At 44.3% G+C, this 288358-nt stretch overlaps 1 protein-coding gene across 1 annotated transcript; it reads left to right on the top strand.

The window, feature by feature from the left end:
• The first annotated feature begins 72926 nt into the window (after positions 1-72926).
• On the top strand, positions 72927-274691 carry LOC144799578 (hydroperoxide isomerase ALOXE3-like). The gene is made up of 14 exons (XM_078670951.1): positions 72927-73175; positions 100131-100335; positions 103333-103417; positions 113990-114112; positions 115437-115540; positions 135697-135869; positions 190223-190366; positions 194818-195021; positions 195853-195939; positions 244975-245144; positions 264724-264845; positions 266676-266776; positions 267608-267778; positions 274016-274691. Exons 1-14 carry the CDS (start codon positions 73029-73031, stop codon positions 274193-274195), a joined length of 2016 nt encoding a protein of 671 aa, XP_078527077.1. The 5' UTR covers positions 72927-73028; the 3' UTR covers positions 274196-274691.
• The last annotated feature ends 13667 nt before the right edge of the window (positions 274692-288358 follow it).

The following is a 288358-nucleotide window of genomic DNA, read 5'->3' as shown; positions in this document are numbered from 1 at the left end:
CAGGTGTTAGGGTGAATATGACATCCATTGAAATAAATATGACATTCATTGAAAGGAACAGGACACATGTTAAGATGAATATGAACCACTTTGAAATTAATATGACACCTGGTGAAATCAATATGGGAAACATCAAAATTAATATGACATCTATTAAAATGAATATGACATGTTTTTAAATAAATATGAAACTATGAGAAATAAATTTAGCATGGTTTGAAATTAATAAATCACATATCATAATGAACACAAGCCATGTTCAAATGAATATGACCTCGGTTTAAATGAATATGGCTTGCATTGAGCCTATGTTGATCCAATGTAAAATTAATATTACATATTGAAATTAATATCACATATTCTGAAAGGATATGATAAGGACTACAGCAAATTAACTAAAATTATTATAACACACATTTAACAGAAAATAAAGCAAGCTACCAGCCTTTACAACGTATCCAATACATGCATCCGTTTGCAACACAGTTAAGTATTTTTACATTTGTCACACAGTACTTTATCAAGCAGGTAAGTATTTTAGTGAATAAGATAATATTTATGTGCGCATAGAGATAAAGGCAGGTAAGGATGATTTAAGGGTTTAAAGGTGGTTAAATGTGAAGTGAGGTAAGGATCATTTTTGGTTTTAGGAAGTGGGTAGAGGCAAATGGAGGTAAGGAATGAAAAAAGGGGGTTGTCCATTAAAAAAAAACACACATATATATATATATATATATATATATAAATATCTATAAATACACATATAAATGTATATATCTATGCATATTTATATATATATTCATATACATCTGTGTGTGAACACATATGTATATTTCTTTATTGTCTCAGGATTAGAGTGCCGCATAAATTATGCATAAAGGGAAGCAGAGAACTCTGGGTACTTCCCAAATTTACGTGGAGAGTAGCTCCTTTCTATGGAACACTCTACAACACAACTGACCACTAAATCGGCTCACTTCAAATGTCCATTTTTCTAGCAAAGTTTTTAAGCATAGACTTTTTACAGTTCAATCCACATGCTAGAAAGTGATTATGGGCCTCATTACAATGCTAGTTGGACGAGCATCCAACCGGCATTGTATCGGAAACGGGCCTGCCCCACAAGGAGCCAGCAGTCCCACTTCCTTAATTAGGATGCGACTGCCTTCACAGCGGTCGGAAACTGCATATTTCATATTGCAGCTTGTCCTGTGGGCTGCAGCACATGCCACAATAGGAGAATCACCCTTTTTAAACATCCATACACCGAGTGGCGGGCACCATGCAGTGCCAGCCACATGATGCATGGATGTTTGCGGGGGTCCCGTTGGTGCCCTTCCAGGCCTCATAGCGAAGGCAGCAGGGGGATTGGGGCCCTTCTAGGGGCCCCCAAAGTTGATATCCGACAGCCGTTCTATGACAGTTGGACCTCCATAGAAAGACTGTCAGAAATGTGCATCGTAATCCCCACAGTGGCGCCTGAGCAGGCACCTCCTCCATTTTGAGGATTACGATCCGCCTTCCACCCCAACGGGCTCCTTCAGCCTGTCTCCTGCGGAGCGGATTCCCGCCACTGGCATCGGTCTGACTGCCTGTATCCTAATATGGTGGTTGGACTAATGCCTCAGATGTAAGGCAGAACGCCACCGACGAGCTGTCAGACGGCTTTCTGCCAGACATCGCAGTGGGGCCCTAAGTGTTTGCCCATTTTTAAAGTAAAGTCTTTAAACACAGGACTAGCTACTGCCACGCTAAAAAATATAAAAATATATAAACAGCCTTTTACCATTCCAGGCAATATATTACTGCTTTGAATTGGGAAAATATCATCTAAGCCAATCTAACCTGGAATCAATAAAAGCAACCCCTGGCACATGATTTGATCTTATTATAGCTCTCCAGAGAGGTATAGCTTTGTCCAGACATAAGGTGACACCCAGTGCATTTCACACACAAGCACATATATATGCATACATATATAAATATGATGTCATGTGATCAAGACCCGACTGAGGGTCGAAACACGTCATGACGGACTGGCTGGTCGATAAATAAAGAAATTTCACGATTGGCACAAGAAACTGGGTCTACTCTTTTCGTCTTTGCTTGCCACAGGCAGTTGGGACGTTTGCAGATACATATATAAATATGCAAGAAAGAAGAAGTTGCCCCCATGCGAAATGCATTCACGGGCGGATATGTATTTGGTAGAAAACAACTTTAGCAAATCCACATGCCCAGCAGTACAGTACTGACACGTTTCGGGCTCACGCACTTTGTCAAAGGCATACTGCACACAAACAACAAGCATTGCTTCCAATTATTGCAGAGAATTCTGGGACTGGAAGTCCATGTACTCCCCAAGTGGGTCGTTGTGGCCGCACATAACCAAGAGATTTAACTTGCTACTGAACTTCACAAAAAAGTAATTCTCCATTGCTGTTACACCCTGTTGTTCCACATATTGCTGTCCAAATAAACAAGCTGCGGACCCGCTTTTGTCGCAGGGATGCTACTTCACGGCCGGGTCGGCCGTATCAATGCAGGAAAGAAGAAGTTGCCCCCAGGCGAAGTGCAGTCACAGGCGGGGATTTATTTGGCAAACCACAACTTCAGCAAATCCACATGCCCAGCAGTACAGTGCCGACGCGTTTTGGCTCATGCCCTTTGTCAAAGGCATACAGTGCACAAACGAAAAGCATTGCTTCGAGTTACATCCCCTGTTTAAATAACATCATTCTCAGGTGAGCAGATTTAATTATTGCAGAGAAGCAGCTGCAGCACTGTCTAGAGGACTAAGAATGAGGGATTACCACTGGGACCAGAAAACCAGCTAAGATATATGTCTACAGGAGTATGAATGAGGAATTACAATTGGCAACAGTGATGCAGCTGTGGCACTGTCTAGAGGACTTAGAATTGGGAATTACCAACAGGACGAGAGAAGCAGCTAGCAGCACTGTGTAGAGGATTTAGAATGTCCCGATCTATGTAGGGGAACATTTCCTACCCCAATAGGTGCAAATACCATGCTTTTGTGACATTATTATAAAGAAGGAATATAGAATGGAGCTCATTCTGAGTCCTGTGCAAAATGTGCAATGTTTCATATTAACTCTTTTAACCTGTTAACATACTGGAATACTGTGTAATTCACGCTCACAAAGTGGTATTGCACTGACTTTTTCATGCACAGCTTATTTACATCTGTTGCACAATATAGCACAAGGTAAATATTTAATTGGGTGCCAAAGTGACCCACTATTTGATGTTAATGGTTGTTTTTAAAAAGTGATGCTTGGACAACAGAATAAGGTTGTGTGAGACCTGTATGTGGATGAACACAGTCTCCACACTGTACAAGTTGCTCAGTGTAGCTAGTCCTTTTACAAGACCAAATGGGAAGGCCTTTATTGAGGTCCTGAAGATAAAGCACTGCTTTTCTAATCATGACAAGCCCACTGGCATTTGAAAAAGCGCACACTATATCATCTGTTAATAAAAACAGTGACAATTGGGTACAATACACTGCGCATTAGGTTCTGTAATTGAAGAGACCCTAATGGAACATACGTAAAACAATCGTCAAGTCTGCACATAATTAAAAGAGTGCACAAACAGAAAACAAAAAATATAAATTCACCAGCTCCTAATTAAACTAAGTAAAATGTTGTATCTGGAATGAGGGTATTGCATAAGCTTTAAACAAACTCAAAACTAAAGGAACATTACGAGAATAAAAATGGAGTCTCCAACGAAAATAAAAATGACAAAAAAAGTGGCCACATTCACAAAATGTGAAGAGTTAACAAATAATGTTTGTCATCGGCTAATAGCCTTTGAATTAGTGCATGAAAGTTGTTTTAAATAAAATGTAAAAAAGGATTTTATCTACAAAAAGTGCACATAAACAGATAATGTTTCTCATTGGCTAATAGGCTTTGAATTAGCCCATGAAAGTTGTTTTGAATAAAATGGAAAAAAAGGATTCTAGCTCCAAAAAGTGCACGTATACTATATGTTAGTTAAAACAGTGATATTAGCGTACAATACATCGTGCACATCGTGCATATGGTTATGTAACTAAAGAGATCAAAAATGAATATTGCTTACAAAATCCTGAAGCCTGCAAAAAAATAAAATTATGTGCAAACACAAAGGTAAAACTTCTTTAGAAAAATACTCCAGGGGAGGACCGAGATCTGAAAATGCAGGACAAATGAATGTTATAAACCAAACAAAAGCTAGCTTTTATAAATACATACATTTGAACAAATCGCCAGCAGAATGGTTTAAATAAGACATAGTTTGAAATGTCTATAAATAACAGTGAGGCAAATAATACTTTTCTCGATATGAATATAGGCATAACTGAAATTGGTTATGAATCACACTGTGTTGTATAGAATACTAAATGAACTGGATAAGGATGTGAATGAATTGGATATGGTGAATTGTGTGTATAACACATACTGAAAAGCACATGACACTGACAGCCAATCACAGTGGAGTTCAATGCAAGTTGCAGAGCTCACTGGGACACTGAAGGGGGCAGCTCAGGAAGAGGAGCGGTTGTAGACAGGAGCACATGGAAAAACAGGTGCAGAAACAGACATCACAGATTACAGTCACACCCTTCCCTGCTGTGCTGTTTGGATCACAAGGCCGTCAATCTCATAGAGCTGGTAGCCTACCAATGACGGCCCTGTATGTTGGCCTGCTCCCGCCCATACCTTCTCGGGAGGGACTGGTCTCCTGGTAAAGCGTTTCCTGCCGTATGCCCACGCTATGGGTGCCTAAGAGGCTTTTTTTGGTGGACAGTGACTGGCATGATTCACTGCCTGATAGTGCCGAAAAGCTACTCAAGTCAGCAAGCTGAGCCCCCCAGCCTGACCCCTGAGCCCCGCAGCTCCCGCTGACAACATTGTGAATTGTGTCCTTTCCCAAGGGGCACATCTAAAGTATCGTGGAAGGTGAGTTCTTAGGTCAGTGGGTAACCTCCAAGCAGGCGGTGGAGGGGGTAGAAAGCAGTCAATTCACTCAAAAACCCGCAGGACAGGGGAGTGAGGAGGCCGCAGCGCATGCGCGCCGGTGTGTCTCTGGTACTCGGGCTCCGAAACTGTCACAATCCCATGGCCAGCGCTGCACTATTCCCGGACTCCCCATGGCACTGGTGACGCTACGGCACACCCACCCCGAGCGCCCCATTCTTCGCGAGCACCAGTGAGGTAAGTCCGACAGGATGCCGGTAGGCGAGGTTGGGAAAAGACCGGGGCGACGAGGCTGCCGGTTAGGCCGCTTGATGAATGATGAGGCAGCCGGTTTCCTATACGCCCGCAGCAGGGGAAGGGAACTGAATGACCAGGCAATCTGATGCGGACCAAGCCTGCTGGAGACACGTTTCACAATATTTATGTACAAGTGTCAGGGTGTAAAATGTATTCAAAACTCGAATACATCCCTCGCAGGGATGGACAGGATGTTCATGTTGTATGTCTGACACGAAAGTGCTATTCTTTGTCTTTAATGCACTTCTTCCCCTCATATTTACCAGTAAGTAAGCATATAGTACAAGGATTTTCTCGTTTCACCTAAAAATGAAGAAATGTTTGCATTGTTATTTTCCTGGCTGTCAGACACCCTTCTAATGTCAATGTAGAAATAAGTGAAATCCTTTCAGCCCAGGCGGAAGGTGAGAGTTGGACACCCTCTTTAGGAAACTAACCCCTTGTGCATATACTAGGTTGATGTGAACTTCTCTTTGATGCTTACATGCCTGGTAAAATATGTTTGTCCACCTCTCTCTATTTGTCTTTATTTTTTGCCAGCACTGATTGCAGCAGGACGAGACCGGACACAATGTTCTGCATTTAATATATTTATACCAGCCTGTTTTATGTTTCATTTCCTGCTCTGTGCACCCCTCGCTTCTACATCGGAAAGGTGTATGTGCTAGCCACGTGTGCCATAGGATCCCAGAACATTCTCGCATCTGACTGCATCCATGACCCCGAGACGTATAAAGGTCACTATTTATTATGCCCCACACTCTTTGTTTCCCTGGCGTGCTGCTTTAAGAAAATGCCTGTCTCAACAGCTGTTCCAGACTGTAGCTCATCTGCTTTGCTGCTCCTAAAGACGCAGTCTGCAGAGTGGGGCAAAGTGCTCCAGATGTGGCCACACAAATCCATGTCGCTCCAGAAGTGCACAAAACACTGTCTATGCTCGCTACAAATGGCCACTATATTTCAGATTTGTAATTAAAGCTGCTCTCCGTGCTCCAGAATTAGATCAGGACATCATACTCCAATGCGGCCTGCTTGACACTATTATCCAAATGGGGTAGCCGCGACTGAGCGTCGTATGCCAGATGAGCACATAAAGTTAGGACGCCATACTCCAGAATGTTAGAAAATGACACAATACTGCCCTGCGGAACTATGTTCAGATTTCTAGATGTGGAACCCATCACTGGACCCAATATTCTAATCAAGATGTTTGCTTACAATTGGGAGCCATATTCTATAGAATGTTAAAGCAGGACACCATACTCCTGATAGGGTCTGCAAAACGTAACCCAGCTCTTTAATGTGTCACCAACAACTTTCCCAATATGCTAGATGTATGCAATACTCCAGGATATTAGTGCAGGACACCATACTCCCAATATGACCTGCAGTACTGGACACGATGATGGCCACCATATTGTATATGTTCACTTGCATTTAGGCGACATTCTGTAGAATGTTAGAACAGGATACAATACTCAAAAGGTGGCCTGCAGAATGGGACGCAATAATCTGGGCATGACCTACAGAACTGGCTCAATACTCGGGTAGGCCAACAGAAATGGACGCTGTATGCAGGTGAGAGTTGCAGAACTAGACACAAAACTAGGAAGGAGACACAGTGCTCAAGCAACTGGGCACAGCTTTGGCCCGCAGGACTGGACGCAATACTGCAGACTGGCCTTACGTATTCTCTGGAGTGGCCTGCAGTGCTAGATACATCACGCCCCTTGCTGAACTGGACACAGTACTCAAATCTCAGGCGAAGTGTCGGACTGGGACAGAAAATAGGCCCGGGCACCAAAATATAAGTGGCCTTATTAGCAGGTAGCAAAAAATGTAACCCCCAATTTTAAAATTGGGTCGTTTTGAACATATAAAAAAACATTGTATAGCTGTTTTGCAAAGTATTAAGGGCTGCATGCATTTGTTCTTGTTGAAGGCAATATTTGTGATATTAAGAAAGTTAACATTAAAACCGGGCCACAACACCACAAAACAGGCCCACACAGAGGGCTCTCAGACCAGCTATTTCAACACGGCAAGATTACCCAATAGGTCAGTCAGACTCTGCTCAGGCATGGCCTTTAGGCCGCAATACCACTGTGTAAGCCTGCACAACTAACCAAGTACTCTGAACTTGGCTATGGCCAGCAGAACTGGACACAATACTCTGGTGTAGACCACAGAACTGAATACACAATTGCAAGTGTTACCTGTCGTACTGGACATGATGCTACACTTTGTCTTCCTTCCAGCTACAGTAAACAGTTGCAGCACATGTGTGTGGTCTAAGATGCCGGAATGACGTCTTGGTCAATTAAACATCTTTAATCTTTGGTGTGATTTGCACGTTATGTGTTTGCGTCTGATAAGGTAATACAATTTACATTACAGGTGAATTCAGTTGTGCTGCCCTGCTGCTTAACTAGTCCAAAGCTGAGATTACCAGTGACTCCTCACTGTCTTGTGTCTTCCCTACCTCCCTAAGTTTGCGGCATGAGAGACCCTTTCAGCCACCCTCTCCTCATGCCGCCCTCTTTCTTCCACCTCTTGCTGTACAAAGCTTAACGTGTGTATGTGTGTGGCAGGTAGCACACGGGCGCAGGCAGGCCATATTCACAGACTCCAGTTCTTTGTTCTGTCCGCTGAAGAGTTGTGAAGGGGGTGGTGAGCAGCAGAAGTGAGAACCAGTTGTTCCATAATGGCTACAACTTGCTTCATCCCCCACCGTCCGTAGGTATTTCTATGTTTACTGCTGATTGCAAAGCTGCACTTTCTAAACTTTAATGAAATCGATGCCTCCGCTCTCCCAGATCGCATCTCGGCGAAAGTCCTTTCTGGCTCCAATCTAAAGATCTGTCTAAGATTAAAAGAGAAAGCATTCCCCAAGCAATTCTTTCCCTCTGTGCTGATTTCACGCTGGTGTCTACGCCCAGTTACGTCCATATTCCACGTAGATTTGTCCGTTCCTCGCACATTTGTATGTGGATCATAGAAGCAAATTGTTATCAGCTGGATCAGCATGAGCAGTGGGCAGCAGGAGTCTAAGAAGCTGGCGCCGGTGGGCAGTACAAGCACCCAGAGCTTATACTCACTATGAGTAGTTGACCCTAGCAACCAGTGTAAGAAGCTGGCACTGGTAAGCAGTAGGAGGAGCCCAGCACTAATGGGCAGTGTGGAAAGATGACACTGTTTAACATTGTAAGATGTAAGCACCGGTGGGCAGTATGAGGACGTAGCACTTAAAGGTCAGTATGTGAAAATGGCAATTTCAATTTTCAAAGCTTTATTCGACTTCAGTCATAAAAGCATTTCCACCTAACTCTATACAATAAATACTATTTCTAAAACACAAAGTATAAAATGAGAATTAAACAAAAAAATCAGTCGAATGCTTTTTGCATATTTATAAAATTTTTAAGGACCGCCTTGGCACGTACTCACAAGGCAAGGCATTCAAGAACATAAAAGGTGAAATGCCTCACGACATTTTTCCTAATAGAGACCGTGTACGGATGTAAATGTACATGTATTTATATAGCGCAAATCACCGACACGGTATCTAAGCGCTTGCTTAGGGAACCCGTCCTGGTATTCCCCTGTGAGATACCCCGGCAGGGTATCTACAAGGTGAAAGCCAGGCATCCCGCCGCGAGGGGCCGTAGTGGAGATTAAGCAAGCTATTGCCCATAGTCGCAGAGTGTGACCCCGTGAGTCGAGTAGGCACCGGAGCGAGAATTATCGAGTCCGTGGAATTTTAGAGCCCGAGACCTGCCGAGGCGGGGAATCGAACCCTGGTCCACGGCCGATCTCAGCTTCCGGGTCTGCCGCCTCCAACCACTGAGCACCCAGGCCCAAGCTAGAAACTTAGCTACAGCAATTGCAAACTGTGGTGAACAATCAGTTTCCAGAACTCTAAGAGCAACTGATTGGATACGCGTCCCCAGGTTGAGGCAGACAGGTCTTATCCATTTGTATCGCGGGATGGCATATAACGGGCAACAAAACAATACATGGGAGATATTCTCAACTTTGTCCTTGCAATGATGACAATGCTCGTCCCAAAATATAGACCATTTCTTTTTAAACACATTTACTGGGAGTGATCCAGCTCTAAATTGAAAGTACAACTTCCTGTCGTATGGCTTCTCAATCAAGTCCCAGTACGCTTTGTGATGAGGAGAAATTTTTAAGTCCAGGAAGCGTCTGGTCAACGAGGTGTTAGTTCCATTAGAAAAAATTCTGAAATTCACCATCTCCCAATACATTTGTTTCAGCCTAGATTTTGTAGGGAAACAGGACACATCAGTGTTACACCATAAATGATCTAGTTTTAGTTGCTGCAATACCTCCCGGAGGTCTTTCAGCCAGGCAATTTTATGGAAGCGATCTAATAGGACAATATCAGACAGTGCTAAAGCATAGTGTGCTAACTCTGGGGTCACCATTAAGCGTCTCCAATATAGCAATGGACGCAACCTTGCTAAATCTGCGATGCTTTTCCTGCCAAGATCTAGTTTTAGAGGGATGGTTGGCGTACTTTGTGGTACCCCTACCAGCCCACGGAGGAACTTATTTTCTGCAGTAGTCAGGTTAGTTAAATCACTAAGGCCCCAAAGCTCAGATCCATATAGGCTAGCACTTATTACTTTCATCTGGTAGATTTCCAGGACGCAATTTACTGGCTTGGTCAGAGATGCTTTATGTTTCAGTGATAATGCTCCTGCTAATTGTCTGAACTTTAGCACAGCAGTGTCTATGTGTGTCTTCCATTTCAAGTTCCCCTGAATTGTTATTCCAAGGTAGGTAAAGGCATCTACCTTTTCAAGAGGGATACCTTTGAAAGTAATGACACCTTTAAACGATGAATGATGATTCATGCACATAAACTTGGTTGTGCTAGTATTCAGTTCTAGGCCTCGAGAGTCACAAAACTCACCAAATGCGTTCACCGCCTTTTGGAGACCACTAGGTGTACGCGATAGTATAAGCGTATCATCTGCAAACATTAGTACGGGAACGTGTGATCTGGCTATTTTGGGAGCATCAGAAGGGGATCTTTTCAGGAATTCTACAATGCCATTTATGTATAACGAGAACAGTGTAGGTGCTAGGACGCAACCTTGCCTCACCCCACGCTCTACGGGGAAAGGCTAGGTTACTTCTCCCTGCGAGCCCCATCTAATTTTGGCATAATTATTTTCGTGCAGTCGCATCAGGAGTGTAAGAAGTTCTTGACTTATCCCTGCGTCGACTAAGACCCTCCAGAGCTTGTCCCTGGGAACCAAGTCAAAAGCTGACTTTAGGTCCACAAAGACAGAGTATAGTGGGCCATTATTTAAGATGACGTTTCTCCAGTACAGGGCAGTAAAGTAAAAAACCTGGTCAATGGGGCTTGTCAGGGGACGGAATCCCGCTTGATACGGTGACAAAATGTTGTTTTCATCTATCCATTCTTGGAGCTTATTTTGCACCATGCGTCCCATCAGTTTCTGGGCTGAATCAATGAGACTGATGGGTCTGTAATTACTAGGAAGGGATTTGTCACCTTTTTTATAGACTGGGATAATTTCAGCCCCTTTCCAGGATGAAGGTACTTCTCCGCCCATCGCCACTGCATTTGCGAGCCAAGCAAAATATGTGCACCATATGTTCCGATCACTTAGATAGACGTCAGCTGGTATTCCGTCCATACCTGGCGCTCTTCCCCTCGTTACGCAGTCAAGGGCTGCATTTACATCTTTTTTGTTAAACACCTCATGTTTATAAAACACATCCGGAGGTAAAGTGACACAGACTTGCGACTCATTCCTAGCATATTGGGGTTTGAAGAATTCTATCCAATTGTTAATGGCAACATTGTTTTGAGGGGGTGCGGGCATCCCTCCCCGATCCCACTTTACTATGGACCAGAATAACTTCGAATCTTTAGCTGCACATGCAGTTTTGAGCTCACCCCATAGTTCCTCGTCCCATAGCCTCTTAGCCTGCTTTTGTGCACGTCTGTACGTATCTCTTGCTTTCCTGACTGTGTCAGCATTCCCTTGTTGGAGTTCTCTAGTGAGATTCTGGCGTGTCAATCTGCAACTTTTTCCATACCATCCTTGTTTGCTTTGGTTTTTTTCCCTTTGTTATGACCTGCTGGTTTTAAGAAAAATGCTTGAAGTCTGCAGAAGAGTTTTTTATGAGCCTCCATGAAAATGTCTCTAAAGTTGGAATTGCTTGTGAGTAGTTTTATATTATTTACTTCCTCTCCCACTACTCTCTTAAGTTCATCCAGCTTTCCCTCATCCTCTATAAGCCTTCCCCATTTTAGTTGCCGCTGGTTGTTTGTACATACTAGATCTAAGGTCACCCTCTCTTCTTCTAGGCTTGTCACCCTTTCCTCTAGATAGGGCTTGAAGGCCATGCACAATGGATTATGATCGCTTTCCATTCTTTTTACTACAATCATATCAATCAGTTTATTCCAGGCCCTGGTATCTACTAGAAGGTAGTCAATTCTGCTAGATGCCCGTCCGTTGTCAAATGTACAATTCCCATCACGGTCTGATGGTGTACGACCATTCGTGGCTCTGAGGCCTCTGGCTAGGCAAAGGCTCTTCACTTGGATAGCCACCGTGGTCCATCTTTTAACTGCAGCTATCTCAAGCTCGGGGATTCCCCATTTAATGTCCTCTTCCTCAGCTATGAATTTATCCTCTTGACCCAAGGGTTCAAAGGTTGTATTTAAATCCCCCCCGACAATAATAAGTTGTTCTAGGGGCAATAATTCTAGCTCTTGCTCGAGGACCGTTATTACATTTGAGGTTTCCCCCCCTCTGACACCCCTAGCATATATATTAAAAAGGGCTAACTCTTCTCCATTATCCCATCTGATATTAAATGCTAGTATATCCCCAGTCGGCAGCGATCTTTGCTGAATTGTACACTTCAGTGACTGACGAACCCAGATAAGCAAACCTCCGGATGGGCGGCCTTTACCATTTGCCACTGCAGAACTAAAAAAGTTTAAGTACCCCACTCGATATACAGGGCTTTGCGACCATGTTTCTTGAAATAATATTATATCATAATGGTCGATAAAAGCGCACCATTCAGGAGATATTGCCTTATTCGCTATCCCCGCGAGGTTCCAAGAAATGAAATACAGCGATGTATTAGGTGTGGCAAACCCTAACTGGCCTGTTCTTGGGAGGCTACTTTCAGTTATATTCCGCTGTGTTATTTCTACTGTTAAGGATTCCGAAGCGATGCCTATGGGATTAAATGGGCAATTCTCCTGTACTGGCTCACTATCATTACACTGGCCTAGGCATCTGCACCACTCCAAGGAATCAGGCCCTCCCTCCCCAATTTTACTGTTGAGAAGTTCCATGGTGCTAGCTATCCGAATCGGGGCTTGATATACGAGTCAATCGCAATCATTTAAGTTAGATAGTGCAGCAAATCTGTTTTCTAGGTTAACACCCCAGTCATCTCTTTGGACACTCCCTTCCACACCTCTACCCTTCTGTTTGCCACTGTAGTCCATTTAGTTCTTAAAACACTTGGTTTTGCAATAAAGCCTCTTCTACTATAGAAGAAGTCAAGTGTAAGAGGGATGATTTCTGCTGTTCTACGTTGTGGGGGCAAGAGATTAGGTAGGATCTCAGGCAATACTTCTGGTCCCTTGAAATTAAGAACCACGCAATCACCTTCAAATCTTTTTGGGCTATTACTTATCCATTTTACTCTCCTGGCTGTTGGGTAATGTGCATATTATTCGTTAGCCAGTGTAAAGCTTTACTTAGAAGTGCTTGGGAAGACTCTATCTGGCCAGGTTTTAGAATTGGAACATTTGCAAGGACCAGAATCAGCGGAGATGCTTCTAAGATTAATTCCACTGGGCCTGGGTCAGGAAGGGAATCTCCCCCCGACCCGCTAGTTACTATTGGATCTAGTGCGCAATGGGCATTTTCTATTGGAAATGGTATGAAGATAGGTGGATGAGTCTGAACCACCGACTCCCCACTTTCTCCAGTTCTACCTTCTATGAGTTTGATTTGCTCTATTTTGTCCATCACCTGGTTGGGTATTTCTCCCATATTTTCATTTGTGGACAACAGGAGCCCCTCAAGTTTGTGAACTTTATCGGTTAATTGGTCGATCTTAGATATCAATGGTTTAATTATACCCCTCATTTTTTGGTCGAACAGTCCCATAAGTTTCTTAATGTTGGCCTCATCCCACATCATACTGCCCTCGTCCTCAGCTCCTACGGTGTCTATATTACTTTTCCTAGGTGGGGTTGCTGGTCTTTTTCTACTAGAACGTAATCCAGTGCATCTAGGTTGTCCCTTTGTGACCCCTCTTGTCACCCTAGGTGCGGGAACAGGTATAGATTTAGGGGAACTATCCACCACGATTTCTAAATCTAGATCTGAATCATCGTGATCAGCCTCAATTATTTTGCTCAATATGACTGGTGACAGTACATTATTCACAGGACTATCAGTACCAAACTGGGAGGGCACCCCTTGCTCATTGACATCTTCTACATCCTGTAAGTTAACTCGGGGGTTACTCTGTGTGAGAGGGAACGATGTATTAAGGGCGGGGCTATCAATACTAGTCTGGGTAAACACCCCTAGTCCATTGGGATTATCTAAGTCCTGTGTATTAACTTGAGGGGAGTCAGTTAGAATCATGTTGGGTGTTAGACTCAAACCCAGGGAAGACTGTCTATCATTATTTATCTTAGCAACCACTTGGACTAAATAATTGTCCATAGTGTTTGATGGGGCAATACATTGTTTCTGTTTAGACATGATTGAAAACAAAAACGCTCCACGATCAGAATAGCCCCTAATGATATCAAGTCTGTTTTACCACGAGTCACTACTAGCGAGTACTGTTTTGCCCTCAGTCGGTGATCCTTAATAGTAACAATAGTACTTCAAGAATTATCTCGAAAAGTTAGAGTCACTCACGAGGATAAAAAGTCAATATTCCTGGCCCAGTCCAGTCGCTGCCAATCGCGGATTGTCGCAGACTGTCCGCCCTTTGTCCGGGCTTCGTCCGGGCGTCCCGCTAAGTGTTGGGGGCGTTGCTATGTAGGAGGAGTAGGGGGCGGGAAGAGACACCAGGTGCGCTGGGTTGGTATGCGCGGAACCCTGGGTCTCGCAGTCCCGGCCCCTGTGTGAGTAACGGCAGTTAGTCCAAGTTGATTTCTTCCAACAGGACAGCTGGCTCCCAATGCACCGAGAACACAGAAACAATTGCAGGCTTCCCAGAGATAGCTGTGAGCGGCACCCGCGAAGCGGGGGCCGCTAGCTGTTGTAGCCGGTGAGGGAGGGAGGGAGGAGCAGGGGGCGGGAAGAGACACCAGGTGCGCTGGGTTGGTATGCGCGGAGCCCTGGGTCTCGCAGTCCCGGCCCCTGTGTGAGTAACGGCAGTTAGTCCAAGCCGATTTCTTCCAACAGGACAGCTGGCTCCCAATGCGCCGAGAACACAGAAACAATTGCAGGCTTCCCAGAGATAGCTGCGAGCGGCATTAGTAGGCACTATAAGAAATTGGCATTGATGGGCAATGAGGAAGTTGGAACTTGTTAATAATGTGAGAAGCTGGAATTGGTAAACAGTATGTGACAAACTAATATTTGTTGGCAGTACAGGAAGAACGCATTGATTGGCAGAGCAGGACGCTGGCACTGGTAGGAATTTCAAGAAAAATGCACAGGTGCTGGTGGTTTTGTGGGTACTAAGCAATGACAGGAAATGTAGGAACAGGTACTATGGGTACTTTATGCTTCTATATAACCAAATTACTATGCAATAGCCAACAAAGCAATCAAAAGAGAAACTCATCCAGGCCCACACATTGCAGGCATGATCACGCAGCTGAATCGTGCCAATGTTTTCTCCTGCCTTGAATTCAACAAAGGCTAATGATGAGAGGCTGAGTCAATCTAGCGGAGATTAAACCTGAGACCATGAAGTCAAACAGATTCCTGTGGTGTAATGATTCTGCAAACCTTTCTCACTACTGATCAGTGGTAAAGTGCATGTGCTCCTGTAGTAAAATGTGTTATTGATTGGTGTTTCCATGATTGGCCTATTTGATTTATGTGTCAGTCCCTAGTAAAGTGCACTACACGTGCCAGGGCCCATAGATCAAATGTTGTTTGAGGGCTGCAGCACTGGGTTGTGTCACCCACGCAAACAGCCCATAAAGTGTAACTCTGGCCTGCCGTGGCAGAGACTGTGTGCTGCCTGGGGCTGCGATTCGACTTGGCAAGTGCACACACTTGCAAGTTCCTAAACCTTCCCTTTTCTACACATGAGTCGCCCCTAAGGTAGGCCCAAGGTACCCCCATGGGCAGGGTGCATTGTATGTGAAAGGTAGGACATGCCCTGGTGTGTGCGGCATGTCCTGATAGTGAATTACAGCCTACTTGGTGTTTCACTTTTGCAAGGCTACCTATTCCCCATAGGCCAGAGTGGGCAGTTTGATTATAACCTCCTATAATCCTAACTGACTCAGGGAACTAGGTAGAAATTCGAGTTTAGTATGTCTGAACTCAGAATGATGAAATGCATCTTTTAGTGAAGTTGATTTTAACATTTTGTGATTGAAAATACCACTTTTAGAAAATATGTATTTTCTGACATAACTATCCAGCCAGCCTCTTCTAGCTTATGTATTGTTTGTCTGGTTGGTGAGTGACAGGTGCTGGGGGAGACTCCAGGAGACAGGGTGAGTCAGCACAGCGCCCAATAGACCCATCTGTTCATAGATGGGTGGGAGGAGTGGCACCTGGGTCTGAATAGGGCTGTGCCTGCCTTCCTCAAGGCAGGCACAGCCCTCCTGTGGTGCGTCTGATGACCATGGCCCACACTAACAAAGGAAGAAGCTGGACACTGGCAGAATGCACCCAAAACTGGTTTGAACTAGGTACAGGCCCCTCGAGGATAAATAATTTGCTATTATAAATATTGAGGCCCAAAGCCCAAGACTTTAGAACTTGCTGGAATCAAGGAACCTGCCAAGAAGAAGAGCTGCCATGAGGAGTACTGCCCCTTTGCTGTGTTGCTGCTTTGTTGAGTTGGCCTGCAGCTGCTGCTTCTGACTTGGGCAGTGAAAGGACTGGACTGAACTTTCTCTACTTGTGCTGGGTATCTCCAAGGGCCTGAAATCGAGCTGGCCTCCTGTTCAGAAGTCTCAGGAACTGCAAAGACTTCACCAATCTCTGGGTACCACTCCCGAAACCTCTGTTTCAGTTGCCACAGAGGAGGGAACTGCGACCTACTCTGTCACCGACCCCGTCACTGGCCTTGTGTCCTGAAGGCACCGCAGACCGCACCGCCTGCATCTTGTTCCGCAACCCTGGTCTCACCGACGATGACCGATGCCTCCATGCCGCTGCTTGTACAGTAACTTGTGGACACTGCAGCCTGCACCGCCTCGCTGGCCTGTCTCACCAACATGGTCTCCACTGGCTCGACACCCGTGACCGCCTCGTGATGCACAGCTGTCCGGATCAGCCAACGCCAAGTCCCGCCAACCGGCTCTATCGCCGGCATCGCAACCTGCCTGCACTGTCTCACCCTGCACCGCACGCCTTGGTCTCACCGACACCGTCTGGACGATCATCACCGAGCCGCTGCCTGCACTGCATCAAGAGGACACCGCGACCTGCACCGCTTCCACTTTGCACCGCGACGGAAGTCATGACCAGCTCGCACTGCCGTGTAAGCCGCAATCAGAAAGGTACTGTTACTAAGTCTGTTCACGCTGTTGCTGGCCCGTACAGACGCGGTCAGCTGGAACTGCGAGACTTTGTTTTCAGCATCGCGGTAGGCTCGGACCAAGCTACCGACTCGTACGAACTGTGTTTTCAACGTATTTTTGCAATTTAAAAGACCTCTTGGGAACTATCTATTTGTAAATTATTGTATTGTGGATTTTTATCATCTTTGGTCTTGTCTTAAGTATATCAAAATGTTGGATATTTTTCTAAACTGGTGTGGTGTCCTTTTGTAGTGCTTACACTGTATTACTGTTGGTTATGTGCAAATACTTTATACACTGCCTCTAAGAGAAGCCTGGCTACCTAGGGGGGTGAGCAAGGGTTATTTTAGGAGTGTAACTCCCTTATCCTGACTAGGAAGAAAGGTCCCTATTTGGACAAAGGTGCAAGCCCTTGCCAACTGGAGACCCCCATGTCTAACAGTATCTGAATGAAACAACATGCATAAAGATTATGATGTGGGTATTATCAAAAATAGGCAAGTCAAGGTTGAAAGGACTATGTAAAACTTTGCAATTTCACAATAAGGTTGAGGCATCATTTCCACACATTTGTATAAAAAATGAGACTTTTTGCAGCTGTTTGTCACAAAAGGTAAACGTACAAAAAAAAGTCTACAAAAGTTAAGCTTGGTGACAAAAATTCTGCTTATATTTTCAAACTTGGTTGGCTTTGATAGGAGTAGAAATTATCTTACACTATACCCCTTCTATGTAATTGTGCTGATATATTAATTACTTAATTCCTACAGTAAAAAAAATGTATATCCATTCAATTTAGTTATGTATCTATATAAATGTATTACTTTACTCCTACTTTAGAAGAAAAAAAGATCTTAAAACATAAAAAAAAAAATACAACCTGTGACTCTTTCCAATGCACTACTGTTTCACCCTGTACCTCTCTCAATATATCCTCTACCTCCACTCCCTGACTCATCCCAAACATTCATTCTATAACTGTGATCTCAAAAAGAAACCTTTCTAGACCCTTCCCCCTCTATCCCTGCATTGTTCACCCAAAACCTTATTTTGCTACTATGATCTCCCAAGCAACCCTTTCTGAATTTATCCCTCATGTACCCCAAACCTCATTTTACTACTATGAGTTCCCTAATCCCTTTCTAGAGACTCTTCCCACCCCATCTCTCCTTTTACTCATTCCAAGCCTCATCTTACTTCAATGACATCCTAAATAACACTTTCTAGACTCTTCCCCTCTTCTATCCATCCATTATCCTATCCAGTGACCCCACTCAAATTCATTGTTTACCAAACTTAAAGTCTTCCAGGGTAAGCACCCATTAAAAGAATAGTGAGAGAACAGAATCAGCAGGAAAACCTGTCATCATCCACATGCTTGGCTGAATATCGTAATCCTTGGAGCAAGTTCATTTTTGGTAGTCAGAACAATACTGAAATAGGATGGACACTGAACATTATGCGTTACATTGGATGACCGTTCTGTATTGTTTTTATCAGTTTAAGTGATCTGTTTCACTGTCCGGAATGGAGTAATGTTTAAATGCACGCAAAAGTGACAGGTTGCATTATGGGAGGTTGAGTTCTCTATCGTGTAACAGGGAGGTTATCATGGGTTAACCGGTGAACACATTGCATTTAATATGGAGGTGATGGAAGGAGGGGCGAGGGCTTAGCTTTAAATCAGGCGGCCGGAAAGGGAAGGGGATTCTTTTTCCTGTTTGAAAATGGAGTGAGGAAGCCGTTCGGCTTCAAGCGGGTAAGACATGCATGATGGAGTGAGTTTTGTGATGACAATCAGCGTGAGGCAATGTGTATATTAAGAGCTCTTTAACAGTCACCGTGAGTAAGAGGGTGGAGGATGTCGATCTTATAATGAGTGAGAAGTGGTTAGCAAACACAAGTTGGTATTAAATAAAATGCGGGCCTGGGTGAACAGGGACAATTATTAACAGAATTTCGAAATGTAAAAAGGTGGCGTTTATTATCAGTGTGCGATTAAATAATGCATGTTCAATCGTATATTTTCAGTTTTCCCCTGACGAAAGACCCGTGGAGGTCTGAAATGCATTGGGATAGAATACACTGCTTTTTTATGGATTTGGCACTGTTCGTGTTCTTGGGAGAGGTTCGGATGGCCCCGCAGGAACATTAGAAACCTTGAAAATAGCTTTTCCGAGCATATGGAAGGCAAGTTGGGATGAATGTGAAAATAGTATGAAAAAACTGGACAATAATGAGGAAAATTATGGCATAAGTGATGAAATGGATTACAAATGGGTGCAAATGTGCATTCAAAAAAAGCTGTGCTGCAGGTTGGGGCCGTAAAATATCCCACTTGAATGTTGTTCAGTAATTGTAGTGCTTTACGGGCTGAGCACTGTTCCTGTCAGCACGCAATATGCAAATTGACATGATTTAAGCAAAATACGATTACGTTTACAAGCAGCTGGAGTGCTACCCTACATATTCATTGTTTACCCACTCAAATTAACACATATTTTACTACACTAACCCACCACTAATCCTCTTTAGGTTCCGTAGCAGCGTGCTACTCGCCGAAAAGCACTTAACACCGCTTAAGGGATCTTACTACTATGATCTTCCAAATAACACCTTCTAGACCCTTCCCTCTTCTATCCCTCTATTATCCTATTCAATCCAACTAACAGACTCACATGTCCACCACTCAAATTAACACACATTTCCCTATACTAACCCACCACTAATCCTGTTGGGTTCCAGAGTAGCGTGCTACTTGACGAAAAGCAATTCACCTTGTCAGAGGTAGTAAGCGCTATGTAAATACAATTCCAAAATATCTATTCTAACTGCATATCATTTGCCTCATCTTTCCTCTTCAGCATCCTCTTTTCATTGTCTCCTGAAATGCACTTGCATCTTTTTCACTTCATTCCCAACACACAACACACCCACTCACCTGTAACACTGCATTTTCCTATATTTTCATCTTGTAAATATTTTGATAACTGTGTACCCCTTCACACATTTGCACAGAAACACAATTGTAACTGAAAAACCTGCCCATTGCTCTGTGTGGTCTACATAGGATTTGTTTATCATTACTTAAACAACGTTTTGACTCCCTGGAAGGCGCTGTGAGAAATTTGCACAGCCTTCACCATCAATTTCTGAGCTTTAAACCGTGGCCAGTTGTAAAAATCCGGAGGAGACTCAATTCAAAATATGTACTGTATAATAGAAAAACATCTTGGATATAGCTAACTATACATGTTTTAGTTAATGCAAGATTAAGTAAAACATGTGAAATATAAATAGAAACTTAATTGGTGACATAGATCACCCTAACGTTGTTAGTTAAATGTAGGGAATTCTTTGGTATGTTGAGCCAGACTGAGGCCAAATACTTAGTTGACTTAGTATGCAAAAAATTTCAATTTGTGAAATCAAGGAAACTGAGAGTGAGTGGTCCACAATCCAACTCGATTTAAAATCTGACCAACGTCTAATAGATTGTTTTGATCAAAAAAGTAAAGGAAAATAATCACTTTTCTCACCAGACCTACAATGCAAGCAACTTGAATTTTTCCAAATGAAAAGCTCAGTCCCTTGAAATTATGTAACAGTGGTAACAATACAATAGCCCCTAATGTGCAGCAAAGCAAACACTGCCTTCTGCACAATAAAACGTCACAATATATTACCTAATTTCAGTTTCACTGCATAATTTGCATGGCTTTTGTAATCTGCCAAAAGCTTATCCATATTACTGAGTACTGTCATTTGAGCTCCTTGGCAGCCACTAAAACAGCCAGCCTGAGTGAATAAGCTGCACACAAAACATGGGAACGTCCTCCTATATATGCTTTTAACTTTGCATGTATGACAACTTTCTTAAGATCTTCGAGGTACTGCATGCATTAAGTCCATTACAAAATAGTAATGTCTTTTATTACTTTGGCATGACTGATGCGTTTTCCTCCCTATAAAGTGTCACCTATTGGCTATAAATTACACAGATTGAATGTCACACGTAAGCACGCTGAAAACATTAAAATAGAGGGAGACGGAAAACTTGGTTGCTGCGCTGATGCCATTGTCATCAGCAAACATCAGCTTTTGAAGATCTATTTCAGGTGGCTCAGGTGAGGACACTCATAATTCTCTGTTAAATGTGCCTACCACAGCACCTTTTCAACTCCTGTGAGGCTCTAGGAAAGAAAAAAGGAAGAGTGTAAAAGAGTGAGTTGCAGCATCCTCAGCTGATCAAGATTTCCCAGCCAAACTGGAACCTTCCCGGCTGCCCCACTTCTTCGGAACTGCACAAATCGCTTTTTTTTTCAAGACCAAAGCAACAAACAAAATAATGTCAAAAGCAAACAGCCCCGCATGTGGAATGTGTAAATGCAGTCCAGAGTGTCCGTCTTGGTTCTCTCCCCCTCCGCCCCCCATTCTCACTGCATTTCTAGTTAAGTAATTTGCTTTTGGCTATGCTGTGACTCTGCTCCTGTGCTCCCTGCAATTGCACCTCTAGTTTATGGTCCGTTTCTCTACCATAACACATATTTCAGTACTCCAGGAAGACCTTCCGTTTGCATGCGGCAGGGTGTCCCAGCCGGTGGAATTTATATAGACTATCCTAAACACTCACCCAACCGCACGTTCTGCCCATTGGGCTGGTTCCGGAGTATACCTATGATGCCTGAATGTCTGACATGCTTTCCTCGACGCCTGCCATGCTTCCTCCATGTTGCACAGTGTGAACTCTTCTATTAAAGGGAGGGGAAGGCAAGCAGGATTGTGGAGATCGTAACATACTTTCACACCAGTACTAGAAGTGTTCTCTGTTGTTACCAGCAGATAATCTGAGTTTAATGTGTTTTCCTTGTGAAATGATGCACAGCAAGTTATCAGAGGTTTTAATTATTCATGTATCAATCATTACTGAAGTATTCATTTAGCAGATGGAATAAAAACAATCACAGTTGTTGCAGTAATCACTATTTTGACTCATACATTTTTTTCCTTCTTTTAGAGCTTGCTTGTGAAGCCAAATCAAGACATTGTATGTTTTGTGACTGGTGCTCGCAAAGTTCCACTACTTGGCTTTAATCCTTATTCATCAAAAAAGTTTCTGCATGCATATGATGGCCAAGTCCAAATGTCTGTTTCCAAACGCAAACACCTGTGGAAATGTGTTCTGATTTCCCCCCTTTCATTATCTTTTGAGGCATCTAAAGCAAACGTGGACTTTGGGATACTGAATTCACCTGGATTTGGACAGGCCTAGTCATCCTATTTAGATGATGGGTAGAATGCATACATATATAAAGGAGTAGTTATAGATACAGAGGATTGACCATGCTGTTGTCTAGGAAGGTGTGGTAGCCTTGTGAAAGCTCATAAAATTCAAGGGCCTCAGGCTTCCGCAAAATCATCTGATAGCACAGGGCAGGCCTCTGTGCCTTTAGAATAGCACATTTCTTTCCATTCCTGGCTTGTTTATCATGGCATATTAGAAAAGACTATTGAAAACATTATTTTCCCTGAAACTTTGTCAATGTTTGTTGCTGCAATGATCAATAAAGTTTTTTCCTTTACTACCTATACCAATACATTCTACATTGATTGTCAATAAATAGATATTCTTCAGATTGACAGTTCTCGTTGTCCTCTTTTTTGAGTTTCTCGTGTCAGACCCTGTTTTGGTGGCCACGGGGCAAGCAAGTGCTACTGGGCCTGAGGCCTGCAGTCATTTACCTCTGGTGTACAGGGGTACAGTCACCTATGGCTCGGCAAACTGGGGCAAGAACAATCTCTTTAACACTTCATGTGAGGTGTAGCAACGGCAAACAGTCACAGGCTTCGGCGGATGGAAATGTGAAGGTGTGCATACTCAGAACTCAGCGACTGGCCTGCAGTAACTTACCGTCCAACACATTGCTTTACTTTGCTTAGGAAAAATAATTTTATACACCTGCAAAACTTAATGCTTCACAGAACAAGCTATAGGTACAATTACTTTACTGAGCTACGGTGCCTTTCGTCCTAGTCCTTCTCTCCCTGGTGTTCCCATCCTTCTGGTTTTGAGCTCTAGGGGCAGTAACGGGTCAGGTGCTGATCGCCTTTTTGAATAGTTTGTGCGCGAACTTATCTCAAGCAGACGTGTGACATTTCCCATCACAGTGGAATTGGCTAAGCCCACCGCAAGTGGTCAGCAGAGACCTCCTGCTCTATGTTGTGAACCCCAAATTGCAGAGCACACCCACAAAGATTCACATAGCTCCACAGGGGACTTGGTTATTACACTGCCTTCATAGAACAGGTAAAAAGACTGGTGTCTCACATCTCTCTGCAATGAGTTATTCTCATCTAGATCCGGAGTTTTAGGAGTCAAACAGTCTTACCAGATAAGCTCTTATCTGCAAGGATTATTTGATGATGTGTGGACCCTCATCCTTCCCCTGAAAGCAGTCGACATACACAGTTATTGGTGTTTTCTAATAATAAGTTATGTAATATGTACAATCAGCACACAAATCATCTTTATCAAACTTAGAGAATATATATTATAATAATTTCAGCAGTCATACTGTAAAATAAAAAGAACATAAGAAAAAATAATTTTACATCTCACATCCCTACAATATATTGGTAATGAATTGGCTTAGCCCGTTTGCTGCGTGCATCGGCCAACAGCCGTCGCAAGCACTACCTGCGTAGTGCTGCGCATGTCCGTTGGCCGACTCGGACCAGCCCGCGCTCAGAAACTCCTGCACTGCAGCGGATTCTACGCCGCTTTTAAAGGGTTAAGTCATACCTAGCACCTCTATGGATAATATTAGCAGATTTATGGTTATATTAGTGCATAATTAGTTTTTTCCATAACTATTTTACTCCAATTAATATCATACCCCTGAATACCTTTAAAAGCTTGTTGGGCGCTAGCATTTCCCCTAGCAACCAGTCCTCTAGTCTTCCCCTCCTGAAATCATAAGTCTGTTTACACCTTTCTCCCCAATAATTCTCAATGGAAAAGGTGGGGAAGTTGTAGTCCAGTCTCTCGTATCTGTACCACAGAACAAACCATGTCTCAGAGGCATGTCTGAATGGTAGGTAAGTGTATTGAAATATGCTCTCACATTTGCTCTGTCCTGGGTTGGATGACTTTGTAATGCTGCTCCTTACACATAGCTCTGAACAGTTGAATGGACGTTTCCTCTGCTGCATTGCCGATTATTTTTGTTGGTGCAAGTAATGCCAGACTGCTTAAAAGATAATATAACCGTCTTGCATGCTCTGTTAAGTATTATCACCACATTTGGTAATAGGTCACAGCAGGTAGCAGCAGAGGCATCTGCCGCAGAACTTGGGGGGTGTATGGATTCCAGTAAAGACACTGGCCTCTGGCTTTCTATGAACTTGCTTCTAGACTTGAATGAGACATGGGGATTGGGCCTTAGACAGCAACACAGTCTACCTTGTTTGCAGTCTCTGATGTGGCACATTACTCCCATGGCACAGTTTCGCACATTGTAACTTACCACATTGTAATTCTAGATGCAGTGTAGTGTCATGCGTAGTGCTGAATACACTTTGAAGGTGTATTGCAGTATTCTGTCCTTTTCAGCCAAACCATGGTGAAACTAAAATAATGTGGTATCTTATTGTCCTCGTGCCTTTCTAAGGCACTGGTATGATCGGTACTTAAGGGTGCCACCCCACCAGCTTTTTCCAACATATGAAGAGAGTGTCAGGCTGAGCAAAATTCAATATGACACTCTTCATGTTTGGGTCAAGCAGCTAGGCGCGGTACATGTGCTAAGTGCACAGGCACCTGGCTGCCTTTTATGAAATTTTCCATGATAAAGATTTCAGATACCTGTGGGTGTAAACTCCTCAGCCCGGCAAAGCACTGGAGGTCCTTCTCCTCATGACGCAGGGTTGCGTCACAAATAGACGCGGGCGCTTCAGTTTTTTGCCCTGAAGTGCCCAGGGCTGACTGTTGATCAGTGAAGCCTTGTACCAGAGGGTTCCATGTTTAAATATCGATTACAAAAATATAGTTGTAAAAATATCGATTACAAAAATATCGACTACCTATACTTAAACAGTTAAGTACAATAATATCGACTCAAAAATATAGATGTAAAAAATATCGACTTTAAAAAATATTATAACTTAAATTAAATATTTGAATAATATTAATATTATTAACAAAATAAATTACATTACATTTATATTTTAACTATTTATAACAAATAAACTTAATTTAATCAATATAAACTTAATAAATGTGTACATATACATATATTTTCTTAAATACATTTTATTATTATTTTTATTTAATTTATAAACTTTAATAATTATATACAAATAAAATAAAAACATATAAAACATTTTGAATAAAATAAAATTTTCTATATTTAATTAACACATAAAAGTATTTAAAAATAATAATACATACATTTAATAACAAAATTAAAACATTAGTAGTTAAAACATTTGATAGCGAAGGGGTAAAAATTACTATTCCCACTCCAAAGGGTGCAACAGTAGGGAAAGCGCTGGATAGCGTAGGGGTAAAAATTACTATTCCCACTCCAAAGGGTGCAACAGTAGGGAAAGCGTTGGATAGCGTAGGGGTAAAAATTACTATTCCCACTCCAAAGGGTGCAACAGTAGGGAAAGCGTTGGATTGCGTAGAGGTAAAAATTACTATTCCAACTCCAAAGGGTGCAACAGTAGGGAAAGCGTTGGATAGCGTAGGGGTAAAAATTACTATTCCCACTCCAGAGAGTGCAACAGTAAGGAAAGCGTTGGATAGCGTAAGGGTGAAAATGACTATTCCCACTCCACAGGGTACAACAGTAGGGAAAGCGCTGGAACCCAAAACAATAAAAAAAAACTATCAAATTTTGTATTACATTTTATTTCCAATATAAACATAATTAATATATACATTTATATATATTATTCTTAACAAAGTTAATAAAAAAATATTTAATTACACATTATTCAACACTATAATATCCACCACACACACCTAAAAATAATTACACAATTACATTTAATATTTACTAATTAATTAATGAAAATGAAAGTATTTTTTTAATTAATTATTTAATTGACAGCTTTCACACCATATACACTTATAAACACCACAACACAAACCTAAAATTAATTACACATTTACAATTAATAATTAATAATTAATTAATGGTAATTAATTCATAAAGTATTTAATAATTAATCGATAACAATTTAATTACTTCACACATTTACACATATAAACTCCTCTACACACACCTAAAATTAATTAAACAATTAAAATAATTAATTAACATAATTAATTAATAATTGACTAATTGAAATTAATAAACAAATAATTATTAAACAATTATTAATAAATTAACACATTAATTAATCAATTAATTTTATATATTTAAATTACTTCCCACCCTATTCCCTTATAAACCCACAACCCGCTACGGAACTAATGACACAACATTCAACATAATATACATTAATAACTAATACAATTCTACAACATATAATAAAATGACAAACAATTCTCATTAAAAACACTAAAATACATAACATTATTAAAAAATCGATATTTTTGTAAACTATATTTTTGTAAACGATATTTATTACAACTATATTATTGTTATCGATATTACTTACCTGTCAGTCGATATTCTGGTCAAACTTTATTTTTGTTGTCGATATTTCTTCAAATCGATATTTCTGCGGGGATATTTTTGTCAGACGATATTTCTCCGTCAATATTCCTGCTCTGCACCGTTCCAGAGTGGGTTGGTTTGGAGCTAGTAGTCCTACTGTCCACATCCCACTCTGACTAGTATTGGCTGACCCATAATAAGGTTAGCGAATGAAAGGAGGCTGCAGTCCCAATCCTCCAGTAACCACGAGGCCTCCCTCCCTCCATGCAACCAGTGTTAAATGTATTATTTGGCTGCACAAGTATGTACTCCGTGTTTCCTTCATGCCTGCAGTTCGGTCGTTTATTGCTTAACTGTGTGCAACCCCAAGCAAGCCTTCGTCCAAGTAGCTGACCCCAGCACACTTTACTGAACCCTGCCTTTGTACCTTTATCATGAAGGGCAACTGATGTTAGCTGCAAAGGTGCAAGTTCCCCCTGTTGTAGTTAGGACTGGGACTGGCTAAGAGCCTCTGAAACATTTTCTTACAGGACTGGTTAGAATAGTGTAGGGCACATGCAAAGCATTCTCTATTGATTTTAACAGAAATGCATTTGACAGGCTAGAACTCGATATCATTGACCCATGTGGGCTATTTTATTAGTGAATCCTTTTTTTGTACAGTGCACATCCTGAACACACGTATTTCAAGACGCTCTCATGTGTTAATGATCTTACTAGCACATACGAAGCACCTTGAAATACTTAAGCTCAACAAATGTGATGTACAATGGACCTTTGTGAGCCAACAAATTATCATGGAGTGCAAAGCCAAGGGTGGATTCTGTCTCGAAGATTCCATTCACCAGTCAAGCCTTCTGAATAACTGGCATGTAAATTATACCACAAAATTTTTATAATATAAGGTGTTCAAAATAAGAAAAAGTGGATTTCTTTAACACTCTGAAGCTCCATACCTTAGTACACCACATAGAAGTATTACAAATAAGGATTTTTAAACTTACACTAAAAAACAATCCTGCTCTCATGACAACACTATCAGTGAACTTAGAGGTAAGTCAGTTATGGAGACCCTATATGTAGGGCCACTGGAATAATGTGATTCAGAGGCTGCAGTTTTTAACAAATATTTATTGATTTGCTCCATAATCCAACTTTTCTGGCATAATCTGCCGATTTGAACAAAAAGAATTGTTTTTAGTTCAAAAGGAGGAAACATTACTAACATGATGGCGACATGGTTTTATGCCAGTGGAATGGCCTTTGCAAAGTTTAACTGGTCATATTTTGAGTGGTTTTGTATTTGGTTATGAATCTGGTACTACTGGGGTGAAATCTTTGCCCAGACATTATTACCATGTGTTAAAATTTGAAAACTGTGAAGTAATAATATCAAAAAATGTGGCTTATCATGCAGCATAATTTGCTTTTTCTTGCTACATAATTTAGTCATACTGCTCCATTATTTAGTGCCATTCTAACACAATTCCAGTGGCCCTGACTATATACTATAGATGTGTTGGCAACATTTTAGGTTATGAAATCAGACATGAGGTTTTTGTGCTAGAGCCACTCAAAACTGAAACCAGGCTCAAGCACACGATTGCTCTGGCTCAGCTCAAAGTCTTCTTGTTACTTGAAGCCCAAAACGAGTCGAGCTTTCATTTGGGTCCTTGCTGCCTGCCACTCAGGCTGCCACCTCATGCATCAAGCAATGAAGACAAAACTTTATTGAAAAATGTTTGATGTAAAACAGACAAGAGAACAGCAGATACCAAGCTAGTGGGCGAATTGTACAGTGCAAAACAAGAAATCCCGGCGTCCATGCTTGGTAAAATTGTGTAATCCCATGCAAATATATATTTCACCAAGGCTCCTTTTTCTACATTATCACATTTGAGAGAGCCTTCAAATAGGAGCAATCAGGATTTATGCCATCCAATAAGCATTTGTTTTCTGTTTAATAGACTGTAAGGTTGTTCCGTCGTCAATACAAATCTACACTGCAAAAATGTGGGTACACCTAATATTTTATGTGTATTTGTAAAGGGAACTATCAATCAGGAGGAGATCCTGGCACTGAGCCAATGAGTGTGCCTAGCCATGCCGAAGACAGGGCAGGATGATGAGTAGAAAAGCAAGGTTTTCAGATTCTTGCTGGATTCAGGAAGAGAAAAGAAAGCTCTGGTGTGTTTTGGTTGAATGACCATGCTGGAGAGGATGGGTTACTGTGTCGTCGATGGTTGGTTAGTATGCATGAGGAGAGGGGTTGGCCTAACGGCTAAGGCGCTCGACCTCGGACCTGGGGAACTCGGTTCGAGTCTCGGTAACGACACCAAAAACCCCCTGTGATTCTGGGCAAATCACTTAATCTCCCCGTGCCTAAAATGAAAGCGTGTCCTCATGTAACGTAACTGGTGCTATGTAGAGCCCTCTGATAACTGATTCGGTTCGGTTCTAGTTCGCGCTATATAAAACTCTGCAAAAAAATAAATATATGCATGTGGGGTTCTGGGTATGCGAGTGGTGAATATGGATGGGTGCATGAGGGCTTGAGGGAGGTGCAAGTGAAGACTCCCTTTGTGGAGTGTGGAGCAGTGCGGTCAGTGGGGGTTAGGCTTGAGAGCGCAAAGTAACGTTTAGAGGAGGACCAGGGTTCCCTGCACTGGGCGTAGTCCAGGCACAGACAGGCTAGCCATAGCACACTGAGAGCGGCTCCTTGGATGCTCATTTTATGCAGCCTTGTGATGAATGTGTTTGGGAGACCATATTGAGATGCTGAGAGGTCTAGGAAGATCAGAGCTACAGTCCCTCCTCAGTCAAGTAGGGCTTGGTAGCTGCGATAAGGGCTGTGTCAGTGCTGTGCTATCGGCAGAATCCGGTTTGAGAGGAATTGAGTAGTAGGTCCCATTCCAGATGTGAGGATATTTATTGATTGATGTGTGTTTTTTACTACCTTGGCTGAGAACGAGAGCAGGGACATTGGTTGGTAGTTGTTGAATTCACTGGGGTCTGCCAATTGTTTCTTTAGTAGGGCATTGACTTCTGCTTGTTTTTCTGTCCTCGGGGAAGGTGGCCATGACAATTGAGGTGTTGAGTATGTGGTTGAAAATGTGGTGAGGGCATCGGTCGATTGGGGCGCCTGAGTGGACCGAGCACATGATGGAAGCAATGTCCTGTGGGGCAAGCAGGCTCCATTCGGTTAGTCAGATGTCTGTGATGGTAGCAGGGTCTTTGTGCTGCTTGAAGAAGTCAGTGGCCTTGGGCTTGGGTTTGAAGTTTCTGTAGCTGTTGGGGATCTTGTGGAAGAAGTTTGCACTGTTGTTGCAGAGTTCCTGTAAGGGGGTAATGTTTGTTGTGGCTGATAGGTTGGATGATTCTTTGACGATGTTGAAGAGTTCATTGTTGTTATTGGGGCTTGATTCGAGGATTGAGGATAAGGTCTTTTTCTTTGATTCTCTCAATTTTCTGTGGTAAAGGTCCCGGGCTGTCTTGAAGGCGGTCGTGTCCTTACTGGTGCGGCATCTTCTAGTAGTTTACAGTGTTGTATAGTGGTTCTTAGGTTTTCAGGGTACCAGCTAGCCTTCTTGGTGGACCTTCTGTGGGTGTTGTTGCTGATGGGAGCTACGCTGTCAGCGCAGTTGGTGACCTAATTGCTGAAGTTTCTGACGTTCTGGTCTATGTTGTTGGAGGAGATATGGTGGGTGGTGTTCAGGGTGTTGATTCCTGTATCCTATGAGACTTTGATCCAGCTGTGATGGGGGCATTGGGCAGACTGGGGGTGGAGGTCCATGAGCTGGTGATGTTGAAGTGACCATGGAGTGGTCGACCAGGACGGCCATGGACAAGTTGGGTGAGTCCGATGTTTATGCTGTCGAGGAGGTTGGTAGTGTTTGTAATTCTGGTCGTTAAGGTGGAAGTTAAGGTCGCTGAGGGAAATGTAGTTGTTGTAATCTATGGCGAGGGGGGCGATGAAGTTGTAGAAGAATGGATGTGGTCCTGGAGGACAGTAACAAGGGAATAGAAAACAAAATAATGCAGTAATACTGTCACAAATGTGCTGCATAATTTGTCTTTTCTTGCTGCATAATGTAGTCAACCCTGTCGCAAAATGTGGCATTCCTCTGCCGCATAATTCCAGTGGGCCTGTGTATAATAGATCAACAGTCCAGCAGTGTCCCCCTTGTCACAGATATTCTTTCTGCACATCAAGATGGTACCTTCATAGTACAGTGACATTAAGCACAGCTAAAATGGGACCACAAGTGTGCTTCAAGTAACATTGAATTTGGAGCTTTAGTCCAGCAACTGGCCTGTATACACATTCCCATCATTCTCCCATCCCTCCCCCATTCTGCAGGTTTAGCACAAACTTTAACCAGTTTTGATGCAGTTTATATCATGAATTAACAGATATTCTTTCAATGGGTCCCAGATGTTCTTGGGCCACAGAGTCTGAGAAAATGGTGGAATAGTATAGTTCTAGCTGGCCATTGCAGTACATCATACAACCACTGTGGGTATACGATCCCTGCTCCACACACCTCCACATGCTTTACTCCTCATGTATCTCCTCTCACTCCTCAACCATCACTCATCAGTCCTTATCCATTCCTTATCCTGCCTCACTCCTGACTTTCCTTTCATCTCTCAGCCATCTCTTCTTCTTCACTCCTCATTCTTTACTTCTCTTCTATCACCCTCGGGTCCTGGTTTAAATTTTTGGTGTAATCTCACAATAGGGGTTCTAAAAGGAGGAATTATTACCATCCACTGTACCACTCCATATAAGATGAACTCACAAAAGGTAACCGGATGGTGTATCTAGCCACTGACCAGAAAATCACAGTGAGTGGGGACGGGACGGATGCAAACGTGTTAAAACGAGACCCTCACTCACCCTAAGGTGACATGCTTAATCATTGGGCTCCCTCTTGTACACTGGGACAGCAAGGTACCCAGTGTGGGCTACAACACACCCGCATGAGAGGAGCGTGAGGTGTTTTATATCATTCAATGTAGTACAGAGTGAGGGGCAGAGTGCAAAAAATGGATGTGAATTGAAACTGTCTCCTGGTTGACAGGGTCAATCCTTTCATGGTGGCCCCAGTGGATAGAATAAAATAGGACCAGTGAAAAATAGGGATATGGATGATCCTTATTAGGATAAGGTCAACATGTTTCTGCCTCAATAGACCGAAAAGATTCTTGGCATTCTTCAGGACCATTAACTATGTCACTCTGCTTGATAAGTGAAAAATATTATACGAAGGTTACCATACTTTTACTGATATGGAAATAGTGGTACCAGCTTGTAGTTGTAGGGATATAAAAAACACACATTAAAACACAGTATGCATTTTTACAGTCCCAATTTGCAAAACACCAGTGTCTTTCACCATCACTGCAAAAGTGTGTGATTATAAATATATAGTTAATCGTAAGAGGTCTCACCAATTGGAGACTACTATTCGACCTCCATCTTCATAAGTCCATTAGGTAGCAGGTCTCAGGACTCTAAAGGTATAAAAGTTAAAGTAGTACATTGTCAGACAAAACAAAAGTATTCTGGTCATCAATCCCTTATTAAAATCGGAGTCTTCTTGCGCTACGGATGAGGGCCAAATGTTACATTCCATGTTGGATCTAGGCTCCTAGATCATAGGGCGGTGTGTGCTGGAAGAAAATTGTCCCATGGCATTTAGAGGGTGTTGTAATCATTGCCACTGAGCCTATCTGATATATCCATGATTGCATTAAGTGTTTCTCTTTGTCACTCCTACCATATTGGTATGCTACACTCCATCACGTTTCAAAACCAATACCCATTGAGAGTACATCTCTTTATTAGTAGAGCCAAAACGAAGTAGTGCATTGTTAACAGTGAGCCATACCTTTAGCCGGGGGACCAAACACCCAGGAGTGTCTGGCCCCAGCAAGTGACCCATCTGCAACTTAGACATGTGTCAAAATAATACTGGGCATATTGCCCCTGGTTGCCTACAGCGTGGATTCTTAGTCTCCCACCACACTCTGAATGGAGTGCCTATATCCAGGTAATGTGTCAATCCTGCTTATATATGTGAGTGTTCAATTGGTTCTGATGCTCCGTCCATCACCACCCCCTTTTGTACCGCTTTGGCCGCCATAAGTGTGGCAGGGTATGCTCAGACATGAGTCCCTTGCTCACTTTGCCACTGGATTCAAGCAAGCCGGGCTGAAGACGGCTGGAATGCCAGAAACCGGTCCTCGGAAGCTTGTTTCCGGTCCAGGGAAGGCATGGCTTGGCAGTTCGGGCTGGACTGTTCCCATGAGGCACAGGGTCAGACTGATTTGCATATAGCCATGTCTGAACTGGGGTGGCAGAGTGGGCTAAAGAACGGTGATGGATAAAACCCAGATCTTTTGACTGGGTGTGAGTGTTTGATTGGTTCTGATGCTCCGTCCATCACACCCCCTTTTGTACCATCTTTAAGATAAAGATGTAGATCAAGGAAGGACACCTCTGCAGCACTAGATTCACCAGTAAAGCGTAGATTACGGTCTCGAGAATGTAACCAACAGGAAAAAGTATCTAGAGACATCAGGTCTCCTTCCCAGATGACCAGAATGTCATCTATACAACTCCTCCACAGTTTCAGGTTTTGTTGAAATGGGTTGGTGACATAGTAGATATTCTTGGTTTCAAAACAATGCATCTATAGATTGGCCATGCTAGAAGCACATGTGCTGCCCATGGAAGTTCCCGTGGTTTGCCAGTATAACTGTCCCTCAAACATGAAGAAATGTTCTTTTAGTGCTAACCTAGAACAATGCATGATGAAAGAAATGGGTGTCAGGTCCATGCATGGATATCGTTCAAGAAGGTGGTATATGGTTTCCAATGTGTTGTCTTGAGGAATATTAGTGTACAGTGATTTAACATCATATGCAACCATCAGGTTGGTGTGTGGGTCAAAAGTTACTGTTTCCAAGAGCGATAGTACATGCTTGGGGTCCTGAAGGTAGGATGGCATGTCAGCCACTATGGGGCGTAAGAAATGGTCTACAAATTGTGAGAGGGATTCTAGGAGAGAACCAATGCCCGAAACAATTGGCCGCCCCGGTGGTGGTTTTTTATCTTTGTGGATCTTTGGTAAGATGTAAAAAGCTGGTATTCTTGAATGTTTCTGGATAAGAAACTCTGCTTCTCCTTTCGTGATCCAATCTTAGTGACTCCCATCATCAATTAAGGTTTTTATCTCACATTGCAATCTGGTAGTGGGGTCCGGTTGGATGGGTTTGTAAAAATGGATGTCCCTCAGCTGTCTCAAGCATTCATTGCGGTAGACCTCCGTATCCAGTGTGGCTCCGCCCTTATCAGTTGGTTTAATGGTAATGGTGACATCATTGCCTACCGCATCCACACACTTTCTCTCCTCTCTGGAGATGTTGCAAAACGGTCTTCTTTCGTGGTCTTTGTTAGACTCATATTCCTTCATCACAGCATTATCGAAAGTAGAGACTTCCGATGGTACCTGTTGCAGTGTTGGTAGAAAAGTTGATTTGTTTCTCAAACCCACATTGGAGTTTGAAATGGGTATTCCAATTTCAGTACTGGAGAAGAAAAAGTGAAGACGTACTTTGCGAAAAAAAACTCTGCTAGTTCCTTGTGTACCATGAAGTCTTTGCCCAATTTGGTGGGCACAAGACCCAACCCTTTTGCTAGTTCTTGATTTTCCGATTCTGTGAGTGTCTTACTATTCAAGTTAACAATTAGGTGTCAGGTCGCATGTGGACGCCATGGGTTCTCTCGGCATGCTACTGGTCACCCTCTGTTCCAATTGTTTGGTGGACATGGAACTGTGGTACCTGTCAATGCTTGAAATGTCCATTGGGTGAATGGACATTTAAAAAAGTGGGGGTCTGAACCTCCATCAGGGTAACGTGGCAATTTACTCCATCACTCTGGTGGAGGACGAGCTGACCGACAAAATATAAAGGAGGACCTAAATGACTCACTTCCTCCTTTACCCTCACTCCTCATACCTCACCATACATCAGCCATCCTCTATTCCCCATATATGTAATCTCTAACGTCTGAGTTCCAATATCACTTCACATCCCTCACTCATACTTTTTGTTTCATCCCTCACCCTGGAGTTGTCCCTCCACATCCCTCATTCCTTATTCCATCACTTTATCTACCACTCTTTTTTACTTTTCTACTCACTCTCAATCACTTATGTGTCAAATTCCTTTCAATGAATGTCATTAATTTCAATAATGCCTTATTCACCTTAATACCTGTCACAATAATTTTAACATGGGTCATATTAGTTTCAACATAGGTCATGTTCATTTCAATATATGCAATATTCTTTGATATGTATAATATTAATTTCAAAAGATAACATTCATTTTGACAAGTTTCTTTTTGATTTCAGCATTGGGCATATTCATTTTAAGGCATGTTGCATTATTTTCAGTGTGGCTCATATTCATTTCAATGCTTGTCATATTCATCTTAGCGCATGCCATGTCCCTTTCAATGGATGTTTCATTCATATCAACACAGCTTATATTAATTTTAACATGAATCATAACCATTTCAACAAGTATCATAGTCATGTCAATGAGTATCATATTACTTTCAATGCAACGCGTATTCATTTTGAGGAATTTCATGTTCATTTTAACGTTACTTTTATTAATTTTAAAACATGTCACCTTCATTTCAATGAGGCTTATATTCATTACAACTCATGTCATATTCATTTTAACATGTTATATTCATTTCAATATATGTCATATTCGTATTAACATATGTCATAATAATTTAAAGATGCAATTATCTATTTCAACATATATCATATTCATTTGAATATGTATCATATTAATTTCAATGCATGCCATATTCATTTTGACAAATGTCATGAGAATTTCAGGTTTGGTCATACTTATTTTAAGACAAGTCAAATTCAGTTAAATGGGGCTTATATTAATTTCAACACAAGCCAAATTCATTTTAAATCAGCTTCTATGCATTTCTGCATTTCTCATATTCATTGCAATCTGGGAAACATTAATTTCATCACAATTCATATTCATTACAACATGTGTAATGTTCATTTTAGTGTATGTTATATCATTTTCAATGTGCATTTCATTCTTTCCAGAATATAATACATTCATTTCAATCTGTCATATTCATTTCAATGTATGTCATATACGTCTTGGCATATGTCAGTCATTTCAAGAAATGTCACATTCTGTTTGACGCATATTGTATTAGTTTCAGTGATTGCTATATTGTTTATAGTGAGGGTTATATCCATTTCAGTATGATTGATATATATTTCAGTATATCTCTTATTCAATTCGGAGTGTGTGTTATTCATATTAATCACAAAGTTACATATTCACTCTGACAGCTTTCATATTGGTTTTGATTCAAGTCAGATTCACTCTGCCAGGTATCATATTTATTTTGACATATATTACAATCATTCTGGTGTGTGTTATACTCATTTTGCAGCATGCTATGGATTTCAGGAGGTGGCCTATATGGGGATCTGTAATTTTGACATGAACGGCTTCCCATACCAAATCTTAGGTCATTTCTTAGTATAATTTAGTAGGAGGCCTCATTGCACAATAGTGTATTGAGAGAAAGTGATAAGGCTTAAGGTGAGGGCACTAGTTTGGTCCTGTGTAGCCGATAGTTTCTGTAAGGACTTTAGGCAGTGTTAAGCTTTTCTTATGGATGCTTCCAACTACAGGTTGCTCACCTTAAGAATATTGCCCAGGTTCAGTTTATAGACAAATAATTGTTTAAGCAATGCTCTAGTGTGTCAATAGGGAGTGCCATGTGGCTCAATGATGATCTACGGAACAACAGTGGTAAATGCTTGCAGTTGGGAGCCACGTTAGTCAAAATCTACTTAAGAATGTGAAGTGTCCCTAACAGGTTTAATGTTTCCATTTATCTCCAATATGCAGTTTGTTAATAACAGTTCCAAATACTAATGAAAATTCCGAAATGTGATTAGTTCACACCTAACTATACAGCATAGTCCAGAAATTTGATTTTGTTAGTGTGTTTATTAATATTTTTTGTCCAAACGGAATTATTGAAAATTCAGTAGTTTCAAAAATATATGCTACTGCTATAAATAATTATTTTAAAGCTCTTCTTAAATAACGGCTTACCCATTTATTTACGGCAATTCGGAGGCAATATATGGCTTTGTTTAAAAAAAGAATCAGGATTCTACAATATGTGCAAGGTAGCCACCTTTAGTTCCTGGTCTTAGTTGTAGAAATGTCAACACCAAGGCTAATGTGCTACATAGCTAAATACATATAAGGTCCCAAAAGCGAGACGGATTGAATTGCAAATGCTTGTTAGCCCTGCCTGAGTCTTAACCCTTAAGGTGCCCTAGTTTAGAACAAGGAACAAAACTGTTAAAATTTGGGTCTGCAGCAGCCCAAGTCTCTTGAAGCAATAAAATTTCAAAATCTGACAGTGTAGTGTAGTTCCTATATTCCCAGTAGGCTCTGCGCATTGTAATAACATAAACGATAGTTTAGACGTAGGACTGAGGTCGACTAGGTCTATATTGAATATGTTCGACTTAATTATGAATGCCAGCTAGCTCAGAGGTCACTAGAAACTTTCTCGAGTGAACAGGAAGGAGTTAACTTTCCTGAATAGACAAGAAGGGATTCGTTTTTGACAACCGCATAAACATGACAACTTTGCTCCCTCCAGAATAAGGAGTATATCTCCAGAGTCGAGTCAAAACAATAGACAGCTATTTCACTCAGTCAATCGTGCATGCTTAGTTTCACCAGAGTGCAGAGAAATAGAGAGACGGGCGTTTTCAATAAAAGTTGTTATTTATTGAGCAGTCCTCTTTCTCATGCAAGAGAAGTGAATTGCCACAATTGCAATACTTGTCATAAAGTAAAGTGCGTACAGTAAAAGGAGTATTATGAAATAATACTGTAAAAGCATTGATATGGTATCTGAGCCATATGATACTTAAAATGGATAAAATGCATAAAATACATACAATGATAAAAGGTTGACTAAACGTGCTCAACTGGTGTTTCTAAAATACGCCTACCCCGGTGTACCTGACCTAAGCCTAATACGTGGGAAGGAGTAAGTAAGTTAAGATAGTTTTGCCAAGAATCTGCATCAATAATTCTCTAAGGATCTAGGCCTAGATGTAGGTAGCCAAATACCGGTCGGTAACTGACCGGTATTTGGCTTTCGACATGTAGGGGGATTGCAACAGGGCATTTCGGTAATTTTACCGATTCGGTAAATATACCGGTCGGTAAATTTACCGACCGGTATTTTTACAGAATCGGTAAAATTGAGATGTAGGTGGGACTCTTCTGAGTCCCACAAGCCCTACAAATTCGGTATTTTACCATCAAATTCAATTTGATGGTAAAATACCGATTCAGGTGTGCATGCACATGTGTGCATGCACACCTGTGCCATATGACAGGCAGACCTGCCCTTAGGGCAGGTATGCCTGCCACATGGCCCCCGAACCTTTTTTGGGGGTGCTAGAGGGTGTCAAAGTGACACCCCCTGCACCCTTGTCAAAATCGGTATTTACCGATTCGGTAAATACCAACCGGTAATGCCCCATTCATTCCTATGGGCTTCAAAGCCCATAGGAATGAATGGAGCATTACCGGTCGGTATTTACCGAATCGGTAAATACAGATATTTACCGATTCGGTAAATTGAACATCTGGATGTTCCTACATACCCCCCCTTCTTATTTACCGATTCTTAATTACCGAATCGGTAAAATTCGGTAATAATGAATCGGTAAATAAGTTCTACCTACATCTGGCCCCTTGTCAGCTCCCTACCTTGTTTATAGAATGAAGGAGGTCTTGTATCTCTTTCTCAGGACTCGATCTCCCGGCAACCCGCAAGGGTGAATGGAAACACTGGAGCTGGATTTCTCGGCAGGAGAAAGGACAGCGTCTCTCTCAGTGCGTCAAATGGGAGGGTCGGCTTCCTTCAGCACTCGCATCAGCTGGGCATCGGGCAAGTAGATAGCCGCTCTGCTCCAAACCACCGTGTGTTTGCTTAAGGCAAATGCTGGTATATTTATACCTGAAAGGTGCCGAGTTTGACGTAAGGTTGGACATAAGACGTCACTAAGAACTTACAGTTCTTTCTGGACTCCAGGTGTTCTTGGACAAATCAAAACAAAAGCAGGGGGGATTCCCGGGCTGCTGGAGGCTTGGTTTGTTTAAAGAACGCGTTGTACTTTCTAGGAGTCTATGGGAGTAGCCTTGCCGTACTTGGACTGCATTGGCTATGACTAAATATGGATATGATTCTTATGCCTTTATAAGGATTTGATTTGTTATAACCACATAAGGGCATGAATCTGGAATATTTAATTAGGGTCCTAGATACGTTTACAACACCCACTCCACGTATAATGTCCATCATTACTAAATACTAAGCAATATGTAAACATATAAGTATGCATGTGTTTTCCAGACCACCCCAAAATACAAAAAAATGCATTTGAAATGGTGTAGATACACGAAAATGAATATTATACTGTACGTTTTTCAAGCAGTGGTATCATTCAGATATGCATATATAAATATTGGCTGAATGAATTGCGAAAATTACATTTATGAAATGGCTCTTAATACAGAAGAGAAGGTCGAGACCATTTCATCACATATTTATACAAGACTGTGCATGTGCTAGAGGCTAAGTCAAAATATTGTCTCTAGAGTCTCTAAAAATAGAAGTTCTGTTCTCTAAGAATAGTTCTACTTTAAGCAGAGTACATGTGCCAAAAAAAGGTAAATATTTTGGAGATTGGAAAAAATAATTTCGCTTTCAGGGGAAAAAATAGTTCCAATGTTTTTAGAAAGTTTGTTTATCAAAATTGAAGGCCGAATTCAGAGTTCAGTTTGTTTAAAGAACGCGTTGTACTTTCTAGGAGTCTATGGGAGTAGCCTTGCCGTATTTGGACTGCATTGGCTATGACTAAATATGGATATGATTCTTATGCCTTTATAAGGATATTATTTGTTATAACCACATAAGGGCATGAATCTGGAATATTTAATTAGGGTCCTAGATACATTTACAACAACAGGAAGGCAGAGGAGTCTGCCAGGTTAAATTTCGAGTTAATGGTTGCATTGTTCCATCTGGCAAACTGCAGATTGTGCACAAACACAGTAGGAGCATAACCAGAGAGAGTTTCCTGAGGGGGCATTCAGCCTGCACCTTAGAGGGGTTAGGGGAAAGAGTGGGCATTCAGTCAGCTTTCTGCAAGCCGTCCAGCGGCTGAAAGCGATTCTACAACATTGTGAAAAGTGACGTTGTGGTGGTGATAGGGGCTTGTAAATATGACCAGTAGTTTGTAAGAGGCTGGCGCTCAGCAGCATGCTAAGCTTTGTTTCTCAAGGGCACTCGTGTGGAGGAACTGACTTGTGAATATGAAGGAGGAAGTAAAAAAGGAAAGGGTACTGCAAGGATTCTTAACTAGGCTCCAACAAATTAAAGAGGTTACTGTGGAAGAAAATGAAGTGAGTTATGAGGATTGGTTCCCAAATTATGGAGCATATTAATACTTTTGGAAACATTTAAGGAAACTAGTTGGAAAAGATTTCAGCCCTAGTCTCTTTAAACAAGTTATTCTCCAGGGTATCTCAACCAATCCACAAAAACCTTTGAGCTTCAAATATTTTCAAATGATGTTGCTCTCCTGTCTATTTGTCTTCTATATTGAAAAGGCATCCAAGAAGTCAGATGCTAATGAGCCCAATGAGGCACTCCACAGGCTAGGGATCAGAATCTTTCCAAATCCAGAGTAAACCTGACCTATTCTCTCTAAAAAAAAGGACCAGTTACCAAAGAGGAACCACAGAGAAGAAAATAATGCTTACCTAGCCTCCATCAGTCCAACCAAACTGGTGCCATGTACCATGAACTCCAGGGTGGGGGGCAGCAGATATTGACCGGCCATAATGGAATACTATAGTAGCAACATTGTTATGAGATGCACCAGTAAGTGCTGGTTGCTGCACAGCCTCCTCTTTGCTCCCATAACCCAGTTGCTTGCTACGCCTACTGATGAAGATCATGCCACTTGCAGTCTTGAATTCTGGGCTGGACAGCATGCCCTATATGGCCAGCTCGGTGGGGCTGTTTTTGATGTCTATACTAACCATGGCAACAGTGCTTACATTGTAAAAATGTAAGTGCCAGGGATCAAAGTATTCTGCTTCCACCGCACCACCCACAGCTCCTAAAGCTGCTACCTAATGGCAGTGCCAGCATTTCCAACTTATTATCACCCTTAAACAAGGTTGACATTGTGGAATAACGCAGGCCATCCCAGTCTGTAGGGATAACTTGTAAGGGCAAGTTTTTAAAGTTTGTTAATGCACTGCATCACAAAATATTGGCGCTGTGCTGTTACAAATAGGCTGGGAGCGCCACCATGTGGTGATCTCTCATAAACTAGTGCCGGTGTTTAAAGATAAGTGCCAGTGCCGAGCACTGGAAAACACCGTCACAAATTAAACACTGCATGGCAGCCATCTCATAAACTGGGAAATGCCTGAATACTTCCTGAACGAAAGCAAACACATATTCTACCATTATCAGGCTTCACCCTTCCATGTAGTTCATTATCTGACCTAAGGCAATTAGCAGCAGAAGAAAGAACTGTCCTTATATCCACCTTATATATAGAAGGACTTGCTCCAGAAGGAAGTCAACCTTCTGTAGTACCAAAAACCACTTCAAGTCCCCAGCTACAGCTTACTCGCTGGCTCTCAGAAACTGTTACTAGGTGTGCATCTCGAATACTGCATCCTATATGTAGGAAATGACCATATTTTGCATGATGTCAACCCATTTTGTGGTCTGTTTACTGACATTAGAACTATATGCACTTTACCCTTACTAAGAATTAGTAAAGTGCCTGTGCTTCCCCTTTAAACATTTTTTGCCTTAAACTTGATTGATGCAATTAGTTTTTCTATAAGGCCATAGTGTATAGTGCAGAACTCACCCATGGCATGGAAAATGTATTGCCACCTGTGGACTGAAGCACTTATTGTGCCATCCATTCTATTAAAAGTCAAAACATGGCTTCAGGCATACCCTATGTAGCCTGGCAGAAGCAGCCTAAGCCCGGCTGCACAGACCTGTAAAAATTACCTGTCTGACAGGTACGAAAAGCTCTTTTAAATAATAAATATCACTCAAAATTGGACCTTGCTGCCCACAGGTAAGGGTGCTAAATATTTAAGAGTAGAACATGTGTAACATTCGAAATGGCATGTTCCCCAGTGACTAGGGCAGGAACAACATTGTCATGCATCAGCCTGTAACTGGCACTAAGTAAGATTATAAGCTTTAACCTAAAACTTTTGACCTATACTAGTTACAGACTAGTTACAAACTCCATTGATACAAAACTAACCAAATGCAGAAGTTGGATTTTCTTAAATATATTGGAAATTAAACTTTTAGAAATGTACCTTTACTCTGTCTGGATCTGCTGGAGGCTTGTTCGCGGTAACTTTGCAGCAAATGCCCAGCTGTACTTTGCCTGAATGATGTGTGACAAATGCTGTCAGAGTAGAGTCATCATCATCATATAACTGTATTCTGTTTTTGTGACAAAAAATCATACAAGTTTAAGATCAATCACGTTTCATCAAAGATCAACAGAGAAATATATTAAAATTAATGCTAAACACACATCAGCAGAGATGAAAATAATGATAGTGTGAATCAAAGAGCCCGCAGACAGCTGTTAAACAAAATTCGAGAAACTGACAGAGATTGCAGTTTAGTCCCCACTGAAGACCAAGACTTGTTGGCAAAAGGCTAAAAACTTGCATTATAAAACCAGACAGAAACTGAGACATTTAGAAACACATTTTAGGTACAGATACATTTGCAGACATAAAAATGCAGGTCTGACCTGACTCAGATCCGTTGACAACATAAGGGGCCTCATGTTTTTATGGTGGAGGGACATATACGAACAATATGCAAGGTATCACAGACTGAAACATTGTTGCACATATAGGGAGACAAATTAGTTGATTTATGCCAGACACCTTTTGAGAAAAGCAACTGATGAAATATACCCAATCTGAAATAAATCAGTAGACGTCGGTGGTGTTTCAGCATTTCCAGAAGGAGTCCCATTGACTAACTTTACCATAATATACTTGTGCATCGACTTCTTGGAAAAAAATAGAGGCCTCCCGCTCTGCTGCCACCCTAAGGAGAAGGCCTGCTTAACCCAAGCAAAATCTTTTTTTATCGATACCCAAGGGATCAGAAAATACCCTTAGTCTTCCTAGAACTTTAAAATTGGTCTTTACATATTGGACAGAGAGACAAAAAAGTGGTAGAGGGTCCAAGGGGAAAGATTTTTATAGACCCACTAGTACCTAGTCCCCCAACTAGTCAATAAAACACACGGAAGGTACTAAAAGTCTAAAGAGAAAAGGGAGAGAGAGATGTCAAAAACAGATCTCTCTTTGGAACCTAATAGTGTCCCATTTTATACCCAGACCACACAGTTGATCTAGAAAGTTAACATTGTTATACCCAAAGACATGAGAGGTGGAGAAGATACAGAGTCAGAGAAAGAATACCCATCAGCCCACTCATAAGTGGAATCTCGTCATCTGGGTATATGTTGGCAAATGGTGTCCAGTAGGTTCTACCTCGGAAAAGAATTACGAGGCTCCCTAATAGCGGACCCAGAACATTACACCAACAGATGGCAGTATATGAGCGGGAGGGGCTAGAAGTTTGCAGTGCTCAAAAAGAAGAAAAGAAAGGAAAATGATCCAAGTGATTCTAAAAATACCTACAGTGATGTCATAGAAAACTTTATTGGGGCTGACCATCAAAGTGGTATGATTAAAAAACAGTATGTTGATAGCATGCAAGGAATTGCTACCCACCAGATATGTTATTCGGTCAACATGTTTCAGCCTAGAAACGGCTTTCGTCAGGACCTCTATGGTGCTACTGCAACACTTACTTTAGTGATGTGATATGGAATCTACACCCGCTTTCCAAAATGAAAATAGTGTATCTTCTCCTGTATATACAATGTACAAAAAACAACAAAAAACACACAAAACACAATGTCAACAGAACAGGATTATTGGTATACAGTTCATGTATCCTTGGTCTCTGTAGTGTAACTATAGTCATTAGTAGGACACTCACCCTAATGCTGGGAGAGAAAACCTCACCTCACCTGGCCACTGCTCAGGGTAGAAGGAGGCCACGCACTGGAAATAAACAAATCAATTCTAAAGTTAAATCCAGAGGCAATTGAGAAAAAAGAGAAAGAATTAATTAAAAACATCTGTATTGGTGACACACATGGTTAAGCAAAATGGCCAGAGTGATTTTCCATTGCATCAGGATAATACGCCCAAAACAGAACTGACTACACTGGCATGCGCTGTCCTGCATAGTAAGATGGAGCAGCTAGCTAACCAGAATATCAGCAGCGTAAGGCGCCTGCTCCTGTGCTGTAAAGTGGTACTTTCAAAAAGCAGGGTACCAGCAACATCTATCCAAGTGAACCGCCACCAAAGACCTCTCCGTCGTTGCCTCGGGGTAGAAACTGAGCCGAGGGGGAGGCGATGATGAGAGGTCGTGCGCGGTTTAAGTATGCAACGTGGCGGACCTGAAAGGAAGCTATCGCCACAACAGATGTGATTGGTTAGCAACCTCCTCGTGGGGCGACCAATGGCAGCCGACCTCACATTGAGCCACAACAACAAACGCGGACAAATCGGAGCCTGTCGCTCTGGCGGTCGATAGTATTAGACAATGCCTCCGTAACTCCCACATAAATTATTGCGAGAAATGTTCCAAGAAGAGAAGTGTTTAAAGGGAACATTCAGAGGACCTTAAGATTTCAAATCGATATCTTTTTGAGTCCCATTGTCAAAACAATGCCGACATACCTCCAGGACACGAAAGACGTTCTACGTACATTACCTGAGGTTCTCTTCGACAACAATACTGACATTCTAGCAAGCTTTGATGTCGAATCATTGTACACCTGTATACCTCAAACTGAAACATTACAAACTGTACAAGAACTACTGGAGACTTTTCCTTCTGACTTGGCAACACCCATCCACTTTGTCATGGAACTGGCTCGGATTGCCATGACCGAAATTTTTTTTACCTTTGAGGAATCCCTGTATTTGCAAATATCGGGGACATCGATGGGCAGCAAATTTGCGCCTAGCTTGTCGAATTTGTATGTCCACCATTTTGAGACCCACCACGTACTGAGTAACATCAATCCACATCATCATCAATTGATGATGTGGAAGAGGTACATTGACGACATTCTTGTCGTCTGGCGCAGCGATGTACCATCCCTCTTGCTTTTTGAGGAGTGGCTGAATGGTCAGAATGCCTACCTAAGGTTCACTCTAGAGTACAGTAGGACAGAGCTCCCTTTTTTGGATCTGGTCATTTTTCCACAAGATGGACATCTGGCAAGTTCTCTTTATCGGAAACCCATGGCTCGAAACTCTTTGTTGAGATTCGATAGTCATCACCCCCGCTCCCTCCGTGAGAACCTCCCCTTTGGGCAGTTCCTGAGGGTCCGGAGGAATTGTTCGAATATCACAGATTTCCGCCTCAAACGAAGGATCTCTCCACCAAGCTGAGAATGCGGCGCTATCCGAACACTCTAGTCCGCACTTCTTTGAAACGCGCTGCGAACAACCATCGTGAAGCTTTGTTGGAACCTCCAGTCAAAAAACCACCCCTGGACAGGCTGGTATGTATTGACCACGTATAATACATCATCTTCCAAAATTCAGAAGATGATCAGAAAGAGGTGGCGCATCCTGAACAGTTCGGGTGAGAGCATTCCCTTTCCACTCTTTTCATTCAAAAGAGGGAACAACCTGAGAGACTCTCTTGTTCACACAAGACCTCGACAAGAAGTGGGTGAATCAACACCCACCCTTTGGAATTTGCCACCAGTACAAGGACACCATCCCTGCGGAAACTGCTCAGTGTGTTCGCTAACCACTAAAACTCTTGCAGTAGACATTGGGACTTCCCGACCATGGCAACTAAAACGCCACACAAATTGCAATAGCGAGAGAGTGATTTACCAGATTACCTGCCCTTGTGGTTTAAGGTATAAAGGTATGACCACAAGAAAAGCGAAATTGCGTATTCAGGAACACATGAGCACCATGAGGCGCAAAAAACAGGCAACACGGCTCACCACTCATTTTCTTGATAAAAGACACAATCCTGACGACCTCAGGTGGTTGATCCTGGAACAACCGTACATACCCAGTCACGTTACCGATGTTTCACTTTTTCTACTAAGAAAAGAGCAAAGATGGGTTTACAAACTCCGTAGTGATACAGAGGGACTTAACGACGACATTCCATGGATGCAGCTGTGAGTGTACACTTGAGCAAATTGATATGTGCACAACACAATACATCCGATTCCATGTTATCTGGAAGAGGCTAAACCCCCTTCGCATTAATGATGCCAACCGATCTATTTTAGTGCATGACATCTGCATTTCTGAAGCTATTTAGTTAATGAAACAATCAAGAATGGATAACAAAAGATCCTTTACTGTTCAAACAGGTGTTTCCTGAATATAGGCTAAGGGGATGCCATTGTAGTCCATTTGGCGTCATATACATCCATTATAACTATCCAGGCGGGTCAATCATCCACCTTTTTGAATTTCTCTTTGATGCCCATAACTAAGAGACCAATCAGGCACTTTAGAGGTTCTGTTATTTCAGAGCATGTGGCACTTTTTCTAGGTGTTTATTATGTGCCAACAGTGTGTTTTGCTGGCCCCAGTCCGCTCTACCTGACAACGAGTTGGTCAAATTTTGGTAACTCGCTTCTGCCATAAATCATTTTCATTGTTTAAGCATACAGACAGACTCTAGGTAAATGATTTAGGCTAATATAGGCTGTGACTGAGGCTACACCAGCGACTAACAAACACTCGTGTCCCTCCCTAGGCGGACATTTGCCTGTAAACCAAGAAGCACTGCTGATTGGCTCTGCCACAACCAATGCGGGAGCCGACAGTGACGTCCTCGGTTTGGTGTCTCTTCTACATCCGCCGCTGACATCTTTATGGGTTTGCCTTTATTGCATCCGTGAATTCCAAACAATTCAGTGTTTTAACACAGACCATGATAGGCTCGGCTGAGCTTGGTACGAATCTTGGTTGGGAACATCCGTTTTGCCTTCAAAAAGCGGTCATCTGTCTGAAAACAAGTGGACGCTGCTGATTGGCTCCGCCGTAACCAATGCGCGAGCCTCCAGCTACGTCCCAGAGATGAGTTCTCACTAAGGTCCGCTACCGATACTGTTTGGGTATGCGTGTGCTTTGAAATCTTAAGGTCCTCTGAATGTTCCCTTTAAACACTTCTCTTCTTGGAACATTTCTCGCAATAATTTATGTGGGAGTTACGGAGGCATTGTCTAATACTATCGACCGCCAGAGCGACAGGCTCCGATTTGTCCGCGTTTGTTGTTGTGGCTCAATGTGAGGTCGGCTGCCATTGGTCGCCCCACGAGGAGGTTGCTAACCAATCACATCTGTTGTGGCGATAGCTTCCTTTCAGGTCCGCCACGTTGCATACTTAAACCGCGCACGACCTCTCATCATCGCCTCCCCCTCGGCTCAGTTTCTACCCCGAGGCAACGACGGAGAGGTCAGTGGTGGCGGTTCACTTGGATAGATGTTGCTGGTACCCTGCTTTTTGAAAGTACCACTTTACAGCACAGGAGCAGGCGCCTTACGCTGCTGATATTCTGGTTAGCTAGCTGCTCCATCTTACTATGCAGGACAGCGCATGCCAGTGTAGTCAGTTCTGTTTTGGGCGTATTATCCTGATGCAATGGAAAATCACTCTGGCCATTTTGCTTAACCATGTGTGTCACCAATACAGATGTTTTTAATTAATTCTTTCTTTTTTTTCTCAATTGCCTCTGGATTTAACTTTAGAATTGATTTGTTTATTTCCAGTGCGTGGCCTCCTTCTACCCTGAGCAGTGGCCAGGTGAGGTGAGGTTTTCTCTCCCAGCAATTAGGGTGAGTGTCCTACTAATGACTATAGTTACACTACAGAGACCAAGGATACATGAACTGTATACCAATAATCCTGTTCTGTTGACATTGTGTTTTGTGTTTTTTTTGTTGTTTTTTTTTGTACATTGTATATACAGGAGAAGATACACTATTTTCATTTTGGAAAGCGGGTGTAGATTCCATATCACATCACTAAAGTAAGTGTTGCAGTAGCACCATAGAGGTCCTGACGAAAGCCGTTTCTAGGCTGAAACATGTTGACCGAATAACATATCTGGTGGGTAGCAATTCCTTGCATGCTATCAACATACTGTTTTTTAATCATACCACTTTGATGGTCAGCCCCAATAAAGTTTTCTATGACATCACTGTAGGTATTTTTAGAATCACTTGGATCATTTTCCTTTCTTTTCTTCTTTTTGAGCACTGCAAACTTCTAGCCCCTCCCGCTCATATACTGCCATCTGTTGGTGTAATGTTCTGGGTCCGCTATTAGGGAGCCTCGTAATTCTTTTCCGAGGTAGAACCTACTGGACACCCTTTGCCAACATATACCCAGATGACGAGATTCCACTTATGAGTGGGCTGATGGGTATTCTTTCTCTGACTCTGTATCTTCTCCACCTCTCATGTCTTTGGGTATAACAATGTTAACTTTCTAGATCAACTGTGTGGTCTGGGTATAAAATGGGACACTATTAGGTTCCAAAGAGAGATCTGTTTTTGACATCTCTCTCTCCCTTTTCTCTTTAGACTTTTAGTTCCTTTACATATTGGAGCCAGGGTACTTGAAACATTTGGTGCAGGGAAAGGCTGTTAGGGAGAATTTTACCTATTTAATTTTAACTCCTCCTTACACCAGACTGAACACCGTAATAAAAGAGGGCACAGGTGCACAAAGACTTTTATAAAAATCATGCCATGTTCTTCATGTATAATCTCAGCTGGGATACCCCGTCCGAAACCCAAAAGGCCCCTCAGAAACGTGTTTTATGTCACCTAGATTTGGTCAATATTGTTGTATCCCCAGATCTCACATCGAAAGATGACCATTGCAATGTATTTTGCTTTATATTCATCTCTCAATTGTTGTGGAAGCTTGTGTCCTAGATAGCAGAGCAAAGCCAATGACATGGAAAGGGAGAGTTGTTTTTCTTCCCCTGGCAGGAAGATCAGTTACGATGGGCCTAGGAAAATTATTACCTTAAAAGGGGCCTGCACTGTCACAAGTAAATGTTAAGTGACACCTGGAAAGGCCAGTCTTCATCTCCCTAGCTAGGCTTGCGCCAAACCAAGTGGGTGGGAAGCTACCCCCTGAACCAGTTTTGGGTGACCACAGAGGGAAAGATTTTGAATTATCTTGGCCACACATCTGGCTCGGCACACAGGCTCTCCACAAGGGTAGAAGGGTTTCCCCATCTTGTATTTTGGAAAGAAGTTACTCTGTGAGATTGTTGGTAGTAGGGTAAACTGCTGCAAACACGGTTCGAGTTTCCCCTGGGAACATTCACCACTGCAGTTAGGGAAAACTAGGAGGCACTCCTACCCTACTATCTGGTGTTAGCATAGTTGTGGTACTCGAAGTCATCATCCTCAGAACACTACCTGGACCTGCAACTGATCAGATGAGGAATGGACCTTTTGTCTGTGACCTGGGAGGAGCCCTAAAGAACTGAACCTGCGTCCTCATACCCCAGACCCAGAAATTGACTCCAAGGGCCAGTTGGCTGACTTCTTATATAACTACAAGGAAAAAACAAGCTGCACAAGGCTTTTTTCCCTGAGGTGACTAACTGACCAGTGGCAGCTAGGCCTAGACTGGACCTTACTGTGGTCCCTGTCTGACACCCTGAGAGGTCCTGAAGTGAAGTTCTTAGAACTGTACTTTTGTTGTTGTTTGGGCACCAGAGGAAAGTTTTGAAGCTTTTTAAAACTTTCCCTCCATAGGTTCATGGGGACCTGTCTGTAAAAGTATCTGACCCACAGTTTCACAGCATGGGATTGAATTTCTGCATCGTCTCACTGAAAGGTCCCCTGCCAGTGAGACCAACCTGCTTCAGGTTTCAGCCCTTTGGTTCCATTTCTGTGGCTACAATTTCAGTGACCCACATAGGAAACATTTCTCATACAGACTTTCACTGGGACCAAACCACTTGGTGTATCTAAACTGGGCTCCATCTCAATTGACCTGAAATTGCACATTGGTGCTCTGAGAATGGGTGGTGCCTTGGGGTGCTGCATTTATATACTTCTGTCATCTCAGTGTCTATACCCTGAGACTGAGCATGTGCCTTGCAGTCCGGAACTCTGGGTGTACTCACAATCCCCCTCAAGGGCAACACACTGTCTGTGTCTTGGAGGAATCTGTCTTGTCTACTTTCTTGTTGCAGTGACAGTGCAGGCAGTACCTCCAGATCAGAATTGGCTTTAACAATGACATTCGTGGGGTCATCTCCAGTCATAACAGGTATGCATTAGACCATTGTACTTCCCACTGTTTATGGCATCCACCTACTAAGCCTTACTTTTCTCTTGGACCTCTGTATCTTATACTTAGGGAGAGCACATTGAGAAACATGTGTTTCCAGGGAGACCTAGGTGACTGCTCTATCCATCTCTTTTCTATTCTGTAAGAGCTTAGTGCCAAGACCACAGTCTATGGGAAGGTGGGGCTAATAATTACCCTTCTCTGGGCAAATACCCCATTCCATCCTAAGGATATCATTGACATATTTATGCCTTTGGACATTCCTTACCCTGTAAACCTCGTCTGGCAGATAATGTTCTGAGGATACCAGCCTTTCTACCATTATGGTCTTGCTGGCACAGGTATACCACAGATCAGTCAACTAGGAAGCCATGCACATGAGCTCCAGAGCGGTCTGTCTAAGCTCTAGGCCAAATCAAACTGAGATGGAGGATGGACGGTAGAGAGTAGGGGAGTAGCAGGCTGTCACCAGGGACTGCAGTGCAGCCAAAACACGTCAATTTCTAAAAACATGATATTTATAATCAGTTCATGGAGTTGCTGTAAACACCTTGAGGAATGGATGCCCGCAAGTTTTACAACTTTTCTCTTTAGAGTTGCATTTTTCTGACACTGGCATTACATTTTTTAGAAACAAACTTTTGAGAATGCCATTGATAACGAGTCATAGATAATGGGTAATATCAGTCAAGTAAATACAACGGGGCATATTATCAAGGGGGTTTATCTACGCTTTTTTGGATTTAAAAGCCAAGAAAGCGAAGATAAAATTATCTCCCTATTACCTAGCTGTCGCTAACACCAGTTAGCGACAGCTAGTAGGAGATAGCGACCATCTTGGGCCCCACTTTGCATGTCAGTGATATTTATCACTAATGACATGCAAAGTGGGCGTGCCAAGATGTTAGCGACTGGAAACAGTCGCTAACATCGCTATCTCCTATTACCAACTTTTGGAGATATTCGCGCTAAGCGCGAATATCTCCAAAAGCTAACACCTGCCCTGAGCAGTTCTTAGCCATGTTATCCAAAGGGAGGTGGATAACATGGCTAAGAGCATTAGCTCGGTAATGCATGAATATCGCTGACTTTTCAGCGATATTCATGCATTGCGGCCGTTTTTTATCACATTTGCGATAAACCTTGGTAATACCAAGGTTTATCTGTGGTAAAAATCACCGCAGCTCAGTGGTAAAATTTGTCTCTAACCAAGCAATAGCGATAATTATCGCTATTGCTTAGTAATATGCCCCAACGTTCTCTATCTAAAGGAAATGTAAGTAAAACCGGGGTTGAAAAACATTAGAATGGCTATTTTACGCATTGGCATTTCAGCCATTAGCCAAACCAAGCTTAACTTTATTCGATCTAAAAATATAAACCATAAAAGAACAATAAAAGCAATGCAATAAAATACATTTTGTTTTCACAGATGTCAGTGCTAACAAACATTTGATAGCAAAATAAAGTGTAAGTTTGTTTGGGCAAACGTTCCATCACACGGGCAAACCAGCAAGGCCTCAATAGAATAAGTGCTCGTGGGGTGGCCTATCATAACCGGTACATGATTTAGTCGAAACCTTACTAGGAAAAATCTCTTTCAAGGGTTCGTCACAAAGGTTAATTAAGAGTTAGCATCAAAGTTAATTATAGGAGCCATTTTTAGGTCGGGCATCTGAGAACTCTTGTAAATACTTTAATATATACTTATACATTAGTATATACTTTTATGTACTTTTGTGGACTCTGGAGATCAGCCCTAGGGCTTGTCTGCTTCTGCTTAGGGACTTTTTTCTGTTCAACTGCCTCTATTTAACTGTCTTAATAAAAAGGACCAGTAGAGGTCAATAAAATATCAGAATTGCTTTCTGCTGAGGGACTTTCTTTTTTAAATGTTCTGGCAACTGCCTCTATTTAACTTTCTTGATAGAAAATGGTCAGTAAAATACCAGAATCACTTTAGCATTCTATAGATTCCAGTCCAAAGAAACCGTCTTCCACGAGCACCCGTAGACAATAATATTTTTTTCAAATCTTGTATTTTCAGAGATATGACCACCGAAGGCCCTGATTTAATATTAAAAATAGAGCTTTGGACTATACCATTTTCCGCTGAAAGCCAATATTTTTCTCCATGAGTTCCCCTACCTGGCGTGTCATGCAGTTTGGTGCTTACTTTCTACCATGTTAAAGAACAGTAGATGTTTCAGCACCCAGGCCAATGTGCTGCATAGCTAAATACATATAAGGTCCGAAAGGCGAGACCAATTGCATTACAAATGCTTGTTACAGTTAGTTACCAGTCTCTCTTTCCATCTTTGATAGGAGTAAGCTTTTTATTCTCGTTTTACACATTTTCAGGCAATTAGAAGGGTTCTGAAATAGTGCCTGCAAACCTATAGAACTCAGGGTACTTTTTATATACTGCAGCCAGATAAACTTGTGCACGTAATCAAGGTTTAAATCCCTCATAATGCTCTGGGTCATGTCTACCGTCTCCCTTCTTCATGCAGAGTGCCAAAGTCATATAAGAGCTAAATGCACAGAGTTTGTTATATATGGCACACCCAACTCAGTATTACAATTGAAATTTGAGCAACTTCTAAGCAAGGCTACCAGCTTCTTAAAGAAGCTGGCCTCAATACTTTGGAGGGCAACTACATCAGCCATGCCCCACTCACCAGGGATAAAAAGAGTAGGGCAAGGTGTACCCCAAGGGTCAGCGATTAGCCATATTTTATTTCATTTGTACCTCCGCCCTTTGATTAGTCTAATTAAGTCCTTCAGCATCTCAGTGATCAATTATGCTGACGACACTCAGCTTATCTTCTCCCTTGAAGGAGAAGACGCCGTGTCTAAGGAGACTTTTCAACAATGCATGTCTGCTACGGCTGACTGGTTGAGAACAAATTCTCTCCAGTTTAATGGCTCAAAGACCGAGGTATTGTATTGTTCATCTGATCGTACCGCGCCCCCTACCGGCTGATTTTTGGCCATCGTCCTCTATGGGCACAGTGGTGGCGGCGGATTCAGCTCGTAATCTGGGAGTCATGTTCAGTCCCAATCTGCAGATGGATGGCTTTGTTAACAAGACCATTTCCACTTGTATGTTGTTATTACGCACTTTGCGTAAAATTCTTCCCATGCTTCCAGTGCAGGCTAGGCCAGAGGTGGTGCGTGGTATTATTCTAAGTAGGAATGATTATTGTAACGCTTTACTTTTGGGCGCACCTAGCACTCTGATTAGTAGGCTGCAGCGCATTCAAAACATGGCAGCGAAGCTTGCTCTATTTAGGCCATGTGCTGCTTCTTCTTCCCTGGCGCTAAAAGACCTTCATTGGCTACCTGTTCAGCAACAAATCTGTTTTAAAGCTTCCTGCCTGGCCTTTAAGGCACTGCATGACCAAGGACCCGTCTTGCTGCAGAAACTTTTTTCGTGGTACCGCTCAGCAAGACTGCTACGCTCTTCCTCGGCATGTTTGGCGGTGTTCCCGAGAGTTCGGAGATTGCGAATGCGTGGCCGTTCCTTTAGATACTCAGCCGCTAAACTCTGGAACTCCCTCCCCCTTTCTTTGCGGAGTTTGAGGGACTTTCCATCTTTTAAAAAAGGTTTAAAGACCTACCTTTTTCCTAGAACAGTATAATGTGGTGACTGCGTACTTGGTTTAGTGGAGTCAAAGCGCCAGAATACCCTTTGGGTGACAGCTTGCGCTATATTAATTTACAATACATACATACATACCAGCCCCATAAGTGGCTACGGAATAGCTTTGGCGATATAGATCTTTATTATTGACTCACACGGTTTGGATCCCAGCTTTTTGCTGAACGTAAATATGGCCATAATGTTTTTTTTTCCAATAAAATACATCTTTTGGCTACCATGTTAGACCAAGTACTCATTCTATCAAACAAATCCCTAAATGGGAATAGGTTTCCACCACTTTCAGCTTATGTCCATCTGTATGAAAGGTTGGGACTTAATTTAATCGCTGTCCTGTCACTACTAATATACAGGATTTCGCTTCATTAGCCTGAAGGTCTATATTTTTCATGAATTTCACATTTTCCGGTATGTCTGCAGTGCAAACCTAGTCCGTGCAATTAGCACTGCATAATCCCCATAGAGCAGTAGTGGGACCCGGGTGGAGTTCTCTAGGGGACCATCTAGACAAGATCCTAATAGAGCTGCTTCCACCCCATTATTATAAATTAAAAACAGGAAGGGCGCGAGAATGCATCCTTGCCTCACACCCCTCTGAATGTGAAACTGCCTAGCACATTCCCCATGACTTCGAAACCGGACACATGCTGTGGCTTGAGAGTAGAACTGTCGAATGAATGTTGTTATTGTGTCATCTATACCCATCTCTTCCATAAATCTACACAGCTGGAAATGGCAGACGCAGTAAAAAGCTGCTGAGAAATCCATAAAACCCATATAGACTTTGCCTTTTTTGTCCGCCTTATAATTTGTTATCATGCATAGATTTAAACATTGATCCAGTTTCCCATTCCCCTACTTAAAACCATACTATACCGGTATTAGGATATTCCTCTTCTTGGTTCATACCTCTAATCTGTTCAGCAGTAAACGCCCCATCAATTTAGCAGTTCCATCTAGAAGTGATCTGAGTCTATAGTTTATTGGCATTGACATGTCTCCTTTTTTGTAGAACAGGATTATGATTGTCGTATTCCAGTACTCTTGTGGCCCTACCTTGGCTATGGCATTGAAAACATTGATCAATAGCGGTACCCAAAGGTCGAAGTTTCCAAAAAGAAATCTATGGGGGCCCGTCAGGGCCCAGGGCGTTAGCTGAGCTACACTGTGCAAGACCATAGAGGTAATATTACCTTTTATATCTAACATTGTGTCGTACAATGGAGATTCTCTACCCTCAGCCAAAATCCAAAACCAGTTAAAAGCCTTTGTAATTCCACCCCAGTCCTCAACATTAAAACACAGTCATCAGCGTATAATAGGGCCGGTAGAGACCTGAAACCTACTGTTGGTGCATCTACATTGCCAGTTCTGATCTTGCCTTCTAAATCATTTATATATAAGCAGAATAAAAATGGAGCAAGTACGCATCCCTGGCGGACCCCACAATCCATCTTTATTGGAGGCGACAACTCACCAGCTGCTCCAAAATGTACTCTCCCTGTGACTCCGTGGTGCATTGCTGCTAGGTAATGTACAATGGAGGGATCAATGCTCATAAGAAGCATTTTCTCCCAGAGTCTCGCCCTCTGCACCCAGTCAAAGGCAGAGGTCAGGTCCATAAACCCAAGGTAGATGGTCCCTGGCTTCGACATGGTGTATTTGCCGATGACCAGGTGCAGATTGAGGCACTGTTCAGCAGTGCCCAGATCCTTTCTAAATCCATACTGAATATTAGAACATTTCTAATTTTCTGCCATCGAGACTTCCAATCTCTCCAATATTATTTGGCCCATTATTTTGCAAGAGCAATCAATTAGGGAGATTGGTCGATAGCATTTAGGGTCTGATCTGTCTGCCTTTTTATATAAGGGCACTATTATTACCGATCTCCAGGAATCTGGTGGACCCAAAGCCGCATAGCAGCCTAATATATTTGTTAACACTGGTAGCCACAAGGTTGTATCTGCTAAAAATAAATCTGCATGTACCCCATCAGGCCTGGGAACCTTATTCTTTACAGTCTGGCAAAGTGCCCTATCTACCTCTTCTAGGGTCGGCGGTTTCAGGAAAGATGCCTCATATTCAGTGTCAAAGCCACTAGATGATTCGATGCTGTTACCATAAAGGTCAGTAAAATGTTTCACCCACGTTTCTGGCATAATACTTACATCAATAATACTATTTTGAGTGTCACAGAAATATTCCTTATTTACTGTCTGCCAGAAGAGTCTGGAGTCTTTGCTCTGTGAAGCCTGATGTAGTTTAACCCAGGCATCTTTCCTGATCTCCATTTTACGGTGCTCCAGAGCACTCCTATAATCTATTTGAGCCTGCCTAACTGCCTCCTTATAACGTGGTGTGGTTTTTAAAGTTTTAATTAATTTATTATGCATGTGGGAGCATTCTCTAATGAACCACCTTTTTTTTGTGTTTCCCGTCACACTCACTCTTGGTTAAAAGTTCCCAAATAGTCTCATTTATTGCCTTGTATGATTTAATCATGACTGGGATATTTAATTTTACTTCCAGACACTCCAGGCCTTGCTCAAGATTGCGCTTTATTATCTCCTCTAGAACGAGGTCTGGGTTAATAGTGGACCATTTCCTTATTAGTAGACCATCCAACATATAAGAAAAATGAGAAACAAGAAGCGGACTAAAACTTTGGTGAAAACTGGATCACGTCACGACAAGTGCAATTGATCCTTTAAAAATTTAGGTCACAAGGTGCACCAGGCCCAAATGACTTGCCAAATGGACTCTTTAAACATGATCAAGCGTTTTTGGCTGAATACCTTACCCCATTGTATAACAACGCTTTTCAAATAGGAAGCATTCCCCCCTCATGGAGAGGGAGTATCCTGCATCCAATTTACAAAGCAGGCGTGCGAACAGACCCAGCGAACTATAGGCTGATAGCGCTCATTGACGTAGAGGCCCAAGCATATGCATCCAACTTCCTGAAAGCACTGGAGGACTGGGTCAGCTCCAACAACATTCTTCCAATTACCCAGACGGGGTTCAGGCCAGGAACCAACACGTCATGCAACCTGTTAGCGCTAAACCTCCTTGTCGACAGTGCAAAGGCCAAATCAATAAAACTCTATACCTGCTTTGTCGACTTAAAAGCGGCGTTTGACACAGTCCCAAGGGAGACCCTGTGGAAAAAGATGGATAGCTGGGGCACACCATCGAAGCTGTTACAGGCCATCATTAATTTATACACATCGACCTGGGTCAAGATAAAAATAGGCAATGGTGACAGAACAACAGAAAAAATCCCCACCCGAATCGGCCTCAAGCAGGGATGTGTCTTGGCCCCTACCCTCTTTAATATCTTCACCGCGGATCTGGACAAGAGCATTGCGGAGATTGAAAGCGACCCCCCAAGTTAGCTCAGCACAAAATAAGGAGTATGCAGTACGCCGATGATATTGTTCTTTGTAGCCAGACCCCCTTGGGATTACAACGCTCCATCACAAGGCTGCACGAATTCACCCGTATGCACGGGTTGCAATTTAATTACAAAAAACAACAATTGCCTGCTTTGCACCACGGCCAGGGCGGCAAAAATTCAAATGGCACATTGAGGGAAATATGATAGAACAAAGCCCCTCTTACAAGTACCTGGGAGTACTGGTCGACGCAAGATGGACATTAAAAGATCAACGACTGCACAGAAAAGCTCAGGCCAATAAATTACGCTTTGCTTTAAATCTACTAAAAACAAAACTGAAATGTCCTTCCAATTAACATCTGTTGAAGGTGATCGCAGAAAAGTTTTTGCCATCGATCACGTACGGCTCAGAACTATTCAGAGGCAAAGACGCAAACTTTCTGAATCTCCAACAGTCAGAGCTGTTCAAATACATCTTTCAAATTCCGAAGTTTGCTTCACAAGCGCAAGTACGCCTTGAATTTGGGCTATTAAATCAGCACCAAGCCAGACAAGCGGCAATACTAAAAATGTGCTGGAAATTAAGAGCAGCTCAAGAGGACACGCTGATGGGTCTCTGCTGGACCGAAATAAACAAACAAACAAACAAAAGGAAAAGACGCATGGAAAGCAAAACTTGAAGAAGGTCTGTCAAATCTCAATATGCAAGAGGCCTGGAACACCGCTCACACCTTTGCGACCTTCAAAAAAGCAGCCAATGGTGCGACAAAACTAAAATCTTTAATTGCTGACAAAGCTGTACTAGCAAAGAAAAAACACGGCTGGATGGTACTTGCAACATACGAGAGGTGTGTCCCGCAACCATACTTAGTTAACCACATAACACCATCTACACAACAGATGCTCCTACGAGTACGGCTGGGAACTTACATCTCAAAAGACCAGACCCCTGCATGGAAGCAAACATGGCCGACATCACTCTGCAGACTCTGTGGGCATGCAGAAGAAACTTTGATTCATCTTCTGTGCATTTGCCCATCCGTCACAAACCTGAGAGGTTACTATCTCTTGCATAAATTTCGCTTATTTCAAGTCAGAACATGTCGGCCGGCAGTCATGTTAGCATTGAACAGCCAGCAGCTGCAGACATCCTGTAGGGCCACCAGATTTCTTCAGAAGGCGAGCCTCCTAATAATGAAAACTGAAAAAATGGCGAACAATGGTACCAAACCAAAGGATTGAGGATAACAAAAGACTCTGAATTCAGCCAATGTTAAATTGTTTTATTTTTTTCTGTTTTCCCTTTTAAAAAGAAGGAGGAAGAAAAGAAAAGGGAAAAAATAAAAACAGGATCTCACAGAGAGTAAATGTAGTATTTTTTATTTTAATGATTTTATGTAATATTCTCTTTGCAAATTTTGTAAAGGTTTTAAATAACCACATACAATAAATATTTACTTACTTACTTACTTACATTTCCTTATTAACCCCTTGTTTTTAGAATAGGACAGAGGTGATACTCATTCTGACATAGTTGGCTCATCGGTTGGAACCGCCAGATTCAATATTAGCGGATAGTGGTCACTAAAATTTACTTTTGGTATCTTAAAAGTAGCTATATGTGAATTAAAGTGATCAGACAAAATAATAAAATCAATCAGAGTGCCTTGGCCTTTTGCCAACGTATGTTAACACATTATTTTCTGTCAAGTCTATAAAATCTAAGGTTAAAAATAGTGAAAATTTCATCAACAGAGATTTGAAAATATTCCCACATGGACTGTGTTCGAAATGATAGCCCCCCCCCCCCAATTCCCTGGGCAAGTGTTGACATCCCCCAGATTTGGACAGAGAGCATAATTTACAATTAAAATCACCGCCCCATAGTACTACAAAATCCGTTTTAATTGCCTCTATATGTTTTGTAAATGCAATTTCCAGTTCCTGTGCAATAGTAATATTTGTATCTTTAAAATTATTATGATAGAAATGTATGACCACAAACATCAGGTGTTTTTTAAACAGAATGTTAACAATCTGAAAATGTGGAGACTCCAACTTCATTTCCCTTATACTGCCATTTAGTGTAGTTGAAATTAAAGTTAATAGTCCTCCTTTATTATGTCCACCTATGGGAGCTCTGGCTGGTGTGCGTATGGAATAAAAACCATTTTTATAAGCTGTATCAGAACGCCAGGTTTCTTGTAAGCAGACTATATTATATTTCATAACAAAATCTAACCATTCTTTAATTTCTAATTTACTTTGCAGTCCTGCTATATTCCAGTATAAACTGCCGTTTACAATAACACTTGACTGGCGATGGTGGTCATTCTCTATACAACAAATAGCGGGATTAACTGGGACATCAAACACTTCCATCGACTTTTCTAGTGATGTGCTGTGAACCAGCACTTCAGCCAGTGATATGTCGAAACACGCTGACAATGACTCCATGGCATTCTCATGGATACTAATATTGGATGAGACCCTTTGGTGTTACTATTGGCGCATGATAACCAGCTCCATCTATTATTGCGGGTGCGTGCATAAGAGATAGAGAATCAGCTCCAGGCTTCAGCTGGGGCTGATAATTCAGTATTCCACCTGGTCTAGAGGTGAAAAAGAGTTCAATGTTGGGATAGAAAACAGGGTAGGCCTATTAATCTGTGAGGGCACACAACCAGTGCAAGTATCAAATAGTGGCTTGTAAAAGTATCCTAATGGAACGGCCTCAATAGAGCCACCCGCACTTTCACTCCAAACAAGCCTATCCATAAGCCAATATACCAAAGGGCAGATTTACCACCCCCTTGCGCCCCTTTTACACCGCCATTGTGTCACTTTTGTGATGCAGCGGCGGCGCAAAAGATGCACCATGGTGCGGGGTACTTACAACGGGACGCATCTGGGAGATGCGTCACGTTGTAAAGCCCTGCGCCAGAAGGAGGCATTCCTGCGCGGGGGGCGTTCTGGAGCAGAATTGCCTCCTAAAAGTGGCTGAGTGAAATCTACAAGATTTCACTCAGTCTCTTTTGGGCCCATGCTGCTCAAAACCCTGCGCCTGCTTGAAGCAGGCGTAAGGATTGATGCAGCATTGTAACAATAGGGCCCCCCAGAGCATTGCTGGAGCTGCATCGCTCTTGCGACGCAACTCCAGCAATGCACCGCTTTTACAGCACAGATGCGTGACGCATCTGTGCCGTTTTTACCCCATGGTGCGCCGCATTGTAAATGCGGCGCATCCATGGTGCATAATAACTGGTGCATCCCTGCTGATATGCAGGGATGCGCCAGTTATTGTAAATCTGCCCCCAAGTTTCGATCCTTAAAGTTCACCATGATACAATCACCTGCTTCCGTTTTTGTGTGTGAACCTAACCAGGACACACGTTCAGCATTATTGATGTTATCAGGTAATATATCACAACCGGGCCAATCCAAGGTTTTCACCAACCAATGCACTGTTTTGTTTTTAAGTTGTTTCCAATCTTCTTCTTTACCATGAGGCAAGGGGGGAACGTTTTTAAAAACAACGACATAAGGAGTTGCTTCTGGGGGTAAATGGAGTGTTCTCATGTGGCTTTTCCTCAAATCAACTAAAAATTAATTAATATTCCTGCCATTGTGACTAAACTCTCCATTTTCCGATTTTCCGCATTGGCTTTGAGGGAACCTGGCATGCTTTATCTGCTTGAATTGGCTGTGAATTTGGGGGTTGCATTGGTGTCACAATATTATTGGTGTCACTACTCGTGGGGATCGGTATGAAAGGGGGTAAAAAGGGTGTAGGAGCCCGGTTTGTGACCAAATTTGCATTTAAGGAGGGAGTAGTCGGATTAGTGAAGCCCTCTGGAGCAGAGGTTGCCTTTGAAATACTAGACCCAAATAATATTTTTAGAGAAGCATCGATACTATTTAAGACCCCTACCAGGGGGTCGATTACTGACTTAATTATGGCTTCCACTGAATTTATTAGGTGTGTTGTTAATACACTTTCTCCCAGAGGCTCAATGTCCACCCTGTCCACTGCACAAGCCGGTGCGTGGGCCTTTGTAGCTATCTTTCGTGGGGGGGAAATGGTTTTCTTGTGTGTCACCATGGGCAATGTCTCTTTTTTGGTTTTTCCGCAGGCCTTAGGTTTTTTGCATGGTGAAGGGGCAAGCGTGTCAGTAATTCCCCCTTCCTGAGTGATGGCCAAACTAACTTCATCACTGCTTACACTCAAGCTAGCGGGGACAGTGTCCTCTGTGTGGTCTTCATGCTCATGGACAATCACAGACAAATTACTGTTTTGGAGGGCTCTTTGTTTTCCCCCAGTCTCTCCTTCACCTACTCTATCTCACTTGTTATGGACCCTTTTGCTGTTGTCAGAAGGTTAGTGATTGATGAAGTTAATGGTCTTACTTTAGCAGTAGGCATGGGTGTTTTTCGTTTTCCCATCCTCTTACCTTGTGTATAGCCTACCTCCTTCCTCCTTGCTCTAGAAGTGCAGGGGTCTTGTTCTTTTTCTTTTTTGCTTTTTCTGGACTATCCTCTATCCTTTTCATAATCCAAGAGGCCTGGCCCAGCCCGGCCTCTTTCGGTCTATGACGGGCTAAGATGGGCCCGTCTTTGCCTGGTCTTCGCCCGGGCCAAGCCCGGGCACGCCCCGTGCACGTCCCACGCTGCGGGACCGGCATTGGCCTTTTCAGGCATCCTCAGCCCCTCCCCTCCTCCAGGCAGGGGTCAGGGTAAAGTGCTGGATCTTTGCAGGGCTTGCAGGGCCAGGGACTGGCAAAGTGGCGAATGCTGTTGATTTGGTGTCAATTTCGTTTTGCCAAAACCCTGTTCAGACAATTGGGCCAAAAAGGAAGCAGAGTAAATCTGGTCAGTGATTGTAAGCATGATTTTCAGTGCTGACGATGGTGCCACCTTATAATAAAATGCCGCTTGATCTGTGATGTTAAACGCTGAAAAGTATGCAGATTTCTGTACAAATGTCTCTGAGCTACTCTTTGGTGGTGTTGAGCAATGTTCCCATTGTTGGTACTCAAATACATTCCTTGGTGAACTGGATTTGTGCAGCAAGAGATGACCAAAATGTTGGTAACTATACAATTTGTCATAATCTGATGAACCATCTAACATTTCATTTTTAGAAAATGCAGCAGTTTTCTCTAGCTCAGATAACATGTTATTAACTGTATCAGTGTCCCAATCATCAGTAAATGTACTGGAGGTAATGAAATCACTTAATGAGATTTTAAATACATGATTAATTTTTAAAGGTTCGGTCGGTCCGAATATGTTAAAATCAACTTTGCCCATACTATATCATCAGGTATAGGAACAGCTTTGATGTTCACTGATGACAAGTCTCTTTGTTCACGATGTGACAATTTGTGTGTCTTCAGGATGATGTTGACCTTTCGGGTTGTAGAATCTTGTTGAAGACATAGTCCATTAATAAGCATACTGAAAGTCAAAACTATACTTAGCCATAAAAGAAAAAACATTATCCCAGAAATTACCCACGGTTAAATCCAAGGCGATACCAGGTATGTCTTTTGAAGAAAAAGAAGAAAGTTCTTTAATTCTTGCTTGAATGGTGTTTTGGCTGGCATCATTTCTGGCTTGCTTGGATCCAGTGAAAACTTATCAAAGTTAATGAAATAGCCAATTGTTGGAATTCCATTGGGATTGGTTGAAATGTTATTTTCCTCTCGACGAGGCATGTTGATGTTGACATCATTGCAACTTGTGAATAATTTTAAATTTCGGTTTGAATTTGAATGTTTGGTTCAAGTGGAACAAGTTCCATAGCAGTGCTGCTTAGTCCTTCATTCCTTACAGGTGGCTCTTCAAACTTGATGAGTCTTTCTGTTTGAACTTCTTGGATTGTAGCTAGAGGAGGACGTCTGCTACATCGGAGTCCACTGGGTCTACTGTTTAGTATCGGCCAAATAGTTTGGTTTGATTAAGTCAATTGAGACTAATCTTTTCTCCTTTTTTACGGCAAGAGTCGGTAGCAGCACAGTTCTCGTTCCGTGTACTGCAAGGACTGGTACAGGTTTTCTGTGAGAAGGTCCAAATTCCCTTTTGTCTGCAATTTTCTCTCTGACCAGAACCCCGACTCTTGGCATCCAGACAGGTCTTGCCGTGACTACCTTGACTTCTTCAGTGGCGATCTGCTTTAGATTGACATTGCTTTGTTTTGTCCTGGATTGCTTCATATCCTGTAAAACAGCCAAACAATCATGGATAACAAATGGTTTTTCATCCGCCACTGTGACTTCACAATCAAAATCAGGTACCCACATTCATGTCCCAAAGAGGACCTCATGTGTCATATGGAGTGACTCCCCCTAGTGAGCTTCTTAGCTGGTTATTTAATGCCCGCTGAACCCCAAATAGGTGTGTGACGCCACTACCGTCCTTGCCTAATACTCTAGCTGTTAAAGTTTGCTTTAAGTCCCATTTTTTTCTCTCCACAACAGAATTTCGATCAGGTTGATACGGAGATGAGAACCACAATGCAACACTCATTCCTTCCATGGCCTCTTTGTAGTCCAGAAAGCTAAACACAGGGCTGCGGTCAGAGTGTAACGTGCTAACTGCATATGTACCGATTAAGACTTGCAAATCTTTTATAACAGTTCGAGCGTCAGCAGAACGCTGAGGCCAAACCCATAGGAATCGCGAGGAAGAATCCACTGCAACTATGATATACCTGTAAGCCCCGTCTGTTTGTAAGGGGCCGCAGTGGTCCAAATACACACATGCAAGAGGTTTGTTTGACTTCAGTAATGGCATCTGTGCTGGGCATGGAACATTTGAGTCTTTCATATGCTGGCAGATGTCGCATTTCTAGACATAGTTTTTAGTTTGCTTGGATGACCCTGGCCACCAATTGCGCTGTTTCAGTAAATAAATGGTCGCTGTAATGCCTGTGTGCTCAGAGCTCAAACCCTTGTGTGCAGCTAGTATTAACCCTTGCCTAAAATCCATATTTGGTATAACTCTATCCCCCACTCCAGGAATTTGAGCATATGGAATGTTCTGTGCATCTAATTTGTAGGAGTATTTGAGTGGAAATTGTTTAGGTACTGCTGTGCTGCCCTTGCATAAAGCAATGACAGCTACCATTATATCTCCGTCTATTCTCATTTCTGAACGAGTCAGCGCAGACATGGAAGCTGAGCGAACAGCCCCCTTTGGGGCTTGATCAGTCAATGAATTCCTTTCAACAAGCACACCATCATGTTGATGACTCAGTGTATGGAACACGTGAGTCCTCGGCAGTTCGTTTTTTAATTCCGCTACCTGTTCTCATAGCAGTTTATGCTTAGTTGTGCCACCTTTTGCATCTTTAAACCTGTTCTGTTCCCAATGTTGTTAAGTACTCATTGTATGAATGTACATAGTAAAAATAATTCCACACGATAAGCATAGGGAATTTGTGATCTCTATTTTTCAGTGCAAGTATTAGTGGTTTTAATTCTACCAACTGAGCCGTGCAGTCCCTAGAGATTGCGTCTTTGTGCAGCCAGGGTGGAACTTTCCACCATGCATGCGACTTTTAACGATTGCACACGCTGAACAATATTGCTGCTTACTCCCTATAGCCGGTTGTGCAGATCCGTTAGTATAGATAATATATTCATATTGTTCAGGAGGCATTTGGAAGAGGATATTTTTGTTCTTATTGCAGGAATGCTTGAGTTTTTAAACTCGGATCAAATCTGTACTCAACATCCGTTGCAGTAAGGGAATTAGCCCATTGTATCCACCTCGGATGTAACGCTTTCGCATTTGGGGTGCTGGCCTTTGTAACAGCTTCTAAAGCTGGTACTGGGGTTACACCAATGATTTGTTTTCCCTGAGCCAGGGCTCTTTCTCTAACTATGGCAGTCTGAATTGCTGCCATGATTTTTTTTGTTGATGTGAAACGCATTTCTGCATTTGTGTACAGGTGTGATTTGTAAGCAATTGGTACGGTTTCTCCCTCATTAAAGGTCAAATATGTGTATCCGCATTGACCCGCTATGATCCGGATCACTAGGTGATGTACATTTACACGTGTTTGGAAGTGTTTGGAAGCAATCATGTGTTCCTGGATTAAACGAAGAATATTGATACATTCTTGTGTCCAATCTTTGGCTGAAAAGTCAGGTTTTATTAATTCCTAGAAAGGTTTTACCTTCTGTGCGTAATCTAAAATGTATGTTCTGCCAAAATTTAGGAATCATAATATTGATTGTACATTTCTCAATGATTTTGGAGGCTGTAGCAGGGCATACTTTTCTAAAAAGTTAGCTGCTAGACTTTTAGCTTCACTTTACAGCTCATATCCCAAGAATAGGACATTGAAGTGGGATATTTTCGACTTTTTAAAGTTGAACTTGTAACCCTCTGCGGCAAATCCCACAATAATGGTGCTTACCCTGGTTAAGTGCCTCATCAAGTCATTGTCAGTCAGATAAATATCATCCACATCGGACAACGCTTCTTCATCAAAATGTTGGAGTGACTCTGCTACCCTTGCTGAAAATACAACTGGGCTGTTTTTGTACCCTTGTGCTAGAATACAAAGTTGTCGTTGGGACCCCAACACGCTGAAGGCGGTTAAATACCTGCTTTCAGGCACTATATTTTTGCAGAAAAATCCATTTGAGATATCTAGTGTGGATTTGTATTTTTTGCGCACAATGTAATCCATTAATGTGGCACTATGTGCATTTTGGACAGCAAATGTCTTTGTACATGAGTTTACATGTCTGTAAGCTAAAACTAGACAATATGTGTTATCTGGTTTAGAAACTGGAAACAAAGGATCGTTCATTGGAGAGGTACATTTTTCAATGACCCCCTGGTATTCAAGTTGATCTAAGATCTCCCTGCCCTGTTTGTTAGCTTCTTGCTTTATTGGGTATTGCCTCTGACCATTTGGTGAAACTTTTAATGAAATCACCTGGTAGGTTGAGTTCTCATCCCAACCTGCGTGATTTTTGCACAGTGCTGGAGCTTGGGATACTGCCCATTCCTTGGCATAAGCATGTTTTAAGTTAACGGGAACATGATCGGAAAATGCAGGTAAAATGATATCTTCTTCCCTGGGGCACTCCATAGCGAACAAGATGTCATAACCAGACGATAAGTTTTTCCAAAAAATACTTTTTTACTTTTCTGGGCTTGTCCCCCTCTAGCAAGCGTGTTACTTCATATAACTTATGTGGGACACTCACCCTGGTGTCTGGTGTTTCCACCATGATGTAATCATTCAACTACGCTGTCACCAGAAATTCCTTCAGGTTCAGGCAATCTACTGTTACTTCTGCCGCACTGTCTAGCATCGTCAGAGCCCAATCCCCATTCAGAAGTTGTGTCCTCAGAATTCCAGGCGTGTCTGACTTTCAGACCTGCAACTATCTTTTTTTTAATTGAGGTTTTGGATTTTGCTTCTCTTCTTTTTTAGTAGAAAAGTCTTGAGCGCGCTGCTTGTCTCTGGACTGTGTGTGCTCCTCTCTGTGTTCTGACCGTCCTTCTCTTTTGGAGCCTTTCTTTGAGCCCTAAAAGGAACGAGAGGAACGTGTATCAGTATCCTGCTGCCTGTCAGGTTTCCTAAGTGTATCCCTATTCTTATGGTTGTACCTCTTTTCAGAGGGCTCCTGTTGAGGAGACCTACCTTGGGACTGAGATCTCTTGTCTTTAAAGTTTTCTTTTTTATTATCCCACTTCTTTTTAGAAGAAGTAGGTGTTTGTTTAAAAGTGTCCTTTTCAGGACTGCCCTGTAGTTGAGGTTTTAAAGCTTTTCCCCCTAAACTATCTCTATCTAGTTCTGCATAAGCAGTTTCAATTATTTGGGGGAGTTCAGCCTCCTGAATTAACAGGCGAACCTCCCTTAGGCATTGGCTGATTGCCACTGATGCTGCTTCCCCTTTAATGTTAGCTCGTATTTTGGCTGATACCCGGTCATAGTAATTTAATAACTTCATCTTTAAGTTTAGGGCAGATTCTGCTCCATAGTCGTTTTGTATTTGTCGTAATACATCTGGTATTACTGCTAATGAAGGAATACCATGTGTCCTGATATATATGGCAGCAAAGACTGTACCCCAAGAGGTGCACTCCTCTAACAGCGGTGTTATCCCCATTGGCAAACCGATTGTTAACATTCTGTGTTTTTCAAATGGAGTAGTATTCGGGAATACTGTGTCTAACTGGGTCACTTTCTGAGCTACACAGAAAGGAATTTGTTCACGCTGTAATGTTTGTGGAGTCATTTTAGTCACTGTGCTCTGTGTAGGAGATGGATTTGTTGTAATTACCATTGGTTGGACAGCGAGTGACCTCAAGACAAAGTTTGTCATGTTTCTATAGAATGTTATCAACTCTTTGGGGCCAATTCCGATTCCGGTAAAAATGCCTTCCTAATGCTATTCATAGGCTTACCTTCTGAACGAATCGTATTCTGAGCTTTTTTCTACAAGCGGTAAGTATGATGCGTTTTCATGGAAAAATTTGACCTACTCATCGGATCCGATTCGTGCACTATGTCAGTACCGAACAGGCTCTGGAAACACGTAAATCGAGTCGAACTGAGGCTCGGCCTACAAAATTTTCAAACACGCAAGTACAATGCGTTTTTCATCCGCGTCATACAGGGCAAAAGTTCCAGCACCTTGCAGCATTCGGACGAAGCGTATTTAACCCATTGCAGCGGCCGCGATTTGTCGGTAGTGCGGCACTTCCGCAAAACGGGCGGGGCTGCGTCGGCCGTGCGCATCACTACGAAGGTAGTGCTTGCAACGTCTAACGGCAGCACTTAAGGGGTTAAGCTCCGAATCTCACCATAACACATTCAAGGGAGACGAGACGGAGTCTGTCGCGTCGTGTATGTGCCAGGCTGTGTGGAATCATTTGCGTACGTGTCTAATGGTTGTGTTAATGCTGGATTATGTGGCATCATTCGCGTCCGAGTATGTCACGTCGTGTATGTGCTTGGGTGTGGGGCATTGTTCACGTCCGAGTCCATCGCGTCAGGCTCCTTTCCTACCGATCCGTGGCGGGTAAAACGATATTCACCGAATCGTTTGGTGATTTATTACTTTGCATCGTACTTGCTCATTCGGACAGCTGGTGTACGATTCGGTCGGCAATAATGACGGGTACGTGTCGGGTGATACGATTTCCTGCCGGAATCGGCCCCTCTGTGTTGAACAAGCTTTTCATCTTATGGTATTGTGTCAATGTCTGGATGTGGAACATAGGTCGCTAATATCGGTCATGTGGCTCCTCGTCTTCCTTAAGGATCAGGCCTTGCTCATTTTCTTATGTGAGGTAGGGTACCATTAAACCAGAAAATATGTTCCTGGAAAGTAAGCGGAATTTCTGTCTCCTCAAACGGAGTGTAGACCGCTGGAATCTCATCATGTAAGTAATAATGAACAGTTTTGTTACATCATTTGTTGCTTGGAATATAACCCATGAGTAGACTACCTCTGTTTTTAAGTCTTTGTGTGCCTCTATCACGAGTATTACTACACCTCCTCTGAGTGGTAACCCATGTTTGAGTACTTTAACTATTACAGCTTGTCTTACTTTGGGTGCAATATGTATTGCATTTGCATCTTCTTCATCAGTCTGATTTAGTCCTTGGTTTAGAGCGTCTAAATCTCCCTCTTCAACCATTGTGTTTTGAACACAGACCAACTGTCTCAGGAAGTTATTTAAAGGATTTATGCAAAGGTTTTAGGCACAATTTTGGGGAATTTATCCTTTCAAGCTTGATTAACCACCAGCCAATACATAGAATATCTCACCTACTCAGCTGTGGCTGAGTTTTTTTCCCACTTACTCCAGACGTCTCTGGGTTTTGTAGGTAGGGTCTCTGAGAATAAGACCAAGCACGACTGAGCTACTCAAATTCTACTGTTGAGTAAGTGTGCCTTTATTATACCATGTTGGACACCATGTAGGGCAGTCCCTAAAGTACCCTGTCATGCAGGACCTACGACGTTTACGGATAACATATACTGTGGGTCTGGGGGCAGATTGACTCTGTACACCACTGCTGCAAATATTAGCCTATGGTTTGCATTAGCTAGCTCACAATGCCACTAGACTCTCCTGCTATCAGAGAGATTAGTTTTGGCAACCTCAGAACACTATACCCTCAGACTTGTGAAAACAATATATTACTTTTCACCCAGACACTCGTGCCTGCTTATTTTTGCTCTCAGAGAGATACAGAGAAGAAATTACTGTACATTCGTTTTTTTATGTAGAATAAGTGTGCTGTTACGATTGTAACACAGTAGCAGAGATATAGAACCAGCAGTACAGTGAATAAAATGGAATAGTATTGTTCTACCATTTTTCAATAGTCATGAACACATACATAAATAAGAAATGCATTTATAAAATAAAGTGCATGCTCCTAAGATGCCTGACTAGATGTACCTAAGTGTACCTACCATGTGAGTAGGTGCTATAGAGCCTAAGCCTAAGAGCCAAGATTACCGCTAGGCGTTTAGTCGAACCCCATTACCTGAATAGTGAAAGTGTGGGACTTCGTCCTGGACTTGAGCTGGGCACCCCGCAAGGGATCGTCAGACCACTGTCAGCTGGAGCGATGGCATTCCGGAGCTGCAGCTTCTCTGGTCAGTGTGTCGGCGTGAAGTCTCGGTCCCTCCTGCTTTCTGATTGCAAAAGGTGCTGTATTTTTACAGTATATGTGCGTGTGTTCCCCATTGTTCAGTATGAGAATGATGTTGGGGATTAAACCTTGTGCGTTGATGGGAGAGGTAAAGTGTACCTCCTGGAGAGTGTACTCATCAATTATTCATATGCGCTAAGGATTAGGTCTTAGCAATATCGATCTGGCAGAACCCAGCCTCGTCATAGAACTAGGTGAAAGGCTTAGTCCATAAAAGGCTGCAGACCTTATAAGGCGTGATTTCCATATAAGGCATTCTATCCTTATTTGGAGTTACATCCTTATAAGGGTCGTTCATATAAAATAACAGGAGCCGATGTAGGGAAAGTGTACAATGTTCCATGGACTTATAGTAGGGTACCGATATGAAATATAACAGTTTATTATGTGTATTTCTCTGAGACAAAGTGAGCATGAGTGACTGAGCAAAATGTACTGCACTGTTTTCAAGATCCCTGATGGGACAGAGTTGTCATGTTTGATAGTTGCCAAGAACTATTCTCTCCTTGGTAAGAAGGGTTTCTAGTGGTACTGTGAGCTAGCTGATATACAGGCTGACATACTCTGTGGGGGTGTCCGGAATCATTTTGGACACCAAGCTCGCCGTGTATGTTTTCTAAATGTGCAGATACTATATAGGTTTGTAGGAACTACACAACACCTACCCTATGTTGCTCTCATGGAAAGTCACTGGAAAGATGCTGTAAGTTTTTGATTTCTATCTCAGTAAACATGTGTAGCAAATCTTCCTTTACTGAATGGTCACCCCCATATTTTTCACCTTTCCCACAACCCAATTCTTGTTGGATATAATGTTACCCCTGCTAAACAGGAGTAAAGTGCCCCTGTACTCCCTGAAAACATGGCTAACTTGGCTTATCCACAATTGATATATTTAACTTGCATTAGGTCCCTAGTATATGGCACAGAAAATGCATCCAAGGCCTGGGTGTTAACTGCCACCTGTAAACAGTGGCACCTATTGTGCCATCCACATGGTTTCGGGTCTGTCCTGTCAAGTCTGACTGCAGCAGCATTAAAGTCCGCTTTGAAACCTGCCAAAATAATCATTTTTGTCAGGCTGTGAATCCTGTTTTTCAATATTAATAAGGCCCCACTGAGTACACCTTGATGCCCACAAGGAAATGTGCCTAATTTTTAATTGTGCAACATGTGCAAAATCAAAGCTGGTGTGATCCTCCAGTACATAGGGCACAAAAGCCATTTTCACTGACAAGGCTGTAGCTGAATCCAAGAAAATGTCAAAATACAGATTATAAACTTCAATCTGTAACTTTTTTCAGGATACAGATAAAAAAAATTGATCAAGGAATATTTTAAATATTCATTTAAAATCTAATTTAATGGGGAAATTGGATCTTCAATAAACATTTAGAAATAGTAACTTTTAGAAAGTTATACTTCCTGCCTCTGTCCCAGTAAAGCTAACTTGCATTAACCTTGGCTAGCTGACCTGCCGGTGCCTCCTTGATAATAAGGCTTTGAATTACTTCCAGGAGCTACAAAACAGACCACTTTGAAATGTTGCCCTGAATGAACATGAATGACTAATCCGAGCTCAGTAGGACATTCATGTTGGGAGCCTGTAACCCTTCATGTTGGCAGATAAAAGACAGATCTCTCAGGAGAGGGATCTGAAAGCAATGTCCATGTATAAACATTCCAGTAATATCTTGGGTTCCTACTATGGAAGCTCAAAGCAAATCTAATTATTAATACGAAGATAATCTGATTTCATCTACCTTTACTGCAGTAACAGTTATCTTTTTTACAAAGAGATGGCAACATTTTTCTCCTGTCCTAACACAAGGGGCTTTATTACACAACTTCTCTTTTTTTAACCCGGCGCACCTTTCAAATGGTGCCCTGGGTGCAAACAGTGATAATGTGTCCTATTATGGTGTATGAGCTTCCCCCAGCGTCCATGGGACCCCCTTTACCCCATGCAGAGAGCTGCTGTCAGGAGGCGCACTGACAGTGTGCCACTTTTTAAACGGTGCACTGTCAGTGTGCCTCCTGAAGGCTTCTTTGACTCTGCTCCTGTGTCTGTAATATAGCACGGACACACGCAGAGTCAAAGGAATTCCCTCATTTACATATGGTACTCTCGCTATGCAAATGAGGGAACACCATCTGTTGATATCACTGGCGCTCTAAGTGCACCAGCGCAATCGGTATTATAGAGGGGACACAGAAGCGTCTGCATCCCCTTCTATAATACCACCAAAGTGCCCCGGGGGCGTGCTAAGCAGGTGCAAACGCCGGTTACACCCCCGGGGCACCATCTGTAATACGACCCCAGGTGTTTATGCAAAATTGTTACATTGCTGATTGTGTCCTTTAGGAAGATGTTGGGGCCTACTTTACAGTTAGTGCTTGATTTGTAAAACAAAGAGTGCTGGTGCCCGAAGCTTTGCTCAGAATTCTGCTGCAGGTGAAATGTAACCTTGGTGCGCTGAGTAACAAGTCTGGAGTTCACCTCTGGCCTCTTTGATTCACTGTCAGGCACTCCCTGCCCCGCTATCTCGCTCGTACCCGTCACTTCTTTATCACTTTTTGACGGTTTTCAAACTAATCTCTTCCTCCTCTTTCCGATTTTTTTCTGTTTACTTTTATTACCTTTTCCCTGGAAATACCTGACGTGGTCAACTGAGCGTATTCTCAAGAAACAGCGGTAGTTACGAAAAGCTTTTGAAGTGTCTTCATAACCCGCCATTTGATCTTTGCTTCTCTGATAAGGATGGCTCAGGTCCAGCCTCCCTGAGTATAAAGGGGTTGGGTGTCGAGAAAGACGCTGCTCCCTTCAGTAAAAAGGAAGGGATTCCGCCCGTGTGACCCAGGACCTCAGAGCTGCTCTCGTGGACATGGCTGACTACAAAATTCACGTGGTGACAGGGACGGCCCTCTGTGCCGGCACCATGGACTGCATCTCCATCACCCTGCTGGGGTCCCGGGGCGAGGGTGAAAAGCGGAGTCTAGATCATTGCGGCCGTGATTTCACTCCAGGAGCTGTAAGTAGAGGCGCGGACTGACCGCTGTGGGCGCGCGCGCAGGACAGGCATCGGCACTCTGCCCTTCACCCGAGGTGACGACCGTTAGGTGTTGTCCGTTAGTTTCGATGTTTACTTTATTTATTTATTTTTTATTTATTTATGCGTTTTTATATAGCGCCGACTTTACTCGAAGGAGTCAGAGCTCTTCACAATAGGAACAGAACATTACAAATGAACCAAAATTACAAAAGCAGACATTAAGTTACATGAGGTAAAAGTGACAATTGTGAGCAAACAAAATACATGAGGTAGCAAACGATGCAATTCAGGAGGAAAAAGTGACAAGTGTGCAGGTTACAAGAGAAACAAAGTACAATTAGAGGTATAATACTGCAATACATGCTAGACACTCAGGCACAAGAACAAACGTTACGTAGGCAATGGAGGCACTTGTGCAAGTATCAAAAGCAAACAAAATGTGAGAGGTAGCAAACAGTGTGTTACAAGAGAAAAGTGACGTGTGCAAGTTACAAAAGGGTACCCTACACGGTATGTAACCTTTACCACGCATTTTTTACCACGCAATACCATTACCACGCATTTTTTACAATGCAAAAACTTTTACAACGCATACTTTTACAACGGATACTATTACAACGCAAGTACTATTACAACGCATGTACGTTTACAACGCATTTCGTAAAATAAAGGGGTATTTTTAGGGTTCAGGGCTAGGTTTGGGTTTTTGGGTAAAGGGGTATTTTTAGGGTTCAGGGCTAGGTTTGGGTTTTTTGGTAACGGGGTATTTTAGGGTTCAGGGCTAGGTTTGGGTTTTTGGGTAAAGGGGTATTTTTAGGGTTAGGGCTAGGTTTGGGTTTTTAGGTAAAGGGGCATTTTTAGGGTTCAGGGCTAGGTTTGGGTTTTTTGGGTTAAGGGGTATTTTTAGGGTTCAGGGTTAGGTTTGGGTTTTTGGGTAAAGGGGTATTTTTAGGGTTCAGGGCTAGGTTTGGGTTTTTGGGTAAAAGGGTATTTTTAGGGTTCAGGGATAGGTTTGGGTTTAAAATAAAATTAAATTAAAAATAAATTAAATTATAATAATTTAAATTACTTACATTTTAAAAAAAATTATATACTTACCAATACTTACGTTGTAATGGTATGCGTTGTAAAGGTATCTGCGTTGTAAAAAAATGTGTGGTAATGGTACTCCGTTGTAATGGATCCTGCGTTGTAAAAAATGTGTGGTAAAGTTATGCGTGCTAAAAGTATGCGTTCTAACGTCATACATCCCCATACACAGGTACAAGGATAATACTGCAATAAATGGTAAACACTCAAACTGCCAGAACACACTGGGAAGGTACTTCCATAGTCATGGAGAATAGTTTTCAGTGATGGGAGGTCTTCCTTTAGATAATAGAGAGGGCATGAATTACTTTAGGAGGTGTTTTGGAGGAGGAGAACTTTGAGGTCCGTTTTGAAGACCTGGGAGGAGGTGGTGGTCCGGAGCTGAGGCGGAAGTGAGTTCCATATTCTCACCGCGTTACCTGAAAAGGATTGGGTCATCGATCTTTCCTTCTTGAAAGTGGGAGGTTCAAGCAGTAGAGTTTCCGCATTACGTGAAGGTCTAGAGCCTCCAGAGAGTTTCAGCTTGTTCGCCAGGTAGGGAGGCGAGAAGGAGTGCAAGGCTTTGTGGGTGATACAGACAGTCATGTAGATAGCTCTAGCCTCGATGGGAACCCAGCGGAGGGTAGATAACATCGGTGTGTCTGGATAGACCTGAAGGCAGAGGGGGAGGAATAGCGATTGGCTTTAAACAGCAATGGGCCTGTAAACTGGAACCAGCTCATCTGGCGGGATGCGAGGCGGGTGTCTTCACCATAAAGATCGATGGGAGCACGACTGTAAAGGGACTCTTAATCTATCGCCCACCAGGACCTATGTCCAGGTTTAAAGGCAATCTTTTAGAGTGTGTCACAGAAACAGCGATGAGGAGGGATACGTTTCTGTTACTTGGAGACTTAAACACACACTGGGAAGATTTATCAGATAAAGGAGCAATGGAGTTCCGTCAAGAACTCCACACCCTACAGCTAGAGCTAAAGGGGCAGCTCCCAACACATAATCATGGGCATCTGTTAGATCCAATATTTGCCAACTGGGAATATGTCTCAGTTGCTCCCCCAGTGCCCTTGCCCTGGACCGATCATTTTTTTGTTCCATTTGTAATCTATCTGCCCAAACACAAGGCCACTGCCCCCACCCCACTTAATTATCCACGACGCAGGTGGGCAAGATTCTCCCTGACAGAGTTTAACAAGGCTCTGACCGCGGATGGGCCCCCCAGGAGGCAATGATGTGGTCACGGCTAATAAATTGCTCAACGACCGCATCACGGCTGCCCTGGACTATACGCCCCACTGGGCCGGTCAATAATAGGAGCCCGCAGACAAAGATCTGCTCCTTGGTTCAGCGAGGCGCTGCGCTGTGCCAAAAAGGACTGTAAACGAGCAGAAAGACAGTGGAGAGTGGCATATGACGACCAGTTGAAAGAGGGCTATCTCGCTAAGAGACGCGTCTATCATAATAAGATTCGGATAGAGAAAGCCACATATTACGCAGACAGAATCCAGGGAGCAGATAACTCTGCTAGGGAACTGTTCAGCATATATAAATCCCTGGCCATCCCAAAAACCTCCACTCTAGCCGAAGACCACTCGGTAGCAGCATGCAATCGCATTGCCAACCACTTTGGGTTCAAAGTGTCTGCTTTTCCCGCTATACCACCAGCAGTGGAAGAGCTAGCAGACTCAGTAAGAGAGGAAGTTGGTCAAAACCTGCTACTCAATTTCATCACCCCCACACCTGAGGATCTAGTTAAAATATGTAGATCGGTGAAATCAGGCTCCCCGCGTGATCCCGCCTCCCCAAAAAGGTTGGGGGACAGCCTGAAGACACTTGAACCCTACATTAGGCACCTGCTGGATGTCTCCTTCCGGTCCAGTTCCATACCAGAGGACTGGAAACAGGCTGTGGTGCTCCCCCTCCGCAAGAAGCCCAACATAAGCTTTGAGAAGCTGGACAACTTGCGTCCCATCTCACTGCTGCCTTATTTTTCTAAGGTAGCGGAGAAGGTGGTAAACAAACAGCTAATGAAATTTTTGGAGGAGAACAACCTTCTTCATCCTACCCAATTTGGGTTTCGGCCTCGTCACTCCACAGAGTCTGCCCTTCTCATGGCTACTGAAACCCTCAGGCAGGGTGCTGACGAGGGCCAAGCCATGGCCTTAGTTCTCTTAGACCTCAGCGCTGCGTTCGACACTGTAGCACATTCCATCTTGCTACAGTGTCTGAGCAAAGGAGGGGTGAGAGGGGCAGCGTTGAAATGGATCCATTCATTTCTAGCTGGCCGAGGCTTCCAAGTGAGGCAAGGTGACTACTACTCGGAGCGAGTTTCTTTGGACCAGGGGGTGCCGCAGGGCTCGTCCCTGAGTCCAACTCTCTTCAATCTTTATGTTGCCCCGATTGCCACCATAGTAGAGAGTCACGGCCTCCGCATGGTGTCATACGCTGACGACACGCAGCTGGTCATCTCCCTGTCGCGTGCGCCCGGCCTCTCGGCGGACATCTTCAGAGCATGCATGCAAGACCTAGCTGCCTGGATGTCCGCCAATTGCCTCAAGCTCAATGGAGGCAAGACCGAGGTGCTGGTCGTGGGGGGAGACCAGGCGGCGTGGACGTCGGCATGGTGGCCACCATGCCTAGGTCCAACACCTACCCCTTGCCAAAAAGCAAAGAACCTGGGTATCTGGTTTGACACCGACTTGACCTTTGGCCCTCAGATTAATCGGGTGGTTGGATCATGTTTTGGGACACTCAAAAGTCTCAGGAAGGTATTGAAGTTCTTACAGATTAAAACCCGTCAAACCCTGGTGCATGCACTAGTTACATCTAAGATGGACTATGGCAACCTTCTCTATTTAGGGACTTTGGAGAAGAATCCGAGCCGCTTACAGGTCTTACAGAATGCTGCTGCCCGACTAGTGCTCAGACTACCCAGAAGAGCTGCCTCTACAGCGGCCCTCCGGTCCCTGCACTGGCTTCCGGTTAGAAGCAGGGTAGATTTTAAAGCACTATGTACTTGCCATCGGATTATCAATGGGAGGTCTCCCCTCCCTCTGAAAGGACTGCTGACACCGTACGAGCCGTCCCGCTCCCTTAGATCTTCCGGTACGGGGCTCTTGTCCATGCCCAAGGGGTCTAAAGCACGGATGGGCGGCAGATCCTTTAGGTACCTAGCAGCATCTAGATGGAACAAACTACCCATGGCGTTGCGCCTAGAACCATCAGAATCACTTTTCAGAGCCAAGCTCAAAACTGTACTATTCACCCAATAAGCTATTCCGCTCCGGTAGTTTCCAGTAAGCATCAGCTCCTTAGCGCGGGGACACGCCGCTGTGCGTCACCAAGCGCTTTACAAAACCCCCTAAAAAAAAAAAAAAAAAAAATGTGGTCGCTTCTTTTGGCCCCATAAATGAAACGAGCAGCTGAATGGAGAACAGATCTAAGGGGGGACAAGTGGGATTTGCGATACTTGCGGTCTCTTTGCACATGCTCACATGCACATGCACACTCTCGAATGTTCCTCAGCTCCTTGCCTCCGAACTATTCTTGCAGACCTGATTTCTTTCTCTCCTGTCTAGTTTCTGCTCTGTTCCATGGCCTGCTTTCTCTCTCCTGCTCTCGCTGCTTTTTTTTCTCCTATCACTTCTCAAGACTGTCTCCATGCTTCATTTTTCTCCTCTCCAGTTCTTGTTGCACGAACTGATTTCTCTCTCCTGCTGTTCCCGTTCAATCGCTATCTCATTAACGATTCCTGCTCTCCTTTTTCTAAGCCTCAATCCTTCTATTTCATCACCATGTTCTCCACGTGCCGAGCGTCGGCTTTAACGCTGGTGGCCCACTCAGTGGTGGCTGGTGACATTTGAAAGTGTCGGGGCCAGTGCTCGAAGTGGAAGGGAACGGCAGGGCATGGCGTGCCCCTACTTCTTTAATTCTGTAGATTCCGTTCCCCTACTTTTTTATTATGAACTTGCGTCCCTGGACGTCAGAAATATTCTGTTCGTGGACGGGCGGGGAGCAGAGAAGGAAAAGGTCTCTGTCTCTTACTTCCTGCCCAGACAAGACAAGGTAGCTGTCCGCTTCTGCTCTGCCGCTGGCAGCTGCCCCCTCTTTCTTACTCCTATTCCCTCTCGTTCTGTCTAACTCCTTCTCACTTTTCCGAAAATCATGAATCAAGAAATTTGTACCCCTGTGAAATGGATGCAAAAAAGAAAAACACTTTTGCTGGAAATGCCGTTTTGACATTTTTCCATTCCAAAGTGCAGCCTCGGAAATAAAATGTTCAAACTCTGAAAAATAATTAAATAAAGCAAGATGGAGTGTTCTTAAAGTGGCTTACATTTTTTTCAAACCCCAACACATTAGCGACACCTTACAGAGTTTGTCAGTAAAGCGCTACTTTTGTTTTCTTGTCTTTCTTTGAACAGCATCGTTTTCCTCCAGTACCTCCTACCTGGAGGCAGGGCCGGCGCAAGGCATGGGCAGTGTGGGCAGCTGCCCAGGACCTGGCACTCTGCCTGCCAGGATGGGGCCCACCACAATGGCAATTAACACCTCACTATTCCTCGTGTATGTCTGCCGATCAGAGTGAAAGAAATGCTTCACAAACGAGCTCATGGGAGGGGGCCCCCCTCCTGGGGCCTCTAAGGGATGGTGTGGGAAGGCCTAGTGGAGGGTACACCTCTCAGGCAGCCAGTTCAGAGACTCGGCAGGGTGCCCATTGTCAGCACTTTAGCCCACACAGGTTTAACTCAGCACCCAAGCAATTCTCACACCTTCAGTTCGAAATGAGCTGTACAAGAGTTGCTTGGGGTGGCTGAGAAGAGGAGCTGCGGCCCAAGTGGAGTCTGCACAAAGCAGCTTTCCCGAAATCAGAAGGTGTCACTTATGTAGATTTCAGGGGCCTCCCACATTCCCTTTTGCCCAGGGCCCCGAAAATCCTAGTACCGGCTCTGCCTGGAGGTACTGCAATACCTGGTTGATGGGTGGATTGGAAAATGAAATGTGTACGGCGGCTTTGTGTTCACAAATGTGGTCTTTTGAAACCAAACTGCTTACGTTTTGTAAGCATATAAGCAGTGGACATTGAAATGGGTCCTTTCTGGGCCCTGTAGTTATGTCCTTGACTTTTCAGGCAAAAATACTTGTTGATTTCTGGATAATGACTGTAAAAGCGTTAAGTTCACCGTGTTCCTGCTTACATTTTACATGCTTTATTAAATCTTTTATTCCTTATGAGTGTTTGCTTTTTCCAGGATGTTGTTACCTTTTCTTTTAGGCAGCATATTGCTCTTACCTAGTGTGTAATTTGAATTGAGTTGCATCCAGTTATTTATAGCAGGTCAAATTGGATTGTAGCTGAAGGCAGTATGGGTTTCTCTCAGTGGGGCAGTATGGTTTTCAGTGAGGGAGCAGATGTAGCACTGGGGGCAGAGCTGCTAAATTTAGAACTGGGGAACCAGGTTCAGCCTTCATGAACAGTCCCCCAGACCACTCTCCTGAGGGAGCACATTCCCATGCCAGACCTTAGAAGGCACCAGAAAAGCCCTAGTGTGTTAGCACCAGCAGGTCGACCCTAGCAGTGGCAAGTGTTGGTTCACCTTGAAGGCGTGCCCACCACAATCCATACTGAGGTTCACCTCCAGTCTTGCGGGCAGGCCTATGAAGTAGCAGACCCTAGAGCAACAGTGACTCTGTCACTGAGGTCACAGGACCCCTTAGAAGAGCTGGCTCTAGGGCGGTGCGACTGGTGTGACCGCAACTGGCGCTGACTTTGAGTGGGGGCGTCGTATATTATGGTTTTAAAAGCACTTGCTGCCTCCTTCCTGGACGCCAGCTATTTTCGGCAATAATAAAAATGTCATGATAACTCTGATGAATAAACCTCTTCCTAGAGCGAGATCGGAGATTTGTCTTGTGGAAGCTTTGACTCATTCAAAAGCACAGAGGGTTAATGTGCCTACTGCAATGAAAATGTACCAGGCCCATCACAAAGTGCACATATTGTAAATAGGTCAGTGGGTTATTGCTTTTGTCAGTGAGATCCTTTTGCTACTTGCAGTTTATAAGTTAAAATCCTAACAAAGAACAGTGAGCTATTAACTTTCCTCTAAGAACTGCATCCAAACTGCAAAGTATAAACTAGAGCGCTATGGTTTTTCCCTAAGCCTTTGATTAGCCTAATGTTGCAAAAGGTGTTATTTTTGATACAAATCAATATTGATTTTTAAAGAGAACCCCCAATCGTGGTATTAAGTTTTAAATGCTGAGTTTGTGTTTCTCCAGGCCAATCACTATTAAACTATACTGTCTACTAGTATGGTTATCATGTGACTCCTACACCTTGTAGTCCTTTGTCTTATGTAACATTTCCTATACAGTCATTTACACACGTAAAATTGATTGTCTCTGTGTATATTGCTGACGACAGAAACTCCATGGCTCGGAAACAAATGGCTTGTGCATTTTTTGGGACATTCTATGATTAAAATAAATTCACAAAGTGGAATATGTTTCTAATGTCAATAGCTCATATTAATTGTTAAATAATCATGTGTATCCACTGGTTGAATTACATAACATAATAAACTGCAACTGGTCAGTGAAATGCCACACAAATACTAAAGATGGGGATGTTTTGAGCATCCTGGCCACACCTCTAACTCCGCCCACTGATCCAATCCTCAGGTTATTCCCACCCTCTGATTCTCCGCCTACAGTTCCCCTACTTTTTTTTCCCCACTTCGACCACTGGGCGGGGCATAAAATTATTGCTGTACTACACTCTCTTGGTCTTTGGCTCTATCTGCCTGTCTCTCACTCGTTCTTCTCACCTATGTTTCTCTTCTGTGGCTGTGGATTTCTGCCTCTCACACGCGCTCTTTAGTTCTCTCTCTCTTACTTATGTTTGCACTGTCTGTCTCCTCTCCGTCTCTCGCCCACTCTTTTTCACTCTGTCTGTTTCTCACTGTCTCTCGCCATGGAGCTCCCCCTGCCCGTCTCTGAGTCTCTTTAGCTTTCACTGGGTCTCCCCCTCTCTCTCTCTCCTCCTTTTAACCTGCCCTCATCTCACTCTCTAGCTCTCTCTCCCTAGCCACCTGTCTCATTATCTCTGACTGCTTGTCTCTACCTAAAGCTGTATGTACCTGTCGCTGCTCTTTCTCTCCAGGTCTCTCTCCCCACCCCTCTACGTCCCACTCTCTGTGCCACTCTCTCTGTCCATGACTCCTTGACACTGTCCGCTTCGTTCTATCTCCTGTGGTTACCTACCTACCTCGGGACTGCTGTCTTGCGTGTGTGAGCGTGTGTGTGTGGGCTGGGGAGGCGGGGGGACAGTTTATAATACCACAACCCATCGGAATTTAAGAATCTCGATCGAGGGTAGTGAATATTTACCGACCGCCGGCTAGTAATCAACAGATATTTGACCGGTGTCCGGATAAAGCGCTACTTTCTTAATTCGTGCTTATGGTGGGGGAGGGTGGCGGGGGGTATGTTGGACCTAAGCACCTCACTAGACACAAACCCTTTGTATCATTAATGGGGGCACGACTCCTGCACTGACGGAGCGGGGATTATGACGTACACTGCCCTCGTGTTTTGAAAAGTACCACAGAGTTAGAATGCAACATTTTAAAAGGATTGCTGAAATTCCCTCCGATAGGAAGCACATTTTCTACACTAAATACACGGTTTTTGTATCGCCTTAATAACGTCGCAGGATTCTGCATTTGCCCACGTCGTGTGGGCAGAAATAAATACACATTTGAGTACTGCTGGTAATCTTTGGCAGCTGCAGTTCCCTAAATTCAGTGGACACATTTTACGTAACAGGGCTCAGAAGTGACAGCCTACATTGTACTAAGGAATGAACTCAAATAAATAATGATCTTGGTTCGCGGAGTTCTCTTGCCATGTTTTTGCATATAAATCTGCCATAACGTATGCACTGGAAATATCCTATTCACAACCTTTCTAGTGATGTGTTTTTGTTTACAATTTGGCATTTTTCACTGCATTTTAAGACTTCCCGTCCGGGTACATGTAAAATTTGTATTTTTTGAGAAAGAATGCATTCTGATTTCAAATAATACAAAATTCTGACACCTCTTTTGCATAGTTGTGGGACATGTACAGGATTTCGAGTACTGACTGTTGGTTGGAAGCAGGGCAGATTGAAAGTGTGGGACGGAGGTTGTGATTGCTCAAGCCGTCCAGGTTGGCAGGAATCTGTTTATCCTCATGACAGGCCCTTTCTCGTTCAATCACTCGCTCCCTCGACCAAAACCTTTGTGCTGCATTTACTGCTGGGCAGTCGCGGCTCGGGAGGGGGGGGTGGGTGGGAGGGATGAGGAGGGGGGATATGGGGTGTCGCGTGTGGGGGAGGGGGAGAGGGGGGTATTAAAATAAATTTTTTAAATCCTACCTCAGGCTGAGGTCCTGAGCAGGTCCGCTCCGCCGCCGGGTCCTTTGGCGCCTACCACCCCTCTCAGCCAATCCTGGTGCTGCCAGCAGAGCCAGGCTAGGCTTAGGGCACGGCTATTCTTCGCCCGCTGCACGCCCATCCTAATGGGCATGCACAAACAAGTCAAAACACAAGTGCGCATGAGTGGGCACGGTCCGAAAATAAATTCACCCTCCATCCCCACTCACGCGCACTTGTGTTGTGCTGCTGCCTGTTGCCCCCCACTGGTCTGACAATCATGTCAGTCAACATGACGCCAGACCGCCCACCCCTTCAGACTCTGAAGGGGTGGGTGGTCCGACGTCATGCTGACTGACATGATTGTCAGTTCTCCCTCGGCGTCTTTGAACTTAAGTAAACTGAATCAGTTTACTTAAGTTCAAAGACGCTGAGGGAGCTGTGGGAGGGGGGGCTACACCCCCACACCCCAATAGACGCACCACGCCTGGGCCCACTGTGTGACAATAGTGTTTGGCGCCTCCCATATGACCTCCTTCTAGGATTCCCCCCACTACCAACCCACCAAAAGTGCCCCTCATTTCTACATAGCCCCTCTCTTAAAAAATGTCATTTGTTTTAAAGCGCTCGGAAAGGCTGGCTTTACTAATCCACTCAGCTATCCACATAAAATACAGATCTGTTCATTGTAGTGGGAGTATTAACCCTCTACACTACTTTCTGGGGAGTCAATGCTGCCACTGGACACAACACCATCAGTCTTTCACTATCAGGAGCATTGATCACAAGAGTTATCTTGACATTTTTATTGCTGTCTGAAAGCTGAATGCATAAGAAACTCTGCAGCAGGTGCTTTTAAATCATACTTTGTTGCTAAACACAGTACCCCCCCACCACAACCCTCCAGGTTAGAGGCCCCCTCCATGTCAGCACCCAGTGTGGCCATTGCCCTGTATGTGACACACTCTAGACTCCTTTCATCCATTCTCATCAGCTACTGATTGCAGCACTTTCTTTCCAAGTTTCCAGCTGTATGGAGCTTACTGGAGGTAACAGGAGGGCTAGTTGGCCCCCAGGCACCATCAGGAATAAAGAGGACTTCATTCCCCAACCAAGAGTGCACCAGGTGGCATGTTTGCAGAGTGGTGGAGAACGGGGACGTGGCCTGTGTCCACCTCTCAGCAATCCCACTGTGTGTGGTTTACTGGAGGTAAGAGGTAGGCTAGTTGGCCCCTAAAGGACGCCTAGCAGCAAAGGGGACTTCATTCCCCTTCCAAGAGCCCGACAGGGAGCGCGTTTGAGAATTTAGCAATCCTGCTGTGTGGGGCTTGCTGGAGGTAATAGGTAATAGGTTGGCTCCAAGGATGTCCTTGGGGGCCAACTATTCCTCTTGTTACCTCCAGTAGTACCACACAGTGTTATTGTTAAGACGTCTTTGAAGGCCATCTCCTCCTTTCTCCACCACTCTGCAAACATGCCTCCTGACAGACTATGGGATGGGGGATAAAATCCAATTTACTCCTGAGGGACTTTAGGGCCATAAGCTCTCCTGGTACCTCCTGTAAGTCCTACGCAGCATAATTCATGATCACTGGTCGGAGTTCCAGCACCCTTTCTCTACCACTCTGCAAACGTGACTACTAGTTAAAGAAGTGTTTGCAATGTAATAGGTTTGGCATTTGCGAGAGTTAGAGCTATTGACATTGTGAATGTAAAAGTATTTACTAATGCTTTTTGGAGTGGAGTGGAGTGGATATACGTTGTGTATAGTGGAATTATGTGGTATGTTGTGCAGTGAAATTATGTGGATAGAAAGTTTGTGGTATTTAGTGTATAGGAATTATGTAGAATGGAATTACGTGTTGTGGAGAGTCATTATGTGATATGGTAGCCTGTGTTGTGGAGTGGTAACCTCAAGTTTAGTCTTCCTCGTTTCCACAGAAGTTCAACTATGAACTCAGTGAGACAAAAAAAGAAGGAATCTCTGAGGAGCACTTGTGGACCTAGTGAGAGGTTTGAGCAGGGCCACTGGAATTTGCTGCACCGACTTTCGCACAATTATACATTTTCTGCATTAGCCATATAATTCATCATCTGCTCCCTAATCTGCAGATCTGAACAAAAAAAGCCTTGTTTCTAGCTCAAACGGTATTCACAACAAGGAGCTTAAGAGGGAAATCACCAGGCCACCCTCCTGTCATAAATCGTCAACACAATAAAGACCTGGCTCTAAGAGAGTTTCTTTAATGTCACTTTTAGGCACTGCTTCTAACGTGGGTCTCTCTTCCCCCACCCACCCCCACTTTTTGGCACCCCATCCAATTTCACGCAGCCCCAATACTCTCAAATTACTATTTTTTAATATAAAAAGGAGAGAAGAACCAATGTCAGTCAAGTCGCCCAACAATGCATCTCTTCCCCCACATCATTTGAGTGAAGCACACTTCCTAAAAAATAAGTGGAATAGTGAGAGGGCAACTCACGTATGCAACACCAGGGAGGCTACCAGCAGGTTCTCGCCAGTATGCCCAAGTATATCATCATCGGTTGCCTACTAACTGAAGCAAAGAAAATAGTGTCCAAGAAAAAGACAAGGAAGGCAGAAAAAAGAAATAAACTATCCCAAAATATAGACACCGTGGTATGCAGAGAACAGTGTGTTCAGTGCAACTTAAAATCGAGTTAAGACTCACTGTTAAGTTGCCCTTTTTATTTAAAAATGTGAACTTACACGAATTAAAAGCACTTCATGTTGCTAACCTTTTCCAAGAAGGCCAACATGTTTCATTGCCAATTACACACGTTGTGGCAAATTCATCAGGGTGTGGGGTTCAATCACTCGCCTCTCTGGACAATGCTTAGTATAATGCGGATTGCCTGACAAGACCAAAAGACAGCAATTCTATCTCAGTAAAACCTGGTCAACCAGATAAAATCATACTTATGTGTATTCATCACTTCTTGGGTTACAATCATATATAGTTACCCGGTGTAGGCAGGAGTTTTCATATCAGTCTGCCCCAGACCAAAAGGGGTGTGTGCATCACTCTTACCCCTTACTTGTAAACACTACAGTTGCTTATCAGTTATACCTGTGTAAATAATAGTAAAACCTTACATTAACACTACAGTTATTGTATCCCTCTTCTCTTCACTAAATGTATACTGACCCTATCTCAATGCCATTATTATAATGCAAATTAACAATCGATAAGACACTCGTCATATCAATGTGTGTGCGTCGTGCCCGGATGTATGCACGTCGAGAAGAACACGGACCACTACGGTATAACAAAACAGTAATAAATCTATTGGGCTATCTCCTTAGGTTATCGCATACAATCATGCTTTTACGGGACTTCACTCATGCTCTTACAATCCTTTCTCCTATTGGAGAATAAGCTCACATTTTCAAATAAAGAGGGCAACTTAACAGAGAGTCTTAACTCGATTTTAAGTTGCACTGAACACACTGTTCTCTGCATACCACAGGGTCTATATTTTGGGGCAGTTGGTTTCTTTTTTCTGCCTTTCTTGTCTTTTTCTTTGACACTATTTTCGTTGCTTCAGTGAGTAGGTAACCGTTGATGGTATATGTGGGCATACTGGCAAGAACCTGCTGGTAGCCTCACAGGTGTTGCATATATAAGATGCCCTCTCACTCTTTCACTTATTTTTTAGTAAGTTTTCTTCACTCAAATGCTGTGGGGGAAGGGATGCATGGTTGGGCGACTTGACTGACAGCAGATCTTCTCTCCTTTTTTTATTAAAAAAATAGTAATTTGAGAGTTTTGGGACTGCGGGAAATTGGACGGGGTGCCAAAAACTGGGTGGGAAAAAAAGAGAGATCCACGTTGGCAGCAGTGCCTAAAAGTGACATTAAAGAAACTCTTTTAGAGCTAGGTCTTTATTATATTGACGTCTAGCTCAAACGGATCAAACATTACCAAAAATGCAGCGACAAGTGTTACAGCGTGATGGAAGGACCGTTGCAAACTTAAAATGGTCACCTGTTACTTATTGCTAAATGTGGGTGTTTAATTGGTACTAATGGTGTGCAAGCCACTCTTGCTTCCTTCTGCGCCTCTCTTGCCTCTTTCTACAATTCTGTTGCTTCTTTCTGCACATTTCTTTCTTTTTCTGCACTTCACTTGCCTCTTTCTGAAAATCTCTTCTACTTTCTGCATTTCTTTTCTTTCTTTCTGCACGTCTCATGCCTCTAAACCTCATTTGCTTCTTTCTGTACCCCTTGCCTCTTTCTGCAACCTTCTTCCCTCTTTCTGCACCTCTCTTGCCTTTTTTTGTACCCCACTTATGTCTTTCTGCACCCTTTGTGCCTCTTTCTGCACCTCTTTCTTCTTTCTGCACTTCTCTTCCTTCTTTCTGCAGCTGTCCTGCTTCTTTCCTCACCCCTCTTGCATCTCGCTCCACCTCTCTTCCCCCCATTTCTGCACTTATTTTGCTTCTTTCTGCACTTAGCTTGCTTCTTTCGGCACCTCATTTGCCTCTTTCAACACTTCTATTGCCTCTTTCTGCAGTTCTCTTGCCTCCATCTGCACTTCACTTGCCTCTTTCTGTAACTCACTTGCCTCTTTCTGCACCTCTCTTGCCACTTTCTGCACCTCTCTTGCTTCTTTCTGTACCCCTTTTGCCTTTTCTGCACCCCTCTTCCCTCTTTGTGCAACCCTCTTGCCTCTCTCTACACCTCTCTTCCCTCTTTCTGTACCACTCTTGCCTCTTTCTGTACCACTGTTCCTTCTTCCTTCACCTGTCTTGTCTCTTTCTGCACCCCTCCTGTCTCTTTCTGTACCCCTCTTGCCAATTTGTGTACCTCTCATACCCCTTTCTGCACCCCTTTTGCCTCCCATTCCACCTCTGTTGGTTCTTTCTCCGCTGCTCTGGCTTCTTCCTGCAACTCTGTTCCAAATTACTGCATCCCTCTTGCCTTTTTCTTCACCCCTCTTCCCTCTTTCTTGCCTCAGTCTACCCACCTCTTTCTGTACCAGTTTTGCCTCCTTCAGCAACTCTCTTGCCTCTTTCTGCAGTTCTCTTGCCTCCTTCTGCACTTCACTTGCCTACTTGTGCCCCTCTGTTGGTTCTTTTGTACTGCCCTTGCTTCTTTCTGCACCTCTCTTGCAAATTTCCGCACCCCTCTTGCCTCATTCCGCACACCTTTAACCTGTTTTTGCACCTTTCTTGCCTCTGCCTGCACCAGTGTTCACTCTTTCTGTACCTCTTTTGCCAGTGTCTGAAACTCTCATGCCTGTTTCTGCAGTTCTCTTGTCTCTTGCCTCTTTCTGCACCCCTGTTGCTTCATTCTGCCCTTTCCATGCTTCTTTCTTCACCGGTCTTGCTTCTTCCTATATCCCTGTTGTCTCTTTCTGCACTCGTCTGCCCTCTTTCTGTACCTTTCTTGCCTGTTTCTGCGTCTCACATGCCTCTTTCTGTACTTTTCTTGCTTCTTCCTACACCCCTGTTGTCTCTTTCTGCACTCGTCTTCCCTCTTTCTGTACCTTTCTTGCCTGTTTCTGCATCTCACATGCCTCTTTCTGTACTTTTCTTGCTTCTTTCTACACCTCTGTTGCTTCTTTCAACAATTCTCATGCCTCTTTCTGCATTTCTCTTGCCTGTTTCTGCACCTCTCTTGCTACTTTCTGCACCCCACGTGCTTCTTTCTACACTTCTCTTGCACCTCTTTTGCTTCATTCTGCACATTCCATGCTTCTTTCTGCACCCGTCTTGCTTCTTTCTACACCCCTATTGTCTCTTTATGTACCTCTTTTGCCTGTTTCTGCAACTCTCTTGCCTCTTTCTGCAGTTCTCCTGCCTTCTCCGCCTCTGTTGTGTCTTTCTGTACTTCACTTGTCTCTTTCTGGATTCCTGTTGCTTAATTCTGCACTTTCCATGCTCATTTTTGTATCTGTCTTGCTTCTTTCTGCACCTCTGTTGTCTCTTTCTGCACTTGTCTTCCCTCTTTCTACACCTCTGTTGCTTCTTTCAGGAATACTCTTGCCTCTTTCTGCACTTCTCTTGCCTGTTTTTGTACCTCTCTTTCCTCTTTCTGCACCAAACTTGCCTCATTTGTTCCTCTGTTGCTTCTTTCTGCACTTCTCTTGCCTTTTTATGAACCCTTCGTGCCTCTTTTAGTACCTCTGTTGCTTCTTTCTACACTTCCCTTCCTTCTTTTTGCACTCCATTGTGCCTCCTTCTTTACCTCTGTTGCTTCTTTTAGCACTTCTCTTGGTTCTTTCTGCACTGCTCTTGCCTCTTTCAGCACCTCTGTTGCTTCTTCTGCACTTCTCTTTCCTCTTTCTGTACCCCTCGTGCCTCATTCTGCACCTCTGATGCTTCTTTCTGCACCTCTCCAGCTTCTTTCTGCAGCTGACTTGCCTCTTTCAGTACCTCTGTTGCTTTTTTCTGCAGATCTATTTCCTCTTTCTGCACCTCACCTGCTGTTTCAGCAACTCTGCTGCCTTTTTTCTGCAGACCACTTGCCTCTTTCTGTACCCCTCTGTTCTCTTTCTGCTCCTCTCTTGCCTCTTTCTGCACTCCTGTTCCCTCTTTATGTACCTCTCTTGCCTCTTTCTGTACCTCTGTTGCCTCTTTCTGCACTTCTCTTGCTCTTTCTATAACCTTCACGCCTCTTTCAGCACCTGTAACTTCTTTCTGCACTTCTCTTCCTTCTTTCTGCCACCCCTGTTCCCTCTTTCTGTACCTTTCCTGCCTGTTACTATACCTCTCTTGCCTCTTTTTGTACCTTTGTTGCCTTTTTCTGCACTTCTCTTGGTCTTTCTGCACCCTTCGTGCCTCTTTTCGCACCTTTATTGGTTCTTTCTGCACTGCTCTAGCTTCTTTCTGCACCTCACCTGCCTTTTTCTGTACCTCTATTGCCTCTTTCTGCACTCTCTTGATCTTTCTGTACCCTTTGTGCCTCTTTCAGCACCTTTGTTGGTTCTTTTTACAATGCTCTTGCTTCTTTCTGCTCCTCACTTACCTCTTTCTGCACTTCTCTTGCTTCTTTTTACACCTCTGTTGTTTCTTACAGCAATTCTCTTGCCTCTTTCTGCACTTCTTTTCCTTCTTTGTGTACCCCTCCTGCCTCTTTCTGTACCTCTCTTGCCTGTTTGTGTACCTCTTATACCTCTTTCTGCACACCTCCTGCTTCTTTCGGTACCTCTCTTGCCTCTTTTTGCACCTCTGTTTCTTCTTTCTGCACTTCTCTTACCTCTTTATGCACCTCTGAGTAAGAGGTAGTTTTAATCCCCTTGCCCTATTATGTAGTAGGGCCTTACATGGGAGGTCATGCCAATCACAGCGGTACCCCAAACCTTAGTGTACCCTACTGTATGTAGGTGTTTTCACTGTATTCTTAGTGTCTTTCAGCATAGCACTGGCTCCGGACCTGGTTAGTCAGAGTCAGTTACCACCAGTACCAGTCAGCAAAAAGTTGGGAACACAGGATGACTTTGCAATAAGGCCTCTTTCTGCACCTCTGTTGGTTCTTTCTGCATATCTCGTGCTTCTTTATTGCACCTTTCTTCATCTTTCTGCAATTTAGCTGCCTCTTTCTCCATTTCTCTTGCTTTTTTTTGCGTCTTTCTTCCTCTTTCTGCAGATGTCCTACGTCTGTAGGCATAATTAGAAATAAGCATTAAAAAATCCTATGAAATTAACTGACAAAACCATAGGTATCAGGGACGTTATTGTTAGAAATTAGCATTTAAAAACCTTTGAAATTCACTGAAAAACCATTGGTTTCAGGGACATTATAGTTCGAAATTAGCATCTAAAAAAACCTTTGAAAATTCACTGAAAAAACCATAGATTTCAGGGACGTTATAATTAGAAATGAACTTTTAAAAAACCTTAGAAATTCACTTAAAAAAGTACAGGTTTCAGGGACGTTATAGTTAGTTGGACATTTCACTCGTGCAAAACCAGAGAAATGCGGCTGTTACAGTTAGTTGAGCTAACTATAATTTGTGCCCCCGCAATTCACTGCTGATGACGTCATATATTACATCATTCATTACATGGTCAGTGACATCACTGATGATATCACTGATGACATCTCAAATGACATCTTTGATGACATCACTGATGACATTGTCCATGTGATAATCAGATGCACCTCCTCACACTCTAATATAACCTTTGATACACCCACTCTAAAATACAAACTACAATTTTTGAAACCATAGACACACCAATACCAGTTAATAAATACCCACTCACTGATGCCTAGGTTTATACACACATCTACTCATTCACCATACAGTCACTCATACATGCAGTTACTCATCAATACAGCACTATCATATGCACTCATACATCTATACAGACACTCACACACCACCACTCATCCTTAGAGTAACTCACAGACCTAGTCAGTCATGCAAAGAATCAATTACACTCTCACTTACTCACCTATACAGTTATACACACAGCACCTCACTTATTCATACAGATTCTAACACATACTTACTCTCTTCTACAATCACTGACACCAGCACGCACTCATCCATACAGCCACTTTCACAATCACTCACTCTAACATATAGTCATTTATATACTCCAACACTCACATATACTGCCATTCACATTTGTAGTTGCGCACACAGGTTCCACTGAGACATCCATTCACTGACCAACACTCCCATACACACACCCACCTACCCATACAGCACTTCTTAGATGCACTCTTGAACCTATACACCCAATGAATCACCCACTCACACATCTATGCACAGAGTCTCACACACCCCTCCCACCCACACGGACACTCAGGCACCAATACAAATATTTAGACAACCAATCAATAACCCATATAGTCCCTCATGTAGCTACTCAACAACCCATGCAGCCACTTACATACCAACTAACAGACTGATACAGACATTCACACAGTTTTGTCAGTAATCCATGCATTCAGTAAGACATGTTTAATCGCTCACTTATAGTCAGTGACGCACCTACTAAATCATCCATTCAGACACTTATACACACACTCATTCTTCAATACACCTTGGCATATAATTATATATATATTCACTGAAAAAACATAGGTTTCAGGCCTTATATAGTTATGAATGATGATGTCACATATTACATCATTCATGACATGGTCAGTGACATCACTGATGACATCTCAAATGACATCACTGATGACATCACTGATGACATCATCCAGGGAATGTGGTTTGCTTCGTTATTTAAATATGCATTATATATATAGCTATTTGCATTGAAGAATGAGTGGATATATAAAAATAAATATTTGGATGGAGGATTTAGTAGCAGTGTAATTGACTGTTTACTTGACCAATTTATAGTGTCTCACTAAATATAGTGGATAGTGACTAAACAGTTTGAATATCTGTATCACTTTGTCAGTTGTTGTGTAAACTGGTTCTCCAGTTGGTTACTAGCTATATGAAAGTCTATATTAGTTATTGATTAGTTAACTGAGTAATTGTATGGGAGAGTGAATGTGTGTGTGGTTCGGTGGGGGGTGTGTGACTGCCCAAAGATGTGTGAATAGTTGATTCACTAGATATATGAAGTTAAAACTACATGTTCTAACAGTTGTTTGGGTGAGTGAATATCTTTATGAGTGTGGTGATGAGCAAATATATTTCTCAATGGTACATGTCCAACAAACTAGAAAAATAAAAGGCAGTGTATGTATCAGTTGTTGTATATAAATAAGTATACATAAGACTCAATGATTGTGTGAATGACTGTATGGATAACTTTATACTTAATAATGATTTTATAATTCACTAAGTATGACTTACTATCTAAATGAATAGATGAAGTTGTGTTTGTATAAGTGTGTAGCTAAGTAAATATGTAAGTATGATCCATTGTTTGCATAAGTGAGTAGGAAGACTTCGTATGTGAATAGGATGCGTGCTGGTGTGTAATGTCGATTTAGGTGTATAAGTATTTTTGATAGTGTTCTATTGTTCATTGACAGCATGTATGAGTGAATCTACAGGTAAGTGATTAGATGTGTGTATACATCTATAAATCACTGAGTGGGTTTTTAGATACTTGTATTGCTGTAACAATGGATTCAAATATGATACTCTGTATTTTACAAAGAGTGATGAAAGATTTTACTAGTGTATGAAAAGGTGTATGTGATTGTCACGTGGATGATGTCATCAGTGATGTCATTTGAGATGTCATCAGTGATGTCACTGACCATGTCATGAATGATGTACTATGTGACATCATCAGCAGTGGATTGTGGGTGGGCGAAATATAGTTAGTACAACTAACTATATAGGAGCAATTTCAATGGTTTTGTATGAGTGAAATGTCCAGCTAACTATAACACCCCTAAAACTTATAGTTTTTTGAGTGAATTTTAAAGGTTTTTTAAATGCTAATTCCTAACTATATAAGGCCTGAAACCTATGGTTTTTTCAGTGAATTTAAAAGGTTTTTTAAATGCTAATTCCTAACTATATAAGGCCTGAAACCTATGTTTTTTTCAGAGAATTTGCAAGGTTTTTTAAATGCTAGTTCCTAACTATATAAGGCCTGCTACCTATGTTTTTTTCACTGAATTTCAAAGTTTTTTTTAATGCTAATTCCTAACTATATAAGACCTGAAAGCCCACCAGGAATCTCCAGTATGCGCCAGGGGACTGCATTGCAGAGAGGTGTAATGAAGCCGCGCCCCTTTTTACACCTCTCTGCAACGCAGCCCCCGTGCACGTTTGAAGAGGGGCAACTAATTCCCCTTGCATACCGGGGGCCCCTGGGGGCCAACTAGCCCACCTGGAACCTCCAGTATGCGCCAGAGGGCTGCATTGCAGAGGTGTAATGCCCCTTGTTACACCTCTCTGCAACGCAGCCCCCTGGCGCGTTTGCAGGGGGGAACCAATTCCCCTTGCATACTGGGGGTCCCTGGGGGCCAACTAGCCCACCAGGAGCCTCCAGTATGCGCCAGGGGGCTGCATTGCAGAGAGGTGTAATGAGGCATACCCTTTTTTACACCTCTCTGCAACGCAGTTCCCGTGTAAGTTTGAAGAGGGGGAACTAATTCCCCTTGCATACTGGGGGTTCCTGGGGGCCAACTAGCCCACCTGGAACCTCCAGTATGCACCAGGGGGCTGCATTGCACAGAGGTGTAATGAGGCTATGACCCTTTTTACACCTCTCTGCAACGCAGGCCACTGGCTCGTTTGCACAGGGGGGACTAATTCCCTTTGCATATTGGGGGGGGGTCCCTGGGTCATATCTGCCCAAACGCCGATATTCCGAACGATTGAAAATGACTTTTCTTGAGAAACATTTGGATTTGGATTATCATGTCCTATACTTTGGAATTTTTGAAAGACTGACTTTGAGGATGCTATAAATGACTCAAGTCTGCCCGAATTGCGTGGGTAAAATTGATACCTAGTAACTTTGAAAAAGAATGTACTTACGTCTCGTCTAACATTTGGAAGAAATATCTAGTTATATGACAACAGGATACCGACATAACTTGAAGGAAATAAGAACGCCCTGAAGAAGTTCTGTTGTACAGAACGAAACGCGTCGGCTGGCTGTGGTACATAAACTTAAGGAAAATAAAAGCATTTGAAAATACACCAAGATTCAGCGCTTCAATAAGGACTCTAACAGATATGATTTGATTGAACTTATTGTGCAAGTGGTGCTGTGCCAAACTTTGGAATATTCTCCACTACTCTCTACTACTTACTCTCTACTACTCCACTACTCTCTAATACTCACTCTCTACTACTCATTCTCTACTACTCTACTACACTCTAATACTCTCTCTCTACTACTCACTCCCTGCTACTCACTATCTACTACTCTCTACTACTCACTCTCTACTACTCTCTCTCTACTACTCACTCTTTACTACTCACTCTCTACTACTCACTCTCTACTTCTCACTCTCTACTACTCTCTACTACTCACTCTCTACTACTATCTGTCTACTACTCTCTACTACTCACTCTCTACTACTCACTCTACTACTCACTCTCTACTACTCTCTACTACTCTCTCTCTACTACTCTCTCTCTACTACTCTCTACTATTCACTCTACTACTCACTCTCTACTTCTCTCTACTATTCTCTTTCTCTGCTACTCACTCTCTACTACTCACTCTCTACTACTCTCTCTCTACTACTCACTCTTTACTACTCACTCTCTACTACTCACTCTCTACTTCTCACTCTCTACTACTCTCTACTACTCACTCTCTACTACTATCTGTCTACTACTCTCTACTACTCACTCTCTACTACTCTCTACTACTCACTATTTACTACTCTCTACTACTCACTCTCTACTGCTCTCTACTACTCACTCTACTACTTACTCTCTACTACTCTCTACTACTCACTCTCTACTACTCACTCTCTACTACTATCTACTACTCACTCTACTATTCACTCTACTACTCTCTACTACTCACTCTCTGCTACTCTCTCTACTGCTCTGTACTACTCTCTACTACTCACTCTCTACTCTCTATTACTCACTCTCTACTCTCTACCTCTCTACCGCTCTCTACTTCTCTCTCTACTAGTCTCTACCTCTCTACCTCTACCTCTCTACCTCTACCTCTCTACCTCTACACCTCTACCTCTCTACCTCTCTCTACACGCACACATATACACATATATATATATATGCATATATATGCATATGCATTTATATATATATGTATGTATATATATATATATATACATACATATATAAACATATATAATCTGCATATCTATATAAATACAAATATAAATGCATGCATACATATATGCATACATATGCATGTTATTTACATGAGAGTTTTAAAAACACTAATAAAAGCAAAGCTAAAAAGCCACCTCATTACAAACAGAATGGCTTTAACTTAAACGAGGGCGAGATCTATTGCATTTTCAATGCGTGTTTACTTTGGTTCCATCAAGAAGGCATTCAGATGTGTCACACATTTGCCATAAATTCTGAATGTTAGCACTCTAGTTGCTCATTAGATCACTGTAGTAAAGCTACTGGTCACCAGGGAAGTCTGCTGCTGGTATTCAAAGTGCATGTTTCAGTCTGCATGTCAGAATTTTTTTAACCACTTGGATGCTAAGGTGTTTTATGGCTCCGCATGCAATTTCCATTGAAATCAATGGAAACTCCATGACGAGTTACCCTTGTCATTAGCACTGAAGGGGTTAATGAAATAGAAGAGGATTTTAGAAGTCTCTCAAAATGTGCCCTAATTTTTCTTTCTGAAGCACTAATCATACTTTCTATGGCAAAATGAACCCCCTCATGTTGTTCCTTTTTAAATTTAATGTTTTCAGACTTACCACTTCATTCCAATCAAGATGGCTTCTGGTGTGCCATACTTTTGTCATAAGTAAGACCGTTAGCGCTCTAGTTGTTCTTTAGAACACTCTGGGACATTCTGTCATTGGGCTATACTTGGGCTACATCTGGGTAATATTTGGGCTACATTTGGGCTCTTTTGTCTCTGGTGGCCATCTTGGGAGACTGCATCTCAGAATTTTTTTATGAAATAGAAGAGGATTTGAGAAGTCACTCAAAATGTGCCCTAATTTTTCTTTCTGGAGCACTAATCATACTTTCTATGGCAAAATATACCCCCTCATTTTGTTCCTTTTTAAATTAAATGTTTTAAGAGTTGCCACTTTATTCCAATCAAGATGGCTTAAGGTGTGCCATACCTTTGTAATAAGTAGGACTGTTAGCTCTCTAGTTGTTCTTTAGAACACTCTAGGAGGCTGCAGTAGAACACAAAGGAATCAACTGACAGTCTCTGTCCTTGTTGGATGTACATGTTTTACTGAGAATGTCAGACTTCATTCTCACATGACTAAGAAAGATAATGTGAATTTACAGAAAATATGCTTTCAGTTTAGCTTATAGATCCCCTTCCAAACCACTGTGGGAAAAGCATGAGATAATAGTTTCCTTTCAAACATGATTCATGATATCCCAGCAGAAGGCTTTTTCACATGGTAAAATCACCTTAGAACACACCACAATTCCTAAAATGAGTATGGTACCATCAACAAATGATTTATAATGTAACTAAAGTCCTAAAACCCTCTATTAACTACAATTCTTTTTAATGAGGTGCTATCATGTATATTGGTCCCAAGATGGCTGCCAACACTTCTTCGATGAAGTGCTGACAGCCAATCAGATCAAAAAACAAAAAAAAAATTTGGGGGGAACTGGGGGGTCCTTGTGGGACCCCCTGAGCAGGCCTAGGGGGTCAGGGTGCTTCTACCCTGCCCCCTTTTTGAGTTCTACATGTTTGTTTTTCTGCTTTCCTGTGCCTCAGCCTTGGTACAAGATGGCTGCCAACAATTTCTGTTTTGGAGTGTTGACAGACATTGGCAGCCAATCAGAATGCAGCTCGTACTTGGGAAGGTACAGAGTACAGTAAGCTTACAGTAAGCTTATATAGATATATATGTGTTTTTGATGTTAATTTTCATAAAAACCACTGCAGGAATTTTCACCAAATATAGAAAAGGCACTTCTGCGTACCAGTCCCTACAATTTTGCAAAGTTTGGTGTAATTCCATTCAGCGGTTCGGGCTGTAGCCGTGTCTGAACGTCCTATGGAAATTAACATGGGGAAAACACGTTTTGGGACCCCCTTTTTTTCTCGCCCCCGCTTGATGAATCCCCCTAAGACTTTCAGGGAAGGAGCAGAACTGAGCTGGCCACAATTTTGGAAAATTTCACACAATTTCCTCAATCGACGCCAAAGTTATTCCCAATAGAATGTTGTGGATTTCCTATGGAAACTAGGTCCTAACTATATATACCTACCAGTAGATAATATCATATTTAAACTCTATAGACACACATAGTCACTGGATGATGACATCAGTGATATCATTTGAGATGTCATCAGTAATGTCACTGACCATGTCATAAATGATGTAATATGTGGCATCATCAGCAGTGCAGTGTGGGGGCACAAGTTATAGTTAGCTCAACTAACTATAACAGCTGAATTTCTCTGGTTTTGTGCAAGCGAAATGTCCAACTAATTAGAACATCCCTTCAGTGAATCTCTAAGGTTTTTTAAAAGCTAATTTCTAACTATAACATCCCTGAAACCTATGGTTTTTTCAGTGAATTTTCAAAGTTTTTTTAAATGCTAATTTCTAACACTAACGTCCCTGAAACCTATGGTTTTTTCAGTGAAAAAAAATAAAATATATATATATATATCTATATGTATGTTTGTATGTATATATATATATATATATAAATATGTATCCTGGAAACTCGAGCCACTTCCCAATACCACACACGGCGGTTTTAGGCGAGGAAAGAGACACAGACCTCTGTAGTTTCTTCTGGGCAGAAATCTTGTTTATTAGAGAGACCCAAACACACAACGCGTTTCAAGCCCGCAAGCCCTTGTTCACGTGTAAAGAATATGAGTGTGGCTCAAACTTGTTGTTCCCTAGGAGCAAAGCTGTAAATATATTTTAGGCTTGGTCCTGCCTAGAACCGCACCGCCGAAGAAGAGCGCCATTATCCTGCCCGCAACTGGACCACACCAGAAACTGCGCAAGGGAAGTGGGCTGCCACCAAGGACTGGACCTTGGTTCGTTCCCCAGCTACATGAAAGGCTGTTAGCTTGGGGATTGTGATGGGAGTAAAAACGCTCACATCACCCACCGAAGGGGATGAATACACACCCCAACGAACCACATTGACCAGCATGCTTCATACCTTACAACCACCAATTAGTACACCTGGGGGCACTAGAACTTTAAATTAAACCGGAAGCAAACTGTGGTTGCGTCTATGGGGTTTTGCGATGTCGGCTGTCCTCTGATGAATGTCTGGGAAGACCGAAATATATAAGGAAACACGCTGTGAAAATAAAGTTTTTAACCACCACAATGAGTGCAGCTCAAACTTGTTGTTCCCTCGGAGCAAAACTGTGAATATATATTAGGCTTGGTCCTGCCTAGAACTGCACCGCCGAAGAAGAGCACCATTATCCTGCCCGCACCAGAAACTGCGCAAGCTTATAGGGCAGTGGGCTGCCACCAAGGACTGGACCTTGGTTCCTTCCCCAGCTACATGAAAGGCTGTTAGCTTGGGGAGTGTGATGGGATTAAAAATGCTCACATCACCCGCCGAAGGGGATGAATACACCCCAACGAACCACATTGACCACCATGCTTCATACCTTACAACCACCAAGAAGCCTACCTGGGGGCACTAGAACTTTAAATTAAACCGGAAGCAAACTGTGGTTGTGTCTATGGGTTTTTGCGATGTCGGCTGTCCTCTGATGAATGTCAGGGAAGACCGAAATATATAAGGAAACACGCTGTGAAAATGGTTTTGAAAATTTTTCTAAGATTCGTCTAATGATACCAAAGTAATTGGCAATTCAAAAAGCGCTTTTTCCTATGGAAACTGCATCCTAACTATAACTACATACTGGTGACCGCTGAACTGACAGATCTCGAGACAAAATCTGATTGGCTGCCACTGCATCAACAACAATGCTATGGCAGCCATCTAAAAACTCAGGGACTCAGTGACCTGTAATAAGACAAGGCAAAAATAAAGATACATGGGGTAAAGGTTATGTAGTGTGCATGTGTGTGTCTGTGTGGCAATCAATCTGAAAGCTTTTGCATCTCAAATATAAAAGAAGACATCACCTCCTTGTCAGACATTCCTCCCATCCCATTCTCTCACTTGATAAAGACAGACAGAATATGTGGTTGCCCTGTGTCCCATGGTGAGATATTTAATGAGTTAGATCCAGAGACATTGCTTTCCAATGATGCTCTTCAACCTTTTTGAGTTTCTGACAAAACTATTAGTTGTAAGATTTTGTTTTTAAAGTAAGTGTTTGTCTTTTTCTCATGTATTACCTTTTGTTTTTTCCTTACCATGTAAATGTCCTTGGTGGCACATAATGGTTATTTTAAAAATATTCAGGACTGTAAAATTTGGTGCTCCCTTTTAAAACTATATAAACCCTAGTTTCCCTTCACCAAAACAACTGTCAAAAGTGTTTAGAAATACACCATAATCTGACTTAAATACTCTCTTTTTGTAGTGATGTTTTTTTTTCAATTTGCCACTTTTTAGATGTAAATGGAATTTTTGGTTGAATAATCCGACACCGCTTGTTTAGGTAAATTGTAATCTGCAAAATATGTTGCACTTTTTCAAAATATTAGCTATTAGCAATAATGTGAAAAATAATTCACTTGGTTTGCTAATTAATGTATTATCTGTTTAAACGTAAGAACAGTGGAATCAAGAAATTGAGGAGTGCCTTTCTAGAAGATATTTAAATGTTCTGGTGAAATGTCTGGTACATCAAAATGGAAAACTGTACAGTACAATAAAGCTGCTGTTTATCTTGTTCTTCAGACTGATAAGTATCAAATCCATGAAAAACACGACTTGGGGGATATTGAGCTTGTCCGCCTTCACAAGGAGCAGTTTTCCTTCTTCCGTCAAGACAGCTGGTTCTGCAATCATGTTACTGTGGAATCTCCTGCAGGAAAGATCTACCACTTCCCCTGCTACCGCTGGATCGAGGGGTACATCACCCTGGAGCTCCCAGAAGGCACAGGTAGAGTACTGCTTAAATTAAACCATAGTATCCAAAAATTCCCAAGTCTGTTTTCTTACTGATAACTTGGAACTTTTTCTCTAGTTTCAGATTCCTATCTGGAAATGAAATGAAATCATTTTTTGTTGGCAAAACATCATAACCAGCATACAGGCACAAAAATAGTTACTCATAAAGATCTCCTTTAAAAATAAAACACCAGTAGTAGCGAGTCGATCATTTTAGAACTAAAAAGTTATGGGAAATATGTAGTTAATCATTTTTTAAAGTAAATGTACATAAGATCCCAAACAATGAAATTTTCAGCAGTTGTGGCTAGATTAGATTTTAAAGTTACAAAGTGAGCCTTGAGGCTTCCACTGATGGGAATTAAAATGCTATTGTTTCATTGATCGTTTGCTCTGCAGTGTGGTATGAAATAGGGGTACATGTATAGTTCTCAGACTTGCAACCTGTTTAAAAATAAATTTGTGCATGGTTTGAAAAACGCATAGCTCAAAAGGGGCATTAGGGACAATTTCAACAGACCTTTGGGGCAGCAAACCCCTTGCCCCTGCGGGCACGGTATCTCTCCCTGTTAGCCTTGCCCCTTTTTGCTATCACCCAGGGTCACTTGATAGCCCCCTCCCCCCCACACCACCCTTACTTCCCCACACCTCAGGCCTAGCTATGCCTAGGTGAAATATGCATTTCTTATGGGTAAAGATTTAATGCAGAAGTCATCTAGTTATTTTCTTAAACCCATAATGGATCATAGCTACACTTTCTAAATGCTAAAAAAAAAATATATTCAGAAAACAGACACATGGCTTGCGTTCCCAAGTCTCAGAGGCTCAAGAGATCTCTATTTGGAACCAAGGCCTTTTATTACTTAAACTCCTTCAAAATGAAATAGGATGTATGGTATATAATGCAATCTAGGAATTTTACTTCCAAATCAAATACAGTGTTGAAGTGAAAAAACTGATAAGTGACGCTTTAACACCTGTGAACATATGGAACAGATTTGCTGTCTGAGCTCTGCTCTTTTTAATATGGACATGAATGACCCAGTTATCAATCTTGGGAAAGCATCAGTTCAAAGACAACTTCTACTAGGCAAAAGATAACCTTGCTGCTCTATTGTTATTGTTTAGTGCCCCTGTTGCCTACAGAAGAAGGCTTCCACTTAAACCCAGACAGCCAAGAAAAGTACTGCAGTGTGTTGTCCCTAAAATCAAATGTATAATCATTCAGAATAAGAGTATGCAACAAACATTTTATTTCAAAGGTGAGCTCCAGATATATCCCACAAATTCTTACCTTACGATAGTTGTCTCTGGATGAGCTTTGGTCTTGTCCCATTAAGAGCCGTTGTACTCAATAATACATCTAATTCACTGATAAATTAATCTGGAAATTCCTAGAACAAAATATTATATTAAAAGTTACTCTTTAAATAATAATCTACCTTTGACTGGGTGTAAATGAGTGCCTGTTCTATAGGAAAGGGAATAGAAGGGCGGAAATCTTTGGAGAACAACCCCTGAAGTTGCAAAATTGATATGCTTCAAAAATCAATACCAAAAGACTGTTTCACAGGAAACCCGTACAGATTCCTGTGGCTGAAATGGGAAGATTGAAAGCTGGAGTGAGACTTAGGAAGCCCTCCCTGGGATAAAGTTTTAGAATGTTAATCAATATTCTACTTTTCATACTGTCAAAGTATGAATTCATATCCTTTTGTGAGTGGTGGGTTGTTGCAAATTAGCTTGTAATTGTCTGAATATATGCATTAATCGGAGCATAGGCCAGGCAGCAATGGTCTTACCCTAGCTACGGTTCTGATGTGTATAAGGAATGAGTGAGGCTGTGAACTCTCATCTAGGATTCAGCCACACTCAAGACAGGGCAACTTCAACGGACTCTTCAAGAACCTTCACACATATCTCAGTGATGTGCCAAGCAGCATAGAACTTTGCTAAATAAATGGTATAATCTTAAACATGCAATGGGAAATGAGGGCGTGTACAGCAGTACAACACATTTTATAAGGGAAAATAGGAGGTTAGAATTAAATCAGATAGGGGGTGCCGGCCTCAGACATTCTTTGAAAACATCCCGTGATCTGGGAGAAGGTTGCTGAATCATAAGTGCTTGGGTTCAGATCTCAAATTATAGAAGAAAGGTATTTCGAAATTTGGCCCCCTGCACAGATAAAGATCTGTCACCATGTTTCATGCTCTTGAATAATCATTAATGAATTGGGAGGGTGGTTAATGATCTCCAGCTGTGGCTAGGGAGTAGTGTGAGGCCAGTTCCTGTAGGTGTCCTGAGACTTTCCCCGAGTTGGCTTTATGGACTGCGAAAAACCTTGAATTTAATCTTGAATTCCACTGGGAGGACTTGATAATATCTTCTTGTTGCTTAATTTTATTCACAGTCTGACTACCTGGGTATGTAGCCTGCAATAGATTTCTGATAGGCTCTAGTAAAGCTGATGTTGCAGTACTCCCAATGTGCTGTGACCAGGCGCTTGTCAACTCCATCTTATGGTCAGTTTGAAGTACTGGAAGAATTTGATTATTGATACCCCTGACCAGTGTGTTGCTTTGAATGGAGGTGACAGAATCAGTGGGTGGAAGGGAGGGTGGAATTAAGAGGGTTTAGGGGGGGCACATTTCCAGAGTCAAAGGTATCCTCTGGTTCCTACCTTTCTGCCATCTTCCTTGGACATCATAGAGGGTCAATGCACCTCAACTTGTCCTTGGATGATTCAAATGTGTTGCTTGTTTACCCTTTCCTTCTCAACCTGGGTCAGATTAACCTCACCTGTATCAGTTCTTCTTTATTGCCTTTCATCCTTTTTGAGGTTGATAAAATGAATACCATTGAGTTGGGTAACAATACAAATCCATTATTTACCTCCAAGATACCCGTCGATGTGAACGTGCACTTTACAAATACACTTTGTTATGTCATGAACATCAATATTCTCTTTTTTTCTTTTTTGAGCAGCAAGGCTGGCCTCAGCAGAAATTCACAACCCCCTCCTCCTAAAGCAGAGACACAATGAACTGAAAGAGAGACAGCAGACATACAAGTGAGTTATTCTATGTTATGTACACTTACACAGCACTAAAACCTTAGCAACTGGGATGCAACAGAGACACAATGAACTGAAAGAGAGACAGCAGACATACAAGTGAGTTATTCTATGTTATGTAAACTTACACAGCACTAAAACCTTAGCAACTGGGATGCAACAAGCCTCACTCTTTGTAGTTTATAGGAAGCACTTGCCTTCCTAAGAGGACAGAATAATACTTTCAGCACTTTACTGATGGCAATTAATGCAGACAAATCTATTAACATAAGTACATTGTAATTTAGCAAGTAGAGAGAGGATGTTTTTGAGGGGGGTGTCTTCTCATGAGTCAACAACGTTATTCTATGGTATTGAGCAGTTTTCTTCATGGGTAATCTGAGTAACTGCATAACAGGAACTCAGGTGGCTTAAACTCACTTCTGTGAGAGAGTCAGCCTCTCCCTCCCTTCCTTTACTCCATTACTGTGCCTATTGATCAATGTCTGTAGAGCTTCATGATGGCTACGCTTGGTAGAGAAATGAGCAGCAATGCAGTCATACAAATAAGCATACTGGGGTGATGGTGAAGGTCCCTCAGCACATTACCACACATTGGGCACCCACTTACCCATTTCCTCTTTGAAAACCTTCTCCAAAATGCACCCTTTGGTCCTTGCCTCATCCAAGCCTGAAGACGCTCTTTGGCTCCACCTGGCAATCACCAGGGAGACACTTCTGTGGGCACTGAACTGGTCCTGAGTGCAATGGAGCAGTGTCAGAGTGTATGGATGGATCAAAAATGGGGCTGAAAAGGGCAAAATGTTCTGCAACACGGTTTCACTTTCAGGTGACTGCAGACAAATCAGACACACACTCACTGACACACACCTTAAATGAAAGATCAATGCAAGTTAAAGTAATTAGTGATAAATGCACTCTTTTACAAAATGAAATGTCAATTTGTTAATACCATCACTGTGTGTAATCAGAGAGAAACAAGAAAGGCTTGTATCTGTGCAGTGCTACGAGGTCTCAGTCTGTGACTGAGAAAGCCCTGTGACTATATAGAATGTTAATTTAAAGTTGTTTTATACACAGTAAAAGGTAATTGTCACTTGAACTGCCAGATATATGGCAGTAGAATGTCACCTATAAATGCACTGAAATCATAGACATTTCTCATATAACCAATCTGAAAACATGTCAACTATGAGTAATATTTGTAGCTAACTTGATAATCAGATATTAGTACAAAGATCTATTCAGTCATTCATACCAGAAAGGTATGTGGAATGAAAATTACTATTTTCTCTTTCCTGCTTTGTTTTTGACCTTTAAGTCATTTTGAGGTGGAAGTAGATGATTCACAAGGAATTGGAAAATATACACCGGGGAACAGGTCACACACGTTATTGGTGCCTATTGTTTGTTCCTGATACAGACCAATGCCTTTTTTAGTACAAGCACTAACATGGAGAATTTGTGTACCTTCTGCAGTGTTTGCAGTAGCGAGAGCCTGAGTGGCAGTTCAAAGCCCCCCTCAATATTTCACTGCAGGCAGAGCCTGGGCTGCATATGAGTTGGCAGCAAAGATCTTGCACTGGGAAATGAGGGCGATGTACAGCAGTACAACACATTTTATAAGGGAAAATAGGAGGTTAGAATTAAATCAGATAGGGGGTGCCGGCCTCAGACATTCTTTGAAAACATCCCGTGATCTGGGAGAAGGTTGCTGAATCATAAGTGCTTGGGTTCAGATCTCAAATTATAGAAGAAAGGTATTTCGAAATTTGGCCACCTGCACAGCCAAAGATCTGTCACCATGTTTCATGTTCTTGAATAATCATTAATGAATCGGGAGGGTGGTTAATGATCTCCAGCTGTGGCTAGGGAGTAGTGTGAGGCCAGTTCCTGTAGGTGTTCATAACTGCATCCCATTACCGGGGGATCCCTGAGGTGTCTCTGTGACCTCGTAGTGTGTTCCACAAGTCCCTCATTGCCTGTTCGTCTGAATCTGAATATTATGCATGGATAAAGAATGGGAACATTGTATGAGGTCAAGTCTTGTGCAGTGCAAATTAGGCAACATACACACCTCTCAAAATGTGTTCCTGCACAGTGTATAAAAGGAGCAAGGCAAGCATCTGTGACCCCTTCTGTAATACAAAAGTGTTCTGGGGCACATATCTTTGACATCAGGTGCACATATGCAACACAGCATCTGATAAATGTTGCCCAATGTATTCATGTGCCATTCTGTAAAATCAATGAAGGAACAAGTTAGACTCATATGAGCTTTCTTAGGCATGGGGACCGAGTGCAGCAGCCTGATACAGAAGAAATATTCACTATATATATTTTCTGATCATAGCACTATGTATAGAGATTTTCGAAAAATTATTGGGCATATTTGATTTAGAGTCCTGAGTGGTTCTCAAGGTGATAAACGTACACAAAATACAAGTGAAAACTAGTGCAAAATATGTAATAGGTAAATGTTTGTCACAGTCTGTTGGTTCTCTTAAATAGGTATCTTTGATACAACTATTGACAGGATATAATTAAGGGCCTGATATATATATATACACACTGACGAAGGCTCACGCCGAAACGCGTCTTGTGCTTTTTCCCCCACAATAAATCACCGTGCAATCGTTCTTTTCCTTGAGTGCTGCTTCTTTTCTTTTCAACTGAGAGAAGTTCAAGCGAATATATATATATATTGGCGAGAGGGTACTCCATCTCAACAGTGACAGAGATCCCTACCCATCAATATAGTTGAATGCCCACCGCATTACATGCAGGTGGACCTTAGGGTGAATCAGTGTGGAGACTACTCTGTTTCCGCTGGGATTAATCTCCTCCAAATGCTCTGGGGGGTAAAGGGCATCTGAGAAATGGCTGCATGTCCACCCACCCAATTTGGATGGGTGGACATGTAGTCATTTTAACTGTGTTTTACTGCCAGGTAAAACCTAGTGGTAAGGAACAGATAAATCATTGTATGCTTCCCCCACCATGGGAGAAAGATCCCTATGGCAAGTTGATCATTATTTATTTTCTTTTCAAAAAGAAAATCCTGTTTCTAGAATTTATTTTTTAAAGGAAAAATTAAATACACTGTGCCACATGTCTGCATCTTGCTGATGGAACACAGTAGCAGAGATTAAAATGCATTGACAGGAATTGTTGCCCCGGTGGTTCCTGATAATGCTTATGTAAAGGACTGCCTACTTGGCGGTCATTTAAAATCTGGTGGGCGGTCCTTCCACCAGGGCCATAAAGTAATTTACTCCATTGCCCTAGTGGACCTTGCGTCATCCACCAGTATTTATATTAGACTATTATTGTCCACAGCAGTCTCTCTTCCATCATGTAATGATCCCCCTGTACCATCAGTACAAAAATAAAAGTAGACAAATGTTATCTTAGCAGTTGGCCTGATATGATGTTGCCACCAGGGCTGCACCAGAGTAAGGGAAGCCCCTTCTGTACTCATCTCTGTGGCTGGCATCAAATCCTGTTTTAATTTTCTGTTTGATGCATGTTGAATTTTTCCTCTCCTGAGAATCCTTAATGGTCCTGAGTCCCAACTCACATTTGGGAATTCTGTACCATTCTTGGCTGTATGTCTGACTTTATATACAGTAGTTACATCACCTCATACTGAAACAAGCAAACTAATATGTAACCTTTTGAATAAAACTCTCAAGCAAATTGTTAAGCTTTATGTTATTTTAATACATTCACCATGAGGACCAATCACGCATGGCGACCTGCTGGACTGGACTTCCCTGGACACCTTGGGGATGAAAAGGCAAGCATCAGTGGACAGTGTGGCATTACGTTGTCACTACCTGCCTTCAAAGGAGGGCTTGTCTCGTCGTCTTTATAAATACAGTACTATAAAACTGTCCTTAGATGCAAAATACTGGTCACTCAGCTTAGGGTGGCAGCGGAAGGCATCGAACTATTAGGTGGTAGATACTACTGGTCATGCACTCCATCCATTTTGCTCTGAGTATCTTGCTAAGCTGAGGGCCAATCTTAGGGATTCCTTCATTAAGGATTTTGATTACAGAACTATTCCTCAGCCTGCATACTACTTACTATTTCCACCTTTGGGGACCATTCTCCACAATTGTATTATCCTGCGGAAACCTTAATGTCTGTAAACCTTACTGTATTCATCAAGAAAGCTTGCTTCTCCTCAGCTTGCACACTGCTTAACAGACGTTCTGTGATTAAAAACTAGGAAGAGGTCTCCAGTTTTGCAGTGCAGCCCAATACTATGTTCTTTATGACAGAAACCTGGATAAAGCAAGGAAACAATGCTATTCAAGTTGACCACAATGCCATGCTATTGGTTTGATTGTTAACTCTTATTTTTATTTTATTTCATTGTTAGCTTTATTTCCTTGTAGGGTCCCAGCAAAGGGACCTTGCCTGGTAGACACAAGAGCTGCTGGGATCACGTATAGGCTGTGTCTCCTACCTACCTTGCAGACAAACATTTTACATTAAGTCAGACAATCGGTTGGCGGAATTATTAGGAATATTTGCTTCAGAAACTAACAGTTTTGCAAGCTGTCTTATGAATGCTATATCACTTGGATTAATGATTCCTCAATGCCTTGGATTGCTATTGCAGTCCTCAAAGGCTAATTTATGGTGCATTCAGAACTGCCCTCTTAGCCTATGAGGTGGTCTCATAATTATTTACCACTCCCACTTTGTCTGCTCTGTAATTAAACACCAACTTACTTAATGCACAGTGGTTAATCTTTTCTTGAGTGCCAGTGTATCATAGTCCACAGTGTCCCAGTAACTTTATGACTACTTTAGGTGAACTACTAGGACCTTTTAATCACAAATATGCAACATTCTCCATTCGGGAGATTTTGACATGCATGTTGATAACCCTCCTGACACATGTTCTACACCACTATTGCCTTGCACTGTTTACAGTTAGTGTATCTCACCTAAACATAGGACGGGCAGCAGGTTGGAAGTCATTTACACCAACATACCTAGCATTGAGATGGTACCCCTTTTCCATCTCCCCATTTATGGTCGGATTACTCATCAGTCTCTTTTCAACTTGAGGATCAACTGATAAACATGTCTAGAATTTGGTCAAAGATTATTGCTGACAATTATGGCAAGGTTTCCACTTTATTTCTGCTGTCATTTACAGTGGTTGCATCGGAGGAAGCTATTACCTTTAACTTTTGGATATTGTCAGTGTTCGGTACCATTACACCTTCTCAAAATGAGTGAATCGCCTCGTGAGAGACCAATTATTCTGAGGTATTTGGATACTCCTAGGGCTTCTAAGCTCCCTAAATAGAAGGCTAGTGCACAATTAGAGATTTTTTTATAACTCAGTTATGAACAGTGCTTAATTTGTAAAAAAATAAGAAGTGCAGGTGCTGAAAATTTTGCCAAAGAGGCCACAGCTCACTTCTTCCTCTGGTGAGCCCTACTTTCAACACTCTCACTGCCTCAGTCTCTATCTTCTAACCTTGATCTGCTGTCTGTCCCCTACATCTTTTCTCTAAGAGTCTATCTTCTCACCTCTCTAATTGTTTTCTATGATCTTTGTCACACCTGGTGTGTTAACGTTTTCCCTGCATTTCTGATTTGCCCTCTATTCATTCTACCCCTGCCCTTTTCCCTCTTCACTCTTATCCATGCTCTGCTCTCTCTCCCCTCGATCTTGGCTCTTTACGATCACTCTTCTAGCAGTGATTAGCTGTGTCTCCGTTTTATAATTTATCTGCTTTTTTCCCTCTTTCCTGTCCTTTACATCCTTTCATTCAATCTTCTCTCTTTGTAATGCTCTCTTCTTCACATCACAGCTGCTTTCTCTTTGTATCTGATTTTCTCTCCTTTTCTTCTACTTAGCTCGGCCTTATCTCTCTCCTCTCCTGTTGTTTCTTTCTCCTCTTTACTCCTGCTCTCTCTCTCATCTATAACACTGCTGCTGCCTGTTACCCCTGTCGTCAGCCTGTACATGTCCCTGCTATTTTGAACTCTGCATTTTCCTGTTGTCTTTCCAAAAGAAGAGGAAGATTACATGTGTTTTACTTTCTTACCTACACTGAGTGCAAAAATAAAATGTACACCAAATGAATTTTTTTGTTGAATATATTAATCAGTGCAGTATATCTGGATTATTTGCAGAATAGGTAGCTGCTCGAGCACAGCAGGTGATGTTACTCTTAGTGCTGCCTGTAACTAGTAGGCCCAGGGATGGCGACGGCATTGGCATCCACTGCTCAGCTTTCTGTGACACTGACTGCTACAGTACAGGCATTGTCCCCAGCCATAATGCTGCCAAGGCCTGTAAGTATGGCTGTGGTGCCTACTGGACTCACGAACGCTCAGCAAATACCATGTTAGGGTGCAGCGTACAGATTCTACAGGTGACACCATGGCGCACAAAAGTTGTGTTGGGCCGTATCGAGCACGCTGAGGATAGCAGCAATGCAGGACTGCAGGATATGATACTCTGGCTACACAGCAAGTGGAAAGTCCACACTTACTTTCATTTATTCTTCCACAAGAGCCCTCACGCCAAAGTTCCAAATGCGCTCTCGCAGCTTCCTTGCCTTAACTCCGTCTTGAGCCAGCCCCCAGCTACAATTATCCAATGGGAGGCTTAGGCTCAGGCAGGTGCAGGGTGCATCAGACTCTGGGAATAGAATGCAAGACATAGTTTGTCGATGGCTTCTTGGATTTGTGATCTGCGAGATGACATCATCACTAACTTGGTGATACACAATCATGCCTGCCTGGACAGGCGTATGCTGGCCTGTCTATGAACATTTACCTATATATAGAAAAAGTGGTCCTAGACACAATTTGTTAAACCAGAGACAATCAATGTAAGTGTTAATTATTCACACTAGGCAGGTAGTCAGATTTAATCTGAACAAACAAAAGGAGATGTATTATTAGCTAATACCGCTATCGATGCAGAAAACCCAACACAACAGTACCAGAACAATTTATACTGCAGTTTTATTTACATGTTGATAAAAAAATTTGGCAATATGAAAAAAATTTTTGCAAATAAGAAAATTAGAAAGAGTTTGGTGCTCAAGTGATGAAAAGGAAAGGCTGAAAGCACAGAATTTAGAATAGGTACAGTGCAAAAAAGGAAATTATTTACATTGCACATATGTAAAGCCTACCCATACAAAGTATATACACACTATTATACACGGGGACTGGGGAAATGGTACAGGCTTTAGGAATTAAAAGGGGGGCATAACCGTCGACGTTTCGACCCTGGCGCAATACGGGGAAATCACGACCTCTGCTGCGGGTCTTCTTCAGGACAGGTGGGGGCGGGGAAAGGGGAGCACCACGAAAAGGACTGTGGCGGTGTAATAATGCCAGATCAGTTGGGCGATACACCTTTGACTAGTAGATTCAGTTTTGAAGTCAAAATGGTCAGTATGGATATGAATAAGCAGGCGATATCAATCGTGCCTAATATGGTCAAACAGTAAAAATGTGACCGATTGGTTGCGGGCGAGGACCAAGCTCCTGTTTGAAAAGGACCTCGTATTCCTTGGAGGGTCCCTGTATATTGGAGTCCAATTTGAATAATAGTTTGTTTAGCAAAAGTGGCTCGTAGCTGCTTTTCTCAGTCCAACAGGTCCCGATTCCTACATCCGGGAGGAGACCACTATGAACATTTACCAGCCAGAAACCATGCAATATATGTTAATCTTTTTATTTTTAATTTGAACAATTAATATTGAGACCACCACCTGCAGGTTCAGAAATTGTAGCCCCAGCCCTGTGAAAGAAGTGCAGGTGCTGAGCACCTGAAAGCTCCTGCTCAAATTAAGCACTGAATCAATTAGGATACAGAGTCCGAAAACAAAAAGAGAACAGCTGTGAAAAGCTAGAAGAACCTTATAAGGTAAACTTTTGCTACTTTTTATACAAATAAGAAGATAAGACAGCGTCTTTGGCCAATCCATCTAAAGAAATTTTTGCTGTTATCAAGTGCTTCATATAAATGTCTGCAAGTCACCTAGTTATCTTCCATTCTTAAAAGTTTTTTGAGAATTAGTCATAATTATTTCAAAATAAAATTACATTAATTCACAATATTTTCCCAAAGCAACCATATCTTGAAGAGCTTCCTTTACTAAATAAAACTTCTACCTCAAACGCTTAATGCTATTAACTCTTGTATTTCAGGCTCCCCATCGGATCCTTGCCCCGCCCCCTGATATTTTAAGAATAGGAATGGATTTGGTTAGTCTAAGCTTTTGTCAGTTGTTCAACATATCCAGTACTGCAGGTTTTGACCTAATGAGAACAAGCTCAGTTGATACCATTACTGAAGAAACCATCTGCTGACCATGTGGTGTGGGTCAATTTCACGTATCTTTTTCTCCTCCCTCTAGCATCTGAGATTCTGAAGAAAATTTAAACAAACGAAGAATAACAAATGATGGACAGAATGTTAAACAATGTCAAACATTCACCCCAGTACAGAAATCTGGGCCTACATCCATCGTTTTTTGCTCCCCATGCCATTCCAGTTTGAACCCAGCCATATGCAAATCAGTCCTAACCCTTTTCCCCATGGGAACAGTCCAGCCTGGAATGCCAAACCAGGTTCTCCCTAGACTTGAAAAAAAGCATCCTAGGACCGGTTTCAGGGTTTCACCCCTCATCAGCCAGGCTAGCTTGACTCCAGTGGTATGGAGAGCACAGGACCCACGTCTGAGCATACTCATCTCACTCAGGGTGATGAATACAAAAAGAACAATTGATGGACAGAATTTTTAACAATGTCAAACATTCACCCCAGTACAGAGATTGGACCTAATTCCATCGTTTTTTTTTTGCTCCCCATGCTATTCCAGTTTAAACCCAGCCAGATGCAAATCAGTCTTTACCCTGTTCCCACAGTCCAGCCCAAACTGCCAGGTTCTCCCTGGACTGTAAACAAGCATCCTAGGACTGGTTTCAAGGTTTCACCACTCATTTGCCAGGCTATCTTGACTCCAACCACATGGAGAGCACTGCTGTCACATCATCAAGACCTGGATGTCTGGTGCCTGTCTGAAGCTCAGCTCAACCGAGATGAAGTATTATTTTGTTTCCTATCCTTACTGTGGGGAGAAAGCTGGGCCACATTTTCAGAAACAGCAGATTCACTGTGCATGTGGCACACAGGGTTATAGGACAAGTAAGATGGCACTGGAAATATCCATCTCACTTTGACCCTTTGCTGGAGAGGGCTACATGAAGAAAGCCAGGTTGACTACTTTCAGCCCTGCACCAGATCACAAACACTTCACCATCCAACAGCTCACTTTTACTCCATAACACATCCATCCAACCACAGCACAAGACACCATTCAACACGACATCACCAAATGCAGGAACACACCATACACGACCAACTGTACCACATCATATCACACCACAAAAGAGTATGACACACCATGCACTGCAACACTAAATACATAATGAATTTTATCACACAACATATCATTCCCTACGTGACCATTTAGTACCACACCACTGTTAAACATCGCATCACACTAGACAATACCATCTCAGAAAGTCATGCTGTGCATCACACAGTAGTGCATGTCACAGCATGCTACACATCACAGCATAATTCCTCACCTCATTATGCTAGAACACGCTCCGTCACACCAAGACGCATCACTTGCTGCCACAACATATCACACAAGCTGAATCACACAAGTTTAACACTTATGAAAAGGGTACTACTGCTGCAGGTGTGCTACAAATCACGTGCAAAAAGAACCTAGTGTGTTTCACAAACAAACATGGGTGTGCTTCAGCTTTTGGAGCCAGCTTCACCAGGAGAAGAATGGTTCTTGTTTGTCGAGACTAAGGAGGCTACCTCAATCGTTTTCACAGGGCCCCTGCCCAGGAGGGCCTTGAAGGTAAAAGTCAATTTGCAGGAAGAACCACCTAAAGATCACATGACTTGAAACCTCACTTCATAGAAAAACACCCCATCTATCTCAACTGACTTTGGGGATGTTTTGGGTCAGCAACAGAGACAAGATGAGCACTTATCACCAATTACAGGGTCTGTCAAAGGACAGACAAAATCCTTAGATGTTTTTTTCCTAATTCCTTATTGGTTCTACTTTATGAAAAGGGGCTTAATGTCCAGAAGTTTATAAAAAAAGGGCTTTTCCTATGTATAGATATGGCAGTAGGATTTCTGGGAAGTGATTAGGGAATTCCATGTTGGGTAAAGGTATAAACGAACTTGCAAGAAGGAGAAGGAGGTAGTGCTTGCAAGAAATTTGGCATAGGGCTAAGAAGGACAAAGAAGACCAATGAAATCCTACCCAACATGCATGAACACACATACACACTTTATTTTCATTTTTATTGTCTTGGTTGCCTGGGATCATTCATTGAGTCCCAAATGTGACAATGGTGGTAGAATCCTGTTGTGGTGCCTTTAGCAATGAAGACTTGTTTTCTAGAACACTTTTCAGACTGTGAAGTTTTCAATGAGCCTTTTTTCTTGTCTCTTCTCTCTCCTTTGACCTCTGCTAGGTGGAAAGTGTACCATAAAGGCTTTCCAAGATGCATTGATGTGGCTGAGGAAACGGAACTAGACTCAAACGTTAAATACTCCTGCACTAAAACGCTAAATTTTGACCTCAACTTTGGTTGTTCGTAAGTATTGTGGGTCATAGAGATCAAAACAAATATCTATTGGTGCTTCAAAAGGGAGCTTTACCCTCGATACCGATTACACTCCTTGTTAGACAGTAGAGTAGCCTCTTCCAATGGACTGAATGAATAACACAATTAAAGTTTTTCTTTAGAAATAAAGTCATGATATTTTACTCTAGCTGTTACCATGGACAGTTCACTGTTCATTAAGCATGGTTACCACTTTACAAACCATAGTACAAATGGGCATACTTGTTTTTCAACACATTTAATCCTTTACAAGGAGCCATAACCTGTAGCCTCTCCTCTTGGAAATAAGCATGAAGGAAAGAACACTTGGTACTATTTCTAATCACTTTCCATCATTATAGCTCAAAGAAGGACCGCAGTGTGTATCATATAAGCTTGCATAATTATGATGTGTGCCTGTTGCAGGCAAGCATATTGTACACCTTAGCTGCATACTCCCTATCTCCTTGAATTGGTGGAATTACCCAGAGAGAACACAATATTATATTAGGTAATGTATTGACTCTATTCACGCTAAGTCATTCCTTAACAGTCCATCAATTATGCATGAAGCCAGACTTACTGTCCATTTACCAAACATAAGGGTTCACAGCAATACTCACAGACACGCTGCTAAGGCATGCTCCTCCTCATCCCTAGCACCATTTGTAAACAACGGTCAACTTCAAGCAACAATACTTTATTCCTATTATATATTGACCAATTTCGCTTGGCAACACATAAAAACAATGTAGTAACTGCACCGTGGCTATTTGCTATGCCCATGTCAATTTTGACTCTTAACACAGGTATTATTTAGTCTGCAGATTTTACATTTCTTTCTTAGTACTTCCATGAATGTTTATGTTTTATGATTTCATTGAACTGAATTGAGTTTATGTCCACTGGTTCCATTCAATCACTTATTATTTAAATTAATACATAGTGTGTTACTTCTGAGTCCTCTCGCAACCCTCTATAGGTTTTTTTGTCATGATGCTTTCCTGGAAATATTCTCTCACTGCCAGATGTTTCCATCTTACTCTTTCCTTCCTACAGGAAAGATGCATTTATATATCACTATTCATTCTCTCCACCCATAATAGTTCTTTTTTAGAGCTTCTCTTTAAGTTCGTCCTGCTTTTCACAATTTACAAATATCCAAGGTAGTAGCATTACTCATGCTTTTTTTTGTTTGGCAAATTCCATCTTTTGAAATATCACATAACACAATGTTCAAATACACTTCCATTATGCATTATACTTGCTGTGATGTGATGGTTCTTAAATATGCCCCCTTCTGTCATGCTTCTAGAATCATTGAAATCAAACTCAAATGCTTCTATGGTCATAAGGAATCCTGGATATCAATTGAGGACCTCAGGAGGATTTTTTGGATCCATAAAACTGATACTGCAGGTAGGAACTTCCTATTGACGGTGAAGTGTACAGTTGTGTGTGTGTTTCAAGTTCACTGTAAGTAATCCATGCTTGCTAACATTTGGAAGGCATTCCTGCCCTCAATGCAATCTATTGACAGTTTATGGACTGCCTATGCCATAACACCCAGATGTATTATTTTCATTATGAATGAAAAAAGCTCCCTTTTGACCTATAAATACATTTCTTGTTGGAGTTTACTCTAAAACACCCTATACCGCACTGTATCTGTCGTGGTCCTGAAGAAGGTGGTCCGCATCCTTGTTAATTCCACCGAAACGCGTCGACCTCTTTCATTTCGAAAAATCTCATGACTTTGGTCATGTAGTGGACACCTGACTCAATGCTATAGGACATGATTGTTGGTGTTTTTGTGAGTGGTTGGATGTTTAGTTAGAGTGTATGTGTGTGCGTGTGTGGCTCTTTACCTGTGAATTGTAGATATTTAAGTGCGTTATTCCGAATTTAAAAAGACATATTTGTATATCGGGAAAATTGAAAAGCAATCGTCTCTGGAAGTTTCTTTGCAGTATGTCTATATGTTTATAAATGTTACAAATGCAAAGTATGACAACAATGAAAAAAACTAATTTTTACTAAAAATTAAATAAAATGAAAAACAATTCACACTTTGTGTAGATTTTGTTGGTATATGCCCTGTGTTTTAGAGTAAACTCCAACAAGAAATGTATTTATAGGTCAAGAGGGAGCTTTTTTCATTTGCTTAGTGTCCTCTTCCCCTCTACTCCCTGACCTGAAAGTAAAATCTGAGGGGGTCCCCCTTTTTTCACTATTTATTTTCATTATGAGCAAGATGATTTATAAATGTGTCTCTGTCTGGCCGACTTGGTATTAATATTCATCCACAATGGGTTTTTGTCTGTTACCTTCTTTTACTGCCGATAGGATGCCCGTGTGTTCACAATTGTAGACAGCAGAGGGACGAGGCAGATGAGAACTGTAAACAACTAGCCACATCACAGTTTAATCTAGTTAAGCACTGCAATGTATTCACCTGAGTAACCCATGGCATATTTTAATTTGAACAGACAGGCGTGCAGCCGAGTAAGACTTGGAAAAAAACATGTATTAATATTAGGGTGCCTTGGTCAGACTGGACATCAAGCTTACGGTACCCATCAGCCTTAGAAAAGCCGTACCTGGAGGGTGATTGAGTTTAGGGCTGCAGGAAGCCTCAATGTTTCTGTGTGCTTGTGCGAATTGTAAGTTGGAGATGTGCTTGGTTGCAAGTGTCCTTTACACCACTCTCAAGCATACCTTTGCTACTCTGTAGCTACTTCCCAGTTATTGATCACCAAATATATTGTTCCCATAGATGCAACTCACTGTGCCATACTTTAAAGGTTGACACCTCTGTAAGTCTCAGAGACAATTGTTCAATATGCACAGCTGCGTACAGAGTGTACCTGGCTTGCCATTTCTCCTTGTAGGAGTTTGAGGGAGACTAGGATGGCCATTGAACACTGTGAGGCTCAGGGTGATTTTTTTCTCTGGTGGGGTCGCTCGCCCTGTGTGGGGACTGCTGCTATCGCTAGCCTTGCGCTTGTGCCACACACTGGAGCCACCGTGGTTGGCTGCTGTGTTTATGTGGTGGTGACAAAAGAGGACTGCTTTGTTTCCCCATGGGCATCACTCCTTAGTCAGGGTCGGTCTGGCCTATACCTCCATCTGGCACTGCCACATGGGCTGGGGTCAAAGGTCAGTGTGTGGGTTCTTTTTTAACTGTTTGCAGGGGCCATTTATTTTGGTGCCCTGGCCCATCTCCTGTCCCAGGTCGACCATGTCCCCAGTGCAGACTTATAAGTAAAGCAGCACAATGTTGTCTCACACACTGCATAGTACCTCACACACCCAAAGACTGTGCTGTGGGCTGACACCAACAAAGCTAATGGGTCAAGGGGTGTGACTTTCTGTCCCATTCTTTGTATGCTGCTTTGTGATTGGATTCAAAATGTGAATGAAAACCTTGAAATGCATGATCGGAGTTGACACAAAACCCTCGCACTACATTAATATAGGATGTCTTTTTTTCTTAATTACTTAATTCTGAAGCGAAAGCTAAAGCTGTCTCTACAGAGCATGACAAATTAAGTTGACATCATTTTATTTTGTAAACAATCATAGCGAAATGAAATTCAAGAAAACAGTATTTAGTTGAAGTGAACTTACCATTCATAGTACCATGATCCACAGAGTACAAAATAGGTTGAATCTCAATTTCAGAGAGGAATTTGAAGCTTCTTACAGAAATTATCTTGAAATCTTAATGGTTATCAGCTTCCTTTTCTGCTATAACAAAAAGTGTCTGATTAAGCTGCAGTTTGAAAAGCCACCACATAGAAATGTGACATTAGTCAATTAAGCAAACACAAGGAGATGGTGGACGGAGCACTGAAACTTTTCAGACACTATCCCACGGTCACAAATCTAGGTTGAATCCATTATCATTCTTTAGCTCACTTTACCACCTCAGTTCAGACCCAGCTATTTGCAAATCAGTCTTGGCCCTGTGCCTCATGGGAACAGTTCAGCTGGGACTGCCAAGCCAGGTCTTCCTTGAACCAGAAACAAGGATCCTGGGACCGGGTTTCTGGGTAGCACCCTTCATCAGCCAGGCTAGCTTGAATCAAGTGGCAAAGTGAGGAAGGGACCCATGTCTGGGCATACCCTGCCAACTTAGGGCAAACACAAGGAGATGATGGATGGAGTGCTGACATTTTTCAGACCCTCACCCCCAGTCACAGATCTGGGTTGAAGCCATCATCATTTTTAGCTCACTTCGCCACCTAGTTATATGCAAATCAGTCTTGACCCTGTGCCTCATGGGTTTCAGTGCTCCATCCATCATTTCCTTGTATTTTCTTTGTTCGCCCTAAGTTGGTAGTATATACCCAGATGTGCCCACTCTATCTGAAATTAAAAAAAAAAAACACTTGCTGTTTATACCCAGATGTGGGTCCCTTTCTCACTTTGCGATTAGATTCAAGCTAGCCTGGCTGATGAAGGGTGTTACTCAGAAACCAGTCCCAGGATGCTTGTTTCCGGTTCAGGGAAGACCTGGCTTGGCAGTTCGGGCTGGACTGTTCCCATGTTCAGATAGAAAGCCCTGTGGCAATGGCCATTTATAAGAGTTAATTGACATCGAAGAATAGTTTCTGTGTCTAAGTTTTTGTTTGCCACTAGTCAACCATAAGTATTGTGCTAGGTTGTTCAAAAGATTTTTTAAAACATTATTTCATGAGGACTGTTTTCATCAAAGTTCAGACCCACAGGTAGTGATATTCCCAGGCATTTGAGTTTGCAGGCTCCTCAGATTGTGTCTCCCTCCAAATGTAAGATCTTACCGCATCTGGGCTTGCTTTCCAGAAGAACATATGTTTGAGGTGGGAAGTTTTCTGAGCAACTTCGTGATCCAACAAACTGAATTTCAATTGAGTCTATGTCTATGTCTATGTGAGGGTTTTTGTAGAGTGCACTGCTACTCCGAGGAGTTTCCTGGCGCTAGAGCCTTGGCCTGCAACGCATGGTAAAGAAGGTGAAATGAAAGATAGTATACTGTGCATTGTGATATATAGAGGAACAAGCTAAACCTATCTAAGAAAGTTTCTGTGCCAAACGCAATTGTAGGCATGAATTATGCTTTTTAAGACTTTCAATAGTGGGGTAAATGTTGAAGATGATGTTTTGTATGAAAGCAACTGACTACGACCGCCCATGTTCGAAAATGGCACTAGGGAACACCAAATCTTTCTTTAATCCCGCCATGTGGCGGTTGGCGGAATTTGGCCAGAAATTCTGCCATTTCCATGGGCAGAATGAAACATTCTGCCCACTCCTACTGGAGTGCAACTATTACAGATGCAATCTTTGGTTTTAAAATGGTAAGGTGTAAATGGTGGGCAGCCTGATATTGCAGGCATACTCCCAAATATTTTTTGTTGTTATTTCTTGAGATTTCCCCTAAGTGCCAGTTGCCTTTTTTAGACTTTTTGCCAAAGACCACTGCATTTGTATTTTCAAAGTTAACAGCCATCTCGTTTCCATTGCAGTATGTGTTCAAGGTGTTTAATAGCCTCTGTAAACCTATCTCTCTTATACATAGAATAACAACATCGTCAGCATATTAAAATTTGCTTTTTGCTCAGAGGGTGAACATTTGCTGAATCTAACTGAGTGTAGTGGCGACCGGCACCAATCAGGGGTGGCGGGAGGGGGCAGGGGCGTGGAGGGATTTAAAAAAAAACAAAGGCAAAAATAACTTACCTTATCGCTACAGGGACCAGGAAGCACCAATGCTCCCCTGACCAATCACAACTCTGCAATGCAGCATTGTGATTGGTCTGAGCACCGTTGGTTGGCTTGGGCATTTTTCCATGCTGGCTGTAATGCAGCCTGTATGGAGAACATGCAATCTGTGCATGGCTGTTTGGCTGGCCCCAGAGGGCCTGCCAGTCATTCCACACCTCTCCTTCCCTGCTCTGAGAGCAGAGCAGACCCGCCAGTAAATCAACACGGAAACAAAAAATTAAAATAACTTTTTTGTAAAGTGGATGGAATATTGACCTGCACCAGAACACCAGAATGTTTTCTAAGGCTAAACAGTAGATGAAAAAGTTATAAAATCATTCTCTCCCGCACTTTGGGTCAGGTTTATAAAGCTTTAATATGGGAGCCCATTCATACCAGGTGCCCCATCTCCTCTGCTTTTGCTTACTGTCTCCTCTATTTCTTTGACGGGGTAGGTCAAGTAAGAATAATGGTGGTGCTGTGTAGGCAGGGCGAATAGAGTACCTCAACTCTGGTATAAGGCACTTATATGTTAGAACCATGACCTATGAGTCGCAATATTGCTTATTACCGTGTGGGAGCCTCTTTCCAAAGGATTGATGTAAGACTAAAGCAACCTTTTTATTTTTGCTGTTACACAAATGTATGACTCTGTTAGACCAGTTAGACTTAGAGTGGGCGTGCATATGTCCTGTCCCCCTTTGGCAAAGAAATCGACAACAATAGATCTCGCCAAGGCGGTCAGCAAATGCGCTGCATCGCTAGACAGAGCCTAAAAAGGGCCATAGACATCACCATGGTAATTACTGGCAAATCGCCTTACTAGACGCAGTGCAGAAAATATGTGCTCACAGTATTCTTGACCATCTTACTGACTGGGTGGTGGAGGAGAAAAATCTCCACATAGAGCAAGCAGGTTTTAGAAAAATCACTCCACCCTTGAAAATATCAGTATGCTGAAATTGAAAGTACACCATTTTTCACAGGTCAAATGTATATTTGGCCTTTATAGATTTTTCAACAGCCTTGGATAAAGTAGACTGGCCATTACTGTGGAAAAAATTGCATAAAATGGGAGTGCCTATCCCCCTGTTATTATTAATTTCTGCCCTACACTCACGAACATTGTTTCAGGTGCTAATAGGAGGAAATCAAAAGTAATATCCACAGAAATGGCCTGAAGCAAAGCTGTTTATTAGCCCCATTACTTTTCTTTTGTATGTAGCAGACTTACTAGAAGGAGATGCTCAGAAGAGAGGCTGCCATCCTATTTCATGTCTTATGTACGCATATTATATTTCAATTATGTCCTTAACCTCCAATGGGCTGAATAAAAAGTTTTCATCATTACAGAAATATTTGATGGCGCAGTTCTTAAAGATCAATTTTACAAAAGTAAAATTCTGATTATGAAATGTAGCAGAAGCAGAAAATTGTGTAATTTTAATTGGAAAATTTGACCTGAAAAGCCGGAAAGGGTAGATTCTTTTCTAGAGAAAGTAATAACGGGCAAAACAAAGAATAAGCCACATATTGAACATAGTTCTTGTAAAGCGGTAACGCATGCAAATGACTTGCGCATATTTTATAGCGCAATGGGTCGAAGACACTTTTTACATTTGCTTACAGTTTTTAAAGCAAAAATCCCTCCCACTTCGTAATACGCTATTTAATCAATCCCAGTAAAAGACTGGAGTTTCCTAGATAAGATTGAAGGCCAGATTTTACGTAAATGATGCAATTTTAATACTCTGGTACCAACATTTGCTATTAGATTAGAATTTAGCTTGATAAGTTAATTTACCCAAGGCTTAACCAGGATATTACATTGGGGATACCAGCTAAAGAATAGTGAGTCACACTCATTGAGGGGCCTCATGTGTCAAGAAACTTTCAGAGGAACTATAGACAAATACTTCTCTTCTCGTGACTTCTCCTTGACGCTGAATTTCTTCAATGCATAGGAGGTGTCAGTGATTTTTTTTACCCGCTTTTAGAATTTAAATTCTTTTTAAAAATCACAAGCTGTATGGTTAGTTACCGGAGAGATGCTGAGTTTTGTAGATCAAAAGAAAGGCTGAAGCTAATAGCCATGTCAAATACACCAAAAATTCCCCAGAGATATCTATCTTGGAACTCAGATCATGGTACTCGATGTTGGCTTACTTAATGCAGCATGAATCTTTTGCCATTAAATGATTTAACAGCAAATTGGTCCCCACAAAGAAAATGTTAAAAAAAATTGTAACCTATGTAATCAGGGCACCTATTTGTCTGCCTAGTCTTGGGTTTGTTTCGTCATCGATGGCTGCGAACAATGTTTATACAAAACTTCAGCAAAACTGTAACATCAGCCTGTGAATTTATTTTGTATCAAAGCACAAGTTACAGAAGCATGTTGCACTTGTTTCTGAAAGGAAGACATATTTATATTCCTTGAACTCCATAGGAAGGATAGAGAAAGGCTATAAAGTAACTGTTGTTTGCACAGAGCTAAATCAGCTCTGAAGCAAGTTGCCAAACATTTATTTCTTATTTGGATTCCTCTTTTGTCAAAGATTAACTCTTTGTTATCATTGAATGTTTGGTTTCTTCCTGCTGCCACTCCTGTTCTGCTAGGTTTGTTTTTTAAACATGTTACAAATTGATTTTTGAACTGAACATTTGCTACTTACCTTTTAGAAGAATTATTTAGAAGTCATCAGATGTATGTACACACAACTCGAGGTTGTCTTAAAATTTGCTGGTCAGTAATTACCACATTGTAGATCAATGCGTCAACCTCCACCATTATCTGTATGAGAGTTAGTTCTCATTTATGGGGTGAATCTAACTCTACTCTGATTAGATGTTGAGGGTTGCTGCTCTCCTAACTCTTCCTCTTCACTACTTGTGTTGTTGAATGTCTAATTAGTTGGGTGTCGTCTAAACTGTTTGCGCCCATCCCTCTGTTGATTCTGATTGGAACCATTTTTAGTTTGGAAGCTAGCAGCACCAATTAAAGGTAGTTTCAGCTATGTAGCTTCACCAAGTTTTAGTTGTGAGGATTTTCTGTCAATATCGTCATGGTGTCCATTGGGCATACATGCTAGTAGCATATTGTGACACTTAGGTTTTGAGTTTTGCCTGATTTCATGGGTTAAGGTTTTTGTTAAATAACACACACACATAAGTTTATAGGAAAGGGGGTAACCGATGATGATAAGTGGACTTGCTGACGAGTACCAGCTAGCAGTCCCCTTGGTGGTTCAAACGTGAGGTGCCTCCTTACCAGCAATAGAGACCATCGATTCTTCAGCAAATGATTGCATTGAAGTGCCATGATTTTCTGGATGTTTACAGCAAGAGTGTAGCAGAGACCTTGCTACCCATCACTGATATAATTCTGCAGCAACCACCACAGCACTGAGACCACCCTCCCAGCCACCACAGACGACACTCAAACTCTCCTCGACCAGGGCCACATGGCATCCCTCACCTACTAGAACTCTTGGCAGCCTTTGACACCATCTCCCACTGCACTCTCACCGCCAGACTTCACAATGCCGGAATACTGGGAACAGACCTAGACAGATCTGCTAATTTCTCAATAGCTGAACCCAAAGAGTCAAACTCCCGCCCTTCCTTTCCGAACCCACAGAGATCAGTTGCAGAGTACTCCAAGGAACCTCTCTCAGCCCCTCGCTCTTCAACATCTACATAGCCCCCTTCATGGCCATTGTCAGAAAGCAAGGACTCAGCATAGTATCCTACACCGAGGACACCAAACTCATCCTCTCCCTCACCAAGGAACCCGACACCAGAAGTCTCAGCTTCCAGGTAGGAATGAAAGACATAGCATCCTGGATGAGCAGCAGCGCTTGAAGCTCAACTCAGAGAAGAGTGAAATCCACATCCTTGCATCTACCACCTCCACATGGGACAACACCTGGTGGCCGACCGCCCTCAGCAACCGCCCCACACCCCTGGATAACACCCGCATCCCAGCATCATGTTCAACTTCTCCCTCAGCATGACCTGATAGATCAACGCAGTCTCCTCCTTGTGCTTCAACACACTCTGCATCCACCACAAGACCTTGAAATGAATCCCCCGTAATCCAGAAAGGTCATCACCGACGCACTCATAACCAGCAGATTGGACTACAGAAACGCCCTCTATGCCGGTATCAACAAATCCCTGCTCCGCAATCTCCAGACCACCCATAACACCTCTGCCAGACTCGTCCTCGGCATCCCAAAACAAGACCACATAACCCAGCACCTACAAGACCTCCACTGGTCCATATCTAGAAGAGAGTGCTTCAAGCTACTCACTCACACTACAAATCCCTCCACAACACCATTAGCTAATACCTCAACGAGAGAGTTTCATTTTATGCACTCAGGAAAAGCCTCTGCTCTGCCGACCTCACCCTTGCCAAAGCCCTTCACATCCGCAGAGCCAGAACAGGAGGAAGAGTCTACTCCTACATCATGGCAAACACCTAGAACAAACTTCTGCTCAGCATCAGACGATCCCCCACTCTGCAAACATTCAGGAAGAGCCTCAAGACCTGGCTCTTTGGCTAAGACGGTTGCTGCACAATACCCCCCTCCAGTGCCTGGAGACCCTCACAAGTAAGTAACGCTCTTCCTAAATCCCTGATTGATTGATTGATATGATTGGAAGATTAAATTGAGACCAAGGACACAAGTACCATGTATCCACATCTATGCTTTAACTGGCCAAGAGCCCACACATTTGCAACAATATCTTGATACTTACTTACCCTTTGGGTTCATCAGACCAGCTTAGTCTTCTGCTGCCTCTCCTCTCTTTTTTGTTCCCAGGAAGAAGAGAGAGCTGCACATAAGCATTGACTATAGAGCATTAAACCGTATTACCATAAAAACAGATATCTCTTGCCATTGATTCCAGTTTTGATAGATCGAGTTAAGCATGCTTTGATTTTCTCCATGATTGATTTATGGGGAGTATATCATCTAGTTCGAGTTTGTGAAGTGACGATTTAAGACAACTTTTCAGAAATAATTTGGTCTATTTGAATATCAAGTGATACCTTTTAGTCTTTGTAATGCACCAGCTGCCTTTCAGTTTTTTTTACAAAAGATAATTTATTAGATGTGTTTGGTGTTGTATACATTGCCGAAATACTTAGGGCCTGATTTAGATGTTGGCAGATGGGATACTGCATCACAAATGCGACGGATATCCCACACGCCGTATTACAAATGCCGTAAGATATAATGCGCTTGTAATACAGCAAATGGGATAGCCATTCCCCAAGATTTAAAACCTTATTTTTTCTAACACCTTTTCTGAACATGTCCACCATGTAAGCCTGGTGCTGCAAAGGCTGAAAAGTGTAGCTTTCATGTAGCTTCTGAGGGAATTCCTGGGATTTGCCATCTCTCCTTATGGTCTTCAAGTAGATAAGAAGTTTAAGCTGTGGTCGACTGGCCCACATCAAAGAAAATGAGTCACATACAACGTTTTCTTGGTTTTGCAAATTTTTATTGAAGCTTTTTGAAAGCTTTCTCAAACATAACACCCATCACTATATGATTGAAGAAAGGTACACCATATCATTGGACAGCTGACGCAGAAGAGGCTTTTAAGGAAGTGAAGGAGTGTTTCTTTGCAGCATCGATTTTGAGGCATCCAGATATCACTCACACAGGACTTCTATGTAGAAGCTGATACTTCTGACATTGCAATAGGTGCTATTTTATCACAGCAGGATCCTATTATTGGCATTGTTATCCTGTGACCTTCTTCTCTAAGAAATTGAATCCAACTTAATGTAACTACACCATTACGGATAAGGAATTTGTTAAGAGTCCCAATGTTCCCAATATAGGCCAAGTTAGATGACCAACTTTTTACCTACATTTGTCCTACTTTACTCTACAAAAAAGCTCTGTTCCTACCTTTTACCTATTTAGGTGTAGAATAAATGTTGTGTTGGTTTTCTTAAAGAAATAGCCTTATTTATTAGGCATGAGGATTCTTAGTATCACATCAGTATTACCATCTTCTCCATAATAACTCTGTGCAAAACTCACCCCTATTGTCATTCTTCGATGACAGACCCACAGTACTATGACACATCTAGTCAGAACCCCTCAGGGTACCTTTTTGGGTATATAAGTACCACAACTTTGCTGGACAAACCAAAGGCGAATCTTCCATGCTAACACTAGACGCTAAAGTACCTGCATGCAGACACTCCAGCACGCAGTGGCCTGACATCCCTTGTTGGGTGTCCAACTTGAGACCAAGACAGGGTTCTATTCTCTCTCATCAAGTAATGGGGTTAGATCTTTCCTGGGGGGATTCTTAGCTTCACACTTACATACATGCTAGGTACACTCAGGTACACTCAGCTAGGGTAACCATAGTAGGAGTACTCATGGTTACTGACATGGATCTATATGCCTGTATATATTCACTGTTTTAGCACCATGGTAGAATTCTACCTTTTATTTATTCTGTTGGTAATAGTATACATCTGGCTCTGTCTAATGGTTGTTACAGCACATGTATTTTATACTAGAATGATTCTTTTTCAATAAATGTTAATTGAAAACGTTCCCACTGCATATTCTGTGTATGTCTCTGAGACCAAGTGAGGGGTCAGGGTTGTCATGTTCGATAGTTGCCAATTGCCAGACACTTTTCGCTCCTTGACAAGGTTCTGAGCTTATAGTGGCACTGTGAGCTAGCTGGTCTCAAGGCTAACATATAGTTTGTGAGTATCTGGAATCAGTCTGGACACTAATCCCTTAGTTTATGTTGTCTAAACACGCAGATCCCATATAGATTTATAGGAACTACATGACAGAATTACTGGCTGGTAAAGCATCATTCAAGAAATTGAGACACTATCTTTTAGGTATGACACATTCCATCACGGTGTACACTGATCACTGAAACTTAATGTTTCTTCGTTCAGCAAAAGCCTTTTTGGTAAGACAATTAGGATGGTCACTCTTTTTTACAGGTTCTGATTTTGTTATTATCTATCATCCTGGTAAACAAAATGGCAAGGCAGATGCATTATCACGTTATACAGACAAAGATGACACTGATCCAGGGCTTCCAGTGCCAATAATACCACAAGAAAGGATAGCAGGTACATTGAAGAAACAGATTTCAAACACTGGAAGAAAAAAATTAAAGCTTCCATTTCACCATTAATTATACAGTCATATGAATATCAAGGAACATCTTGTAGGTATGTTTAAGGGCTGCTATGGTGAATATAACACTTTTCCCTGCACGCTTTCACAATGCGTGCCATTAACCCACATTTTTTACTCCACAAAATCTTTTACAATGCAGGGCTTTACAACGCAATCCATTACATCGCATTGCCCATTACTACACAATTTTACTATTCTAACTCAACCAGGGCGTTACTTTGGTGAATGTGTTGTAGTGGTTTGCAGTGTAAAGCCGTGCATTGTAAACGATTTTGCGGAGTATGGCATGCGTTGTAGCGCATGTTTTGTAAAGGTTATTAGCCGCTATGGTACAACAGTCTTCTATATGTACCACATCAAGAACTGCGGTTACAGGTTCAGCAAGTGACATATGACTCCCAGATTGCAGGGCATCCTGGGGTGACAAGAACTGATGAATTGATCAAGTGGAATAACTGGTGGGGGAAACTAAGGCAGGATGCACAAAAGTATGTAAAGACCTGATATCTTTGTACAGTCTGAAAGTGACAAGACTAAGTCAATGGGACTATTACGTCCATTGCAGAATCCCTGAAGCCCTTGGCACATGGCAACTGTTGTCCTTATTTTGGATCTGCCTCCAGATCATGGATTTGATACGATCATGGTAGATGTGTAAGCCTAAAATGGCTCATTTTATCCCAGCTAAGGTATTAGAACTGGGTGTTATCTCCTGAGGCGGAAAGCCGGGAGAATTAGCTACTGCTGCTTTTTAAAATTGCTTGTTATTTTGCATTCTGGTGTTATTTTAACTGCACAGACCTACCTCTCCTCATGTGCATACCTCCCCTACAGCCGATTAGGCGCTGGGACGGGGAAAAGACGCTGCCATATTGGGGGTAGACCCGGTTGCCGGCACAGTTGTTGGGACCTCCCGACCCCTGCCATTGGTATTGAAACCGCGCTGACATCCACGCGCGTCATTAGAACTGGGTGTTATCTCCTGAGGCAGAAAGCCGGGAGAATTAGCTAGTGACGCTTTTTAAAATTGCTTGTTATTTTGCATTCTGGTGTTATTTTAACTGCACAGACCTACCTCTCCTCACGTGCATACCTCCTCTACAGCCGATAAGGCGCTGGGATGGGGAAAAGACGCCGCCATATTGGGGGTAGACCCGGTTGCCGGCATAGTTGTTGGGACCTCCCGACCCCTGCCATTGGTATTGAAACCGTGCTGACATCCACGCGCGTCGTTAGAACTGGGTGTTATCTCCTGAGGCGGAAAGCCGGGAGAATTAGCTACTGCCGCTTTTTAAAATTGCTTGTTATTTTGCATTCTGGTGTTATTTTAACTGCACAGACCTACATCTACTCACGTGCATACCTCCCCTACAGCCGATTAGGCGCTGGGACGGGGAAAAGACACCGCCATATTGGGAGTAGACCCGGTTGCCGGCACAGTTGTTGAGACCTCCCGACCCCTGCCATTGGTATTTAAACCGCTCTGACATCCACGCGCGTCATTAGAACTGGGTGTTATCTCCTGAGGCGGAAAGCCGGGAGAATTAGCTAATGCCGCTTTTTAAAATTGCTTGTTATCTTGCATTCTGGTGTTATTTTAACTGCACAGACCTACCTCTCCTCACGTGCATACCTCCCCTACAGCCGATTAGGCACTGGGATGGGGAAAAGACGCCGCCATATTGGGGGTAGACCCAGTTGCCGGCACAGTTGTTTGGCCCCTCCCTCTTCTCTCTGCATATGATCAGCACCTTCTGCCGGCCGCGCAGCAACCGCGTGCCGAAGGCGCGCCTAAGGCAAGCCTGTCTGCGCCCGTCCGCAGCCGGCTGGGGCCAGGGGCCACGACCCTTGCACCTCTCTCTGGATGCAAAGGGTATTATAGCTCAAACTCTCTTCTTAGATTAAGACCTACGACGGATACTAGTTGCTGTCACCTATACCATCCTTTGGATCTGCCCGCTGCCTGCCCTCACTGTAACATCAAGTTGAATGCAACACTTGTAAGGATGATAAGCGGGATATTAAAATGTTCCTTTTAAATTGCAGGTCCTTGCCCAAACACAGCCTTGAATTTGCACTTTTGCTGGATGAAGTTAAGCCAGACGGAGTCTTTTTGACTGAAACCTGGCTAACGCTAGACTCCGAACCTGATCTAGTACAAGCACTACCCCAGGGCCTTCAGATAGTACGTAAAGACTGTGTCTATGGGAAAGGAGGTGGCTTGGCAATTACCTATAAAGATCAGTATACGAGCCCATATACTTTTGACTCTATCCCAGATTGTGAAAGTATGTCCTTTTGTATCGATTTTTCTCCAAACAACTGCTTCTCGGGTATTCTTATATACCATCCGCCTGGCCCTCCAAGACAATTTCATATGGCTCTACCTCTCATTGTGGCTGATCTGGTCACCAGCCCTTCCAACTTTACGTTGTTGGGTGACCTGAACACACACTTTGATAATAATTTTGATCATACCGCTGCAGAGCTAGTGGCTAGTTTAGCTGCACTAAAATTGGAACAACTTGTTTTATCCCCTACTCACATTAAAGGGCACCTTTTAGACCCCGTATTCAGCAATTGTGCTGATCTCAAGGTAGGCTCTATTATCTGCCTCCCTTGAACTGACCATTTTTTGATCTCCTTCACCTGGTCTATATATAAATCCTCTCCTTTAATTCCCATTCCGCAAAAATCTAGAAACTGGGCCAGACTTCCATTAGGACAGTGGACCACTAATCTTGTGACTTCTAGACCTCCATTAAATGAGGAACCCCTATTATCTGATAACGAGTACAATAACTGGATTTTGAACTCCCTTGATGCCACGCTTCCTTTTTGTAAAACTACCCTAAAACGGCTGCAGAAAACTGCTCCTTGGTATTTGGCAGAGCTTAGAGAGAATAAATGACAATGTAAAATATTAGAAAGAAGGTGGCGCCTGGGATATGCTGCTTCGGACAAAATTTTATATAGAGAGGCGATAAGAGCCTATAAAAAAGAGATAAAAAGGACGCAATCGGCCTATTACACAGAAAAAATTATGACTGCCAGATCAAAACCAAAAGAAATTTATCAAATAGTAAAAAGTCTTACTAAGCTTGCTCCACACCCTGCTTTAAACCACAATACATTGCTCCGCTGTAACGATCTGGCGGAATTTTTCTATCAAAAAATACATCAAATCTATTTATTATTTCCAGATGCTGAATTAGAGCCCTCTGTTAAAGAATCCTTTTCACCTCCAGAAGCCATCTACCCCCCCTGAGACATCTTAAATCAGTTTCCTCAGTTGGATCCAGAGACACTCGAATCCATAATGTGTCAAGTAAAGTCAGGCTCCCCGTGTGACCCAGTCCCCCCACGCACACTGGTTGTAGCTATACACGTTATTCTTCCTACTGTTATGAACCTACTTAATGCGTCCCTGTCCTCAGGCGTTGTTCCGTCCACATGGAAACAAGCCATGGTGCGAGCACTTTTAAAAAAATGGAACCTGGATCCCAGTAATCTTAACAACTACCGTCCCATCTCTTTGCTTCCCTGGGTGAGCAAAGACCTAGAGAAACATATTAACACACAACGTTTCTCGAGAGCAATCATCTGCTTGATGCCACCCAGATGGGCTTCCGCCCCAAACATGGGACGGAAACTGCCCTGTTGGCAGTAACCGAGGAAGCTAAGGGGATCTTGGATCGAGGAGGATCGGTGGCAGTCATCCTCCTCGATCTGAGCGCCGCGTTTGATACGGTGAACCACAGAACTTTACTGTGGCGACTTTTTAGCCTGGGAATATCAGGGAAAGCATTGATCTGGCTCAAATCTTTTTTGAGCGATAGGACCTTTCAAGTTTTTGAGGGAGCTACGGTATCCTCCAGTAAACCCCTGGGGTGCGTGGTACCGCAGGGCTCTTCGCTGAGCCCTACGTTATTTAACGTATATATGAGACCACTTGCTGAGATCGTCCGTCCATATGGTTTAAAAATCATTACATATGCGGACGATACTCAGCTAGTGGTCTCCCTTGCCCAGGGAAGCAGCCAACCAGGGCGGGTTGGTCTGATGAACTGTCTGGAGGATGTCAAAACTTGGATGCCCGCATCCTGCCTTAAGCTCAATGGAGACTAAACTGAGCTGATGCTCCTTGGCCCCCCTGTCTCGCCCACTATTAGTTCTTTATGGCCCCCTGCCCTGGGTATGCCACCTACACCTAAAGACAATATACAAATTCTTGGTGTCTGGCTTTATACGTCCCTGACCCTTAATATCCAGGCAATCACGTTATCAGCCACTTGTTTTGGTATCCTCAGACTCTTAAAGAAGATTCTCCCTCTCCTACCTTTTGAAGCCAAACAAATTGTCATTCAAGGCCTGATCCAGTCCCGTCTTGATTTCGGCAACGCTTTGTACTTAGGTGCCCCTGAGTACAACCTGCGGAAACTCCAGCTGATTCAGAATTGTGCCGCACGCACGTTGCTTCAGCTGCCTCGCAGGCTTTCAGTAAAACCCTGCCTGAGGAGCCTGCATTGGCTCCCGGTAAGGGAGAGAATCAATTTTAAATCTATGTGTATCTCCTTTCAAGCCTATTGGCAGACTGGCCCGGTGATTAATCACTCTTTAATCACCCCATACCATCCTAGCAAACAGCTCCAGTCAGCACATGCCTTTTTGGCCATAGTTCCCAAAATTAGGAGATCGAGAGCAGGTGGCAGGTCGTTTTCGTATAATGCGGCCAAGCTGTGGAATTCGCTTTCCCTTCAACTTAGGTCCAACTCCAATCTGCTTTCCTTCCGTAAACTGCTTAAAACCTTTCTCTTTAATACACATGATTAATTCTATCTGCCGACCGCGTTCATCAGGTAGCATCACTTTTCTTTAGTGCTTGGACGCCTCAGGGCAGCATTCGCGCTCTACAAAACTCTTTTTCATTTCATTTCATTTCATTTCATTCCAAATGCTATAGAGACAATTACATTATTTTTACAACATATTGCACGATTACATGGCCTTCCTTCTGTGATTTTATCTGATGGAAGTTCTCAATTTGTTTCACGTTTTTGGCCCTCATTTTGTACGTCTTTAGGTCTGGATGTTCGACTTTCCTCAGCTTACCATCCTCAAACTGATGGCCAGACAGAGCTTGTCAATCAGGAGCTTGAAACATACTGAGGCTGTTTTACACAATCACAAAATAAATGGGTGGATTTAGTTTGGTTAGTATAAATTTGGCACAGTAGCAATAAGTATTCTTACATTGGATATTTTCCACTTTATTGCTTGAAAGGTTGCTATCCACACTTCTTACCTGAGGAAATTTACATTACTGAACATCTTCTTATGGTGGATGAATGTTTAACTATGTTATCTGTTGTTCATAATAAGATATCTGATGCATTGAAATAAAGCAAGGCTGATTACAAGAAACAAGCTGACAGAAAGAAAAGGCCTGTGCATATACACAAGGATTGAGATGCAGTATGGATCTCCACAACACATCTACAATTACATGGCAAAAGAAAATGTTATCCATAGTTTATTGGTCCCTTTTCCATTATGAAGGTGACAGATCTAGTTGCCATCAAACTAGCTTTACTACCAACAAGGAAGATCCATCCAGTGTTTCATATTAAGTCTGGCCAGTGAACTCAGCTCCGCTTGCGGATTTTTCCGCAATCCGCGCAATGCGGAGCTCAAGGATTTTTGAAAAAATCTGCTCCTCGTTGCGGAGTGGAGTTTTTTTCCTCACTTGCATTCTTCAATGTCAAGTTGGCGAGCTCGAGAAATGAAAATCCACCTTCCGGCGACATTTTTCCTTGTTTGCGATCATCAACATCAAGTTGGCGAGCGCGAGCGTGGAAAATCAACCTCCTGGTGAGATTTCTCAACGTGAGCGGTCAGATTTCTCATTGCGATTGGTCGCGTTTGCTCGTGACCGCTCAGGTTGAGAATTTGTCTGTTCTCATTGAGAAAGCTGCTGCTCGAGAAAGAATCTACTCGTTCACAATGATTGCACAGTTTGGACATGCACCTGGCACTGAAAATCCCCACAAACGGCATTTATCTAACACACTCCACCACTTGCTGAGCTCCGCATAGCACGGTAGAGTTTTATTTGCACTCCGTGAACTCCGCCCACGCTTATTTAATATGTCATTGGCTAACCCAGTGGATCCAGATACTCGGTTAGCACAGCTACTACTTCCAGTGATAGATGGCTCTGAGATAGAATATGAAATCCAGTCTATTAAACAATTACGATTAGTCAAGGGGAAGTTACAGTATTTGATACATTGGAAACAGTGCACACCGTAAGAAGACTCCTGGGAATCTGTTGATAATGTTCATGCTGCCCATTTAATGAAACTGTTGATCAGACACGTCCAGATGAACCAGGCCCTGGTTCAGGATCTTGTAGGGGGGTACTGTCACAATGATAGACACATTTACACCACCACCTTGTTATACACTAGAAGAGGACAGAAAGGGGCCTTTTATAAAATAGACAGAAACAAATGTCCACTAGAGACAGAATCCTGCCCACGCAAAACATTGCTTATTATATTAAAAGGGTAATTATAATTTCTAAGATACTCTAGGCAGGAGGCTAAAATGCCAGTGTGGCTGAAGTTGCATAGCCGCCAAGTTTTCAGATTGTTATGTGTGACATTTCAAGGGTTTTAGTCACATAGGAGTGACATCTCGTGTGATATTTAATTGCAAGTGAAATTAAGCAATGAAGGGCATGTTAAAATGAAAATATTGGAAATTAGTTTCTTTCGAGCAATACCAGTCTAAAATAGCCTGAAAAATGCCCCTGAAATAGAAGGTCGATATACTATACTCTGTTTGATACAATTTTAAAATGCACATGTCATTTTGAATTGAATTCTGGTTGGCAAAAAAACAGAATTCAATTTATTTTCTCAATTTTAGCAGCATCAATGCTCTCACCCACTCTGATACTCTACCTCCAAAGCAGCACTTAGGAGTTTTTCCAGTCTGCTCGACTTATCTGTGCTAATCAGAAGTGATTGGCAGGCTGAGCCAGCAAGAAACGCCTTCAAATCTGGGTTGTGCTAGGGGTTATCAGCCAGCAGACATTATGTTGTTGTGCTGATTGTAGGCAGTAGGAAGGTGGTAGTCATTAATGCTTTGGCTTAATGCAATGAGAGCAGCTGTGCACATCTAGTTTTCTGTAGCTTTCTTTGGTCATGGTACTGGCAGGTTCGGACATTCTATTAAATTCAGGTAATGTTACTAGCAGGTTCTGACGTTCGATTTAATGTGGGTAACAGCCTATTCCTCGGGAGAGCTCCTCATTATGGCCGGCACATTTAAAGTGTGTGGAATCTGTTGTTTTTTAATTGTAGTGTTTAATGTATTAGAAATCAAGCTTATGCTAACATAAGGCATTTTTTTGAGGTGACATCATCATACGCTACATGAGAACCCCTGGTATTTTTTCCACGGCTGTAAAAAAGAATTGTGAGTTTTTACGCTGAAGAAGCGAAGCTTTCCCAGTCACACTGAATGCAATGTACCTAACCATGGACAACCTAGCTGTCCCAGGCTGCCTTGCATACTTTGTAACAACCTGAATAGACTCTGAGAATAGCTGAATCTAATGTTTTAGCTTGTATGAGAGAATCCTCAAATATATTCTGTTGTAAAAATTTTCTGCTTGCTTATTCCCCATTGATGACCTCCTGGGAACCATGCTCTACTGTAGTGTATCTATGAAGTCCTTTGTCTAAAGTCCTATAAAAGGACCTGCATTTTAACTGTTATAGAGTCCACTTTTTCCCCACCTTAGAAGGCGAATCTATGCTGGATTTTCTATTGAACTTTACTGAGGTCTTTGTACTTATGATTTATGTACTATTTTACTAACTGATTGGTGGACCATCCTTGTATTTCTGCTTTCTATTCTGCCACTGCTGCGTAAATAGTTGAGATTGTGTACTGTTTGGCAGGAGGTCAGATAAATTGCCACTTCCATGCTGAAACAGTCTCTGGCAAACATACCAACATTTTAAAACTGGAAAGTGGGAGATTAGGGTAATGTATTTTCCCCATATTGAAACAGAGGAAGTTTGGGGCAGGAGTCTGCTAACAAAAAGTCCATGTGAGTTGGATACAGCCGCGGCCCATGGAGGATGTTTCGGGGGGGAGCAGAGAGGCGGGGCGGGGGAGGGGCCAGGTGGGAGGTGCTAAAAACCGGAGTATGGATAATTGAAGGTAAGTAAACAATTTAATTAATAAAACAAATTTCGTAGCGCACCCTGCATCACATTGTGCGACGCAGGGCGCGCTACAAAATTCGTTTTATTTATTAAATTGTTTGCTTACCTTCAATTATCCATACTCTGGTTTTTAGCACCCCTGCCCCGCCTCTCCGCCCCACCGAAACTCCCTCCACGGGCCGTGGCTGGTTGGATATAGTGCCATTTATGCACTGGAAAGTAATAAGCTCTAAGTCAGCAAACCACAAAAGTAGTACTGCAGATTCTGAAGAGATAAGTGAGGAAAGCCTATGAGAACAGCAGTCACAAAGGGGAAAGTGTAATCATTTCTAACCAGTGTAATCTTATCACCATTTTTGTGTTCTCTATCACGTAGAGTATGTGTCTCAACACTGGAAAGAAGATGCTTTCTTTGGGTACCAGTTCCTCAATGGCGTGGATCCTATGTTGATTAAGAGGTGCACCAAAATCCCTGACAAATTCCCAGTGACAGACGATATGACGGAAGATATCCTAGGACCAAACACAAACCTTGCAATGGAGCTGCAGGTATGTACATTTGATCTTGGTTCCAAAGGCCAGCAAGCTGGTGTAGGTTTAAAATGGGTTCAACTCGAGGCTCCAGAGGCTCCTTTTTTGTTTTTAGGTATGGCTTGACAGCACAGCTGTCTGCAAGAGCTGTTGTTACCACTTCCTAAACATATACAGAGAGTTGACTTGTTTCGCACCACCCACCTCGCACTATTGGCTGTTTGGTGTATCAGTCTACCTCCTATGGAGAGCTTGCATTGTCAGTCAGACATGAGGAACTACTTTAAATCTCAAAAGAACATTGGAATATAACATATTACTTTTTTTTATCTCTTGTTTGCATTGTTTCCAGTTACAATTACTTTTACTTTTTTTCACTGTAGCAAACTGCACAAGTATACCACATGCAGCAGTAGTGTAAAATTCCTTAACAATCATACACAACACTAGTATTGTGCTTGTTTTAGATTATCAGAAGTGAAATGTTAGTTTCTTCACCAGGTTTTCAGAGGGAGTTGCAGCATACAGGAGTTTTTTTCATTATATCTCAGATCTCTGGGCATGTATAGATAAGTTAAATATTTTGCTTACTTTTTACTTGAAACCTGAGCGGCATTTTGGAGCACTTAATGTTATAAGGGTTATATTTACAAGGGAAGTGGCGGAGCACAGAGTTAACCTTCTTGGCTTAACGCCGTGCTCCTCCGCGCTCTGCCACTTTGGAAACGCAGGGCTGCACCGCATTTACAACAATATGGTGCAGCCATGCTTTTCCTCCAGTGCTCCACAACCAAAAGAAAATGCCAATACTGCTAATTATTCTAATTCAGAAGACGCGCGGACCAACCATCAGATCATCCTTAAGCTCATTATTAGCTTTTATTTAAATATCCAAAAGTTTTATAGAGATTTTTCAATATGAACAATACACAAACACTGTACAAAAAATATACTGTACAAGAAAATATATAATGAACAGAACACATCAAAGTATATTCTTATATTCAACAATTCTCACCATTCTCACCACACCACTTATTCTACATCCATACCATCCACACTCTTCAAGAAAATAGCATTACACAAACATACTACTAAATCTGGTACCAAACAATATTGCTAGTAATTGCACCTCTTTTTTGAAAAAGTATCCTATACAATTTTTTAAAAGTTTCTAAATTTGATGTACCAGTAGAATTTACTTTGGTGTGTTCTGTTCATTATATATTTTCTTGTACAGTATATTTTGTGTACAGTGTTTGTGTATTGTTCACATTGAGAAATCTCTATAAAACTTTTGGATATTTAAATAAAAGCTACTAATGAGCTTAAGGATGCTCTGATGGTTGGTCCGTGCATCTTCTGAATTAGATTAATTAGCAGTATTGGCATTTTCTTTTGGTTGTTGGTTTAAGAGTGCTCAGCCTTACTGCTTATGAGCCATACCCTTTGTTGTTATATGTTTTCCCCTGTGCTGGCACTAATTGCAGCTGCCTAGAGCCATTGCAGGCACTCCTGCACCATAGTGCAAGCGTGCCTGCATTGTGGGAATGATTGTTTATGTACAGGAAGGTGTCTCTTCCTGCACATAAACAATCTTAAATGGAGATTTGTAACTTCTATGTGTGCTGCTTTGTATAGCACACATAGAAGTTGCAACTCTAATTTTTTTTTAATTATTGCTTATGTGTAGGAAGGGACACATTCCTGCACATAAACAATCATGCATGGCATTTTGTTGTTTCTATGTGTGATGCACAATGCAACACAGATAGAAAAAGCAAAAACGAGGAAAATTGAAGCATTTCTCCTCGTGATGCCATATTAAGACCAGATTACTTTTTGTCTTCATTTTATGCTGCCAAATATTTACACCACTCTTGTAAATATGGGGCAGCGTCAAATTCAATGGTTGTTGCTGTTGAACACCCACCACAACACCCATTGCCCATCCCCTTCAGGCTAAGTATAGCGTCAAAGGGTGCTTTTTTTACAAGGCAGCGTTAAGCCATGTTAGATGGCTTAACATTGCTTTGTAAATAATGTGAAGCCCCAATCGCCACAGTAACATCAATAAAAATGCCTTTCCTGTGGAGATAGAGGCTTGTAAATATGCCCCTTAGTATTTGTTTAGGGTCAAAATACCTTAGTTGTGATATTTTAGTGCTTTGCAATGGAGAAGTAGCAGGCCGGGTACAATCTAAGTGGATTGAGAGGAGTCTGTTGTGGCAGAAGTATGTTCTGTGCATGAGGGCTGAGATGTGCGCAGCTTATGTTTAATCAGATCCTCATGCTCACGTGGCAGAGGAGGTGTTAAGTATATGAACATGGCTCTTTAATCAGAGGTCATCCAAATAGTGCATAATCTCTGCTATTTAAGTATCAGTAATAATCTTTTTTATTTAGCCGTCCACAGGCTAAATAGTAGAGATGATGAAAATGTGACCATATAAATAGTATAGAGGAGCTGTCTAATTAGCAGGCCTTCAGGAAAAAGGAATTCCAAGCAATGGGAAAGTGGTAGTCATTTTGTAATTGTGATACAACATGTGTGAGGCATTTGAAAGTGAGTACATATACACATATACAATAGTTTGTACAGAGGTGAGTGCCTGAATTAAGATACACTGCTTACAGATGAACAGCAAAATCAATTTTGAATAAAATAATTAGGTTATTTCAATATTCAGATAAGAAATGTAGGAATCAAACTTTTATTCAGGAGTTCGAGGATATAGCACAAACATATGTTGCACTCCAGTCTAGGAGTATTTGGCTGACTGCAAAGATTAATGAGCATGGTTGTAAAGCATGGTACATAAATGTATCGATGCCAATAGGCCCAATTCAGGCAGGACACTCCAGATCTTTAAGCCAAAATGTCTTCATCCGATTGTTCCCTGCCTGATATTACCTCTGCTTTAACAGAAGTCACTGGGGGGGGGGGGGGGGGGGGGAATACATTCTCTGGATTATTTGTTTGAAATATCCCAATTTCATCTTCTAAAATATTGGCATGTATGCAAATGTAGTATTTCTTCATGAGAATGCAGTGATTCTTTTAATGTGCATGATCCTCCTTTTGATGATTTTTTAGGTCTGGGCTCTTTCTGAGCTTCTTATCAAAGGCCTTGCATGAGCTTTAGGCTTTTTTTTTTATAAGGGGTGGTTATGCTTGATTACTGTTACACCTGTCAGCCTTAGGGTGATGTTCCTTTAAACTTTTTGCCTTCAGCTTCCCATATTTTAAAAATCATTTATGCTGACCTCAGGACTTTGTCCACTTTACCACTGCTAACCAGAGGTAAAGTGGATGTGCTCACTCCCTAAAACATGGTAAAACTCGCTTACACCTGATTGGACTATTTCATTTACTTATAAGTTCCTAGTAAGGTAGTATACCATATGCCCAGGGCCTGAAAATTAAATGATACATTGTGCGCCTGCAGCACATATTGAGCTGCCCACTAAAATAGACATTTAAAACATGTTCCAGGTCTGAATTGCAGCCTGAATGCAGTTTTAAACTGTCAACGCTACTTGGTAAAATAACCCCTTTGCTATGCCTTAAACTCCCCTTTTTGCACATATATGTCACCTGTAAGGTAGGCCCTTGAGAGCCCATAGGGCAAGATGGCATTGTATGTTAAATGTCATATACTTGTAAAGCACACAGCTGCCGCTGGGGAACCTGTCCTGGCTTTCCCTGTGGGATGGTCCCTACTGGGAATCCCCAAGGTGGAGCCAGGCATCCCCGGCATTGATGGGGCCGTTGTGGAGATTAGGCAAGCTAATGCCCAGAGTTGCCAAGTGGGACCCCAGGTTAGAGTAGGCACCAAGGCGAGAATTGTCGAGTCCGCTGACCCTGGTTCACGACCCTGCCGCGTCAGGAATTGAACCCTGGTCCCGGGCCGACTTCTGCTCCCGGGTCTGCCGTCTCTAACCAGTGAGCCACACCACTCCACATCTAATAGGTTGTACATGTGCTTTTAAGTTTTACAGATCCCGGTGGTAAAAAATTCCCAAATTCATTTGTCACTATTGTGAGGCCTACCCCTCATGTAGGATAACATTGGGTTGCCTTTATTACATTTCATAAGTGCTAACATTTGATTGGGAACAGGTGGAAAAAAATATGTGGTGTCTGAGAAATTGTTATTTTAAACTCTCCTTAATGATAATGATAAAGTAGGATTTTAAGTTACAATTTTGAAAAACCCACTTTAAGAAATGTGCCTGTTTATGGGTTAAATGACTAGGTGTAGTTAGCAGTTGGTCTTTTATATTCCTCTCAAACAGCTACACAATAGATGGATTGGGTGTGCCTGCATGGAACTTTACATTATTCCATTGTGCCTTCAGCCAGGCTAGAGCCAGGGTGGGGAGGCAGGAAATTCCAAGAACTTCAAGGGAAATCTCTAGAAACTTCTCCTACTTCAAATATGTATAAATATAAAATTAGGACTGTCAGAACCATTCTTCAGTACACTTTCTGGAACAGCGGAAGTACGCTCAGAGGTCAGCCTGATGTGTACTTTAGAAGACTGCTTTGTTACACCTGTAAGGACTGCTCTGCTACCTGAATTCTGTCTTGAACCCTCAGAGGCCTGCCCTGGTGCTTGAGCTCTTTTCTACTTTTTGCACCCAGGAGACTACCAGATTCAAACCAAGGTCTAGGTGGCTGGCTTCCTGATCAGAGCCTTAGGGAGAGAAAAGGCTTTGTCCAACTTGAACCTGCACCCGGACCCAGTCTGAGTGTGTCTTAACCCCCTAAGTGGAGTTGAGCGACCAATTACAATGCATCCGGATGCTTCCAGAGGCAATTTGGTCAGAATCGCATTGAATTCAAAGGGAGTTCGTGTTCCGAACAAATACACAGGCTCACAATGAAGAATGGGCTAGCTGGGGAAAATCGTGCACCCCGAGTCAGGCACACCTTGGTGCCTACCACACTCTGCATGGTAGGAAAAGGAGAAAACACGAATTCTATTCGGAGGCCTTCCGAACAGCATCCTAATCGACCCTAAATCCGAACGTAGAAATGTTCACTGCAACTTCATCCAGCAGCTGCCCGATGGTGACACCTCCTTCTTGGACACCGCCTGCAGCCTTACCCTACTCAGACATTTTTTGATGACATTTCTTGTAAGTCCAAAGGTAGGTGTGGACCTGGCCCAATCCACTTCTTGTATCTGACACCTGCTCCATCGCTGTGGGCCGTAACTTTCAACTTTTCCCCAGTCTCATGTGAGTATATGTCTGCAGTTGGCACTGTGATCTTTTATGTGCTAGAATTCACTTTAAAATGTAAAAAATTATAATGCCTGTTCTACTGGTTGGATTTTTTTCATTTTGGTGTCAAATAAAATTGATTCTATTTTTCTAAATTGGTATTGGATATTTCTTGAGTTGTGTTTTCACTATATGTATGTTTGTTAGCTGCATAAATATTTTATGCATTGCCTTTAAGTTAAGCCTGACTGCTTAATTTAGTGACTTTAGTGGTTCTCCCTGACAAGGATAGTGGCTGTTGCTTGGGTACGGTTTCCACCCCACTCAACCAACAACCTAATTCCTCACACTTAGGCCCTAATTACGATGGCGGTTGGTTAGACCACCAACCGCCCTATTACGATGAGACCGCCATATGGCGATCAGAAAGTGCTTTTTTCTACTGCAGCCTTATTCACACTAAGCACACTCTTTCACACTATTCGCCCAGCAGAGTGAGTTTCAGGCATAGATGCTTATTGGTCCCTTGTCATTAGTGGCCCTTTCAGCCACACTTTCATTCTAGTCCCCTGCACAATGTGTCTTGGGAATGGCAGTGGCACTTTTTAACATGATAAGCAGTGTTTTAAGTGGGCAAGGTCCTGTCTCTACTGGGCCCTCCTTTCTATACTTGACAGTGCTGTATCAGCCAAAGAAGTCTGGAAGCCAAGAAAATAGAAATCTGAAAGACAGGTTTGAATGCTGCACCTGACTAAGTTCATTGTGGAGGGGCTGGGGAAGGAAGGAGTAGGACTAGTAGGAGGAGGATGATGGCAAGTAGGAAAATACGGGCCAGGAGGTGGACCAACAGGAGTTTCAGGTCTAGCAGAGCCACGAGGACCAGATCAAGAAGAGCCAGGCCTAAGGAGAACAATTTTTTTAGGATTAGGGTTACCAGTCTCAGGGGGGACCATGAACAAATAGACATTGAGGAACAGTAGGAGGAAAAAGTACTGGGCGCAAAAACAACAATTGATGGACTGAATGCAGAACAATGTCATACATTCACCCCAGTACAGAGATCTGGGTCTAAATCCATCGTTTTTTTGCTCACCATTCCAGTTTGAACCTAGCCATTTGCAAATCAGTCTTGACCCTGTGCCCCATGGGAACAGTCCAGCTCGAACTGCCAAGCCAGGTCCTCCCTGGACTGGAACCAAACACCCTAGGACCGGTTTCGGGCTTTCAGCCCTCATCGGCCAGGATAGCTTGGTTCCAGTGGCATGGAGAGCACAGGACTCACGCCTGAGCATACCCGTCCCACTCTTGGTGACAAATGCAAAAACACCAATTGATGGACAGAATGCAGAACAATGTCATACATTCACCGCAGGAACAGAGATCTGGGCCTAAATCCATTGTTTTTTTGCTCACCATTCCATTTCAGTTTGAACCTAGCCATATGCAAATCAGTCTAGACCCTGTGCCCCATGGGAACAGTCCAGCCCGAACTGCCAAACCAGGGGCCTCATTTATGAAAAGTGACGCATCGCTGCGTGAAAACAGCGATGCGTCACTTTTCACTGCGCACTCCTTGCGACACCAATGATGCGTCATATTTACACTATGACGCATCATGGTGCAAGGAGTAAAAGATACGTCAGTATTTCTGACGTATCTGTATGGCAAGCCCCATGTGAAAGAACCTGCGTGAGTCTTACGCCTGCTGTGAGGCAGGTGTAAGAAATTGACGCATTTGTGTCCTAGAAGTGGCGCAGTGAAATCTTATAGATTTCACTGTGTCACTTCTATGACCCTTTCTTGCATCAGAATGCGCCCCCCTGCATACATTATATCTGGCGCAGGTATAATGTGGCGCAAGGGTTTACAAAGTGACGCATCTACCTAGATGCATCACTTTGTAAATATGGCGCAACAAGGCGCATTTTTTACACCACTGGTGCGTCACAAAAAGTGACACGCCGGCGGCGTAAAAGTGACACACAGCCTCATAAATGAGGCCCCAGGTTCTCCCTGGACTGGAACCAAGCATCCTAGGATCGGTTTCGGGCTTTCAGCCCTCATCAGCCAGGATAGCTGGCTTCCAGTGGCATGGAAAGCATGGGACTCACGTCTGAGCATACCCGTCCCACTTAGGGTGACAAATGCAAAAACAACAATTGATGGACAGAATGCAGAACAATGCCATACATTCACCCCAGTACAGAGATCTGGGCCTAAATCCATTGTTTTTTTGTTTTGCTCACCATGCCATTCCAGTTTGAACCTAGCAATATGCAATCAGTCTTGACCCTAGGAGTACTGGGGCCAGAGTGAGAAGGATCAGGAGAGCCTTGAAGATATGAACAGGGTGGATCTGGACCAAATGGACAAGGAGTCAAAGTAACATAAGGACCAGGGGAAGAAGAAACAAAATGCCTGAGACCATAACGAGAAGGGAATGGACTAGAACAGGACCAAAGAGAGCCAGGGCCAGCAAGAACTTGGGACCCCTGATTAGAATGACCAGAGGGATCTAAAGAACCAAGATGTCTAGGTCTAGTGGGACCAGGATCAGAAGTTCCATGAGGGTCAGACTCAAAGGAATCCTAAAACAGGGAGACAAGAACTGCATGAACCAGAGTGACCCAAAGCATGGGAACTAGGAGGCCCAGGGCCAGGGGAAGGAGGAAGACCAAACCAAGGAGGACCATTGCTAGGAGAACCATGGCCCAGTCAGATGGACAAGAACAAGTTGGGTCAGGTAAGCCAGGAGGACTGGAAGGATTAGAATGGGGCAGGAGAACAAAGGGATTCAGATGGCTAGGGACGCCAAGACCAGTGGTGCCAGCACTAAAACACCCAATACATGAAGACCACACAAAGGGTACCAGAACTAAGACCAGTACTATATTGTTTATGGGAATCAGAAACAAAATGATTAGGAACAGGCAAAGCAGGGAAACACAAACCAGGGGAGAGGACCAATGGATGACAATTAGAATGAGGGGATTCAAAAAGGTCCAAGACCAGGAGCCTGTAAAACAGAAAACCCAGGATACCAAGGACTAGTGCAGGAGTAAATGGGAATGATGACAAGATATAACTGGAAGTAAAGGATCAGGAAGTTCTAAGGTTAGCAATAAAGCGGATGTTAAGGGACATCAGTTCTAGGAACGGCTAGGATGATCTGTGGTGAGAAAGGACACGTTAGTGCAGACCCATGAAGACAAGGAGGAGGAGGCCTAGGGCTAGAAGGATCAAGACCAGATTGTGGTGAACCACAAAGATCAGGAGCTTTAGTATAATAACCAGTAGTACCAGAATGCCCACTTTGTCCCGTCGTAGCATTCCGCAGGACCTCGGAGAAAGCTAATGCGGTTGCTCGGACCAACCTTCACACTGACTCTCCCTCACCATGTCTACCCGGTGTTTTTGCCGCTTGCTGCTCCTGCTGCCGTTTCCCCCCGCCGCCGCCAACAGACATCAGGCGCGGCCGCCGAGAGGGGGAAACAGAAAACTACACTACCCAGGAGCCTTTACCTCGCCCACGCCCATAACGCGCCCGGAGGCGCTTGAAAAAGACGTTTCACCTGCGGCGGAGCGGGTTACTCGGACCAACCTTCACACTGACTCTCCCTCACCAGGTCTACCCGGTGTCTGCCGCTTGCTGCTCCTGCTGCCGTTTACCCCCGCCGCCGCCGCCATCAGACATCAGGCGCGGCCGCCGAGAGGGGGAAACAGAAAACTACACTACCCAGGAGCCCTTACCTCGCCCACGCCCATAACGCGCCCGTAGGCGCTTAAAAAAGATGTTTCACCTGCGGCGGAGCGGGTTGCTCGGACCAACGTTCACACTGACTCTCCCTCACCAGGTCTACCGGGTGTTTTTGCCGCCTGCTGCTCCTGCTGCCGTTTCCCCCTGCCGCCGCCACCATCAGACATCAGGCACGGCCGCCGAGAGGGGGAAACAGAAAACTACACTACCCAGGATCCCTTACCTCGCCCACACCCATAACGCGCCCGGAGGCGCTTGAAAAAGACGTTTCACCTGCGGCGGAGCTGGTTGCTCAGACCAACGTTCACACTGACTTTCCCTCACCAGGTCTACTGGGTGTTTTTGCCGCTTGCTGCTCCTGCTGCTGTTTCCCCCCGCCGCCGCCGCCATCAGACATCAGGCGCGGCCGCCGAGAGGGGGAAACAGAAAACTACACTACCGAGGAGCCCTTACCTCGCCCATGCCCATAACGCGCCCGGAGGTGCTTGAAAAAGACGGTTCAACTCCCGCCTCGTGGGACGCGTGCGGGATGAGCCAGGCGAAGCCCGGGCCTAGGGCGGGCCCGTTTTAGCCCGATCAAGCCCGAGGGAGACCGGACCGGGCTACCCCTCTTTTAAGTGGAGTCTCTAAGTTCTGGACACCGAGCTCAACTGTAAGTACCTGCTTGGCTGGTCACCTATATTATAAAAATGCCAGTGTATGAAAACAGAAGTAAAGTAGCGAACCCAGGTGGGCTCCTAATAGTGACACTGGACAATTTCATTATCAGGGCGAACTCAGTCATCGATCAGGGGATCAGCCTCATGGAGTGCAGGGTTTCCCAAGATCTTGCTCTAGCTAAAAGATCATCTATGGGACATCTTGCCAACGCCCGTACTCCAGATTCAACGTGACGTGCAAACATCATTGATGTTCCCGTGACTGTCCATAGTCCACCCACTCTTCTGGATCAGGGCCCCACCTCTTTAATTGACCAGCTCCAAACATCTATGGCTACAGCGAACACTATGGTGTCTATCAACAGCTCACCTGAGAGACCAAACACCAGGCAATTGCGAGGGAGGCACGAGGGGGCGATTCCCAAGAGGAAGCGGGGGGCTAATGCTGTTGTTGGAGGCAGGAAACCTAAAATTGCCAAACGTGTCAGCGACAGTAACACAGCATTAATTGGCCTGGGCACAGAGGCCCTGACTCACGTAGAGAGAGATGGGTCACCAGTACCATCTGAAATTACTACATGAGCACCTAAATTTGTTGCTACAACATTGGCATTGGAGGACTTAGATCTTGCCAATCTAGGAGCACTGCTAAAGTCAACCTTCAAACCTTTTGAAGACAGACTTGCACAGATCGAGCAGGGGTTAACCAAGATTGAGAAAGCAACATTGGAGATTGTGGACAATATTAACTTAAAAACATTGTCCTTGGGTGATGCTCAACAGAATAACGCACAAGGGAGGATGTGATACATAATCCTATCCCACCTTTAGCACCATCCATTTTAAACGTATCTCCTACAAATTTACCTACTCCTGTGCCACTACTTGTTAACACCATAACAGGGGCTAATGTTGTTAAGTCTAAAGAATCCTCCCGGGATTTACCCGATGCAGGCACTCTTGGGAACCTTAGAATTGATCTACCGCCAGAATCAAGTCCATACCTGGTAGTCTTAACTGGGGTCCCTAAAATAATTAACCCAATCAAGGAATCGTTCACCTCTTTAAAAAACAAAGCCGCCGATTGGCTAAATAGGAATAGACCACTCCCCCGTAACATCTCTAGCGAAATCATGATGGTGCGCAGGTTGTCCTGGGTGGGGAACAGGCCAAAAACCATACAAGGTGACTGCGTGTTAGTGAATTTTAGGGATCCGCGCACCGTGGGGCATATCTGTAACTGGAGTCATTACAGCCATGGGTCCTCAATCCAACCCCTCCCATTATCATACTTTTACCCCCACCCCATCTCTCAGACTTGGAAAGTGACTGGACACTGGTAAAATATCGGGGTGTGGAAAGGTTGGTTGGGGGCCGGTACGTGCATCCGCACATATCTAGTCAAATACAAACACAAAATATCTATAGCGGTTTAGAACTGGTGGATTGACTCCACCATTCCAGGGATGAAATACGTGTGCAATCGGATAGTGGCAGTCTTGTAGTACCTGAGGGAGCCACCGAGTTACTTATTAGCCAAATATCCTGTGCCCCCCCATCGCCCTCCAGGGGCGCTAATATAGACAGTAATGTTGATTCTCTTGGGAGTATGACCGCAACCCGATCGTCACAAGCATCTGTATGTAAGAAATCGGTTTATAATGTTATTTCCTGGAACATCGCTGGGCTGGCGGGAAAGGCTAAAGATCCAAAATGGGTAGAATTCATAAGGTTTTTCTCAGTGATCTGTCTACAAGAAACTTGGCTGGTGGAGTGTGACATATTCCTAGAAAGATACAAAAGCTTTTTCATGCCGGCTGAACCGTCACGTAGTGGTAGAGCTAAAGGGGGCTTGGCTTTGTACATTGACTTAGCCTTGCTCTGTGTAGTCAAAACAATAACTACACACAACAGCGATATCCAAGCAGTGACCTTAAAAAGAGGGAACGAAAGGGTGTACCTGATTAACTTTTATAACGCTGTAAATCTAAGATTGTTGAATTGGGCGATTTCATTAGGCACCATTGTGAAAGTTTCTCCCATCGGATTCTTATCACAGGGGACTTCAATGTGCATCCATGTGGGGACCCTATGAACACCGCAATGGGAATACTGGGTTGTCACAGAATGGGAGGACTTCACTTTGAACACTCTGGCCGGGGAGATATGCTGAATCAGCTATTAAATGAATTCGATCTAACTTCTGCTATGTCCTTGGTTGACGCTTGTAGTTGCCAGCCGTTCCTACATTTGAGGGGTATTCGGGGGGGGGGTTCTTTATTGACCACATTCTTCTCTCCAATGGCCTAGAATCTATTATATCTGGCTTTAAAATCCAGGAATCTATATATAGCGACCATAATCCTGTCTGTATCTCATTGGCAGGCAACCTTTTAAATCTACGTGATAAGGTCCAAATTTGCAGTGTCCTGAAATGCTCAGATGGTAGACGGCATTTAAAATGGTCTAAGGTGAACTCAGAGACAATCTATGACAAGATTTCTAAAACTTGTGCCTCCGAGTTATCATTATGCGTATCCCCTGCGTCTCTCCCGCCAGATATTCTCTTAGCATTTGACGGGATTGTTTCAAAAGTAGGCGACATGTTAACTGCACCATCTTCGGGCTCTCGTTGTAGGGACCCTAAATGGTTCGACCATTCCTGTTCAAAAGTATGCTGTGAGCTAAAGGTGGCTCTGAAGACTATTCCCAGAGACCCCATACTAATTAGGTCACTCCGGCTGTCCTATAAAAAGGCCCTGGTTAAGCGCAAGGCAGAAATAAAGGACACAATTTGGCAAGACTTGTTAGACCCTAATACCCTCGGAAACAGTGAACGATTCTGGGGTATTATCAACAAACTTCTGTTTGATGTGGTGTTGTCCAATTCAATTGCCACTAATATCCCCGAAGATGAGTGGGTATCCCATTTTAGCCTTATTTTTAACAACAATACTCCGCAGACAGAAGTGGTTAGAGGGGAACAAAGTGTAACTCCCCCACTTTTTACAATTAGCGAGGTTAAGAAAGGCATCCTGGGGTTATCTAGTAACAAAGCACCTGGTCCAGATGGTATGTCCCTGAATGTATTTAAATCCAATGAATCTCTCTGGGCGCCGGTTCTTACTGCTGTGCTTAACGCAGCCGCAGAGCATGGCTGCCCTAGGTGCTGGGGCACATCCACGATAGTGCCAGTATTTAAGAAAGGAGACCGTAATAGCACTACCTGTTACAGGCCAATCTCACTCATTGACTCCGTGGTCAAAGTAGTGGGAGGAGTAATCCTGAACAGACTGACAGCCTGGGCCAATGATCACGGGGTCATCTCTAAAATCCAATATGGGTTCCGGCCTGGCCACTCCACAATAGCACAGTGCCTCAACCTGTACATGGTCTTAGGGAAGTATACCTTGGCTAGGCAGGGTGCCATCCACATGGCATTCATGGACCTTTCCTCCGCGTTTGACTGTGTCAACCTGGGGAAACTTTGGGAAGCCATGGGCGCCATGGGGGTGGAGCCCAATCTGGTCAACCTCCTTAGGGACCTGCATCAGGATACTAAGGCCAACGTGAGGTACTCGCAGGATTTAAGGGTGTCCAGGGATTTTAGTGTCCACAGGGGTGTTGGGCAAGGCTGTATTTAAGCCCCCTTTCTTTTCAATTTATATATTAATAATCTGGAGGAGTTCTTATTAAACACCAGTGCTGATTATCCCTATGTTGGTCGCAAGGGGCTGCCTGTTTTATTGTATGCGGACGACGCTGTCCTCCTGGCTAGGACCCAAGAGGCCTTCAAACCCTATTAAATGCTTTTTATAATTTTATGAACGCCCGCAACTTATCTATCAACAACACTAAATCTTATATAATGCAGGTGGGGCAGCGCAATAATAAGCCTTATCTATTCAGGGTTAACAAGGAGAAGATCCCCACAACCAGATCATTCTCTTATTTGGGAGTTCTGTTCGATGACCAGTTAAAATAGGGACCGTTAATCCAAAGGAAAAGGGGCGAGATAACCCTGGCAAATGCTGCTATATTTAATCTTGCCAGGAAAATGGGTAAACGTCCTATTGATGCACTTTTAAAGATTTACCAGGCAAAGAGCGTGGCAATAGGAAGTTATGGTAGCGAACTCTGGGGGTACGTGGCAGCTAATGATATTGTGGTGGCAGAGAACATCTTTCTGAAGCAACTGTTGGGGGTTTCAAAGGGGACTTCCAACCGAATAGTGCATGATGAAACTGGAACACCTTTCATTGTGTATGTATGTATGTATGTATTGCGACTTATATAGCGCACGTATCACCCGAAGGTATCAAGGCGCTTGCTTAGGGAACCCGTCCTGGTATTCCCCTGTGAGATACCCCGGCAGGGTATCCACAAGGTGAAAGCCAGGCATCCCGCCGCGAGGGGCCGTAGTGGAGATTAAGCAAGCTATTGCCCAGAGTCGCAGAGTGTGACAACGTGAGTCGAGTAGGCACCGGAGCGAGAATTGTCGAGTCCGTGGAATTTTGAGCCCGAGACCCACCGAGGCGGGGAATCGAACCCTGGTCCACGACCGATCTCAGCTTCCGGGTCTGCCGCCTCTAACCACTGAGCCACGCTTCTCCACTTCTCCATTAGTGATCCTCTAGCACTACGGCCACTAATTTTTGGGCTAAAATGTTGGCTAAATAAAGATCTGATTTTAAACCATCTACTCCTAAGGGATGCACTATCTTTAGACAACATGCTAAAAATTCCATGGCTAAAATATTTAAAAGATTGTTTTTTTGCCGTGGGACACCCTGAACTTTTTTTAAATCCTGACTCGATTAGACTCGCTGACGTAGAGTCTGTGAGGAAAACTTTTTCTCTGTCTCAACAAATGAATCGGGAAGAGGTGGAACTAAATAAACTCAGTGTCCGAAACCATGCTATGCTGAAAACCACTCCCTCATTGGAGCCTTATCTATCTTGGCCCATGCCGGGTTTTGAGCGGCACTTGTTAATCAGGTTTCGTCTGAATTATAATCACCTTCTGTTAGCTGTTCCAAGGGGTTCTCACCGAGGCCAAGTGCTACCATCCTGCGGCTGCGACAATGAGTCTCCGCAGGATTTGGTGCACTTTTTATTTATTTGTCCATTTTATGACCTACCCCAGAAGTTCTATTTAAAGCCCCTCTTAAAAAAACGGAATTTTACCCAGGTTAGACCAGCCCTTTACTATTTGCAACTGTTAAACCCTGAAAGCACTTTATTTGTGACTGTTTTTTTAAAATCTGCCCTAAGACTTAGAAACAGTAGGGAAAGTTAATTGTTTAAGTACTGCTGTTCTTTTTATACCTGCCTATTTGTGATTGTTGCTATTAATATATATCATATTATTTGGGTATTTTATGCTTGTATACCATGTTTTTACTGTAAAATATTTATTATTGGTCAATGTGCTTTTATGTTTTTTTTCTGCTTGAAAAACCGAATAAAGATTTTGAAATAGAAATTGAAATTCCATGGAAGACCAATTCATACAATTCTGCCCACCCCTAATCAAGACCTTGAGTACCAGGACCAGGAGGGTTAGAGTGAGGAGGAAACGGAATATCTGAAAAAGGGATAACAGGACCTGGATGACAATACCCTAGAGGTCCAGGCTACAGGGCTTGGAACAAGATGGTCAGGAAGATGAGGAGCAAGTTGGTCAGGCCCACGAGTGTCGTGTAGTTCCTATATATCCTATACAGGATCTGCGCGTTTGGATAACATAAACTTTGGGTTTGGTGGCTGATTGGTTCCGAGCACCCCCACTGGATATGTTAACCTGTTTCCATTAGCTAGCGCACAGTGCCGCTAGAATCTCCTCTTATATGGGAGAGAATAGTTTCTGGCAACCTCAGAAAATAACAACTCTGATCCCTCAGGATCGTGGAAACAATATAATACTTTTCTCTCACTCGTGCTTACTTCGTTTGTCTCAGAGATACACATAATAAACAGTCTGGGTGTTTCAATAAGGATTTATTGAACAGTTGTTATTCTGGTGTAGAATAGATTTGCTGTAACAACCATTAGACAGTAGCAGATATATATGATTAGCAGTACTACGAAAGTAAAGGGATGGTGCAGTTCGACCATTTTGAGGTAATCATGAATATACACAAGTACATAAAATACATGATAAGAAAGTGCATACTCCTACGATGTCTCCCTAACTAGATGTACCGAAATGCATTGGTGTAGGTGTTATGCCAAGAACCCCTTTAAGGTCTAGTCAACCCCATTACCTGAGTAAGGAGAGAATATCAGACCCCGTCCTGGTCTCGGGGTGGACACCTCGCAAGGGATGTTAGACCACTGCTAGCTGGAGCGTCTGCATGTAGGAACCTCAGCGTCTCTGGTCAGTGTGTCAGCAGGGAAGCCACATTCTCCTCTGTCTCCCTAAGCAAGACATGATGTATATATATACCACAGGTCTCCCCAGGGGTCCTCCCTTCCTGTGTTACTGTGTTGGCCTGACATCGGGCTTGAACTTTAACATAGATATTATATAGGAGATGTTTATCCTGCTGTGAGTCCTACTGTGTTTCCAAGAAGACTCATGCATAATGTATAAGTATCGTACCAGGGAAAAACACGCGTTCTGAATGCAGTGTTGTATCTAGGTAAAAGGTCAGTCCCTATGAACCGTTATGTATGAAATGTAGGGAGTTATATAGGTGAAAAGTTGCAGTGTTACCTAGGCCTATATAGGGTACCTAAATGCAATATAACATGAGGACAAGAGTAAGGAGGAACATGATGAGTTGATGAAGAAACATGAGGGCAAAGAGCAGGACGATTAGGAGCAGATCCTGGAAGGCTACGAAGATTAGGAGCATGAGGATTATGGCCCATGGGACGAGGGAACCAGAATAAGCAACTAATCCCAAGGATACCATTAATAACAGAGCCAGGAAGACAGCAACCAAAGCAAAGTAGATTATAAGGATCAGCATTAAGTAGACTATGAACAGAACTAGGAGCGCTAAGATGAGCAGAGGAGCATGCCCCAGAGTACCACCTAGAGCAAAAAAAGACCAGGATCTGGGGGGGTAGCGGGACAAATAGGAGGAAGATCAGGAGGACCAAACAGCCAGGACCAAAATAATGAGACTCAGAAGGGCCCAGAAAAAGAGAACCAGAGGGCCTAATCCATTGGGTTCAATGACAGAAGGACCATGAGGATAAGGTACAGAGCCAGGGGGGCCAAGATGATTCAAATCAGGAAGGGCTAAGATGGTAAGGTCTAAGAATTCGAGAGGCCAGGTGGGCCAACGGGACCAGCCAGACCTGGAGCTGATGTGCTAGGAATTGGATGAAAATTATCAGAATTACCACTACAAGGGGATGAGGGTTGAGGGAATCAGGAAAAAAGCGGAAAAGCTAGGAGAAGGGAGCCTGGAAGCCTGGAAAGACCAGGATGACCAGAATTAAGAGTACTAGACATTCAGAGACCCAAGCAATGAGGACAGAAAACAAAAGGATCTTGTCTAGTGGTCATCTAACCAAGAAAAGAACAGGGACTGTGAGGAACAGGAATAGGAAGACCAGCCGCTGCTACCCACCTATTTGTGACTGTGCCTCACACCCAGGATCAATGCCGCTGGTTCGGTCCTGCTGTCGGGTAACCGCTGCCTGGCGACATTGGGATTCAATCTCCTTTGGGTCTGACACTGATTATTTGCTTCCTTTGGTTTCTGTTTGCTTTGCATTCACACAGTCTTATTTGCTTCTCTTGGTTTTGGTTTGTTTCACTTTTCAAACAGTTCATTTGTTTCTGCTGGTTTTGGTTTGTCTGTAGTCACTCTGTGTCTTCAGCACCTCTCTCTAACTCCTGCCACTTTCCCGCTGGTTTCCCTCTCCTGCCCTCCGACCTTGTCTCTCCCACCTTCAAGGACAACTAATGGAGGACACTGTTTAGCCCCAGTGAGACCTGACAGCATCAACCAACTCACTCCCAAAAACACAAATCTGAGCACCATTTAAACCACTGAAACCTCATCACCACGCATGACACTATTTTCATCATGAACTCCATACACTTTGGAGCACAAACGGACACGTGCCTGCCCTTTGTCTTCAACCTCAATAAGAAGACAATCTCAGAAATGTCCTCAACACCTTTATCACTGCGGCCTCTTTTCCTGTGGACTGGAAAAACACTGAAGTGAGGCCCTTCCTGAAGAACCCTTCTACTGACACAGCTGATCTAAAGAACTACTGGGCCATTTCTCTGCTTCCCTAACCAGCAAAATTCCTTGAGAAAGTGATAAACCAACAACTTAACCAACATTTAGAAGACCACACCCTCATGAACCACCCCCAATACAGATTTCAAGCTAACCACAGCACTAAGACAGCCCTGATTGCAGCAACCAACGACAACACAACTCTCCTGGAGCACAAGAAAACAGCAGCCCTAAACCTTCTGGACCTGTCCGCTGTGTTTGACACTGTCTCCAACAACAGCTACATCAACAGACTCCAACACATCGGGAAACACCCTAAAATGGATCACCTCGTACCTCACCAGCAGGACCCAAAGGATATGCCTCCCACCATTCACCTTTACCCCCAAGAGGACAATTTGCAGAGTGACCCATGGATCGCACCTCAGCCCAACCCTCTTCAACACTGTCAGATCACACTGTCTCAACATCATCTCATAAGCCAACAACACAAAGTTCACCCTCTCAATATCTGAACACCCATACACCACAAAATATAACTTCCACAGATGGATGAAGGACAAGTATTGCAAACCCAGCACAAAGAATACATAAGTCCTCATCTTTTGGAATAAACACCTCGTCATGGAATGACGCATGGTGGCCAGCAGACCTTGTCATACCCCCTGCCTGCAAACAGGGCCGGACTGGCCATAGCGGGCACCGGGCAACCCCTGGTGGCCGTTTTTGTTACAGGACCGTTTTTGCAGCATAGCTGCAAAATTGGCCCTGTACCAAAGTCAGCCGAAAAACAGCCCAGCAAAGAGCTCGGTGGCACCTCCAACCCCCCCTCTAGTGGGGAAGGTGGGCCGGCCGAGCACTTTGTCAAGGCCGGTTGTGGTTTCCAGTCCGAACCTGCCTGCAAACTGGATGAAGGACAACTGTCTCAAACTCACCAAATACAAGATGGAAGTCCTCATCTTTGGGCACAATACATTGCCATGGAATGATGCATAGTGACCTGCGGAGCTCAGCACCTCCCCTACTGCACCAGTAGACTACATCCACAACCTCAGCATCATCCTGGATATCCAAGAAGAAACAGGTTAACACAAACCAATTCACCTTCTTCCACACCTTTTGCATGTTCTGCAAGATCTTCAGATGGCTCCCAGTCAACAACAGAAGGACCGTCACGCTGTCCCTCATCACCAGCGTACTACACTATGGGAACACACTTTAGGTAGGAATCACTGAACACCACCTGAATAGACTCCAGACAATACAGAACTCGGTGGTGACACATACCCAACCTCCCGAGAAGGACCTACATCAGACCCCACCTCAAGAAACTACACTGGGTCCTGATTCAGAAGAGGTGCCAGTTCAACATTCTGACTTAGGCCTGCAAGGTCCTGCACAACGAAGGACCAGCATACATCAATAATAATAATAATAACCTTGAATTTGTAAAGCGCACAGCTACCTCAGAAGGGGTTTCCCGGCACTGGGGACCCTCGGGAAGATTAAGCGAGCTATTGCCCACAGTCGCATGGTGCTGGGCTGACCTGCCACCGGCGCGGGATATCGAACCATGAACCCTGTGGTCCGGAGTCAGGTACCCTGGCCGCTGCACCACACCTCTTCCAGTAATAAACGCCTGACTTTCTTCCAACCGACCTTCCATCAGCCTCCTTCGCAGACACCTCACAGATCCTCCGAGACAACAGTGGAGAACACTCATTCACATACCTGGCAGCCAAGGCTTCTAACAGCCTTCCCCTGCACCTCAGGATCGCTCCATCGCTCAAGCAATTCAGAAGGGAACTAAGGAACTTGATGTTTGATTGATCATATATCTGCACAACAGCCTACTGCTCCAGAGTATCAAGACACTACCTGGTGATTTGCTGCCCTTTATGAATACCTGATTTATTCAATGAGATTGAGGCAGAATATGAGAACAAGACCTGGAGAATCATTAGTAGATGGCCAGGCAACCAGAGGCAGCAGAGCAAGAACTAAGACTGCCAGAGCAAAGAAGATAAATGGAACCACAACCAAGTAGAAAAAGAAAGTCAAGTTAAAAAGGGCCCAGGCTTATCAGGACCTGGCATACCACGATAAGGAGGACCATGACAAGAAGGATAAGAAGGGCCATAACAAGGAATGCCTGGATGACAGGAGCCAGGACGTCCAAGCTGGGTAGCTAAGAAGAGGATGACATGAAGAAGGAGAATCAAACTAATTGCCAAATTACTCCTTCTCAACGGGTACAGATATCCTGTCCACCAAAACCAAAATCCCATAGTATATTATGGGTTTTCTATTAAGGCAGATGGAATATCCGCCCCATTGTGATACAGAACCCGCCCACCAAAATCTAAAGCAGGCCCTAAGTTGACAAGTTAATAGAAAATCAGAATGAAAAGGAACAAGGGAACCAGGGCCAAGATTATCATAACAGGGAGGACCAGAACTAGTAGTCAGGGCAGGGGCAAGTAAACTATATACAACAGGACCAGGGGCTATATTGGGGAGATTAGGTGGACTAGAAGGATCACAATAGGCAGGAACAGGGCTAGGAGGACCAGAGGGGTCTCCATCAAGGGGACAAGAACCCAAAGTACCGAGTGGAGCAGGAGGAACAGGAACTGAGGTATCAGGACCAAGCTGGTGAGACTCAGGGGCACCAGAACAACCAGAGCGACAGGGGCCAGATAGACCAGACCAGGACCAAAATGAACAGGCCCAGCCCAAGAAAATCAAATAAGGAGGAGCAGCACACATGGTCGTAGTACCAGCTGGACCACACAGATAGGGACCTAGGCAAGGCGAATTAGGTTGACCCAAACTGGGAAGACTCAGAGTGCCAAATATAGGCAAACCAGGACAAAAGTGTTAGGTGGTGAAGGACCCAGCAGACCAGTAGGATCAGGGTTAGGACCAGTAGTACCACGATCAGGAGGCCCAGGAAGAACTAATGCAAGGAAGGGCCAGGAGCAGGGCCAGGAAGACGAGGGTCAGGAAGGACAAGAATCAGTAATGCTAGATTCAGGAAACCAGTTTCAGTGTGATAGGAATTGGTTGGACTAGAGCCATGATAAGAATCAGGAGGACCGAAGCAACCCAGAAAAGGGGGACTTGGAACAGGACCAGAAGGACAGTCAACCAAAGACTGTTCAGAAGGACCTGGAGAAAAAAGAAGGCTCAGGGCAAAACGATACCTTTGTGATTATACGCCACATGTATGAGTATATACCTTTTGTAAACCATTTTTATTTATCCTACTTACCCCAGAAACTCCCACATTTTTCACCCACTTAAAGAACTGGTAAGAATTTTCTGGAAAATTTGAGTGTGCAAAGGGAATAAAAAGCAAGGACTGTTATACTCTGATTACTGAGTGATAGCAGATGCTGGCTATTGCTAGCACAGTAGTATGAGGGCAGATCCAATGGCAGAGAGACTGAAACTTGGCAGAGGAATCTAAAGGTGGATGGGTGAAAAGGAGTGTGGTGTGCGAAGAATGGCAGAAAAGAATTTAGAAACTCAGATGGCTGAAGTCAGCAAAAAAAGGTTAATCGCTTTCAAAGAGAGGGTCAGTCAAAGGGGGATGGCAATTTGCAAAGGAGAGCTCCGAGTCATAGAATGAGCTGAAGAGGAGGTGAGGGAGGCTCCAGATAGGTCAACTCAGATGGCCTAAATAGGGATTCTCAGTAAAAGTGGCTCTGATTGTCAGCTGTGTTAGCACTAGTACGCAAGGCCAGCAGGGATAGCACTAGACTAGTGGTGTATGAAAATGTAAGGGCTAGATGAAGTGTATGTGGCAGAAATGATTAAAAACCCAGCAAAGAGGCAACAAGTGTGAAGACTGGTAGAAAAGGCTGTGTGACTCCCAGACCTTTGAGTTGACATTCTATATGCATGTATGTGTGGTAGATTTGTATCAAGTGTGTTGTACTAAGACTGTGATGTATGATATTTCAAGGGCTAGATGAAGTCTATGTGGCAGAAATGATTAAAAAGCCAGCAAAGAGGCAATGAGTGTCAAGACTGGTAGAAAAGTCTGACTGACTCCCAGAATTTTGATTTGACATTATATGTGCATGTATGTGTGGTAGATTTGTTTCAAGTGTGTTGTAGTAAGATTGTGTCTATTGAAAGTCTAAGTGCATGGACCAGTGGTATGGGTTTTGAATGATGGTTTGCAGAGTAGATGAAGCTTCCCTGGACAGTGAAAGTGCATTGATTACAACCACTCTCACTGGAGGGCAGAGACCCAGACCAGGAAGAGAGGGCGAATAGATAAAAGTCAACCCACGGAAATTCTCTGAAGTCCTTGTAATCAAAGGGCTGCTGATTATTTCTTCCTAAGTGATGGCATATGGTAGATGTTAGGAATGAGAGTAGGCCAGAGGTTTCTCTAAATAAAGGTGACAACATTTCTATGCAGAGTTGACCTTTTGTGTGTGACTGATGACTGCTCAGGAAGAGTGAAGACAGACAAGTGCCTTTCTCACGCTTCATTGTGTCCTTATTTTGGATACTTCTGCTTGGAGACAATACCATTGCAAATGCAGTGAGAGTCATCACCTAGCATAAAGGCTTTGTCTGAGCTACAGCCAGAAAATGACATTTAAAAAACAATCACCATAAATCAGTTCCGAAATCTCAACAGTGCATTCACATCCCCTGTATGGAAGAAAGAGTATAAAAGTAAAAATGAGAAACGATCGATCCATTGGTCACATGAATGGATGTAACAAAGCATCTCTGTTCATTCAGTGTCTTATTTCCAACAATATTTGTGATTGTCAATACAAAGAATATCTCTGAGTTTCCTTTCTTCTGTGATGCCAATATGACTTTCTCTGATTTACTGGGAATACTCATTCATATTCCACTGACATTGAGACAAATTAAATATAGTCTCATTACTTTGCTCAGGGCTCTTTAATGGAATAATTGTTATGACAGTGTGACAGGGGTCATCAGAGGATAGACTTTACACTGTGTATCCTATTTAGGGTTGCACCTGCCTGTTAAGGACATTCTAAGGTGAGCTTCACTCCAAGTTCTACTAGTGAAATATACCATAGGAAGGAAGAAAAGGGTGGGGGAAGGAAGAAAACCGGGAGAAAGAAGGGAACACTGGAAAGGTTTAAGCCCTTAGTTACAACACGTCTCCCTTTGAAAGGAGAACTAAGAATAAAACATTAGAACAAGATAAGAACAATCATCATAGAGAATACAACTGTTTGTCATGTATAATACAGGAGATTACATTGTATAATCTGTTTGCCAAGCTGGCGGTCGGCAAAACCTGGGTTCTTTAGAGGGACTCTTAGAGTGACCCTTGACCTTGCCAGCTAGTTCGCCCCCGCCCGCTGCAGCTCCACCAGTGCTTGTGTGCCCCTGTGCTCGGTTCCGCTGTGCCCAGTCTGCCTCTGCTCCTGTGTGCCCATTTTACTCTTGGGTGCCCATCTTCCTTTTTCCTTTTTGCCTTCTGTCCCTCAGGCCCCGCTCCCTCTCCACCAGCAGTTCCCACCACTGCTGCCCCTGTGGCCCCGCCCCCGTGCCCATTCATCTCACCCCTGTCACCCGCCTCACTGCTGCTCCTCCCTCCCACCTCCCCATATAATGGTGGCCGCAGTGCGGTGAGGGGAGTGACCCTTGACCTTGCCAGGTAAGTTGGGCCCCCGCAGCAGCTCCACCAGCGCTTGTGTGCCCCTGTGCTCGGTTCCGCCGTGCCCAGTCTGCCTCTGCTCCTGTGTGCCCATTTTCCTCTTGGGTGCCCATCTTCCTTTTTCCTTTTCGCCTTCTGTCCCTCGCGCCCCCACTCCCTCCCTGACCCCAGGTCCCGCCGCTCCTGCCCCTGCGGCCCGACCCCTGTGCCCATTCGTCAAACCCCTACCACCCGCCTCTTCCCTCCCAGCTGCTCCTCCTTCCCACCTTCCCATATAATGGCGGCCGTGCCGCTGGCGTGCCGAATATGCTCCTAAGGCAAGCCCGTCTGCGCCCATCCGCGCTTGGGCCGCGCCCCGTGCCAGAACCACGAAGACCGCCTCCGATACGAGACCAGCACCCTCATTGCTCTTAACCCAGGATGGACCCCCACCTGCTGCAGGGCCACCCCGAAGTGCACCCATGGTCCCTACACCTGCCAGAACTGCAGCTTCTCCTGCATCAAAGACACACAGACTCCCGCCACGACAGAACACAACAAGCTCTGATGCATCTTGATCAACACCCGCTCCGCACAAAAACACGTCATAGAGATCTGGGACCTACTCGACACCTCACCACCAGACGTCGCCTTCCTGACCGAGACCTGGATGAACGAAGCCTCCTCTCCAGACATCGCCATAGCCATCCCTGACGTATACAAGATCGCCCGCAGAGACCGCACCAACCAACGGTGTCGGAGGAGGAATCGCCATCGTCCACAAGAAGACCATCAAGGTCTCAACAAACACCGACAACACTCTCAGCACCGCCGAACACATGCACTTCCAGATCCACAAAGATCCTAACACCACCCTAAGAGGCACCCTCATCTACAGACCACTCAGACCCCGACCACAATTCTGCGACGCCATCACCGACTTCAACAGCACGCACGCACTGACCTCCACCGACTACATCCTCCTCGGAGACCTGAACTTCCACCTGGAGAACAACAACGACAGCTACTTCTCCACCTTGATAGACAACCTCGCCAACCTCGGACTGGAACAGCTTGTCACAACGGCAACCCACTTCGCCTGACACCCGCTAGACTCCATCTTCTCCTCAAGCCCCCACGTCTCCGAACCCCCCTGGACCGACCACCACTGCATCCACTTCACCTTCCGGAAACCTGTTGCACATCACCGCACCCTACAGATCCCCCGTCGTCGCTGGGAAAAAATCACCGAAGCACAACTACAGACAAACCTCGCACTCAATCCACCGGCCAACCTCGACGACGGTGCGCGCACCCTCAGATGATGGATGGATGACTTCGCCAACACCCTAGCCCCGCTGAAAAAACAAACCCTCAAGGACACCAGCAAGAGAACCAACTGGTTCACCTCGGAACCTAGTGTAGCAGAGTAGGGTCTGCTATCCTATGGTCACCCCAAATTTTTACTTCACTGGTTTATGACTTAATGTGGCTGTAGGGCTGCTAATCAGACCCACAGCCTGCTGTTCTCTCTCTAAATTAATGCCAATGCACATTAGGTGCATTACGAAATTGGAACGGGTTCATCTTATTGGCCCCTGTAACAGTGTACCCCAGGTACCCAGGGCATAGGTGTTTCCAAGGCCTACCAGTGGCTGCAGCATGTATTATGCCACCCCTGGCCTGGCCTCCATATTTGACACAACTGGATGATCACTCAGCTGGGGTAAGTCAGTGTGATCACCCCTTTCTTAGGTATAGTATGTCTATATCTAACTTAAAATGGACACATATGTTCCTATCAACCACTCCTATGGAAGGCCTCATCAATCCTGGAGGCAGAGTGCTTGGAAATATGTGAGATGGTGCTCTAGCATGAGCTGAGCCTGTCTGCAGCTTTCGGAACCACGTCCTTTAGCTGTTCCATGATACTGCCATACCATATACTCTTAAGTGCATTATGAACCTCGCGGCTAAATGCTATCTTTGGTTTGGCTTTATCAAAACATGTCGAGTAAGGTGTCATACGAATTGGAATACTACCCCCTCGCCAGTTCTGGTGACGGGGGTAGCAATCCACCCTTCTAGAGGGACACGACATGTACATAACCTGAACCCCGGTTAAAGTTAAACATGAGACTGAGCATCACAAAATGGTTGCTGCCACCACAGACATAAGTCTGACCTCCTGCTGCTGGGAGTCCTTCCAGCAAGGGAGGTTTGGACAAAGGGTTTCCTGCCTTGGGAGGTGCTAGCACCACCCCAGACAGGATTTTGTGTATTGGGTAGGACAGTGCTGAATAGAATGAGACATGCCTGGGGCACACAAGGTGTCCCTGTGCAAATGCCAGTTCAAACCGGTGCTGGGGTTCTCCAGCCCCAGTCTTGGCACGAAGCTGGACAAAGGAAAGGGGGTGTAACCACCCCCTTCCTGGTCCCACCCAGAGGAGGGACCTAGCAGGTAACCCGGCCCCTAGATTTGGAATAAGAGTAGGAGCTATGTCCCAAGACTTCAGATCATCCTGAACTCGACTTGAAACTAAGAAGAAACCTGTACTTCGACATTCTGCTGCACAGAAGACTGAAGAGAATCTCCCTTGTGGCCAAGGAGTGACCACCCTGTGAATACAGGCTCCAACTAGCAACTCAACGTCTGCTTTGACGCCGCCTCCCGCCGGAGCCCGAGCCCAGAACCCAACAAGACCTAGATTCCCAGACATCTCACAGCCCGATCCACAGTCCCTGAAAAGAAGAGACCCGTGGAGGCATCGAGAGACGTGGGACCGGCCATCTTGAAAGACCCCCAAGAATCTGACTGCGCAGCACCCGAGGTTCCCTCGATGCTGTGCTTTGGGGTTTGAGAAGCTCCACCATGGAGCAGCCTCTGCACCAAAGATCAACCCCCCAGTATCTCCACGATCTGCGTGGGGCCATTTTGCACTTTGCCACTTGACGCGTCATCCTGGTCACTTGCCACGCGGCTAGTGGCCATCTTGGCGACAAAATCTACAATCTAAACCACTGGTCTGGTTGCTCCAGAATGGCCCTTGCTCCTGTAAAAAAGAGCAGCCCCTCTGACCTTGCTGGTCCGAGAAATAAGCTTTCTTCACTTCCTGCGTGGCTTGCATTAGCCAAGGCCTGTTTGCTCCAATCAAGTTGCCGACACCGCCATCAGCTGGAGCCTTTGTGGGACAGCTCGTGATCGACTCCTGGACGTTCTCGACCTCTTCGTCTCCACGTGGCCGCGGAGACAAGCTGCACCTCATCACCTGTTTGCACCCGACATCGCCTGGTTCCATCCTGGTTCCACAGTAGTCACTGGCTAGTGACTTTGAACGTTGTCCCCTCTGCTTTCAGGTTTTCACATCTTCAGATCCATCCTTGGATCCACCGGAACTCTCCTCGACGACCCGCCTGCAGCATCTTCATCTCCAGGCACCATCGACCTGCGTGACGAAACCCGACACTACTTGGCACCTGTGCACCCGCTTCCTGTGGGTGAGGTAACTCAGCAACGCCGGTGTTCTTACACTGGTACTCACCTCTAGTGCCTAGATCTAAAGTTTTGTCCTTCTAGGTCAGTCGGAAGGTTCCTAAAACAGTAACTTTATAACTTTTACGCACCATTGACATTGCATTGGTGCATGCGTGCACTTTAAGCACTGCACCCGAGTCCCGCGGGCCTTTCCTGACTTCTTCACTGTTAGTCCCGAACAGCCCCAGCGATTCCCCAGGCCCTAGGCCTTTTTCCTTTCCCATTGGTGGTTCTTATACCACTATTTTAGTATATGGTTTAGGTGGCCCCTAGGGCTCATCAATATTGTGCAACTTTTGTGTATTTAAACTGTGTTTTGTTTTAACACATTTGCTTCTGTGCTCATAAAGAGTTTAGGGGATATTTGTAGTAAATAAATATATATATATTTTCAATATATATCTGTGTGGTGTCCTTTCATTTGGTATTCAAGGGGATTGTGTATGGTAAAACAGCTTGCTTCACATGCCTATACAGAGTTTAGCCTAAGACTGCTTCGTCCACGCTACTAGGATAGCTGGTCTATAAGGTTGACTTACAACCAATCATCATAAGGGTTGCTTGGCATGGTACAAGGTGATCACTAGAACTAGTGAGCATCATATACCAGGCCAACTTCTCACATTGGTGAGCAGCGGTTGGGATTTGAGCTTGCTGTTGTTTTACCATTACAATCTTTGAGAGTATCATTTGAAAGATCATACAGGTACCTGTTAGGTACATATAAAACAAGACTAGTATACTTAAGTTCTACTGAACTTAGTTGTTGTAGAGGATAGGGAGTAGCACACCCTGACTACAACTACTAGATATGTTTAGTAGGTAAACACCAGTGTAGGTAGATTGCAACATATCCACCCACACTAGAGCAATGTCTGGAGCAGAGGGGTCCACTGGACCTACCCCTGTAGAGAGTGACCCTCCAGGCACCATCCAAATTTGCTATGTGAAACTTTAAAGAAATGAGGCAGCTGTGTACCTTAAGAGGTCTCAAGACGGGTCCAGCCCCTACCACAGCACACCTCAGAGAGCTTTTAGACCAGTCTGAAGCTCTAAAGACCTCTAAAACAGACCCCACAGGGAATGTTGAAGGAGGCTCTCCCACTGAAGATGATAATACTGACACCCCTGTCCCTGTTGTACAGATAGATGAGGAAGACCAGAACACTGGAGATACTCAGCCTGAGGATGAGGAAGAAAGTGATTCTGATGATGGTAGAAATAGTCAGGTGTTAGTCAGCAGGCTTAACCAGGATAACTTAAGCCTATTTGGGACTGAAAGTGGGTCCAACCCATTCAGACCCCCAAGTGGACTTAACCAGGAGCAAATGAGGAGGAGGGATCACTCAGGTGAATCCAACACCTCCCAAGCTTCTAGAGGTTCTCATGGTCACTCCAGAAGGGGGATGACTAGCCCTCAGAGAAGGGAACATGAGGCCAAAATGAGAGAGGCTGAGCTTAGGATCCAGAAGCAAGAACTAGAAGTTTCCCTGGCCAAAGAGTAGCTTGCTAGAGCAAGACAGCCTAGAGAGAGTGGATTAGGATCCACTGGTGGCAGCACTATCCCTAAGGATAAAGACAGGTCCTATGACAATAGAAACCTGTGTAAGATTGTGCCCCCCTACAAAGCTGAGGATGATATCCACAAATGGATGACTGCACTTGAGAGAGCCTGCAGAGTACAGCAGATCCATCAGGAGCAGTGGGCAGCAATCTTGTGGCTCTCCTTTGAAGGTAGGGGCAGAGACAGACTCCTCACAGTTAGTGATGGGGATTCTCGAAACTACCTGGTCCTGAAGAGTGCTCTGATAGATGGGTTAGGCTTAAACACTGAACAGTACAGGTTAATGTTCAGAGAGACCCAGAAGACACAGACTCAGGACTGGTCTGAATTTGTTGAATGTGCCACTAAGGCTCTGGAGGGCTGGTTGCTGGGAAGTAAGGTTACAGACTATGAAGGATTGTACAATTTGCTTATGAGAGAACGAATTTTAAATAATTGTCAGAACCAGCAGTTGCATCAACATTTGGTTGACTCAGATCTGACCTCTCCCCAAGAATTGGGAAAGAGGGCAGACAAATGGGTAGGAACCAGAGTTAAGCAAAAGAACCAGAACCAGAACCAGGGTGGTGACCAAAAGAAAACAGACCAGAAGGGCGGGGAGCAGAAAGCTAAAGACCAGAAGTCTTCAACAGGGCCCCAAACTAATACTGAGGGTGGGTCCCAAACTTCCAAGAAGAAGAAGAAAGATGGTCAAAGGAAACCCTGGTGTAGTACTTGTAAAAACACTTCTCACTGGACCAGTGAGTGTCAAAAGGGTGGAGCCCCCAACACTGCAGCCCCTAAGGCACCTGCACCCAATAGTACAGTCATCAGTGTTGGTCCACAAACTAAGGGGGTAGTAGGTATCACCTTGGGAACTGAGGGAGAGTCTGGCCTAGTCAGAACCCCTACACAGGCTGTTCTGATTTGTGATGTGGAAATAGATTTGTCCACTACTGTCAGCCCCAGTAATTTGGGCAAGTACAGGCAGACGCCTTTGATTAATGAAAAAGTGGCTCAAGCATACAGGGACACATGTGCCAGTGTCACTATGGTGACACCTAACTTTGTGGACACTGGACAATACATACCAGGTGATAATTACCTGGTGACCAATGCCAGCAATGTCACTACTACACATAGTGTGGCAATTGTTAATTTCTCCTGGGGAGGGGTAACTGGCCTAAAAAGAGTTGTGGTTAGTGCAGATCTCCCAGTTGAATGTTTGTTGGGCAATGACCTGGAGAGCTCTCTATGGTCAGACGTTGAGTACAGGACTCATGCAGAGATGTTAGGGATATCATCACATGTCCTTGCTGTGACCAGGTCACAGGCCAAAAAGTACCTCTCTGAACCTCAGGTCTTGGATCCTGGAACAATGGACCAAGCACCTTCCAAGAAGAAGAACAGGAGGGTAAAGGCTGTGCCTTCCCAACTGTCTACAAGTGATGATCAGCCTTCACAGGAAGATGATCTTGAGACCCCTGAAGGAACTGTCCCTGAAGAACTTGAACCTGATCAGGTTGAGTTTCTGGGGACAGGGGGACCTTCTAGGGCAGACTTGGGGCAGACTCAGTTAACCTGTCCTTCCCTTGAACCCCTCAGACAGCAGGCTGCTGCTGAGGCTGCTGGGAATGCTCAAGGTACCCATAAAGTGTATTGGGATGATGGGCTCCTTTATTCAGAGGGTAGAGACCCCAAGCCTGGTACAACCAGGAGGTTGGTTATAACTCTGCAATTTAGGGGCTTCCTTCTAACCTTGGCCCATGATATTCCTTTAGCAGGACACCTAGGCCAGAATAAGACTTGGGACAGGCTTGTCCCTCACTTTCACTGGCCTCACATGTCTGAAGATACAAAGGAGTTTTGTCGCTCCTGTGTAACCTGCCAAGCCAGTGGCAAAGCAGGTGGAACAACAAAGGCCCCCCTAATACCACTACCTGTGGTGGGGGTCCCCTTTGAAAGAGTGGGATTGATATTGTAGGTCCAATGGATCCCCCTACAGCATCTGGGCACAGATTCATACTGGTGGTATTCATACAGGTACCCAGAGGCAATTCCCCTTAGGACCACAACAGCTCCTGTTGTGGCCAGGGCCCTACTTGGAGTTTTCTCCAGAGTGGGGTTTCCTGAGGAGGTAGTATCTGATAGAGATGCCAACTTCATGTCAGGATACTTAACAGCTATGTGGAAGGAATGTGGTGTCAACTACAAGTTCACCACTCCCTATCATCCACAATGCAATGAGCTCGTTGAGAGGTTCAACAAGACCCTAAAGGGTATGATCAAAGGATTACTAGAAAAGCTCAGGCTAAGATGGGACATCCTTCTACCCTGCCTTCTGTTTGCTTACAGAGAGGTCCCACAAAAGGGGGTTGGCTTCAGCCCCTTTGAATTGTTGTTTGGGCACCCTGTAAGAAGACCCCTGTGTTTAGTGAGGGAAGGATGGGAGTTACCTCTCAGAAAACCCAAGCAAGACATAGTGGACTATGTACTTGGTCTCCGCTCCAGGATGGCTGAGTATATGGAGAAGGCATCCAAAAACCTTGAGGCCAGCCAAGAGTTACAGAAAGCTTGGCATGACCAAAAGGCTGTCTTGACTGAGTACCAGCCTGGACAGAGAGTATGGGTGTTAGAGCCAGTGGCCCCAGCAGCACTCCAAGACAAATGGTCTGGACCCCATGCTATCATTGAAAAGAAGGGAGAGGTTACCTACTTGGTGGACCTAGGAACTCCCAGGAGCCCCCACAGGGTGCTCCCTGTTACCAGATTGAAGGCATATGTTGACAGGGCAGACATGGGCTTGCTCATGGCTACAGATGAGGGGCAGGAGGAAGAGAGTGACCCTCTCCCATACCTGCTGACTCAGAACCCTGAGGAAGGCTCAGCTGATGGTGTGGCCTTAGATGGAAGCCTCACTGAAAATCAGCAAAATGACTATAGACAAGTTTTGCAGTCATATAGACATATGTTCTCATTGACACCCAGTCAGACTAACTGGTGTACCCATGTGGTGGACACTGGTGATAGTCTTCCTGTGAAAAACAAGATTTACAGGCAACCTGACCATGTCAGAGACTGTATAAAGACTGAGGTGCAAAAGATGCTGGAATTAGGTGTTATTGAGCCTTCAGAGAGCCCCTGGGCTAGCCCAGTGGTTCTGGTCCCCAAACCTCACACCAAAGATGGCAAGAGAGAGATGAGGTTCTGTGTGGATTACAGAGGACTCAATGCTGTCACCAGGACAGATGCACACCCTATTCCAAGGGCAGATGAGCTCATAGACAAATTGGCTTCTGCCAAGTATGTGAGCACATTTGACTTGACAGCTGGCTATTGGCAAATCAGGTTAGCTGAGGAGTCTAAAGCTAAAACTGCATTTTCTACCCCAGGTGGGCATTACCAATTTGTGGTGATGCCCTTTGGTTTGAAAAATGCCCCTGCCACCTTCCAAAGGTTGGTGAATCAAGTCCTTACTTGGTTGGATGACTTTTGCGCAGCATATCTGGATGACATTGCTGTCTTCAGCTCCACCTGGGAGAATCACCTGGTCCACCTGAAGGAAGTGCTAGAGGCTCTGCAAAAGGCAGGCCTCACTATCAAGGCAACAAAGTGCCAGATAGGGCAGAGTAAAGTTGTATACTTGAGCCACCTTGTAGGTGGAGGCCAAGTTCAACCACTGGAGAGTAAGATCCAGACCATAAAGGACTGGTCCCCTCCAACTACCCATACTCAGGTCAGAGCTTTCTTGGGCCTGACTGGGTACTACATGAAGTTTGTTAAGAACTATGGGTCCATTGTGACTCCTCTTAATGATCTGACATCCAAGAAGATGCCCAAAAAGGTTCAGTGGACAGTAAACTGTCAAAAGGCATTTGATGACCTGACGAAGGCCATGTGCTCTGCACCTATCCTGAAGAGTCCTGACTACTCAAGAGAGTTCATTGTCCAAACAGATGCTTCTGAGTTGGGAGTGGGAGCTATGCTTTCACAACTTAATATAGATGGTCAAGACCAGCCCATTGCTTTTATTAGCAGAAGGCTGACCCCCAGAGAGAAACGTTGGTCTGCTATTGAGAGGGAGGCCTTTGCTGTGGTGTGGGCCCTGAAGAAGTTGAGACCATACTTGTTTGGCACTCACTTCAAGATTCAGACCGACCATAAGCCCCTCTTATGGCTTAATCAGATGAAGGGTGAAAACCCCAAACTGCTCAGGTGGTCCATTTCCCTACAGGGGATGGACTTTACAGTGGAGCACCGCCCAGGGACTGACCATGGTAATGCAGATGATCTCTCCAGGTACTTCCACTTAGAACATGAAGACACAACTGGTCAAGGTTAGTCTAATGTCCCTGCGTTTGGGGGGGTTGTGTAGGAGAGTAGGGTCTGCTATCCTATGGTCACCCCAAATTTTTGCTTTTTGCTTCACTGGTTTATGACTTAATGTGGCTGTGGGCCTGCTAATCAGACCCACAGCCTGCTGTTCTCTCTCTAAATTAATGCCAATGCACATTAGGTGCATTACGAAATTGAAACTGGTTCACCTTATTGGCCCCTGTAACAGTGTACCCCAGGTACCCAGGGCATAGGTGTTTCCAAGGCCTACCAGGGGCTGCAGCATGTATTATGCCACCCCTGGCCTGGCCTGCATATTTGACACAACTGGCTGATCACTCAGCTGGGGTAAGTCGGTGTAATCACCCCTTACTTAGGTATAGTATGTCTATATCTAACTTAAAATGGACACATATGTTCCTATCAGCCACTCCTATGCAAGGCCTCATCAATTCTGGAGGCAGAGTGCTTGGAAATATGTGAGATGGTGCTCTAGCATGAGCTGAGCCTGTCTTCAGATTGAGGAACAATGTCCTTTAGCTGTTCCATGATACTGCCATACCATATACTCTTAAGTGCATTATGAACCTCGCGGTTAAATGCTATCTTTGGTTTGGCTTTATCAAAACATGTCGAGTAAGGTGTCATACAAATTGGAATACTACCCCCTCGCCAGTTCTGGTGATGGGGGTAGCATTCCACCCTTCTAGAGGGACACGACATGTACATAACCTGAACCCCGGTTAAAGTTAAACATGAGCCTCAGCATCACAAAATGGATGCTGCTACCACAGACACAAATCTGACCTCCTGCTGCTGGGAGTCCTTCCAGCGAGGGAGGCTTGGACAAAGGGTTTCCTGCCTTGGGAGGTGCTAGCACCACCCCAGACAGGATTTTGTGTATTGGGTACGACAGGGCTGAATAGAATGAGACATGCCTGGGGCACACAAGGTGTCCCTGTGCATATGCCAGTTCAAACCAGTGCTGGGGCTCTCCAGCCCCAGTCTTGGCACAAAGTTGGACAAAGGAAAGGGGGTGTAACCACCCCCCTTCCTGGTCCCACCCAGAGGAGGGACCTAGCAGGTAATCAGGCCCCTAGATTTGGAATAAGAGTAGGAGCTGTGTCCCAAGACTTCAGATCATCCTGAACTCGACTTGAAACTAAGAAGAAACCTGGACTTCGACATTCTGCTGCACAGAAGACTGAAGAGAATCTCCCTTGTGGCCAAGGAGTGACCACCCTGTGAATACAGGCACCCACCAGCAACTCGACGTCTGCTTTGACGCCGCCTCCTGCCGGAGCCCGAGCCCAGAGCCCAACAAGACCTGGATTCCCAGACATCTCACAGCTCGATACACAGTCCCTGAAAAGAAAAGACCCGTGGAGGCATCGAGAGACGTGGGACCGGCCATCTTGAAAGACCCCAGAGAAGCTGACTGTGCAGCACCTGAGGCTCCCTCGATGCTGTGCTTTAGAGTTTGAGAAGCCCCACCACCGAGCAGCATCTGCACCAAAGATCAGCCCCCCAGCATCTCTACGATCTGCGTGGGGACCTTTTACACTTTGCCACTTGACGTGTCATCCCGGTCCCTTGCCACGCGGCTAGTGGCCATCTTGGTGACGAAATCTACAATCTACACTGCTGGTCTGGTTGCTCCAGACCGGCCCTTGCACCTGTAAAAAGGAGCAGCCCCTCTGACCTTGCTGGTCCGAGAAATAAGCTTTCTTCACTTCCTGCGTGGCTTGCATTAGCCAAGGCCGGTTTGCTCCAATCAAGTTGCCGACACCGCCATCAGCTAGAGCCTTAGTGGGACAGCTCGTGATCGACTCCTGGATGTCCTCGACCTCTTCGTCTCCACGTGGCTGCGGAGACAAACTGCACCTCATCGCCTGATTGTACCCGACATCACCTGGTTCCATCCTGGTTCCACGGTAGTCACTGGCTAGTGACTTTGAACATTGTCCCCTCTGCTTTCAGGTCTTCACATCTTCAGATCCATCCTTGGATCCACCGGAACTCTCCTCGACGACCCGCCTGCAGCATCTTCATCTCCAGGCACCATCGACCTGCGTGACGAAACCCGACACTACTTGGCACCTGTGCACCCGCTTCCTGTGGGTGAGGTAACTCAGCAACGCCGGTGTTCCTACACTGGTACACACCTCTAGTGCCTAGATCTAAAGTTTTGTCCTTCTAGGTCATTCGGAAGGTTCCTAAAACAGTAACTTTATAACTTTTACGCATAATTGACATTGCATTGGTGCATGCCTGCACTTTAAGCACTGCACCCGAGTCCCGCGGGCCTTTCCCGACTTCTTCACTGTTAGTCCCGAACATCTCCAGCGATTCCCCAGGCCCTAGGCCTATTTCCTTTCCCATTGGTGGTTCTTATACCACTATTTTAGTATATGGTTTAGGTGGCCCCTAGGGCTCATCCATATTCTGCAACTTTTGTGTATTTAAACTGTGTTTTGTTTTAACGCATTTGCTTCTGTGCTCATAAAGAGTATAGGGGATATTTGTAATAAATAAATATATATATATATTTTCAATATATATCTGTGTGGTGTCCTTTCATTTGGTATTCAAGGGGATTGTGTATGGTAAAACAGCGTGCTTCACATGCCTATACATAGTTTAGCCTTAGACTGCTTTGTCCATGCTACTAGGATAGCTGGTATATAAGGTTGACTTACAACCAATCATCATAAGGGTTGCTTGGCATGGTACAAGGTGATCACTAGAACTAGTGAGCATCATATACCAGGCCAACTTCTCACACCTAGCATCTAAGCGCACCTGCCGGAAGCTGGAAAACATATGGCACAGCAAAAAGTCACCAGGCAGCCCCACTGCCCACAAAGACGCCATCTGCAAGCACCACCGCCTCACCAGGACCGCCGATAGAACCTCCTTCAAAAACCGCCTCGAAAACAACGCACACAACAGCAAGGAGCTCTTCAACGTCAATAAAGAATTCTCCAACCCCAGCTCCAATGCCAACAACATCCCTCCTTCGCAAGCCCTGTGCGACTCCCTCGCCACTTTCTTCCACCACAAGATCACCGACATCCAGGACAGCTTCAACCCCCGGATGACCCAAACAGGCCCCAAAATGCCAGACCCACCTTACTCCACCAACCACGACGCCCTGACAACCTGGGCCTACGTGAGCATCAAAGACACAATCAAGACCATGGGCACAATCCACACCGGCTCGCTGTCTGACCCTTTTCCACAACACATCTTCAACAAAGCCGGCAGCTCCATCGCACCCCACCTGCACAACATCATCAACCTCTCCTTCGAGACCGCGACCTTCCCTGATAGCTGGAAACACGCCGAGATCAACGCCCTACTGAAGAAACCCAAGGTGGACCTGAGCGAACTCAAAAACTTCCGACCTATTTCCCTGCTTCCGTTCCCAGCTAAGGTCATCAAGAAGATAGTCAACATTCAGCTCACCCACTATCTCAAAGACAACAGCATCCTAGACCCCTCCCAGTCAGGATTCCGCAGCAACCACAGCACCGAGACCACCCTCATCGCCGCCACAGACAACATCAGGATCCTACTGGACAACGGCGAGACTGATGCCCTCATCCTTCTGGACCTCTCTGCCACCTTCAACACCGTCTGCCACTGCACACTACGCACTCAACTCCATGACGCAGGGATCCGAGACAAGGCCCTGGACTGGATCTCCTCCTTCCTCTCCGGCAGAACCCAGAGAGTCCGCCTCTCCCGTTCCGATCCGAAGCCTATGAGATCATCTGCTTCGTCCCGCAGGGCTCTTCCCTCAGCCTGACACTGTTCAACATCTACATGGCGCCCCTCACACGCATTGCCCGACATCACAACCTCAACATAATCTCCTATGCCGATGACACGCAACTGATCCTCTCCCTCACCAAGGACCCCCTCACCGCCAAATCCAACCTCCACCAGGGAATGAAGGCCTTCGCTGAATGGATGGAGGACAGCCACCTTAAGCTAAACACTGACAAGACGGAGATCTTCATCCTTGGGCCCAATCCCTCATAATGGGAAGACTCCTGGTGGCCCGCGTCACTGGGACAACCCTCGCACCCACCAACCACGCATGCAACCTGAGAGTCATCCTCAACTCGAAACTCACCATGACCAAACTAGTCAACGCTGTCTCCTCCACCTTCTTCAACACCCTCCGTATGCTCCGCAAGATCTACAGATGGATAGCGACAGACACAAGGAAAACAGTCACCCAGGCCCTAGTCAGCAGCAGACTCGACTACGGAAACGCCCTCTACGTGGGCGCACCGACCAAGCTCATCAACAGACTGCAAAGAATCCAGAATGCCTCTGCACTCTGATCCTCGACGTCCTGCGCCGCGACCACATCACCCCCCCACCTGAGGAACCTGCACTGGCTCCCTGTCGAGAAAAGAATCTCCTTCAAGCTCCTGATCCACGCACACAAGGCACTCCACAAGACCGGCCCAGTCTACCTCAACAGTCGACTCTCCTTCTACGCACCCAACAGGAAACTCCGCTCTGCAGACCTCTCCCTGGCCACCGTCCCACGCATCTGTAGAGCCACAGCCCAAGGCAGATCCTTTTCCTACTGCACCTCCACAACCTGGAACACCCTCCCCCTCATCCTACGACAAACCGAAGACCTCCTAGCGTTCAGGAGACAACTTAAGACCTGGCTGTTCGACCAGTAGCAACAGCACCCCCCCCCCCCTCTACCCCCCTCAGCGCCTTGGAACCCTTGCGGGTATGTAGTGCGCTCTGCAAATTGTATTGTATTGTATTGTATTGTATGTGAGATGGAGGTTGATTCGTCCTGACTTTCTTCACTGGAAGACGAGTAGTGTACCTTGGTACAGCAAGCAACATTGTCTATGCTCCAGGTGCTTCTGTCTTCCAGCTCAACAGAACTATTGTTGACTCATTTTATTCTCAAAGGTTTTGAAAATGAGGAACCTCTGGCACGAGACAAATTAGGCTTCTGATGAGCACCCATTGACCTTCCTGCCAGTCCTTGTTGACAGTACCCGATTTCTGGTCACATCTAGATTTGTACTCTTGCTGATGACGCACTACTATTCCCAAAACAGATTTCCTGTCAACCCAAACAGGACACCCCCCCCCATTGAGCCAAGTGGGCATGAGTTTGGATCCTGGATTTCTCCCTTTGAGGGAGGTAAAACGAGAAACACCAGCAACAACATTAGGTATGATGTGATATGACCACATCATTTTTCTTATGGCTTCATCCACAGATTCACACGAGATGCCAAAGCCAATTCAATGGTGCCCTTTATCATCCTGTTGGCCCTCCCTACTAATCCATTGACTTTTGGACAGTAGAGTGGTGATTTGAGATGAGTTATAGATAAAGTGGTCATAAACTGCTTCATTTCATCGGAAGTGAATTGAACAACATTTTCTGTGATTCATGTGCTATGTATCCCCTCTTTGGAGAATGTATCTTCAAGAAATTCAATCAATGAAGATGTGGTGACCTTTTTTGTAGCGATCCAGTGGGAATGGTAATTGATAAGTACAAACATTTATCTTTAAGTGTAGTTGAGCAAGTTTAGTGGACCAAGAATGCCCAGGCCTAATTTGTCCCAACATTTAGTGGAGCACTGCAAATGACTTTGGCTTAGTCACCGGTTCCACATGCAAGGCAGTCTCTTACTTTCTCTTCCATCATGGAATCCATATTGGGGAACCAATAGTCCTGCCTGATTTAGTTTTTTGTCATGCTCCTGCCTGGATGGCCTTCATGGGCTATTTGAATAATGCGTATGTACATTTTTCGTGGAGAAACAATCCTTTTACCTCCATAGATATGTTCCTTTATGATCGACAACTCATCCTGCACTACCCAGAAGGAGTTAAGAGTCTCTGGAAAGTCCTTAAGACTTTTTGGCCATCCTTTACAGATAGTGTTTCTTAGATCAGTGAGACGGAGTTCTCATTCATGCATTTTTTCCATTCCTCCTTGCTAATGACGGGGATATCAACTGAAAGAATGGTTTCATCTGGGGGGTACATTTGGGGGTTCTCATTAGTGATTGGAGGTCTGGAGAGAAAGTCGGCTACACAGTTTTCATTGCTCGGCACATAGTTTATAGAGTAGTTGAATCCTTCTAGACCTAAAAACCATCAGGAGATACGGGGAGTAGTTTTTCCCAAGCACTTGGTAGAGAACAAAGGAAGCAAGGGTTTATGGTCTGTTTTTAGAGTGAATGGGATACCCCATAAAAATAATTTAAAGTGATTTATAGCCCAATAACAAGCGAGGCCCTCCTTTTCAATCATGGAGTAGTTGTGTTCTGGTTCCTTCAAAGTTCTGAATGCAAAAGCTATCACCCTTTCTTATCCTTTTACATATTGTGTAAGTGGGGCTCCTAACCCTTTCATGCTAGCATCAGTAGTCAACATGGTTTTGGCATTGGGGTTGAACATACTTATGATGGGTGCCTCTATTATAGTCTGCTTAATTTGTGTAAAGTCGTTGTGACTCTGAGAGTTCCATTTGAACGGAGTGCCTTTTTTGAGTAATTCTATAAGTGAATGTTCTGCAAAGTTCTTGACGTACTTGGACATGTAGTCAACCAGGCCACGAAAGGAATTAAGTTCCTCTTTCTTTGTAGGAGCAGGAGCAAGTTTGACTGAGTCTAAAAAGACTAGATTTTGGTTTGATTCCTTAACCTGATGTGGTGTGACCTAGATAAACCACAGATTCAACACATATTTTGCATTTGTCCTTTTGAGTGGTGAAACCAGCTTTGTTAATTTTTGTTAAGACTTCCTCTAGGACTTTATTATGTTCCACTTCAGATACTCCGTAAATCAGGATATCGTCCTTAAAGCACTGTACTTTGTCTATTCCTTGTAAGATGTGCTGCATTATGCGTTGAAATACTGCCACGGCAGATTCTAGACCGAAGTGCAGCCTTGAAAACTGGTATGCTCTGAAAGGAGTTATGAAAGAGGAAAGGGACTTGGAATCAGGGTGGAGAGCTATCTAATGGCAAGCTGAGGAGAGGTCGAGAACGCTAAAGAATTTTGCTCCCTGTATGACTGTGAGTATCTCATTGATGTTAGGAAGGGGGTGTCTGTCCAACCATATGTTTGAGTTCAAGTCTCTGAGGTCAACATATAAGCGAATGCTCTTACCTCCTTCCGTAGATGCTACCATGATGGGGGCCAACCACTCAGAGCTTTCAATACGTTTGATTACTTTGCTGGCTTTCAATCTGTCAAGCTCTTTTTTAAATGGGTCTCTTATGAGTAAAGGAACAGACCTGGCTTTGTGGACAACTGGTTTGTGCTGTGTTTTTAGTTGGATCTTATGTAGAAACCCTTTCAACAGTGGTAATTTATCAGTAAAGACTTCAGAAATTTCTCGCATATTTCTTTCCCTATATTCCACCTCTCTACCAGGTAAACTGGTTCAGGAGCATTTGGATCCAGCTTGATCCCCAAGTCTTTTTGATGTTTCCGCCCTAGTAAATTTGAACCATTCTTTGTGATATAAACCTTCCCCAATGTAGATCTGTCCTTGAAATCAATGTGCATAAGAAGCATGCCTACAAGGGGTATGGGATCATGGTTGGATCCTCCCGGCTTGATGTCAGAAGTCAATAGGGTGTATTCTTTGTTTCCTGACGTCTCTTGAAACGTGGATTCGCTGATGTATAAGGAGAACAAAAGTCAGCAAACACTACAAACGGGACATTGTCAAGCAAAATCTCACATTTAGGATATATGTTATTGGTAGATTCCTTATTGTAAGCTACTTGAAAAATGATATCTTGATTGGTAACGGGTTTGTTAGTTACCATATGGGTGACATTCTTCTTAAATTCTTTGCAGACCTTAGAAAAGTGTCCTCTCTTATTGCATTTCCTGCAAGTGACACTTCTCGCAAGGGCATCTCACATTGTTGACCAAATGGTTCAGATTACCACACCTGTAAAACCTACATTTTTTCCCATTAGTATTTTGTTTCTCAATGTCAGCCAGTGAAGATTTTGACTTTATATCTTTTGTAGATATTATATATTTTCCATTGTCCAACACTTGCTTGACCTCTACTGAATCTTTCATCTCAGGCATGCAAAAAGTTGTTTTTCTATACTTTTCACGATATCAATAGCATGTTATAAATCAGGGTCTTCAGCTAAAAGTCTTTCTTGAATCTTATCACATGTGCATCTAACTAGTTGATCCCTGATAAGGGATTCAGTTAAAATGCCAAAATCTCAAGTTGAAGCTAATCTCCTCAAAACAGCAATGTATTTACACACTTTTAAAATTTTTCCTAGCGAACCGGAAAATAATTTGTGACGTTCTAGAACAACATTAATCTTTTCTCCAAATTGCGCTTCTAGTTTCTTTAGAGTGATTTGATACACATCATGCTGTACATCCCCATGCACATCCTCATTAACATCTTCAATTTCAATTATAGAATCAGGAAGATCATCAAATATTTCTCTAGCACATGTTTCCCTAAATTGTGCAACAGGATATTTAGTTTACATACAGATGAAAACCTATCATAAATAAGACTCAAATAAGACTCAAAAAGGTTTATCCAACGTTTTCAATGGTATAAGAGGTTCCCCTGCTTCATTAATAAATTAAGGAAGTAAGCAGCCGTAGGGAAGAAGGAAAAAGGGAAGAAAAAGTAAGATGGAGAAAGTATAGTACAAATAGAGAAAATGGGAAGAACTCAAAGAAGGAAAAAAACAAGGAGAAATGTGAGAATAGCGGTATCAGTGAAAACTGCAGGCAAAGTAGAAGGAAAATCACTGATGAAAAGGTGAAAAAGAATACAATCTAAATAATTCAAAATACAGGCATCAATATACACAATAGTAGAGAATGAATACAAGTAAGAACACTCTGGTATACCAGTGGTAAGCTGGGCCTGTCAGCGGTGTAATGGTTGGCAGGCTGTGTGGAAAGTTGTAAATAGGATTTGATTTGTAATATATATTGCACACAATTGAAGGAGATTAGCTAAAAGGTTTATTTGTGCACCTGTAGCGTGTATAATTAGAAGCTGTGCCTGTCAGCGAAGAGCTTAAAATCAATCAAGGAATTTGTAAAGCGCACTACTCACCCATGAGGGTCTCAAGGCGCTGAGGGGGGGGGGAGGTGCTGCTACTGCTCAAACAGCCAGGTCTTGAGTAGCCTTCTGAAGGTTAGTAGGTCTTGGGTCTGTCGTAGGAGGATGGGGAGGGTGTCCCAGGTCTTGGCGGCGAGGGAAGTAGAATGATCCGCTGTCGGTGGTCACTCTTCGGATGCGGGGGATGGTGGCAACGGCGCGGTCGGCGGAGAGGAGCTGGCAGTTTGGGGTGTAGAAGGTGAGGCGACTGTTGGGGTATGCTGGTCCGGTATTGTGGAGTGCCTTGTGTGCGTGGGTGAGGAGCTTGAAGGTGATCTTCTTGATGACGGGCAGCAAGTGCAGGTCTCTCAGGTGGGGTGTGAGGTGGCTGTGTCGAGGGATGTCGAGGATCAGGCGGGCCGAGGTGCTTTGATGGCAGGCTGTGATGAATAGTGGTAGCCCCTCTGTAAAATAGCACATAGTGCTAGAACTCTAAAAGAACGAGAAGGGTGGCAAAATGTACATGTAGCAAGCTGTGCCTGTCAGCGCTGAAATTGCTGGCAGGCTGTTTGAATTAGCCAGTTTTCTTTCAATAAGAATGAAGGCAGTGTCTGAAGATGAGGAGCATTGCGGGCTGCGTCACACAAACAGCTGAGATGATTAACTCCCTCTGTGAAATTGACACAGTTCTCGGCACTGGGGAGATGAAGCGTGATTGTGCTCTCGCCCCCTCCCAAGACTCAGTGAACAAAATAGAGCAGCGTACTTTGATACCCAGCAACAGTTGAAGTAACGAACATGAGACGTTCCTTCAGCCCCTGCCTCAGTGAATTCCTCAGAAAGCCCATGCTCCAGGAGTTAAGCGCGGGGTGGCGATGCGTCATCCAACAGCTGAGGGAGAGAAGGCAACACCCAGACAAGTGAGGAGAATGCGTGTGAATGGCTCGCTGCGGTGTACTCCTAGGCCACGATGAATGTGTGTCACCATCAACAGTTGTGGCAATGACTGCCGAAATTCAGATCACTGGCTCCTTCCAAAGCTCTGAGGGAAGAAGCAGGTGGCGTATTGCATCACCCAGCAACCGCCGGGGCTTTTAGGAGACGAGACGGAGCTTCGAGGCCCTCCCTCTGTGAAATTGACACCACGCTTCACGCTCCAGAAGGAATGCCAAGCAGTGCGCAGTACACTGTGGCAACAGCTGAGGGAACAAGCATTTGCAATGCAATAGGTCTCGCTTTATTAACGTTAGAGCTATTGGCATTGTAAATGGCAATGCCTTTTATTTATGTTTTTGCTTTTAAACATAAATAAAAGGCATTGTCATTTACAATGCTAATAGCTTAAACTCTCGCAAAAATTAGACCTATTGCATTGCAAATACGGGACGGGCAGCTATAAGTCTCCAGCTGGACGCATCCTTCGGATGCAGTATCAGCGAGACCTAAAAGGAGTGAGGGATAGAACAGGTAAGCATGAGATGCTGGTGCATGGGTGGATGGTATGTGAGCTCTTTGGGAGAAATGATTTGATGGCTTGCCTGTATGGCAGAGACTGCTCAGATCATGCACTATAAGCATTTAGCTGTGCCAAAGAACGGATGCGCTAAAGAATGAGGCGAGCCAATCACACCTACAGATACTTCCCATCTTAGGTGGTCCGGACTGGTTTGTGAAATGTATTTTTTTTACCCCATTGATTATGGTGCATATGGAGTTGCCCAGATGGGAAGGCGCTACCTTTGAATGTAAAGTATTGCATCAGCTGCAGTATGTGTTCTGTTTCCACATAAGTGTGGTGAATTATAAACCTATACTAATTAGTAATATACAACAAGATATAGTGTCTACTTTAGGAGTCCATCCAAACTTGGCAGGAATCAAACCAAAGTAATATGATTTGAACAAACTGTTATAGAATATCTTCTAGGGGTTAGTCCAGGAATTGTAGAGAAACAACCAAGAAAAGATCAAACTCCAAATACATGAGCCTGTGGGCCACAAGATGTAGCTAGACAACAACACACCCACAACATTTTTTTTTTTTTTTAAATCAGACTGTATATGCACTCAAGTCTGTGGGGTCCACCCAGGTGTTGCACTTGTGCAATCCACTGAAATCATACTGCTATATGTAGTAATCAGACACTACGTGTAAAGTGGGCCAGTTGAGAATGTGTTACAGTGCCTGTCTCTGGCTGTGGTACAGTCCCTGTCTCTGGCTGTGGTACAGTGCCTGTCTCTAGCTGGGGTACAGTGCCTGTCTCTAGCTGTAGTAAAGTGCCTGTCTCTAGCTGGTGTACAGTGCCTGTCTCTATCCAGGGTACAGTGCCTGTCTCTAGCTGGAGTAAAGTGCCTGTCTCTCTGTGTGGTACAGTGCCTGTATTTAGCTGACGTACAGTGTCTGCTTGTAGCTGGATACAGTGTCTGTGTCTATCTAGGGTACAGTGCCTTTCTTTAGCTGTGGTTAAGTGCCAGTCTCTAGCTGTGGTAAAGTGCATGTGTCTGGCTGTGGTGCAGTGCCTGTCTCTGGTGCAGTGCCTGTCTCTGGCTGTGGTAAAGTGCCAGTCTCTGGCTGGGGTACAGTGCCTGGCTGTGGTACAGTGCCTATCTCTGGCTCTGGTGCAGTGCCTGTCTCTATCCAGGGTACAGTGCCGGTCTCTATCTAGGGTACAGTGCCTGTCTCTGGCTGTGCTACAGAGCCTGTGGTCCTTCCCCCACCCCCAGAGGCCTGGAGGCCGCGCTCCCACTCGTGCTTTCGGCCGCGCTCAGACAGGACATCTTATCACTCGCGCTCCGAGGCTCCAGGATGCGTGAACCAGGATAGGAAAGGCTGAGAGGGGGGGGGGGAGGGAAGGGGCGCTGCAGGGAGCGGAGGAAAGGAAGGAAAGAGCCAGGGAGGGAAGAAGCAAGAGGCGGAGATGGGGAGAGACACCCAAGGAGCAGCACAGGAGGTCGGGAGAGCAGCACCGAGGGTCCAGTGTGCTGCCCCCCCTACCCCCTTCCTTCTGCATCCAGCCCTGCTCGCCTTTGCACCCTTATGTAAAGTGACCAGTAACCCTTAGCGCTCACTCTATAAACACGTCCAAGTGCACGCGGCGCACACGCACTGGTGTTTTTATTTGAACCTGTCCCCTGCGGCTTCTTAGCACTGTAAATAAAGGTGTCACTCTTTGTATCGGCTGCAGAAGAGTTAAAAACGATGTTGCCCACAATAACGAACCTGCAGTAGAGACTTCAACCCGCTCAGCTATCCCACCTATCCGCGTGTGAGATAGTTCTGCGGGGTAAGGCTCTCGCTGTAAAGATATGTGTGGAGAATGCACACAGGTGTTAACTATCACACGGTACTCCGAGGGTTAACGCACGGTACGGAGCGCGGGTTCAGATACCGGTAAAGAAGCTCCGTTGTTAATGCACCTGTCCCCCCGCATCACCGCCGCAGCCCGGGACAAACCGAACATCGCCGCCGGCCTGCGACCAGGAAGTCAGGCAGGCCGGGCGGGACAACCGGAAACCGGAAGTAGGCGGGCGGGAGCCTATCCTGCCTCCCACGGAAGAGCCGCGGCTGTTTTGAGCACCGGAGCAGGCAGGAGCCTACCATGCGCCCTGGTGCACTCGCCCTGAGATGGAGGGAGGAAGAGTCCTGCTGCCGGCGCCTTCCACGAGGCTCCCAGGAGTGAGGGAGAGCCCGTGGTAACCGGCATAGAGGAGCCCTGCAGCTGCCGATGAGAGGAGAGCTGCCGCACCAAGGAAGCCGGTGAGTGGGGCTTCGCCTTGTTGCTGAGCTGCGAGGGCGGGGGGCATGTGTGTATGCGCGTGCGGCGGCGGGGGGACTCTGCATGTGTGCGATTGCGGCGGCGGCAGCGGGGGGTCTTTGTATGTGTGTGTGCGTGTGTGTAGGTGCGCTGGTGTGTGTGGGGGGGTCTCTGTGTGTGCGTGTATGTGCGCTAGTGTGTGTGTAGGTGCGGCGGCGACGGGGGGGGGTGTGTGTGTGCCTGTGTATGCGTGTGGCTGTGAATGCGTGTGGCTGTGTATGTGCGCATGCGTGAGTCTGTGTATGTGCGCATGCGTGAGTGTGGGTGCGCGTCCACGCAGTCAAATCCAGCTCCAGAGAAGCGCGTGGCACCCTCTTGTCCCTCATTCCCCCGAGACCGGCAGCTATAAGTCTCCAGCCTGGACGCATCCTTCGGATGCTAATTCCAGGCGAGACCTAAAAAGGCAACCAGTTCACTGAGGCAGACGCGGGTGGAACCAGGCTTTGTGCCCCTTAGCATGGGGAATGCAGCGGTGACCACTGGCAAACCGAGGTGGACACTGGCAGGACACCGCGGGGAACCCCTTACCCCATCAAAGACACCACACGGCTCTGGTAATGAGGAAACAAGCACACACAGCCGACAGCATGCAGCGAGAAGACAGCGCGGAAGACAGGATCAGCTGTGCCTGTCAGCAATTGGGAATGCTGGTGGCTGCTCAGAAAGAGCATGTCACTCACCCCAGAGCAAAGAATAAATTAACAACAGAAGGAGCGCACAGAACAGCACAGCAACAGCGCTCTTCACACCCAGAAGTCCACTAGGAGATCGGACGCAAGCTGGGAGATATGCCGACAGCTGGTGGAAGAAACTGGGGAAAGGATCTTATGCTTTCCCCAGCACAGCAATCGTCGCCAAAATGTTAAAAGTGGTGCCAACACGAAGATGAATGGAGAGAAGGCGTTTATTGACTGGATCCTCCAGCACCAGCTGACAAGTCAAGCACACCAACATTCTAAGGTGAGCTTCACTCAAGGATTCTACTAGTGGAATGTAACATAGGAAGGGAGAAAAGGGGGGGGGGGTGGAGGAAGTAAGGAAACCGTGAGGAAGAAGGAAGCACTAGAAAGGTTTAAGAACTTAGTTACAACAACAACTGTCATGAAGCCTCTCAATTCTATTATGTGGGTGACTTCATAAGAGGCTCTGTGCAATTGTTTTTATTTTGGTAAGATCAACCTAACTATCAGATTGCACTATGTCCCTGGGATACAACATTTACAGTTATGGCCTTTGATTTTACAAAGCATTGTTTTCGTGTTTTTTAGTAAAATAAAAAAAAAAAGATGTATTAATTCATCACCTAGACAAAGTATCTGCCTGCCAAATTGAGAAATGTCCATCAGCCCTGCAGCCATTTCTACCATTCATAGAATCCTCAGTCAAGGCAGTTCTTGTGAATGTATTAGAGCATTGCCGTGGCAAAACTATGGTCCGGGGACCATTGTATTGGCAGTAAGGATACTCTGCTGCCATTGCAAAGGAGTATACTTACTAACAATATGCGCATCAGGCCCTCAGTCTGTTTTTCCTGTATGCTTGCAGTAGGATTCTTGCCCACAAAGTACTCATTATGCGAACAGGAATAATTGTGTAATTTTTGTAATTTTCTGTCCAAATAGTAATGTAGAATTACTGAAATTACTCTAATTACTCCGGAGTAATTACAATTTTGCATGAGCCGTACCTATAGGTTAGTACTTGCATCTAAGCCAGTTTTAACACTAAGGTCCTCATGTCACAAAATGAGTTTGTGGCCACAAAAGTGCATATCATTATGCACAAAACCCTTTTAGTCTTTCATGAGTTGGACAAAATGTTCAACTTGTAAAAATACTATTGTAATAATTTATAAAATTCACAGAGGAGGGGTCATGAAAGGAATGTCCCCCTTCCACTTTCATGTTTAGAAAGGAATTTATTGATGGTTTCTGACTTCATTTGCTGTCACAACTACTGATAAGCTAACAACACCTGAGTAGGGATGGTAACTAATTTGCACAAGAGAAGGTGTCTCATTAGGAGCTCCTTTTGCAAATCATTTTGGCAACCTCTGGGGGAAGATGTTTTCCAAAACTGAAAACACCGTTTTTTTAAGCAGCACTGGCTCCTTTAAGGAACATGGACTGCTTTTAATAAGATACAAGTTTTTCATTTTACAATGGAATAGTAGTGATGGTCAATGTGCTATCCCATGCAGGCCACCATCTCTGTGATTACAGCCAATCACAGATGGTCAAAAATTGGCACCTGCCTAGAGGATAATAATTTGGCAGGTCATTTTGGACCCCCTGTTATTATGTATTTTGTGAACCGAGTGAATGCTTCATATGTCAGTTTGTAAAATACTATTCCATTCACAAAAATTATGTGTGCAATTTGTGGCCATATTTTGTGAATGAAATGATAATACATTAGGACCCTAAATTTCATAAGGAACTGGATGGCATTTATTTTGTTGCAGTTCTACTTTGTAGAATAAACCAAAACACGGAATAATAACACAAAATGTAAGCTGTTTAGACACTAGCGGAAAATAGTGAAGTTCCTCTGATATTTGCATGGCTACTGGCCAAGGTGTGCCCACTGTCTTCTATTTAGCAAATGACCATGTGAATAATGGGATTGGCACAAGACTGGCATCTAAGGGCCCGCTGTCCACTGCATTTACTCCTTCTTAAAAAATAAAACACAAGCTGGCAGCCTGGCACTTTACTCATTTGCAGAGTGGCTCAAGCTACATTGCTCAGCCCCACCCTCTTCAATGCCTACATGATTCCTCATTAACTTACTACATGCACACAACATCAACATCCTCTTGTACACCAAAGGTACGGAAATCATACTCCCCCCTCGGTCAAGACCCCCAAGTCAAGAAACAATTTTACCAGCTGCATTATTGAAGTCATTAACTGGGTGAAAGGTAAATATCTGAACCCAGATTTGTGACTGGGGGTGAGTGTTTGAAAAGTTTCGGCACTCCGTCCATCATCTGTTTGTGTTTGCTTTGTTCGCCTGAAGTTGGCAGGGTATGCCCAGGCGTGGGTCCCTTGCTCACTTTGCCATTCGATTCAAGCAAGCCTGCCTGACAAGGGCTGTAGCCCGAAACCGGCCCCAGGATGCTTGTTGGTCCAGGGAAGACATGGCTTGGCAGTTCGGGCTGGACTGTTCCCATGAGGCACAGAATCCAGACTGATTTGCATACTGTCTGAACTGGGGTGGCAAAGTGAGCTAAAGAATGATGATGGATTAAACCCAGATCTGTTACTGAGGGTGAGTGTTTGAAAAATGTTGGCAGTTCATCCATCATTTCCTTGTGTTTGCTTTGTTCGCCCGAAGTTAGGGTATGCCCAGGCGTGGGTCCCTTGCTCACTTTGCCACTGGATTCAAGCTAGCCTGGCTGATAAGGGCTGTTAGCCTGAAACCGGCCCCAGGATGCTTGTTTCCGGTACAGGGAAGGCATGGCTTGGCAGTTCGGGCTGGACTGTTCCCGTGAGGCACAGGGTTAGCTCTCACACTTGCTTTCAGTGTGTCATCTCTTGAATGGATTCAACCCAGATCTGTGACTGGGGGTGAGTGTTTGAAAAGTTTCAGCACTCCGTCCATCATCTCCTTGTGTTTGCTTTGCTCACCCTCAATTGGCAGGGTATGCCCAGATGTGGGTCCCTTGATCACTTTGCCACTGGATTCAAGCTAGCATGGCTGATGAGGGCTGTTAGCTCAAAACCGGTCCCAGGATGCTTGTTTCCGGTTCAGGGAACACATGGATTGGCAGTTCGGGCAGGACTGTACCCATGAGGCACAGGGTCAAGACTGATTTGCATATAGCTGTGTCTGAACTGGGGTGGCAAAGTGAGCTACAGAAAAATGATGGATTCAACCCAGATCTGTGACTGAGGGTAATTTTTTGAAACGTTTCGGCACATCATCCATCATTTCCTTGTGTTTGCTTTGTTCGCCCGAAGTTGGCAGGGTATGCCAAGGCGTGGGTCCCTTGTTCACTTTGCCACTGGATTCAAGCTAGCCTGGCTGATAAGGGCTGTTAGCCTGAAACCAGCCCCAGGATGCTTGTTTCCAGTCCAGGGAAGACATGGCTTGGCAGTTCGGGCTGGACTGTTCCCTTGAGGCATAGGGTCGACTTATTTGCAGATAGCTGTGTCTGAACTGGGGTGGCAAAGTGAGCTAAAGAATGATGATGAATTCATCCCAGATCTGTGACTTGGGATGAGTGTTTGAAAAGTTTCAGCACTCCGTCCATCATCTCCTTGTGTTTGCTTTGTTTTCCCTAATTTGGCAGGGTATGCGCATATGGGGGTCCCTTGCTCACGTTGCCACTGGATTCAAGCTAGCCTGGATGATGAGGGCTGTTAGCACGCTACTGGTCCCCGAATGCTTTTTTCCAGTCCATGGAAGACATGGCTTGGCAGTTCGAGCTGGACTGTTCTCATGAGGCACAGGGTCAAGGCAGATTTGGATATAGCTGTGTCTGAACTGGGGTGACAAAGTGCGCTAAAGAATAATGATGGATTCAACCCAGATCTGTGAATGGAGATGAGTGTTTGAAAAGTTTCAGCACTCCATCCATCATCTCCTTGTATTTGCTTTGTTTGCCCTAAGTTAGCTGGGTATGCCCAGACGTGGGTCTCTTGCTCACTTGACAACTGGATTCAAGCTAGCCTAACTGATAAGGGCTGTTAGCCCCACAACGGTCCCAGGATGGTTGTTTCTGATCCAGAGAAGACATGGCTTGGCAGTTCGGGCTGGACTGTTCCTGTGAGGCATAGGGGCAAAACTGATTTGCATATAGCTGTGTCTGAACTGCGGTGGCAAAGTGAGCTAAAAAATGATGATGGATTCAACCCAGATCTGTAACTGGGGGTGAGTGTTTGAAAAGTTTCAGCACTCCGTCCATCATCTCCTTGTGTTTGCTTTGTTCACCCTAAATTGGCAGGGTATGCCCAGCTATGGGTCCCTTGCTCACTTTGCCACTGGATTCAAGCTAGCCTGGCTGATGAGGGCTAACAGGTCAAAGGATGCTTGTTTCCGGTCAAGGGAAGATATGGCTTGGCAGTTTGGGCTGGACTGTTCCCATGAGGCACAGGGTCAAGACTGATTTGCATATAGCTGTGTCTGAACTGGAGTGGCAAAGTGAGTTAAAAAATGATTATGGATTCAACCCTGATCTGTGACTGGGGATGAGTGTTTAAAACGTTTCAGCACTCCGTCCATCATCTCCTTTTGTTTGCTTTGTTCAAACTGAACACTGACAAGACAAAAGTAATGATATGCGACAAGGACACCTCACCAATGGACTTCAACTAGTGGCCAGCCAAACCTAGACCCACAGTCAGAATCAACACCAGGAACTTCAGAATAATCATCAACAGCAAACTGGAAATTGCTGCACAAGTCAACGCCTTTACTGCATTCTGCTTTCAAACCCTCAAGATGCAGAAGAAGATTGTTAATTGTCCCCAAGCACCATTAGAAAAACTGCCTCTCATGCCCACGTCACCAGAAAATTGGACTATGGGTACCTGGATCGAGCACCTTTTATGGCTAGGAATGCATGGGCACATAGTACTGGTATAGATACATGGCTGATTATATTTCTAAATGGTGGACTTGGTCAATAGATACAAGAGGATGCAATCTCTCACATGTTAAATGTTGTAAGGATGCAGAGCCTATAACTTATAGGGCTGGGTAGTTAGCTCTCACACTTGCTTTCAGTGTGTCATCTCCTGGATGGAATGTCTTGTTAGGTTAAGATAAGGAGCAGGTTCCCACTAGTGCTGATTTGTTCAGGTGACTGTCAGAGAAACAGAACGAATGAATTGTTCAGAATATTGGTACAAGCGTGCATAGTCACCTCTGAGGTCGAGTTATTCAGAATTCAGTATACAGACAGTGGGCTCCAGAGTACAGTCTCTAGTATTCTGCTGGCTCAAGTCTTGGTATAGTGGTACGGAGCATGAAACCTTTTTATGGATGAGGGTTAATAGATTGACACATGGACCACTGTATTTACCCTGGAAAGGATTGCATACTTGAATTTTGTCCACACAAGCTTATTGCTCAATGGCTTAGTGGCTTGGCAGTGAATTCACCTCTGTGTCTGAATGTATTCTATAGCAGAATAAATGCACAGATTAGTTAGTGATAAAAAAAACTGAAAACGTTGACCTGTTGCCTCAGGACTTGTCACACAAAACTGAGCCTTTCAAAACTGTAGCTGGATAAGTTCATGGGACAAGCACAGGGATACACAGTATGGCCCCCAGTGGCTGAATGGCAATGGAGAAAAGATACAGCGAGACAGAGCCAGTTCCTCGAGTGTTGTTTAACTGAGAAGAATAGGATATTAATATAGAAACTATCACAAACAAACTGCTACAAGGGTCAGAGCTATACAAGACCCGCACTATATATCACGCCTAATGTCAGCCCAGCATGTCTGCTAGCACTTGTAGGGCTCAGAAGTGTGCATAGGAAATGAAGTCTGTCCCTTTACACCTACACAGAGGCTTGAAACAGGGCTACAGTCATTATATGAAGTAACAGGGTTTCTAGAATGTTGATTATTGCATGTTTCTTTTTTTGTCTTTTCAAAAGAACACTGTGTAACAGAACAAAACCAGATGGATGACCATTACACCACTCTTTTTTGATTGTTTATTCTTGAACTCTTCAACAAGCTTCTGAGTAATCTTATACAAACTGTGCACAGAGGGCTAAGGTTTTGGGAGGACCGTCACACCAGACTACAATGGGAACAGGCACAATCATGGCAGCACTTTACCTGAATGTTGCTAAGAGGCATTCACTGGTTTGTTGTCTGGGTGTGCTCATCACACGAAAACACAGCTGCTTTGTGGGCCAAAAAATAGCAGACTTGCAATTAAACTGAACAAGAAGCTTTATTGTTCCAAAAACAGGCATGCAGTTCTGGACCCCCTTTGAAACTAATATTGGAATGCGACATACTAATTAATGTGCTAGTCTTTACATGTAGGAAACGAGGGTGGTATAGCTATAGAATGCATAGCAATAATGTTGGTGAACTTTGTGTCAGATATAGGTAAATTCCATTTACCGATTCTAAAATACCAAATTTTACCGATTCGGTATTTCAGAATCCGTAAATGGTATGTAGGTAAGTATTCGGTAAATTTTGCTGAATCGATACTATTCGGTAATTACTGATTCGGTAAATACCGAATCGGTAATTCCCATTCATTCCTATGGGCGTTGAGGCCAGGGGAATTACCGAATCGGTAAATACCGATTCGGTAATGGGGGAACACATTCAAGGGTGGCAGGGTGTCAGATTGACACGCTGTTGCACCCCTGAATAGTGCATGGGTGCACATGTGGCACACATACATGCCCTAAGGGCATATATGTCTGCCACATGGCACTTTTGAAAATGCACAAATTTGCTTTTTCAAAGGTTTTCGTTATTTACCACCAACTTTTATTTGGTGGTAAATACCGAATCCTTAACCATGCAATGCACTCATTTGAGTGCTCCCTACATTTCAGATTCGGTAATTTACCGATTCGGTATTTTAAGGAATCGGTAATTTACCGATTCCTTAAATTACCGATTCGGTAAATTACCGAACCTGAAATGTAGCCACCTACATCTCAATAGCCTAATACCGGTCGGTAACGGCCGAAATTCGGTAATTTCTGCCGTTACCGACCGGTATTGGACTACCTACATCTGGCCCTTAGTAACTTAGGGCTAGATGTAGGTAATCCCATTTTACCGATTCCTAAATACCGAATTTTTACAGATTCGGTATTTAGGAATCGGTAAATATGATGTAGGTAATGAATTGGTAAATTTTAAGGATTCGGTAATATTTCTTATTACCGATTCGGTAATAACGATTCGGTAATAAGAAATACCTTCTCATTCATTTCTATGGGCCTCCAGGCCCATAGGAATGAATGGGAAGCCTTTCACTTTTACTGATTCGGTATTTACCGAATCTGTAATATCGGGAGCATATTCAAGGGTGGCAGGCTGTCACATTGACACCCTGTTGCACCCCTGAATCATGCATGTGTGCACATGTGGTGCACATACATGCCCTAAGGGCATGTTTGTCTGCCACATGGCACCTAGAAAAAAGCAAATTATTGTTTTTTTAAAGGTATTCGGTAATTACCACCAATTTGCAGTTGGTGGTAAATAACGAATCCTTAAAGCAAAAATGCACTCACTTGAGTGCTACCTACATAGGTTTTAAGGATTCGGTAATTTACTGATTCCTTAAAATAAGGAATCAGTAAATTACCGAATCCTTATTTCCAGCCTCCCACATTAAAAAGGGCTATATACCAGTAGGTAGCGGGAAAATCACCGATTTTTGTCCTTTACCGACCGGTATTTAGCTACCCACATCTGGCCCTAAGACCTTCAGCATGGTTACTTAGACTGAATTACTTTGTTACTGGTGTGTCCTCTCCAAACTCTGATCTCCCCTGTACTATTTTCCTTGATTGCAGAAAGGAAATATCTTCATTGCAGATTATAAAATATTAGAACACATTCCTGGAAATAAGTTGGATGGACATCAGCAGTACCTAGCTGCTCCCTTGTGTCTTCTCTATCTCTCACCCATAGACGAGATGATACCCCTAGCCATCCAGGTAAGGTGTTATCTTTGATGAGCCACCCAGCCTGTGTAGAATTTTGAAATTTCAAGATATTAGTTAATTGTTCAGAATGTGAAAAAATATAAATATAAGTGAACACTACCCCTTTTTTAGACTATTTTGAGAAAATATCGGTTTCAACTGTAAGTTGAAAAATATTGAATATTTGTTTTCACATTTGTAAGAACCTACTCATCCCTCTACAGTCAAACAACTTCACCTTTATGGTACAGAAGTGTGCTTGTTACTGTGAGCTTGTATTTATATGTGTTTAGGATTTATATTATGTACAAGTTCTATACAAAATTTTTCCCAGATAATTTACACGGATTTTGATTGTGATTGGACAATGATCCAGAAAAAAAACCAAATCTATAACCTCACTCTTAATTAAACCCTCTCCTAGGTAGTTGCATTTAAACTGTTGATTACTTTTTTAAATGTATGTATGGTGATCTATATAAATGACTTACAGAATATTTTTAGGAAATGTAAATATCAAAAAATGGTCTAGCAAGTTCGTTGGTGCTATAATTTCCCCTATGTGCTTTATGTCTATTAAATCTACTCTTCTTGAGGCAGAAGCTCACCTCATAATACATACCTCTATCTTATCTGTGTTCGTTCTCTGAGCATTTCACAGCATCTATGAAAGATGTTCCTTCTTTGTAAGCTGCTGTTACTTTCTTGACAACATTTACATGTATTGTCTCTTTTTCTTTGTCATTTTGTAGGTGGCTTTTGTCCTGCCTACCTATTTGACTCTGTTCATCATTCTTTCCTCTAGCCAAAATCATGGGCTTCACATAAACTTCTACAAACCATTACCCACTGTAAGAAATTGGATTTTCATTTGGAATGGATAACTGCCCACCTCAAGGATTAATCACAACTTTTGTCAGAGTGAATCCTCAAAGTCGTTAAATTAACCTGAGCTCAACCCCAACAGGCTTAAATTAGGGCAATGCGAAAAGTACTTTAGCAGTACCAAAAACAGTAATAAAGTCGTAATACCAGGAAATGAAAATCCCAAACTGAATGAGAAACAGTGAGTACAATGTTATAAATATAACCATCAAAATGCAAAAAATCCAATAAGAGGAACCAGAGGTGTGATTTTTTAGTGATTTAATGGTAAAATATCACTAAAAACCACAATGAGCAGATGTTAGTCAAGGGTTGTGGTAGACCCGTAGACGATGGAGAGTGGGTCAGATACATCATCCATGTTAATCCCGGTTGGACGTTTTACCTCGGGATTTAGACAAAAAGACAAAATCTCTCTGCTTGGTAAAGCAGCAGGCTACATTCAAAGAGATCTTCACGAAGTCAGATAGGTTTTGGATGAGGACCAGATGAAGCTCATTCGAAGAGGTCTTCATAAAGTCAGATAGGTATTGGATAAGGTCCAGATCAAGCTGTTAGCTTTGGCTGGAAAGTTAACATTTTGTGCCCAGGGAAGTGCTCTTTCTGGCCGGATACTTTTGGCACATTCGCCTGTTCAAGATCTTTACCTTACAACTTAGTCTCTTTTTTTCTTTTCTGTAGATGGACTTCAGTGAGGTCACACCTTGGGTGAATAGGCTTGTGTAGTTTGTACCAGTAGTCTGGAGGACTGAAAGTCACTGCTTTTCAGCGATGACAGGAGAAGTTCAGCTAGACACAGCCAAAGGGCTCAGGGACCTTAGGAACAGGACTTGGGAGCCATGAAACATTCCAGAAGAAGCCACCAGCAGGATCCAGGACTGGTTCAGTTGGTACTGGACAGCTGTATACATCAGAGAAAACCCCTCTTTCATTTTTCTCTGGCCCTTTAGCTTTTCAGGAGGATAGACAACTAACCTTCGGAGCTCACTTTTTTGTCCTGGGTACAAAGGGAGCAGCTCCTGTCCTTTATATCTCCTCTCAGGTCATAGTCGATCCATAGTTGGGGCATCCCACCCACCCCATCCCTCACGAGCCAATACGTTAAAGCCTGGGGGCGAGTCAAGGTCTCCACTAATAGAGTGACGCAAAAATCGGGATTAATCAAGGGCTGAAATAGGGATGCATACTGCTCCCCTATTGTTTCATTAATATTTGGCCGACCTTAACAATGCACTAGCAGGTGTGAATGTCTTTCCCTCCAAATATGCATAAATGCCAGCGATGCGGAGATGATACTATCTTATTCGATCACAGCACTAGTTGTCTGCAAAGATCGTTGAATGCGTCGTCTTGCTACTGTAATGAAAACAAAATATCTATCTATGTCTCGAAGGCAAAATATTAGTATATGGGAGGAAGAAAATTATGAAAACCCTATTCACCCTGGATCAGGCAAAAAATTGAGCAGGTGGCCAGCTTTAAATTCCTCAGAGTCTACTTTAACCTATGTGGCTAGCCCCTCACCCTGCTTGAGGCAATGAAAGGAATGCTGGCTGCAATGGCTCTCAGCTGTCAGAAACTGCTAAACGAAATGAGAGGGCCTGACCTGTCTGCAATCTGTTGAGCCATTGATTCTAAGTTCATTCCAGTACTATTGAAAGGCTCTCTAATCTTGAAAGACAGTCTGGGCCCTTGGTTGGACAAGGTCTAGTGCCACTGTTATCGAAGAATGTTGTGGCTGCCGGATGCAACTCCATCATTGAAAATTCACCTAGAATTCAACTTAAGTAAGCAAGAGACCCTATAGAAGTCACATTTCTTATTATATTATTTTCAGCTTAAGGCTATCCTGCTTGACTCACTGAAGGGGCTTCTATGGTCAAGCATGCAGAACAGTAAGCTTGCATGGAAAGCATAGACAAAAAATTCCATCAACACCATGGGCGCCCAAGAAAACATCAGTCTGAACCTGCCACCAAAATTATGTGCCAAGTTGCTTACAAACAACGCAAGGCTGAGATGGACAGAAGACGATCCACAGGAACTATCAGCAAGGGCCAATGCAAATCTGTTCATTTCTCTCTATCAGTCCAAAGGGAGGTCCCCATACTTATCTTGCTCAATGTGTATCTAGCTGAAAAATGGCCTAATCAAGCTAAGATGCAGTATTATACCCCTAGAAGTCTACACATATGGATTACTGAACGGCACAGAAGTCCTGAACAGTAGGCTTCAAACTCAAATCCTTGTTGCATGATGTTTGTGTGTGTGACAAATTAAATGACTAGAGGCAGTCCTAATTAACTCCTGTATTTCATATTTTTGGAATCAGGCAATATAAAAATGCAATAACAACATGTCTGAGCAGGACAAATGCCCAGCTAACTGCTAAATTTATGAAATTCCTGATGGAGACTTACAAGGTTTTGAATAAGAATGTCATGTCATTAATGTACCTCTAATTTCCAGGGTCACCCTCAGAGGACATGCTGCTACTTTTCGATCTCTTTGCAAACAAAAAAAGGGAAGGCCTTACACAATGCCCCTAGCCAGTACAATGTGCTTCATGCGTTTATGCTCGTTTATGCCAATTGAATCAATCATAGATGCAGTGTCTACCATGTCTTAATTTAAGAACGAAGTGTGTGATTTCCCTGCTCATTATGCACATGGAACCAATTTTTAGATGAAGGACTCATCATGGTATGATTTAGGAATGTACCTTGTGAGAAAGTTCTAGCCAGCACAAGGCCCTTTGTGCTTCTCAAGAACAAAGTTTGTGCTTACCTTGCTTATTTTGCATTGTTACCCTCAGACAAAGTAGTTATCATGTTCCAACTTAAGAATGAAGTAAGTGTGGTAGTTCTAGCCCGCACAATGCACTTTACGCAAATGAAGTGAGCGGAGTTTTAAAGGCAGCAAAGGAAATAGGGCAAACTCTGAAGATGTCCATTTCCTACACCGACCAATACCCCAATAGAAAAGCAATCTAGGTATAAAATGTAAGAACTAATGGTTCCTGCCTTCAAATAGATAGATATACTTTACAAGAGGTCAATCTTGTGTATAGTCAGCTTGACATTTAGAGATTGTTATGTGAGTGAGCTGCTTTACGGCTCATTTTGCAAGAGTAGATGCATCTATACATTGTCAAAACAAATTCTGAATTGGTTCCTATGGGACTACAAGACTTGTCTTTATTGTTCCAATGTTACTTGCATGTCATCTTCAGAGTACAATGCTTCTAGTGGGCGTACTCCTTGCCTGAGTGGTCAGTCACGTAATTTTAGCTGCTCTTCTTTTGCCAGTGCCAACATGTTTTCAGCATCCCTACCCCCCATTGATGTCGGTACAGCACTCTTTTCTCACATTAGGTTCAGACCATTTATCAACTACTGTTGAGAATTAAAGAATTTATAATGCTAGAAAGTTACCAATGTTCTTGGCATTCTATTTTAGCAGATATCCTCTAAGTCTAATAAATTGTGTATTGGTCTTGACTTACATTTTGACAGCAGTTGCTCGGTCAGTAACCACTAAGGTCCAGTAACTAGCTGTTTGTGCATCTTCCTCTGCAGATAAATCAGACTCCAGGTCCAGAGAATCCCATCTTCCTGCCGAGTGATAATGAGTGGGACTGGTTACTTGCCAAGATGTGGGTGAGGAGCTCAAATTTTGCCACACACGAGGTTCTGTCCCACTTTCTGCATACTCACGCCTTTGCGGAGGTGTTTTTCATTGCTACATTGAGGCAGCTCCCAATGGCTCATCCTCTTTACAAGGTAAGAAAGACGAATAAGACAGTGCATAGAGACAATGTTAACTCCAAGCTTTGTAAATTGACTCTGTGTATAGATGGAGTATACTCTAAAATTGGGTCATGCTGCCCAAATACTGTCAGGAACAAAGCATAATGAACTGCTGAGATTCTTGGACGATTGAACATTAACAGAAAAATAAAAGACTATGTTACAGAAATGCTGAGGTAGTGATAATACAAAATCTGATTGAAGCACCCCTTGTTGTTGTGTCTCTAATAACTTGGAGAAACAACCTTTACAATGCAGTCATTACATCGCACTACATTTACAATGCAGTCATTACATCGCAACATCCTTTACAACGAAATGTCATTACAATGCAGCCATTGTATTGCATGTCACTACAACGTATGACACTACAACGTATGTCACTAAAACGCAGGCATTACATTGCATGTCATTACAACGCATACCATTACAACGCATAGTACCCCTACACTATCCAACACTTACCATACTGTTGCACCCCCTGGAGTTAGAATAGTCATTTGTACTCCAACACTTATCCTACTGTTGCACCCCCTGGAGTTAGAATAGTAATGTTTACCCCTACACTAACCAACACTTACGGTAAATGCAAGGTAATGGTATGCGTTGTAATGGTATCCGTTGTAAAGCTATAATGCGTTGTTAATGTAGTTTTAAAAAATGTGTTGTAGTGGCGTGCGATGTAAATGTATGCGTTGTAAAGGATGTTGTGATGTAAAAACTGCTTTGTAAAGGCATGCGCTGTAAATGTATGCATTGTAACATCATACATTCAATAACTTGTATTTACCTTTCTCTATGCAGCTCCTCATTCCCCACCATCGCTATACTTTGGAAATTAATGCGCTCGCTAGAGACCAACTTATTGGAAAGGGAGGATACTTCGATAAGGTAAGATCGGGACAACATCTGTGGCTGGCATCCAAGAAAGGGCCACGATGATGATTGATAACATAGTATATTGTGAATTTGTAAAGCACACATTCATTCTTTGGTCTTTTGTTACTGAAATAATATACTCAAGTGTGTTGCATTCATTGTATTAACCTCAGAAGTATGAAATGATGAGTGGAACAGCCAGGATTCAGACCTGTTCCCGCAGGCTACCTATTTCAATCTCTTCATTAAAACAGTTATTTAATTGCCACATTTTTATGTGAGCGATTGACAAAACAATTATATTTTCAGTCCCTATCAGACATATGCAAATCCTACATAAATGTTGCAGGACGAAAAGTGTTTGTGTAGTCTTTTACAAGCCTCACAGCGGCTGAGCATAGACCAGTGTTTGTATTATAAGAAAATGAGCATTGTAGATCTCCCCTGCCAATACATGTATTTCCCCGTTTATTCACCCAAACAGTGGTTTGGGATGTAATTGCTGTGTTGAGCATGTCCCCTACCATTAAAGGAGAACATTTACTTTACAAATCACTAATACCTGAATTGTGACTAGATGTGCTTCAGAGGCTGTAGAATGAGTGGGGCTACTAACCCTCAAATGAGAAAAGACTCAGGGGCATATTATCAAGGGGGTTTATCTCAGCTTTTTTGGCTTTAAAAGCCAAGAAAGCGGAGATAAAATGATCTCCCTATTACCTAGCTGTCGCTAACACCAGTTAGCGACAGCTAGTAGGAGATAGCGACCATCTTGGGCCCCACTTTGCATGTCAGTTATATTTATCACTAATGACATGCAAAGTGGGTGTGCCAAGATGTTAGCGACTGGAAACAGTCGCTAACATCGCTATCTCCTATTACCAACTTATGGAGATATTCGCGCTAAGTGCTAATATCTCCAAAAGCTAACACCTGCCCTGAGCAGTTCTTAGCCATGTTATCCAATGGGAGGTGGATAACATGGCTAAGAGCATTAGCTCGGTAATGCATGAATATCGCTGACTTTTCAGCGATATTCATGCATTGCGGCCGATTTTTATCGCATTTGCGATAAACCTTGGTAATACCAAGGTTTATTTGCGATACAAATCGCCGCAGCTCACCGGTAAATTTTTGTCTCTAACCAAGCAATAGCGATAATTATCGCTATTGCTTGGTAATATGCCCCTCAGTATGCATGACATGGTGGTTAGAGGCTTTTCTAGTTGTCTTTTTTTTGTCTGTAGAAGAACAATACAAAATCCCCATAAATAAACTATTGTACCTCGAGGATAACCTTTCATATCCTAGAAAACACTATTGATGCCATGTCCTTAAAAATGCATACCTCTTAACCAGGAAAGGTAATAGCCTTGTCCTGAACTGTTGTGCATCTGAGCACAGCATTATGTAAATGAGCATAGAATGTCAAAAGCCAATGCATCCAAAGGTGACCTTATGCACAGTGAAATTGGCCTTGCTTGTTCACAAATATTGCTTGTGTGCCATATTCGTACAACATAGTTCCTAAGGTACTTGGTCCATTTGCAAGTTTGTGGACAATCTACTAACTGGAGAAATATATTCATCTAGTCCATCTTTCGTCAAAGAGATACATAAGTAAAGCCCTTTTACAGATGGGAGACGGTTGAAGTTATTACACCATCAAATACGGTTCAGGTACACCTTATATTTGGTTCCCCTCATGCACTGATCAGCGTCCTCAAACATTGAACAGGACATTTCACCTACAATACTGTATTAGTCACTTCAAAGTATTAAAGAGAAATTGATTAGTGTTTGGGATGCACTAGAGTCCAGTCCTGGTTTTGCGAGAGTGGCGGGAGCAAGTGCGAGGACGAAGAAAGAAGGAAGCAGGCACGCAAGCAGAAGAGCGGCGGCGGCGGCTGCGGTAGTGTCCCCCGAGAATCCTGAGGGGTGTGACAAGCCGCGAAACCCGAAACCTGCACAACAGGAGCAGAGCCAGCGGAAACGGCAGAACCGGCACTGCAAAACATCGGCGCCGTGCAGGGGGCGGCGCTGGTGTGCGGTGTGAGGTGCCACAGAGAGAGCTGCAGAGAGAGCGGAGAGAGCACTAGAGAGAGCGGAGAGAGCATCAGAGGGCCGGCGCACCTGGAGGCCGTTTGAAGGGTACTGGTGAGTTTTTGAGCTCAGGACTGAGCCTGCAGTCGTCCGGGTGGGGAGCAAGGCGCCCATCCAGGCTGCAGGCAACTAGGAGTGCGAAGCGAGAGGCAGGTGAGCAGAGAACAGCGTGGTGGTGCGGTGGAGTTGATGAGACCGGGGATACCGATACCGCTATAGCCACTCACAGCCCACCCATAGCCTACATACTGCCCTCGCAGAGCTTGATTACCTGATCACCTCGCCTCCCCGTGGGTGGCCCTGTTAGATTTTTCTGTTAGCTGGTAGCACTTTCCAAGGCCGGAACCGCGTGGACTTTCTAAAAGCAGCAGGGGGTCAGCGGGGTTGCGAGACTATGAGGTTGCGAGTGCGCTCGGCAACGTATCACAATCGCAATCCTCTCACAATCTTCTCACCTCCAATTGCAGCGGGATTGCAGCAGGAGCAGGAGCCCTGTGGAAGCCACTGACAGGGCAAAGGCCCACGAGGGTGTAAGCTCTCCTCCCTGCTCCCCACCCCTGTATTGGGCAGGGTGATTGCCTGCTGCCTGCTGCCCGCATAGCCAGCAGTGGCGAAAGAGGGGGGTGTAGCAGGAGGACTTCCGCGACCACCAACTAACCACCTACTAACACCGCAACACTCCCCTCCTGTCGGAGTTACATTGCACGATCAAATCACCATCGGGCATGAGGTCAGGACGTGTGCGCAGTGGCGTTACATCTACTAATAATTCTAGCAAGCGGAAAACAAAGCTAAAAGCACCTGTTGACTCCATTGGCGAACCACAGGCCAAAACCAGACCAGCCACTCAAACACCGGACGCAATACTTGAACTAACCCCAAATATAAAAAAATCAGGCAACGCAAATAAATCAATCTCAGGGGAAAAAGGTTCAAAGAATCACTCTTTTCATCCTAAAATAGATACAAAATGTTGTTTCTTAAAAAACGCTGGCGATACTCTTCTTTCAGGCCCCACTCCCACAATAGGCCTTTTGACTCCCCTACAGCCCCTAAACCACCTTGGAAGCAGAGAGGGCGACGAAATTACACATTAAAGTAGCAGGGCAGATAAAACGGGCTAAAACAGCTCACTCATTCTACCAACAATTGAACGAATAAACAAACTAACAACCGCACAATTTCTAGTAAGTTCAGCCCCCTGGAGATCTGAAACCATAACAAATAAACGTAGGGAAGAAGGTACAGAGCCAACAAAGGAGATGAACATAATGACAAGGATGGGAGACGACTGGGAAGTCATAGATGAAAGAAAAGGGCATCAGAGCCTTGAAGAAAACGTCATTTTAAACACTGCTTCTCCGGAGAGCAAAGTACAACACAAGGCCGGAAGGGGCAACTGTGTCATATTAGAAACCCTAAGTATTCTTGAGCTAGACAGCCATGAAGAAAATCCACAGGCAAAGGAAAGATTTCACTCAACAACTGAGGCAAAGGAAAATATGAAATAGGTAGAGGGCGGTCTGGAAACCCTTAATGAAAATCAGGGCTTTGAACATAAAAAAACTATGTGCTATACCACTAACCCTACACAATCCTGCGGCATTCCATCAAAGTGGTCAGAGAAAACTGGACGTGAGCGAAAATCTGGACAGTTTTTCAGACCTTGACAAGGAAGAATGGGAGGCACTCCTCTAAACCTACTCTCAAGACCATGGTAAGAACAAAACCACAGCAGGTATGAAGGTGGAGGAGCATGTGGGGCATACACCCCTGAAAAGAAAAGAGGGCCCGCAAGCAAAAACAAATGCACTAGGATGTCCAAATAGAGCACCCGAGAAACAAACGGAAAATACACACCAGTCGGAGAATGGGAATGCATGGGCAAGTTTACTAAAAACAGTGCAACTCCTGGTAGAAGCCCTGCAATATCAGTCCGACAAAATGGACACCCAATTGACTTTAATGAACACCTTGGCAGTGTTCATGGTCGCAATCGACAGTAAGCTAGGAACACTGAACACCTCTCTGCAGAATATTCAGGATTATGCCTTAGTTAACAGCCAAAACTGCGGTTGCAGCCCAATCGTAGATAAACTAGCCACTCTTCCAACAATGCTAAACGCTCTGTGCGTACAAGCAAAAATATGTGCATCCAAGTATTGCTCTGAGTCAAGAGTGGAAAAGCCCTTAACTAGAAACTACACAGACACGACAACTCACTAACCAGTATTCACAAACGGTGAGAATGATCTCACTACGAGTAAACAACCACAAACTGATGGCAACGAAACACCTGGTCAGAAAACAGAGAATGAAAATAAAGTGACAGAGACTTCAGAAGAGGTGAAAGGGGAAAGCAAACTGAACGCAAAACAAAGATGAGCACAAAAACGCAAAGGTCGGAACCAAAAACAAATCTGTGAAAAAAATGGATTTATGCGCCTATTCGGGAAAATATTAACCGAGAGTGAGCTTGATCAAGAAAATCCACTAATACCAGAGACAACCAAAACTAATGACCCCATTACGAGGGAGGCATTAAGTCGTAACCTTACATTCAGGACCACAGAAGCCAGAGTGACGGAGCAACCAGGAGAGGCCACGGAGACCAAACTCGCACAGCCATCCTTGGAAAGGAACAGCTTTGTAAAAGGCAGCAAAAATACCAAAACAGAAAATACAAATATAAGTCAGTTGCAAGCCCATAACCAGGAGTGCATGCCACTAGGAATTGTGCAAAATGCATTAACGGTTACGCCTCTGCGGGAAGCAAAGTAAACCCAGGCAATCAAGGTACAATACACATAGACTCAGCAATTACAAAGATGGACCTTAATCTCAACCAGGCCACGGCCCATATGGAAAGAGAGAATATAGGCTCTTGCCAATCCCGAAGCAAAGTCACGACAGACATACCAATTTCCATCTCTAAAAACGCAGACTACCTCCAGGGACTGCATCTTGAGGCATTCTCAGAGCACAACCACTTCAGCACAGCACAACATCAGAGAGAGCCAGTGAGTCAACTAATGGAAGCCGGAAATTACAACCAATTGACAGGAGCAGTCGGGACTCACAGAAAAATAGGTGAACACCAGAATTATGCTGCCGCACAAACAAATATGCAAGAAACAGTCTCCAACGGCATAAACCGTCAGGAAACGACAGCACTGCTGTTCACACCAGAATACATCTCTAAGGGCAGGTTTGACATTTTGAATCGCGGCAACATCCTTCTCTTACTATCCCACATACCATCCCTGTCTGAAATCACGTCAACTGACCTAGTCTCGATCAAATTTATTAAATGCAAGGATTCCGCGTCTGGAGAAAAAAACGTGTCCTTTATGGGGTTCATCTACCATCTCACAAAGAACATACCGAGAAAGGGATACTTTCAAGAGTTGGGGGATAACCATTACCCCACACATTAAGCTAGGATATCCCGACCTGCTGAGGCCAAAATACACAGCTGAAAATCCGGTACCCGATGGCAGGTCCATCACCTCGGTACTGAAAGGTGCAGGGGGCAAAGCAAAACAAATGGAGAAGTCTTCTTGCTAGAATGTGATAGTCATCAAGACCCCACAACAACACTGAAATGGGACACCGACCTAAGATGGATGTCAAGAACAACAAACAACAGGAAAAAAGATTGACGACTTAGCGGGACAAAAAAAAGATCAGATATAAGGGGTTCTCTACGGATATGTTCTTGGAACGTAAACGGCCTGGCAAGCAAACTGTTGGATGCGGACTTCATTGACTGTATCAGGGCCTTTGACATCGTTGCTCTACAAGAGACTTGGCTGAGCGAACCCCCACACTTGCAAGGATTTCTGCGATTCCACACAAGTGCATTAGCTGAGGCAAAATACGGCCATCTTCAGGGGGGTCTGGCCATATACGTTGCATGTGAAATGAAATGAAAAAATGAAATGAAAAAATGTATTGTTCGGTTACTAAAAACTTACAATTAAAACAACATTATACAATTCTTCTTACATTTCATACATTATTAAGACCACATAATTAAAAGAAACGTTTCATCAATGTATAAAACCAAATATAAATAAAACCATCCTCATTGTCCACAGTTAAGCAATTTCTTCTCCACTATTTCTATAAACTTCAAAAGTCTACCCGTGAATTGCAAGCATTCTCCTTGTAAACTGGCTATGACTGCTTGTCGGCATGTTCGGATAATTTGACTATTAAAGTCCGACCTTAACAGCCTCCTACGTTCCTCTATTAGTGCAGGGCAGCTACAAATGATATGACAAATGTCTTCCCTCTTGTAATAACAAAGGCGACACACCCTCTCACTACTCATCAATTTCCATGTAGGGGAGTCTCCAAGAAATTGGCTATTTCCAAATCGGAGATTCATCAGCTTCAGCTTTGCCCTTTGGCTATTTGAGTCTCCTAAATATCTTTGGGGTTTTAGCATACTGTACGAAGCAATAACTGTCCATGCATGGGATCTCTTTGCCAGTAGTGCTTTATCCCATAAAGACAGCAATTTTGAGCTGCACCCATTTATAATTTTATTAAAAGCCACCTGTGAAAGAGGTAAGGCCCATAGTTGTTCCGCATTGAACGTATCTATCGCCAGTTTGAAATATTCATGGGCCTGCTTGTGTTTATTATCGCATATTGCCTCCCAAACCACTGTCATAAGCGAGGAATTATTATCCCTTCTAATTTTGTGGCAGAATTTTAAATAAGCTCCTAAGCTATTTAGGTTCTGTCGTTTAAGTCCGAACTCAAGTCGGATTTGTGCCGGTGAAGAATGTCGCGGGAGATTAAACAGGCGTCGGTAGGTCCCTGTCACTAGCTTATCTATGGTGTTGTGAGCACAACCTCTTAAGGTCTCTACTCCATATGCAAGAGTTGGCACATGTTTAACTGACATAATTTGTAATAGTTGCATGTGGAATTAATCTTACTGTCGAGATCTAGATTCTTCTTCATCTGCAGCTCTTGCTGTAAACTTATACTCTCCAGGCACAACACGAGCAACGGATCTTAACATCATAATAATCAACATTTACATCCAACCAAAGCGAAAAGGCAAATTAATAAAAGAAATGTGCAAGCTGGTAGAAACTTACATTACAGAAGGACCATCAGCGGAGCTCATTCTTACGGGTGATCTAAACCTAAATTTAATGAGGTCCTCCACGGAAGCCGAAATGTTTATACAAAACACAATCTGGAACATTCCAATGCAAGGGGGGCTACTCCCAAGCAAGCAAACAAAGGTGGGGCAGTGGGCCTTGGAGGAACTGGAACATTTATATTTAAGAGCACTAAATAGTAGATCAAGAGGAGATAACCCCCCTGTAGCAACATACTGTTCATCCAGAATAAATACTATACTAGACTACACTTTTGTCTCCCTTGAGTTGTTCCACCAAATTACCCTATTTCGTTTAGGGGACAAAGGGGACAGTGATCATCGGCCACAAGAAATCGAGCTTAGAACAACAGTCCATATGTTCGAGCACTGCCGGACCGCTCAAGGAGCAGATTATACTATTAATCTTAAGAGAATCAAATTTGGGCCTGCCACACACTGCAGAATGGTGGGAATTGCTAAGGATCACTTCAAACTGAGAGCCGGACCAGACGAGGTTAAAAAATGGGAAAGCTTCACTGATACCATGGCAGCCTACACATCGAATATCAAGCCAAAAATCCAACAAAGAATCGGAGGTGCGAATTCGATATCGCAATTTGCGCTGTAAGAAATCAAGCGCACCAAGAGAGTTATCTATCGTACATTGAGACAGCCACGGCGGATCACTCAAGATACAACACTATTAAATTCATTGCGAAAGCAAAAGGCTCTGTTGAAAAAACAAAAAAAGGATGCAAAAAGAGACAAAGAGAACGCCATGTGGGCCAAACTACATGCCGACATCAAGCAAAACAACAGAGCAAGTTTTTGGAGAACCATAAATAAATGTGTTCATCCTAACAACGAGGGAACTACCTCCAACATTTCGGAGGCAGTCTGGACAAAATATCTTGGGTCTCACTTCCATGAAGCCACGGACTCTAGAACAAATGGGGAAAACCCCTCGGGCGCTTCCGAAGGTTCTAACATCAGTGCTGCACATGCAGGAATCTACCAGATCACACAACCTAAAATCGAAAATGACTTCTTAATTGTTGACTCACCAACTAATCGAACCATGACCATAAAAAGGCGAATAGGCAAGGGAAGGAGGGAAGGGGCCCCCGGCCCAAACGGTATACCACTTGTGCTCTATAAGCAAGAGTCAACATTCTGGGCTGAAGCATTAGAACCACTGTATTGGGAAATCAGGATGACAAACATTTTGCCAGAGTCATGGAGGGGATCCATCATTGCACCAATTCATAAGTCAGGGGACAGGTCAGAGCCTCAGAACTATCGGCTAGTTGCACTACTGGACAACGAGGCAAAATTCTTTGCGGGAATGCTCCTGGAAGAGCTCCAGGCCTGGGCAGAAGCAAAATCCATCATCCCCTTGAATCAGACCAGTTTCTCAAAGAATGTGGGGACGACCACAATTATAATAACGATGGCAATGCTTTTTGACAAGGCGGAAAAGACTAAGAGCTCCCTGCATTTGTGCTTTATCGATTATAGAGCAGCATTCGATCATGTAAAACGAAACAGACTGTGGTCCAAACTACATAACTGGGGGCTCCCCCAATCCCTTCTAAACCTCCTGATAAACCTGCACACTAACACCTGGGTCCAGAGTAAGCTGGGCGACGGAACACACTTGTCGCTGCTCATTCCAACGGACAAAGGGCTTAAAAAAGGCTGCGTTCTGGCCCCCACACTTTTTAACCTGTTCGTAGCTGACCTCATACCGATATTAAACGCCTGTAACTCACACGCTCCTAAACTGGGAGACATTTTAGTGGCATGTCTCTTATACGCAGACAACATAGTCTTGATCAGTAAAACGAGAGTAGGCCTCCTACATCTTATAAATGCCACACAAGACTACTCAAAAAAAAACGGTCTAACGATAAACCTTGATAAAACTAAAACCATCACCGTGAGCAAAAAAAGGGAAAAACCCTCAGTATGGATCTGGGGCAACACACGAATAGAGACCGCCACGGAATACAAATACCTGGGTGTAAAGATCGGTAAAGGAGGTCAATTCCTTGCACAGAGAAACAGCATTAGGCACAAAGGAATGGCATTGGCAATCTCCCTAAAATCTTTGAACTCCAAATTAACCGGTCCATCGATTCTGCCCACAGTTGAGGTGATACGTGCAAAGTTATTGCCAACAATAACTTATGGAAGTGAAGCCCAGAAAGGAAGAGACGCTAAATTACTAGACTCCACAGTTACAAGCACGTTTAGGATTGTATTCGGGCTACCCAAATACACCTCCCCCTCGCAAATAAGGCTTGAGTTTGGTATCCAGAAGCAATCTCTTGCGAGACATGGGGCATACATCATAACGTGGGATAAAATACGAAAAGCCACTTCCGGGTCACTAAATGCACAGTTATGGAAAGAGATAAGTAGATATGCTACCTCACCTGCAGCGAGATACCTCAAAGAAGGACTACACAAATTGGGACTGAACCAACTGTGGGAAACTCCCACTAGCTCCGGCGTACTTAAGAAACTAGTTTGGAAATCAGTCAAATACCTATCGTGGTTGGAGGACAAAGCCTCACTCGCTGAAAGGTCTCATGATTGGATGACTCTGAAAACATACTGTGAGAAAGCAGCCCAGAAGTAGTTTAACACGGGTTACTCCAAGCATAGAAAAATCAGCTTCATGAAGTTTAAACTTGGCTTGTTACCTGGCACTCAGCATTCTCCACTCTGGCTGAAGGAGAAGGCGGACCCTAGGTGCCGCCTATGCGGGTCAGCGATGGAAGATCTGCTGCATTTATTATGCTCCTGCAAACAACTCTCACAAGAACGGCTACAAATATTAAAAGTAAAATTCAACCAGCGTGGAATTTGAACTAGGAGGGAGGCTGTTCTGGCTTGCCTTGACCCAAGTGACCCCCAACTAAACTGAGCTTTGGTAAAATTTCTGACAGCATGCCAAAATAAATTGCCAGAAATCAAAATATTGGCTGAAACCTAACTTTTAAATTTACCTGTGTATTTATAAACAAAGTATTATATCTAAGAATTACCGTGGTGTAAACAAACGTGACATGCACTTCTGGTTATAACGTGCCTGAATAAGTGACTTCTAATATTTAAATTTTTATTGTACAGTTTTTTTAATAGAACTTTTATCCTTTTATAATTAAGGAGTTTTTATATCCAAAAATTGGTCTGTAATGAAATATTTCTGTGTTGCAATGGTTTAACAAACTATGCAAATAAAATAAACTTTAACTTGAACTTGATATGATATGGCTACCACCTGCTAAATAATCCTGTGCACAAACCTTGGTACCATGACACAAAGCAGTCATGCTTAAGTCACAGGAAATGTGTAAAGAAGGTAAGCAGTGCATAAACAATGGAAAAAGTCACTCAAAACACAATAAAACTCCACAACCAATTCTAAAAGGGAAATGTTTTAAGAGTAAAATAAGAAGAAAATGTCATAAATGCAATAAGGGGAACAGGACAAATCTAAAATGTAATCTGATGTTCCGAATACTTTTTCCGATGGGTCCGCCATAAGCTCTGGAGAGAAAGTTCCAAAACAAGCCAACCTTCGCTTGGTGATCAAATAACCACAAGAGCCCACATTTATGGCCTCCAGCATCTCCAGGAAAGGTACTTAGAGACTCTCAGTGTGTCAGGCAGAGGCCAACAGCAAAGTCCATCCCCAGTCCAGTGGCCAGTGGTCCACTGGAACTCTTCATGGGAATGCCCTCTTCAGCTTTTATATGCTCCTGATGCCACCAACGGAATCAGTCTAATTATCCTTGCCGATCATTCTTTCCTTAGATTTTTAGTGGAAGAGTACCATCCTCCTTAGGATCATCTGGCAGATCACAAGTGGCATGTGCATCCTGTTAAGACTGTCGGGTATCCTTTCACAAGTCTTGCAGTGTTCTGAGGAACCTCAGTGAGTATTCAGCTTTGTAGGGTTCACTCGCCTGTGGGTGGAGTACCTCCTAAGACAATCATAGTCTCTCTCTCTGACTGGTGGAGTAAGTGTTCCCTGGCCTTGCCCTACCTACTTTTTCAGTAGCTCATGTTTGCTTTACTGCAAACAAGCTCAGAATGCAATGTCAGTGCAATCTGATATTGCCAAACTCCTCAATCACACTGAATCCGGACTCAAAAAGGTGAGGTTGTGTACAGGAGGGTATTATGGAAATCACCAGTGTCATTTCACATTTAATACTAAAATCCAGTTTGAAGCAGACTCCGGACCCACAGCTAAATAGGAGACAGGCTTTTGGTAGGACTAAAGCAGGGGCCTACAGCAACCAGTTAGGGGATGCACAGGACTTGTGTTCTGTTCCTGTTTGATCCCTTCGAATGGTGCAAAAGATTTTGTCCCTCAAAAACATTTGTCTTGAATTAAAAAAAAAAAAAAAAAAAAGTATTCCCATCAATGTGGGATACCACAAAAAAGAAAACACTTCAGTTTAGCCCCATCCCTCTTCCCCTCCCTCACCCGTATAAACTATGTATGTCCAGATTGATTCCCACACCGAGCACATTGTAAAATGTTCTTTCTAGCCTCATGCTGTCAGTTCAAATTCACTTTATATAAATAACACACCATATAGTTTGTTAATTTGTCCTCAATCTACCGAAGACCAGTTAAGGCTTAATGTCCTCAACGTCTTAAGGAATTGTATCATAGGGTTCCCCTCACAGAAATAGTTTAAAAATGGCTGCCTGGGCGCATTTCAACTATCCCTCTGACATCCCTCAGTTGTACATCAACATCTCCTTGGCAAGTAGCACCCACAATAGCGTACCCATGCTATAATATCTGGGGTGTGGAAGGTGCTCTTTCTTCCATTGTGTTGCTATGTCTTCTTTAGCCACCAACAGCATGTGAGGATATTACTGTCCATTCTACCTTTCTGAGGTGTTCCTAAGCTCTTGGATGCATCCCCAAAACTGTCGCCAATGGGTTATGTATAATCAGCAACCAAAGCTACCCCCTTAATGTGGCTCAGTAGGTCTTTCCAGTAATCTGCAAGCCTCTACACTCCCACCAAAAGACTAATGTTGTACCCTATGCTCCACATACCCAAAACGATAGATTTAGGCCCGGATTCCTGTACTGGGGTGAATGTATGACATTGTTCTGCATTCTGTCCATCAACTGTTGTTTTTGCATTTGTCTCCCCGAGTGGGACGGGTATGCTCAGATGTGAGTCCCGTGCTCTCCATGCCACTGGAATCAAGCTATCCTGGTTGATGAGAGCTGAAAGCCTGAAACCGGTCCTAGGATGCTTGTTTCCAGTCCAGGTAGCACCTGGCTTGGCAGTTCGGGCTGGACTGTTCCCATGGGGCACAGGGTCAAGACTGATTTGCATATGACTGGGTTCAAACTGGAATGGCATGGTGAGCAGAAAAACGATGGATTTAGGCCCAGAACTCTGTACTGGGGTGAATGTATGACATTGTTCTGCATTCTGTCAATCACCTGTTGTTTTTCCACATACCCTCCAGCATTTGCCATCAGTGTTGGTGAACATTTGTTTATGCTTGAATGAGGTTCTTTACCACTCAAAAACAATTTTGAACTAGGTTTCTTTGCCCTGGATCCTTCTTACTATTCACTGTATATTCCACGAGAGTTTGGTCCACTGCTTCATAAAAATCCCCTGTCCCAATACCTCTATGCATGTAGGGCCATTTGTGTGTCTCGGGTTTTGTTTTCAGTGTGCAATAAAACGAGAATAGGAGGTCTTTTGTAGAATTGTAAGTTGAAAATAATTTTTCACAATTTCTTAATTCACTTGTTCACCACCTCTTTATTCAGGGGGTGTAAACCTCAGTGACGTAACTAACAGTATCTGAGTCTGCCCTGTTATCTAATTTTAAAATCTATCTTTCATTGGCAAAAAGACTTGAATCTTGGCCCTGGAATAAATCCCTAAGCATTGTGCATTCACCCAGATGCCATTTTTCATATTGGGGCATAATGATGGGTCTTGTTAGAGGACATCCACAATCCACTCGACCCTACAAACAATGGTTTTGGAATGTCAGAGACAAATGCTATCTTCCGTCTAGCAGACCTAGGAAGCCGCAGCACATCCCACTATGGCTGCCCAGCAGATGCATTTTCATCATTGTCCAGTGATGTTAGCCTCTCTAAGCAACCACTTAAACGCTATGCATACCTGAGCTACTGCATAATAGGTGTATATATCCAGCAGTTCTATTTCTTTGCTCTTGTGTGAATGAATGAATACATTTATTTGTTTCAGTTAATAAAAATTGTTACAAAAGACCGTGCATGGTATGTACTTTCACACGCCTTTGTTGGTCATTGGTAAAAACAACATTATATCATTTAATTTAGTGCATTTCGAACAATTACATGAAGCATAAAAGTAGGAGTCCACAAAATGTGATATGTACCCAGTAATTTGGGCCTTTTTTCTGCCTTTAGACCAAGGCTTGGTCTTTGCTTATGAGTTCTTTAAGTTGATATGAACATTTCGCTAGCCTAGCCAGTTCCATGGGGTCTCTAAATTAAAAAGTAGTTTCATTGCATCTGGGTGGATACAGGTGTTGTATTTTAAAAACAGAGGTTTCAATAAAGTGCAGCGTGCATGACTCAGATGAGGCAAGATACAAACTAGTTGAACCAAAGACTCCTCATACCGATGACACAATCTCCAGGAGGTGAGCGCCTCGAAGGATTTACAGCGCATGTTTATGTCTTTTATCAGCATGACCATACGTCTAGCTGACAAGATTTGCTTTAAGACTGATTTGTTCCATGCCGATATGGCTGGCTCAATTTCTCCTTGTAGGAGCTGGCTACGATCCCAATATTGCTGCTGGAGGATTCTATGAGCCCCAGGTTGTCTCACTTAGACAAAAGTCTTACTTGTGTGCTTAAAATGGTTTTTAAGATTCCTTGTTGATAAATAAAATCGACCCAGTTGGACAAGTCTAGGTGAAGTTCGGTGCAGGCAGTAGATAGGAAGCCTGCCAATGGATGTTTGCCTTTCCTGAACATTTCTTTCAAGGTTGCTTTCATGGTATTTGGGGGAGCTGAACATATCCCTCGATAGTAGCCGATGATCGATGCCCAGTGTTCGTAGGATTGTTTGCTTAGGCTGAATTCCAACCATACTAAGGCATTCCGTGTGTGGGCAGGTATCTGGAAAATCTGGTTAAACGCTTGCAATTAGCAGACTCCATGGTGTTGGTTAGTGCCCCGGTGAAGACTAGTTGTCCACAAGAATTTTAGGGAAGCAGCTTAGCTTTAATGACCATTCGGATTGGCTCAGTTGTTGGGCTGCACAATTTGGAGTTGAGTTTGCTGAGTACGTACATCACTGTCTAAGCTTTTAATTCTATGGATGCAATATGTGCCTTGTGCTTGCCATTGCTTATGATCCAAACCCATAAATAGTTATACTTAGATGCTGTAGTTATTTTCAGCTTACCCATTCTCCATTGACTCCTGAGTTTGTTTTCCAAAGATCACTACCTTTGTTTTACTGGCTTTGGCTGTTAATTCATCTTCGTTGTTGTAGATGCTTAGTGAGTCCAGTGCTCTGTGCAGACCCTTCTTCGCGTCGTCCATTAAAACAATATCATCTGCATACTGCATTAAGAACAGTCTGGTCTGCCCAATTTTAGGTGTCATCAGGCTGGCTTTTGATGTTGATTTACCAAGGTCTACAATATATAAGTTAAAAAGTAAAGGCACTGATAAGCAGCCATCTTTCAGCCCTCAGTCCGCATAAACATGCCCTTGTGTGCTCTGTAATATCTTTCTAAATTCCCTTTGTTTGTTCTATTGCCAAAAACAATTGTCATGTGCCATCTGCAACATCAGCACCTACTGCTTAAGGAAGCATGCCCGAATGGCCTGATATTAGCTTAAGAACCTTGGTAGAATATTCTTAGATGGTTATTCATTCTACCCATCCAGACGATGAACATAGGTTTCCATCTGGCTAAGTAAATTTTAATTTCTTTGTAGTGTGGAGTGTAGTTTAACTGGTAAAGGTCACGAAGAATCGGTGTAATCTGTACCCCCAACTATTTAATGGCATTAATGTTTCAACAAAGCATCTCCCTTGTTTCTTTTCTGAGATCTCTCTTCACCCATGTTCCCAGTATCTAAGATTTAGAGACATTGATTCAAAATCCTGAGACGTTTCCATATTGTTTAATAAAGTTCATTACTGTTCTAATGGACTGCAATGTGTCTTTCAGGGTCACAATGATCTTTTGACCTTGGAGAACAAATTATTGAGAGCCCTTGTCTCAGTCCCACAGAGCACCCCCCTTCATCCACTCAGGCTGGATATGGGCAGAACCACTATCGCTGAGAAGGCCACACTCCGACCCCTCTTGTTCTGGTTGTGCCTTAGGAGTACTCCCGAGTTGCTCCCCTAAGCTGCTGCTCTATCTGTGGTAACTGCCCTTGGCTGCTTTAAGAAAATTGGTTGGCTTTATAAACTGAAAAGTGTGCTTACCTCAATAGGGCTCGAGGGACTATGGGATGTTAGGGACCCTGCACTACTCCCTAGCAAGGCTCTAATTAAGAAACACTACTGGGACTGGGTGGCCCAATCTTTTTTAAGCCATCACTAATGGGGCCAACTTACATTGGATTTTCTTGAGTTTAAACAGACAAGAAAATATTAACAATACTTAGAGGCCATTACAGTTCAGTTGGACAGAAAGCTATATATGCAATTCAGATTCGGCTCTACTCCGGTGGATTCGCTTTCAGCCTCCTGGGGAAAGTTCCCCACTCAAATGGGATTTTGTCCAGGATGTCCTTTAGCTGCCAAGACAATACCCAACATACTATTCGTATGTCCACTCTATAGTGCCCCAAGGTCGAGATGGTTAGACCCTCTTTGAAAGAGCCTTGGTACTCGTTGTCATGAAATAGCACTGTACATCTTAACATCTGATGCCAGCTTGCTGATAGTATGCACTGTTTGCAAGTTGTTTAGGCAAGATGTGGTCTATTCGAAGATCTTTTCTGTAAAATTGCTAATTGAGCACCTTAGGCAGAGGTTTATTGAGTTTATTGATTATAACTCTTTTACATTGGTTTTATCATGCGTAGCTTATTTTAACAGAATTGTATAGAATTCTCCTAATGTGATACTGTAAGCACCTTAACTTTATTGTACTGTATGCATTTGCACTTTCAATGGTTTGAGGCCAGGGGGAACTACGACAGGATTAACAAAATTTTTACCTGGATACTCCCCTCAGTAGTAGTGGACAATAGAGTTATGTCATTTCAAGAGACTTTAATGAGCACCAGGCAGAAATGACTTAATTAGGACACTCTTTGGCCGCGTGGTCCTCTAAGCAGTTATACGTTGACATTTTAATTCAATCAATCAGTGAATTTGTAAAGCGCACTACTTACCCGTGAGGGTCTGAAGGCGCTGAGGGGAGGGGGTGCTGCTACTGCTCGAAGAGCCAGGTCTTGAGGAGCTTCCTGAGGTGAGCAGGTCCTGGGTCTAACGCAGATGGGTGGGCAGGGTGTTCCAGGTCTTGGCGGCGAGGAAGGAGAAGGATTTGCCGCCGGAGGTTGTTCGTTTGATGCGTGTGACGGCGGCGAGGGCGAGGCTGGCGGAGAGGAGTTGGTGGGCGGGGGTGTAGAAGTTGAGTCTGTTGTTCAGGTAGGCTGGTCCGGTGTTGTGGAGTGCCTTGTGTGCGTGGGTGAGGAGCTTGAAGGTGATCCTCTTGTTGAAGGGGAGCCAGTGCAGGTCTCTTAGGTGGGAGTTGATGTGGCTGCGCCGAGGGATGTTGAGGATCAGGCGGGCGGAGGCATTCTGGATGCGTTGCAGCCGTTGTAGGTGTTTGGTCGGGATTCCTGAATAGAGTGCGTTACCGTTGTCCAGCCTGCTGCTGACGAGGGCTTGGGTCACCGTTCTTCTTGTTTCGGTCGGGATCCACTTGTAGATCCTGCGAAGCATGCGGAGAGTGTTGTAGCAGGAGGAGGAGACGGCGTTGACTTGTTTCAACATGGAGAGGGAGGAGTCGAGGATGAATCCTAGGTTGCGTGCGTGGTCCGTGGGTGTCGGTGCTATTCCCAGTGTGGTCGCCACCAGGAGATGTCCCAGACAGAGGGGGTGGGGCCGAGGATGAGGACTTCCGTCTTGTCAGAGTTCAGTTTCAGGCGGCTGCTCCTCATCCACTCGGCGACAGCCTTCATTCCCTTGTGGAGGTTGGTTTTGGCGGTGTGCGGGTCCTTGGTGAGGGAGAGGATGAGCTGGGTGTCGTCAGCATAGGAGATGATGTTCATGTCGTGCTGGTGGGCCACTTGTGCGAGGGAGGCCATGTAGACGTTCAATAGGGTCGGGCTGAGGAAAGAGTTCTAGGGTACGCCGAAGATGATGTCAGTGGCTTCTGATCGGAAGGGTGGGAGGCGGACTCTCTGGGTTCTGCCGGAGAGGAAGGACGTTGTACAGTCCAGGGCCTTCTTCTGGATTCCGGCTGCTTGGAGGCGTGTTCTCAGTGTGCGGTGGCATACTGTGTTGAAGGCGGCTGACAGGTCCAGGAGGATGAGGGTTGAAGTTTCGCCATTGTCTAGTTGGTGCCTGATGTCGTCTGTGGCGGCGATGAGGGCTGTCTCTGTGCTATGGTTTCGTCTGAATCCGGACTGGAATGGGTCTAAGATGTTGTTGTCCTCGAGATGGTGGGTCAGCTGTATGTTAGCGATTTTCGGGAACGGGAGCAGGGAGATGGGCCAGAAGTTCTTGAGGTCCTTGGGGTCCGCTTGGGCTTCTTGAGGATGGCGTTGATTTCGGCGTGCTTCCAGCTTTCCGGGAATGTCGCTGTGTCGAAGGAGATGTTGATGACTGTGAGAAAGTGCCATCTTTCTTGCCTTGGTATGCCCCCACTTTTTTCTGAACTGCTGATGTGCTTTGACTGAGTGTGCCCTGGTCCCTGTCAACCAGGTACCCAGGGCCTGTGTTCCTTCCCTAAAAAGAAAAAGCTATGCTGAAACAAAATACCCAATTGGCATCTCTGGCCACCTGTCAGCCTCTAGTAAATGGTACCCTAGGTACCCAGAGCATGGTGACCAGAGAAGACCCCTGAGGGCTGCAGCACTTATTGTGCCACCCTCAGGGGCCCTGTACCCTGGCACCCACACACTGCCTTTGCAGGCTGAGTGCCTAAGTACAGAACTGAAACTAGAGTCAACATGGCACACTTCCCTGTGTGCCATGCCCACAGAACCCACTGCCCTGGCATACTTCAGTCACCCCTCTAGCTGGGTGCCCTATGCCAGAGGTGAGGGTACAGGTGCATGAGCCCTGTGCCCCTACAGTACCCAGGGCCATTCCTGGGCACTGTAAGTGCAGAGATGACATTTAAGAGTATATGGTGCTGGGAGGTTGTCATTACGAATACCACAGCACCATAATGGCTTCACTGAAGACTGACAAGGTTGGTACCAAACTTCTCAGCACATTAAACCCGCACTGATGCCAGTGTGGGATTTAATGTAAAATGCACGAGAGGGCATCTTAGAGATGCCCTCCAAAACCCGAACCTACAATCCACGTCTGGGCTGAGTGGCTGCAGAGGTGCCACACAGCAGACATGTTGCTGGACCCCTGGGTGGAGAGCCTCCCGCTCTCCTGGGCCTGCAACAATGCACATCCTGGACGAGGTGCTCTGTCTCCTCCCCCAGGATGGACAGGGTGAAGCTTCAAAGGCATACCGCCTCTGAGAGCTTCTCCAGACCATTTGCTGTCCCCAGCAACTGGCCCCCCACCTGTTCTACCCCCACTCTGGCGGAAAGACTGGCGGGAAAAACTACGTCAGGAAGGAGGGTGTGCCAACCTTTTCCAACTCCACCCCTCAGGTGGAGGAGGAGAGGTGAAGCACGACCCCGGGCCCCAGCCATCTTGTAGATGGGGAGCCCTGCCCAATCCCAGCTAGGCCCACAGGAAAGGAGCAGGCTAGGGGGTGTCCTCACCCCAGGACAGGGACCCATTAGTCCCTGCCCTTGCCCTACCTGTAACGCCCTTGAATTTAGTATATAGGGGCTCCCTGAACCTTCCTTCCTCAGATCCCGATACCAACAAGAAGAAAGAAGATCAAGAAGAAGAAGACCCGCAGCGCAGCTGCTAACAACAGGACAGCAACAACTGACTTGTCCCCAGCCCTACCGGCCTGTTGATCCTGGAACCTGCTCCTGCCTAACCCCGGTGACCTCCGGAGACAGCAACCTTTGGACACCCAGAGGACCTGCCTGCCCTGACCCTCCTGAAGATTGGGACTCCCAACAGCAGAGGCTCTGCTGCAACAACCTACCTGGTGCCAGCCAGGAAGCTCCGGACCAGCTCACTCTGCACCAGCCGAGCCCGGGCAGGGCCAACCCGAACCAAGACCACGAGGACGTCTCCCTGGCGATTGGGACCCGAAGTCCAGTGCCCAAAGACCCTCCTCGACAATCCAGCCGACGCCTGAAGACTCAGAACCAGGGACCACCCCAACCGCGACCAGCCGAGGGTAAGCTTTTCCGACACCCAAAGACACCCCTGCACCCAGCGCCCTCCAGCCCCTGTGCCTCCCTTTGGGGTGCCTACCTGTGCTCCAAGATCCCAACTTACCTCTCGAAGTGCTGGTCGCCCCTGGAGAGTCTCCGTCCCCGAGCCTGCAGCCTTTGTTCCCTTTTCAAGATCCTCGTTGGATAACATTGAGCGCCCGAAGGCTCAAAAGCACCCTGCATCCAGCCGCCCGAGTGCCGCTGGCTGTGACCTCTTTGCCCTAATCTACTTCCCCCCTTGCCCTGAGCAAGTGACCAGAAGCCCAGCTCCTACTGCCGCGTGGCCTGCTAGCCAGCAGCCACCAACCGAATGCCCCCTGCCTCTCATTGACTAACATTGGGCCTAACTACCCCTGCACCCGGCCGCCCCTGTGCCGTCAGTGGCTTCTGATCGGAAGGGTGGGAGGCGGACTCCCTGGGTTCTGCCGGAGAGGAAGGACGTTGTCCAGTCCAGGGCCTTCTTCTGGATTCAGGCTGCTTGGAGGCGTGTTCTCAGTGTGCAGTGGCATACTGTGTTGAAGGCGGCTGACAGGTCCTGGAGGATAAGGGCTGAAGTTTCGCCATTGTCTAGTCGGCGCCTGATGTTGTCTGTGCTGACTATGAGGGCTGTCTCTGTGCTATGGTTTCGTCTGAATCCGGACTGGGATCGGTCTTAGATGTTGTTGTCCTCGAGATGGCGGGTCAGCTGTATGTTAGCGATTTTCTCGATGACCTTCGCCGGGAACGGGAGCAGGGAGATGGGCCGGTAATTCTTGAGGTCCTTAGGGTCCGCTTGGGCTTCTTGAGGAGGGCATTGATTTCTGCGTGCTTCCAGCTTTTGAAGAACCGGGCTTTCCCCTGTTACGACCACAACAAAAATATCTTCCTAATTTTGCTAAGACCAGGCATCTTCGCTCACTAATCTAGCTTCAAACTTCAAGGGATTTATAACAAACGATAGTCTCGAAAAATGTACGAGTACCTCGGCTTTGGTAATTGCAAGAACCAAATCAAAGACCCAAAGAAACCCAAAACAAAGGACTGGGAGCGACCCACTTATACTTAGCTACGGTATCAGTCACGCCACCAGAAGACCCGTCTATCGTCTCGCCGTACAAATCATCACAAGGGGGGGTGTCTAAGACAGGGCGACAGTCAGGGCAGCAGTCCTTCGTAGCCATCAGGAAAAGTGGGAAGCCTTGCAGCAAAAACCTTCAGTCCACGTTCGACATACCGGGGTCGATGAAGTGGGGGCCCTCTTCCGGAATTTCCTCACAAAGCTCCTCGCAATCTTCGGGCTTGGACCGGTACCACTGAAGTCACCCCACGTTGGAAGCGCCAACTGAAGTACCCGGCTTTCTTAGTACCCAGCGGCGCCAGGGGCACACCCAAAGTCTTCGTGTTCACCTGTCTTAGAATACAGAGACACGAGGTACTTCTTGGTGGCGTCAAAGATCGAATTTATTAGCTGCAGCCAGAAACAGAAGTACACGAAGTACAACACCGCGTATATTCGTAGGAGACTGCTCGAATTCGTAAAAACGAGTCATCCCTTTTATGCCAAAAATCACATTCCGGACAAACACCCATTATTTACAATTTGTCCAATCATAGGCATTATTACAGAAGGTATCGCATAACGGCAAACCCACTTTTCGGTTGTCCGGCCCACCATTAATTATACAGAAAAGCCCAACATTCCTTCTTACGTAAGTCGGACAATACCCATAATAAAGGACCACAACCCATGTCATAAAGAGGCCATAAATAAAGGAACAGAAACAGATACAGAGCAGGATGAGGGATGTGTGTGTGCATAATAAACTTTACAATGTCCTGTGCTCTGATCCTTAATCTTGATCAGCTATCGGGCAGGGGACTGGTTTAGCAAGGTCAGCTTCAGGCAACGAGGTCAATTCACTTGGTTCAGCCAAAGGTCAGCACGAACTCGAGCTAACGTGTACATGTACCCAGGACTCGTTCGGCCGCAGGCGACGGCCTATGTGAGGGCAACCAAAGAATGACTGCCATGCACAAGATGGAACGAAATCTCCAAATACATTGTGAATCTGTCGGTATAACATGACGAGATCACTCGTGCTTGCCGAACTCACTAGTTACGGTTTGCTACTATCAAATTCGTAACGAAACCATGATATTTATAAAAACGGGTTCAGATTTCACGGAACCACACTTTCTGGGAATGTCGCTGTGTCGAAGGAGATGTTGATGACCTTCCGTAGATGGGGTGTGATGGTGGCGTCTGCTTTGTTGAAGACATGATGCGGGCAGGGGTCAGACAGAGATCCTGAGTGGATGGAGTTCATGACCTTGCGTGTTTCGTCATCGTTGATGTGGGACCATGAGGTCAGCTAGTTGGTGCAGGTGTCGTTCGGCGTGGGGTCTGCCGTGGTCGGAGCGGACGGAGCGTTGAAGCTGTTGTGGATGTCGGTGATCTTGCGATGGAAGAAGGTGGCTAGTGAGTTGCACAGGTCTTGTGAGGGGGGGATGTCGTTGGTGTTGGCGCTGGGGTTGTAGAGTTCCTTCACTGTGTTGAAAAGCTGTTTGCTGTTGTGTGCGTTGTTATCCAGGCGGGTTTTGAAGGAGGTCCTTTTGGCTGTTCTGATGAGGTGGTGGTGTCTGCGGGTGGCGTCCTTGTGGGCTGCGTGGCTGTCTGGTGTGCAGTCGTGGAGCCATTTCTTCTCCAGCTTCCGGCAAGTCCGTTTGGAGGTCTGGAGTTCATCGGTGAACCAGGCGGCTTTCTTGCTGGGGTGGTAGATGGAGGGTTTCTTGAGCGGGGGCGAGGGTGTTTGCGCAGTCGTCGATCCACTGTCTGAGGTTGCGGGTGGCGGCGTCTGGGTCAGTGGGGTCGGAGGGTGGGTTCTGGGTGAGGATGGAGGTCAGCTGATCCTCGGGTGGACTTGTGGACGATGGCTATTCCTCCTCCGATTCCGTTGGTGCGGTCTCTGCGGGAGATCTTGTAGCCGTCCGGGATGGCTATGGCGATGTCAGGTGCCGAGGAGTGCAGAGCGGGTGTTGGGCCCGGTCCTTGGAGGCTTGGTGGTTTTGTTGCAGGTGAAGTTGCAGGTGTGGCAGGAGAAGGGTCCGTGGGTGCGTTTCGGGGTGGCCTGGAAGCAGTGTTGGTCTCAGCCGGTGTTGAGAGCGTGGAGGGTGTTGGCGTCGTATCTGAGTCTGGCGTTGTGGAGTGAGCGGGGTCCAGGGGTCCTGGTACGGGGCGCGGACCCGGCGCAGATGGGCTTGCCTTTGGCGCGCAATCGGCATGCCCGCTGCGCGTCCGGGCAGTGGTTGCCATATGAGGCGTGGAGGGTCAGCTGGGAGGTTGGAGCGGGGCGGCGAGGGGTCGGCCGCGGGGGACAGCGGTGGGAAAACCTGTGGTTCAGGGGATCAAGGGGGGTGGGGGTTGTCGCAGGGGGCTGCAACCCAGAAAATAAACAGAAGCAAAACTTGACAACAGGCAAAGGAAGGGGGGAAAAACAGAGAATGCAGAAAAGAACAAGTACACACGAGCACTACAGACCAGGGCACAGGAGGATCGAACCTCTGTGTTGGAGCGGCAGCAGCGGGGGCGAACGCTCGCTGGGGGTGCTGTTTGGCGGCTGGGGAGCGACTCGGCCCTGGGCAGGGTCAGAGGTCACCCCCTTCGCCACACAGCGGCCGCCTTATGAGGTGTGGAGGGTCAGCTGGGAGGCGGGAGAGGGGCGGCGAGGGGGCGTGGCCGTGGTGGACAGCGGCAGGAAAACCTGTAGGTCAGGGGATCAAGGGGGTCTGGGGGGGCATCGCAGGGGGCTGCAACGCAGAAAATAAACTGAAGCAAAATTTGACAACAGGCAAAGGATGGGGGAAAAAACAGAATGCAGAAAAGAACAAGTACACACGAGCACTACAGACCAGGGCACAGGAGGATCGAACCTCTGTGTTGGAGCGGCAGCAGCGGGGGCGAACACTCACTGAAGGTGCTGTTTGGAGGCTGGGGAGTGACTCGGCCCTGGGTAGGCGCTCCCGAGGCGACTCGGCAGGGTAATTGCAATATTGGTGTTCATATGTATCTTAACTATTTGTATATTCGTTTTTTATTAAGCTATGTCATTATCCAGTAACAGCTCACTTTTGAACTTTTATATACTGTAGCAAAATTGTGAATGAGGAAAACTTTTATGGCATTTCTGCCGAAATAAAGTATTATAATGATATAGTTGGCAAAGAGATGGATCTTGTGTGATCCTCCCAAAAGGCATTGCTCTTACTTCTGAGGATTGTCTTATCAGTTGCGCTAGAGTCTTGAAGGAGAGAGTGAAAGGGAGTGGGGATAAAGGGTACCCCTGTCTCATCCCTTTTGCGAGTGTGAATCTGTTGGAGCCGTTCCCATTCACTGGGATTCTTGCTTTGGGACCATGATAAGCTGCCCATGTACTTCTTTGCATGCCTATGTCAACACTGCCTGAAGAAATAGTCATTCAACATGGTTGAAGGCCTTTTCTGTGTTGATCCTAAAGACCACCAGGGGATACACATCTCTTTTGTTGGTCTTTTGAATCAAATGTAATACTCTCCGGATATTATCGGAAGGCTGGCTTTTTTAATAAAACCGGACGTATCCAGTTCTATAGATAAGGCATGTAGTCCTCTAGTCTATTAGGCAGTATCTTCATACAGATTTTTAGCTCCGAATTGAGAAGCGATGTGGGCCTATAGGCAGTTAATTGTTCTTTAGTCTTTCCTACTTTATGAATGACCACACCATTGTCATTGTGTCATTACCTTACCTGCCCGCGAAATGTATTAAAGAGTCAAATCAACTGTGGTGTCAGGAGGGAAGTAAATTGCTTATAAAAACATTAGTTAGACCATGCAGTCCAGGTGCTTTGTGTGGTTGGAGATTTACTCTGTCACTTCCCCAGTAGTTACTTCTCTTTCTAAATCTAGGTGTGTGGTTAGTGGAAGGACTAGTAGGTGAATTGGCTGCAAGTAGTATTCAATTAAGCTGAGTGAAGTTCTCTGATTCTGATATAGGGAGCTATATTAACAGAGGAAAGCATACAGTGAGGTGTAGGTCCCGTGCACACTGGGTCACTGGAATCAAACTATTCCCAGCTGATGAGCTCATAACAAGGGCAAAACCGTTCTTGAGTTGCTTGTGTTCCGGGTCAGGGAAGACGTGGCTCAGCAGTTCAGGCTGGACTGTTCTCATTGGTGATTTGCATATAGCTGGGTTCAATCTGAGTTAGCATGTAGTGCAAAATACCAATGGATTGGGATGTAAACTGAGTATGTAGGTAAAAATGTCTTTATTCGATTTTGTACAAGAAAATCATGAAAGCACGTCAACTCATACAAGAACAACTAATTTTATCTAATCACCCATCATAAACACAGGAAAAATTCTAAAACGTAGGTACTTCAATACAGTTGATTTAAAGAATTCATCTATCGCTTAAGACAGTACTCAGTGTAAGGGCATGCCCAAAGATCATGTCACAGCTGTGTTGATGTCCATGATGTATTACTTGCACGATTGTGGTAAGTAAAGTGCCATGTGCAATGTTTCTTCATTCTAATTACAATTTATAGATGTCATTACTGGGATCAATAAGTTCTACCAATAATTTAAAACTGGCCCATTCTGAAGGAAGTAATAATATCATTTAAAAATATGAATACATTCACATACTGAACAATTAAAAATAATTCACCACTCCCCTGAAGCCTTGCTCAGTGCAAGGCTATAACCAAAATTCATATCACAGCTGGTTTAGTATCAGTAAAGTACTTGATAAGGTGCCATGTGCGAAAAGTTAGTAATTTCGATACAGCATATACATTTCATTTTAGGGATGGGATTAGTTCATTTAAAAATTAAATTCTCCTAAGACTCCCCTGTCTAAAAACTAATAAAACCTCTCAGACTGATCCTGGGCAATGGAAAGAATTTGTAGATGAGGACATACTGTGTTTCATAGATGGTTCAATTGTTACTCAGTGATTTATTTGTTCTAATTCTTAGTCTCCATGCATATAATGGGAATCTAGACATAGAAAACATTATAAACTCTGTACAGTCACGTTTCAGGATCCTAATGACCTCCTTCAGACGGTTTGCAGCTAGGATCCTGATCCAGTATTAACCAATTTCTTCTAGTCTCCGTGTACTCGGACAGAAGAATAAGAAATGTTCTTCAGTTTCCTGATCACCCTTACATGCAGGGCAGCCAGGCGAGATATAAAAACTGCTAACTAGTAGGATGCTATACCTACATTTTAAGTATACAGATTTTTGCTAACGATGGTTCTATACGGTTCAGAATTTCTACCTGGTGCATGCTATCTTTAAAACTCAAGAACCTGCTTGTCAGCTCCCCTGCTGTTCTTTTGTTTAACCACGTGTTCTTTACATAAAGCCAATATCTCTTTTTAAGGATGGGCAAGATTCTTTTTTGAATGCTACTGGGATTCGTCCACAGACTGCTCATGCCCAGTCTGTCCAACCAGCCCTTGATAAAGTTAAGCTACTGTATACTCCCTTTAAAGGCGAGTGATAGTAGGTCAAGTAGTGATGCTTTCAAGGTCAGTGGTGTGTTGTTGAACCAGATGCGGATCCAGTAAGCAAGGGACCTAACAGCAATCGCATGTGTGACGTTTCATAGGAATGTCTGTAAAACCTTACACAGTGTAAGGTCAAAATCTCGAGCACTCCTTAACCGACAATGGCGCTAAATCATTCAAAATGAATCAAACAAAACGTGTTTTTCTCAAAACTAAATTCCAAATGTTATTCAATTGATGGAAAACATCATATTTAGTCATATGATCCCATATCCATTATGAATCAATCCAGTATAAAGAATCAAAGTAGGGTCATAGTCCATTATCCATCATTATTACATTATTACGTTGTGAAATGTGTCCCCTATGCATTTCGAGCATAGCTCTTCTTCAGGGGAGAATTCTACAAAGAAAACAAATGAAAAGAACATGTATCGCTGATCCCGGAGGTGGCATGAATGCATATAGGGCTGAAGTGCAATGATGACACATGTTAAGATGTAGATATAATCATGCAAATGGTGCATGGTGTTTAACAGCGTATAGAAGAGTCGAGGAGTGGCTGAAAACCAACAAAAATGAAATAGGTAGAAATAAGTTAAATAAATTAAAAAGTAGGTTAAAAACGAGTGGCGCTGTTTTATACTCATGACATGCGTGTAAGAAGTGGCTGAAAAGATACGGCAATTGGCAAAATGCCGAATATCATCGAGTAAACTTACTTCGTGCATTTTGAAAGAGGCCACTGTGCGACTAAAGTGAAAGATGAATTGAGCCACGTAGTGCCATTACGAGTGTGTTGTCACCCATATAGATCAAGGCCGAATGCCCTGAATGTTAAATACCAAAAGTATATCCTTGCCGGTTTACGAAAAATTAACAAGAAATAGCCAGGTGCATCAAACGATTACCTCAACGTAAAACAGTGAACTGTGCCAAAAGTACAGCCATGTGCCAGCACTGTGTGAGTTTGGTCAGCGTGTTCGTGTAAAAACCCGGAAGACGCGAGAAGATTTTTAAAAATAGGAAGGGAAAACTGCGAGAAAAAAGAGGACTGTGCACGACTATCTCAGAGAAAAGAAACTAAAAATGGACTATGCATTCACGAGCCGTGAATAAGACTATGCATTTACAAGCCATGAAGTATAATGTAATGCTCTTCAACACGAAAACAAATAGCTACAGAAACAGCTGCATGAGTACACAAAGTAGCATACCGAGGCAAAGAAACTAAACAAATGCCACGAAAAACAAAACGGTGAACATGAAAAATAGCCGAAAACCAGAAGTAGGTAGAGAAAGAACAGAAAAAGATTTTATTGAGAGAGTAAGCATAAAGCTCAAAAAAACATAGATGAGGGGTTACTGTTGTGAATATGTAAATAAAGTGTCAGAGGATGAAACCAACAGGGTAAGAAATGGAAATATAAAAATGAAGAAAATATTTGCATAGAACACAGTGTCAGAGAGGAAACATGCCATGGTTACAGCTTCACAAATAAATCAAAGAAAACAACTGTATTGAAGTCTCTCATTGAGCCCTTTCGGATGGAAGGCATTACGTTTGTGCATCCAGTACAGTTCTCTTTGTAATCGGAATTTTTTGTTATCTCTAGATTCTATCTTATTTACAACCTCCAAAACCAAGAACCGAATTTGGCTCATATTATCAGAGTGGTTGACAAAATGTGCTGCCACACAAGATTTAAGATTTTTGGTGCAAATGTGGCTACGATGTACAGTCATTATTTACAACAAGGGGTGGTGATGGACAGAGTCTCTGAATTAAGCAGAGTACTCTCACCCAGTCAAGAGATCAGGGCTAGATCCAACACCGTTTTTTAGCTCATTGCACCATCCCAGTTTCAGAACCTGGCTGTATGCAAATTAGTCTGTCCCTGGCCCAGTGCATCATGGGAACAGGGCAGACCAGACTACAAAAGCCAATTCTTACACTGGGAAGGAAACAAGCTTCCGGGGACCGGTTTCTGGCATTTCAGCCGTCTTCGGCCCGGCTTGCTTGAATCCTGATGGTGCAATGAGCAAGGGACTCACATCTGAGTATACCCTTCCACGCTTAGGGTGGACAAAATTATTTACAACAAGGGGTGGTGATGGACAGAGTCTCTGAATTAAGCAGAGTACTCTCACCCAGTCAAGAGATCAGGGCTAGATCCAACACCGTTTTTTAGCTCATTGCACCATCCCAGTTTCAGAACCTGGCTGTATGCAAATTAGTCTGTCCCTGGCCCAGTGCATCATGGGAACAGGGCAGACCAGACTACAAAAGCCAATTCTTACACTGGGAAGGAAACAAGCTTCCGGGGACCGGTTTCTGGCATTTCAGCCGTCTTCGGCCCGGCTTGCTTGAATCCTGATGGTGCAATGAGCAAGGGACTCACATCTGAGTATACCCTTCCACGCTTAGGGTGGACAAAATTATTTACAACAAGGGGTGGTGATGGACAGAGTCTCTGAATTAAGCAGAGTACTCTCACCCAGTCAAGAGATCAGGGCTAGATCCAACACCGTTTTTTAGCTCATTGCACCATCCCAGTTTCAGAACCTGGCTGTATGCAAATTAGTCTGTCCCTGGCCCAGTGCATCATGGGAACAGGGCAGACCAGACTACAAAAGCCAATTCTTACACTGGGAAGGAAACAAGCTTCCGGGGACCGGTTTCTGGCATTTCAGCCGTCTTCGGCCCGGCTTGCTTGAATCCTGATGGTGCAATGAGCAAGGGACTCACATCTGAGTATACCCTTCCACGCTTAGGGTGGACAAAATTATTTACAACAAGGGGTGGTGATGGACAGAGTCTCTGAATTAAGCAGAGTACTCTCACCCAGTCAAGAGATCAGGGCTAGATCCAACACCGTTTTTTAGCTCATTGCACCATCCCAGTTTCAGAACCTGGCTGTATGCAAATTAGTCTGTCCCTGGCCCAGTGCATCATGGGAACAGGGCAGACCAGACTACAAAAGCCAATTCTTACACTGGGAAGGAAACAAGCTTCCGGGGACCGGTTTCTGGCATTTCAGCCGTCTTCGGCCCGGCTTGCTTGAATCCCGATGGTGCAATGAGCAAGGGATTCACATCTGAGTATACCCTTCCACGCTTAGGGTGGACAAAATTATTTACAACAAGGGGTGGTGATGGACAGAGTCTCTGAATTAAGCAGAGTACTCTCACCCAGTCAAGAGATCAGGGCTAGATCCAACACCGTTTTTTAGCTCATTGCACCATCCCAGTTTCAGAACCTGGCTGTATGCAAATTAGTCTGTCCCTGGCCCAGTGCATCATGGGAACAGGGCAGACCAGACTACAAAAGCCAATTCTTACACTGGGAAGGAAACAAGCTTCCGGGGACCGGTTTCTGGCATTTCAGCCGTCTTCGGCCCGGCTTGCTTGAATCCTGATGGTGCAATGAGCAAGGGACTCACATCTGAGTATACCCTTCCACGCTTAGGGTGGACAAAATTATTTACAACAAGGGGTGGTGATGGACAGAGTCTCTGAATTAAGCAGAGTACTCTCACCCAGTCAAGAGATCAGGGCTAGATCCAACACCGTTTTTTAGCTCATTGCACCATCCCAGTTTCAGAACCTGGCTGTATGCAAATTAGTCTGTCCCTGGCCCAGTGCATCATGGGAACAGGGCAGACCAGACTACAAAAGCCAATTCTTACACTGGGAAGGAAACAAGCTTCCGGGGACCGGTTTCTGGCATTTCAGCCGTCTTCGGCCCGGCTTGCTTGAATCCCGATGGTGCAATGAGCAAGGGACTCACATCTGAGTATACCCTTCCACGCTTAGGGTGGACAAAATTATTTACAACAAGGGGTGGTGATGGACAGAGTCTCTGAATTAAGCAGAGTACTCTCACCCAGTCAAGAGATCAGGGCTAGATCCAACACCGTTTTTTAGCTCATTGCACCATCCCAGTTTCAGAACCTGGCTGTATGCAAATTAGTCTGTCCCTGGCCCAGTGCATCATGGGAACAGGGCAGACCAGACTACAAAAGCCAATTCTTACACTGGGAAGGAAACAAGCTTCCGGGGACCGGTTTCTGGCATTTCAGCCGTCTTCGGCCCGGCTTGCTTGAATCCTGATGGTGCAATGAGCAAGGGACTCACATCTGAGTATACCCTTCCACGCTTAGGGTGGACAAAATTATTTACAACAAGGGGTGGTGATGGACAGAGTCTCTGAATTAAGCAGAGTACTCTCACCCAGTCAAGAGATCAGGGCTAGATCCAACACCGTTTTTTAGTTCATTGCACCATCCCAGTTTCAGAACCTGGCTGTATGCAAATTAGTCTGTCCCTGGCCCGGTGCATCATGGGAACAGGGCAGACCAGACTACAAAAGCCAATTCTTACACTGGGAAGGAAACAAGCTTCCGGGGACCGGTTTCTGGCATTTCAGCCGTCTTCGGCCCGGCTTGCTTGAATCCTGATGGTGCAATGAGCAAGGGACTCACATCTGAGTATACCCTTCCACGCTTAGGGTGGACAAAATTATTTACAACAAGGGGTGGTGATGGACAGAGTCTCTGAATTAAGCAGAGTACTCTCACCCAGTCAAGAGATCAGGGCTAGATCCAACACCGTTTTTTAGCTCATTGCACCATCCCAGTTTCAGAACCTGGCTGTATGCAAATTAGTCTGTCCCTGGCCCAGTGCATCATGGGAACAGGGCAGACCAGACTACAAAAGCCAATTCTTACACTGGGAAGGAAACAAGCTTCCGGGGACCGGTTTCTGGCATTTCAGCCGTCTTCGGCCCGGCTTGCTTGAATCCTGATGGTGCAATGAGCAAGGGACTCACATCTGAGTATACCCTTCCACGCTTAGGGTGGACAAAATTATTTACAACAAGGGGTGGTGATGGACAGAGTCTCTGAATTAAGCAGAGTACTCTCACCCAGTCAAGAGATCAGGGCTAGATCCAACACCATTTTTTAGCTCATTGCACCATCCCAGTTTCAGAACCTGGCTGTATGCAAATTAGTCTGTCCCTGGCCCGGTGCATCATGGGAACAGGGCAGACCAGACTACAAAAGCCAATTCTTACACTGGGAAGGAAACAAGCTTCCGGGGACCGGTTTCTGGCATTTCAGCCGTCTTCGGCCCGGCTTGCTTGAATCCTGATGGTGCAATGAGCAAGGGACTCACATCTGAGTATACCCTTCCACGCTTAGGGTGGACAAAATTATTTACAACAAGGGGTGGTGATGGACAGAGTCTCTGAATTAAGCAGAGTACTCTCACCCAGTCAAGAGATCAGGGCTAGATCCAACACCGTTTTTTAGCTCATTGCACCATCCCAGTTTCAGAACCTGGCTGTATGTAAATTAGTCTGTCCCTGGCCCAGTGCATCATGGGAACAGGGCAGACCAGACTACAAAAGCCAATTCTTACACTGGGAAGGAAACAAGCTTCCGGGGACCGGTTTCTGGCATTTCAGCCGTCTTCCGCCCGGCTTGCTTGAATCCTGATGGTGCAATGAGCAAGGGACTCACATCTGAGTATACCCTTCCACGCTTAGAGTGGACAAAATTATTTACAACAAGGGGTGGTGATGGACAGAGTCTCTGAATTAAGCAGAGTACTCTCACCCAGTCAAGAGATCAGGGCTAGATCCAACACCGTTTTTTAGCTCATTGCACCATCCCAGTTTCAGAACCTGGCTGTATGCAAATTAGTCTGTCCCTGGCCCAGTGCATCATGGGAACAGGGCAGACCAGACTACAAAAGCCAATTCTTACACTGGGAAGGAAACAAGCTTCCGGGGACCGGTTTCTGGCATTTCAGCCGTCTTCGGCCCGGCTTGCTTGAATCCTGATGGTGCAATGAGCAAGGGACTCACATCTGAGTATACCCTTCCACGCTTAGGATCTGATCTCTTGACTGGGTGAGAGTATTCTGCTTAATTCAGAGACTCTGTCCCTCACCACCCCTTGTTGTAAATATTTTTGTCCACCCTAAGCGTGGAAGGGTATACTCAGACATGAGTCCCTTGCTCATTGCACCATCAGGATTCAAGCAAGCCGGGCCGAAGACGGCTGTAATGCCAGAAACCGGTCCCCGGAAGCTTGTTTCCTTCCCAGTGTAAGAATTGGCTTTTGTAGTCTGGTCTGCCCTGTTCCCATGATGCACTGGGCCAGGGACAGACTAATTTGCATACAGCCAGGTTCTGAAACTGGGATGGTGCAATGAGCTAAAAAACGGTGTTGGATCTAGCCCTGATCTCTTGACTGGGTGAGAGTATTCTGCTTAATTCAGAGACTCTGTCCCTCACCACCACTTGTTGTAAATATTTTTGGCCACCCTAAGCGTGGAAGGGTATACTCAGACATGAGTCCCTTTGTTGTAAATAAAACAACGGTATTATTAAGCATTAGCTGAAGCCATAATGCATCAGTCCAAATATCTAGTATAGGGGTTCCATTTTGTATTTCGAGTCCACCATTTTCATGCCCTACATTGCCATGTGCTCAATGTTCTGATTGTCCTACCTCTCTGCCAGTTACACTGTGGATTCTACCTAGCAACAGTTATTATTAGTCCTTCTTGAGAGTGTAGCGCATGCTCAGCAGAAGTAACAGTTGTTCCTTATTAGCATAGCCCTCCCATGTTCTAGAAATACTGTTAGCTCCACCCACTGATATATTTGGAAATGTCCTTACGTGGTTGCAACCTCTGTCTAAGCTGTAAGCTGAACCCCTTCCACTGTGTATAAAAGGGGCCATGTGCTTGTATTCAGTGTGCTACTCTGTACAATACTGTAGAAGTGTTGTGGAGGTTGTATCACCACCTTTAAAGGTTTATTAAACTATGTTTTTGTATTTCCAGTTTCCTTGCCAACTTCATTTGTAAGTCTAAGGACTTTGTACACAGAAGGGCGAACCCTTTCGGTACCTTTGGGCCTTGCTGAGGCCTGAACTCATCAATTGGCGCCCGTCACGTGGGGCTCATCGGCGACTCGGAGGCTCGAAGGACTGGTCGTGACGAAGGAGTGGAACTCTGCCGGGGAAGTGATCACTGCCAGCGGCGTCTTTAGTCCTGGCATCCTGAGGTATTTCTTCCTTCCTTCCGATCTGACCATCTGGGTGGCGCCGGTCTTCGACTGAGACCTCTTCTGTCGGTTTGCTGTGGATAAGCTGTTTGAGCAAATTGTGGAACTTGGCAAGTGGAATCTGGACGCTCGTGCTTGGTAAGGACCAATGTATGGTAATTACTGTGAGTGTTTATGGTAGCCAGTGATTAGCAAGGCAGTTTTAGGATACGCTTGCTGTGGCTTATGGATATGGATATGGATATGGAGATGTTTGGATGATCGATCATATTATGATTATGAATATGGGTATATATGCGTTGCAACACATATAGGTAGGCAATGTGGAGATTTTTCTCCAACATATGGTTGTGAGCGGCGCAACGATTAAGTGCCATTTTTCTGTATAATATTGCGTATTTCGCACTATTTCTAGCATGTCTACTTTTAGCGCACTACGTAAGTGGTGCTGCTGTGGAAACCGGTTAAGTCTTGAAGAATCGCAGCCGGCTCCCCCAGAAGGGACGCCGAATAGGGATATGTACATTAAGTTTGGTCTTTCCCCTATAATGTACAGCACATTGTGGAGGAAGTATACCAAGAAGGATCCTGAGTTGAGATGGCCTTTGTATGGTTCGTTTGATGTGCGCAAAATTGAGTATGTGGAACAGTGCCTGTGTAAGCGCCGAGCGAGACAAGATATGTTTGAGAGTGTGCGAATGTGGGTGAAAGAAGTACGTGAGCGTGAGAAACGTGAACATGCGCTGATTGAGAAAGAGCAGAGGAAGAATGTGCGTGAGAAGGCGCAAGAAATGAGACAACGTGAACAAAAAGACGCGGAAGAAAAACGGGAAAAGGAACGTAGATTGCAGATATCTGGCCAATATCCCATTCGTCGGCCTCTTTATCCTGTCCTTAATAATTCTGATGATGATTTTTCATTACTAGATCGTTCTCCGCCTCCGTATGCTGGCCCGTCTGCTCCGAAAGGGGAAGATGAGGATTCTGGATCATTTAAAGATAAGGTAGACACGCGGTCTAAGCTAACATCTGATCGTATGGCGGAGCTCCGACAAATTTCTTATCGTATTCTTAAGGGTACAATTCCTCTTGCTGAAATATTGTTGTCTCTTGAAAAATGGCCGGACAGGGAAAAAATTTATTTTCTTGAAACCTTTTCTGATGAAGTAGTCGGGGCTTTTCGAAAATATTCTCCTGTTCTTGAACCTGATGACATAATACAAGATAAGAAAGAATTGCGTAAAGGTCTCTTTTCTCCTTCCCAGGCAGCTGATGCAGTTCGACGGTTATTCGTATTGCGGGATGAGGCGTCTCGGTTACGAGAAGAAAAGCGACAAAAGACGGTGGACGACAAAGAGACGGGTTTGAGTGGCGACGGGAAACAATCACCTATCTTTTCTTCAGATAAGGTCGATATTGTGCATGTTAAACCTATGCGAGAGGCAGCGCCTTTGTATGTTCCTCCTAAAGGAGCGAGTACTAGTTCAGATAAAGATTCAGCTGATGCCCGAGGGTATTTTATCTATAATTGGGTATATACTCCTTGGAATAGAGCGGATGTTATGGCCTTAAAGAAAGCGTTACCTGACCCACGGAAAAATCCTGCTGCCTTTTATGAGGAAGTTGAGGGGGCTTTGAATTCTTGTACTATGACATTAGCTGACGTTGATTTATTCTTTGATCTTATATTACCCCCTGACATGTGGAGATCAGTACGGAAAATTGATGATTTAGTGACGTTTAAAGCTAAATGGGAAGACATTGAGGAGGAGGACAGAGCTAGGAAACCTGCGCAGAAACCACCCCAGCTCATTCTAGACCTCCCTGCTGCTATTTTGATTAAATTAAAGACGATTATTCCCCCTAAAAAGATTGACTGGACTATGTTAGCATCTTGCAAGCAAAAGACAGATGAATCAGTTTCTGACTTCTTTACGCGATTTGAAGAAACTTTTCATGATTTTAGTGGTCAGTCTCTGACGGATGACACGGGTCGACATCTGTTTGTAGACAAATATGTTTCAAATTTATTACCGGGAGTAGCAGCTCGGTTGAAAGCGAGTGAAAGCTCCTGGACGACTTCGACTCCGGCATCCCTCCTGACTATGGCTCAGTATTACGAGCGTCAGGAATTAGAAGCAAAAAGTAATGAAGATAAGAAATCTAAGGATTTGAAAACAAAAGTTATGTTAGCACAAGTGTATGGACCACCCCAGAGAGGAAATAATAGAGGTGGTCGGGGTTTTTATGATTCTACATATAACCGCACAGACTTGGCTAAAGATCAATGTGCATATTGTAAGCAACGAGGCCACTGGGCAAATGAGTGTCCTTTAGCGCGAGAACACAGGGCTATGGGACGGGGTAGAGGTTTTGGGAGAAATCGTGGGGGTTTTTCTGGCCCACGAGGTAACCTAAATGATAGGGCTAGATTCGAATCTAGGGAGCAACAACAAGGAGGGTCTAATACCTTTGATAGACGAAATCAGTATCAGATGTCTGACTATGTGCACCCCGAAAGTCATGATTCCCAATATGCATAGGATTGCGTAGGATGGGGGGAGGAATCAGTTGAAGTACCAGTAGATCAGAGGGGTCCTTATGTTACAGCACATGTTTTGGGTTCTACTGATCAGTTTTTGGTTGATACAGGGGCTACTCGTAGCGCTTTGTCTAAACAATTGGTTCCGAGGGCTCCCCTGTCTGGCTTAACGATCACATCTGTAGGGTTCGATGGAACACCTTCTCTTAGCCCATTATCCCAACCCCTTGCATTTCATGTCGACAAATTTACAGCACCATGTCCATTCTTGCTTTCCTCAAACACGCCTGACAACATTGTGGGTCTAGACATGCTGAAACATTTTAGAGCCACAATCCGCTGCTCCCCTGAAGGAGTACGCGTGATTTTAAATGACAATTACCCTGCAAAAGAGAGAGTGTGTATGGTCGCTGAAAGTGCTGCATTAGCCTCTTTACCTCACACGTTGTGGGCTACTTCAGACACTGATGTGGGACAGATGGTCATTCCTCCGGTTCACATTAGTGTGAAGGAGGGAGCTGTGTTACCACGCCTGCCTCAATATAGGATTTCACAGGAGGGTGAGGAGGCGCTCATACAGATTGTGCAGGATCTCATCCGAGTGGGGGTGGTGGAAGAAGTCCCATACAATGTTTGTAACAGTCCTATTTTACCAATCTTGAAGAAAGACACTGATACTAGGGTATATCGATTTATTATTGATTTGCGGGAGGTGAACAAGATAGTGGTGCCCCAATACCCTGTTGTTTCTGACATCACGACACTCCTTACCTTGGTTCCACCAACAGCGACAACATTCTCGGTTGTCGACCTGAAGAACGCCTTCTTTTCGATCCCTATTCACCCTGATAGCCGTTACCTTTTCGGCTTCACTTTGAATAATCGATCGTATAGATTTTGTAGAATTCCACAGGGCTATACTGAGAGCCCTAGTATCTACAGTCAGGCGTTGAAAAGACAGTTGGATTCCTTTGTCTTGCTTGAGGGGGTAGTGCTTATTCAATATGTCGATGACATTTTGTTGGCTGCTGACACCCCTGAGCAATGTGAGACTTGTACGTTGTCCTTGCTTTCCTTTTTGGCTTCTCACAATCATAAGGTATCTATGAAGAAATTGCAATTCTGTAGACCTAAGGTGACCTACCTAGGCCACCTTTTGTCTAAGGAGGGGCGTGCACTTACATCAGATCGTATCCAAGCCATCCTGGACACACCAACACCTTCTACACAGAAAGATGTTCGAGCATTTTTGGGTCTTACGTCCTTTTGTAGGCAGTGGATACTGGGGTTTTCACATATAGTCAAACCACTGTTAGCGCTATTGACAAAAGACACTCCAATTCCCCTTCCTTGGACAGATGAATGTGAAAACGCTTTCCAACAGTTACGTCAGGCCCTTTGTTCAGCACCAGTGTTAGGCACTCCTGATTACACGAAACTTTTCACATTATATGTACATGAGAGAGATGGATGTGCGTCATCTGTGTTAGTACAGATGCACGGGGACAGGCAGCGTCCGTGTGCATATTTCTCGGCATTGCTCGATCCTGTCGCTCGGGCATTGCCGGGGTGTTTTCGTTCGGTCGCAGCGACAGCTGTGTCAATACGTCAGAGTGAGGGAATAGTGTTATCTCACAAGCTGTTAGTGTTGGTTCCCCATGCTGTTGACGCCCTTTTGAATCAAACAAAGACGCAGCATTTAACAAGTGCCCGTCTGACCGGATATGAACTAACGTTGCTGGCTCCCCATATCACATTGAGGAGATGTGCTACGTTAAATCCAGCAACATTGTTACCATTCCTGACGACTCAGCCTGAGGCACAAGAAGCACATGATTGTATTTTTGTGACTGAGGAACAGACAAAGGGTCGTATCGATCTCCAGGATACACCTTTCTCAGATGTAGATGGAGAATTATGGGTGGATGGCTCCTGCCTGAAGCTACCGGATGGTACGACTTCGGCAGCATATGCCATCACTACTTTGTATACTATCGTGGAAACAGCACGCATTCCACAGAAATCAGCCCAGGCAGCGGAGTTGATAGCATTGACACGAGCATGTGAGCTTAGTGCAGAGTTGTGTGTGAATATTTATACAGATAGCCGCTATGCTTTCGGAGTAGCGCACGACTTTGGCCTGCTCTGGAAGGAAAGAGGTTTTCTGACATCACACGGAACACAAATTATGTATGGAGAATTGGTGCACAATCTTTTGACTGCCCTGACATTTCCTAAGAAGATAGCTATAGTGAAATGCAGTGCACATAAGAAAGTTATTGACAAAGTAGGGCAAGGAAATGCTTTCGCTGACCAAGTAGCACGAGAAACTGCAATGAGACCTGACTCCACTTCAATGTATGTTGTGAAGTCACAAGCAGAACGATGGCATGATGCTAGGAAAGAAGTGAGGGAAATACAGAGAGTTGCTTCTGATAAAGAACGAGAGCAATGGTCTGAAAATGGAGAACTGGATGATGAAGGTTGTTGGCGCAACAAACAAATGGATAGGTGGAAGTTGCCCACAGCTTTTGTCCAACCTATGGTTCAAATGGCACATGGGCTAGCACATGTTGGAGCTTCAGCGATTGTGAAATTGCTTGCGCAAGTTTGGGAGCATCCAGAGATTGCTAGCACGGCCAAGAGAGTGGTACAGACCTGTATGATCTGTCTTAAATACAACCCAGGGAAAGGAACACGGACTCCAGCAGGAGGATTTGAAATACCTACTGCACCTTTTGAAGTCCTGCAAATGGACTATATCCAACTTGAACGCTGTAATAATCTAAAGTACGTCTTGGTAGTGGTGTGTGCTTTCAGTAAATGGATTGAAGCCTACCCTACTAAGGACAATACTGCAATGACTACAGCAAAGGTGCTACTGAAGGAGTTTTTCCCTAGGTATGGTGTTTGTAGACTATTATGGAGTGATAACGGGCCTCATTTTATAGCAGACGTTATCAAGTACGTTCTGAGAGGTCTGGGGATAAAACAGAAGTTTCATGCAGTGTTCCATCCACAGTCGGCTGGCTTGGTGGAACGCTACAATGGAACACTGAAGCTTAAACTAGCAAAGATCCAGGCTTCCACTTCTCTGACTTGGCCCGACGCTTTGCCTTTGGCATTGTTGTCAATAAGATCAGTACCACACTCCCGAACCGGCCTTACACCGTATGAGGTGGTGTTTGGTCGTCCCATGAATATTTGGGGAGTGCCCAAACCAAGTTCCGTATATGATGTACCTTGTGTATTGATGAATGACTATCTGGCACAATTAACTGATAACTTGGTTTCTATTCATCAACAGGTTCGAGAAGCACTCCCTGACCGGTCCACAGGTGAGGGTCATAGTCTCCGACCCGGTGACTTCGTCCTCATCAAGGCGTTCGAGAGGACGAGTGGCCTGGAGCCCCGATGGTGCGGTCCCGAGCAGGTTCTGCTCGCAACAAGAACGGCCGTCCGAGTGACCAACCGGAAGAACTGGATTCACTCCCTTCATTGTCGCAGAGTGCAACCCGGATTGGTGGAGCCTGCCGTGTTGACTGACCATCGAGAAATCCTGACTACAGAGAAAGGCCCTGCTGTGGTACCTGATGAGCAAGAGGAGTTCTTCTCGGACCCGACGACTTCTGGAGTAAGAAAATACAACCTTCGACCCAGGAAGAAGTTTTCTGCTGTTTAGACTGCTGTCAGAACGGCCTCTTGGTTGGTGCAACGGAGAGCCGATGAGGCAAGGGGGGGGGGATCAGCCTTGCATTAGAGTAGTGACACCCGTCTTGGCCCGTTGGTGAAGAAAACAACAGCCGCCTTGGGGGAAGAGTTCTGACAGCCTTTTTTTTAGTTTCAGGAAGATTTGCGAGACATTTGTTCAACATGGAGAGAAAGAAAGTGATCTGCGCCTTCGGATTTATTGCTAGTGTGGCAGTTGTTGCCATTATCACGTGGTTTGTTGAGGATGTAATTCCTGCCCGTGATCTATATGTGGTTTCTACACCGGTGCCAGAGGAGCATTTCTTTTATACGCTCCCCTATCAGGAATCAAAACACCGCTTGTCCTTTGTAAATAACACCTTCATTCAGATGCTACATCATACCCACACTGCTACAAATGAAACAAATTGCTGGATATGTGGTATGATGCCAGCGCACCAGAAGAAGGGGGGAACACCGTTTATACCTCTCCCTTTCTCTCATAATGGTTCTTGTCGTGCCTGGTATACTCTTCTATTTGCCACAAGAAAGCCTGCTGTTGGAAGATTACTTTTTAGACTAAACAAAGAATGTCACCAGAATAAAGACGGCTATCCACAAGCCAATGGAACTATATGGGAGTGGGAAGAATATCGACCAGACAATGAGTCTACTCCCTACATTTTTACGAACACTAGAGACACTGTCAAAAGTGAAAAATTTGTGATCTCAGTTGCACAAGCACAAGCGGACTTATGCGTACAAAGTGTTGGGAACATCCCTGTAGGTGTTAGTGATTGTATTAAAGTCTTAAATATAGATGGTCTGAATAATAGCACATTTTTAGCATCCCATAATACATATTTTGTATGCGGTAATAGAGGATATTATCGATTACCAGCTGGCTGGTCAGGAGTATGCTATGTATCGTTTTTATTACCACCAGTGTTTTTAGCACCTGCCACTTATCATAAAGACTTGAAATTGTTGAATAATGCCACTGTGAATAGATACAAACGTACTTTATCTATCGATGATGTGGACCAGACCGACACTAGTTTGCAGCAATATGTAGATTTTAACCTAGGGTTATTCTTTTTTGTTGGAGCTGCCCTAAACAGTAGAAAGATAAGAAGATTAACTAGAGTTGTAGAGGCAGTGACCAACCAAACTGCTGCAGCACTAGGAAACGTAACTGAAGAGTTGCAAATTACTAGAATTGTTGCCCTGCAAAACAGAATGGTGTTAGATGTCATATTAGCAGAAAAAGGAGGAGCTTGTAGACTTATTGGAAGTAGCTGTTGTGTCTTCATCCCAGACAACTCGCCTTCTGTTTATAATGCCATAATTAAACTGCATAAAATAGCTGCTGACATACATGTTGATAATGGTACATGGACCTTCTCTAGTTGGTTTTGGACCTTATTTACTACATGGGGTTGGAAGATCCTCACTGGCCTTTGTATAATAGTAGTAATTCTTTTTTCTTGCTGTATGTGTATTCAATGTGGTCCTATGATATGTTCCCTTTGCATTACCTCTTGTATACCCAATAAGAAAGCTGTTTCCGAAGCTGCTTATCAAAAGAGTCTAACTAAAGAGATTTCTAACATTATGAGCATTGATATTCAAGATGAGTTTGATGACTACCCTATGAAATGGAATGGCTTCAGCTAACGCTGAAAGGGTCGTCTGTTGTAAATAAAACAACGGTATTATTAAGCATTAGCTGAAGCTATAATGCATCAGTCCAAATATCTAGTATAGGGGTTCCATTTTGTATTTCGAGTCCACCATTTTCATGCCCTACATTGCCATGTGCTCAATGTTCTGATTGTCCTACCTCTCTGCCAGTTACACTGTGGATTCTACCTAGCAACAGTTATTATTAGTCCTTCTTGAGAGTGTAGCGCATGCTCAGCAGAAGTAACAGTTGTTCCTTATTAGCATAGCCCTCCCATGTTCTAGAAATACTGTTAGCTCCACCCACTGATATATTTGGAAATGTCCTTACGTGGTTGCAACCTCTGTCTAAGCTGTAAGCTGAACCCCTTCCACTGTGTATAAAAGGGGCCATGTGCTTGTATTCAGTGTGCTACTCTGTACAATACTGTAGAAGTGTTGTGGAGGTTGTATCACCACCTTTAAAGGTTTATTAAACTATGTTTTTGTATTTCCAGTTTCCTTGCCAACTTCATTTGTAAGTCTAAGGACTTTGTACACAGAAGGGCGAACCCTTTCGGTACCTTTGGGCCTTGCTGAGGCCTGAACTCATCACCTTGCTCATTGCACCATCAGGATTCAAGCAAGCCGGGCCGAAGACGGCTGTAATGCCAGAAACCGGTCCCCGGAAGCTTGTTTCCTTCCCAGTGTAAGAATTGGCTTTTGTAGTCTGGTCTGCCCTGTTCCCATGATGCACTGGGCCAGGGACAGACTAATTTGCATACAGCCAGGTTCTGAAACTGGGATGGTGCAATGAGCTAAAAAACGGTGTTGGATCTAGCCCTGATCTCTTGACTGGGTGAGAGTATTCTGCTTAATTCAGAGACTCTGTCCCTCACCACCCCTTGTTGTAAATATTTTTGTCCACCCTAAGCGTGGAAGGGTATACTCAGACATGAGTCCCTTGCTCATTGCACCATCAGGATTCAAGCAAGCCGGGCCGAAGACGGCTGTAATGCCAGAAACCGGTCCCCGGAAGCTTGTTTCCTTCCCAGTGTAAGAATTGGCTTTTGTAGTCTGGTCTGCCCTGTTCCCATGATGCACTGGGCCAGGGACAGACTAATTTGCATACAGCCAGGTTCTGAAACTGGGATGGTGCAATGAGCTAAAAAACGGTGTTGGATCTAGCCCTGATCTCTTGACTGGGTGAGAGTATTCTGCTTAATTCAGAGACTCTGTCCCTCACCACCCCTTGTTGTAAATATATATACGATGTACAGTCAGTCTTACTTTAAACTTGCGTTTCCGTTTTACCCACATATGGTAGGCCTCATGGGCATTTAAGAAGGTATACCACATTAGAGGTATCGTATGTTGCGTTAACTCTGAGTTTGATAGGAGTCCCCAGGGTCGGTGCGGTATGGGGGTGCCTTTTATAATACTGTTACAATTGCCGCAATTGTGGCATAGGGCTGTCCCCTTATATGTAGTTTCAACGATACTTCTATGTGGTTTCAAAAGTTGTTGAATGGTTTTGGAACGTTGGTAAGCAAATATAGGAACATTTTGAAAGATGTTATTAAAATCTTACTCTAATTGTAACAGCTGCCAGTGTTTTTTAATTGATTGTTTGATCTTCAAGCTTTGCACCGAATATTTGGAAACCAATACAGAACGTGTATCTGTGCTTTCTGTAGAAATCTTGCGTGTTAGCAATTGTGAACGATCTTTCATTTTCACTCTGTTTTCCGCTAATTGATTGATACTGTTCGGATAACCTCTTTGATCGCGGGTGCTTACTATTGGTCGGAATGGCCGTCTGGTAGCATGTTTATGGATTTTAAGAACCATGTACAAATTTGGAATTTGAGGGTGGTCTTTCATTAGAAACATTTTGTCACATTCTGTGATGGTATCCAGGTTAACAGCCTTCTCACATAAAATTTGCAAAACTTCTTTAAATTCCACCGTGGGATCTGAATTGATTTCCATGTATAGGGATGTATCATTCAGGTGAGCTGTCAGGTTGTCAGTGTAAAAAGTGGTGTCAAGGATGACTATGGCGCTACCCTTATCGGCCTTGCAAATTGTAATGTTGTTATTGGCTGCCAGCTGGGCTAAGGCCTGACATTCTTGGTTAGACAAGTTGGAATTGTAAGACCTTCGTTCTTGGAAAATGGTATGCAGATCTCTTTGGACAAGGGTTTCAAAAGTATCCAGAATCTTGTGGCTCACCGGTGCAGGAAAGGTGCTTTTTGGTCGTAAATCAACTAAAGTACTGGAATCTTCACGCGCGCGTGAGGATCACAAATATTCTTAATAAAATGTTTAAGTCTGAGAGCTCTCATGAATTTGTAGAAACAAACTTGGGTCTCCAGTTCTTTCGATTGGTACGTTGGGACAAATGTGATACCCTTCTGTAAAACCTTAGTTTGAATGGCATTGATATCTGTTGTGGAAATGTTGATCACTAAGTTTTGTGACTCCTTGTCGATTTCACCACTGGTTGTTGCGTGTCTTTTACACTGGGTCGTCCTGGATCGACGGTTTGGTCGGAGCCTTGCCCTAAATAAGGAGCTTGTGATATTGTGCTGTGGTGGAAGTTTGGGTTGATTATCTGTTTGCAAAAAGATCTGCCGTGGTCTACCTCATTGAGAATCTTTTCTGGAAGAGTCATCCGATGATGAAGATTCCCATTCTGTTCATCTGTTGTTAAACGATCGTTGTTGTCTTCGTGGCATTTTCTTTTGTTTCTTTGCCTCGGTATGCTACTTTGAGTACTTGTTCAGCTGTTTCTGTAGCTATTTGTTTTTGTGTTAAAGAGCATCGCATTATAATTCATGGCTTGTAAATACATAGTCTTATTCACGGCTCGTGAATGCGTAGTCCATTTTTAGTTTCTTCCCTCTGAGATTGTCGTGCACAGTCCTCTTTCTACTCGTAGTTTTCCCTTCCTTTTTAAAAAAATCTTCTTGTGTCTTCCGGGTTTTTACACGAACACGCCGAACAAACTCACACAGAGCTGGCACATGGCTGTACTTTCGGCACAGTTCACTGTTTTACGTTGAGTTAAGCGTTTGATGCACCGGGCTATTTCTTGTTAATTTTTCGTAAACCGGCATTGATATACTTTTGGTATTTAACGTTCAGGGCGCTCGGCCTTGATCTATATGGGCGACAACAGGCTCATAATGGCACTACGTGGTTCAATTAAACTTTCACTTTAGTCGCACAGCGGCCTCTTTCAAAACGCACAAAGTCAGTTTACTCGATGATATTCTGCATTTTGTCAATTGCCGTATCTTTTCAGTCACTTCTTGCACGCTTCAAGCATGTCATGAGTATACAATAGCTTCACTCGTTTTTTAACCTACTTTTTAATTTATTTAACTTATTTCCACCTTTTTCATTTTTATTGGTTTTCAGCCACTCCTTGACTCTTCTATACGCTGTTAAACACCATGCACCGTTTGCATGATTATATCTACATCTTAAGATGTGTCATCATTGCACTTCAGCCCTATATGCATTCATGCCCCTCCTGGATCAGCGATACATGTTCTTTTAGTTTGTTTTCTTTGTAGAATTTTTCCCCTGAAGAAGAGCTATGCTCAAAATGCATAGGGGACACATTTCACAACGTAATAATGTAATAATGATGGATAATGGTCTATAATCTTTCTATAATTCTTTATACTGGATTGATTGATCATGGACATGGGATCATATGATGAAATATGATGTTTTCCATCAATTGAATTAATTTTGGAATTTATTTTTGAGACAAACACGTTTTGTTTGATTCATTTTGAATGATTTAGCACCATTGTCGCTTAAGGAGTGCTCGAGATTTTGACCTTACACTGTGTAAGGTTTTTCAGACATTCATTCATTCAGCACCTCTGGGATCAGGAGGTGATCATCACGAGCACCCTAACCTTCAGTAATTGCAATTGACTGGTTCATATTCGGGACACACTGGGAGTGCAGCGGTTCCCCAAATCCTTTTCTTTATGAAGTTTCTTAGGCCCAGGTCCAGGCGCATCGATATCAGTGGGGCATTCCAGGAGACTTCCAAAACTGATCTCATAAATTAAGTTTCAGGATTTACTACGGGCCCTAGATTGTTGTGGCCCCATAGCTCTGCCCCATAAAGTGTGGCTCCAATGCCCTGAGCATGGTACACTTGAATTACTGGAGCCAGTGGTCTATAAATTGAATTTCATAACTTTTTGACTAGGGCAGTGCCTACGTGTTGCAGTGAGAGCTGGCTTTCTACAATTTGTGAGGCCCATGATTATGTTCTGGTCAACCTTACACCTAGGTGGTCAAATTGGTTCACCTCCTCTAGACTTATGTTGATTAAATGCCATTAATTTTGATTTTGAAGTATTTATTTCTAGACCGAATTACTCACAGGCCGCACCAAACTGATCCACTATATTTTGGAGCCCCATTGGGGTTCTGGAAATGAGCAAGGTGTCATTTGCGAACAGCAGCACAGCAAAGGCTTGTCTGGCAAGCTTGGCGGGATTGCCTCTACAGTCTGTTAGTGATTCAATCAGACTGTTAATGTAAGGGTGAACAGAGTGGGAGCAAGGACACAACTTTGATGCACTCCTCTGTTTACCCTGATCCAATTGGTCATAACCCCTCGCTCCCCCACCTGACTTGAGCATAATTATCTTTATGGAGTCTAATAATGATCTGCAGTAAGTTTCTCCGTACCCCCATTTTGTTTAATACTGCCCAAAGTTTCTCACATGGGACTAGGTCCACAAGCCCACAAGCACAACATATAAATGACCTTTTTGGAATGTCAAACAATTCCAAAGGATCAGTAGAAAACAGAACAGTCTGTCTATTGTGCTTGTGTTGCCTCTGAAACCTGCCTGCAAGGGTGACAATAGATTCCCTTCCCTCATCCAGTTGAGGAGTCTCCCCAGCAAATGCCGACAGAATATTTTCTGCACAATATCAATAAAGCTGATAGGCCATTAATTTGCTGGGTTGTTTTTATACCCTTTTTTGAATATGTGACTTAAGATCAGACCCCAAATTTCAGGTTCAGAGAGATAAAGGTCACCCGGGATTTTGTTAAAGCCTGGCAATTAACCCGCTGCAGAGTGGCAATTGGTCCTTATGTTTCTTCTATAGTAACAGTAAGTTGAAATATTTCCTAATCTGCAGCAGGGTACTCAACAGGTGCACATCTAGTGTTCTTCGGACCTGCATATAGTTGACTCAAGTGATTTTCCCGAAATCTGTGTGTAAATGTGGAAGTTTTCCTCTGACTCGATTTTTCGACCCTTTAGAAATCAAAAACCAAAATTGTTTACTATTTTTGGCTTGCACCGCGCCAAATAATTCTCTCGAAAATCGTTCCTGCCAATTCCTTTTTGCCTCAATGTGGGTGTTTTTGTATACTTTCCTTTTCATTGCCCCATAGTTCTTGAGTCCGCTTGGATAGCCATCATCAAACCTTATCGAGCTAGCTTGCAGGAATCATCAAATCACTCATTCATGTTTTTTGCCTTTATCTTGCCCCTGCTCCCTTGCAAGAAAACCTTTTGCGGCTACTTGGTAAACTCGTGAATATGTCCACCGGAGACTGCATCTCCAGTCCCTAGTTACCAAAGTCAACCAGTGAGTGGCCTACTATGTTGTAGATTTGTGCCAGAGAGGCTGCACTCCTCTCTATTGCGGACCATTTAACTCTACTTTTGTTGTCACTAAGAATAGTTGGAGTAGGTAAGCTACTCTCTGGGCAAGGCTGGTAGGAAGTGAACACTTCAAATAATTCTGGAGGTAAGAAATTGTGTTCAATATCATATTTCTTGATTACCCACATGTCCACTAGCTTGCACCACAAGCGAACATCAAGAAGGATGTAGTCACTCCTTGTTTTACAATTTTTCTTTTTTTGTATGTGTAGCAGGGCTTTTGATCAGAGGTGGATCGCCCATTGCCAGCCCTCAGCCCATATTTAAAAGTGAGAGAGGCAACTTGAAATGCTCCCTTCACATTTTTATCTGGCTTTATGTGCCTTAAGCGTGGAATGGCCAATTCAGCATCCTCCTAGTCCTTGATATTCGTGGTCAACTCAAGGGGCTCAAAGGTGATGTTTAGGTCCACAGCAAGGATTATGTTGTGTGATGGCCCTTCCCTTTCCATGAACTCATCTAGAGCTGAGATTGTGGGAGAGTTGTGGTGTTGGGAGAAAAATCTGTTTTAGATATTGACCAGGAGCACTGATCTATTAGTAGTAATTCTTTTGATTTTCAGGGCCAGTAAATTTATGGAGTTTATGTCATATATTTTTTATGTGAACCCCTAAATTAATTTTAATCCAGATCATAAGACCCCCTGCTGGACGAGCCTTCTTTGATGGTGTCGTTTCAACACAGTGATTGGTGAAACCCACTCTGAATATTTTATCAGTGGCCCATGTCTCCAGAAAAAGGCATATGTTATAGCTGTCCACCAACTTCCCCCACTCTTCACAATCTTGGACCTGAGACCTGCTATATTTGAAGATAATAGTCTCAGTTTCTTAGTAGGTTCCAGGTTTGGGGGAGCGTGCCATTCTTCTTGGCTGGAGAAACTAGTTCGGGCAATTTGATATTTGGTAATATGGTCATTGAAATAAGGGACTGCCCCTCCTCATCAAAATTACGCTGAGGGAAGGCCTCTGATTCTGATATAAGGAGCTATAATAATCTAGGAAAGCATAGAGTGAGACATAGATCCTGTGCACACTGTGTCACTGGAATCAAGAAATTCCCAGCTGATAAGCCCACAACAAGGGCAAAACCATTCCTGAGTTGCTTGTGTTCCGGTTCAGGGAGGACCTAGCTTGGCAGTTCAGGCTGGACTGTTCCCATTGGAGTAGGATGAAGACTGATTTACATAGAGCTGGGTTCAATCTGAGCTGGCATGTTGTACAAAATAACAATGGATTGGGATGTGGCATGAATAATTTTCAGTGCCTGAGATTAATTCAAATATTGTGTGTACTTTTAGTACGCAGCGTAAGTGGGAAGGATAAGCTCAGACGTGCGTCCCATGCACACTGCATCAATGGAACTAAGCTATTCCCATAACAAGGGCAAAACCAGTCTTGGCTTACTTGAGTTCTGGTTCAGGGAGGACCTGAGATGGCAATTTGGGCTGGGCTATTCCCATTGGAACAAGGTCAAGACTGATTTGCTTATAGCTGGGTCCAAATTAAGGTGGCATGGTGTGCAAATTGACAATGGATTGGGATGCAGCCCTGAGTTAATTATCTGTGGCTGAGATTAATTCAATCATTCCATCCACCACTTTTCGTATACTTTAGTATATCTCTCTAAGTGGGATGGGTATGCCCAGACATGGGTCCATGCACACAGTGTCACTAGAACCAAGATAAGGTGAGCCCAAAACAAGGGTGAAACCAGTCCTGGGTTGCTTGTGTTATGGTTCATAGAGGACCTGACTTCACAGTTCGGTGTGGACTGTTTTCATTTGAGCAGGGACAAGACTGATTTGAAAATAGATGGGTCAAAACTGAGGTGGCATGGTGTGCAAAATAACAATGGATTAGGAATTGAAGCAGCCCGAGTAATCACCTATGTCAGAGATGAATTCTAGCATTATATCCATCACTTTTTGCAGACTTTCATCTATGAGTAAAATAGTCTGGAGCAGCCTAGAAAATGGGCCTAACCAGAAACTAAAATCTTTATCCTCAGAACACGGCGATTGGGGTAGCAGGTCTTGCTGAGCTGATTACAAGAAGCATGGAGTCTGTGACCTACACTTCGATTTGCATTGCTGACGATATCCAATCCCGTGGGCTCGAGTCGTTGCCTAATTTCTACTACAGAGATGATGGGTTGAAGATCTGGTCAGCCATCGAGAGGTGAGATGATTTTTTTGCCCATACATTTATTGCTTCTAGTGATGGGTTATATTTTCTTTGTTAATTTTACAGAATGCTTTGATCCTCCTGGAAATGTAAACAGGTAAATGTCTATTTGCAAGTGAAAAAGAATATTTACAACTCGTATGTTGATGACAAAATTCAAATGAGGCATAACAGAAGAGGAGGGAAACGAAAGACGAACATGACCTTTAAAACAGATTTGGCCTGTGCTAGCATGGAACGAAATTGAAGAAACTTTGAAAAAGCCTTGCATATCTTGGAGCATGTGCAGAGAATATGCTGGACCAAGCAATGGCGGAGGAAGTGATTGGCAAAGAGTTGTCACCTTGCTCCATTTCATTGTGATGCTATTTTCTGGGATTTTATTTTGCAGATTATTGATGTCAGGAGCCGTATTATGCAAAGTGTGCAATTTCCATATTTGCATAAGATGCGCAGGACGCCGCTAATGGGTGCTTGACATGGAGGCAGGGCAATCAAGTGAAATATGGAGCTGTTTAAAAGCTGCTCTGTGTTTCACAGTGGAGGTGGCAACGTGTCTGCAATTTCAAGAGGGTATGGAGATCCTGAAAGGCGGTTGTAGTGCGTCACTGTGCCCGCCTGTAGGGAGATGTCTGGGTGGTACCCTTTCACTCCCTCCAGATAACTTCCATCAGGGGGTGCACTGTCAGTGTGCCACTATTTTGTGATGTACTCTCCATGCACCTCCTAACCGCTTCTTTGCCCTTACATCTGCATACATAGTAAAGAGCAGACGCAGAGGAAAAGAGATTCCCTCATTTGCATGGGGCCAGACCCTAAACAAATAAGGGAATGCCCTGTCAATATGGCACTGGCTCTACAAGGCTTGACATTTGGAGCAATAGAGAACCAAGTCTAAGTAATAGGCTTAATAAATGTTAATGACTGATTCAATTGCAACCAAGGTTGTGGACCAGAGATGCACCATTATCAGAAGATTAACTTGCTATCTGAATAGAGGGACCGCTCTGAGCATTGCAGGAAGCAAGAGAACTTCTATCTAAGAGGTATGACCGCAGCAGAATGTTCTTAGGGATCCAAGCTCTTTTGGGTCATTCTAAAGGGACCTTCCTAACATAGTCAGGTTTTCCTGCACAGACAGGTCACACACTCTGCCAAAGAGGCCCGGTCTGCAGAAGAGGCTTCACCAAGTGGATCTAAAAGAGTTAATATCTTTGCAGCTGCTGACTGGTTTGGACTGTGAGTTGCAGGTTTTGATAACTTGGACCTTGCAAGCAATCCTAATAACGCCTTGATCGGGGAAGCAGCCCAAGCAAGAGTGAGGTAAAATGGGGGCAACTAGGACTGATTACTGGGCATGACAGGGGAAGATGTAATGAGCTTTCTTGACCGCCTCTGCTCAGCTTCCTCAATGTGCATGTCACTGGACTGTAATTCCCCTCTCCTGGACATCATTCTCCTCCTTAAGCTCATCTCTGGAGATACTCTTAAATGCAGTTGGGCTAAAGTCACAAAACACAATTCATGGTGGACGTCAACGAGGTTGGATTGAAATTCTTTTAGACCTCTCCGCTGCTTTCGACACATTGACCATACTGGTCTACTTCAAAGCTCTAGAAACCAGGGGGACTATCAGCCGAAGAATTATTTCTGTTTGATGGAACAGAACTCTGTCCAGTTAGAGGATTACCGCTTGCCACCAAAACCTTTGCTCTGCAGGGTGCTACAATGATCCACTCTATCCTCTTTACTTTTGAATTCATATTTAAGTCAATTTGTGTCTTTCCATTAGGAATATGGAATCAAGACCTGCTTTTAGGTAACGGCATGCAATTTATCTGCCGCTCCTCGGCCAGGACAGGTGGCAGTATCTCTAGCATGGCCTCTGTGCTACCCTTGCCCCAAAAATGGATGAAAGATAAAAACATTTAATGTAATTCCAGGAAGATTGAAATATTATTGATTACCAATAAGACAAATATATGGGAACCAACTCTTTGGACACACACAATAGTCCAGTGTTTCACTCCTGGGAATACTGCCTGTAATCTTGGCATCGTATTAGATGAAAAGCCCTTGCTAGATTTGCAGATCTCATCTGTAACATAATCGTGTTTCTTTCAGCGGGAACAACTCAGGTGGGTCTTTTCACATTTGTCATTTTCCCATAAAGTTATAGTAACAAACTCCTTCAACCAGACCACACTGAATTATGGGAATTTGGCGTATCTGGGGCTCCACAAAAGGGGCTGAATTTTTTGCAACGATTACAAAATATTTGCAATAAGGCTGTACTTTGACCCGAACAAATGAGATGATTTAAGCTCGTATGGAACAACTACAGTGAACTAACATACACAATGTACGGTCACCTGTCTGATGCATAGCACGTTGTTTGGTTTGATGCCTTTGTTGTTTTCTGGCAGATTCAATAACTACTAGCCTACTTGTCTACTGAGACTTTCTACTAAGCACACTTTTCTTGTTCCAAAGTTTAAACTGTACAAATGTTCGGGGACCTGCATTCCAGAATTTACCCTCACTTCACATCCGAATAAATCAGATTATCTTAAATTCCATAAATTGTTAAAAACCACATCAACAGAAAATCACACGAAAACCTCGCAAAACAGGCCAAAGTAGTTCATTAGTAGTTAGGGACTTTGTGAAAGAGTATAAGTGAACTTTGAAAATAATCGTAAGCAAATAAATGGAAATATTTCTTGATTCTCCAAACTCTGCCTGACTTGGTAAAGTGAGCTAGCTGTCAGGAGACTAGAATCGTGCTCAAGAAATAGGTCAAAAACACTGGCGAATAACTTTCATGGTGGTAAAAAGTATGCTTACACAAAGGCTCCTGCTTTGTACCAATGTTTTATATCTGACTGGCAGACACAAATATCTATTCCAACTCGCTGTTCTGTTTTGCTTCGTTTGCTTTTGGTGGTGGTGGTAGACGAGGGAGCATTCAGAAAGCTAAAATACCCCACACTTTGAACAAAATGTCGATTGGCACTGAGTGAGTGAGTTACTGAGATGAATGAACCTCATCATTCAACTTTATTTCGGTCATAGACCATAAAAGTGCAGGTACAGAATATAACATACAAATAATTATTAAAACCAGAAATATACATTAGGAACCAAATGGAGGAATATACAGCGTGAAGTATGGTACAATGAACCTTGGTACATTGGTAACCAATTGGAAGTTAAGAAACACAGTAGGCTAAAACAGAGATTACAAATATCCATAGGAATGCAATCTGAAAGTCCATTGTGATTTAAGTGAACACGGGTGTGGGCCCGCAGGCACGGCCCGTGCAGGGCGTTATACCGGGGCGGTGACGTCAGGCGGGGGAGGGTCAGGGGGGGGGTTGTAAAATACGGGATATGGACCATTACAGGTAAGTACCGGGGGAAAAAAACGAATTTCGTTACCTGCGCTGCATTGCCAAATGTGAGGCAGCACTGGCAACAAAATTCGTTTTTTCCCCCCGGTACTTACCTGTAATGGTCCATATCCCGCATTTTACAACCCCCCCCACCCTGACCCTCCCCCGCCTGACGTCACCGCCCCGGTATAACGCCCTGCACGGGCCATGCCTGGTGTGGGGTAAGAACCATGACAAAAAAAACCTTTGCCTAACCCACTCGGATGACAAGGCCCGCTATGCTGGCAGGTTTCTATGCTTTTTACACACTCAAAGAAAATAAGAGGTTACTCGTGGACCAAAAACAATCACACAGGGTGTTTTAAAACAATACGGATACACTAAATAAAAAGTTATTCATCTCTGTAAGAGTTTCACACTTTTGACAGATGCCTTCTTGTTGCCCACATGTGTCGCAAGAACTTGGCAATGGCACAAACAAGTGCAGGGCTAGCGATCTGATTTTAATATACGAAAGTGCATCGTCATGGCTGTGCTTTCGCAATTGCTTACAGATTGGTTTCAGCCATTTGCATCCTGGACAAGAGTACTTGGGACAAACAAAAACACCAGGAAGATGGTCTCTATAGCAGATGCGCACCTAGGGCAAAGACTGAGAGGTAGTGGATGTCTGCCTCCAGGTGCTTGTATATGAATTTAAAGGAAGTGATCCAAAGCGGAATAGCATATAGAGTTTCCTGTGCAGGGGAGTGGGGATGATTTCAAAATATAGCTCATAAAATCCAGTAATTTTAAAATTCATAAATTCCAAGGTTAGGCATCCCCACGAGGAGCTGGTAATAGAACCCTGGGCTACCCAAACTCAATAGTATTTCTTAAGTGCGTCTTTGCTAAGGGGTGGTAAGGGGTCTTTAGTGTCCCATAGGCACCCTAAACCCAATGCTCTTAGAGAGGATTTCACATTACAAATCCAGCCAATATTACTGGAATGGTCGAGTGCGGCCACTTCATCAAGGGCATACGAGGCATACGAGGAAAGCTCCAGGGTAGACCTATTGCACAGCCGCAATAGTAGGGGGCGTAGCTTGACCTTTTCCACAATGGTGGCTCTACTCAAGTCAAGTCTTAACGGATGGAGTGGTGTGTGCTGCAGTAGAGAAACAAGAGACCTAAGGAACTTGTTCTCCGAGTTCAGTAGAGCATCCATCCTTTTAAATCCCCCAAATTCTTCTCCATAAGGTGCAGAGCCCACAGCTTTAGCCTCATGCATCTGAATTGGTGCTGCCACTGGTTTAGTAAAGGAGGTGCTATTTTCCTAAAGGAAGGCCCCGACAATTTGTCTGTGCTTGAGCATCTGATTTTCTACATGGGGTTTCCATGACATATCTTTGGGAATGGTCATTCCCAAGTAGTCAAAGGTATTCACCCTCTCCAGTTGGTCCCCTCCTACTGTTAGTTTACCTCTAAATGACCTTTGGGGGTTGAAGAGTAGAAGCTTTGTCTTTGGGGTTTTAATCTCCAGACCCCGTAAATCGCAAAAGGATTTAAAACGATTTAATAGCCGTTGGAGCACACTTGGTGTTTTTCTTACTAACAAAGTATCATCAGTGATTAATAAACTTGCCAGTTTTTCTACCCCTACGATTGGGGCATCCACTGAAGCCTCTGAAAGATGCTGGACTACACCATTCACAGAGAGGGAGAAAAGCATGGGAGCCAGGACACAGCCCTGGCGTACCCCCTTTTGATTACTATCGGGACTGACAGCTGGACTTGACAGCCCCAGTGCACCCTCGCAAAATTTGTCTTGTGGAGTCAGATGATGAGTGTTAAAATCTCCTTGGGGAGGCCCATATCATTTAGAATTTGTTAAAGTGTATTCCTGGGGACAAGATCAAAGGCGGTCTTTAGGTCGATGAAGGCTACATAGATTCTTCCGTGACCTAGGACCACGACTTTCCCGGTAAGAAGCTGAAAACAAAACACCTGATCAGTGATGCTCGTCTTCTGTCTGAAACCAGCCTGGAGTGGGGAGAGGATGTTGTGTTTGCTCATCCAATCCTGGACCTTAAGGAGTAGTCCTGGGCGAAGACCTTTTGGATACTATCTATCAAAATGATTGGCCTTTAATTGCCAGGTAGGGACCAATTGCCTTTCTTATACACTGGGATCACCTCTGCCCCCTTCCAAGAATTGGGTATTTGAACCCCCGTGGCAATGGAATTAACCAAGGCCATTGCCCAGTCTCGCTGTCATATGTGAACACGTCACCCGGAATGCCTTCCGGTCCAGTAGCTTTAGCCTTGGCGATGTAGTTAATGCAACCCATGATTTTGTTTCGAGAGAAGAAGTCATTTGTTGGAGCTGGGGCATGGCCATAGGAGGCTTCATCTCTTTCGGATGAACTAGGCCCAGAATATTGCAATGAGAAGTGATCATGCCATACCGTGGTAGAGATATTGTTGGTAGGGGTGGAGGCCTGTTGGTAGTTTGGTTTGCCCTGTTCCCATCATGCACTGGGAGAGGAACAGACTAATTTGCATATAGCCAAGTTCTGAGCTGGGATGATGCAGTGAGCTAAAAAACGGTGATGGATTAAAACCATGATCTCTTGACTTGGTAAGAGTATTCTGCATCATTCAGAAGCTCTGTCCATCACCACCCCCCTTTTCCAAAATCGGTTTTATCCACACTATGTGTGGGAGGGTATACTCAGACGTGATTCCCTTGCTCATTGCACCATCAGGATTCAAGCAAGCCGGGTCGAAGAAGGCTGTGATGCCAGAAACCGGTCCCCGGAAGCTTGTTTCCTTCCCAGTATAAGAATTGGCTTGGTAGTTTAGTTTGCCCTGTTCCCATCATGCACTGGGACAGGAACAGACTAATTTGCATATAGCCAAGTTCTGAGCTGGGATGGTGCACTGAGCTAAAAAACGGTGATGGATTAAAACCATGATCTCTTGACTTGGTAAGAGTATTCTGCATCATTCAGAAGCTCTGTCCATCACCACCCCCCTTTTCCAAAATCGGTTTTATCCACACTATGTGTGGGAGGGTATACTCAGACGTGAGTCCCTTGCTCATTGCACCATCAGGATTCAAGCAAGCCGGGTCGAAGAAGGCTGTGATGCCAGAAACCTGTTCCCAGAAGCTTGTTTCCTTCCCAGTATAAGAATTGGCTTGGTAGTTTGGTTTGCCCTGTTCCCATCATGCACTGGGACAGGAACAGACTAATTTGCATATAGCCAAGTTCTGAGCTGGGATGGTGCAGTGAGCTAAAAAACGGTGATGGATTAAAACCATGATCTCTTGACTTGGTAAGAGTATTCTGCATCATTCAGAAGCTCTGTCTATCACCACCCCCCTTTTCCAAAATTGGTTTTATCCACACTATGTGTGGGAGGGTATACTCAGACGTGAGTCCCTTGCTCATTGCACCATCAGGATTCAAGCAAGCCGGGTCGAAGAAGGCTGTGATGCCAGAAACCGGTCCCCGGAAGCTTGTTTCCTTCCCAGTATAAGAATTGGCTTGGTAGTTTGGTTTGCCCTGTTCCCATCATGCACTGGGACAGGAACAGACTAATTTGCATATAGCCAAGTTCTGAGCTGGGATGGTGCAGTGAGCTAAAAAACGGTGATGGATTAAAACCATGATCTCTTGACTTGGTAAGAGTATTCTGCATCATTCAGAAGCTCTGTCCATCACCACCCCCCTTTTCCAAAATCGACAACCCCCCTAGCTACAAGGAGCCAGAACTTCTGCGAGTCCTTGCTAGCACAGGACTCCTTAATCAGAGCCCATCTACCTGTGTCCCACTCCCTTTTGGCCCTCTTTTGTGATAACTTGTACCTTCTCCTCAGATCCCTCACTAGAGTCAGATTGCTCTCTCTGATTGCCTGGGCTAGTTGACGTCTAATGAATCTACATTCCTTATTGTACCAGGCCATCTGGGGTCTTCTGTTCTGGCCAGATTTACATGGGAATACTGGTTTGTGGAAGAACTTGGCTAACTGCTCAAAGAATTAAGTGTAGAAATTCCTAATCTTGCCCTGCCCTCTGGGCTGATCAGTCAAACTTTGGAGTTCTGCTGTAGATGTCAGCAACTTCTGTTTGGATAGTTCCATGACAAACAATGTAGCCAAATGGTGCCCTTTACACTTCAGTTCTCAATGAAGTTGACCATCCATCATTTTCTCCCTCCTACCTTCTCTTCCTTCACCCATCTTTCACTTAATCCATTCTTTCCTTCTCCATCTATCATCCTCGCCATCCCTCCCATTATTTTATTTTGAGTTGTATTTTCCCCCCCCCCACAGCTCCATCATGTTATTGTTTGGAGGCAAATGTTTCCAATCAAAGTCAAAGGAGGTGAACAGTATTTGAATGAGTTTATGTTACACACACTGCCACACTGCCAACTCACCCTTTGCTCATGCTGATGAACTAGGAGGTTCATTCCTATGAATGGGGGTCCACAAAGACCACCAAAGACATCACATGTTATCAGCATAATCAGCAAGAAGATGCTGTGGATTTGGGTATTCCCTGGTAGGGAGAGAGAGAGCTAAGCACAGAAGATGGCCAGGTGACCAAAGCCAGGCACTACAAAATCCTTTCTGCAGTGACAATTCTGGGGAAAAGAAAGATGGCATGGTGCTGTCTTTGCACTAGAAATGACAGTCACTTTACCCTCCTGCTATAGGATTGCGGTTCAAATCAAACGTTGGCTTGGAGTTTCCAGACCTGCACTCAACAAAGTACCTCAGCAAACTCACAGCCAGTCTTTATTTTGTGAGTTATCCATGTACAGGCATTCAAAAATATACTCCTGTCCCCATACAGTCAACCACCATGCATGCACTCGTGGCTCACACTGCTCCCTTCATCCTGAGCATACATGTATTCAACATTCATGTCATACATGGAAGAAGTGAAAGGCCGGGCTGTGGGAGTCTAGGCAGATCGTTTACCAGGAGCAGCGAGAAAGCATTCACCTTATCTGTTAAAGGCAAAAAGGGCTTGTGCCCTTACTATAACCAGTTGCTGCCATCACTGACAGTCTCTTGCAGCCCAGTGAGAGGTCAGTAGACTCTTTCAAAAGGGTGGGTACAATGTAGGTGTCTCTCCGTACCTCAGAGATGTTATCACAGTAGGAGCTCCTTAGTTAACACGCATGGTTGTCATGTATGCTGAGGCAACAGTGCTTCTGGAGGGAGCGATTGGGTTCTCAAATAACAGGATTTTCATATTCACGCGGCCGTAGGGCGGACCGTGATTCCAGGATGCACGCATTTTGAGGAATTAAGCATATTAAGAATGAGAAATACAGGTGTGCACTTCATACCATTGACTCAGTATCTCCTTACCTCAGAGCCATGCTCTGAGGTAAGCTCTGAGGTCTCATGTTATCACAGTAGAAGCTCCTTAGTGAACATGCATGGTTGTCATGTATGCTGAGGCAAAAAAGGTAACACACAGTTTTGGTTAGAGTGGAACACCAAGCAAGGAAAGTGCTCTCCTGAGCAATGCAGGGCGTATTCCGATCCAGCACTTGCTGGGTTGTCAATCTTGTTTTTGACATATTGCAGACAAAGTACACCATATTCAATATCATTTTGCATTGTTGTTAGCAATTAAGTTAAATAGGAACTGGCTTAGCCAATTAGTCTAGTTTGAATATGTTAATGCATGCGACCACGAGTATGCCCAAGGGTGCATTAATGATGCCTGTGTTTGCTTGTGTTGGCATATAAACGCCAAACCCACTAGCTCTGCCTGTGTTTGTTTTCTAAAGTAATAAAAAGAAAGGCTCCCACAATGTTTCTTAACGTGGTGGCAATCTTGGAATGGTAAAACAGTGATGCACTGTACCATTCCAAGACATGTTGATTCTAAACTTTGTGGCTACCTTGTAATGCGAAGGAAGGGCTGCCTTATGCAAAATACTATTTTAAAAAGGCTCCTACATATTGACTCGGTCAGGCGTTTGGCTGGAGAGTTGCACGCTTGAGCTTTCACAAAGACATCTATATAGTGGATGTCACAGTGAAAATATATACAGAAAATATTGTATTACAAATAAAGTACATGCCTGGCTTAATAACTGAATATGACAAAAAGAGGTGATTCATAGCGCTTTTCAGATGTAAACTAGTGCCCAATGCACCACAATATAGTCAGAAGTTTGCATGCAGACAGCTAATTAAAAGTAAATGAGCCTAGGTAGTTTCTTGTGTTGATCCAATGGCCAAAAAGTCCTGATGCAAAGGAGTCAATATCTGAAGGAGACAGAACCAAAGCTTTATATAAGTATGTTATATTTTCGGGAAACTCCAAAGGATTTGCTTTTCGAGAGACCTATAAAATTGGCTTTTTTAATTATTTTGATACTGGCTACTTCATTCGCCTCATGACATCGAGTGAGGCACCTGTAGCAGTAGCATGGAGTCACTGTGAGTGCCCTGATAAGACCAATTGCTTTTGAGGTTGGCAAGATGAGAGTGCATTATATTGCTCTTTCTATGTTCTGTGGAAAAAACCCTCCCTCTGCCAAGTGACCTCACGAGCAGCTCATGAACTGCTCTCCATGTGGCACATATGTCTTCTGCCAAGTGCCGTGTAAGATATCAGTCAATCAATCAATCATGTGCTTGTCAAGCACGACTACTCCCCCGTAATGGTCTCAAGGCGCTGTGGAGGAGGGGAGGTGTAGGTTCCAGTCCATCAAGGGGGAGGTCTATCAAAGAGATGTGTTTTGAGGTTTCTCGTGAAGATGGGGAGTGATGTCATCTGTCTGAGATGGGGCAGGGCGTTCCTGGATCTGGCCACGAGGAAGGAGAAGGAGAGGCCTCCTGATCTGGCCTTCCTGGTGCACCACCGCAGACTGGTCCTTAACCTGCCAAGACACTGCCATATCTCCCAGCACCTGCGCACATTCCACTGGCTCCCCATCGATGCTCGAATCACCTTCAACATTCTCACCCACGCATACAAAGCCCTCCACAACATCGGTCCATCATACCTGAACAGCCGACTCAATTCCATGCACCACAAAGGACCCTAGGATCAGCCCAGCTCTCCTACGGCGTGGTTCCCCGCACCAGAAAGACCAAATTGGGAGGCCACTCCTTCTCCTTCCTCGTAGCCATAGCCTAGAATGCCCTACCGCTCCACCTCAGACAGACACCATTACTCCCCATCTTCATGACAAACTTCAAAACTTGGCTCTTTGACAGACCCCCTCCTTGATGGACTGGATCCTGAACCCCCACTCCCCCCAGCGGCTTGAGACCCTTACGGGTGAGTAGTCGCTCTTAACAAACATGTGATTAATTGATTGATCTGAGGACCATGTTGTAGGAAAGCTGGGCTGATCATAGGGTCCTTTGGGGTGCGTTGATTTCAAGTCAGCTGTTCAGGTATGCTGGTCCGGTGTTGTGGAGGCTTTGTGTGCCAGGGTGAGAATCTTGAAGGTGATTTTAGCCTCAACGGGGAGCCAGTAGACTGTGCGCAGGAGCTGGGAAATATGGCAGTGTCTTGGCAGGTTGAGGACGAGTCTTGCAGCGGTGTTCTGGATGTTTTGTAGCTTGAGGGTGACATTTTTATTTATTCCGGCGTAGAGTGCGTTGCCGTAGTCAAGTCTGCTGGTGATGAGGGCGTGAGTGACGGTCTTTTTGTACTCGAGGGGGATCCATTTGAAGGTCTTATGTAGGAGGCAGAGGGTGTGGGAGCATGTGATGGAGTTGATCTGGCGGTCCATCTTAATTTCGGAGTCCAGGATGATTCTGAGGTTGCGTGCGTGGTCCGTGGGGGTGGGAGGGCTTCCGAGGGCAGGGGGCCACCAGGTGTCATTCCAGGTGTCAAGGTGTGGGCCCGTGATGAGTACTTCTGTTTTGTCAGTGTTGAGTTGTAGGCAGCTGCTTTTCATCCATTTGATGACTGCTTCCATGCCTTCTTGAAAGTGGTGTTTGGCTGCATTGGGTTCGTTGGATAGGGAGAGGATGAGTTGGGTGTCATCTGCGTATTAAACAATGTTGAGTCCATGGGTTCTGATGATGAGGGCAAGCTGAGCCATGTAGACATTGAATAGCGTGGGGCTGAGGGGAAATCCCTGGGGGACTCTGCATGTGGTTGATGTAGGGTCCGAGCGGAAAGGAGGGAGTCTGACCCACTGTGTTCTGCCGGAGAGGAAAGAGTGGATCCAGTCGAGGGCCTCGTCCCGGATCCCTGCATCGTTAAGTCTGCGTGTTAGGGTGCGGTGGGAGACTGTGTCGAAGGACGCTGAGAGGGCAAGGTGGATGAAGGCTTCTGTTTCTCCTCTGTCCAGATGTCTGCTGGAGGAGGGCTGTTTCTGTACTGTTTTTTTCTGAAGCCGGATAAGGAGGAGTCGAGGATGTTGTGCTCTTCGATGAAGGTGGTGAGTTGGCTGTTGATGACTTTCTCGATGACTTTCGCTGGGACCGGGAGCAGGGAGATATGTCTGTAGTTTTTGAGGTTGGTGGGGTCCGCCGAGGGCTTCTTTAGGAGGGGGTTGTTCTCGGCGTGCTTCCAGTCATCGGGGAAGGAGGCATTCGCTAGGGAGCAGTTGATGATGTGGCGAAGCATGGGTGCAATGGTGTCGGCGGCTCTGTTGAAGATGTGGTGGGTGCAGGGGTCCGTGGGGACCCCGGAGTTGATTGACTTCATCGTTTTCAGTGTTTCTTCGGTGGTGAGGGCTGTCCAGCTGTCAATCATTGGCTTCAGGGTGTCAGTGGTAGCTGGTGAGGGTTCAGTGTGTTGGCTGTCTTTGTCGAAGTTGTCATAAATGTTCTTGATTTTGTGGTGGAAGAAGGTGCTGAGTTTGTCGCAGAGGTCTTGTGAGGGAGAGATGTCAGTAGACTTGCGGGTGGGTTGGGCGAACTCCTTGATGCTGAAGAGCTCTTTGCTGTTGTGCGCGTGTGTGGAGATTCTGTCTGTTTTTCTCATATTTATGATGGTGGTGGTGGGCATTGGTGGTGGCTCTGAAGTTTCTGTGGGCTTCTGCAGATTTGGAGTTCCCCCAGGCCTTTTTGAGGCTGCGGCATGTGCGTCTGGACTCTTGTTGTTGGGTGGTAAACCATCTGGCTTTCTTGGCGTGTGTGTTTTCCTTGTTGAGGGGGGCTATGGTGTTGCCGCTGTCGGAGATCCATCTGTGAAGAGTTCTGGCTGTGGTGTTGGGGTCGTCGTCTTCCGCGATGATTGAGGTGGAGTTGCCGAGTGAGGAGGTGAGTTGGTCATCGGTGATTTTGGTCCAGTTTCTTCGTGGGAACTGGTTCTGGGGTCTATGGATGGTGGGTGGTCTGAAGGTGAAGTGGATGCATTGACAGTCTGTCGACGGGAGTTCACTGGTGTTGCTGAAAGTGATGGAGTTTACTGTTGTGAAAAGGGGGTCGAGGGTGTGTCCTGCTGAGTGCGTGGCTTTGGTCATGATCTAGCAGAGTCCAATGTTGTGCAGGTTGTCCAGGAGGGATGTGGTGTTGGGGTCAATTTGGTTGTCGAGGTGGAAGTTGAGGTCTCCCAGCAAGGTGTAGTTGGTGGATGCGATGGCTTGCGGGAACATGATGTCCATGATGGAGTTGGTGAATGGTCTGGGGGTCCGGGGGGATTGGTAGTTGATGGTTCCTTGGAGGGTGCTGGTGGAGCAGGCCTGTATCTTGAAGTGTAGGTGTTCCATCAGGTCTGTGGGCTCGTCGGGAAGTGTGCTCATCCGGAAGGTGGATTTGCGGACGATGGCGATTCCTCCTTCAGTGTGGGTGGGGCGGTCCTTCTAGGAGATCTTGTATACGTCGGGAATGGCGATGGCGATGTCCAGTCCCGAGGTGGTGTTGGTACAGGTTTTGGTGAAGGGGTGGTGCTGTTGAGGAGATCCCAGATTTCTGTGGCGTGTTTGTGGAGGCATCAGACGTTGAGGAGAATGCATTGCAGGGTCTTCGGTGCAGTTGTGTACTTGCGGGTGGGTTGTGCTGGATCTGTGGTCCCGGCGGTGCTACAGGTGTGGTGCAGGCAGTGGTGACAGCTGAAGGGTCCGTGGGTGTCGGCTGGTGAAGCTAGCTTGCAGTTGTTGTTGCGACCTGGGTTGAGTGTGTGTAGCGCCGCTTGGTTGTAGCAATGGCAGTGGGGAGGTAAGGGGTTCCTGGCGCTGGTCGCGTTCGGGTCACGGACGGGTGCAGACGGGCTTGCCTTAGGCGCGCTGGCGGTACAGCCTCGCAGCGGCCGCCATTAAGTAGGGTTCGGGATGGGCTACATAGCTGGGAGGCAGGGAAGGGAACTGGCTCTGGCTAGTCGCACTGGGGGTGGGGAGCCACAGGGGCAGCAGCGGCAGGAAAAACGGGGAAAAGGAAGAGGATTGGAAAAACTGGGAAAAGGAAGATGATAGCAAAAATGAAAAAGTGAAGAAAAGTGATAGAAAGAGTAAAAGGGTGAAAAAGATAAATGGTGAAAAATGAGGAAATGGAGCAGAAAGGAGAGGGTGAAGGGGGCAGAAAATGTAGCAAGAGAAGGAATCAGAGGTCCCCTGGACCACTGGACCACCAGGGATGAGTTGTAGGTATAACCTGCGGGTGGAGGAGGGCCTCAAACACCAACACTACGGGAGTGCAGGGGCTCAGGAGGGCCTCACTTAATGGTGGAGCTGCGAGGGTGGTAGAGCAGTTTCACTGAGAATGAGTCAGTGGTCATGCTCACCTGCCCCCCGAAGCGGCCGCGATTAAGTAAGGGTCGGGGAGGGCTGGACAACTGGGAGGCAGGAGCGGGTAGGGGAACAGGCTCGGGCTAGTCCCGCTGGGGGGAGGGGCGGCGGGCAGCAGCAGCGGCGGAAAAAATGGGGGAAAAGATGATAGGAAAAACGGGGAAAGGAAGATAATAGCAGAAATGAAAAAGTGAAGAAAAGTGATAGAAAGAGTAAAAGGTTGAAAAAGATAAAGGTGATAAATGAGGAAACAGAGCAGAAAGAAGAGGGCAGAAAGCGGAGCAAGAGAAGGAGTCAGAGGTCCACCGGACCACCAGCGATGAGGTGCAGGCCTAACCTGCGGGTGGAGGAGGGCCTCGTAAACCAACACTGCGGGAGTACAGGGGCTCGGGAGAGCCTCACTTAATAGTGGAGCTGCGAGGGTGGGAGAGCAGTTTCACTGACAATGAGTCAGTGGTCTTGCTCGCCTGTCCCAGCAGCGGCCGCCATTAAGTAGGGGTCGGGGAGGGCTGGACAGCTGGGAGGTGGGAGCGGAGAGGGGAACTGAATCGGGCTGGTCGTGCTGGTGGGGAGGGGCCATGGGGGCAGCAGCGGGAAAAACGGGGAAAAGGAAGATGATAGGAACAACAGGGAAAGGAAGATGATAGCAAAAAATGAAAAAGTGAAGAAAAGTGATAGGAAGAGTAAAAGGGTGAAAATGAGGAAACAGAGCAGAAAGGAGAGGATGAAGGGGGCAGAAAGCAGAGCAGGAGCATTAGTCAGAGGTCCACTGGACCACCAGGGATGAGGCTCAGGTATATCCTGTGGGTGGAGGAGGACCTCAAGCACCAACACTACGGGAGTGCAGGGACTCAGGAGGGCCTCACTTAATGGTGGACCTGTGAGGGTAGGAGAGCAGTTTTACTGACAGAGAGTCAGATACTGCCCCCTTCCAAGAAGACTGCTGCCAGATCATCACCTAACATTCATGCTTCACAACATATCTCCTACCAAGTAATTTCTTAGATGCTGCTCTTCAGCTGGAGGACCACACAAGCAACTCAGAAGCACAACAACTTGTTTGAGGCAACATCGTCTGACCTGCCCTCGAAGACATGGCGAGTGAGCACTTTGACCTACAATTCAACACCAAGGTATCACAGGAGGCCTGTAGATCGCAGATCATTAAAGATATACTGTTGGCTATATGTCTCCTACCAAAAGGCTTGGTCACACCCCTGAGCACCTGTGCCCGCTTCCCATACCCTATATCCTACAGCCACACTACACAATGAACCCCTCAGAATCTGGGTTTTCCTAGTGCATGCCTCACTCAGCCCATCCGCCACAGATCCTCCAGATATGTGGCACCGTTGGTACTTGGTGCAGACTGCTCTCCCTCCCCCTTCACTCGGAAGCTCAGAGAGCCACAGGTTGTCCTTGGAGGATAGGTGACCATGTAGTCTGTACTAGCATTATGCATCAAGGACAGCCGGCCCGATACACCCAACACTTTCCCCAGAGGCCTCTGCCCATCCACCATGGGAGTTTATCTATTAGCACTGTTCCCCTGCCACTGGCCAAGCACTGCTTCTTTGATATCTCTCCTGATTCATGCTGCTTCCTCAGGTAGCCAAGTGAATCCCTGCAGTGCCAACTACCCACTCTTTGAACCACCAGAGACATTCTACACTTTATGTCCCTCACATGTATCCATGCTATAAATATGAATTTGTACCTTGAATTCCCCTAAATCAGTTCACACACAAACCTATGTATTTGATACTAATTTGTGTGTGTTTATTAAGTGCTAATCTAATATATATCAGGTAAATATGGATTATCGATATGTTCATAAATCTCTCAGCCATAATAAATGTAAATAAAACGAATAACATGTAAGCACCAAACATTGATTATCACACATCCATAATGAATTAGTTCAGGAAACTCTTAACTTTTCTGTCAGGACTATGGTGTTATAGTGTATATTTGCAGAGCCATGTAATACAAGCCATACATTTGCTGCAGACGAGATGGTCTTCAGGATCATGTCTGGACAGGCAGCATGTCCCTGAGCATATGAGTTCTCCTTTTATCCTATCCTGATTGAACTAATTTATATATCTGTCTGCTCATAACAATTATATGGAGCTGTTAGTAGCACTTCCAAGTGTGAACCCTCTGTTGTGCGAGTATCAACACGTAGCTGAAAACAATGGATTCATTTTCGGAATCCGGATGTGAGAACGCGGTTAGTGCAGAAACCAAAGAACTAACAACACCATTGCACAGAACACTTATTACGTCCTAATTGATCGTGAACGCGGCAAACGCGAACACACAAAATAACTAATTCTGTTGTATGAATTCTAAAACCTAAATCACGTTCATAATAAGGAAATTTATTCAAACACACAGACAATGTTAATAAACTTCCCAAGGCATGTTAGCTATATCATAAATATAGAGGCCTAGAGAGTCACATTTGAGTTAGAATATCACAAAACATCAAGCATGTGTGTTCTTCTGCTCACTCTGAGTTGCTCTGGAGTATGGCTCCTCATTACTCTTTATGGCAAACTGTTTTTTTAATGAACTATCACAATGTATCTTTGTAGATTCCCCAATTAGACTTATAAAATGTTGATAGGTTAGCCAATGGACTTGGATATCTTTCAACAAGTCCTCCTTCTTGTGCTACAACTCTCCCAAATTTTCCAAGACATGCTGAAGAGACTGATCACTTTTTGGGTGCATAAATGTGACATTGAACAACTGTTCCCCCATGTTGTGTCCACACCATGATTTAATGAGCCACACAGAGGTCCAATCCCTGGCTTCTGCACATGGGCAGTAGGAGGGGTGGGTAAAATCCAAGAACTGTTTATACTTGTTAAGCTTTCCCTTTTTTTCTTAAGAACTAAAAGGATAAAAGCAAATGTTGAAATTGCACCTGTCCTCATACCATGATAATGTATTCATGATTTGCCAAGATTCCTGTTCGTGATTGTATACAATTTATGAAATCAATTGTCAGCACACACGTCTGACTCAGAGATTTCAATGTATGTCAATGTAGTTCAAACGTTACACAAAGATAGAGCCAGCTGCATCTGGCAGAGCATACTTGGAAGCTGACCGCTCTGTGTCTCTCAAGCTTGAGTTTAAATTAACATACCTTCATGACTGTTTTTGATCGCTGATCAGCGGACAAGGGTACCTGATATGTGCGTTCACAACATGTCACAGCGTATAATCTAAACAGTTTCCTTAGAGAGTTTCAGAATTGTATGTGCTCTTCCGGACTAAGAGAAGTACCCCTTCAATAGTACTTGAGGCCCACACAATCCTTATCTAAAACTACTCTAAAGGTTGGGTTGAAGCTCTATTAGCAGTGATGATGAATGTTGGTGCCATTAATTAATATTTTGGTGAGGGATTGTCACCCTAAGGAAGGTTTGTACGAATTATCTGTTAGGCAAAATATGCTCAGGGTAGGTTCGTAGAGCAGCAATGGTTGTCAGCTTGGATAAGATACGTGGATGGATAAGCCAATCTAGGTTGCCCAATTCAGTAAACTATTCCTTAAGCCATGCCATCTTGTATTACCCTGCATGGTTAGGATATAAATCAACATTTTGCTCTCACCTTGAATGCAAGTACTACTCACACCATAAAGAGAGCACTAACTATCCCCACAGTAGAATATGTGTGAATGCCAAATGTTATGTGATAAGGATATTTTTGTATGGAGCATGCAGCTACTCCCAGCCAGAACAGTCAAAACTGTACTTTGCAGGATGTGGCTGAGTTGTGGGGTTGGTATTGTTCCAACACAGGACTCTTGAACCTGGGTATATTGGATCACTGGATTTTCTGGCGTTAATAGACAGATGACCATAAACTGATGTGAAGGGCCAGTCTTGGGTGCAAGCTCAAGGTGCCTAGATTCAGAGGGGTGCACAGGCAGCTGCTCAAGTGAACTGCTTTAATCATTTTATTTGTTCCAGGCCGCTGGTAACTGTTGATTCTTTCCAGGCTATAAATACATCTTCTTGCTCCAGTCTCCTTCCATATCCGTTTCTCCCCATCACCTTTTGTTCTCCTCATCAAACCCCATCCCCTCACCTAGACTCTGACCTCCTATTTAGCCTGGAAGAAAACATGCTTGGGTATGGCATGAATGACTGAAGACATTGGGAATTATGTGATCACACAGACAGGTAACTGTTCTGAGGTAATCATCTGACACCTGATCTGTGAAAAAAAGGGTTGCCCACTGAGATCATCATCAGCAGCACCCTGGAGAGGACATTGAGGAGGAGAGAGAGAGATGCCATTTTTGGTATCACTCTAGGCTCTAGCTCAGCAAAGGCCAGTCCTGCTGATGTAACAGAGTTCTATAAAACACACCAAGTCCTATAAGTGCCAAAAGGGAAAGGGAATGGCTGTGGCCCTTTCCCTTTATGAATGTATAATAAAAAGCTTGACGGGAAATAGGCAGTCTTCTAGGGGGCCACTTCCAACTCTTAAACACACTTTTCAAAAAAGAAAACATCTTAAACGTAGCCCGGTTTACTTTATTCACACAAGGCTGGGTTAAAAAATGTTTATTTTATGCAAAGGCAGTCACAGATATGTTGGACTGATGACCCTAGCAGGTCACCAACCCTTCGAGTGCCACAAATCGGAGTGAGTTGTATTTTCCGATCATCCCATTACTGTTTATAAAATAGGTCAAATTATGACCTAATCAAAATTTTATGAAACAACCTATTACAGGCTGCATCCCTGTGGACAGATAGTGAGTGGCCATGTCCTGAAGTGCACACCAAAGGGACAATTCCATTCTTGCTGCTTGCACAGAAATTTCCCTCAGGCAAAACTAAAAGCCATTTTTTCTGAGAAATGGATGGTGCATGATTTGTCTGTCCAATGTAACACATGTTGAACTTGTGTTATGTACAAAACAATGTAGTGTGCAGAGAACATGAGCAGAGGTTGCTCATAACATGAAATGGTGGTTCTCCTGAGATGATCCTGTTTTGGTAGGCTCCACTGGATACAGTGGGAGCCCTTAGGGGAAGAACAGACTGGGTGAATCAGTGTGACCTATCCCAGAAGGAAATGAGACATCTAAACCTGTATAGATCTGTGGCCTCACTATCTGCCTCAGTCCCTTTCCATTAGTGAGGTGGGCACCTCACTATCCGGAGGAGCAAGACAGCAGAACTGATTCCAGAGTAGATTCAGGAGGAAAGGGGAAATTGGCTCCTCAGGCCTTTGAGGTAAATCTTGTTAGTAAGTATAAGGGACCCCCTTGCGTGTAGAATGTCCATTAAAACTAGTGGTAAACACATGCAGAATAATTGTGAGATGAGTGATGCTTGTTGTTCCTGTAGTAAGAGGTACAGCTTCATCTTCCTTGGCCTGGAAGTGTCCCATGTGGTCTTTCACCAATTGACCCTAATCCATTTTCTTTTCTCTTAGTTATGTGTCTGGCATTGTTGACTTCTACTATCAGAGTGAAGAGAGCATCCAGAAGGACCAAGAGCTTCAAGCATGGGTGTGGGAGATCTTCAAAGAAGGCTTCCTGAAGAGGAAATCCTCAGGTATTTTATACAGTTCCTACTGATTAGTATGCTCCGTGTATTTAGAACAGCAAAATGTCATAATACAGAGACTGAGTCTTACTATATAATCAGTACATATTGGTCTGTTTGCCTAGCTTACAGTACTGAATCTGAGCTCCTAAACCCACAGAGTTATAGATGTTGTCAGTAACCTAGAACATAACTCTCAGATTCCCAAAGAAACAGTAGAAACAGATCTAACCCTTTCGTTTGTCACTCATGCATGCCTAAAGTGTCACAAAAAAACATACAGTATTGCATTTTCAAATGTTTATTGATTAGCTCTAATAGTTGTAAACAAAACATGAACTGCGATTATGAAAAAGATGAGAAACATCATTGCAATAAGCATTATTAGAATAGTGAAAAACACAAGCAATTCAACCATGTTAATTGTTCATAATGTTGCTAACATTACATCAAATATGAATATCTCTATGCAAAGGAGAGCATATAGGGAGAATCCATTCACCAGGCCTATTAGAATGATCCAAACCAAACCTACATACTGTCAGGAAGCTACCCTTAATGCATTAAGGAATGCACTCTGTCTAGAGTGTGCAAGCTTGCACACTTCTTCTTGCATGGATGAAGGATGAAGGCCAGGGACAGCTGGACTGCATATCAGTCATAGGTCACTGCAACGTTCCCTGATGAGTGTGACAGGAAGTTAACCTCTCGCCAACTTCAGTACAGACACTTTTTTAACTAGAATAAAGCAGAGGAGTCAGCGCCTAAGAGCCCAGAAAAAAAATAAAAACAATACATCCTATTTTGAATTGTACAACCCAGACTACCAAGCAACAATGCCTATAAAAAAATATAACATGGGTATGTGTAAAGCACACGTTCCCCCAGTAGGTTATCTTGGTGCTGAATAACAGATGTCTATCTGAAATAAATGAGTGCATAGGGCATTTTCGCCATAGGGAAACGCGTGTACAAACCACCATTGGAAAACAATGTTAAGTTAAAATTAATAACCAAAGTGGAGACTAAATGTAAGCTACATCACGGTACAATTGGCTGATCTTGTTATCTTGTTGGCAATAGTTTGTTGCTCGTCCTCCCCATGCACGTTCCTGTCACTAATTGCAGCTTGACACTGGATTCACAAGACATTAAGCCTGATTGTGAAATCTAGAAGATTTAGGAACTGTCGTGCTTGAAGTGTCAGCTTAAGTTCAGCAACAAAAGGTTTCTACCTCTGTTTAGAACATTAGAATGTTGAGAGCTTCTGCTTCAACATTCCAATAATTGTATTTCTATTTCTCCCTTTTTAATTCAGAACATTTTACTGGTAGTGCATGGGAAGTTCTAACAGCTCTATAGCCCTTCTGACTCAGGCTATACCAGTTTTTAAAGGTTCTCTCCTGCGTGTTCTGGGCCTTTAACAACTGGTATAGCACTCAGCAGTGGGTTAGAAGCCTATATTGAAATATATAGGATGAATTTGGACCATTTCAGTGTATACTGCATTTTTTCAACATATTAAAATTATAATTTTTGCTTTGGAACTCAAATGTATCTATAATTCTGTACTGTTTTGCAGTGCACTAGAACGTGGAAGACACTCCCTTCCAACAGTGCCAGGAATGCCACAGGATTCTAGCACCCTATTGTGAATCTGTTGAAATGTTGAGAAAATTAAATACCCCACAGGCATACCCTTTCATGCACACAACTACAAATTACCATTATCCCTCTGAGCAGTCACTGAAGATACACACCTTTGGCACAAAAAGCACAGGATCTGACACTGCTAAAAATGTTTTATAGTGATCGTACATTTTTCTTGTATTCTTTCAGGAGTTCCATCCTCGCTACACACCCGTGCTGAACTGATCAAGTATCTGACTATGGTGATTTTTACAAGTTCTGCTCAGCATGCTGCTGTCAACAGTGGGCAGGTAATTGTAAAAATGCTTATAGGACTGTAGGTGGTGGGGAAAAATAATCAAGGGATTGTAAGAGTCTAGAAAACTCATCTGTGCTTTCGACATATAAAAAAAAACTAAATGATCATGAGAACAAGCAAAGCCAGGGTATCAGTACTCTGATGTCTTAAGGTTACGTTTGTGCTATTTAAATAATACGTACATACATCATTATAAGAGGATCAGTAGATCAGATTGTAAGTTTGTGAACTTAAGCGTTGACCTGAGGAGGTCCAGAGATTCACTAGAGGGCATTGCTCTTGGTAAAGAGGTTAAATGTATCCTATTACTACAAGTCTTCACTAATCTAAATGGAGACAAGAGGAGCAGCTTTTAACTTGATGGGCCATCAATTTTCCCCAGTGAATGCCAGTAAGCAAGCCATTCTTTGAAAGATAGCATAGATCCTGCTGAGAAAAAAAAGTCTCAAGTGAGCAATTTATCTCTTGTATCATTTTGGAAATACCCTTTGGTCTGTGGTTATAGACAATATTCCTTGATTTGTCATAATTCCTTGTATATCAGCTCCATATGACATTAAGCCTCCTGACTTAAACACACACTGTTCCAACCTTCTCGCTAATGGTGATTTAATATCTAACATACAAGGTTTTCTTGCCCGATTCTTCTTTCTATGTAACAATGACATTTTGTGATGTAGCATATCTTGGCTTTCCAAGTTTTTTTTCTATAAAGCACTCTGACAACCTTGGAACTTTCAGCTCAAAACAAGGCTGCTTAATAAAAGATGATTCCAACTTTCAGCTGTTGCTTTTTCTTCCATTTGGTCTTTGGCCACTATAGTTTGATTTCCTCGCCTGGATGCCAAACAGTCCCAACACAATGCGCCAACCTCCACCCAAAACCAAAGGCACAGCAACACTGGAAAGTGTCCTGGACATCCTACCGGATGTGGGCACTACCGCCACTACAATGGTAATTGTAAAGCTCCTGAGTAACGAGCCTGGGGACACGGTAAGCATACTATTATCTCAATATATAGAAGAGTGCCATGTTGTGCGTAAACAGCACCTCCATGTGACTTCTCTACTTGAGAAAAGTGGCATGGCATTCTGTCCAGACTGTCTTACATAAAGTGACTTGTGGTACATAGATAATTCGGTATGATAGAATGAATATGGCAGAGATGGGATTGAATTTTTGATCAAAAAGCTGTTTTTGTGAAACAACAACTCTATTATATCCAGGGATGTAACTTTGTGAGATTCGGTGGGTGGGAATGTCAAATTTGCCAACTGAAAATGTTGGGTGGTGGGGGTGAAATGACCAAGGTTCAGGGTAGAATGTTTCCACGAGGAACAGGGTGATCTCTGTTTACAGAGAAAGAGTGGGCAAAAACAATGGGTTCCAAGTCTACAGTGCCAATGTTTATGAATTCCTAAAAATGGTAAATGTGTCCCATTTCAAGGAGTACATCTACTTTTTCGTAAACCAGCCACTATATATTTAAGTTTCCACTTAAACAAAATAACAATTTAAAAGCTTTGTGGAATAGGAAAAACCAACACAGGCATAGCAGACCTGACTCTGTGCCCCAGACCCAGCTAGAAAGGGAAGAATGCTTTTGGGGAGTTCCACACCCAAATCTCTCCTCCCTGAACCTCACACCCAAACACCACCCTAACCCATGAAGTGTCTCCCCTGCCTGTCCCATCTGGGCCTGTTAGTTCTCCCTGGGAACTAATGAATATGGCCATGTAAAACACAACAGCCCGAAGTTACTGCTGTGTTATCAATTATTTTAAATATATTTTAACTGCACACACTCTTCTTTGTCTCTGCTACGAGAAGCCTTGTTCGTAGAATTGCCAAATTGGTGCATGTAGATAGGCCTCCATGTTTCCAGTCCTCACCTTTTACAAATGTTGACCTCATATACTAAACCTGAGTGGCATATAGAGTTGGGCGTACTGGCAAATTATTGCACCTAGCAGGTATCTGGCTTGGCTCTAAGAGTCCATGCATGAGCCAAACCATGAAAATGTCTGCCATATATATTGTGCAACAAACGTAATGTAAAAATATAATAGTCTCACCAAAATAAAAAATAAAAAATCTTTACCATGCAGAAGCGTTTCACCTTAGTACATCAGATTATATCTCTACATAGACAGACATTTTTCAAAAGTGATAGTTTTTAAACATGAACTAAAAAACGAATTATGCCCCCCAATCCCCCCAAAGACAATGTCATCAGTGAAAGCAGAGGCAAGTCAGTAATCATGTAAACTTTAAACTTGGCCTTGACATCTAATTATTGATGGTGGCAACAATGTGGATACGCAGAGAGGCTGGTGATGAATCCAGGTTATCTGGTTTTACATTTTGAAATTCAGCCACCAGATGTGTATCTTTGACTCTCACTCTTTCTGCTGTTTTACATCAAATGTCACCCTTTTGTCTTTTATTCTTGGCACACAATGAAAAAAATGACACAGACATAGCAGATCCGCCTCAGGGCCTCCAGATGCAACTACCAAGTCAAGAATATGTTTAGTTTTGGGGTGTTACACACCAAACAACCCCCAGAAGCTATGCCTCTGATTATATCTAGTTTAGAAACTAGGTGGACCCATTTACACATTTGGCACAGTGTTCTTCATTAATTGCTCTTTTTTAACAGACTTCTGAGGTATCCTTCTAGAAACCATGAATGTGGGGCACTCTATGGGAGCAGTGAGTTCCAGTGATGGGGACTAGAAGGGAACAATCAGAAAATAGATGCTGTACACTGTGTGTTGGGGGTAAACCGGTAGTGCAATGTAAAGTGATGGGGCCCCCCCTTAAGAATGTGTTGAGAGGCCCCGGAGTGTCCCATATCTCACAGTTATTCATTGGTCTTGGGCTGAATGGGGCACCCTGTGGATCTGGGGACCTCTTGAATGGTTGAGGCGCTCCTGCACAGCAGGGGCCTCAGAGGCCTATGTTACGCGCCTGGTGTAACCAGCAAGCTCTGATTACAAATTCCTGGAAGGAGCGCAGCCGGGCAATATAATAGAAAAGCAGCCTGTAGAGGTACTGTGGCTGTTTATATATGATTGTCAATAATTCACAGAGGGTCTTATTTCCAGCAGGGAGCCACCCAGCTTTGTGCAGAAGAGAGTGGCAGGTGTGTGCCCTGGCAGAGTAAAGTTTTGCAGGCAAACTTCAAAATCTTGTGTAGTCAGAGGAAGGATTTTTTAGATTAACCTTTTAACACACTATGTTGATAATCTAATATACTAACTACTAGTAAAAAGCTACTGTCTCGGTGGTATGAAAGAGGAGACATGGTTGCATTTTTCTAGGTAGTCGCATGCTGAGATGTCGGTAATAACGGAATGGTTAGGGTGAACCCCAAGGTTTCTAGATAAAGAGAAGAAAGTCAAGGAGCCCCATTACGATGGCAGGTGGACTTTGTTCACCCACCACCGTGGTGGAAAATGGGACAGACCCCCAGAGGTGCTGCGGTCCCGCGGGGACAATTGGGATGCGACCCCCATCCTGGCGGTCGCATTCCGCATCTTTCCCATTGCGGCTGGCGGTGCTGTAAGTAATACCCGCCGCAATGTAAAAGATGCATGTTGTTCATTGCCATGCACAATGTGACAGGCACCACGTGGTGCCTGCCACCTTGTGCATGGCAATGAAGCGGGGTACTATAGATACCCCCCAAGTGCAGCCACCCACCCACGGGGGCCCACAACAGGCTCCCATAGTCATTTACCATATGCCTTTTCTGGCCGGCAATCCAACCGGCGGAAAGGCGGCAGACGGATTTTCCATCTGCTGCGGTACTCCCTGCCATAGTAATTTGGCGGGGGTAAATTGTGATGTGATGGTGTGTGGATTGCCACCGCCCGCCACCGCTCGCCGGGCCGTGGCGATCCACACGACATCCTTATGACCCCAAAAATGTCTGAAGGGAAGTGGAGAGAACTAGACAGAGGTGTTGATCCAGATGAAGAGGGAAAGTAAAGAACCTCAGTTTTGGAGGAGTTAAACATGACATATGAGTGCCACCCAGCACCTGGTCATTGAGAATCAAACCGAGATGCATGGATAGAGGGTGTGAAAGGATAAGATTTGTGTAATCAGTGGGAAGGGGATATTAGATGCTAAAGGAGATGTCGCTGAGAGAGTTGGTGTATAGGGAGAATAGCAGTGGGCTTAGGATTGACCCGTGAAAGACCCTGAGTTGTAGAGGGATCAGCTGTGATCTCTTGTAGTTCATGTCACTGAGGAGGAGTTGTCGAATAGTTGGAAAAAGGCCAACATCAGGGCAGAAAGAGGTGAGGAATGAGAATAAAGCTGGGTGATATATAGTGCCAAATGTCACTGACAAATCAGGAAGAATGATGATATACAATAGGTGATTGTGGTGAGCAAAGGAAAATAAGTTGTTGGCAATGGGAGAGAGGGCAGTATGAGTTGAGGGAAGGACCTGAAAGTCTGAATGAACCAGGACCGGTGCATTAGCAGCTTAGAAGGATGAAGCGTTCACTGTACTCTTAAGGTCTTTAGGCCAGATTCACAAAAATATGTTCACAACTAAGTTTCATTTAGTTGTGCAAATATTAAGAGTTTGAAATCCCAATTCCGATTCTCAGAATCAGGAATATGTGAAATCTGCATTGGTAAAGAAACAAATGTCTACCAGTAGTGCAAAATGTCCACATGGTTCACTATACATTCGGTTTATCTGCAAAGTTTGGCAGATGCACACAACTCAGCTCACAAGTTTGAGAGTTTTCATCAAACCTGGGCCGCCAGATTCTGCTTTTGAAAAAGGCAAGGTTTTAAGTCAGATGTAGTATGGCCTGATAGTACCTTGTAATCTCTTCAAATAATGCCTTGAAAACCCTGCTGCTGCTTGTCATGATGCTTTGCTTGACAATTTAGTTGTAAAAGAATTCGGGATGAACAGGAGCTAGATGCAAATATTTAGAAAACTATAGAGCAATTCATGCGTTTAGTTTATGGGCTCCCTTGCAATACGTCATTTCAGTGGCAGCTGGCATGTATCGAGGGTGGTGACGCGGGAGTCACAGAAAAAAAATATAACAAATTAAATAAAATAAAATACAATTACCTTCCTGCACGAGCGCAACATCCTCCTTGATTGGTCTTCATTCCTTGTGGCAAGCTTCCACTTCCCAAGCCAATCCTGGCTCTACCCTCATGCTGTTAACCAACATGAGAGAAGAGCCAGGATTGGAGGGCAGGGCCTCTCTCAGTGCTCTTAAGAGCACCGGAAGCCTGTGCTTTCTCTAACCCAGCTGTGTTCAACGGGAAACAACCTTTACAATGCAGTCATTACATTGCACTACCTTTACAACGCAGTCTTTACCACGCAACATCCTTTACATCGCATGCCATTACAAACCAGGCATTACATCGCATGTCACTACAACACATACCATTACAACGCATACCTTTACAAAGCATAGTTTTTACCCTTACACTATCCAACACTTACCCTACTGTTGCACTCACTGGAGCAATGTAATGGTATGCGTTGTAATGTTATGCATTGTAATGGATGTTGCGATGTAAAAACTGTGGTGTAAAGGCATGGATTGTAAATGTTTGCATTGTAACGTAATACGTTCGTGTTAGACAGCTGGGTTAGAGAGGTTTAAAATGCGCATGTCTGACTGGCCGTCACAAGACGGCTGGTCAAAGAGACATGCGCATTTTAAACATAAGCGCACAGCTCCCTGGTGCCACTCAGTAGCAATGGCCCCACTCCACCCTCGCTCTCAGGTCGGGACGAATTGGCTGCTGAAAAAAAAAATTTTATGATTACAAATTTTTTTCAGCTCTGGCTGGAGCTTTTCATTGTGAGGTGACGCTCCTCCGCTCAAACAGAGTAGCCGCCCCTGCATCCTCTACTTAGCCAAAGCCTTTTATGGCTTATCCAGCTTGCTTTCCATATTCAGTGCTCTGGGATGAGGTCTGCAGGAGATATAAAGTATGTGGTCAAAGATAAACTGGGAGGATGCAGATTGTCCTATTCCGAAGCCCCTTCCTTGTCTCAATTTACAAAACTTCAATGGCTTAATGCCATACTTATTACAAGGAGAAAGACATTTAAACAATTTGCATCAATCATTTGTGAACAAAAAGTACAGACGATACTGTAAGCAAACATGTCATTTTCGTTGTTGCAATCAACCCTCTGGTTATGAGGAGGGTTCATCTCCCTAAACAAGTGAGGCCGTGGGAGAGTTCATGTTCTATGTAGGCCTGGGCGGTGAACTCATTCCGCTCGCATGAGTTTGTAGAGTTTTGCCCACTCCATGCTCCGCGGAGCATGTGGAGTACCGAAAAACTCAGCTCTACTTTTTCTGTGCTCACGCTCGGTAACATCAAGTTTGCGAGCGTGAGTGAGGAAAATCCTCCTCCCAATGAGATTTGTCAACATGGGCGGTCAGATTTCTCAGTGAGGGCGGTCGCAAATGGTCAAGAGGCACGAGAAGAAGCAGCACCCTCTTGTACTGTGCATGGTGCAGTTCATGCAGGATTTAAAGTGCAGGACAAACACCAGGCACTGAAAATCAACATGAAAAGCATGACCAAATGCACACTGCTGCTTGGGGAACTCCCCATAGCATGGAAGAGTTTTGGGGTCACTTCACTGAGTTCCACGTAGTGGAACCCGCCAATTTGTCCTTCACGCTGTGCATTCAGGGACGTCACCATGGTGTAATGGTAGGGTTATGGACACTTAGCTAAGGTTTTTGGCCACCTCTATATCACAATGTTGCCATTTGAACCCTGAGAAGTGGGGTAGGGGGATCCTGGATAGTCTTTTGTTAATAATTCCTTGCTATGCACTGACACTTTTTGAACCAAATGTGTTTTATTGCATTGCTTTTATTATTGATCTTTACATTTTTAGCTCAAATAAAATGATGATGATGATGATGATGATGATGATGATGATGATGATGATGATAGGGTTATGCCCTCCATGCCAATCTGGTCTTCATAACAAGAACAGTAGCGTGGACTTTTAGTGTGAAAAACAAATTCTCTGTAAGTTACGTTCTGGGGCAGTAGTACCAATTCCACATTTAGGCCACTCCAAACAACTGCAAAACATAGAAATCATTCACCAGCATTCCTTACTTTTGTTTGTTGCCACCCTGATCTATTGTCTGGATTGATGAGGCATTAACCTTTTCATTTATCTATGTTTCTTTAAAGAGGCCTTTAGGCACATATCCCGATGAGCATTTTACAGAGGAGGAACCCAAACGGTGCATCAAGGCCTTCCAGGAACGCTTGTCCCAGATATCTGCAGAGATTGAAAGCAGAAATGAATACCTGCCTCTCAAGTACAACTACCTGAACCCCAAAGTGATTGAGAACAGTTTGTCCATATAATTAACTAAACAACCAACAAGAACCTCCTGCGCTTCCATCCAAAGCTAAATAACCATTCAGTAAATTGCATCTTTCTTGGCCCACATTCCACTCTGTTCCAGAATCTGGCCAGTCAAGTTCAAGCATCACAGGACCTTGTCCAGGGTCACTTCAATAGACATTACAGGTGCTAAAAATGGAAAACCAATCATTTTTATACTAGGACAAGAATGCAAGAAACATTTAATTTACAAACTGTATCTAATTGACATCTGAGATCATCCAAACATCTGTCTTACAATAACCTAAAAAATGAAGAAACCAGAGCTGTCCCTGTTGTCTCTCAATACGTTTTAGACAATGCTGATTCTGTGAGAGAAAGAGTTGTACGTACTTAATGCAGATCACTATTGCAACAATTAACCTGGCAAACAATATTGTGTATTCACATGTATGGACACTGATATCCATATGATTTTATTAATAAGAGTATGTAATAAACAAGCTTTGAAAATTAGAGACATTTTCATAAATGTGCCTATTTTTCTTAGAACTATGTAAAAGTATGTACTTGTATAATCTTGGCTCTACTGGTGTAGAACACTGATGGAGTTACTGGTGTAGAACACTGAGGGAGTAAATGTTATTGGGGCCTGTAACAAGTAAGAACACGCGCAGTTATGAGTTGATGCTGCTGCTGAAATCACTGTGCTTCACTACTAAGCTCAAATAACTGATTTTAGCACTTTGTTTTATAACTAACTTGAATTTTTAAAAGTAAAATTTACTTTACTATATTTCTCCGCACTTTGTCCTGCTGCTGGGTCTGACGCCTGCATCCCAGTCCACCATGGAGTTTCCCCGCTTGTTGTGGAGGGTGCCGGCATCGTAGCTTCCCGGTTTCCGGCTGCTGGAGCTGCTAGGGGCCGAGTGGAACCGTTAGCGCTCCAGCTTAATTAATTGGCATGCACTGGAGTTTAATAATGCATATACCTGTAAATGGGAGGACCTACCCTTCGAGGGTTGTGAGACCAGCTCCTTCAAACTTTCCCTTACACCCCAATTCACTCTCTTGGGGATCTTGATTTACCACCCACTGGGGCCAGCAGGGCAATGGGTTGCGGCCTTTCCTGAACTTATCGCCCCCCTTCTGTTGGATGCTGCCAACTTCACTTTTCTGGGAGACTTAAATATTCACTTCAACGACCCTACATGCACTACAAGCACTTCCCTCATGGCCGATTTGGCAGCTATGAACATCCTACTCTGCAATTCAGGTCCCACCCATAGGGCTGGTCACTTGTTAGACCCCATTTTTTCCAATCTACCTAATATCTCATGCCAGGCAGCTCTCCCAATAATTTGGTCCGATCATTTCTTGGTCTGGTTCAGGGTGAGGCTGGATCTGCAGCGTGAGAACACATCCATCTTAAGCACCAATTTGGGGTCCAGAAACTGGAAAAAATTAGATATAGATTCTTTTAACCAACACTTTTCGAACAACATTCCTGCTATCGCTTCAATCAATCTAGTAGACTCGGACACCATTCATACCTGGATTCTTTCATCTATTGTTGCGTGCCTTCCAACTTCTATTAAAAAAGTGAATAATCATCGACCTCCTGCCCCATGGTTCTCGGAAAGGCTAAAAAATAGAGAAAATCAAATGTAAAGGTCTAGAAAGACGCTGGAGGAAGGACCATGCACCTGAATCCAGACGTATATACAAATTCGCTAAAAGGGACTACTGTTCCCTCTGCAACGCTGCCCGAGCTGAATATGTAAGTAACACCATTACATCGGCACATAACAGCCCTAAGGTCCTGTTTAAATTAGTTAAAGATCTTTCGGGCGCAGTCTGCTAACCTATCCCCCCTGTGCTCACTGAAACTCAATATGAGGATTCGGTCACCTCGGCTGCCTCCAATTTTAGACACTGTATGGAGGCAGTGGCTCAATGGATGATTTGCAATTCATTGAAGCTTAATGGCGAGAAGACCGAAATTCTGGTGTTCGGAGGCAAGGAGGACATTTGGTCAGCGGAATGGTGGCCTCCTTCCCTGGGAGTGTGCCCCACACCCACCGCCCTGGCTAGGAACCTAGGAGTTATGATCGATCCTCATTTGGGGTTGGGTCAGCAAGTGAATAGGACCATCTCCACTTGCTGGGGCATAATAAACATCCTGAAGAAAATAAGACATTACCTGTCCCCACCAGCAAGAAAGCAAATAGTAGTTGCACTGATAGGCTCAAGACTCGACTATTGTAATGCCCTATACCTGGGCATTAACAAGAGTCATATCACGCGACTTCAAATGGTGCAGAATGCGGCCGCAAAATTTGTTTTAGATCTGCCCAGGCGGGCCTCTGCTACGGCTGCTAGGAAAGCATTGCACTGGCTCCCAATCGATGCCAGGATCTCGTTCAAGTGCCTTTGTTTGATCTATGGGGCCTTGGCCACGAACAAGTCAGGAGGTATAAGGGATCTATTAATATCCTATACCCCCTCCAGATCCCTGCGCTCGGCTAATAAAGCCCTGCTATCCATCCCCCGTGTCCGTAGAGCTAGGTGGGGTGGCAGAGCCTTCTCAACCTTAGCTCCAAGGCTGTGGAACTCTCTGCCCGTTGACATTAAAACCCTCCCTTCAAAACAGGCCTTTAGAAAGGCACTCAAGACATGGCTTTTTGCCAGTGCATATCCTTAGCTTGGTTCTGCCTTTTTTGATTTTATTTTGTTAGGCGCCTTGATGCCTAAGGGCTTAGTTGCGTGTTATAAATTTCATTTAATTTCATTTAATTTCATTTCATTTCATTTCAGCCAAGTTTTTTATCGGTGAAGTGGAGAAAATCTACGCAGAACTGAATGAAGTGACAACAAATGTGGTACAACAAACTAGGAACTCTCCTCCCATATTAGGCTGCTTTGCCCGACTGGCGAACAAGACCGTTGTGCCTACTAATACGCTCGAAAATGGGTTGCCTCTGGATACAACATCTTTCAACCGCATCTTAAAATATCCTTAAATCCGGCTCACCCAGAGATCCTCTCCCCATCCCCGTACTTCAAAAATTGGAGCCATCATGACTTAAGCTTATCATGGAGCTGCTTAATGCATCCCAGCAGGAAGCAACTATTCCATCTGCATGGAATCATGCCATGGTTATCCCACTCTTGAAAAAAGCTAATGCTGATCCGGCGGAATTATCTAATTTCGGCCCGATCTCTTTACTTACAGCTTTTTCTAAAATTTTAGAAAAACATATTAACCAACAACTGACGCTTTTTGCTGACTTCCAAAAATGTGTACATGCATCACAGTCTGGCTTTAGAGCTGGGTTCTCTACGGAAACCACTCTTTTGGGAGTTACAGAAAGTTTGCGTCAACGCCTTGATATGGGTGAAACTGGTACTCATACTGCTTGACTTGAGTGCTGCATTCGACACTGTGTCACATAACGCCCTACTAAAAGCTTTACAATCTTTTGGCATTGTCAGGACAGCACTCAAATGGCCTACTGATTTTTTGACTGACCATACTTTTCAGGTCTTTTCCCTGTCAGCAAATTCTAAGTTTCACGCCTCTCCTTATGGCGTACCACAGGGCTCTATTCTCAGCCCATTATTATTAAATATCTACGTTAGACCTCTGACCACAATAGCCGAAGAGGCTGGGTTGTCTATTTCCTCTTACGCTGATGACACCCAGGTAATCTTCTCCCTTTCCACCAATGAGGCATCCAAGGTATCCTCTCTCCAGGTAGGACTGCAAAACATAGCAAGTTGGATGCATTCTAACCTGCTAAAACTTAACGGTGGCAAACATTGAAGTATTAATTCTTGGGAAAAATAAAGGTCTTTGAGGCCGCCAGAACTGGCCTCCTCAAATTGGGGCTCTTCCCCAACCGGTCCAATTGGCCCGCAATCTAGGCATAATCATTGATAACCTGCTATCAATGAGGCAGCAAGCAGTCAAGGTCGCCTCAACCTGCTTCACCATCCTAAAATGGCTCAAATAAATACTGTTGCCTGGTCCCACGCAAAGAACAGTGGTCCAGGCCCTTATTACGTCCAGGCTGGACTATGGCATGGTCCTATATTTAGGAGTCAATAAGGCGGTGATTCAAAAACTGCAGGTGGTGCAGATCTCGGCGGCCATATTACTTTGCCAGGTGCCTAGAAGGGCCTCCATTTCAGGCCCGCTCTTCGACCTTCACTGGCTTAGGGTGGAGAACCACATTAAATTCAAGGCCCTGAGTTATATGCATAAAGAAAGAGAGATAGATATTTTTATTTGATTTCATAAAAAATCATAAAAGGGTGGGAAACACCCTTAACTTAAATGTACATTTTGAAACTTATGTAAAAAGAAGGAAAAAAAGCATGCAAAGATACGTCCTACAGGGATTAGGTTAAAAATATAAAACATACAATCAATACCATAAGTGGACTTCAAGACTGGTTATGCTAAAACCTAATTAATCAGTTAATGTTTTCTTTTTTTCCCAGTTCACCTGCCGCAATTTTCAGGAAATGTATAGCTCTATAGGATAGTTGGATTGATGGATCTCCAAGGCATTGTATGACGGCTACTCTGCATGACCTTATTTGTTCCTCCCTAAAGGCTTCCAGAAGGATTGTTCTTCGGGTTTCTGCCACGAACGGGCAGATGCATAGTAAATGCAAAAAAGACTCATCCCCTCCTCCGCATAAGCGGCATTCCTTGGATTGCCAGAGGTATCTCCATTTTGGCGTCAGGTCCTTTGATAGAAATGACCCCAGCCGTAGTAACATTAGGTGGTGCTTTTTCTGCTGGGAAAATTTGTCTAGCAGGTATGGTTGGGGTTCCAGCCACTGGTAGGCTTGGATCACTGCCCAAACATGTTTTTTTTTAAATGCTGTTTTGTCTATTAGTAAAGAGGTCTGTTTGATTGTTTTGTTAACTACGGGTTTGAAACCGGAATAGGTGGCAAAAGTAAGCCAGGCCTCCTTTAGCTGCAATTCCGCAAGGGATTCCTTCAGAGCTCTGAACGTCGAATTATTTAGCCTGGCTTGGGTTTCAATTTCCACCCAACAGTGATGCACAAGGGTGTTGTCCTCTGCATCCCTCATTCTCCAGTAATATTTGGCTAATGCACCTTGTATATCAGGAATCTGGTTACTTAGTCCATACTCTAGTTGGATTTGGGATTGTGAAATGTGGCGGGGGATCGAAAACAGGCTCTTGACCAAGGTTGAATGTACTGTATTTAGGGAGGTGGCATGTTTAAGGTTGAAAATTTCAGAGCCGTATGAGATAGAAGGTAGAAATTTTGCTTAAATGGCTTTTAGCAAGTGTCCTTAGATGCATAAAATCAAATCGGGCACAGCATCTGAGTGTCTTAGTCTATCCCTACCTCCCATCGCGCCTTCTTCGATCCACTACGCAGGCCAACATTTAAGTCCCTAGGACCAGACAGTCGCAAATGGGAGGCCGGTCTTTCTCTTACCTGGGCCCGTCACTGTGGAATTCACTCCCCATGTCACTTCGGCATGAAACAATCTATATGAACTTTCGCAAAGGCCTCAAAACGTGGTTATTCAATTAATAGTTTCTTCTCATTCTGCTCTTGTCCGATGGCGCCTGGAAACCCCCGGGTAGCTGTGCGCCTTATAAAATTAAATTATTAAGTATTCTACTAATAATAATAATAATAATAATATTAACAATATTAATAATATTATTAATAAGGATGTGAGAGACCTAGCCTTCTTCCCCATGCCTAAACTGTCTAAATGCTACCGCATCTTTCCTGTTCCTCTCTGTTCTCCTCTCTCCAGCCTTGCTGCATCGCTCCTGCATCAACTCCTTCTGCCTTTGTGTTTTTGGCAAGATCTTAATGTCACTACTGACAAAGAGCATCACAGAAGGTAGTACCATACAAAGTCCAGAGAGGGTCTTTGGTCATGTCATGAGTCGTAATATTCTTCAGTATATGCAGCTCGAAGCAGTGATGCAGACAACTGGCCCCTTTTTTTTTTTTCATCGAGACATGATGTACTTTTATATGTTGGAGTCCTTCCCTCCTCCCGGTGGGCCATAGTTACCATTTAGGAGCATCAACTGGACACAGGCATTCTGTGCTGCTCCTCGGCTCTCCACCTGCCATGCCACACTTCACCCTGGAAACCCCTACCACTGCTGCCCTAATCCTCTGCCAGGTGCTCATCATCTATAGTCTGCCTGAGTCCTAGCCTTCTGACCCATACCTTAACTCCCTCAGTGATAACACATCTCTCATGTTCCTCTTGGCTCTCCTCATTCAGGCTTTGCTGTGTCATTCATGCATCATCTCCTTCTGCCTCCTGTGTTTTTAGTCATGACTGTCCTTCTTATGCGTCTGCCTCTAGTTTAATTCCTTGCACCAGTGCACGTCTTGATCATTATGCATCAAACCATCACTTGCTCCTCCCTGGTTCACTTGTTCAGTGTCGCCCCTTGCACCCATCCTGTCATCTCCTCACCCTCACATTCTGAATTTCACACTTGAGCTAGTGTTGACCCCCGCTCACTCTTTTGCCCAGCTGTACAAGTGATGAGAGGGAGTGTTCTCAGGTAGGTGATTTGCTGTTATCTTGTCTATTCAGCAAACCTTTCCTTTGGTTCACTCTCTTCAATATCTACTATTGTATCCCCCATTGCATACCTTTTGCCACCTCGGAGGGCTCCCACACACCCTCTCTAATCCCGTCACACTAAAACAACCGTCACACTAAAATGTAATTCAATCTCAGCCAGTAAAATAAACAAAAGTTATCTCGCAGCGCAGTCTCGCTACCGGGATAAGCCTGATTCAATCGGACCAGCCGGTGCTGAAGAGGTTGGGGTCGGGGCTGCTACAGTTTGAGTGAGCGCGGCAATAACACAGCAGGCGAGCTGGAGTGCGCCTGTCCGTTTTAGGGCTGGTCATTTTGATGGCCAGCCCGGACATGCGCATAATAGTACCTTTCCTGTTGTGACTGGCGAGGGACCCGATGGTGCTGCTTCATACCGCAGCCCCTCAGGTCTCATTATGGGCAGGGAGTAACTCTGCTCGTAGCCAATCCTGGCGCTGCAGTGCTGCTAATGTAGCGCCAGGATTAGCTGAGACACCACGCAGCCTGTATGTATGGGTGCCGCGCGAAGGTGGTGGCACTGCCGCACTTGTATGGCCAATCAATCAATTTGATAACTTTATTTCGGCCAAAGGCCATAAAAGCACAAATAAAATATCTACATACAAGATAAAATACATAGAATACATAAATAGTTAAAAACCTTAGTTAAAAAAAATTATTAAACTATAAGTTATCAAATGAAGGATGACAGTCAATTCAATTAATCACAATTTATCACGATTAATCAGAGTGGACTTTCTACGCCACATACCATATAAAAAGCGGGAGACCGAGAACACAATAGGGGGTGAAGTATCAAATCTTAAAATTCTATGTTAATGTTAAAATAGGACTTTTATAGCGCAACGGCTACTCCAAGGGAGTGTCCCGGCGCTTTAAGCTCCAAACCATAGAGGAGAGCATGAAACATAACAGTAACAGAAAGGGGCCCAAAGAGAGAAAAGATTATCCAGCAAAGCCTGAGCACATTGTTTTAAGCCCAAATTTCTACACAACGGAGCCAGCCAAGATCGCCGTATTGCACTGTAGGCAGGGCAGAAAAACAAGACATGAACCATATCTTCTTTACTGTTGTTGCAAACTGGGCAGATTCCCTCTTCTCGTCCCGCCCATTTGCAAATCAATGCCCCAATCGGCAAACAGCCATGTCTTAATTGTGTATATAGTTTTCTTGCAGTGGGAGGTTGTATTAAATCCATTAATTCCTCCCTCCTGGGCACAAGTTTAACCTGCAGAAATTCTGTAGACAACCTGCCCATAGTTGACGAACAGTGCAGCAAACCTAGATTATACTGTCTCAGGGAGGCCAGCAGCTCAGTTCTCCGGCCAATCACTGTGGCAAATGTGAAGCCAAGCAGTAGTGATTGGCCACACTCGCAGCGCAGTCCGGCACGTCACAGCGCCGCGGCCACACGACGAGGAGTCATGACTCGAGTCGCACAGTACACAGACCTCGCGATGCCTAGTTATTAGTCTTAAGACTTATAGCAATTTTTCTAGGTCTCGTGCTGGGCAGAGCAGTGGGCGGTGCACACACACAGGGCGCGTCTGGAGAACATCCGCCCAGCCCATGTCAGGCCGTCACCCAGGACCTCCTGTCCGTTAGAAGTGAGTGCATCGAGCAGGTGGGCACTCTGTGGTGCAGCGGGTGTGTGAGAGAACAGTCTGGACACAGAAAAGGCTTCACTGACATGTGTGTAGTGTGGGTGTGCAAAGGAGACCACAGCATCCGGCCTCACTGGTCATGACGTGGAGCAGAGAGGTGCGTGTGTGCGGTCTGAGACCATAAACATTTCTATAGGCTTGCATTCGGTAATGTTGAAAATAAACAGCAAGTGTTCGTGTACTTTTTTGTTTCTGTTTACCGAAACGGTTTTGCTTTTGTTTATGCTTATTTTACATTTCTTATTGGATTGCTGATCATTGCAGGTGAACAGATGCCCTAACAAATTTAAATCGGATAAACTAAAAAGACCATCAACAACAAATATTTCCTCCTCTTCCTCATTAGCATATTTGTATAGATAGGTATGTGTGTGGATTTGTAGAATGCGGCCCGCTTTTTATAGCTATCTCTTTCACTAATGGGAGCCACTTGTATTTTGTGCCTGTGCCCGTTTTCTGCCCCAGTCCGACCCTGGCAGGGTATCCTCACCCAGTCCTGCTGACAACGAGGCCTGGCCGGGACTTGGTTGTATCCGCTGTGCAGACAGACGCGCTTTGCTGGAGCTTCCTGGAGGCGGTGGGTGAGGTCGAGGGGTGCTGCACGCAAGGGAGGGGTGTTGTCCCATTTCGACGGCTTTCCTGCCAGACGTGTACCCTTTCTTCGTGAATCACAGACAGTGCGCATTTTGCTCTTACAGTTCAACAAGCACTGTCAAAGCTGGTCGGTTTGACTTCTGTGCAGTAAAACAATTTACAATTGGCACATATGCATAGTGCCCACACCATCAGTGCTTACTTCGCCCTGCGCGCATACACTTACATACCAAGGAAACCATGAGACATATTTGTGGGAAAGCAGTGGTGCAGGTTTATTTCGTACAACACAGGTACTGGTAGGTGGGTCATCTTACAGGCGATCCAAAGCGGCAGCCTCTCGCTGACCCGCATGCCCAAGGAGCCATCTTGCACGGCGAGTCGATGCTCAGACGGTGCAGTACATTATCACTTTATTTTGTTAGACTCCCGCCCCCCCTGTCAGGGCGGGAGATGAGGCACACCCCCGGTCGGTTCAGGCCCCCCGACCGCCCGAAGGACTAACGGGGCGCCGACGCTGTTTCCTGGAACCCCCTCGGCTCCAGGTTCTTGGCTCGGGCACCCTACTGTGCCAGGCAGAGGTATTTAGACTGTATCCTTCTGCCGCAGAGGTACCCCTACTGTCCATCTGCTTCCAGATTGCCCTGTGACTCCGCCTGCAACATAAAACATGATCATTAAAATATTCCAAACTGTGCCAACCGCTCTGCCGCTTGGTCAGGGTTCAGGGTGGGTACAGCGCAGAGCAGCCACGGCGCGGGAGAGAAAGGCCGAGCCTAGCTGCTGGCCAGGTATATACCTTGGAAGCGCCCTCCCCCGTCCACAAGGAGCCCTCACCCTTTGGCTGTTAGCCGGGGGGGGCGGCACCGGGGGACGCGCTGCAGGCTGCGCTCGCCAGATGTATGGGACTAGGGCGCTGTCCCCCCATACTCCCCTTCGCGTCGTGGTGCCAGCGGCATAGTGCCCACACCATCAGTGCTTACTTCGCCCTGCGCGCATACACTTACATACCAAGGAAACCATGAGACATATTTGTGGGAAAGCAGTGGTGCAGGTTTATTTCGTACAACACAGGTACTGGTAGGTGGGTCATCTTACAGGCGATCCAAAGCGGCAGCCTCTCGCTGACCCGCATGCCCAAGGAGCCATCTTGCACGGCGAGTCGATGCTCAGACGGTGCAGTACATTATCACTTTATTTTGTTAGACTCCCGCCCCCCCTGTCAGGGCGGGAGATGAGGCACACCCCTGGTCGGTTCAGGCCCCCGGACTGCCCGAAGGACTAACGGGGCGCCAACGCTGTTTCCTGGAACCCCCTCGGCTCCAGGTTCTTGGCTCGGGCACCCTACTGTGCCAGGCAGAGGTATTTAGACTGTATCCTTCTGCCGCAGAGGTACCCCTACTGTCCATCTGCTTCCAGATCGCCCTGTACTCCGCCACAGCTCTGGAGGAGGCCCCCGTCGATGACAGAGCCCCCCCACCTACCCAGTTACCGGCACCCTGCCGCCGACAGGGCTTCATGCAAGTCTAGGAGAAAGACATCCATTCCCAGCCCAGACAAATGTACTCCGTCGCTTTCATAATATCCTTCAGTCCTTTCCTGTATCAGCGCATGCCCAATGAAACCCAGGCCCCTCCTTTCCAAGAATTTCTGCATGGACCTGTTGACCCTCTTCCGGCCTTGCTCTATTGCCACTACCGACCGTGCTCCCCTCCAGGCCTTGCGGGGCACAATCTCAGACCATATTATCTCCGTAGCTCCCAATTCGTTAGTTATAGCAGTCACATCCTTCTGCATGGCCTCCATTAAGGCTTTCCTCCCCACCTTGACCAGGTCATTTCCCCCTAGATGGATAATCAGGATGCTGGGAGGACCGCCCCGTTCTGCTAGACATTGCTGTAAGCTGCCCTTTAGCTGACCCCATCTCATTCCCGGGAAACCCAACCATAGAATTCGAGTCCTCACTAAGGTCAGATCCCATCTCTTGTGCCTCGCCCACTGCTCCAACCTGGCAACGTAGGAATGGCCCATCACCCACACGCGACAATCAGCTGCAAGGAAAAGACACCATTGGCATTACTGTTTTATTTATAGTTTGACACTGCACTCTAAACATTTATTTCCACATCTACAAATCAATCGCTGCACTGCAAACGAATTTGTTCTCACATCTATAATTTAAACGCTGCACTTCAAACCAAAATCGCCACCGGACTCAGAGGCGGACATAGCGCCGGTAGCAAGAGGATGACCACCTTCCCACCCTCTTGACACCTTCCTCACCCAGCCCAGCCCTGTAAGCAGCAGTGGCCGCCCCTATCCTAAAGGAATGGCTTGAAAATTTTTGCCCTGTGTTGGTGGCTGACAACCCCGCTCTGGCCATCACTGAGGCCATCACTCGCTCTAACTGGAATTTGGTCAATGGTGTGCCGTCTGCATGAATTAAAAAGGTGCCTGCTAGCAGAGGCCTTATTTTCAGATAATCCCTAACCAAGGTGACCGGGCAATACCTGGGATCCTCAAATGCATGTAAGGTGATGGACACGCCCTTCCCTGCTTGATCTGTTATGGATTTTCGAAGCCACAGTACTAATGGATCCCTGGCGCATACGTCTATCATGGCTAAAGCCCTCCCTGATCTGTCAGTTTTGGATTTGGCCACTAGTTCGCTGGCCCTAAAGGCCCCAAAGAATGCCAAGCAAAAGGCTGTCGAGAAGAGCTGGGCCTCGAATGCCGAATTTGTGACGGCTGGAACTGAGTCCAACATGCGTTGGAGGGCTGGGAATTCTATTCCAGTCCTTTTGTCGGGAATCCTCACTTCGTCCCTGGCCCACCCTTTCAGTGCGGCCCTGATCTGGAATGAGCATGTTGGATCCTGTTCACCATTTAATTGAGTCTCGTGTTTCAGTGCTGCCAAGTGGCCGCACACCCAGGAGTGTGACTTGCCAGCCTCCCTTGCCCATACAACAAAAGTCTCAACTTGTTCAACTGTGCTCAACGCTGATGCTCCCAGGGACCGGATCACATCGCTGAAAGTTGCCAGTTGGGCCGCATATCTTCTCATGGTCGAAATGGCCAGGGAGCGCTGCCCCATCCTCTTCAACCGCTCCCCCACTGAAGGAGCCGCCATAGGATAGGCGGGAATGGTGTCATCTCCTCCCCCGCCTGCGGCCAGGCTTCCCGGAATCGTGACAGCTGAAAGCGAGAAAGAGCGTCAGCTGCCACATTCTTGACACCTTGAACATGCCGAGCCCTGAACTCAATGTTGCTTCCCAACCCTGCCCTCACTAACTCCCTCAGCAGACTTAAGACTAACGGGCAATTGGCACTCAGGCCATTGATGGCTTGGACTCCCGCTAGGTTATCCGACCAGAACACTACCTTTTTGTTGGCCAATTCACCTGGCCATAAATGCAGTGCCACCACAATTGGGAATAGTTCCAGGACCGTTATATTTGCAGTTACTCCCTTCTTGCGCCACGCATCAGGCCACTTCATGGCACACCATTTTTCTCCAAAAATCACCCCAAATCCTACTCGACCTGATGCGTCTGAAAATAGACATAAGCCCTGGCTACTCTCCCAAGGGGCCCTACATATCACTGTGCCATTGAAATTCTTCAGGAACTCTTCCCACATTCGTAGATCTGCTTGCAACCCCGGACCCAGTCGTACGAAATGATGCCCCTTTCTCACACTGGCCGTCGCCTTTGCCAACCTGCGCGAAAATACCTTGCCAGCCGGTATGACCCTTGCTGCGAAGTTCAATTTGCCTAACAGCCTTTGAACCTCCTTGCGCGTTGTCCTACCCTTGCCAATCATTGCACTGATGTCCTGCCTCAGGTCCTCCACTTTCTCCGCTGGGAGTCTGGATTCTCCTTTCATTGTGTCAAGCTCTATGCCCAGGAACGTCAATGTCTGAGCGGGCCCTTCAGTTTTTTCGGGTGCTAATGGAACACCTAAATGTTCCATCATGACTTCAAAGGCCTGTAGGGCCTCTGCGCATTCCCGGGAACCCTCCCTGCCAAAAAAGAGGAAGTCGTCTAGGTAGTGGGTGACTTGGTGGATACCATGCCTGTACGTGAGGGCCCATTGGAGAAAAGAACTGAATGCCTCAAAGTAGGCGCATGAAACCGCGCAACCCATGGGCATGCAACGATCGTAAAAGAATGCCCCTTCCCACTTGAAGCCCAGCAAGTGTTGACTGTCTGGGTGAACTGGTAGGAGGCGGAACGCTGACTCGATGTCTGCCTTGGCTAACCACGCTCCCTTGCCTGTTCTTCTGATCAAATCAATGGCCATATCCAGCGAGCAATATGAAACCGAGCATGACCCTTCCTCCAACCAATGATTCACAGAATTGCCCTCCGGGTAAGATAGGTGGTGGATCAACCTGTATGCCCCTTGCTGCTTCTTTGGAACAACGCCTAGTGGTGAAACTAGGAAATTGTTTAATGGGGGTGAAGGGAATGGACCTGCCACCCTCCCCATGTCAACCTCCTTCCTGATCTTGTCACTGACCACCTGTGGTAGGTCCCTGGCCGATTTCAAATTCAAGGCGTCCCTGGGTCCCAGAGGGCCTTTGTATGGAATTTTAAAGCCGTCAACCAACCCATCGACCAACAGCATTCGTTCTTTCACTAGCGGATACACTCTTAGCAATGGTAAGATGTTCTGAAACACAATGGGGGATGGACCTTTAGTATGCTCTGCCCCCCTCCCTGGCTTAGAAAATACGTCATTGCCAAACCCCTTGCTGACTTCAGTTCGTCCTCTTTCTTGTAACTCTATGAAAAGGGGGCCTTTAGCGTGCTCTGACCGCTCTCTGTGCTGTGAGGGGAAATTGTGACCTGGTATAAATCTCTCCTGTGAAAAGTGGGCCTTTAACGTGATCTGACCGTTCTCTGTGCTGTGAATGGAAATTGGCGCCTATCTCGTTGTTATACTCAGTCTGTCCTTTGTGCTGTTCGGGTAACCTATTGTCGCGCGCTGTCCGATCCTTGGGACGTGGCGGGGGGGGTGTTATGTCCGCTGGTGCAGGCAATTGCTGCATGTTGGGCACCGCATTTGCTGCATTCATGGGCAAACTTACAAGCCCTACCCCAAGTACATACTCCATTATTGAACATTCTGCAGGTTCCTGAGTTAAAACGTCTTTGTTCAGCTCCGTGTCCCATCCCCCGCCCACCCCGAAAGGGCTGTTGGAAGGACCTCCTTGGATACTGCTCCCACTTTTGCTCCTGCTCCCACTTTTTTGTCTCGCCTTCGCT

This window comes from Lissotriton helveticus, chromosome 12, assembly GCF_964261635.1.
Source record: "Lissotriton helveticus chromosome 12, aLisHel1.1, whole genome shotgun sequence".
Classification (NCBI taxonomy): domain Eukaryota; kingdom Metazoa; phylum Chordata; class Amphibia; order Caudata; family Salamandridae; genus Lissotriton; species Lissotriton helveticus.
The sequence above is the reverse complement of the archived record's forward strand: the minus strand, read 5'-3'. Positions and strand labels throughout refer to the sequence as shown.

Bases quoted from the DNA above. Each gene is read 5' to 3' on its own strand.
- LOC144799578 (XM_078670951.1), top strand. From the start codon at position 73,029: ATGGCTGACTACAAAATTCACGTGGTGACAGGGACGGCCCTCTGTGCC. The intron at 115,541-135,696 runs GTAGGAACTTCC...TCTATCACGTAG, and splicing joins CCATAAAACTGATACTGCAG to AGTATGTGTCTCAACACTGG. The intron at 267,779-274,015 runs GTAAGCATACTA...GTTTCTTTAAAG, and splicing joins GTAACGAGCCTGGGGACACG to AGGCCTTTAGGCACATATCC.